Here is a 241666-nt window from a genome sequence, read left to right on the forward strand (position 1 = left end):
GCATTCATACAACTTGAACTTTTTCATATTTTGTCTCTTTACAGCTATAGACTTTAGTATATTTTATTGGCATTTACCATCAGAAAGTAGTGCAGAATTGGAGCATATTTGTATTTAGCTCCTGCCTTGGCACTTATTATCTACCGGATTTAGGTCTAGACTTTGACTGGGTCATTTTAACATGATCTAAAAACCACTCCTTTGTAGCTCTGTGTGTATGTTTAGGTTCATGGCATTCTAAAAGTTGGAATCTCTGCCTCATTCTCAATTATATTTGGAGCGTCAAACAAGTTTTCTTCCAGGATTGTCCTGCATTTAGCTCCATCCATCTGCCTTTTAAGTATGACCGGCTTTTGTATCCATCATGTTGTCATCCCACAACATGATGCTGCCACCACCATGTTTAACTGTAGGGATGGTGTGTGCAGAGTGCAGCACAAAATAATTTTTCTGCAATTAACATTTTGCACGTGTAAATAGGTTATGTCATTGTTTTTCTATAATCAAACAAAAGCTCCATCACTAAAATAGTTCTAAATTTGCCCTGAAAACCATTGCGTCTGCTGAGACTATGGAAGTTTAAGCTTTTCTTTTAAAAAAGAAAACAGAATAACTGATTTTCAGCGGCAATGAAAAAAGGTTCAGGGTGTCTAAGAGGTTAAAGTTTTGTTGTCACCAGTGTAAAGCTTACTTAACACCAGCAGCAATTTTGTGTGTCAGTGTGTGTGTGTGTGCTTACAGTGAAGAGAAGATTTTTACACTGTGGTGTTGTGACACCATTTATCTCCAGCACTTCATAATGAATTACAGAATTTATATATAAAAAAGAAAGAATAACAGGATGTTAGTTCTCCATCAAAATATCATATCATCTTATATATGTTATTGATTTAGATTAAAGAACTAAGCAATTTATCTGCATGGACTGATGACATCCAGAGGTGGGTAATAACTAGTTACATTTACTTGAGTAATTTTATTGAAAAAAAAAGTACTTTTAGGAGTAGTTTTACTACACCGTACTTTTTAATTTTACTTGAGTAATATTATAATAAATTGTCACTACTCTTACTTGAATGAAATTTCTGGATACTTTACTCTACTCTTAGTATAATTTCAAGCATTTGCAAGGGTTTCTTCAAATTTGCTGTAATACAGACCACTACAAGACATACTTCCTGCCCACAGCCATCAATATCTACAACAACTCTTTGAAGGACATTGAATAATATGAGCTACAACAGAAATTAATGTCCCTGCTTTAGGATAAATAAAGTATTTTTCAACTGAATTCAATTTGAAGTGAATGTGTCAGTAGTACCCAACTAGAGCCAGTATATGGTAAGCGGATATGAAGGTGGGAAAAGTTTTTTGTCTTGTCATTAGGCTTAAGAAGTTTTAACTGAAAACAGTGAACCTGCTTGAACCTGCGTGAGAAGACGCTGAAACCGGAGCCAGCATCTCGTGACTCTCGGGTACGCGCTTAGGCGCGTGCTCAAACGTCACTACTAGTGGGTTGACCGACCAATGAGAGCGTTTAGTGCATACGGATCGACCAATAGCAAAGATGAAGGGAGGTGACGTCAACGTGGCTAGCATACCACCGCTGTATGCCTGTGAACTTGTCGCAGCAGGCGAAAGAAGAAACCGTCAAAGAAAGAAGATGGCGAGAGGCGGCCGCAGTTTACGGAGAGTAGCAGAGTACCTGAAGCAGTTACCGAGCACAGCGAGCCGGGAAATCCAGGCCAGGAATAATGTCAGGTAAAGAAGTAGCCTGTTTGCTTTCGACTAAACCTGGAAGGTTTTGGGGAGAAACACCCCAGGCTCCCAGCACACGCAGGCAGCAACTGGAGCCGTAGCGAACTTACTCCGGTCACGTTGGGCGACAAAAAGCTTGGTTTATTGATACCTGAATGTACAAGAATCTAAGTAACTGCACTATTTTTAAAGTTAATCTTTAAATGGCTGTATCTGATATGAAGAACCTCGTTTTTTTTCTTCCAAAGACTGAAATGTCAGGGGCGTTGCTAGGGGAAAAGCCGATTTGGGCTGGGGTCTACAAATATTCTAATCAGTTACTAGTACTTTGGCTATGAGCTTCGTTTAGTCCCACAGATCCCGTATGTGTCATAATGTGATAACTTGCTGCTTCTCGCACAAAATTTGCCCACTTTCACTTTGTTGCTGTTCAACACTAAAACCAAAATAAGTCAAGAAAAACACGGATACTGTAATTGCTGTTTCAACCTTGATCGGCAGGAATGCATTAATGCTCATCTATTAATGACGCCAACATACTGATAAAGTTACCTGCCCTCAGATGCGATTTCAATCTCGACTTGGTCTGGAATGTAGTGTCAACGATCACCTGGATCACAAAATATTCCTGTCTTTAACAGACGCTAATTCAAGCAGTATATTCTCTATCGCAAAGTTATTACAGATTTCCTTATAAGTGTCTGTGATGATATAGGTATGAATTTTAGCTTTCCTTTTTTAGTAAAAACCACAATTACGCTGTGTAAAAATATCAGCTTTCAAGTTAATATCTTGTAACCCTGGAAAACAAATATCAGTTTGCTGACATTTTCATTTATAGTATTTTCTGAATGAGAACAGTGTGTGATTCAGTATCCTAAACTAGAGCTTTCCCTTCATTAGTTCCAAGATGTTTGGAAGTATCTCCTTATGTCCCATATAAGCTATGTAAAGCATAAATATTAAAGCGGATACATTTTAACGGTGTAGGTAGTATGAATACATGCTTCCTGTGCTGTGGCTGCTTTTCCTAGGATAGACAATGTGTTGACATCACAGTTTGCAGCGTCTACATCTCCCAGGTACAACTAGAGAGTAAACAGCCTTTGTTTTGTAGTTTGGGCCCAGTTTCTGCTGCCTGTTGAGTTGATTGCTCGTCATGGTCAGCCATTTCTTTTGTGGCACACCTGTGTGAGGTCAGAACAAAGGGTCAGCTGTCTCATGTTCCAGGTACTGGTGAACTGGCTCCTGTTGAAGGTCTGCATTAGGAACAGGTGGTCCAGACGACACATCGTGATTAACAGCCACTTTTATCTACTGGTGACATCATGTTATGTCACCCCATAAAGTTATAATTGGATATCTATTTATTTTTTTAAGCTATTATGTAAGAGGTATGTGCAGGGGTGCAGCTCTGTAGAACCTAATGCCACAGATTATCTTCTTAATACGTAAAGCCTTGAGGATATGAGGTTGCTGTGGTTTTGGATTACAGAGTGATTTTAGTTTTGGAGTATTTGTATGTTTTGCATTCCTGTGACTTTTTCAGTGTTTCTAAGTCTCATTTTCCCCTCTGTGTTCATTCTGTTCCCGTTTCTTTGTGTTTTAATAGTCTTTGTATCGGTGTTGCACAATATATGGGCATTGACATCGGTGTCTGCCGATGTTGGTCATGTTTTTACCACATCAGTATCCATCTGATAAATAAATCTGGGCCAGTATTAACAAATACTGACGGCAGAGGGGCTCGGTCGTGTGGTATTTGTTTGGTCGTGGAACTGGAAGATATTTTAAATATCCAAAATAAAACTGTTTTAAATAAATAAAAAGAAAATGCAAACCATACAAAACCTAGACCATAAATATATTATATGACAGATTATTCGTTTCTATAAATGAAATAAATTGGCTTAAAAAAATATTAATGATCAGAAAGGAAATTATCAAGCTTATTGTGATTCATTGCTTATTGTGACAGGCTTGAGACTAGCAAGGCTAACTGCTGATAAAAGAAGCTAAAGTCATTTTGAAATGCCTCCTCTGATCATTTTGTTTTTGTCTACAACAGTAAAGCTTTGCTTTACAATTAATAGTCCTTTAACAAGCACAGCATCACATTGACTGCTCTTAATTTCACATTTCAATTCTATTATATTTTCTTCTTTTATTCTACTCTTGAAATTAGGCTTAAATCAATATTGACATATTAAAGTTTTCCTGATGTCGTTTTGCACCATTCTGATAAGATTGTAGACATCATTGAATAATTCATAAATGTTTCTAAGTGTCATAGAGAGTCCTGCACAAACCCTCAGGCCTCCAGGGGGCAGGGAAACATCTGGTGCCAGGGACATTGTGGAGCAGCTATTGGGTCGACTGCCAGGCACGTCGAGCCAACGAAAGCAGCCAGCCCCGTCCCTCAGCAGCGGCCAATCACAGGCGGCAGCCCCGCAGGCCGCCACTGTCGCTGTACCAGGACCCCATTTAAGGTGCAGGCTCGGGGCTGCAGTGTAGGTTACAAGCCAGCGTGTTCCCCCCTGAGGATTAACAGAGTCCTCATTCATGCCGTCAGGACGGATCTGGGTCAGACTTGTTCACTTGATCCCAGGAGAGCTGGAGCAGAAACTCCAGTTGTGATAACTGATCAGTCATTTATTAATTAATTGGTTTCAAATTTCAACTCTCTTCGTTGTTTTTTTTTTTTTTTTTTTTTTTTTTTTTGCAGTTTAAATTGATTTAATCAAATATCAAAATCAAAAACACAACGTTTCAGAACAGCTTCTAATGTTTTACATTCTTGTGTGTTTTTACTGTGTGTATATATTTAAGTATTTTTTTCTTTTACGATTTAGTTGGATGTACTCAAGAGTTTTTAATTTTGCATTAATTCCTGTAGAGTTTTTAGAACAGTGCAATACAAATAAAACATATTACTATTATTATAAATACATTATTTTTAGCTTTACATTTGTGTTTCTGTATGGCAAACATATCAGGAGAGAAAATTTCTAAACGTTTGAGTGAGAGAGCAGTGACTGAAAAACTGGGCTTCACTGATTTAAAACAATAAAATGATTTGGAATTGACATTTTAATCCCCATCCATCTTTAGAGCCTGATATTAGTGATTAGTTCTATTTTAATGGTCGTCATAACTACTTGTAAGCCTCAGCCAATACGCAAACTGTCTCAACTGCCTGAGACTGCACTGAATCTATAACAAGTTCTTTAACGTGTCTGCAGAAGATTATCCAATGATTAAAATGGCTGGTAATCAATCTTTCTTTATTCAAATAATCGGTTATTGGTCAAACTCCAATTCTTCTCAAACATATAAAAACTTAATCCCAAAGTTACCCCATCTAACACGACTTTAAACTGATTTTGACCGCCGATTACTTTAACTTAACCTGGCTTATATTCCAACTGCAGCCTAACTATCAGCCCAGTTCTGGACTTTCTGTCCTCAGGAAAAGCTCAGGTGACCAGAACTGACTGGAAGAGTGTGGCTCCATGGTCATGCAGGTCACATAAAGCTCATTGTAAAGCGTGACCTTGGCCTTGTTGCATTACAGAGGGTTTCTACATCCGCCTGCATGTTAAATCCAACACTTATTGCATTACCTTGCAGTTGCTGTGTAATAATATGTATATTTACTGTCATTAAGAACACAGATCAGACACTGTCACATTAAACAGTAAATCAATTAATCGCATGATAAAGTAAAACTCAATAATTTTCATTTGCTTGATTTATCGTTTTTCCTTTTTCTCTCTCTTTCTACCAAAACTGGTCTTCAGTCTGCTGCTTTGGTCTCACCTATTCCTTTTTTTGAAAGACAAATTTTATCAACAGAGACTTCAGAATTAATTTTGTTGTTTCTGTTGTTTTGTTTTATTTTGGATATTTAAAATGTCTTCCAGTTTCACTGTCTAAATGTTCATCAAAATTTAAAGTTTATTGATCTTTGAGAATGTATTCTTCCATTGTTCTTCCATTATTACTGTTATATTGTCTCAAAACAACAATGTTATTGTTTATCGCAATAAGTTTTTTTTTTTTTTTGTTATTTTGACAGGTCAGAAGTAAACGTTGCTGAGTGAGAGAGCTCAGAACAGTCGCTTGAAATTTTAGTGTTAGAAATGTAGTCAGTGTTGCTTGTCTATTTTAGATAAAAGCAGATTAAGTTTTATAATGTTTGCGTTTGATAACTGGTATTTTTTTTTTTTTTTTTTTACTTTTGATTATCATAGGATAAGATTTTCATTTCCTTTTTAGAAACTGAAAATAAATATCCATTCGTCCAAAAGTGTTTGAACCAAAACACACTCTGATAAGGGCGTCCTGCCTCGTTTTTTCCACATGACTCTGTATAGTTGTCCGTCATTGGTTTCTTGTGTATGGAAACACAAACCTTAGAGGACGGCGGCGGTCAGTGGGGGAAACTTCTTCCTGCGATGCATTCACTTCCTGTCCTGTCGGACGTTTATTTCTGGAGGCTTCCTAGAAAACAGCCTGTGGAGCCAGAGTTCCTGCTGATTTATAGCGACAGCCCACCATGCAAATGTCTGGACTTCACAGGGCTGTGTAATAATACTCCATTTGCATTCAGAGTATGTTTGTTGCCATTTGTTCCTCCGCATTAGAAAAATATCTAATTTTATTTTTGATGCATTGAAAAAGAGAGAGATAAACTCCTGCGTATTGAGCAGTAGAACAAGATAATCATTTGCCGTTCTGGTCACCACATTGAATTCAGAGTGTTGTGTTGCTTTGTAAACTTCAGCAACTGGAAATAAATACAACAGCCTGTGTGATATGTAAACTGTGAGCTTTTAAAATGCATATTCTGAATTGCAGGTAAAGCAGAAATAGGAATTGTTCTTAAAAATGCAAGGACTTGGAACCACAGAACCTCAAATAAGAACTGGCTAGTTCCTAATTTGTGGCTTTTTCGTTTTCTAGTCTGTAATTATGTTGCACAAAGTATTCATTAAAGAGGCACCTGAGGGGTTCTCCCCAACATTAAGTTAGAGATTTTTCAGAAAAACCTGAAGAGATTCATCTTATATCGTTCATGAACCTTCTTCGTGCTGTTTGTCTGGCTTGCTTCACTTTTCTCCCTTTACGCTCTACTTCTTCTTCTTCTTCTTCACTTTGTTTGTATGGACGGAGTGAAGATGCACTGATCGGGCCTTTCCTGACCTATCTCTACTTCTCGTTTTGATTTTATGTCTTATATTGATTTTATGTCCCTTGAAAGGGCAGAATTGTGTAAAATCAACTTTTTCTTTTTACATAATTTTGTAATATTCTCTCATCAAAAACATACCTGGAGCTCCTTTAGACTAGCAGCAGCAGTCATTAGCAAACACCTGGTGGAACTGTGCATCTATCTAGCTCATCATAACTACTTATGGTGGAGTGCTGGTAAAAAAAAAAAAAAAAAAACATTGTTAAAGTCTTAATAGAGGAGCCTTGTTATGTTGATGGGCTGAAGGCTGCATGTTGGAAACAGCAGGAGCCTCTTAAAGAGACAGAGGCCCCATTTCAAGGAGTTAGATTACAAAGTAAAATTTCTTTGTCATATTTGATATACACAGCATTTTTATAACAACTGAAGCTAAAACCTAATTTATACATAGTTGCTTGATTGTGCTATAAAATGACACTGCCTCGAAAATACACAAATCTGCCCCTTTAACATGTAAAATAAAAAAAAAATACACTATGTTCTTTCATAAAAGAAAATATCTGTCTATAACCTAAGTGCATCAAAAAAACATGCTGTATCCTCAAAATGGTGGGAGATTTTATTTCTGATGCAATTAATCAATATGGGGGAAAACCTGATTTCTTAAATTATTATTATTTTGGCCTGCTGATCACTAATCATTGCCAGTCATAGAAAAACGGGAAAATTCCAGTGTCTGGCACACCAGACACTGACTAACCATTCAGTATCTGATTGGTTTGTCTTAGTTTCAACCTCCTTCCTGGGTGAATCCCGTCTCCGCACTCGGTGGCCAAAGGCCTCTTCCTGAATTCAGATTTCCTTCGATTTGGACCAGGTGCAGCAGCTTCCCAGCACATCTCTGCGATTTAAACCTCAGCTCTAAATCCTCTAGTATCAGTGGCAGAGCTGGAAAAATGTTGGCTTGATTCAGATGCCAGACTGTGTCCGAGAAACGGCCTCATCTGATCACTTTGTCCCCAGAAGTGATCCCTATTGAAGCCTGCTGGTATTTGTCGACATCATCATATCAAAGTCCGCAGACTCTGACGTAAAGTTGACCTTTTTCATTCACTCTGCTCTCTGACTGTTTATCCCTCAGCTAGACTGACGTTAGGTCATAAAACATCTGCTGTCTCCCATGGCAGAGAGCAACGTTTCCATTACAAATGTGTCGCAAATATTTCTCTATTTTCGGCTGATGTTGAAAAAACACCATTTTGCAATTGGGGTGTTTACATTAAATAAAAAATGAAATGAAAATTAAACGTGCATTCAAGACATTCAGATTCATGGCAGCTCATAACTCAGTCATGGCGCAGCAGCTGTCAGAGGAGACGTGTTATTCAGATGTTGGCGTGGCTACATGTGCAGAGTTTTCCATTGTAAGCTGAAAAAAAAAAACACAAACAAACCATCATCCTCCTGCAACGTCTTGTCGTCACGTGACTCGTGAAGCGAAGAAGAAAGTGTTTCCATTGCAGTTCTGTGAAATATGTGAACATTTTGAAAGAACACCTCAACTTGGTGCAAAAAACTTTTTATAGAAAAACTTTTTTTTTCCCCCCCGAAATTGGCGTGGATCCATTAAGCTAATTTATTTTGTATTTTCAAGTTGTGCATTTTTATGCCTAGTGGACATGCGGTGGTGCTCCTCTATAAGCTCTGGTCTGGAGTCGAGTGTTTGCAGCCCTGTTCCTGCTGACTAGCTGATTTATCTGGGGTCGTGTCGAGGACAAATCGAACAAGGTTTCCAAACTGAAAGTGTCTCTTAGCCTACAAAGCCTCACTTTCTGTCCCCCTCTCTGTTTGCCGACCAGATACCTGTCGTCATGTGGCATCCTGATGACGCGCGTGCCTCCTCTGCTGGGCGGAGCCATGTCCGGTCGGCCCATCGTCCTGCCGGCACGCAGCTTCTTCAACCTCACCGACTCCCTCTCCAAGAGGAAGGAGTACTCAGAGAGACGCATCATCGGGTACGTTGGCGCCGCTTTGTCTGTGTGTCTCTTTTATTGAGTGGTGGCTTCTTACTCTGTTGTAAGATCTTATTTTCTGCTGTCAGATCAGCTGCAGACAGGCCTGATTTAATACTTGCGGTACTTTACCGAATTTGCAATGTCTAAAGTATCGGAGTAATATGGAAGGAGGTGGGGAGCTCAATATGTTTACAGATTATCTGTTTCAGACAGTTTCATCAAATATGTCAGTTTTAATTTTTTTTGTACTAAAAGTTACATGCAGCTTTAATAGCACCAAACTTTACCATGAAATTAGAAGTCATCATTAGCAGTTGCATCACTGCTAATGTTCCTTTCCTGCAGAACTGGCTCAGGTTCTGGTACCCAGGCGTACCATCTGCTGCTTCTCTCTCATTTCCAGCTGTGCACTGCCTGTCAGCAGGCTGAAGGAAGGCAACCAATCTCTTCTCTTTCTTCCAAAAACCAAGTTCAGCTGTTAAAATGTTGTTCATGGGAAATGCTTCAATTATGATGTAGGAACTTGTACAAAATCTTCCAGGGTTTTTTTTTTTATATATTTTTTCTTCTAAATCAATTGTAAAATGATACTTATTCTGCCCCTCCCCCCCCGACATATTTCTACTCCAAGAACCACGTCATGCTAGTATTTGAAACCTCCGACTAGCTGCTGCTCTGAAGGTCGGGCCAGGATGATTCCAGGGAAGAGGATGGAAACGGAGAACATAAGCAATGTCCATTACTAGGTTTGCACGCTGGTTGTTTTTTTTTTTTTTTTGTGAGGAACAATTAATTCATTAGAGAAGGTGCAGCTCGGCTTTAAACAAAGAAAACAACTTTCTTTAAACAACTCACTGAAACGCAGATTGTGGGGAAAAACCTGAAAAACAACATCTGCTCAAAGTAAGAAGAAACTTCAGTGCCTCGAGGACGTCCACAGGCTCTTTATGGCTCTTAATGAGCGCGATGGATTCAGATCTCAGCGGGAGCCTCAGCGTTGTGTTCTGGCCCCGCTTAAAGGGCCAGCAGTGTGTTGTTTTTTAGGTGAGTCGTACATCCTTTTTTGGTAAAAGCAGCGTTTTACGGAATGCATTGTTCTCCGGATGTTGCTTCCTCAGAGTAACACCGACAGACACGCTGCCCCTCATATGGAGCAGATTAAGTTTGGTTTCACACTGTCACAGAAAGCGGAGAACACAATCCCGTCTTTGTGTCTCAATCTGCAATGAAATGAAGCCCTTCTCTGCGAGATCAGTGCGAGGCCCAGGAAGGAAAGAGATGGAAAGCTCCGGCTTACTGACTACGGAGCTGAAATATGAGTTAATTATTGTTTGAGTAATCGATTACTCCTTTAATTCTCACCAATAATCGATTAATCGGATAGAAGATTTGGCACTTTCTGCAGATTTTTTTATTTAACTATTTAAGTCTATTTTGTATAATATTAAAAATGCAAAGAAGCAAATAATTCTATTTCTTTTTTAAATGGCAAAGTATTTTTTTTTATTGCCAAAAATGCAACAACAAAGCATTTTTCTAGTAAATGCTTGATCATTTGTAGCAATGCACCTGCAGCATCTGTCAGTACTTCTGACATCAACATGAAAAGCTCAGCCCTTCCTGACACATTCTAGGGCTGAAACAGTTATTAGTCAGTTATTGAAAACAATTCGTCAATTAATATAGTAATCGTTTAATAATTAAATTGTAGTCTAACAGGCCATTTTCTGAAAGAACAACACAGTCAGAGCAGCAATTAATCCAAAACTGTCCAAAAAATACACAAATTTACCTTTAAGAAGAAAAACCTTCTTCAGCTAAAGAGAAGGATTGTTTGATACAAATAATCAAGCGTATGCTGATGTAATGCTCTTATTGCACTTTAGGCATAAAAGTTTATTTTCTTGCTATAAAAAGGCTCGAGTGGTTAAATAAAGAGTCTGCAGAATTTGAATTGTTACAGTGTAGGGCTGATCGGATGATTATTTTTTGAATTGACCACCAAAAGGAACTAAAGCGATTTTTTTTTTAAAAGACTTTGAACCAGGTGAAGCTAAAACGGTCACTTGGAGAGTTCTGGGTAGAACAGATTTACAGACAAAGAAGTTGTCTCTTTTTTTGTTTTGTTTTGCATCTTAAATGCAAAACGTATTTAGTCTTTCTACAGTTTTGTCTTAGTTAATGCTCTGACTGTGTTGTTCTTTCAGCAAATGGCCTTTTTTAGAGTCTGTTAGTCATTTGACGAATGTTTCAATAATCACGATTAATCCGATTAATTGTTTCAGCCCTGTCCAGAGCTGTTTTGCCCTGTCATTGCCGTCCTTCGCAGGTCGACCTTTCACACTTTAAGTACCCGGAATGCCTCTCTGTCCACATGTATGAGTGACGCACTCAGTGTTCCACACAGAGGTCATAATCACTAAATCTGCAGGTATAAATAGACACCAGAAGGTGCCAGCTCTTCCCCCCACCAGCTGGAGCTGGACATTGTCTCTGCGTGTCCCTCACTCTGCACGTCCTAACTCTATTCCAGATCTTAATTTAATCATTTCTTCTTCTTTTTTTTTTTTTTATCCCTGACTGTCATCCACCCTCCTCTCTCGCCTCAGTCATGGGTTCTGCGTCATCCCGTCCCGTTGGGTGTTGCGTCACATGAACCGGCCACTGACCTTCACTCCCCTCCCTGTTCTGCAGGTATTCCATGCAGGAAATCTATGACGTCGTGGCGCAGGTGGAAAACTACCGCCACTTCGTTCCCTGGTGTAAGAAGTCGGACGTTGTGTTCAGGCGCTCCGGGTTCTGCAAGGCCAAGCTGACGGTGGGCTTCCCCCCTGTGGTGGAGAACTACACCTCCCTCATCACGACGGTGCGACCCCACCTGGTCAAGGTAACGCACAAGCATACATAGCCCAAATTACACCCTTTCATTCACCTGGATGTACTTTAGAGAGAGGTTTCTTGTTCTAAATTAGCACAGAAATGTAAAGTCATAGGAAAATGACACGGGTTGCCAGTATGTTTAAAAAAAAGAATAAAAAATCTGAAAAGTGTGGCGTGCATTTATATTTTCACTACATCTGGTTTCACCTCTGAAGGCCTCAGAGGTTTATTAGAGAATATAGGCCAACAAACAGCATGGAGACTTCAAGGGGTATGAAAACTTTCTCAGTGGACTGGTTTTGAGTCGGGGTTTACAATATACCGCAAGTATCGTTATCGCAATATCATTGTCCGTGATATTTATATCGCAAAGGACTGGAGAGCAATGGTTGTTGGCTAATGTAGCTTATGACTTCTAAAGTTGTATTTTTTTCATTCTAATGTAATATTTATATGTAATAAAGTCTCATGTTGTTAGCAACAGTTTTCACGTGATAGAAATTACATGCTAACGGTCACATAGAGCAGGAAGCACAGACTGCAGAGAAGAAAGCAAGCAAATATTGCAATATTTCTAATGCTCTGTTTTTGAGCATGTACATGAATGAGCGCAAGTGATATGAGATATTTTATTATGGCTTAAATCAGTTTTTTTTTCCCCACAATGTGAGGGGAAATAATGGAAGAAATGTGCATTTTTAAAGGAAAAAAGCAGAAAAATGTGATAAAATCCATTAAGATGGGAACATTTGAGGCAGGTGTTTGTCAGAAACCTCAGCCTAGTCATAAGTTCAACTTTTCAGAGGGCTTTCAGCACCGACACCAATAATAGAACAGAATAGAAGTAACCTTTGTTTTCCCTCAGTGGGGAAATTCAGGAAAAAAATATAAAAAACAGAAGTAACAATGACAGACTCTACAGTAAGGACACATCTACAGCATAATTAAAAGTTACTGTATGGTTATTCAACATATACTCTAAAGAAATCTGAGTTGGATCGTGTAAAACATCTACAAAATGTTGCTCAGCAGCAGCTGTTTAAACAGTTCGATAAGGGATGTAGTTGGTGTTATCCTCTGATCATTTTGGGGGGGATAGAGGCAGAAAAATCAGATCAGTAATGGAGAAGTTTGCCATGATGGGTGAGCTTTAAACAGAATTTTTGACAGATTTCTGCTTTATTGTCTTTAAAAGTTTCCAGAAGCGGCTCTGTTTCCCCCCCTGCCCTGTGGAACCTCACACATCAGCTTCTGTAGAAAACCAACCCGTTCCTCTCGTGCTCAGACTTGATCTGCCTCTGTCAGGATGACTCTGCGATTTGAATGTTTTGGGGAAACTTGCAACTTCATCCTGCTGTAGCATTTTTAAAAACCTCACAAGTCAGAAGTAGTTTTTTTTTTTAAGCTTGAGCAATGTTTTCATTTAAAACGGTGCACATTCCCCAGCTTTAGGCTAAGGCCCTTATTTAGCAACAAAGTCTCTGAAAGAATTTGAAATGGAAAGAATGAAGTTCTTCTCATCCCCCAGAGCAGATCAGGTGGAAATTCACAACCTGAGCCACCTGTCTGACATTAGGAGAGGGTTGAAAAGGTTTTTAGTCCTCAGAAGTGGCTGAAACCTTCAGTTTTTGATGAGCAGCTCATGTTCGTTTCATGACCCGCTCTGTGATCAACCACTTCAGATCTGTTCCACCCTCACCAGGGGGAAAGATCAGGAGGGAAAAGGACTAGTCAAAGCAGAGCTGACGATTAGCTGTGCCTGAAGTCTCATAACTGGATGTTCTTTTATTGTTTTTTTTTTTGTTTTTTTTGCTGAATAAACAGTTTCTACCCACCAATTGATAACAAAGCTGAGGGTTAATATTCCTTCCATTCAAAAACTCACTGTATGGAGCTTCATGTAATCATAGTGACATTTTCATTTCATTTCTCAGTTTTATTTAAACCTCACATTGGTTCATTTTCATAAGCCGCCTGCTATTGATGGGATCAGATTCCAGCTACAGAGCAGAAGGTCCAAATGGACCAGAAAGAACTCAGGAGCCATGTTGCTTCTCCAACTTAAAATAATGCAAAATATTTTTTATTGTTTGTTTTTAGATGCTCAGGAATAAATTAAATGTGCAATATTTTAGTGACACAAAGTACAAGCCTTGTTTTTTTCCTTTTTTCCCAGTTTGTTTGGTCTAGAAAATCTTTGTCTAATGATGGCAACTAAAAGGATAACTTTCCTTTTTTGTAAGCGAAAAGTTGCTGGATGTTTGCAGCTCTGCTTTATGAAATTAGAATTAATATAATTAATATTGTTCCATAAACACATGTACTTTGATGCACTTTGGTTTGTGTTCAGATGATGGTCAAAATGCACAAATGGAGCATTTCTTAGGAAATAAAACCAGTTGAAATTGGAATCATTAGTCCAGGACTGAAAGTGAATCGGTTTGGACTCAGGACTTTCAGTTGCATCTGGAGAACATCTGGGGACGACTCTGGTGTTTTCCTTTTCTATATTTTAACATAACTCTGACATTAGCTGGACAAATAGCCCAGCCCGACGCTTTTTAAGCTGATTGGCTTTGGAGGGCAAAATGAATCCAAGACACTAAAAGCTGTGAGGCTCCAAAGGACAGGATGTTCCTCTGGGCCTGACTGAGCTGCACGTTTCAGGTCGTTCTGTGATTTGTGAGCCCAGGAGTGTTGAGGTCAGAACTAAGAGTGTGGAACCAGCTGCTCCAAACAGCCACACGTCCCTCCCTGGATGCATGGCTGCAGGAAGTATTAGGTTAAAGGTCAGAGTTTGGGAGCAAAGACACCAGAAGGCTTCAGATTATAAATAAATGAGTGAAGTATCACCCCGTCAGTGGAGGTTTGAAGCCACCTAAATGAGTTTGTGTGTGTCCGTTTGTGTGTGTCCTTAGGCGTCCTGTTCAGACGGGAAGCTGTTCAACCACCTGGAGACGGTGTGGCGTTTCAGCCCGGGCCTCCCTGGTTACCCTCGGACCTGCACCGTGGATTTTGCTGTGAGTAAAGTAAACCATGGCTTTAATTACTACTATAGATGACAAAGTAAAAAAAAAAACTGATGGGATTGCAGCAAAAAATTGTAATTGAGCATAAAGAGTTGCTGTGTGAATGTAGCCATAGAGGCAATAGCTGCTTTTCCATTACAAATGTGCAACACTATGTAAATATTACGCTAAAGTCGAAAAAAAAAAAAAAACAACCCAAAAAGACAATTTCAGACTGTTTCCGTTAAATAAGAAGCGCAATTAAAATCACAGGTGAATAAGTTTAACGCGATAAGTTATTAAAAAACATGAGGTGCCATCATCCTCCAACTACTTGTGACTCATGAACCAGATAACACCATAACAGATTTAATAAGCACAGTAGTTACTGCAATAAACAATAATATTACTGTTTTGAGACCATTTTTAAGTAACATAATGGTAATTTCATAACAATCCAAGAGCACATTCTCAAAGATCAATAAACTTTAAATTCTAATGAACATTTAACAGTGGAACTGGAAGACATTTTAAAATATCCAAAATAAATAAACAAAACAACAGAAACCACAAGTAAAATGAATCATGAAGTCTCTGTAGATGAACTGTTCCTCAAAAAAAGAGACCAAAGAACCAGAATGAACTTTTGTCATCTAGATTTTGATAGAAAGGGACAAAATGGGAAAACGATAAATCATGCAGTCTAAAATGATTGAGCTCGTTTTTATTTACTATGCAATTAATTGATTTATTGTTTATTGGGACAGGCACACTCATGATACAGAAGGAAGTGTTTCTAGTTTTACAAAATAAACCAATTTCAATACAGCCAAAAATCACCCCACTTCATCCTAGCATTGACATTTCTGTTTAATCAAAAACAAGTATTTTCTGAAATTGGCATGTTTCCATTAAATAGGTTTATTTTCGAAATGTGAAATTGTGAAAGTTTCTGGCCAATGGAAACGCAGCAAGCGTGTTGTGACGATGCAGTTTGCCTGAGATGACATGTTGTGAGAAATGCTTGCTAACACGAAGCCCCCCACCCCCTGTCCAGATCTCCTTCGAGTTCCGCTCCCTCCTCCACTCCCAGCTCGCCAACGTCTTCTTCGACGAGGTGGTGAAGCAGATGGTGTCGGCGTTCGAGCGCCGCGCCTCCACGATACACGGCGCCGAGACGCCCATCCCCCGCGAGCTGATGTTCCACGAGGTCCACCACACGTAGCACCCGCCGCCGACCTCCCACCTCCCACCCCCCCCGTGACTCCGCCCGCCAGCTTCACACGACGCCAAAGAGCCAGAGGACTGCCGCCCCGCGCAGTGCCTTTCCCACAGCAGCGAAGAACCCGTCAGGAAGCGGCTGCCAGCCGTAACCATAGAGACGGAGCAGCACGCTCGTTTTTTAAAAAGAATATCTGCACCTCCGTTCAAACCGTAATGCTGTCACGTCTGACATCAGGAAATCCAGCTGGAACGGCTAGCATTTTAGCATTAGCATTTCTTAAAACTTTCTACTGATCGTCAGCAGTTTGTCGAACACTTTTCTACATGAAGTGGCCTTTTTTCTAGCTGAGCCTTTTCTGGTTCCGGCGTGTCGGACCAGAGGATTTGTTGCTTGTCTTTGTCAAATCTGATTGTAAAATTCTCCGTTAGAGGAGTTCTGACTAAATCGGCTCGTTGAGAGAAGTTGCACTGAGCGACGCTAGCCGGGCGTTGGGATTGGTCTGATCGATTGGTTTTTAGGGAAGTTTTTCTATAGTTCACTATGAAGCATTTTCTAACCTCTATTTACATGGAAACTCAAAGGCAAAGAGGAGCATTAGAACATTCTTTTCAACAAAAGCTAAATCTAAGAGATGTAAAGCAAAAGTGATGAATATAAAAGCTAATATAGTAAGCTAACATATTGTATGTAGAAGGAGAGCTCCCTACGGGAGACATGACAGTTGGTACTGATGCTTGTAAAACAGGGGTGTCCAATGTGAGGCCCGGGGGCCATTTGTCGCCCTTGAAATGCTTCGGTTTGGCCGAACGGTGAAAACTCGTGACTTCTTGACAATTGATGATGGAACAAAAAAATCATAGATTGAATGGAAAACATGGAAAAATGTGGAAGTTATCTGTTTTACTTTGAATAAAGCAACAGTCCAAAGCACTTTTAATGTTTTGGATCTTTTAATGATGTACAAATAATAATAAAAAAAAGTGTTAGCTAGTAAAAACCAAAAATAAAAATGACAGAGCAGTTTTTCCATTTCTAATTGAATGTTTAAATTTGCTAGTTTTGGCACCCTGAGGGCAAATGTTTGGACACCCCTGATGTAAAAAGGTCAATAATTTATAGAGGCGAGCTAAAGGGGAGCGTGCATCAGCAGGCGAGGCGTTCAGGTGCGTCAGGAATCGGGACGCTCCTCTGTGGCCGCTTCAACTTTAAAGGGCACAAAAACAAAATGTGATCCCAAAAGGTCACGCAGTCAGAACATGACCCATGTACTGTACCGTCAGGTTGCTACGGAAACGGTTATTTCACTTTTACGATCCCGCCTGTCTTGTAGCGTTGCGTTCGCTGTCCTCTCCAACAGAGGACGCCGAAAGTGATTCCGGTAGTTTCGGAATCAGCGCGTTTGTCTTCCACGCCTGCTGCAAGGGAAAAAATAAATAAATTTTAAAAAATGGCAGATCGGATTTTGAAGGCTCAAGCAGACGAGGAAGGATGACATTTATCCCAAACTTCCTGGAACAAGCATGATCCCAGTTTGTATTTCTGTTGTGGATGTTAGGGAGCGACGGATCAGGCTTTTCCGACTCTCAACCATTCCCTGTTTCCTTTGCTTCCTCTGTTTTTGACAGATTCCAGTTGCAAATATCCATCAAAATCTTTTTTTTTTTTTTGTCATTTTTATTTTATTGATTTTTGGTTTTTGTGTCACAAATAAACTTGAGGAAACAAATGCAGCTTCAATCGGGGGAAAAAAATCTAAAATAAAGGTGAAATTACGTAGTTAGGCAAGACTAGGTCTGAAATTTTGGACACAATTCAAACATTTTCGGACCAGTAGTTTTCAAAAACTGTCCTCTAGACTGCTCAGATTATAGGTTATTCTTTCCATTATTTATCTGAAAACATTTTTGACTTTTTTTTGCTGTCATCAATGTATGATGGCATATTAAGAGCATTGTCAGTATAGGAAAAAACAAACAGAAAAGAGAATTTCCGCCAAAAAACGCAGGATTTTTTTAGATTAATCTCACAAATTTTCTAGAAAAGAACTTGGAAATTTCAGAGTTTGAAAAGTCGAAGATTTTTAACTTTTGGAACTCAGAAAATGTCCGAGACTAATCTAAAAAAATTCCAGGGTTCATTAGTAAATTTATTTCTCCTTTTTTCCCCTCTTCTATCTACAATGGCCCTAATATGTCTCCATACTAACAATGGCAGATATTTATCTTTTTTTCAGTAGCTCAACTCCCAAAATCAGGTTTTATTTTTACACATATTCACCTCAGTGGGAGCTCATCGGTGCATTTTCAGTATTTGATCATTAATCTCAGTGGATCATGTAGAGAACGGGCCGTTCTCAGATGGGGTGGGGGGGGGATGGATGCGCGTCCCGGCAGCCGGTTCAGACCGGTCAGGATGTTTCCAGCTCACCTCATGTTGGCTGCTGTTTGCTCAGCTTCCATGAACCAGTCAGATGTTCAAGGCTGCAGCGCCTTTCGTCCGGCTCTGCTCGGTAAAACGGAGACGCGCTGTCATTAACCTCTGCTCCTGCACGCTTACGGCTCCCGTTGATGTCTGGAACTGGAACTGATCAGATGACAAACCATGCATGTTATTAATATTATCCAATCAGGAAACGCCTGGTGTATGTTTTCAGAACGATTCACATCAGTTTTATTGGACAGTTTGTGTAAAGTTGATTCAAAAGGGATGAAACTGAGGAAGGGAAGCCTGATCAGCAGATATGAGAGACTGAAGCTGCTCTCAAATTAAAGCTGCAGTATGTAACGTATTTTTTTTTGTTATTTAAAAAAAGCTTTTAAATATTTAACATTAGTATGAGACAACATGGTGACAGTTTCATGTAACTTCTAATACTATTTTATAAGTTACATATTCCAGCTTTAATGACTAAAGGGAAGCATAAAGGAACAGAACGATTAATGTTGATTAGATTTGGAAGTTTGATTTCGTGGTCGGCCCGAACGTCCCAGCAGGAAGTCGTTTCCATGACGGTCTCAACTGTCCTGCCCACCCTGTGCCTCCAGGCCTGCTGGCTGCGTATTTATCTCCAGGTGTAAAGGAACATCGCCGCCATTATCTCCTATTTATTTGTTTAGTTTTACCGATAAATGTTCGTCTTTTTTATTTGTAGCTGATGGTTAACATTTACACAATGCAAACATTTCAATCCCAAAGGGTAGGTTTTTTTTTTTTTTACACAACAATGTTATCATCTCCTCTTTGTCAGTTTTTTTTATTTTTCATTTTTATGATTGCCTTCATTGTTTTATTGTGGCTGGTTGTAAATGTTAACTCAGGCAGCTTCAAGTGTCAGTTTGTAAATATTAGTTTGAACATCCGAGGAAGCTGTACTCTGCTTTTTAGGAGAGGATGGAGACTGGTGTGTGTGTGTCTGTGTGTGTGTGTTTTGTTTTGTTTTTTCTGGAAAGGTCTGTGTTTTCAAAGTCTTCAGACGATGTACCAACTGCATGATGTATAAAGTATTTTTTTCTAAAAAAAAAAAAGAAAAACGACTTCCTGTGGTTTCTTTCTCGAAGAGTGATAAAGTTTAATGTACACATTTTCCTGACCTTTGACCTGTTTGAACAGCCAGGTGTTTTTGTTACAGAAAAACACCTGGCTGTTTTTCTGTAACAAAAAACAGCCAGGTGTTTTTTGGCTGTTTTGATAAAGTGAACTTTATCTTTCACTTCAGATAAAGTGAAAATGGCTTCACTTTATCTGAAGCCATTTTCAGATAAAGTGTGTTCACAGAAAAGCAAGCTGATAGAAAAACCCCCCCTGAAGTCATCGCATGAAGGTTAAAAGTACGACTTTAACTTTTATTCTGAAACCAACTGGAGGTATTTTTTTAAAACCGAAATGATATCAACTCTTCTTTAGCAGGTTCTGGACTACCAGAGGACAAAAATGGTTCCTTCTTACTGAGACGAGTAAATGCATTATCGCAATAGTATTATCTGGAGACAAAAACATGAATTAATATCTTAACCTTTGCAGTTGACACCAGTGATCTGAGCTTTATGGTAGAGACAGTACCGTCTGCTGCAGTATTTAAAGTTTCAGTTTTGTCTGACTTAAATTTTCTAAATTCCTACTCTGTTAACAGTGCTATGTCTTTTAACCACATAAGTGAAATTTTATAGCATATAAAAATGTTAGAGAGACATGGTAAAAAAAAATTTCTTTGCAGTTTTCGTTGAAATTTCTGTATTAAAAATAATTTTTGAATGGTATGATAAAACTTACCTCTTATTTTACATTTGTTTACTGGAATAAGTTGGCATCTGAATGATTTGAATTAACCTATAAAGGAAGCACTAAAATCAAACGTAATATGGACACTGATTTATTAAATAGAACAAAAACAATCACGTCTACTCGACAGAAATGACCCGGTGATCACGTTCTGGAACACTGGCGCCACCTACTGGCTGCTTCATGCACGTCACTACAGGACTAGATACAGTTTCACATTCAGACTTTGTCACAGAACATGTCAGGGTCATGTTTACACTAACGAGGGTCAGTAAACATTCAGACTCAGCAGGCCTGTTAGGCACTCAGAGTGAAGACGTAACGAAACGCTCGTAGTCTGTAAGAAAACTGCTTTAATTCGGATCAATGATGACAGACATGTATATTACAAAAACGCATGAAGAATTAACAGAAAAAAAAACAACTACAAAATAAAAATCCAGACATGGACACTGAAGGCCTGCTCTCTCTGGTCCACAAAGGAATGGTTCTGTTTGTTTCAGCCTGCAGGACTACAGCTACTCAAGTGCAACCGGGGAGGGTGGGAGAAGAGAGAGGGGGAAGGGGGGCGTTTTCATCAAATAGAAGAATCAGAACATTCTGGAGAAAAAAAAAGTGATCATTTTCTCCATATGCAACAATGCACACAGATTCAGAACTCTGCGTTTCTCTGCAGACACGTGAGGCTGAAACAAACCAAGCCGTCCCTAGTGGTGAACCCAGTGTTAGTGCTTCCCTCAGAGCAGGTTACATGATGCGTTCAGGTGCCAGTGTGGAATATGAAGGAGGGCTCCGGCAGCTCTCAGTCCACTGAGCCGTCAAACCAAGTGAAGCTCCGGAGGAATCGTGGTCAATCCAGCTCAAATCTGATGATTCAGTCTGTACAGGGTCGGCAGGCCCGGCTCAGAACCCCATGCCGCCTCCCATTCCTCCCATTCCCCCCATGCCGCCCATGCCTGCTGGCATCTCCTTCTCCTCCTTGGGGATCTCCGTGACGACGGCCTCGGCGGTGGAAAGTAGAGATGCAACTCCGGCGGCGTCCATAAGCGCCGTTCGCACCACCTGCAGGAGGAAGAGAAGGACAGGTTACAGTTTATTTGTTGTCTGATTAAAGCTTGCAACTAGTTACAAGCTTTAACCGGGGTAGAATTCCCACAGCAAAAACACAAATTGCCAGTAAAATACATCTACAACAAAATGTCTTTACTCCATTTTTCTAAGTCTGGTATTTTTTTGTAACCTAACAATCTTACAAAAACAGATAAAAATGAGCTTCTTTACATTGATCACGAGACAAACCAATGATTTTAGATTTATTATCTATGAGAAAAACAGGAGGAGCTGCATCTTGAAGGCGGGGCTATGTCCCACCAACCATTTTGCACAGCTGAATGGTTGCCATGGAGATTAAAGGATTTCTCCAACATGCATTAAAGAATCCCAGCAACACTCCAGGTATGTTTCTGATGAGGGATTAACAATGTAATGGGATGGAAAGATCAAAAAAGTCGATTTTACATGATACTGTCCCTTTAATGACTCAAAGACTAAGCGGGTGCGCTGAGCTTCATCTTCAGTCTGTCCTGTACCTTTGTGGGGTCGATGATGCCCTTCTCCACCATGTTGACGTACTCTCCCTGCATGGCGTCGTAGCCCATGTCTGACGCCCCCTGCAGGATCTTCTCCACCACCAGGGAGCCCTCCACACCAGCGTTCTTAGCGATGGTCATGGCAGGAATACGGAGCGCCCGCCTGATGATGTCCACGCCTGAGACAGAACGGCAGAGAGCATCAGGCAGAGCTTGCGTGTCGACTAGAGGAGATGGAGCTGAGAGGATGGGCTCTACTCACCGATCTTCTGGTCGCTGTTGGCGGTTTTCAGGGTGTCCAGCGCCGGGATGCATCGCAGCAGAGCGCAGCCTCCGCCGAGAACAATGCCCTCCTCCACGGCGGCTCGGGTGGCGTTCAGAGCATCAGTCACGCGGTCCTTCTTCTCGTTCACTTCGATGTCGCTGGTTCCCCCCACCTGGCAATCAGTGGAGAAGTCAGATGTTTGTTCCCGAAATCCCCTAACAAGTGACTCAGCGCGAGCGTTTACCTTGAGAACGGCCACCCCGTCAGACAGCTTGGCCAGCCTTTCATTGAGCTTCTCCTTCTCGTAGTCGCTGGTGGTGTTCTCCAGCTGCTCGGCGATCTCTGCCGCACGCTTCTCGATGTCGGCGGGGCTGCCTCCGCCCTTCAGCAGCAGGGTGTCATCTTTGGTGATCTGCACCTCCCCCACTCTGCCGAAGTCGTGAGCCTGGATGTCCTCCAGAGCCAGACCCAGAGCTTCATCACCAAACACCTGCAGACACACATCCAGTCAGGGATCGACTAGAGACGCACCGATGCAGAGTTAATATCTAAATCGGTCCCGATATGGGAAAAAAATTCTAGATCTGTGGGTGACAATGTGCCCACTCAATAAGGGCAGATCTAGTCAGTCTAACTCTGTGCTTTATTATTGACCTATTTGGGATTCCTAATTGCTCTTTCTGAATCATTTGAAAGGAGGTTTGCTGCAGTTTATTTTTCATATTTGACCAAGACAGTCAGCCTGTCGTTTTATCAGTTTCAGTTTCTTTATTATTTATTTTACATCGGCTCTTCTACTCCTAACTGCACCGGCTGAACAAATTCAAGTTGGGTTGTTTTTACATGTTTGATCAAACTTGTGAAGCTGCTGGTATATTTAAGTTGCTGTTCTGGTAATTGTAATTCAGTACATTTATGTCTGTATAAAAAAACGTTTTAAGTCAATTCAGCTAATTTTCTGTATGTAATCAGTATCGGCTGATGCTTAACCTCAGATATCAGCATTTGGAAGTAGAGGTGGTTGATATGGACATAGAATACTATTGTGATAATAATAAAAATGACAAACTATTTATTACTACTTTTTTAGGTTACTGTATGGCTGACTGTATGACAACACTCATATTGCCACAACCAAATTCTGTTAAAACATTCCCATTTGAAACGGGAATCTTCAGGATGGCCAATATGGAAAGTAGTGTGATTTAAGCTTTTTTGTTTTTCAAATTAACCTATTTATTGATGCTCTTCTGGAACAGCAGCAAAAATAGTAAAAACAACATTTTTTGTTTTTTTTATTTAACATCATTAATGTAATTCTGACTGGAAGGCAAATTTCCAACAGGAAAGCGAGAGCTGAGATGAAACGAACCGTGCCGCCGGTGGCGATGGCCATGTCCTTCAGCTGGTTCTTCCTGTTGTCTCCGAAACCTGGAGCTTTGACAGCGACCACCTGAAGACCGACCTTCAGCCTGCAAGATCAATCAACGTTTATTTAGGCGTTGTCCAAAAACTGTTTTTGTTTCTGTGTCGAGGGGACAAACTTGACGGGACGTGCCTGTTGAGAACCAGGGTGCTCAGGGCTTCGCCGTCCACGTCCTCGGCTACGATCACCAGAGGTTTGCGGTGCTGGTTGGCGATTTCCAGAGCCGGTACGATGCTCTGGACGCTGGAGATCTTCTTCTCACTGAGCAGCAGGTAGGCGTCCTGGAACTCACACTTCTGGCCTGGAAGCAAAACAAGATGGATGGCGATCGATCAAAATGTGACCGAATCCTCACCTTAGGTGGGGGTTGGTCAGACGAGTGACGTTACCTTTAGCGGTGTTGATGAAGTAAGGAGAGATGTAACCACGGTCAAACTTCATTCCCTCAATGATCTCCAGCTCGTCCTGCAAAGTCTTCCCATCCTGTTACAAACAAACAAAAAAAAAAAAAACTTAATTTTTTTTTAAAAGCACCCCAATTGTAATAACCGTTTAATGTACAATATATAAGATGATAAGTAACTGAGCCATTAGGAGTAATAAATATTCATTACGCTGAAACAATCCAAAAATTGTGCTGAGGTAAATTATGTTCCTGCTCAAATTAAATGCTTTAATATAATATACAAATAAAAATACAAAATAAAATCTCAAATGTTTTCTGGCATTTGGACAAACAAATATATATATTTTTTTAATTCTCTAGACAATAAAAGTTTGGTCTGATTTAACTTCAGATGGTGGCAAAAAAAAGTTGATCTTTTTATTAGCTCCTTGAAAATATCTAGTTTCAACTGGAAATAATGTTTCCAAATCCAAGACATTAGAATGTCATGAAATTTCTCATTGCTCTCATGAAGCAGAAACCTGTTGCTGTCTAAGTTCATATGATTGACATGAAGGCGAGTGTTTTCATCTTCATGCACCATTTCCCCTTTGAGACTCTTATTTTGAAGTCAAACAGGAACAACAGGCACAGACCTTTACTGTGATGACTCCCTTGCGGCCAACTCTCTTCATGGCATTGGAAATGATGTTACCGATTTCCACGTCTCCATTGGCTGAGATGGTAGCGACCTGACACGACATCAAGCATGTAAATTTCACTGTCCTGACACTTGGGGGCAGCACTAAGCAAACCTGGCGTTTTTCCGTACCTGTGCGATCTCCTCTGGGGTGGTAACAGGCTTTGAGAGCTTCTTCAGCTCGTTGATGACCGTCTCCACGGCCATCATGACCCCACGCCGGATCTCCACGGGGTTGGCGCCCTTGCTGATGTTGTCGAAGCCCTCCTTGGCGATGGCCCGTGCCAGCACCGTGGCCGTGGTGGTGCCGTCGCCGGCCTCCTCGTTGGTGTTGTTGGCCACATCTTGCACCAGCTTGGCCCCGATGTTCTTGTACTTGTCCTTCAGGTCGATGCTTTTGGCCACCGTCACGCCATCCTTGGTGACCTTTGGACTGCCCCAACTCTGCTCGATGATGACGGTGCGACCCTGAAGATCACAAAGACGACACTTGAGCTCTCCAGCAGCGTCGGCCATTAGGCGAGTCATTCAGCAGGGGAAGTTAGAGAAGCATGCTAACCTTTGGCCCCATGGTGACGGCCACGGCGTCAGCCAGCAGGTCCACCCCCTGCAGCATGAGGGCGCGAGCGTCCGCCCCAAACTTCACATCCTTGGCGTATGCTCGTGTGAGGTGAGGAGCCAGCGCACGGCACACAGGCCTCACCTGCTTCATGACGGTAGGTAGACGAAACATTTCTGAGGAAAAAAAATTAAAATTATAAAACGGTCAATTATTATATCTTAATTTGAACAATATGTTTTCTAATGTGGTTGAAGTCTTATTTGTCTGAAAGAAGTCAAAGTGTTATGATAAACGATGAGCCTGAGCCTTGTGGGGATGAACACCGCCCCCTAGTGACAATAAGTGGAAGGACATCAAACTGGGAAATACATAATCAGGTTACAAAAGCACAAAGGGGTGAGCTAAAATATCTCAACCTTCAAGTTGATGATTCAACAACCTAGTTGCACAAGATGCACATTGATAATGAATGAAAAGTATGAAATTTATCACAGCCTCACACTTAAGACATTGCAACTGTTTAATTAAATATATAAAAAACATGAACACATTTCAGGTTTGATAAAGTCTCTATCAAACTAATTATTTAGACATCTGGCTACCCACATGCTTCACTGCATTTCTTCTTTTAAATGAGTTGTTAAAACTTAAGTTGCAACTGAAGTGTCCAGCATTTAAAGAGTCACAGAACCTGATTATTTCAGCGTCTTGCCCCCGTGACACCAACCATGAGGCAGTAATCCACCCAGCTTATCAGCAGTAAGTTCATTAAGTCTAGACCATTCAAAATTGGCTTTACAAGGCCACTACCAGGAAACCAAGCAAAATTACAAAATTACTTCTTCCAAGTAGGATTTGGGCAACTTTCAAGACTTTCCAGAATAAATTCCAAGAGCCAAACAATCAAACGGGTTTGAGAGTTCAGCTATCTTTTTAGTGAGAGAACATCAACATTTCAACCAAGAACACCTTTGGCAGAAGGCTAGAGGTTTAGACTGACCTTCTGACCTGACCACAAGATAACCAATTGTTGTTTTAGGCATCTGCTAAAGACAACTGGCAGCCACAAGTAGAGTCGTGTTACTCTAAACAGGCTTATTGTATCGTTTTCACTCTTACTTGTCAGAAAAGGGCCAGCATCAGATTTTTACAGTGTGGTAACCATTAGCAAAAAGTATCAACCCCAAAAAACATACAATGTACAACATGGTCCAAGTGCTTATATTTAAAACTAGAAAAAAATACATATTGCTGCTAAACATGTTGGTTATTACAATAAAAGAAATGTCACTTATTTAATTTTGCCATTTTGACACACCGTCACTTCCCACACCAATACAGCTCATGGATTTTGCAACAGGAAATAATTTCCAACATTTGAATTTGATTTGTATTGTAAGTGAGGGAAAAGCATAAGAAACTGTTCAGCCAGCTGACCTGCTGTGTGCAGTAGGTGACAAAACTAAGAATTATACCTCATACAATCTCAGAAAAGTCCAGAACAAATTTTAACTTTCCTTGGTGTCTTGTTTCGAGAAAGCCACAGAAAAAATATACAAAGCCTAAGTATACCGTCATATCCTGCATGTCGATACTACATAGTAGTTCCATAGTGGCAGGAGTACTTTAGGATTTTATGTATTCTTCCATAACTCTGAATAATTAAGTTTTATCTGTAGTGAAATGAAATAAACGGATGAACGAGTAATACAAATACATCACTGAGCAAACAATCCTAGGTAAATAACCCAAGGAAATTATAAAATCAAACATTTTCCTGTACCTTTTAGTTTCATCTTCTTCCTTCACACTGCTAGAAAATTAGACTAAATTTACTTTTTATTCTGGAACTTTTGCATAAATGTTGCTATAGTTGAAAGATCCAGCCTTGTGCATTTCAAACGCCTGATCTTGTTTCACGGTACGCCTTTTACTGAAACTTAAAAATCCAGCCAGCAAAAGACCCCACGTGGGATCCTGAGGTCGTACGTCACAAGGTCAAATTGTAATAATTGTGAAGGCAGCACGTGCACTGCCAGTGCCTGCACACTCACTCTCTTGTGGAAGAATTGGGTATAAACATGCTGTATCCGAGATGACATCAAAGTGACACCAAAGCAAACTGACCGTCTCGTTTCGTCAGGCACGAGACAACAGTTAACACACTGAAACTGAACGGCGCTCGCGCGGACAGTTGGGAAGCTCGGTAAAAACCCGTAGTGCCATTTTAACGTGCACCGTCCTTGTTCTTAAGAGGAGGAGGAATTAGCGAAATATGAGCTGTTCGGGTTGAAACAGCGTCATCTACACGAGCCTAATTGAAGTCTGCTCTTAAATTATGCACACTCGAGCCGCCTGTGTTAACACACGTGAAGTTTTAGCGCTTACCTGCGAGGTAAAAGCTTGTAAATGCAGCGAGGACACCACACGGAGCGGTAGGACTGGATGAGAGGACAGTCGTGGGGAGCTGTGAAGACAGTACTGCACATGGTCTACTGCATCCGGGTTATGTACCGGTCTGCCCCGTACTCAGTATACTTCAGAATATCTTACTTAACCATTATATTTGCTTGCTTTTACTACGTTTACCTCCAGTCTACCTAATAAAGAGATTAATTCCAGAACATATTCGGATTTTTAAATAATTATTTGATGATTTGTGATATTTTAGTCCAATAAATTCACACAAATGCTCGTTCCCGGGCAGGAGGTTCCAGAAATTTCCTGCGTGCCATTGGAGGAGCAAACACAGGTCAAAGTTGAAATTGTGCAATCTTGCGCGAGCTTCAAATGAGATTTTTTTAAAATAAATTAAGTTAAAATAATTTAAAATCGTTAATGCGCATTTTGAGTTAAGAAAATATAGAATTTCACAACAAAACAGTTTTTTTAAATCATTCCCGGCTGTGCTAGAACTTTCTGTGAGCCACGTCAAGTTAAGTGAGGTAGTGCGCATGCGCCTTCTGGAGATTTCTTCACGTGGAGGGAGGACAGGAGAATCTCATTTCCACGCTCGTTGACTGCAGTGCAGCTCCAGACAGGCTCTCTCACAAAAAATGGTAAGAAACAGCGTTTAATAGTTGGAGACAGCTACAGCTGGGTGTTCAGGGTTTAGATAGAGAGGCAGGGGACCGGTTATACTCTGTAAGGTTTTTATTTTCTCTGCATCGAGGCGTCAGCTAGCGTTGTGTAAGCTAATTTTCATTCACAAGGTCACGCTGCTGAGGAGAACAGTGTGTATGGGGGGGCTCAGCCGCACATTTACCTTATGTGTCCATGCATAGGTTTATGAAAGAAATAACAGCAAGAAAAAAAACAGGATTATTGAAGATGTGCAGCTGCTGTAAGACCTAATAATTTTTAGTAATTGAAATGGCTTTTTATCGACGCAAACTCTATTCAGCGTAATACATTTGTATGTGAAGTTGTAGGGATCGAACCCGCGACCTTCGGGTTGGTGAAACTTCACTGCAGCAGACAAAAACTCACCGGAACTGATCCCTGAAGCTGTGTAGTAGGAGACCAGCACAACTGTGGCTCTTACTATCATTTTTCATCACTTTAAAGTGATGTAGTGAGTCTAGTCTCATTTCAGCGGAAGAAAGAGTACGAAAAAAATCGTATTTAAAAGAAGTAATACTGTCCTAGTGGCTGACTTATTGTCTAGTTTTGTTAATAAATAAATAAATAAATAAATAAATAAATAAATAAATAAATAAATAAAGTAAATGGTTGATGTCTGGCATGGACTGGTTGTGATGATATGGGAATATTTTGTAAAAATGGCATGATGCGATATGATATAAAAGATTTAAAACCAAAATAGTCCCACTGCTCTTATTATAAACTAAAAACCTTCAAAAATATACTGAACAGCCAGAGAAAATTCCAGTCACTCCAGCACTCTTCCTGGCATACCAGGAACAAGTTGAAGCCATAGGAATGGTCTCTGTAGAATTCCTACATTATTTTACTGCAAAGTTCTAAATTTCAAACTTATTGAGTAAGTAACCATCAGGTAGCTGACAGATACTTTTGGATAAATAAATGCTCAGTCCTGATTTTAGTAAAACTAAAAGTACATTGTGATGCAGTCCTGGCTAAATTAGTTAACACGCCCTTCATGTCTTAAGTGGAAGTTATTGTCATCAAGTTCCTTTTTGTAGCTAATATTTTCTGATGACTTTCCAGCTCTAACAGCTATTTCTGAAATGGTGTGGAAAGTTCATTCTTTTCCTATATTTTTAGATGGGATGTCACTGAGTTGATGCAGCTGATTTAAAAAAAAAAAAAAAAAAAAATGAAGGCAGTCCACCCAGCCGGAGAGGCTTGAGGCGTTTGCAGCTTTCAAAACTGTGTTGGGTTTTCGAGCCGTCCTTGTCCTGCCAGGTTTCAGGGTCGACAGATCAGAGAGAGCGCAGGTGCCCCTCCTCCCTCCCAGTAAGCACGCTGGGACCAGAAGCCTTGACACAAGGTCACTGGTACATCTGCTGTTATCATAAGCTCAGCAGACACTATTGGAATCCTCCCTTCTTAAGGCATTTCCTAAAATCTCACCAAATGTAAGAAAGCTGACTTGACCTAAACTTGACCATCTCTAGTGTTAAGTGTAACGGATAGCAGTTGTTTTAATAGAAACTAAGTCACAATCTTAATTATTGCTGGCATATTAGGGACGTTTTAGAGAACAAAAAAAAGTAGAGTACGTCTTTATTCTCAAAATTTTCTAGAAAAAACGAGGATATGTCCGAGTTGGAGATTTACTAGAAAAACCTGACATTTTCTAGAAAACTTTTGACTTTTTGAAATTTTCCCGAGTTTCAAAAGTTGAAAATGTTTGACTTTTGACCTGTTTTTCCCAATTTTATTATTATTATTTTTTATTTCTGAGATTAATCTAAAAATTTCTGAAGTTTTTGGTGAAAATTTACTCATACTATTTTTTAAGGTTTTGTTGGCTCTAGTGGCCTTTATTTTAAAGTAGTTTGACAGGAAAGAGGGTTATGAGAGAGGGGGAAGACATGCGGCGAATGTCACCAGGCCGGGAATCGAACCTGTGACCACCGGCATGAGGACTAAAGCCTCACTACATGGGTTGTGCTTTGCCCCTGTGCCACCACAGCACCCCCTCTATGCCTTTTTTAACCCAGAGTTTTTATTGCACAATGGAATGTGTGCTCTAAGATTTTTTATCTTTTAGTTGATCTTGATTTGATAAATTGTTCCAAGAAAATATTTTAATAACTCTGTTCATTTGTTGAGTTGAAAGAATATTTTTCTAAACATCAGGTCATGACTTTGTCTTAGGTGCATATTAATTTGGAGGAATTTGGGGAATCTGTAAATTCTGTTTCAAAAAATGATTTCGTGAGTTGAAATTATATTTTTATAATTTTTATATAAATTAAACCTTGTTGGTTTTTATGAAACTTTGAATAAATAATGTTCTAGATTTACTGTTAAAAACTAATTCCCGTCCATATGATCCATGGTTGACCTGGAGCTCACTGTTTCTTCCAGGCCTTCAGGAAGTTCCTCCCCCTGTTTGACCGGGTTCTGGTGGAGCGTCTCACAGCGGAGACGGTAACCAAGGGAGGCATCATGCTGCCGGAGAAGTCGCAGGGCAAAGTACTGCAGGCCACGGTGGTGGCAGTCGGCCCAGGCTCTGTTAACCAGGTAATCTATTGTTTCTGTTCATTTCCCCCATAGTTTGAGTTCTACTCCATGTTTCACACAGCTTGCTATCTGATGCAGTACCTGTTGTACCTTAATCATGTAACTTTTTTGTTGTTCTTAGGTAGATTGAAATCATCACGCTGCATTCTGCAGGCTGCCTCGGTCCACAGATTCAGATTTTTACACCTTCCTGAGAGTAGTGAGTAGTTAGGCCCACAAAGTGAGGTAGAAAAGATGGATGGGAGCAGTGGACCCCCGTTAGCCACATGCTATTATCCAAAATATTTACGATTCCTTCTAGAAACGATTAGAACGACCTATTTTAATGGCTCTCACATTAAATATATCTTGATATGCATTAAATGTACAGTGCAAACAATCTTCGCTCTGCATCAGAAGCCAATATCTCCAGTCTTCTTATAGCCAATTAGAGCCAAGTAAACGAAATAGCACTCCTGGATTGGCTTCTTTACAAAAGCCAGCCAGTAGTGTGTGAAGCAGCATCTCTGCTAAGTATTTAAACTTCCCAAGCTGAGTTTTCCTTAGAATATCTTAGATATGCTCTACGGAGAAAAAATGTACTAAAAGGGGGATTTTGCACTATTTTGGATTTCCGTTCCACAGAAAAATCTGTGAATACTGAGCTCTGAATAGGCGGTGGTCCACTGTATGCCAGTTCAGTTTCGTCCTATGTTGCCATCTGCAGGCCCTTTAGAAATGCAGTTAGCTTCATGCAGAGACTCTAGGGTTAAAGGTTTCACCCAAAGACACAGACAGTGCAATCTGCAAGAGTTGTATTTTATCGGGCTCAACATGAAGTTTTGGACTTTTTCAGCCATGTTTCATACTTCTGAGTCTCCTTATTTTCTCTGCTTCCAATAGTAAATCATCACACAACAGCAAATGATAATCTTGGCTGTCTGTACTTTTATCCTAATAACATAAATACATGGCAGACCTTATGTCTACATATTTGTTTGACATAAAAAGTTACGAACGCAAGGCGTTCGTAACTTTTTACAGAGCATTTGAATTGATTTCAGAGGTACAATGCAATTCGGCCATTTTGTTTTGATAGATTTTCGGAGATGGATCTGGGATGATGTCCAACAACAACCACCATGATAAAATAAACTGGTTAGAAGAGGAGTTGGGTTGGGATTTTTGGTAACATTCTATCTTTTTCTTTTTTTTTTTTTCTGTCTTCAGAAGGGCCATGTGCAGCCTGTTAGCGTGAAGGTTGGAGAGAAGGTGCTGCTACCGGAATACGGAGGAACTAAAGTAGTTCTAGAGGAAAAGGTGAAGCACCGCTTCAGTCACAGCAGACGCTTTTGTGCTCTTCTGGGTTTAACTTCCTGTCATATATTTTGCTCCCATAGGACTATTTCCTGTTCCGCGACGGAGACATTCTCGGCAAATACGTCGACTAAGTTCTGTTGTTAGTTTGTGTGAAGTCCATCATCGCTGCAGAGAAGAATTAATTTCATTCATGTCTGTTTTTCTTTTTTTTTTATGTCCCGTAAATTGTAAATAATTCTAATTGCATTTTGTTACAATAATAAAGTCACTCAACTGTTATTTTATTGTATTATTTTTATGAGGGTGTGATGGGTTTTTCCCCCCACACATTTTAAGGTTTTCAAGTTTAACACATTCAAACGTAGAGGTAAGCTCAAATTGTTTCTGTCTGAAAGTTTCTGGAGGCGTAAGTAATATTCCTGGAATAAACTTGGCTTTATTTAAACTGGAAATATTACGGCAGATAACATCCATAACTCCCCACCTTTCTTTGACAATATATGGATTTTTCTTCCTCCTGTTGCCGCCCTTTCACTGAATAAGATGAAACCTATTTAAACCCTTGAACCTTTTCACATCTCATAAAACAAAACTTAAGTGTTAAATGTATTTTCTTATGATTTTATGTTTTGGACCAACAAAAAATAGGACATGATGGTGAAGTGAAAAGAATTGATACTGTGCCTACAAAAAGTATTCACCCTCTTCAGTGTTTTACTTGTTTATAGCTTCTACAAATCATTCATGATCAAAAGTTGGTATTTTTGATGGAGATTTTACAAAAATACCTTTAATGTCTTTGAAGATGGATTTCTACAAAGCTACATTTAATAATTAACATCTAATCCTTCATTCAGAGCATGCATGAAGCAACAGTGGAGAGGAAAACCTTTAACAGGAAGAAACCAGCAGAAACTCATTAGTGGCCATCAGCAATGATTAGGTGGAGCTTAACTATGGTTTAGCTTTTCTGCAACATTATCACTGGTTTCCTCAGCAACATGGAAGACTGACATATCAGCACACATGTGATGACCAACAATCCTAATACACATCTGGAAGATTTATTACAAGAACTAAAAAGCAGGGAAACTAAAATTTTTTTTTATATGTGAAGACTTGAAATGATGTACTGTTCACTGTCTTTTAGAGATCAGATGAACGATTATAATCAGCTCTTGGGACAATTATGTTTTGAGGGTTTTAAAAATTCTGATCTAGTTAATTCAAAAACAAACAAAAAAAAAAACTCAGTATTTTCATTATTGAGTGACTTAAAGAATGCAGGTAGCGGATTGTGTTATTTCTAAACCCAAACTGCAAAGGATGCAAGTGGTGATCATTTTCTGAATAATTTAATAGATGCTCTGCAATAATTTATTACAAGAAGACTGGAAATAGTCTGTAGATTCTTTATTTAGGACAATTTTCATGGAGGCATTTTTCCATTTGTTCGTGTTGCACGTTTTCCACAGATAATTTAAGACATACTGTATTCTATTATTATCCTTAACACTTAATAAATCCATTCACTTTTGCGCTCAGTTTTTAAATCCGGAGCTCCGTCACGCCCACTCTTGAGTGAAACGCTTCCGCTTTCCTCGCGACAACGTCGCCGCTGACGAACATCCGGGTATTCTGTCGAGATGGTCATGGCGGAGGGAGCTGCAGTTCTCAGGAGGAATCGGCCTGGAACCAAGGCTAAGGTTGGTTTCAGCTCCGGTGGAACCACATAGACCCCACACGACGAGCTGAGTTATCTCCGGAAAGCCACGCAGTTTCTTCCCGCCTCTTTCCATCGACAGCTCGGTCCAAAACATCGACTCAGAGGGGCTTGTCATCGGAATGTACAGCTAGCTGTAGTTAGCTTTTTACACCGTCTAATTGCTGGGGTGAAGGGCTCTCTAAAAGAGTTCCTATTTTGCTTCTTTTGTCTGGGATTTGAATTTAGAGTCACCGCTTTATGTAAATAATGATGTATTTGCGGCAAAGTATGTTTATAGCCAGTCTCCTAAAAACACAACCGTGACTTTCATTTTACCTTTACAGGAAGTAGTCACGACCTTGTTTACGTTGTCAGGTAAACTAGCAAAGCAGCTTCAAGGAAGAGTGAAAACTCACCCGGCAACCTTTGTTCAAAACGTATGCTGTCGGCAAATGTTAACTCTTTGACATTCATCAATTTGACATTTGGCTCTAGTGGCTAGCTTAGGCGAACTAGCGCTGTGATTTATTAACTTGTGCCACAATGCTAGCTGTTAGCCCTGAGATTTGTCCTCCTTTCTCTTACAGGATTTCTACAACTGGCCGGATGAATCATTTGAGGAGATGGACAGTACGCTAGCTGTTCAACAGGTGTGTAGCTGTTGATGTGTTATCTTGAATATAAACTTTTACTGAGTAATGTAATTATATGGAGTTCAGAACAGTGTGTACTACATGAAACCTCTCAATGATTCATGAATAAAAATCATACAAGCATAGATTCATGGCAACACAAATGAACTAAAATACAAATAAACTTCAGAAATATTTCACCAAGTATTCAGATTTTGTGCTGAATGTACATGATTTGTTCTTGTCTTAGTTAAAAACAGACCCATTCGATTTTTGAGCTTGTTTAAATCTAGAACGGTTGGATTCTTGTTATATTTCTTAAGGGCGGTGCAAGTGTTGAGACTACAGCTTGTCTAAGTAGCAGAGCTAAACAAAAGCAACAAGGACTGACTTCTTTGATCCACGTCCCCTTTTTTGTTACTATATTTGTTGTCTTTTTTATTTTCAGTACATCCAGCAAAACATAAGGTCCGACTGCTCCAACATTGACAAAATCCTGGAGCCTCCTGAGGGTCAGGATGAAGGCGTCTGGAAGTATGAGCACCTCAGGTAAACAAAGCGTCTGCTTTAGCCTCATGCTTAGTCGCTGTTTTGTTAAGACTGGTTTCTAAGTCTGTCCTTTTCGTGAGTTATTGTGTGATTAAAGTCACACAATAACTCACATGATGACGATTATACAATGATGATTATACAAGTTTTGATTTAAAAGAAAAAAATTCAAAAGTGTTACTGACTCTATTTGTTTCTTAATAACAGTACAGATAATGAATTGGCTGTGCAGCTACTGAGGGGGAAAAATATAGGTTTTGTTGAAAAAGTTTCTTCTTGCTTATATCAAAACAACTCTGTTGTATTGTCTTAAGGCCTTCCCACCTTTTCCCCTCTTTACCTTCTGTGTCATAAAGGTTTAAATGACACATTTATGACATTTATGATTCTGTGTCATAAATGCATGGTAGTTAAATTATTTGCTATCAGTTATTGTAGAAAAAACACAAACTTTCCAGTATAGTGAATGTTCTGTTTTTATACGGCGAGGGTAAAACTGAATTAGAAATTTCCAAAAATTTACAGTTGTTTTTTTTTTGTTTGTTCTGATTTGATCCTTTTTGCAGGCAGTTCTGTCTGGAACTTAATGGACTTGCTGTAAAACTGCAGGTGAGTTTTTTTTTTTTCTTCCCACATTTAGTTTCTGTACATGTAAAGTCTGACCTTAAAAGCTTAGATTTATTTTTAAATACCTGTCGCTTTGCTTTTTCCGCACAGTTTTTAAATATTTAGTTTCTGGCTCAATGTGTTTAACAGTTTGTTAGACTTGTTGTTTTTATTTTCTCGCTGCTTCATTTCATCAGGAAGAACTGTGAACCTTTTAATCAGTCCTAATGAGTGAACACTAACAAGCTGAAGACTCGACACGAGTTCAAAGACGATCTGCTGTTATTTTATGCCAGAAAGACCAAATAAATGTTTTCCACTGTGAACCATCTGTCCTCACATGTGTCGCTGGTGTTCTTGCCTGCAGAGTGAGTGCCACCCTGACACCTGCACCCAGATGACAGCCACAGAGCAGTGGATCTTCTTATGTGCCGCCCACAAGACGCCCAAAGAGGTGAGTCGTAGTGAATCATTCGTTTGACTGCATGGAGAAGTTGCTCCCATTGACGGTGTGTGTTCTGCTTGTGTGTTGCCGCCATCGCAGTGCCCTGCCATTGACTACACCAGGCACACGCTGGACGGAGCTGCCTGTCTTCTCAATAGCAACAAATATTTTCCCAGCAGGTCAGTCTGTTTACATTTTTGATATATATAAAGGTGTTGTGTGTATTAAGGCCAGTGACATTACAGAAAATTCAACATTTATTTTGAGCATTTATTCTGGTTGTCCTTTGCTTCATGCTCAACCCAGAAAAACTCGACCGTAATCTCATCTGAACAAAAAAACAAAACAAAAAAAAAAACTGTAGACACAAGTAGTGTTTGTGGTTAAGTTTTCAGTGTCAGATTTAAACTACTGAATAAAAGATGTTTTTATTTTAAGGCTTTTTACCATACCTACATTCCAGTAGGTACAGTAGGTCTATGTAAAATTGAGTGCCCCCACTCAGCTCCTTCAGACTAGCCAGCAGCAATTAGCAAACACCTGGTGAAGCTGAGCACCTGCTGAACTCATTAAAGGAGCTACTTCTCAGTGAAACGCTGGTAAAAACGTTGTTAAAGGGTTAATAGAGGAGCCATGTTGTGACGACTTCCTGAAGGAGGAGTTTCAGAAAGAGCAGGAGCTTCTTAGACAGAGGCCCAACTTAAAGGCGTTAAATTACAAAGTCAAATTTCTCTTAAGTCGTATTTGATATATGCAGCATTTATATAACAACTGAAGGTATCATAGTTACTTAGTTGTGCTACAAAATGGCACAATGTTGCTGGAAAACACACAATGCTGCCCCTTTAAGCTTGTTTTCACACTTTTTCTACTCCAGATCTAGGAGATTTCAGAAGGAACTTTCCTGTTAGGGGTGCACCAATAAGTCGACCCAGACTTACAGCTGCACCCCAATACTGACTTTTCAGACAAAAAAATTGGTACTGGCCAAAATCGATATTGGCAGGTCAGGATTTTTACAAACGCTGACGGGCTAGAAAACTGCAATCGGAGCACCACTACTTCCTGTAAAGTGGAGAAATGTTTTCTAGCATTTTCACCAGTCAGGAGCCTTTCCTCAGGTCATTATAAACATTTAGTTTTTCAGCCTCTGTCCTAAAGGGAAAATATTCATAGGAAATATTTTAGTGTAAAAATAATCTAATAAAAAATATTTCTCTTTGGAAAAAGTGTAAAAGTACATTTTTTGACCATTGGAAGTGTGAGAAACGAGTTACTATAAAATGTGGTTCTGTGAAGCACATGGAGGTCCTCTGCTGGGTCGAGAGTTTTCCTCAAGTTCCTCTTCCTTCTCATCATGTCGACTTTGTGCTGCAGGGTGAGCATCAAGGAGTCATCAGTGGCCAAGCTGGGCTCCGTCTGTCGCCGCATCTATAGGATATTTTCTCATGCCTACTTCCATCATCGTCAGATATTCGACAAGTATGAGGTGAGTGTTAATGACTGACCTGCTCTTGGTGACTTATTTATACAATTGTTTTTATACTCAGTCTGCAAGTCCTCCAAGTACTCCCGCCTGGTTTCATTTGTCAATATGTTGCATCTCATAAAGGTGGAACAGCTGATCTTAGTTCAGGTCATGTAACATGACCAATAAGATCATCGTATTGTCAGTGAGTGTATTGTTTTTTTTTTTTTTTCTCAGTGGTTCCAGTACAGACAGGACTGGCTGATTGTGATCAGATCTAATACAAACTCAGACTAATAATCCCCGTCTGAAAGGATTGCCACTGATTAGGATTAGCAGTTTAAAGTCTCTGCTTTCATCCCAACACATTTTGGTCCCTGTCCAATCAAATCATGGGCTGTGTGTTAGAAAGGACACACCACTGTTACCATGGAGAGAAAATAAGATCTCAGTCAGAAACTAATGAAGAAGCCGACATCCTGAGCATGTTTACACTAAGACAACGGAGACTTCTCAGAAGAAGCTTTTAAAAAAAAGTTATATTCACACCAAAAAATAGTTAATCATGACTAATTGCAATTAATCATGATTAACTGATTATTGAAATATCGTCAACTAATTTACTAATCGATTAATTATTAAGTGGAGTATATAGACTCCAAAAAAAGGTAATTTGCTGAAAGGACAACTTATTTAGAGCAGTAATCAAGACAAACTGTACAAAAATATTGACATTTTGCACTTAAAATAATTAAAAAAACCTTTGTCTATAAACATGTTCTACCTAAAACTCCCCAAGTGGAAGTTTTAGCTTCATCTGGTTCAAATTCTGTATGAAAATATACACTAAATTTTCCATCAACCACTTTTTGATAATAGTTTATTAATGGAAAAATTAATCTATTTACAAATGAGCAGCCTAAAGGCATGCTGTGTTGTTGCATTTTAGGCAACACGATGCTTATTTTCTTATTTAAAAAGGGAACTGAATTATTTATTTGCATATTTTAATGTATTTCAAATATTGTTTTGAAGAAAAGGCTAAAGTGGTTAAATGAAAATCTGAAGAATTTGCCATGTTCTAATCCGATTAATCGTCCAAACAATCGATGGAATAATTACTAAAATAGTCGTTAGTTTCCGCCCTGTAATCAATTGACCATAATGTTGGTCACCCAACTGACCTAAAGCAAGAGAAATCTAGTCTGATTTTCTGAAATTGCTTCGTTCTTTAAACCAAAGCAATTGTGTGTGTGTGTGTGTGTGTGTGTGTGTGTGTCCGCATGCAGAACGAGACGTTCCTGTGTCACCGGTTCACACGCTTCGTGATGAAGTACAACCTGATGTCCAAGGACAACCTGATAGTGCCCATCCTGGAGGAGGAAGTCCAGAACACCTCGTCGGCCGGCGAGAGCGAGGCCTAACGCCGCCGCCGCCGCGCACAGCTCTATATCTATACAGTACAGAGGAGGCGCACTCATTCTGCATAAATATATCTGAATATATGTATAGACACACTACAGTGTATGGAGACACTGTCCACGTTCCCCCATCCTCCTCACTCTTCTGTCTGTATCTGAGGAAGTAAAGCTAGCAGGAGCGGGGCTCATCAGCCTGCAGGGTAACATCAACAAGGTCACTTTCTCCTCACCGTTCCCACCCACTTTGTCCATAGCAACCCCTCTTCTTCCCCCCCATCACTATATCAGGTTCTCCTTTGACCTTTGACACAAGATTTTTATGGGTTTTTACAAAACATTGAACCATATTTTCGTTTTATTTATCCCCCAGCAGCACAGTACTAGTCCTAAAGTTGTAGCTCCTGATTTTAGCCGCCTGATGCCTCCCACTGACCAGTGGCTCGCTGTGGACATGGTGGGTTTCCCTCAGTTATGACCCGCCCCCTTTTCCTCTGTATATACCCCCCACATCATGCTTCTCTTCGCCTGTGTTGCTGACCTTCCTGCTTTGGGTCGGGGTTGTCCTAATGAAACGGAAATAAATAAAAATGTAGGTGTGATGCTTGTGTGGTAGTAACCAAACCTTCACCTTTAGCTCTGTCCTGTGATCTAGCAGTGAGATGTTCCTTCTCGTCGGACTCTGATCCTGCTTTATGACGCGCACCATGCGGCTAGTATTTGTTAGCGGGAGCAGCAGAACCTGTTCTAGCCAGGTTCGAAGTGAGCGCCGGGCTGAAGGAGGGAGAGTATTGGCTACATGATGTGTCAGAGCACAACCCACTTCCTGCCTTCTTTAACTCTCTTCCTCATTAAGTTATTGTGTGGGAGGAGTCTCTTCAGTCCAACCCACTTGTTTGTTTTTTAAATAGACTAAAACTTTTGTTACTGTTGACATTTTCATGATGTCTGTTAATAAAAAAAAAAGACTTATTATTCATATAATTGTGTGGAGGCTGTTTACTGATGCACCACTCGATTCAGCAAACATCACAAGGATGTTCCTGGACTGACCAAAAGGTTTCTAAATGTCCCTTTAAAATGCTATTTTTGTGTCTCACTTTGCTGTAAACCTGGAGAGAAACGACTTTAGTGAGGAGACTTATCTACATTATGAAGTTAGATCTCAGTTTGGCTAAAAAGGAAAAGCAACATTTACTTGAGGGTGAAATTAGATTTTCCTTATACTATGATAGATCTATAGTGTGTTTTTCAGCCACATTGTGCCTTTTTATGGCACAATAAAGTACCTACATTACTTTCTGTTATAAAAATGATGTATACATCAAATATGACTTGAAAGAAATTTCACTTTGTACCTTGAAATTGGGTCTTTGTCTCTTTAAAAACTCCTCTGAAACTCCGCCTTCAGGAAGTCATCACAACATGACTTCTCGATTAACCCTTTAACATTTTTACCAGTGTTGCTCTGAGAAGTAGCTCCTACAACAGAGGATGGGCAACTCCAGGCCTTGAGGGCCGGTCTCCTGCAACTTTTAGATGTATCTCTACTTCAACACACCTGAGTCAGTTAATGAGGTCATTAGCAGGACTCTGGAGAACCTGACTGCACTTAGGTGATTCAACTATTGGATTCAAGTGTGTTGGACCAGGGAGACATCTAAGAGTTGCAGGACACTGGCCCTCGAGGACCAGGTTTGCCCACCCCTGTCCTATTATCTCAGGAAAAGTGCAGCTCCACCAGGTGTCTGCTAATTGCTGCTGGCTAGTCTGAAGGAGCTGAGAGGGGGAGTGGTAGGGAGCAGTGCTCTGCAATTTTAAAATGGTTGATTCAACAAATATGTTGCTCTACCACAACATCCCAACTCTCCTTTCTTATTCTTACTTAGCTATAAAACTACAGAGCAGCAGCTTTAGTAAGTAACTTTTATCTACCATCAGAAGTAGAACATGAAGTTGGCAAAAAAAAAATCTAGATTCAGTTTACAAATTTCCCTTGAGGATAAAGTCTGTTTGATAGTCTTTCGATACTTTTTAACCTTTTTTTTTTTCGATGAAAAAAATATTTGTGCTAAAATGAGAAAATGTGAAATGACCTTTTAACGAATCGTCCAGATCAAATGTTCAGCTGCTGCAGGTGTGACTGCATGCAGAGAGCTGCATAAACATTTGACTCTGATAGAACAGGAACAAATACATTTTTGTCCAAGAAAAGCCTCAGGGACAGACAGAAACTAAGTGAAAGAGTGGACTGCTGCAGTTCTCCTATCTGACTGACTGGAAGATTAGGGAACAGCTGGAAGCTACCATGACTTGTGTCTTGGTGACAGAAGAATCCTGATAAAATCATAGTGTGAAGAAGCTCGCCTGTAAAAGTTCCTGCCGCCAACAGCAGGCGGAGAAGAGGCCAACACAGTTAGAGAGAGGTGTGGGAGTTTGTCTCATGCGTTTTAATATATTATCTAATAAAAACCTTTGAAACTTGAGAAAAGCCTTTGTTCGTCAGTAAATAACAGAAACACGAAGAAAATGTAAAAAGAAAACATTTAGTGTGCATGTTTTCCCAGATGGAGACCAACATCACGCATGTAGTTGGCCTTCTCAATACTGCCACCTGCTGACCACAGTTGTCACTGCAAATCAGATTTGATAGATGGGATTATGGTTAATCTTTGATTATAAGAAGAGTACAGAAGCCGAGAGCGGCCATTTTCTGCATATACTTTTCCCAATGTTTTTCTCAAAATAACGAGTTGTCCTTCAAATCCATTCATTGGTGACATGCTTTTGAAGAATGAAATCAGGTTTAACACACTCCAGTCATCTTGTGATATGATCCAGATTAACTTATCATGAGAAAACCATGGGGGAGAAGTACATGTGGAAAACAGACATCTTGAGAAAACCATTGGGGGGGAAAAAAAAGCATATGCTGAAAACGTCCTCTCTCAACTTCCGTAAGAAGAGTGCACATGTACATTACACAATAAAAGCATCAACAGTGACAGAAATTAATGTAGAAGTTCTTAAAAAAAAAAAGGAAAAGCTGGGACACTACTGACATCTTGAGTCTGGAAGGTGACGCTATTGGTTCTTCCCATCAGTCCATTTTACTCGTTATCTCTTAAAAAAAAAAAAAAACAGCTTAAAGCGAATCGCAAAAGTATTCACACCTCCTGAAACTTTTTGTTTTTGTCATGTTACGACTACAAACCTTGCAGTAATGTACTAATACAAGGTCAAGTACTGGTGTGTTTTATTGGGATATTTTTTCTCTGCAAAAGATCAACACAAAGTATAACATTGTGAAATTAAAGGAAAATAATTGACTCCTTTTAAAGTTTTACACATAAAAACCGTTTAGTTCATTGATCATCCACTTGACAAATGTGTTGATCTACAACATCCCAACTCTGTCCTTTCAGAAGAAAATGTACAAAGTTCCAACGGTATGAATACTTGTACAAAGTCTAACTTAGGCTTCTCATATGAAGTGTGAGCAGAGCACGAATACCTCAGCATTTCTGCAACATGAATGATTGTTTCCAACCTTCTGCAGCTCCATTTCTCTCTAATCTTCAAGTGGATCACAAAAGCAATAGATGCGTTAACAGCACTGACATCTGTAAAATCCCTGCTTAAACCATAACAGTCACTTTAATGACAGAATACCTTGGATTAAAAATAATAATAAAAAATTGTTCCACTGCAGCAGTACCGTGTAAAAGTCGTCTGAACAGTTATCTGTGTTTCAGGCACCAGACTGAAGGATCTCTGTAAAAAATACTGAGCAGTAAAGATGGAGATGAAATCCGATGATGAAGAAGTTCAGGTCTGAACAGTGGAGCAGCTTTCCCTTCTTTCGCCGTCACATCAAAAAGTGATGCAGCTCCTTGTTCCTTCTTAATATGGCTTTAATTAAAAAAAAAAAATCAGCCCAAAAAGTGCTGAGTCAGCTTCCTTCCTGCTCACATGCAGGTGACCTCGGCCTTCCCCTCCTCCTGCTCAAAGCCCCCTTCCTCCAGGTGGGACAGGGAGCCAGAGTAACCGCCTCCGAACACCGGGAAGCCCCCAATGCCTCCGCCCGTGGCGGAGGAGAGGTCCTCTGTGGGGGTGGAGCTGCTGACCGCGCGGCTAACTGAGCGACTCGACACGTCGCTGTGCGCCGAGACCGTCTGTGGAGGCGAGAGGAAGAGGAGCATCAAGAAACAACCGGAAACTGATCCACCTCGAAACTGATTCTGATCGAGAAATGACGAGTTTCACGGTGATGAGATCCACTCAAACATTAGCAGCGTTTCCATTACAAACGTGCGCAAAACTTTGCTGATATTCCACTAATGTAAAGGAAACACAATTTTGCAATTGCCAAATTCCACTAAATACAAAACACGACTAAAATGCCATGCTATAAGTCGTTAAAACACATCCCGACCCATCAACCCGCTTGCCACTTCCTGTCGTCGTCTTGTCATTTCTGCCAGTTCTAACATCAAGTTATTGATCACATGACTCGTGTAATATGAAAAAAGTGCAGTTTTGTGAAATGCACTGATTTCCATATGCCCAGAAAAAAAAATCACCTCATCTTAGCGCAAGAAATTTTTTAATCCAAAAACATGAGTCAAATTGCCATGTTCCCATTGAGCAAATTTTTGTAATTCCAATTTACACAATTTTGTGGTCGATGGAAATGCAGCTAGTGTGGTAAATGCAGTAGACCTCGTTGTAATGATGATGGGTTTCTATGACAACCATTCTGTAAATCTTATTGATTATAAGCATCACTTTCACCTCCATGACGGTGCTGTGAAAAAAATATTTAACCCCTTAGTAAATTTCTCCTGCATTTACACTTACTTAAATGTTTTGTTCAATGTTTTTAAAATGTTAACATTAACATACATTTTAAAATAAATGCTACGTCGCTTATGGTTATATTTGCATTAGCTCATATTGAGTCTTTGATGCGGGTCAACCTTTGCCCCATGTCTTCCTCCTCTTTCAGAAGCTACTTTTCTGTAGATTCACTGTTAAATAAAGACAAGTGGAGCCAAAAATATATTTAAAAAATATTTTAGAAAATTAAATATCAATGACTGGCCAAAAAAATTGCAATCAGTGCATCCCGAGAATTAACTAAGCCAATTCACAGGCCTGTGATGGCAACAAATTTTCAAAAAAGGACAAAGCACCAGACTGAGGACTTTCGTCATCCAGTGTTTGGCAGAAAGAGAGAAAGGAAAAAAAACGCTAAATCTTTCAAATGGAAATCATTGCGCTCGTTTCGTTACGTCTGAGAACGTTAAGGACCCTCATTTCGTCCCACCTTGTTCTTTGGATATCCGGGTGTGGAGCTCCTGACCGGCCTCTGCAGGAACACCACCTGCTTTGTGGCCAGGTTCCCGTCGCTGCTCGCCGCGCGGCAGCAGGAACAGCGTGACGGGAAAACAAAACACATTAGCAAACAGCAGTACCTCACATAAACGCCATGCATCAACCCACTCTGTATCCACCTGTCGTGTCGAATGATGGGGGTGGGCAGCACGCAGGTGAGCAGCCAACCAAACTCTGCCAGGGTGTGGAGCAGCGGCCCGTAGTCCGTTTTCACGTCAGGGCCCTGAACACACCGCAGACCCAAAACTTACAGATGAATCTGTAGCTGAAATCACGGAGCTCATTTCATTTTTATGTGTCACAAGTTACTCTCTGTGCTACGGTCTGATACATGAAGGTAAAGCAGAAATAATTAAGATTTTAACAGGGAAAAATCTGAAAAGTGTGGTGTGCATCAATAACCAGTCCCTCTGAGTGAATTCTTCGTAGAGTCACATTTTGCTGCATTTACCGATTAGACGTCTTTTTGAGGTACGTCTCCGCCAGCTTTGCACAAACTTTGACTAGGCCACTCTGAAGCATAAATGTACATTGTTCCAACCAATTCCATTTAACACAACTGGAGTTTATTAACTGCAATAAATCATATGTTAAAATTGTTTTTTTTAATATAAAGTGTAATCTTATACAAGTTCAAATAACTTAGTGAAAATGGCGATAGAAGATAATCTTGTCTCACAAAGGGGAAATTCAGGAAAACATTGTTTCTGATGCTCATCGTTATGATTGGATAATTGGCAGAATTGTTTACAGGAAGTGAAAATGGACATACAAGTTCATTTTCTGTTGCAAGATGATATTTATTTTATCCAGAAGCAACCATTGGATAGATTTTGAAACACCAAAATATCCACCTTTCAAAATCATTAGCTTGGGGCCGGAGGATTCTGTTAGGTGTAGGGCTGAAACGATTCCTCGAATGATTCGAGTACCTCGATTACTAAAATTCCTCGAGGAAAATTTACCTGCCTCGAAGCTTCGTTAATTTATGTTTTATTAGTTAGCGCATCGTGTTCCGGCCGGGACTTCATTTGCGTTGCGCGGAGCTCTCACTTCCGCCTCTGAGTTGTTGACAAAAGCTAAGTCTCAGCGGCATAAAGTCCAATCTTCAAGATTGGCCCGTGGGGATTTTATTGATTGATGATAATGCCCGACTTTTTTTTATCGTTTTTGGGGAACCAATAAGCATCCTTAAAATGACTGGGGGAATGCCTGGAGTACGGCAGCATTTCTCCTCCGGGGCTGCTGGTTGAAAGCGAACGGCGGGAAGAGCGCTGAGGTGAGCGGATAGACTGAACAGGGCGGGCGGCTGAGTAGCTGATGCTTACCGTGTAAATGTAGCTTTACCGACGAACCGCACAATACATTTCATATCCCGGTCTGAAGAAACGGGTGGCGGAGCGCATCGTACATGGCTGGTAGATGAGTTTCTGAGTGTGACCAGTGAAGGTGTCGTAAATATCCCGTATTGCTTCCCCCCGTGTTCGTCCCCCGGTCTAACGGTTCGTCAGTCCGCTGGTCTATTTCCTCCCCTCCACCCCATGTTCGTTCATTCGCCCTCTCCTCCCACTCCAGGCGGCATTTCCCGTATTTTCAAACCCAAAGCGTGACAGGTTAGGTGGCAAGGTGAGTTTAATTAATCTATTAAACTCACTGAAGATGAATACATAAACTAAAAGCTGGATTGTAGACATTTTTTATAAGCATATTTGTGAGCCTGCCTCTTTGTTATTACATTCAATATAATTTCAGATTTTTCTATAACTTTTCTTCTGGTTAACTTAGAAAGTGAGCTATTATTGTTACAGGTTACTTTTCTAAACTACAAAAAAGCAACTGTTAGGGATGCTCAAATATGAAAAATTGGACTGATATTGATATCTGATAGTAACACCGGTATTATGCCAGATTTACCAATATTTCATTTTATAATTTTTTTTATCCGATTACTCGATTAATCGTAAGAATAATCGATAGATTACTCGATTACTAAAATATTTGTTTACAACAGCCCTAGTTAGGTGACTTTTGAAGGCAGTTTCTTGTTCTGGATTTTATTTAGGGGTATCATATTGACTGGGATGAACATAAACACACACCACATTACTCTTGTTTAACAATAAAAAAAACTTGTTCCAGATGGTTCTGGAGTGAACCAGGAAAACACACCCTGTGAACCCCTTAAAGGTCACATTTCAGGGTGGAGCCGTGACCTTTGGAGTGACCCACCTCGGTGACGGTCCACTGTTCCACCACGATGGTGTCGTTAGGGGGAGGTGAGGTGCTTCGCTCCTCGTACACAAACAGTCCCTCCAGAGATCTGGGAACCGGCTCGCCTGCAAAACACACACACACACACACACACACACACACACACACACACACACACACACACACACACACACACACACACACACACACACATTTGCGTGGCTATCTTTGTGGGGACTTTTCCATTGACTTCCATTCATTTCGACAGCCTAAACCTTACCCTAGCCATTTTTCTAACCATCATATACCTAACTCTATCCAAAACTCAATTCATACCTTAGCCCTAAACTCTGACCCCTTACCCAAAAAACAGGGTCTCCCCTTGTGGGGACCAGGCTCCGGTCTCCACAAGGAGCAATTGGTCTCCACTACGTAGTATATGTCAGGAAAATCGTCCCCACAAGGCATTACAAACAAACGCAGACACACACACACACATACACATCTCAGCTTTGGGTTTTTGATGATTTGTTTCACTGATTCCCCCCCAGGGGGAGCTCTGACTGCAGTGAACACAAGATGTGTTGTTAGCAGTGGATGAACCTCAAATAAGTGTAGCTGAGTGTGATGAGTTAAAATGACCCACTTATTAGAAATAGGTTGACAGCTCCCATGTGTGTGTTTGAAATGAGGGGATCTAATAAAGGTTTGTTCCATTCATCTACTGCAAATATCTATGTATTTTTTTACTTTTATAAAAGTTACATGCTACAGCTTTAAAATAAAGTTGTTAAAATGTTCCATGTGCTTATAATAAGTATATAGAGCCTGTGTAGGTGTGTGTGCGTGTGTGTGTGAGCCAACAGAGGCTCAGGAAGTCCCATCAACCCATTTCTTTCCCATTCCTTCCAGACTCCTACACACAAAAATCAGCCACTTCCTGTTTTGTCTCCTCTCTCTCCCCTACTGGATCTAAAATTGGAGCGTCCTCCAGACCTCAACGACCTCACTTCCTGTTGCTTGTGCTGAACAGCTGACATTTGCATCATACACCAGATGCAACACTCACCCCTGTGAGGCCAGTAAATAAATAAATAACATCCTGACCTCTTGGGTCCAAACAAGGACGTGTCCAGGGGCAGCAGAGGGGCAGCCTCTCCCACCAGAACAGTAGCAGAGACCCCCAAAGCTTTGCAGCAGCCATCAAAGCTTCCAGCAGGCTACAGGGGCTGGGAAAAGTTCCCAGCAAACATCCAGATGATTAAAACATTCGCCTTTCTAGGAAGCACCCCTCTGGAATGACTCCAGAGTATGTCAGGAATCCGATGCATGCATGGAAGCAGCCACAGCATCCATTTTATGCTTTCATTTAATGAAAAAGCCTCCTGAGAACAGTATAGAACTGGACCCACCAAGCTCTCGTCAGTTCTCTTCTTTAACTTGATCCTTACTTGGGTTCAAATCATGACAACACGCTGCTGATTCAACAGTGTGGCCTGTTCTGGCGTCTGGACAAATTTGAATCAGTTAAAATCTAGGATACGGAAAAAGTCTGGACTGGATTATCACAGATTAAATACAGACCCTGTTCTAAACCCACAACAAAAATAATCTAGAGGTCCACAAAACAGTAAAATGTAGATTTTTGAATGAGTGTGTTTTGTTTTGTTTTTCTCAGGTGCACTAGGTGTTTTAGATGTGGGCTACATGGGCAGTTGCCCAGGGCAGCACCAAGGGGAGGGGTGCCCAAGAATAAGAAAATAAAATACATCTTATACGTTGGTTGTGCCCTGAACAAGTTTGCTACATGTTTTCCTTGCTTTCTGTTAGAAAAACCCCCCAGATAATTGCTTGCATTTTAATTGGTTGGGGGGCGGTAGAAGGAGGGGCTTGCCCAGGCCACCATTCCTGTTAGAACCACCACTGTTAGGGCGTTTACCTGAAACATTTCTCTGAAACAGTTTTGCTAAAGGGGCTAACCCCACCATCCCTCCATGCTTACAGCTTCAGACCAACCTTTGGGTGTGTCCCAGTACACGAAGGAGTCGACCAGTGACCAGCCTTTACGGTAGTAAGCAGCGGTCAGCTCCAGCCAGTCGGCCTCCAGCGCAGTGACCACTTGGCCCTTTCTGGAGACCCGCATAGAAAGCGCCCCCTGGTGGTACTGACAGCCCAACGAGTCCAGAGGAGCGCAGCCTGGGGGCCAGGAATGGAAGAAGACCAGCAGCTTCAAGTCTTGAGGAGCAGACAGGAAACGTGGGTTTATGAGCAGGAACAGGTGCTTTAAGCTTTACATGCAGTACAACAGAGCTCTTTCGAAATCTAAGAATCCTTCTTTAGTGACTTGTTTGAAATGATGCTTTATTTACATTGCCCTTGGATATTAAATTTTTGCTCCAACACCCTGCTGAACAACAGAGAGTAAATCCAGCTAGTGGTGGCCATTTTTATATCATTTATCGTGATAAATTTTGGCATTATAGCAATTCTGATTTATCGCCACAAATTCCAGTTAATGACTTTAAAACCCTTCCAAACTGTCCATATTTTCGGCATCGTTAGTTTTACTATTTGCTCCGTTTATTCAAAAGTATCAGTAAATAATTAATGAGCAAATATGATTAAATGTGCAATTTAGCGACGCAAATCACACTTCTTTATGCGAATGGCGTCCTAAAGAAGACCAGTACCAATGGGAATAATTTTCTAGTGGAGTATTTGTGTTTGTGCGGCTATAAGAAACTAGTAGTTCTTATTGTCACGTTTATCACGAAAGTACCACAGTAAAATACTATAGGTAAGGTCAAACCTGGACTGTAGGTGTGCTCCTCCTGCTCTCTGTCTCCAGGCGGTGTTTGGGGCGGCGTACGAGGCGGGGAGCGGCAGCCTCTACTGGGGCTGAGCCCGTTGGTGACGCCGCTCACCTGCTGCAGGACGGAGCCAACGAACTGAACGCCTCCTCGTGCGCTGCTGTTCACCTGCAGGACGCACGCCACACGCGAGCTAAGTTAGACCCAAAGCGTCCGTGGCTTTTTTTTTTTTTTTATTTGTTTAACAGAGGCTGAATATTCAGAGGTGTGGTTCAAGGAGCTGTCTGACCCTGTCAATCAGCGCCCGCACCGTGTCGCTAGTTAGCGAGTCCCCGGGTAAAGGCCACTCCTCCACCCTCAGCACCGGCGCGCTGTGGCACGTGGACGCAATCTGGTTGCTGAAAGCACCAAAAAAAAAAAGAAGAAGAAGAAGAAGAAGAAGGAAAAAAACACCAGTGTCCGATGTCAAATTCAGAATTTGGTAAATAAAAACCTGTGCAGAGAGAATCTGCTGAGCTCAAGCTCATCTACGGGGTCAGACACATTCAGTGGGGACAGTGGGTAAATAACTGTTTTATTAGCACTATTTTCTCCACTGTTTGTTCGATATCAAGATATTTGAAAATATTATTAAATCCAGTTACTGAGGAGTGAATGCAACAAGTCAGTTTCTCGATGAAATCTACGTGGCTTCATTATAGAAAACTTAACTAATTTTGAATACTAAAGTGACGTTAGGTGCACGGTCTGATGAATACCACAGTATTTTATGGCCACTGTAGATGGGAGGAGGGGGGGGGAAGGAAGAGTCAATTTCTGCCAAGAAAAAAGTCAGAAACTTTGAGATTAATCTCAAAGAACAATGACATTTCTGAGTTTTAAAAGTCTAAAATTTGCTAGAAAACACAAAAATCTTCAGATTCAAGAGATAAAAATTTCCAACTTTTGGAAATTCTCAGTTAGAAAAGTCAAACCGTTTTGACTTTTGGAATTCAGAAATGTTCTTCAAGAAAATTCAGAAATGTACTCCTCTTTACTTTTATCTTTTATCTACAATGGCCCTAACGTATGGCGTCGTAAATAAAGGATTAGACTGGAATGGATGTAATTGACTTGGAATCTATCTGTGTGATTGCCCTGAATTGAGAAAATTTTTGTTATGAATTCAGGGCATATAAATAAACTGAATTTAATTAAATGAGTCTGAATTGGTAGAATGGATGGAGCTACACATAGGGCAAACCTGTAAGAAAACCTGTTAGAGGCTGCAGACGACTAGTGAGTTGGGTGGAGGATAATGATCACAAACACACAGGCAGAGCTCAGATGGAACGGCATAGATCAAAGCATGTTCATGTGCTAAAATGGCCTACTTAAAGACCTGGATGGACATCCATCTAGAGCTACAATGGAATGGTTTAGATTAGTTTATTCTTTTTTAACAATTACCACCTCAAAGCTTCCCAAGTATCACCATAATAACGTGACTAACACCATTTTAAGACAGCAATAAAACAGAACCTCCCAGCTATTTGTTCTATTTGAACCAAGAAGTCAAAACTTCTTGGGGAAAAAAAAACAAAACAGGAGGGCCGTCTGAAGTCTGACTTCTATATTCCAGCCGCAAAGTTGAATATATCCCAGCAATCCACAGCTCTAAATCCAACATGGCTGCCACATCTCTTTAGCTCAGTAGCTTTACATCACAGTTTAGCTTACAGTGTTTGATAAGCCTTGAATTCATTGTACAAATTGTTTGACCTACTGATTGTAGCTCGTGTGATACTGGTGGCACTTGTAACACAGCGTCAGAACCATGTATTCATATGTTAGACCGGCCCAGTCAAAGCAGAAGAAAGGACAGAGAATTCAGCTGTAACGTGTCCAAAACAGCTGCAGACATACACCAAGCAAAATGTAGTTCTATTAAATATTGTTTCTGGGTTTTAAAACTTTTTTTTTTTTGTTTTAAATCAGTTTCATTTCATTTCACAAGGATGTCCTGCTCTGTGTTGGTTAATCACGCACTACACATTGTCTTTCTTATAGTAAATCCATGATAGTTATGGCATCACAGCCAAACAATCAGAGTTCAGGCACTCTGCCTCCTCATTGGCTGCTCAAACACCCCTGTTGTTGAGTGAATTTCTAGCCAATAGAATCCATAGAAAATGCAACTCAAACCAAAACATTTCCTCCTCCTCCAGTCTGACCTCCATCTGAGACTTCCTATTAAATATGCACCTGACCTCATCTATCTTTCATCGTCTCACTCCATGGCACGGCAGTGACTGTTGGGGGTGTCATCACCAGGGTGACCCGGTTTGGGTCGGGGGGCCGTGGAGGGGGTGGCGTACCTGGGTCTGGGACGGGCCAGGACGGCGCGGTAGAGCAGGCTGAAGGGCAGCGACCGGCTCCGGCCCAGGGACAGGATGATGGGGTGGAGGGCGGCCAGGGCGTAGCCTTGGGTGTAGAAGGACTGCAGCGCCTGAGGAAGCTCACATAGGGAGGACACATACTGGATGGTAGGACGGCTGCCTGTAGGGACACACAGATAGGCCAGGTCAGGGGTCGCCACACAGGTTCTTTGGACCTCCAACAATGGCTCTCAATGCCTTGACTAAATATGCTGAAGAACTAAATAATGTTATTATTAAATACAGATATAATAGTAAATGCAGGTCTTTACCAGTAATTCCTATTTTATCATGGAATAATTGCACTGAATAGTAAACTATTTTCTATGATGACATAATGTCTAGGCTTCAGTCAGGCTGTGAGAGAGCAAGGCTTAATGCAGATAACAGGAAGGCTGAAGTCAGCAACAAACTGTTAGCTGTTTTAACAATGCTAATAATGCTAATCACAAATATAACACGCCAAAGCCAGCTGAAAATGTCTTTGTTGAAACACTGTAAAAGCATGTTTTAAAGTGAATGCTCTCTCATACACTGAAAAAAGAAAGCAGGTGATGACACTTAAAATAAATTGAGGTAATTTGTTACAAGCAATCAAGTTAAGTTTCTCCCAAGAAAACATACTAAGTTTATAAAGTTGTCACGTTAAATAAACTTACATAAATTAAGCTTGACAAACTTAATTTATGTAACAAATTAACTCAAGTCTTTTTTTTTTAAGTTGACGCTCTGTTTTTCAGTGTGCAGCAGGATGTTGCCTCTGCTCCTAATTAATAGGAAAGCTGCAAAAAATATTTACGGAGATGTTTATATAGATGCTAAAGAGAAATTTAGATAGGTTTAAATCAGTTTAAAGTTTTTTATGAAAAAAAAAAACAGCACACAATCCAGCTCTCTGCTTATGACACTAAAAAAAGAGATATGACGCTCCAACTTTTAAAAAAAAATTAGCTTGTCTTCCATTTAAACAAAATAAGTTTGTCAAACTTACTTTATTTACATTTGTTGAACATGACAACTTAAACTTAATATGTTTAGTATTTACTTGGATAAATGTCTCTGAATTTTGTTAATTTGTTAACCAATTAACAATTTTTTTTATGTTGGATCACCTTTGCATTTCTCCTTTTATGCATATAAAGAGCTGAATGTTGTTTTTTTTTTCCTTTGGTAATCAGAGCAGTAATTACTGTCGTACACTGCTTCCACTAGGACTTCTCTTTGAGTCGCTCTCTAGTTTTTATTTCAGGCTCAAAACAAGCCTGGAGTCAAAGTAATGATTGAAGCCCAGCAGTTAAACTACACAGGGATTATTTTTAACATTTTAGTTGATTGCCTGTTTTACCAGGTTGAAAATGAAAGCTGCAGAACATGGGCTTAAGTTAGCATAAGGTCTGTAAACAGTGTGTGTGTGTGTGTGTGTGTGTGTGTGGGGTAGTGGGAGCATTCCACACAACAACACCCCCACCGCTCTCTAACCAACAAACAACCAGAGGTTTGGGAGTCCGGCGCACAGCTGACATCACTGTGGTCTCACTGGTTCCCATTAGACCCAACCAGTTAAAAATGGAGCTGGGGCAAACACGGCTGCGCTTTACTGGAATTCCTGTGGGCTTTACCGCCGCTTCAAAGGCAGATGAACCGGCGATGGATTCAAGTTGCAAGTCAGACGCTGGAACATGGAGGGACCGAGAGGAACCAAGGACCGTCACATGGAGAAGATCCAAGGTTCCTGCAAATTTTAAAGTGTTGTAAATTTCATCAGTGTTTTTGAACACAACAGAAAACTGAATACAAACATTATTTGGGTTTTGGTATCAATTTCCTCCCACAGATCACGAAAGAACCCGGTGCTAAAAAGTGATTTGTGATTCAGCAGAATATTTCACAGGTAGTTAATTGATAATCGATTTTATCGCCCGGCAGCCCCACCCTGATGACTGTGATTATCAACCAGCAGAGCTTGGGGTTGACGCCAGAGGAGGGGGCAATCTTCGCCACAGTCAAACCCTCCCAGGAGAGCCGTGGTGGCTCACCAAAACACATCCACACCAGGCTTTTATTCCGACATTTCGCTTTCCTCCTCCACCTCCTCTGCCCCCCACTGCCTGCCTGACCCGTCCACTCGCACACTGAGCCCTCTGTTCAGAGCTGCGTGGGAGAAAAGTTGAGTGGAGGAGGAGGAGGAAAGGAAGAGGAGGGGAGGGGGTTACAGAAGAAGGAGGCAGTTTAAGGGGAGCAGAAAAACAGAGAGGGGGTGACAGAGCTGAGGGAGGTTCAGAGCCAAGGACCACAGTTTATGAGCGCTTCTGTGAAGGCCAGCAAAAGAGGGCGTTGCCTGGCAACGAGGAGCAAGACAGCAACAGTATATATGCCGTTTCATAACGTCGGGAATATGTGAAGCCATTATGGCTGCTATCAAGGCAGCTGTTGTTTTTTATTTCAATGACTAGGAAGTTAGCTGATGGTTTTGAGCCACGGTAAAATTATTGCTGGATGCATATTTTTCGTCCTACTGGGCCAGGCTGTTTGTTACAGGGCTATTTTTTCTAGTCACACAATTAGCTTGCTTAGCTTAGCATAGCCTAACTGTATACAACTCTGTTTTTAGCACGCTCATGCTAACTGTTCAACTTATTTATCAACTAAAAGTCAAAATGACTGAACCATTTTAGAATGCCAACTGCAAACAACTGTTTAATTTCCCGCGTTTCTCCTTTATGAAGAGTTTTGTTTTGTACAGTAGTTCTTACTAGTTATTATTAAACACCATATACATCAACTTGCCAATGAGAGTAGAGCTGGAAATGAGCCAGTTGGCTATAACATCATGCATTTACATGTAAATGTTAATTAATATGTAACGTGCATTCACACCAGCCCTGTTTAGTCCAACTCTAGTTAGTTTGCCTGGAAGGTTCGGTTTGTTTGGGTCCAATCAAACCCTGATCCTCCTACAAACTTTGTACTCTGTTCATTTGAGGTAAACTCTGGCGCGCTGCGAAAATGTGAACATATGTGAATCCCAAGCAAACCAGAGATTGCTCTAAAAGCAGGAAACAAACTATAACGCAAGGCATTCTGGGTAAATACAACCAAAACAAATGAACATGTCTAGCGCTGCAGGGAGAAATGACTGAACGTCCTGAAGACTTTCTATTTCCAGTCACAGCTGCCATGGTTGATGATCCATTAAAACAAGCTAATCCAGGTCTAACTAAAGTATTTGCGGTACTTCTGTCTATTGTTGTAGATCACTGCATCAACTTCCTGTTGTATGTCATTCATGACTCCTCCGGAGTCACGCAGACAAAGAAGACAGTTCTGAGTTACCTTTCCCTGTCCTTCAAAGCTGCTCTAAATTTATTATGTGCAAAACTGACTTTAATCTGAAATAATCCAGGACTGGATCCTGAGATCAGACAGGGATTAGAGGCAGACAGAGTGGCCTGAGGCCCAGCAGGTCTGACCACCTTTCAGAAGATTACCAAACACCTCGGCGTCAGGTTAAACCATTCCACCCCGTAAATCCCTCCGTACTGCCCCCTCCCATACAGTCGACCTTGCCCGCTATCATCTACACCCTTCATGTCGCCCGTTAACTCTTGGTTCCAATCAAAGTGCCTGTGCGACGGGGCCGTGTGCACAGGAACGCGAAGGCCGAGGCTTTAAGGACCACCTCTGACCGGGGGTAAGGCGGACGCATTTTGCTAAAATGGATCGTACTGATGCACGCTCTGTTAACCAGAGAGCTCCTACAGCTCCATGAAGAGCAAACTGGAAGTGACAGTTTGAGGGAACTGATTAGAGAAAGGCCTTCATGCATCACAGAAGAGTGCAGACCACAGAATGGATACAAATAACCCCCCAACGAACATGAAGCGATGCCTAACAGCACTGGGTTTACAGCCTAAATGATCCCTTAGCACCACAGGGTGAATCACAGAGGTGGAGTTAAGGCCTGAGTCCCTTCAAAGGGGGAGAATAACGTGTTTTCCAGCCACATAGTACCATTTTATAACACGATGTTACCTTCAGTTGTTATACAAATGCTGTATATGTGATATATAACTTAAAAGAAATTTGACTTCATAATTTAACGTCTTGAAATTGGGCTTGTGTCTCTTCAAGGAAGTCCAGCTCTTTTGGAAACTCCACCTTCATCACTGTAGCTCCTGTAATGAGCTCAGCTGATGCTCAGTTCCACCAGGTGTTTGCTAATTGCTGCTGGCTAGTCTGAAGGAGCTGAGTGGGGAAGTTGTGGGGCAGGGGGCTGCTCTATGTTTCAAATTTTAAACAATCATTGGCTCAATTTCTATTGACCATATTACTGTGCAATTTTACATTTTGAAAATAAATTTACTTAATGAAAAATTTTGAAAAAAACAAAAAAAACCTACTTTTTTTATCTAACGTTTTGGTGCTACAAGATTTCACCTGTTTTGGCTATATTGAAATTGGTTTATCTTGCAAAATTAGAAACTTTTTTTTTTGCATCACACAGGTCACATGATCACCAACCGGATGTTGCCACCGTGAAGAAGAAGACAGGAAGTGATTGGAGGACGATGGCGCGGAAAGTTTTTTAACAACTTATCGCGTGAACAAATTTATTCACGTGTCATTTTAATTCCGTTTCTCATTTAATGCGAATGCTGCAATTGCCAAACTGGGCAGAAACTGTCCCACACAGAACTAATGTTGGCTCCTTAATGGTAAACAAGACAACAGGTAATCCCTCAGATTGATCACTCTTAAATCCTCAGGGCTCCACGTCCTGGTGGTGTGGACAAAAGCAGGATGACCTAAGTGGCTACTGAGCTGAGGCCACACTCAACAGTCTGCAATCAAGAGATCAATAGCTTTGAATATCCTGCTGGAGTCCAGATGCTTCCTCCCCTTCACAGAGACACAATATGGATACCATTTATTCTATATACTATAACTCAGAAGGCAGAGTCAGTGCAGTCATGAGGTACTTTAGCGAGATGCATTGGAGTCGGACCCCACATCAAGTCTCCTGTTAGTCAAAGTGAAACCAGGCCAAGCTGCCTGGGAGCTCTGGGGGGGTTGTGGGGACGGGGTGTGTGTTCTCACTGTGTGTGTCCCAGAAATGCTTGGTAGTTTCAAGGAGAAGCACAGACGTCCTTTAGCCGTTGAAGTGATTGATTTGACCGACTCTGAGTCCAGCCCAGAACCTTCATGTGGGACTGGAATGCTTTTAGGTCGGTTCGTCTCCAGGAATGGAAGGGCGGTGAGCTGAGCTCGTCGAGTCGAACACCACCTGATCATACACGTGCATGTGTGGTCTTTCACGACACATTATGTGGACTACGATTGGTTTTGCTTTAAGAAGACATCAGGGTGTTCGTAAACAAAGAGAATCTGACCTCTGTGTTCCAGAATAAGCGGCTTGATCAAGATTTAGTTATCACAACCTGACAGATAGAAACACCCAAAGGAGCCAAATCATAGTCTGTTAAACTAAAACCATTTTTAAAAAAGCAATAGTCACTTTTCTATCCTTCCTTTTCCTTTACTTCATAGCAAAATGCAATGTAAAGCTGCATTCTCACGGTTTGCTGTCTTGCTATGTATATAAAAAAACACACAGTTATTACAGTTATTAGGGCCAATTAATAATTAGCTATTATTTGGTTAGCATGAAATCTTGTCAAGTCCTTGAGATGTGTGTTGTTGTTTCTTTGGCTTCAGATGAGAGAATCCTGTCAGAACTTAATGTGAAGTGAGAGTGTCTTCATTCTGGAGACATGGTGTGAAGCTGGTTGGCAGACATCAGCTTCATATGGGTGGTACTGCACTAAAATCATTTACTTGGCAAGAAATAGCTCGGCAGATTGAAAAAAAACGATGCCAGTTGTAAGCAGACGACTACAAACTGGGTGAACTGGTATTTGCACTGTTTTATTTTCGTATATTACTGTCTGTTGTCTTTACTGCACAAATAACTGCACATTTTGTACCTTTTTTTTTTTTTAAACCATCCTACTCATTTGGACGTTCCTTGGATCAGACTGCTATTTTCGCTAAGCTTTCAGTATTTTAAGTTATAATTTTGTCCTTACTGTATGGTATATTGTTCTTAATTTTGCTTTTTAGACATTTTTAATACTTTTACCCTTGTGTGAACGTACGCGCCATAATATCCTGTCAGTTACATCTAAATTACAGTTACACTGTGAGACAATAAAGGCTATTCTATTCCCTAGAAGAGTGCAGGTTATCTCGGTATTCTGTCAAGTATGGAGCTTCACACTCAATGAAAGCATTTTTGTCCAATTAAACGAAGTGTAAATGAGTGCTAAGCCGCCGTTTTCACACTGTTTGCATGTTGTAAAACTGCTGGTGTGATGCTGTCATTTTCACCTTTCTTCTTTCGATTGAACCCTTCCTGCAACAAAGTCACCAACGTGGACAATTAACACCTAAAGGTCTTCGCTCGTGTGGAGAATCAGGACGAAACCCCGTCTGCTGTTAGGATTCTATACAGGTGAAAATCTATTTATTTAATACTTGGCACATGTATTTTTGGATCCAGACACACAGATGAGTCACATGAAGACGCTCTGTGAGTGAAAAGCTTTATTTATGCGCGTGTCTGAGGGCAGAGAGTGTGACTGTGACTGAGAAAACTGTTACTATAAATGTTCATGAGTATAATTCAAACTAACCCGTTTTTTTTGTAATCAAGCGTTGTGGTGGTAGTGAGACAGTTTTAGTCTTTTCCTTCTTCATAATCTAGACAATTTGCTGGAATCTTCAGACCCGCACGAGAATATCCATTAGGAGAATCTGCGTCTGCCAGTTTGTGTCCTGAAGCTCAAGGAAACTGATTGTTTGTCAGGGACGATGTTACAAAGCATCCCATTAAGTCCACCTCTGAATGGCTGAGAAAAGAACAAGCTGAAGGTCTTGGAACGACAGTCAAACTCACGACTCCTTGAGTCCGTTTGGCTTAAAATCCCTTTATTGTGGCTTAATTAACACGATTCCTCCACAATAAAGTAAAAGATTCATTGCACCCAAAGTTGGTGCAACTAGTAGTTTGGTTTTAGGGCAATTACTTTTTCACATAGAGCCAAATCATCATTTGAAAATGGCTTTTTGCATCAAGTTGACATTAGTTTAACAATCTGGACCGCTTAATTGTAGCAGACCACTGTGTGTGTAGTGTGTGGGAATGCATAAAACAGAGTGTGAATACAAGCTAACATGCCATTAGCTTGTATTGCTAATAGTTGTTAGCACCCCCAACCATTAGCAAATCGCTAATGTGTTTAATCTAGGGGTGGGAATTATCGAATCAATTATTGTGTATTATTTATCGTGATAAATACCTTGTCATGAAAAGAATTTCGATTTATTGTCATCGACAGTTTCCATTGATGAATGGGAACTGTCTGTTTTGTCAGGATTGTTATTTTTCCTATTTCCTCAATAGGATATCAATGAATATCAATACATTTGAAAATATGATGAAATACAGTGTGTGCTGCAAATCACACTGCTTTATGTCCCTGGTGTTCTACAGAAGTGTGTTACAAATGTGAATTTTCCAAGAGCCGTATTTGTTTGTGTGGTTTTCATTGCTGTGTCATGCAGTCAGAGCCACACAGTTATCTAGAAAAGTTGTAATAAATTGTTCTTATCATCCCGTTTATTGTCACCACAAAATGCTGTGATAAAACTTTAGGTCCTGTAAAGCTTAAGGCTCTAAAGTCAACAACACAACAAAAGCAATTCTTGCTGCATGTTCGTTCAAGAGGACAGAATGCTGCAAGTCAGTAGCTGTGTTTCCGTTGTTCATAAAATTGCACAATTTGACATTTCACAAATAAATTTACTTAACTGAAACATGTCATTTTAAAAAAAAAAACAAAAAAAAAAACAAAAAAAAAACTTGTTTTTGATTAAAAGTTTTGGCGCTAGGATGAGATTATTTTCTTTTGGTCGTTTCAAAATTGGCTGATTTCACAAAACTGCAAAGGAAAGAGTTTTTTTTGCATCATACGAGTCACATGATCAACAACCAGAAGGCGACAGGAAGTAGTTGAAGGATGATGTTTTTTTGAATGACTTACCACGTGACCAAAATCATTCACACGTGATTTTCATTGCGCTTCTTTTTTAATGGAAACACCGCAATTGCAAAATTGTGTTCTTTTTCCACATTATGATACAGCACTGACAAAGTTTCGCACAAATTTCTAACGAAAACGCCGCTACTCACTCAATGCAAGCTGCTGGCTTTCCTTCGAAACTTTTTAAACTACTCTGAATAACTTGAGCTTAATGTGCCGTTTTACTGGAATTGGAATGCATGTGTCACTTGATTGAAATTATTTAATTTTTTTTAAAGTGCCGTGAGACAACATTTGTTGTGAATTGGCACAATAAAAACAAGCTGAACTGAACTGAGTCAATCCGCAACAAACTACCGAAAAATTTCAGAGAAAACTGGCTGCTCAACGGGAGACACGCAACATGACATCAACGGGGCGCCGACCGCAGCTCCTGCACGCCCACGTTCCCACATTCCTGCCCATATCCATGCCCACATAGCGAGGAGCACGCTGCCAATGGAGACACACCCAACTCGGCTGGAACCGAACCAGACATTAACCGGCTGGAGTCGGACTTGACGATGGAGAAGGGGCTTTAGAGTAGGAAACGCATGTAGTGTTGCATGGAGATCAGCTGTTATAGTTGATGTCACGCTACAGAAAGGAAGCCTGTATGAAGTGTAAGAACTTCATCACTGCAGCCACCGAATCAACCTTTCCACACCACGGCACCATCTAAAGTGGAGCGGACCTCTGCTCAGCCTCCCTCATCTCTGACTTTAGAAGCCGCTCTCCGTTCTGTGATTCACCGCCCCCCCCCCCGGCCTGCTGTTTACACACCCGGCTCCTCATTCACAGCTAAATCACCGTTTCCTTCCAAATAGGTCACGGCGAAAGCAGCCAGTTGGAGCACCAGATGAAGGGATTATCCTCAGTGCCGTTCAAATTAGACTCCATTTCCCAGCAGGTGTTTTATTTTATTTTTTTTAACGCGTCAGGGAGGGAGTTTGATTTAGCTGCAGGGGAAGGCGTGTGAATGAGTGAGTGTCCTTGTGCGTTTGGAGGGAGAGAGCCACGAGAGGAGGAGAGGGAAAAAAATCATTGGTGACCTATTTTCTTTTTTTTTTTTTTTTTTGACAGGCTGAATGAACGTCTCTGTTGTATCTCAGGCCCGGTTGGTTATTTCACACAGTAATTTAGGTGCTAGATTCACTTTGTCTTGTTGAGATATTATTTTTACTGCACTTAATATCTACAATAAAAAATAACAGACCCTATAATTAAATTGTTGCCTACTTTTAAACCAAGTAAACAGAGAGAAAATGGTTTTCCTTGAGACTAAATTTAAGAGACAGTCCTTGGAATAAGAAAAAAAATTAGGAGTTCCCTGCTTGGAGATCTCAAAGAAATCATACAGTCAGGATCTAGTGGCCAGTTCAAAACTTTTACTTCACTAATGTCAAAACTAAAAATATGATGTTTCCAATAGATCCATCCACTTTCTAACACCCTTGTCCCTTAGTGGGGTCAGGAGGTGCTGGTGCCCATCTCCAGCTATCGTTCCAGGTGAGAGGCGGGGTCACCCTGGACAGGTCGCCAGTCTGTTGCAGGGCAACACAGAGACACACAACCATGCACACACACACACACACACCTAGGGGCAATTTGGAGAGGTCAATTAACCTGATAGTCATGTTTTTGGACTGTGGAAGGAAACCGGAGTACCCGGAGAAAACCCACATATGCACAGGGAGAACATGCAAACTCCATGCAGAAAGACCGGGGCCGGGCATCGAACCCAGAACCTTCTTGCTGCAAGGCAGCAGCTCTAACAACTGCAGCACTGTGCAGCCCTTTCCAATAGATGAGATATGCAATTAAAATCACATGTGAATAAGTTTGTTCACACAATAAGTCATTAAAAAAAAAAAAGAAAAACTTCATGTCTTCTTTGTGGTTTGTGCCAGTGGCAAGATCCACATCACATGACTCAAATGATGCCAAAAGTGTTTTCATTACAGTTTTGCGAAACAAATCAATTTGATGCGGTCAAAGAAATAAATAAAAATAAATAAAAAAAACCAAGCAAACAAACAAAAACTAAACAAACCAACAAAGAAACAAACGAAAAACAAGCAAAAATACCTCATTCTAGTGTCAAAGCTTTTATCGCGAGTTTTTATCTTAAGTTGCCATGTTTCCATTAAACAAATTTATTTTCCATATGTAAAATTTCACAATGATATGGAGATCTTTATATATATATATATATATATATATATATATATATATATATATATATATATATATATATATATATATATATATATATATATATATATAAAAGACCTTGCTCATATTTAGCAATCCTTTCAGTAAAAGACAGTTATTTATGAATAATGATGACTGTATAAGTACTAAGTCATGTTATGGTGGTTTGTATCTTGTTGCTCAGTAGAGAGACCGTATATTTTTATTCATAAAAAGTTTGAATGTATCCAAAATCGTACAGTAAAATACTGAACTCTCTTCATTCATAAACGTGTGGGTTATTTCCCTGGATTTTGACTCTCAGGCATCTTTTAGATATTTGAATGAAAAAAAACAAAACACACGTGCTTGTCATTTGTGTGACCGGTGTGTCATTAACCTCTTTGGCGGGTTTTAGCCCAGCATTACCCGTTCAGATGAAGCTAGAGTATGACGTAGGCTCCGAAATTAAAATTCTCTCAGAAATGATGCAGAAAATTAACTTGCACGATGCGATAATTCTGAGTTTTCTATTGCCAAGCAGGTGAGATGAGCTGCGTTTGCATTTAATCAATGTAATGCTTTTAGCGGATAAGAATTTAATAAATCTCAGATCACTGTCCCCAAACCGGAACAATAAAAAAGCGTACACACACACACACACTGAACTAAACTTTTTCTGACCTTAGCCCAAGAAAAGTAGTGAAAACTAAGAAAAAAATTAACACATTCCCAAGGAAGTCGACATTTAACAAGGTTCCATCTGCACACAACCACTTTTTGCATACCGACTTTTCAACAGTTTACTTCATATTTGATGATACCAGACGCCACACAATAAATTAATTCCGCCTATTATTATTTTTTATATTAATCACCATTGTCAATATTTTGCTATGAACCTGTATTATGAAATTTCTGACAAAAATATGAGAGAAACACTTTAGAGAGGTTACATTCACAGAGTTCACGAGGTCTACCTTCCAAACTGAAGTCCAGCAGAACATAATCATACACGGTGTCTGTCTTGGTCTCCACCTGGGGTCTCTTCAGGGTGGAGTAGATTTTCCCGGGACTGCTGTCCTCCGGGTCTTCCAGTTTCCTCAAGCCGCAGCCCATGTTCCCTGAGGCGGGGAGAGACGCTCTCTCGGCGGGGTTTGGAGCAACTCAGGAGCCGCCGCCGGTGGACTGTGGAGACTTCAGCTTCTAACTGGACCGCTCCATCCCTCCTCCGTCGGCGCTAATAATCCCTTATTGATGAATGCAAAGCACGAATGATGGCAACAGGAAGGAAAGAGCGGAAACATCCAGCGCAGCGGGTCTAACTTTGAAGGAGTCCCGCAGCAGAGGATGCTGCTGCTGGGGTTGCGTGGACGGGGGAGAGCGGCGCGCTTCTCCTGGAGAAAAGTTTCCACCCCGTAAACAAGTTCACGAGCGGAAAAAACATCACTTCCGCTCAAAACTTCAGAATAAAGCAATAAGGAAGCAAATGAAAGGGGGGACGACTCGAAGGTATTTGGGTGAGTAATGAAGCAGCATTGTGCTAAAATTAATCGAAAATTAATTCGGAAAGTATTTATACGGTTCTCGCCATTCTCTCTCTCTCTCTCTCTCTCTCTCTCTCTCTCTCTCTCTCTCTCTCTCTCTCTCTCTCTCACACACACACACACACTACACACACATTTTGTTGCTACAGTTTTGTTTCTGGATGGATTTAATAAATTTTGCCTTAATATATTAGATGAAAAAAAGTTTTTTTCTTTTTTGCAAAAAAATAAAGTGCATAAATATTCACCCCATTATTCCATTGTTGAAGCACTTTGGCTCATTTTCACACACCTGTTTTCACCATTTCCTCCCATTCTTCTCTGCAGATCCACCTGAGCTCATTCAGGCGGTGTCAGTGAAACAGCAGTTTTAGGTCTTATAATCAGGGAGGTTCATCTGGATTTATGTCCAGGGTTTGGCCTGGACGTCCAATCAAGGACAGTCTCAGTCTGCTCCTGAAGCCTCTCCTGTGTTATCTTGGCTGCTTGCTTAGAGTCATTTTTATTCTGGAGGATGAGTTCCAACAATGAGGTCTCAGGTCCAGATCATATATTGCAGTTGTCATGTCACCATCCCCACAGGAGGATGCTGCCCCCACCAAGCTTCATGGTGGGCTCAGTTGAAAGTGATGAGCAGTGACTGTGTTCCTACACAAACACGATGTTTTGAGTCCAACGCTGATCTTCAGGGTGATTCTCCTGTCCCGTAAGACCGTCAGTTCCAAAAACTACACACATAAAAAACTTACTTTTTTACCCTGGCATACAGGATGAAAAGCTTGCAGGGTCCATTATGCCCCGTTCCTTAAGACTGCAGGAGGGCTAAGAGAGAGAGAAAAATAATGAGCATCTGGCTGACTGTCTGCTATTTAAGCCTAAAGAGTCTTCAGTGGAAACTTGAGAGTGAAAAAGGTCAGAGGTCAGCAGAACCTCAGTGGGGAGGTTCCCCCTTCACCTCCTAGAGCTCAGGCTGTTCTGGGTGTTGTTACTCAGCAGCAGTCTGGGTTTGAGTTACAGCTCTGAGCCCTGCAGCTCAGTGTCAGACATGCACTGATTGGTTAAATGACTTCCTGCTTCATTGTGCCACTTACAGAAGAAGAGCAGATGGCTACAGAGTCTGTGACACGAGGAACCGAGGAATCTTTTCATTCGTTGATTTATGATGCCGTTAACCTTTTCTGGTTTTTGCTGCCGATGTTCTGTAATCTCTGTGTGCTGCTGCCAGTTTTGACCGGGATTCTCTTGCAAAAGACATTTTTAATCTCAGTGGGGATTTTCCTTGTGAAATCAAGGTTAAAAACATAAATAATAATTTAGAAAGATCTACTGCTGCGTTTTTAAACCGTGTACACAAAAGATTTTAACAATAAATATTTCTCACAGACTGCTATAGATTTAATGGAATGGCAGTTTTCTTCTGTAGTAACTGGGTCTTACTTCAGCGCCATCTTGTGATGCAACCAGGGTAAGTCAAACGTAAGTGACAGAGGTTGAGTATGTGAAGCGGAGGGAGTTCTGATCGATTTATCTGTGGCTTTGGAGGAAGAAGCCGGGTGGAGTGATGAAGAAGAAGGACCTGCTTCTACTGGAGGACTGCAGCTGTTTATTGAGCCATGTAGTTCAGGAAGCAACAACGACTCCAACGTTTTTGGGCCGACAGACGAGGGTGGAGATCTGTAGCCTTCAAACCACTGAATGGTTTGAAGCACATGCACATATTTAATAATTGTTCATCTTTAATTCTGGTTTAATTCAAACAAACCAGTTACTTTAACTGGTTCCAGGTAACAACACATGAATGTTCTGATTTTGGCTTTCACTCACCAGCCGGTCTATTCCTCCTATCTCCAAGTCTTAAATTAAATTTTCTTCTTCTCTTAATTGTATAATATTACCATATTATCATTTGTTTTTTTTTTTTACAGTAAAGATGGATTATCAGTTAATGTCATCCAGCATCGGAACCTCACTTGTTACTACCTGCAGAAAGAAAGCAAGAATATATTACTGTATTCAAACGATTTACAGTGTTATGGAAATGTCATTTATCAAAGAATGAGAAGCTGTTTCAATAATTAGAGAAAGATTAATCTTTGTCTTTAAGTTTCTTTATTTGAAGGCAAAAGCGTTCAAAGACCCGACTCACTGAACGCAGTCAGGAGAAGAGCCCTGAACGACACACATCACATGGTTATAGAGTCACAGCAAGGAAAAGACCCACCCAAAGTCTGACCTTATCTCTATTAGCAGATGGACCACAGAGACAATCCTGACCCCCAGCTCATGAACCGTCCCTCACTTCTTGGAGGGGACGATTTTACGGCAGGACAGAGAACCGATAAGGATTTCAGGAGAAACTTCTGATTCTTCTTTGTCACTCGTGGGTTCAGGTCAAACCAGGGTACAAACTACATTCCACATTCAGTCCTTTAAGACGATTTCCAGATCAAGCATTTTACCCAAGATGTCTTCAGGTCTCTTCTGCCATCACAGCTGTGGAAACATCTAAACATTATCTGGAAACTTCTTTAATGGAAAAACACATGTTGCAGAAACACAAAAACACAGCAGATATAATCAGTGAATAAATGGTAAAAAGTTTCATCAGTTCCATCAAAGATGAAATAAGGCTAAAAATGAAATTTTCTATTACAACAGTTAGACTAATTACAGTCCTGATGTTTGTTGGTGAGCCTCAGGTCACAGTGTCTTCAGTGGGAAAGATTCACAGAGTTCATGAAACTATTTGCAGCATGAAATGGATAAAAAAACAACTCTAATTAGTCTAAATGTGTGTAGGTTTTGCTTTCACAACTCTGTTCACCATTTCAACATATCTTTTTAATTTTTTTTATGAGAATCTCTAACAAAACCAAACAACATTTAACTCCTGGAACCTGCTCGCCGTGTTTCATGAAATGATTGTGGAACTGAGCGGCGGTTCGGACTGTGGAGTTTCTTCTGGGAGAATAAGAGGAAGGAGAAGCAGGAAGGAAACAGGATGAGACAGGACAAGTTGAAAAATTAAAATGTATCCAATGAATTCACCTGGTTCAGAAGGAAAAAGCAATTCTTGTATGTAACAAAAACATTTTTCTACATAGAATAACTTACTTAAATAATTCTAAAAAAAAGGAATTTCAATTATAAAATAGAAAAAATAGATATGATACATTTTAAAAAACTCTGTAAACATCCCTTATTTACATCTCAACGTCTCTGCGCAGCAGCGTGAGCTTACATGTTTCCTTCAATCCTCGTTTTAATCCATCAGTCAAAACAATTAACAGATGACTTTGGTAAAAAAAAAAAAAAGCATCAATAAGAAAACTAAAAGGAATCTGAATATGTATGCATCGGGGGAACAAAGAAGAACAACAAAAATAACTCCCCATGGCTTAAACTGGACTTTGCTTCCAGCAGGAAACCTCCGTCTGTCATGAGCTCCACCCGGCTGGAGCGCACTGGGAAGGAAATCCAGGGCCCCCCTTCTGCCAAACAGCCTGCAGGAGAGGAAGGAAGAGAGCAGTTTAAGAAGCAGAACATTAAACATCCCTGTCACCCCGGCCTTCCTCCAGAGACACATTTAGGACGTCCTGAGGGGCAGAAGAGCCTCCGTGTGATTGTTGCACATCACATGTGAGGTTGGTGTTTTGACAGACTGATGAAGAACATTGTTGAGAATTGCTTTGAAGTTCATTTGAATTTTAAAGTTCCTCAGCTGTCAAAGTTACTTAATAACCATTTTCTTCCCCCAAAGATACACAAGTGAATGAATCACAAGCAAATTATCCATCCTAATATTGGCAGCTTTATTCTTATGTCCTTTTTATGTTTTCATTTCAGCCACTTGCAGGAGAGTCAGCTACTGTCTTTCTTTCACTCTTCGGTGAGAGAGCGCTGACCGACAGACCCGCCTGCCCACCAGGTGACGTCTGCACCTGGGGGGTTACCAATAGACACTACACTGCTGACAACTCAGTGACTTTGTCAGTACTTTTGACAACTTTTCAGACAAAATAAAAAGTACAGACCAAATTCAGAATCAGCAAGTCAAACGTTTTTACACATCGGTGTTTGACCAGAAAACTGCAGTTGGTGCACCGCTACCGCAAACAAGAATCACATAATCACAGGTTTAAGCTACATTTGTTTGCACGTCACAGAATAAACTAAAATAACACAATATCACATTTTTGTGACAACAAATAAAGTCACGAGGAGGAAAAAATTCTTTAAGCCATTCGCAAGAAAGCCAACTTTTACTCAACCACAAAAAAGGTAGAAAACAAAACAGTCCTGAATCCAATCCAGAAAACACATGGTGCACCCTGGAACAAAGGGCTGACGCTAGGAAATGACTTCAGAGTCATTTAGAGATGACTGCGCATTTGATTTTATTCAAACATACAGTCTGATTATGAAGCTTAAGACTACTTAGTGTCTGGTTTGGTCTAATTTAACTTAAAAAAAAACAAAAAAACAACTAACCAAATGGTTTGTGCGAGTGAACTAATTTAAAATCATAGCTGTCAGACGGGCTGGATGGTACTAATTTATGGTGCAATGGTGACATCTAGTGTTGAAAATGCTCCACTGTGTTTGTAGCGCTAAGCCAGTCTTCTTACCTACGTTTTAACGTACATTTCTGTATTTCAATAATTTTATAAACTTTTTTCTACAGCAGATCAAACAGTCAAGTAAAACAACAACAACAAAAAACCGGAATGTGACAATATTTTACTTTTAAATGAGTTTTTCTCATTGCAATTTGACGGACAAATTGCTTACAGTCCAGTACACATTGGCCAGCCTTGCCTTGCCCAGGGGCACATCAACATGTGATGAGGGTACACTGGAATAGAACCCACAACCTCCTGACTGTAAGACAGCTAGCCTACTGCGACTGCTCTTCACTTTCACTTTACCTTCATGATTGATCTATTACATTGCCTGAGGCTTAATTTAACATAACAGTCAGTAGTGTTCACTCTGACCTTATTAGAGGTCAGAGTGAAACTTCCTCAACAAAGGATGAGGAGGATTGTGGGTAACAAGAACAAAAACACAGCCGAGTTTGTGTTTGTGTTGACTGACACACCAGCGAACACAGAGGAGTTTAAACACCTGTGTGGCAGACTGATCCAGGACACAGGCAGAGACTGAAATCACAGTGGGAGAACTTCACAGCACCTGCTCCACTTTCACTCAAACACTCTTACCAGCATCCTAAGTAGTTACACACCTGGTGAGAGTTCATTCACAGTTCAGTCTCTGTCCATTCCTTTTGCTGGATGTTAGCATGTTCAGATGGCTGTATGTTAGCATGTTCAGATGGCTGTATGTTAGCATGTTCAGATGGCTGTATGTTAGCATGTTCAGATGGCTGTATGTTAGCATGTACAGATGGCTGTATGTTAGCATGTTCAGATGGCTGTATGTTAGCATGTTCAGATGGCTGTATGTTAGCATGTTCAGATGGCTGGATGTTAGCATGTTCAGATGGCTGTATGTTAGCATGTACAGATGGCTGTATGTTGGCATGTTCAGATGGCTGTATGTTAGCATGTACAGATGGCTGTATGTTAGCATGTACAGATGGCTGTATGTTAGCATGTTCAGATGGCTGTATGTTAGCATGGACAGATGGCTGTATGTTAGCATGTACAGATGGCTGTATGTTAGCATGTACAGATGGCTGTATGTTAGCATGTTTAGATGACTGTATGTTAGCATGTTCAGATGGCTGTATGTTAGCATGTTCAGATGGCTGTATGTTAGCATGTGCAGATGGCTGTATGTTAGTATGTTCAGATGGCTGTATGTTAGCATGTACAGATGGCTGTATGTTAGCATGTACAGATGGCTGTATGTTAGCATGTTTAGATGACTGTATGTTAGCATGTTCAGATGGCTGTATGTTAGCATGTTCAGATGGCTGTATGTTAGCATGTACAGATGGCTGCATGTTAGCATGTACAGATGGCTGTATGTTAGCATGTTTAGATGGCTGTATGTTAGCTTGTTCAGATGGCTGTATGTTAGCATGTTCAGATGGCTGTATGTTAGCATGTTCAGATGGCTGTAACTTTAGAAATTCCTAAGGACGTAGAGAAGGACTCACTGGAACAGAAATACAGTTACGCACATGCTATATTCTTTAACATTTAAGGTTTTGTTGCTTATGTTTTTATGTTCTCTGTCCATGTTCTGTTCTGGGAAGGAAGATTAGTTCCTCATTCAGGTGACTTCAGGTTTAGTGCTGAGTTTTCAGTAACACAAACCTGCTTACGTCTCCATAGTACAAACCCAGCTTTGTTTTACTTGACCTTGCTTTCTGCTTTTCCCACTTTTATTCACAGTGCCTGTTTCTTGTTTTTTTAATGCACCAATCAGCATTTGGTGGCTTATTTCTGATCTCCAGTTTTTTTTTATTTTTTATTTTAGTTTCTGAGCTCTAACATAAGCTTTGAGAATAACATTGAAAATACTATTTCCCCCCCAACTTTCCATTAGTGTGAGGTGTGTTGATTTTAGAGAACATAGACCACTTTTCTTAACTTGAGTTTTTGCACAGGATATTAACATTTCCATATCCAACACGGTGCATGGCAGAACCTGAAATCATAAAATAATGAAACAGAGGTGGACTCCATCTGGGCGTTCCATTCTCTGCTGAAAAGTCTTGCCCTCCCTCTATTCTCATATGTCTTTGTTTGGCGATATGCCTGTAAAACGTATCATAATATAAGCATTTCATATCAGTTAATGTCAATAATTATTAATTCTCTTGTTTTAAATATCTGAAATACTGCCAAACTGGTGACGTGACCTCTTGTATTTTCTCAACAATTTCCTCTCAAGCTGTTGCACTGAAAACCTGAAACTGCTGCTACTCAGTTTGACCTAAACATAACTAAGTTTGAGTCTTCCTCCCTCAGTAACAACTCCAACACTGAAGAGTACTGTTGTCAGTAAAGACCTGGTTGTGCCTATATGTTTTATTCACAGAAAAAGATTTGACAAGTTTTCTGGCTGGCTGGTTGCCGGTCGCGGTCAAACTGACAGCAATCATGGATGCAACACCAGATACGGTTTAGTGTATCTAAGGTTTTATTCACAAGACTTTGCAAAGGAGATGTCTGGTGGATTCTCAGGACCGGGTTCCAGAAAGACAGTAGGAGAGGAGTAAGCGATCAGTTTGAGGATGATGAGAAATATTACAATAGTCACTGATCCAGAGAAGGTTGGAGTCCCGGGATGAAGAGGTAAGAACCCAGAGAGGAACACAGAGGAAGTGTTTTCACCCAGGTGTGTGATCTCCAGATAGATTCTTAGATCACTGGAGACCTGAATCTGGTTTCTGGATCTGGTGGCAACAAGATTAGAGTCAGCACCACTGAACCCGGTGAGGTGGAGGCCGGAGAACCGCTGATACAAGCAAAACGATCCGGCATCTGTCGTAGGAAGTCGAGAACAATAATAAGGGTAAGAAAAACAATGATTTGCTAAATTAAATCATGAACACACTGTGTGATTGGTATGGTTCTGCTCATCCTGTCCGTCTTCTTTTCTTCGATGTGAATTCCTTATTTTAGGTCAAATTTTTTTATGTAAATGTGACGTTGATTTTCCCAGCTCTTGCTCAAATCAAGTAAAATCTAAAAAAACAAATTCTTTCTTCATTTTTCTTTGCGTTGAGTCTGGAAGTGAACATAAATTTGTCTGGGTTGTTTTGGTTTTTGGCATTTTGATCACTTATTTATTTGTGTTTCTTCCACTCTTGCTGTGGACTAGACCAGTCTCCTTTAAATATTGTTTATTTACATTCGGTTAGATTTCATTTTGGTCGGTCAGTTTATTTTTTTCACCCCCGCTCCTCTCTTGCCGTCTCTCTGCTCCCTCAGTCTGCCTGCCCGGTCTCTTGCCCGGTCTCTCCTCACAGCTGCACCCTGCCAGTCATCTGCTCTCTGTCCAACAATCAACGCTCAAACCTCGTTTCCTTTCAGTCGCTGCCAGATTCTGCTGTTGTCTTCCGTGTTATTTTGTCCGTACTTCATGCCTCGTATTCCTCTGAGGATTTTTGTAAGTCTCTTTGTTTTCGCTGAACTTTTAAGTTTGTCTCTGCACAACCCCTTCAACATCTGTATCATTTTTATTTGATTTATTCATTTGCATCCCTTCATTGTGATTTTTTTAATCTCCAATTTCTTTATTATCCTGATTCTCCTTTTGTTTTCTACTTGGTTAATGTTCAGTTGATCTAATTAGTATTAATTATCAGCAGATGTGATGTCACTTCTTTTTCCAATATGTATCCGACACTGTCAACTGGAGCAGATATATCACAACTAGAACAAACAAAAAGGAAGTGTTTTCTTTATCCCACAGTTTTAATCTATTTTACATGTAGTTACACTAATAGTTTTATTATTTGTAACCTGATCAATGCAATAAATTTCCACCTGTTTTCATAAATATTGACACAAGCAGTTCAGATCCACTTCCTATTAAAATTCATTCAACTGAAGTCTGTTGTTCGCTTTTCTGCTTCTGCAGCTGAAGGAAACTTTCTTTTCCTCATGTCCGACAGCACCGGTCACACGTCTGACCCGCACCACCCCGGTGTTAGAAAACGCACCAAAAAACACCTTTGAATGATCAGTTGTTGTACAAAGAAGACGGTGAAGTAGCCAAACATCCTCTGAATGTTTCTGTTGGATTTGATGTTTGGCTGCCCTGACGCCCTCCACCCCCACGCATGGACTTGACACTGTCTTGGGAACCAAAACCGCAAATGTAGAGATGGACATTTTCTACTATGACGTCCGTGCCAAACGTGAACCGTAAGTGTGAGGCGTCTTCATTTGCTTTCAGAGCGGTTTGTCAAATCGGGCTCCCTCACAGAGCTCTGTGTGCCTGCAGGGAGTTTCTGGGGAGGGAAGCTTTTAGCACCTTGTGTCCTCTGACACTCGACGCTGATTAGCAGAAGCTCTCTAAATCTAATTGTAACGAACAGAGTGGCAAATCAAAAGAATTAGTTTCAACTCACTCCTTTAGCCGCAGACAATGTTTGTGTTCGTTTCAATACATTTTATGTGACATTTTTCCTGACTCCATGTGTCAAACTCAAGGCCCTGGGGCCAAATCTGGCTCGCCTTTGCTTTTTATGTGGCCCTCTAGACTCCAAATGACGTAAAAAAACAAACAAACACTCAACTTGAAGTCAAGTTGTAGTCCGTGATCGATATGGCGATGAATATTTAACGTAATATCACTGCAAATATTGTGAAAATTCCTTACAAATATTTCTAAATTAGCACCACAAAATCTGTGATTTTGATAACAAAAAGACCACAGAAGCAATCACAAAATGAGTTTGACACCGCTGTCTTGAAGGTTATTTGTGACAAATCAATGCCACTTAAGTGTTGTGGAATAGTCCAAGTAAAATAATTCACATATGCAACTTTCACCCCCCAAAAAACCCCTCAGGAACTCACTAAAATCACCTATCAGAATTAAATATCTATACTTAAATATTTGTGCCCATGGCACTCTCCTTATTTCAAGAAACATCTGCTGGTGGTGTCAGAGGTGCTGCGCTGCAGAGAGAGTCGACATGATTATTAATCATGTTGACTTTTGTCCCAACACTTTCTGAACTGGTGTAAACTGAACACCAAACAAAGGGATTATTGTTGATTGGCCACCCAGGTGGTGGATTACTGCAGCCCGTGTACCAGCTCAAAGTTTTATCCCAGCTGTCTGCATGTGTGATGGTGGAGTAAATAAAGGGATAACAAATCCGTCTGACTTAAACAAAACACCGAAGCAGAACCCGGCGCTGTAGATGTGTCTGGAGCGGTTTGTCTTTCGCAGACCTTGTTTCCATTGTCCATAAAATTGCGCAAATTGGAATGACAAAAAATAAATCAGCTTAATGGAAACGTGCCAGTTTTGAAAAAAAAAAAAAACCCTCAAATTTTTTGATAAAACGTTTTTGCGCTTGAATGAGGTGGTTTTGCATAGGTGTCAAACTTTGTATATTTCGCAAAATTGCAATGAAAACACTTTTTCCTCCCATGATCAACACCTGGATGTTACTGCTGGAGGAAATGACAAAGAAGACAACAGGAAGTCAAAGGAAGCTGATGGCGAGGCATGATTTTTTTTAAATGACTCATATCATGAACAAACTTGTTTGTGTGTGATTTTAATTGCGTTTCTTATTTAAAGGAAACACCGCAATTGCAAAATTGTGTTTTATCTGACATTAGCGGAATATTGACAAAGTTTTATGCACATTTGTAGTGGAAATGCAACTAATGCCTCAATGAGACGAGCAGACGACCGCGTGCAGCACAAACCCATCTGATGACCGATGCTTTTTACACTTCTGCCAGTTTGAAGAGACAATGAAACACCGTCACACTCTGCTGATTTTCAGCTGAGCAGCAACACACCAAGACTTTCTAAACTTCTGAAGTACACTTTTATTCGCAGATTTCTGCTGTTTTTGCTTTGTTACGTTTAAATGTTTCAGAACACGAAGCTACTTTTAAAATGGGACAGAAGTGAGCAGAATAAATAGAAAAAAACAGTTTTGAAAAATGATTTCATTTATTGTTAACGGAAAAAAGCTTTTCAACCCAACACGGCCTTCTGGGAAAATCTAAAACGACATCAAAACTGAACTACATCTTCACAAAGTATAGAAGAAGTATGGCCTTCTTACTTAGTGTTACATGTTTTGTTTCAGTGCTTTGCTCTGCATTTGGTTTGGATGTGTTTTGGTTCGTTGTTGATATTGTGGTTTTACCATTGAATAAGAAAGGCAACTAAAACCACAATAAGTCAATACAAGTTATTAAAAACATGGCGCGCCGTCATCCTCCAACTACTTCCTGTCCTCTTCTTCTTTGTGGTTTGCTCCAGTGGCAACATCTGGTTGTTGACAACGTGACTTGGGTGAAGCGAAAAAAGCGTTTCCATTACAGTTCTGCAAGACAAACAAATTTCGATACAGTTGAAATACCACCTCACCCTAGCACCAGTGCTTTAGCAAAAAAAAAAAACTCTTTTTTTTTTCTAAACTGACGTGTTAAATCCACCTTTCAAAATGTCAGATTGTGTAATTGTCAGTGGAGCGCAGCAGCTGCTGCTCAGTACAATCACTGGCTAATATTCTTTCTTCAATAACAAAAACTTCATGAAGACATGCAGCCCAAAGCATCCCACTTTCAGGGAATCTGTCCTGGATATCTGTTTATCTGTTAGCAGTGATTTGATACTGGAAGCTTTTTTTTATTTTTAAACGGATGAAGGTCCTTGTAAAAACGCTGCTGCATCAGTGGAGTCATGCTCAGTCAGTGGGTGGTCCTCACTGTGTCTCTGCAGGAACGTCTCTGGCTCTCATGAGACTGTAAAGATCACTAAAGAACGGTCTGCAGCTCAGGTCCGGTGCCACGTCTGTCCCGAATCGTAACAGCTTGGCTTCCAAGCTATTACCAGCTGTCTTTTCTCTGATCTACTGCTGCCATTAGTTGAATAATGTGTGTTTTAGAAGAAGTCCATCAATAAGTTGCAGGACAGCAGCTCTCCACGACTACCTGGGTTTGATGCATCTAACCTGGACTTCTTTGTCAAAATGGACAACATCGTTTTGACCTAAAATCTTTGTCTCCCTGAAAGCTGAAGGTGCGCGACTGAACCAGAGTTCAGACAACAAAAAAACTCTGTGACCCTAAACGCAATCTGGATTTGAGGAATTTATTGACAGATTCCTGATTAGGAAAACTGAAAACTAAAAACTAAATCCAACAAAGTGAATATTTATGGAAACAAGTAATTGCACCCTATTTTTTTTTCCCCTACCACAAATTCTGTTTAGTAAATTGTGCAGAATAAATATCACCTTTATGGATTTTTTTGTGAACCTTATCACTGTGACAGAGAGTAGCATCAGTTTGACCTTTGACCTTTGCTTTCGGGGGAAACATCTTGTGACCCCTGCTCTCCGCCGTCTATCCTCCACCACTGAATTTTCCATTTATTCATAAGTTCAACAGATGATTGGTGTACAAAATGTTGCACTGCACAGGAATGTCTTATGTTGTACTAGAAAGCATTTTTTTTTTTCTGATCAAATCCTTTTGTACTCACACGCTGCAAATAAACGCCGTAGCCTTCTGGTTTCCATTTTCATAATGATTATGAAAGGGCTCAGATTGCTTTTATGTTGTCTACATGTAAAGGCCGAATGTAGAAACGTCAGACCTTCGGTTCGCAGCATATCACAGAGAAATAAATCGGGACACGTCTGATGAGGAAATCAACACGATCCATTTTTTCCCCTCAATACTGACAGGACTTAATGATCCTCGGGCGTCTTAACAAGGCCGCTGCTCTCTGTACTTCGTACCTCCACATGTAATCTGTCTTTGCTGAATGTTAAGCCGTGTTTTCATGTAATGGTGGCTGCTCTCAGACATGATCATCTTCTGTTAATCCCAGCAAAACGTCAAATTTGGTTTGATCAAAATACATTAGAATTGTAAATGGTAAGTGGGCTGAACTTTTATTACGCTTTTCCAATCATTTTCACCACTTATAGTCTCTCCCATCTCACATCTCTTCTCTTGCGTTTAGAGAGCAGGACAAGATGCTCTATTTTTAATGGTTTTTCCACAGGTGAAAAGATTAAAGGGATAGTTCTACATTTTGGACGTGACTTTCAGTTAAAGGGGCAGCATTTGTGTAAAAGTAACTTTTTTGAGCTTTACATCATGTTATAATGTTATTCCCTCACCAAAAACATGCATGGAGTGTTGCCTTGATTCTTTCATGCATGTTTGAGAAATCTGTTAATCTCCCACGGCAACCGTTCAGCTGTGCAAAACGCCTAGGTGGACCTAGCTCCGCCTTCAAGACGCAGCTCCTCCTCAGAGCAGCCGTCCCTCCCCCACAACTCATCCACTCAGCTCCTTCAGACTAGCCAGCAGCAATTAGCAAACACCTGGTGGACCTGCGCATCTGCTGAGCTCATATTTAAAGAGACAGAGGTCCAGTTTCAAGGCATTAAATCACAAATTCATATTTCTTTTTCTTAAATTTTTGTTGTCAAAAATGCCAAATTTTGTTGATCACCACTGATTTGTAAAAGCAATAAAGCAGGTAATTCATCATAGGGGGTGAATACTTTTTATAGGCGCTGTACTGTCGCCAAAAGGCAAGGAGTGTTATTCTTAAAGTGTGGTTTCACGTCAGATGAGCAGCTCCTGGGAAGCTGCTGAGAGTTTGTTCTTGTGTTTCTCCTCTTCTGCTAAATAAATGTAAATCAAATTAACTCTTGGCAGGAGCTAATGCAGAGGTTGAACTTCATTAGCATCAGAATGAGGAAGTAAAAGCCATTAGGTGCCCAGCGTCTTTCTTAATATTGGATACCTAATAAATGAAAGACAATGGAAGGTGAAAAAGGCGTGAAATTAAGCGTTGTATTTTTTTTTCTTCATGCACAATCTGAACCCTCTGCTTCTGTTTTATGTTTTATATGACGGGTTTATTTAAGAGTCTCCCAACTTGATTGTCCCGACTCCCTGGTGTTGCTCTGAGGCTTTTAAGATTAAGGATGAACTAAGATTGAGCCCCATGCTCACACTTTATTAAAATCATCAGATAAGGTGATGTGTGACTGAGTTAGCAAGAAAGAAAGAAAGAGAGAGAGAAATAACTCATGGACTTGTGTTCACAAAAAGAGTGATGCCTCCCAGGCCATGTTCTGTAGTCACTGTGAAATGATCCAGTCCAGGTTTCACTCTGTGCTCATGATGTCAGGTAATCCTCTGTCTGATTTTCACAAACAAAAAAATGTTTTATTCATGTCACATTTGGGTTTTTGAGTTTGTTGTTGACCAGCTAAGTAATTCATATTTGCACATGGTCATGGTCATATGTTTGTCCACATTGTCACAAACTGTGAAATAGCCTTTTAGCAGGCAGGAAACAGATGCCAGCTTCATCCTCATTAGCGGCTAACGGTTAGCCAGTTGTGGTTCGATCAAATATTTTATATCTTGTCTGCCACTATTTTGTGGCGTTTTGTTTTTGCCCAAATTCCACAAAATGCTGCCACGTGATTTCAGTGGTGAAGGCTTGATTAATCGATCGAAAAAATGAATCAGATTAATCACATGCTAGCGTTGTGATTAATCACGATTAATCGTTAGCAGCTATTAGCTCACCAATTGTAGTTTATTCAGATATTTCATATCTTGTCTGCCACCATTTTGTTTATACCTAAATTCCACAAAATGCTGCAAGACAAATTATTTCAAAGTTGTGAAGACTCGATCAATCGACTGGAAAAAAAAAATCGTATTAATCGCACTCTGGTCCTTTGATTAATCATGATTAGTCATAACTAACTTTCTAAGCCTGAAATGTAAATATTAAGACAAAGCATTTTCAGATGCTTTGTCTTAAACCAAGCATCTGAAAATTCTCAGTTCTCCAGTTTTTCATATCCAGGAAAGCTTAAAAAAGTCCCAGTGTTTCAAATACAGTTTGTCCATGAGGAGTAACCCAGAAAACCAGGACCGGGGCAGAAGTCTCACTGAAACTTACAGAAATCGACTCAACAGGTTGAGCAACAAAATGTCCAGTGACAGGAATCATCATGGCTGTCCAGGGCTGCCATTAGCTTGTTTCTTTATAATTATGCGGAAAAGAGAATTCAAAAGGAATGTGTGATTTTCAATGGTTAATTTTCAAGAAAAGTTGATTTTTTACTACTTTTGTCAGTTTCACGTTAATTCAGTGACTACTGGGAACGTTTTTGTCATGATCAGCGAGCGAACAACTACATATTTTGGTGACCGAAGCAAACCTGATGTTGTACAGTAAGTGGAACAGTAAACCACTCCACCTTCTTCACATGTAACATAGCAGGTTCAGTATTCACCCCACAAACTTCCTGCTGCATATTTTCCTTTTGCACATAGTTTCCTTTCTTAAAAAAAAAAAAAAAAAAAAAAAAAAGCAGTCCTATGACTGTTTTCGATGTAATGTATGGCCTCATTGTCTAACCTGAGGATGCTTTGGAATGAATTTGATCCGTCGACCTAATTTCTGTCACCACAGCGCAGCAATATTCCCAGCCCCTGCTGGATTTTTATTTTTTTATTTTTCCAGCGATACGAACTAAAGCACAAACATGAGGAATTCCTTCGCTGTGAAAATGTGGCCTGGTTCAACACAAACTATCAGGTCTGTGTGACTGGAGGGCCCCATGTGCTAATAGGCCTCACCAGCCGGCTACATTCCACAGCTGTGTGGCTCAAGGTCCAGAGGCGCACGCACACACACGCACGCACGCACTCACGCAAAACCAATACACACACTTTCATTTCTACTCAGCTGGTAACTCTGTCAAATAATAACTGGGGGGATTCAGAGGGTCTGAATCTCGACTACCATCAAAGTATTTCATATGAGAAGGCTGACCACAGTTCAGCTCGGATTCACCCCACTTTCATCTCAGATTTACTCAATAAAACTTTAATATTTTAAGTGGACGTAAAAATGGTTTTTCCCTCCACCTAGATTTGATCCTCAACTCCAGGATAAGATGTCTGATGGCTCTCCGTCGCTGTCAGCAGTCAGTCAGTCAGAAGGATGGACGCCTGTCAGAATGGATGGATTTATTCCGTCAACACAGAAATGTGTGTTTTCAGGATTATGGCTCAATCGCAGCTGTGGGGCAAAACCGCATAATAATCCTTAACAAATATTCACACTTCCCTGCAGATGAATTATAGAGACTTTCATAAAAATCCATGTATATTTTGTGTGTTTTCCAGCCACATAGTGCCATTTTATAGCACAATCAAGTCATTATGTTATCTTCAGTTGTTGTAAGAATGCTGTAAATATATCAAATATGACTTAAAAGAAAATTGACTTGGTAATTTGGTAAAGGCCTTGAAATTGGGCCTCTGTCTCTTTAAAAACTCCTGCTCTTACTGAAACTCTGTGTGTGACTCCCCCTCTCCGCTCCTTCAGACTAGCCAGCAGCAATTAGCAAATATCAGGTGGAACATCTGCTGAGCTCATTATAGGAGCTACTTCTCAATGCAACGCTGGTAAAAACGTTGTTAAAGGGTTAATAGAGGAGCTATGTTGTGATGACTTCCTGAAGGCGGAGTTTCAGAAAGAGCAGGAGTTTTTAAAGAGACAGAGACCCAATTTCAAGGCATTAAATATCAAAGTAAGTTTTCTTTTGAGTCATGTTTCATATACAAAGCTTTTTTGTAGTAACTGAATATAGACATAGTTACTTGATTGTGCTATAAAATGGGACTATATCCATGGAAAACACATAATACTGCCCCTTTAATTTTGTCTAATTGTTTTGCTCTTTTGGATTACTGAGGGGGAAAAATTAATTATTTCCAGTAAAATATGTCTAATAGGGTAAATTATGCCCAGGAGCAGCACACTTCTGAACACCCGTTGTAGTGACTGCATGTGTTTCTTGCAGGGTTATTTTACATTTTCTTTTAATTCAGCAGACGGTAGTTCCACACATCTCCCAGCAGACAGAGAAAAACCCCTCTAAAAGAAGCCTGCAGGTCGTGAAGGTCAGCATCAGTCCACCCCGCTGGGCGTCTCCATGAGCAAAACACTAAAAAACCCTGCCAGTTCTCAGGTGCTGCTTCCTCCCTCGCCTTGACCTTTGACCTCCCCACCAGGGGAAAGAAAAGGTGATTCTGCTGCCACTTCGATGAATAATGTATCGGGCCTTTATTGCAGCTCTGCAGTGACTGTTACCAGCCGCCTGCCGCCCTGAACCCACACCCACCGGACAGGACTGAGAGGTCAGGGTCTCACTTCTCAGACAGAAGACTAAACAACAGTAATGGATCTGAGATTCACAGATTGGACCGTCCCTGAACACTGTGGAGCCTCACTATTCTCAGAAACAGCCTCAGAAAGAGCAGCGAGGAGGAGTCTGGTTTTTCATTTATTTATTTTTTTTATTTCAGTCAGGTTTTATTCTGTCATTACTACAACAGGCGGTTTGTTAGGAAATAAATTTTATCCTGTTATGTCAGTTAGGATAGGAATAAAAAGTATCAACACCTCTAGAGAAACCAGGTGTTTCTGGAAGAACTGAACCCGACGTTTTGGATAAAGTGGCACGTCTAACGGGAAATCACACAAAGGCATACAGAGTCATCTTCTTCAATGAAGATATAGGTGTAAAACGTGACAGATCAATAAATAAATACAAAGTAAACATAAATAAACACAACCTACTACCTAAAATTTTCACTGACCTGGCCTGGCCGCCTCTATGCACATTTTCTGGGGTCGCCACTGTTTCCATGTTCATTCGACTCAAATGAACATGGGAACAGTTCATGTTTCCATGTTCCATGCATCGCTTTGACACGGTGGCAGCATCATGCTCTGGGATCAAGTCTTTTCAGGAGTTTTTGGTCAAGATGGCTGAGACTGTGACGTGTTAATCAGCTTTGACCTAAAAACATCAGGAAGATGAAGATGAAGATGGCTTCAGTGAGTCCAAGCATACACCAAATCAGGCCTGTGAGCAGGAAGTTAGATTTGGACAACATAGAGAAGGTTTTTTTAATGTAGATCTAGTGTGATAGACTCATACCAAAAAAAAAGAAAAGAAAAAGAAGGAACCTGTTATTAAGTCAAAGCATGCTTTCAACCAAGCTTATAGGTTTAATGATGTGCATAGTTATACAGCCAGGTTATTGTTAAAGTTTTACTTTACAGTAGGAGGAATATCTTTATTTTTTAGTTGCGTTACACATAAAAAAAATCATATTTGAGTTCAAAAAGTGGAAAGAAATGTCCCGAAAATCTATAAAATTGATAGATTATTCTCAGAAAATTTCTAGATAAAACATGAAAACAATCTGAAAATGTCTGAGATTTTTCTAGAAAATTTTGATTTTTGGAGGAAAAGTACTAATATTTTCAGTACATTTAGACGTTGATTGTTTCCTTTTCAATTGATGAAACCTAAAAAACAAACACCAGACAAAAAAAAAAAAAAAACTACAATAACCGAAGTCAGTCTGAGCATCATCATCATCATCATCACAGCTGTTTGTTGACACCTCGCCTCATACTGAAAGCTCCCTCGGTCTCAGGGAACACCCGACCTCCGCCTATCGCAGGGTCGCGCTTCCCTCGGTAATCTCCCCGCGCCTGCGCGCATTGGCTGCCTCGCGCGTCAGTCTCGCTGAGTGGGCGGAGCCGCGCGGACAGGGTGGAAGGAGGAGTGGCGCCCGAGAGGCGGCGCGACCGCCTGTCAGTTGTGTTCTCGTCCTCGTCAAAAGTCGGCTGTTTGTAGCTGTGACTGAAAATCACACGGACCCTGCGGCTGCGGACAGACCCGCGGCGACGCACGAGCGAGTCGGTCCATCCGCCGCGCCACGCCGAGAGCCCGGTCCCTCGTGCACTCTTGACACCAAAGGACGTGTTCGGGGCACGGAGCGGCTCGGTTTCGGGTAGCCCTGGTAACCTGGTGGACAACGTTGGATCGGGAGATTTCCTCCGCTGCAGCAGCTGCTGGTTTCCAGGAGGCTTTACGCACGTCTGGATGCCTTGACTGCTTCCAGGGAGCCGGGAGCCAGGAGCGGGGCTGGAGACGGTGAGGACTTGTTGCGCGTCTCCCGGGGAGCGCACCGGTCGGTCCCCCTTCCTGAACCTGCCTGTGATGCTCGGGGTTGTAGAAGCGCCGCGGAGCGCGCTAACACAACCAGCCTAAAGTCAGCGTGGAGTTCTCCTCTGGAACTATGAAATCCTGCTCATAAATAGTCAAATTGAGTTGAGCAGTGTGCGTCAGGCTGACAGAGCCGCTCCTCTTTTAAATGGCATCCCCGAACAAGGGCACCAAACTTTCTCCGAGCCCGTAAAATTGCTTCACTTTCTGCCCCCGAGCCCGCTTGTTCTGAACTGAGCCTCTCTCCCCCCTCTCCCCCCAGTCACCCAGCCCTCTGACCGCCGACATGTCGGAGCGTGACGGATGTGGAGACGGGCTGTACGGCGACGGGGCGCCGGACTTCATCCCACCGAGAGTGTCCCGCGGCCGGCGGAGCGGTGTCATCCTGCCCGGAGGTGGAGGAGGAGGAGGAGGAGGCGGCGGCGGCCCGGACTCGGACACCATCCTGCTGGAGTCCGTGAAGGCAGCACCGCGCCGCAGCAGCATCATTAAGGTACTCGGCACGTTTAGTCATTTATTGTTTTGTGATATGATTTTGAAAGCCTGTTCAGTTGTAAAGTGAAATATTTCAACAAGTGACCATAGGGAAGATGGTAAGGTGATACCCCCCCCCCCCCTCATGGCACTTTTCTGACTCGTGACGCGCCTTCTTGCGGGAGATGCGCATCTCATTGCACATTTCCGATAAAATGACCTTTGTTTCAGGCGAGTCAGAGGTGATTTCATCTTCCATCATCGCCTTGACTCTCTCTTCTGTTTGGAATGTCAAAGCAGTCAGACCAGATTCTTAGAGATTTGCTGAGCATGGAGAGAAGCAGACATGGCAACATGCATCAAATCTCCTCCTAGCGGTTTACTTTAACTCTACTTACGATCCTCGTTTAAGGTTTGCACTCATCCGGGAAGTCTGTCAGTTCCTCAAGTTCCGATCGGAGCCCAATATTAAATGGTAGCTGGCTTTTGGTTTCCATGGAGATAACCCCTGAGCTGCTCTCTGATTTTCTGACATCACGGTCGCCCCCGGGCTCACCTGTGCTCAGGTTGCAGGCCACTGGGCCGTGCGCAGGAGCGGATCATGTTTGGGAGTTCTTCACCGTTCATGTCTAACATTTCCGCTCCATAGGAGTCTGTCTCCCTCCGCCTCAGGTGATGCGGCTCATGTGTCACCGAGGCGCTGGAATGCAACATGTACGCATGTAATCGATATGTCCCGCTTCTCATCTGAGCTGAATCAGAACCGCCGGGTTGCTCCTCATAGGTCTGAGTGGAAGGTCAATATGTGACGTATTTGTGTCTCTGTTTTACATGACCTCTGCCGTCCAGGCGGAAGAAAACTGGAACAGGCTTTCTGAATGTTTTACCAAAAACAAAAAAAAAAACAAAAAAACAAAACCGAGTCAACACTTTGGAACTACGTTTCACCAAAATTACACCTGCAAGTGTTTAGAGGAATGTCTGTTATGCATTGATCCACTTTTTTCCACTTCTGATACCTGTATCTGTTTGTTTAGTATCGGCTGAAACCAATAGATACAGGAAAAACAGCTGAACTGACTAAGTATGTTTCTGTTTTTTTTTTTTTTTTTTTTTAAATCAGACATAAATAAACTGAATTACAAATGTATTTGATAACTCTGCACCAGTACAGTGCACTGAAAAACACCAACAGCTTCACAAGCCTGGTCAATCATGGAAAACCAGCTTTAATTTGTTCAGTCAGTGCAATTAGAACAGCCACAGTAAAATAGATAATAAAGAAACTGAAGCTGATAAAACAATAAGTTGACTATGTTGATCAAACATTTAAGAAATAAATAAACTCCAACAAATCTTCTTTGGTTCAAAAATGCAATTAGGAATTCCAAATATAACGTAAAATAAATAATAAAGTATGATGTTGTGCAGAGCACAAAGGATAGAAACCAGGCTGAACAGATCTGCCTTTATACCCAGTCTAGATTTTTTTTTTTTTAATATCGGGATCAATACAGATATTAGTATCGGATCGGTGAGTCTCTAATCTCTACCAACTTAGAATATTTAGAGGCTGTTTTGGTTTAAGTCGGATTGAAGGGACATTGTCTTTAAGCATCAGTTGTCAAGTCTTGCAACAGATTGTCATTTGGATTTGATTCAGTACTTTGACTAGGCCATTCTAACAAGTACTTCTTTTGATCTCAACCATCCCATTACAGCTCTGACAGTTTAGGAAGGCTTTTTTATGGTGAGACGGTGGGGAAATATGTGTGGTATGTATAATATCTTACCACCCGTAACATCAAAATTACCTTTTATCTTTTTTATTTAACCAGGATAAGTTCAGACTAAACAGCTCTTTATACGGGACGTTCATATTGGTGTATTTTTTTTTAATGTCATATTTAAGGGCACCTCACCATACTAATTCAGATTTTACATGTTAAAGAAAAAAAAAAGGAAATGACATGCATTATTTGGTTTCCTCTGTTGGTCTGTCTGGTTAGATCTTGATAAAATACACATTTGTAATGTGACTAAAAGTTCCAAAGCTTTTTGCAAGACAGTAATCAGTTTACACATTGTTTTTTCTCCATCATTGTTCTGACTGCTCACATGAGCTGCTATCGTCTAATGTGTGACATGACTGCATGATGGACATGTGGATAATAGATTCTAATTATATATTTTCCAGTAAGCCCGGGTTTTCATTCTCATTAAAATTCGCCAGATGAAGTTTTTGTTGTGTCAAACCTGCGATCAGGCTGACGTGGTGGCGAAGGTTTGCGACCTTCCGGCCTGTTTCCCTCCTCACGCCGTCAGGTCAGCCTCCATATTTCACTTTGTGATAGGTAGACTGACAGAGAAAGCATGCGTTTTTTCGTTTCTTTTTTTTTTTTGTTGAACGGGCTCGCTTCAACGCGGTGTTCTCGGGGGGGCGGCAGTCGGCCCCATCTGCAGGAGCCGGCCGAACACAGAGCTCTTTGACCGGTCAGGAGGAAGTAGATGGGAGGACGGCCTGAGGAGGAGGTGATGGTGGTCAGGATGATCTGCAGCACAGCAGAAGCTCAGAGACTCAATGGAACCATGTTGGTGTGTCATTAATAATCAAGGAGTGACGAGTTAGTTCAAGTCACAGCTAAAGATGCGCCGATATTAATATCTGTATCGGCCCTGATGTTGAAATAATTCTACATGGGGTTTCGGTGGCAATGCACCCGATCAATGAGGGCAGATCTACTCAGTCTAGTTCTGTGCTTTGTGCTCTGAGTGACATCGTGCTTTATTATTTATTTTACATTATGTTTACAATTTCTAATTGGACTTTTTGAACAATTTGAAAGAAGGTGTGTTGCATTTAAAAAAAAAAAAGTTTGACCAAGATAGTCAACTTACTGCACCGACTGAACAAATTAAAGTTGTTTCTTTGTTTGATAAAGAATGTGGAGGTACTTGTGTATTTAAAAATCTGAAGTTGTCTCTGGCTCAAGGTTGAAAATCGGAGATTGTTCAGATATTGCTGAGTACTTATTTTTACTGAGCTTCACATTAATGGCTTACTCTAATATAATCTGTCATAAAAAATTTGACATTCACATCGGCTTATGAACCTTGGCACCGTGTTTGGAGTCGAGGTTCTAAAAATGTCTCATTTATCAGAAACCATCACATTTCCTGGTGACTTCTTCAGCTCAGGTAATGTATTAAATTAAAGAGGCACTTTATATTTTAACTAACTTCAAGTCTCAGATCTTGCAACATTTGGCTGAATCACATCTTAGGGTTACACCTTAGCACTCAGTTTTAATGACACTCCTTCGACATGCTGATACATGACCTATACTAATTAATTGCACGTAAAGTCATTTACTCAATATTCCTTTAATCTATAAATACTCAAGACCTCCTCTAAAAAACCTCACAACTGCCTGTTTAAATATTTTAAACTCTAAATACACCTGGTGATGCATTAATACAAACAGTTAGCATAGGCTAACATGCTACAGTTGTCCCTATTTCTGCTTTTGGTCTTACAGTCAATCAAATGCAAAAGAAAATAAATGACTTTCTTGGATTGGCTGCTTTGCAAACACCAGCCAATAGCATCTGAGTTAGCGTTGCACCTTGGCATTTGAGCTTCTTTTCAATCATTTTGAGGTGCGCTCTGAAAATTCTCCTCCTGCAAAATAATTTGGAGTTACAAACTACATGAACAAACACCCTCCAGAATCTTTATCAAATGAAAGAGAAAACGTGAAAAAGTCAAGGCACTCGGCATCGAAAGCATGGATGACCTGGAAAAATATTGTTAGGACATCAACTAAGAGTTAGCCCATGACTTGCATATTGGAGACAGACCTCTCAACCACAAAATCTAGTAGCCGTATGCAAACACCCCAGACCTCAAACTGAATTTATGGCAAATCACATCGTCATGGTGACTTTCATCGATATTATCACATGTTTCTGTAATATCATGCAGCCACGTGGCGCGTCGGCTAAACCGTTATCAGATCTGTATCAGATGGCAGCAGATGTGTTTTATTTTATTTTATCTTTTTAAAAAATCTTTTTTCAAAGATTTTCTGTCTCATTTTAAACTGTCACAACAAAGTGACCGTTTCTCACACACACACACACACACACACACACACACACACACACACACACACACACACACATATATATATATATATATATATATATATATATATATATATATATATATATATATAAACAAATTACAAGTTACCTACTGCTGCTTTAAACAAAGGAAAGTGGCTCTTTTTATCCTTCTTTTATTCCCCATTTTGCTTGTTCTTCAAGAATTGAAAGTGATTCTAGACAGCCACTTTATTAGGTACACTTTGCTCTCACTTAATGCTTAATGGGTTGGACTCCTTTAACGTTCAGAGCTGCTTTATTTGTCTAAGTGCTAAATTTGAGATGACGGCATCACACATTTGCTGCATGATGCAAATCTCTTGTTCCAACTCGTCTCTAAATGCTCTGCTGGATGGAGATCTGGTGACAGCGGACATCACCGGCCTACAGTCAACTCATTGTGCTGCACGCTAATTAGGGTCGGTACAAGAAATTGGGCTCTTTGTTAGCATTGTCTTTTTTTTTTTTTTTTTTTTAAACTGGATGCTGAAAATTCTGACTTCATGTTTGTGTTGCTGAATGCATTGTTGATATTCAACACCAGGCTTACGTCACAAAAACAACCTTATACATTTTAATTTGTTGCTCACTGAAGTAAAAGTTCTGAATGACACATTCTTATAAAGCCAAGCAGCAGTAAGCTCAGGACGCAAAAATGACCGGTTAATATTTAGTGCTCAGGTTTTAGATAAAAAGACGATTACTTCTGTAACAAATCTGAACTTATCAAATAAAAAAAAAAAACTAAACAAAAGACTGTTTACAGCTTTTGTATTGACCTTAACTACAAATTAGGGCATCTCTGTATTAGAAGGTTTTACTTTTCATTTCTGGAACGGTCTGCCCACCAGGGGTCCAATTAGTTACTGGTACCCTGAGCCAGATCTGCTTTGCAAGCTTGAAGTAACTGTAAACATTTAATGTTTGATATCAAAGCATCATAAATGTACAAAAAAAAAAGAAAGATTCTAACCACAAAGCGACACAAATGAACCACGGAGAGATTTGGAAGAACCAGACCAGAGATGCAGAAACGGCTTATGAATCTCTGGCCAGATGGCGGCGATGTGAGGTGGGGCTCCAGGGGGCCGTTTGTTAATTGCCATTGGCAGTGGTGTGATTGGTCTGTTGCTGATGCCTCAGAGGCTGGGTGTGGGGAGGCTGCTGGTTTTTGAAGCAGGATTTATGATGCTTGAGTTTATCTGATGATTAACCTATTTTTACCCTTCCAGCCTGACTCCTGTTGGCCTGAACAGTTCATTCACTTCCTGACTGGGAGTCTAAAAGTACATCACATGTCAGGCTTATTTGTAAAAGGACAACGTTTTGAATGTCTGCATGTTTTTCTCTGGAATTGACATGCAGATGTGATTTCTTAAATATATTATAAGCAAACTTATAATACACAATAGCAACCCTGAGATGACTTGAAAACCTAACAGACCGGCACCCAACTCAGAGATTTAAAAGCACTCAGTGGCAATCCCATGTTTCTTGTAATGGCAGCTTGTGGAACAATAAGCTATTTAAAGGAGTGTATTCAAGGCATCTAGTGGCATTTTACAGCACAATCAAGTAACTATGTTACCTTCAGTTATAAAAATACATATCAAATATGACTTAAAAGAAATTTAACTTCATAATTTAATGCCTTGAAATTCAGCCTTTCTGAAACTCCGCCTTCAGGAAGTCATCATAGCAGCGCTCCTCTATTAACCCTTTAACAAAGTTTTTACTGTTTTTCTATTGCCAACCAACACGTTCAACGTTTTCCTGTTAAAACGGTCAAGAAAACGATCCTTTCTTCTGCCTTTCTAGCAACAGGGCATCTGTGGTGCTGGATAACACATCATCATCCATGTATTCAGCTCCTTCCCACCTAACAAGGCTGTCACTAAAGGCCGTTTCATGTTGGAACAATGCATTTTAAAATGACTTTTGCGCTTTGAAAAAGAGCGAAGATGTCCATTCCAATTCTTTTGTGTCACATTTTCAATATTAAATTTGACTTCTAAAATGTGATCAAATGTGATATTTAAATTTTAAAACGGAAAAGTTAGCACAGTCAGAGTTCAGAGTAGTTTCTTGTCGAACCAGAACCAGAGTTTCTTTTATTTAGAACATTATATATTAATTCTTCAAGTAAGAAACTACAAAGGTCTCTCCACTTTAGCCACTGAAAGCGATTAAGTATTTTTTTTCTTCTTCTTGGACCGAATCATTTTCTCTTTTCTGGATCACGACGCTAAAAGGCAGAGTTCACCCGTTTATTGCCAACCTCTTTAGACCCGATTAAACACAGACAGACCTGCACAGGTTCTGAGCTGAACGGGTTAAAACAAAGTCAGGGTGAGGCCGCCTGCGGCACGGCTCACGTTACCACAATCCCACATGCAGGCGATTAAATCACTTCTTCTGTAGCCTCAGAGCTGATGCATGGATGCAGTGATGGTATCTGGAGAGCTGCAGGCGACCTGGACTCGGCGAGTTCTTTTACAACTTTTTAATGCAGCCTAATGTACTATCAGTAACTAGGGACGCACCGATCCACTTTTTTCACTTCCGATATCTGAAGGTTATTATCAGCCAATACCGATCCAAAGCAGAAAAGCAAAAAAAATTAATTACTTAATTAAAAATGTATTTATCCCTAGTCTTAGTGGAAGGTCAATATGTGATGTATTTGGGTTGCTTTTACCTTTCATCCAGGTTGAAGAAAACTGATACATGCTTTCTGAATGACGCACCAAGACAAATGTGTGGCTTGCACTTTCATAAACTGACTCAATTCTTTGTGGAACTACTTTTCTCTGAAATTAGACCTGCAAGTGTTTAGAGGAATGTCCCTACTATGCACTGATCCAATTTTTTTGCATTACCAAAACCAATACCAATATCTGAGATTTAGTATCGACCGATACTTATCCGATCCACAAAAACAGAGATGAATCGATTTAAAATGTTTTTTTTTTCCAAACACAGACATAAGTATACTGAATTACAAATGTATTTGATAACTGTGCACCACTACAGACCACTGAAATATACCACTAGCTTTAATTTGTTCAGTCAGTCAGTGCCGTTAGGAGTAGAACGACCAATGTAGAATAAATAAACCGAGAAAACGATAAGTTGGCTATGTTGGTCAAACATGTAAGAACTGCAACAAACTTTCTTTCAAATGGTTCAGAAAGTTTAATTATAATTTCTAAATATAATGTAAGATAAATAACAGAGACGTCACTCAAAATGCAAAGCATAGAATTAGACTGAATAGATCTGCCCTTATGGACTCGGTGCATTATCACCAATGGATCTGAAAAAATGTTTCAATATCATGACGGTTTCAGATATCGGTATTGGATAGATTTAATTTTAAATGGCTTCACTTTTGTTTCAAACACATGAATTTCTCAGGATCTACCCGTCCTTGAGAGCTGTGAGCTTTGAAAAACACGTCAGGGGCGTCGCGGCGTTGAAACGAGCTTTCTCCTCAGTCATGCCAGGGAAGCAATTGTTCATTTTTCTTCTCATGATTCAACGGGGAAAAGATTTGTGTCCAATACGCCCTGAAAAGGCTCCAGCAGTCAGCGACCTCTTGACCCGTGATGCCAGAAATAACTTCCCGTCTCCGTCTAGTTTAGCAAGTAGGAAATAATTGTACATCCAGAGCCTCGGAGAAAAACCCTCCGTCTGTGCTGCAGAGTGCACCAGGCCAAAACGGAGTGGAAAAACCTGGTGTCCATTCATGTTACATTAAATGTAGACTACACGCTTGAAAACTAAGTGATGATCTGAGCTCTGATTCCCAGAATACGCAGAGACTTCTTCGTCACATTCAGAATTGCTTTCACTCCTTAATGTTTTATCGGTGGGACTTGACCGTCCACCAGACGCTGCTTTATCACATTTAAAGAGTCACTTACAGGATATTAATCTCTGTCGAGTCGACTTAATTAGGCTGTTATACTCATCTCCCCCCAGCATCCCATTCGCATTTAGTTTACAGCATTTCAGTAAGGCGAATAAACACACTGTGGTAGACCAGGGAGAGCCGTGTGGGATTACTAGTGAATGAAAACACACACACACACACACATGCACACACACACTTGCGCTCAGGCTTTCCAGGGGAAGGCTCAGGGGAAGGTTTAGTCAGACGTCTTTCTGACAAGCTGATGTGTCGGCTGAGCTCTGACGGATGCCGTCTCTGTCTAGAGCCACCGACCGACTGTCAGGGTTCAGCTTCTCTCTGGGCTTCCTCAGCGTCATCCAGGTTTACGGACTCCTTCCTGGGCGCGATAGAGGCTGGCTGATAGAGGCCTCTCTTATCAATGCGATTGTGTTGGGGAAGAGTTTTCCTATTCTGTACTCTGCCCGTTTTTGGGATTCACTGAGAAGTCAGACTGCAACCAGAGTCTTCTGGTTTTTAGCTCAGCAGGCTCCAAATGATGAATCTTGAGATATAGAGAGATTTGTTTAGTAATTTTCCTTAGATAATTTAAAGGGCAGTATTATGTAGAAGCTTAGGGAGGAGGAGCTTCGCCCCCCGAAGGCGGCGCTTGGTCCACCACAGCGTTTTGCACAGGTGAATGGTTGCCATGGAGATTAAAGGATTTCCTAAACATGCGTTAAAGAATCACAGCAACACTCCAGGTATGTTTTTGATGAGGGAATAACATCATAACATGATGAAAGACTTAAGCTTTCCTTTACATTCACTCACATTCACTCTGAATAAAAAGGTGTTCAGTTTTACAGTGTGGAGCCTCATGTTGGCTTGTTTCTCAGTATGCCAGCTGAATTTGTATTGGAAAACTACAAGGAAATTTGAGCCAGGATTGAGGAAAATAAATAAATAAAATAAATATATATATATATATATATTTATATATATAAATGCATATAGTGTCTTCAAACTAGTCCACCCTCTCCTGTGAACATGATGCTGTGCACCAGCTAACTTCCTCTTTAACTTTGTCACTAGTTCTAGTGCAGGGCGTGTTCACACTTGTCTTCTGGTTTCCTGATTTGGACTCAAGTAGATATTAAGCCTGACAACATAGAGTTAAAGTCCTAGTCCATACTTTAATCTTAAGATCTTACTTATTGCTAAAGTCTGTTTCAGAGGCGTTTAGTAAGAGTAACTTACTCTTCAACATATTTTGGTTTGTCATGTCACAACCGTATACTTCATTGCGTTCTACTTCAACATATCTTAGTAAATTAAAAAGTAGCCGTCTTACAAATGATTTAAGAGCAGAACCTCAGTCCCTGGCTTCGTGCTCTGCTGGGTCTTCTTGGATAGAAACTTTTTAAATGAATTTGAATAATGAACTGAGCTTAATGCGCTGCTTGATAACTGGAATCAGTTGGAATGTATGTAGGATTGAATCGAAATTAATTTTTGTAAAGGACCTTGAGACACTATTTGTTGTGAAATGGCACTAAACAAATACACTGAAATGAATTTTAAAAGGTATTTTGTGAAAAGTACTGAGTAACTGATCAGAACAACTAACTTAATATTTTAAAAGGATGTGATGTAGAAATATGAAATTATGCACAATTTCAGGTGGACTAAAGAGGAGGTTGTCTGTATTTTTCCTGGGACATTGTGCCATTTTACAGCACAATAAAATAACTATGTTACCTTCAGTTATAAAGTTATGGATATATCAACATGACTTAAAAGAAATTTGACTTGATAGTTTAATGGCATGAAATTGGGCCTCTGTCTCTTTAAGAAAAACTCCTGCTCTAAACGAAGCTCCGCCTTCAGGAAGTCATCGCAGCATGGCTCCTCTGTTAAGCCTTTAACATTTTTACCAGCGCTGGGCTGAGAAGTAGCTCCTGCAGGTGTTTGGCTAATTGCTGCTGGCTAGTCTGAAGGAGCCCAGTGGGGCAGTTATGAGGGATGGAAGTTTTTGATGAGGGGATAACATTATAACACAATAAAACTGCATTAAGCCAGAACATGTTAGCTAACCCATGTTGACAGCCACAACTTCTACCTAATGCCATCAGTGGCAACCAGCTGGAATTTCTTAGTTTAAGAATTTGATTCATGTGTAGCTGGGCTGTGCTTTTTGCTGGCTCTGATATTAGCTATGATGGAGAAGAACCGCGGTGGGAGAGTTGTTTACATGTTAGAGCAGCTGACGAAGCTTTCCTAAGCCTTAACTAGTGCCTGAAGTCAGAGCCTGATCCCTGTAGAGTTCCTCATGTCACTGGGCTGGATGTCAGGACTGCATTGTCATCACGATCCTAGAAAACAACAATGTTTTGATTAATATATTTTTTTAGGATCGCAGCATTGCATGTTTTTTGTTTTTTTCCCGCCTAGATACTGATGTTGGAGTATCCACAATGTCCTGACTGTCTGAAGAGCTGATTAGATGTTTGAATCAAAGTGGTTGAAAAACAGACAAATCATTTACAGACCATGGCATGCTATCAGCTACAAGATTCCTTTAAAAGTAATTATGAGCTGGGAAACTGAGGTAAAAAAAAAAAATACAAAGTGCGCAACGTGCCGCTGATCCGGTTCTGGAAGTCATAGAAAAGTCCTGGACTTTCATATGAAGGCCAGAGGCGGAAGCTTGTTTATGTCTGAAATGAGTTTATTTTTGTCGTCCTCAGACAGAGTAGCGTGTGGATTCCTCGTCCTGCTTTCCCCGTGTCTTCTTCCCCGTCTCGACTCCGACTTTCCAACCTCACTTTTAGTTTTCTCCCCTCTGCTCCCTCCTGTATTGTCCTCTCTTTGTTCCCTCTCTCCGTCCGCGCCGGGCCGGGCCGCTCGGCGGCTCGTTTGCTCCTGGGGAAGCGGGTCAAGTTGGAGGACAATGTGTCTCCTGTGATGTCGTGTCTTTGTTTCTGAGGGCCCTCTGTCCAGCGGTGACACTCTGCTCCTGGTGCCGCGTCTCCCCTGGAACAGACCTCGGTACGGCTGCCGGTCATGAGTTTGTGTGATCAGCAGACACAGAGGCGCATGTGTTGTCATCGCCAACGTTTCGTTGTCGGGAAGATCTCGTCTCCGTCCTTTGCTGAAAACGGAGAAGCGATGAAAGCGACACCTTCCTCGACGTTTTACACTAAATAATAAGTGACAATTGAGTATTTTTGGGCCTTTGTTTGTAACATTTGGTGTCTGATCTATCTAAGAACTTGGTGTGAAAATGCAAACGAGGTACTAAAAGAGCTCATTTGTGAAATCGCATATTAGCAGCCTTTCTGGGTGATAAGTGATCTGTCTGTTATATTTTATAGGTTGCATGTGCGCTACAGGCATGTAGGAAGTAAGTCTGGGATTATTGGCTTCTCCAAAACGATTCGCTTTGGTTCAAGTTGCCACAGCAGCTATTTAAACATTGACCAGGCTTCTTCAATGCTTTCCTCTTGACTCTCTGTCTGCATGGCTCGTTTCTACTCCGGTATAAAGATTTTCCTCTTGTAATCGTGCCTTTCACGATATTTTTGAGTCTCTGTGAGTGAAATAAAATCCTTGCTCATCCATGTCTTATTCTTCAACACCTTTATGTTTTCGTTTTTCATTATTGAAATGTACGGAAGGCGATTAGAGCCACTGAAAAACAAGAACTCTGACTTTAATCTCAGATCAAAAGTCAGATTTCTGTTTTATTTTATTTATTTATCTTTTATTTCAGTTTTATTTCAGTGGCCCCTAGAATGAATTTGACCTGTATGCTAATAACAAACAGGTTTAAGTTGTGTATTGTTTGAGTTGGGAAATGTTTTTCTGTTTCATATGAAGGCAGAGAAACGATGCCGGATCATTTTTTATTTTGTCTTAATTTTAACAACCAATGCATCTCAGTTTTGTTTACAGATTAAATTTGGTTGAAACTCAGTGGAAATCTTAGTCTTTTTTTGTGTTCTCCACCGAATCCTCATCAGATCCTGACCAGTGTCCAGATCTGATGAATATTTAATTAGTAACTACACCTAGTAGTGGTTATCAATCAGTTTGTGTTATAAAAAGCATTAAAATGTAAAGGCTGTTTTAATTTTTTGACCAAAACCACAAAAATGCCAAGTGAAAAAACCTTTTTTTTTTTTTTTTGTGATGGAGTTGGAGAATAAAAGCTGCAGCGTTGAAAGGATGTTTTAATGTTTCCAGCTCTGTAAGGCCTGCATGTCTTGGAGGATGCTGATGAGAGCAGAGTGAGTCACTGCAGTTCATGTCTGTTATTGGAGTTACTGTGAACAATGTGGGGATTTAAAGTGACCTTTACTCAGCGCAGCCAAGGTCTGCAGCGCACACAGAGGCTTTTACGTTTGAATGACTGATTTAAATACAAACTAGCTGAAAGTCCGGTTGACTGTTGGCAAGGACAACGGAGAGCTGCTCGATTCTCCGAGCCTTTTTAACCAACCCCGCTTGAATCCATGCGCGCAAACACATCCGTCAGCCGTCCCGCCTGACGCCGGCTGTCCGTCCTCTTCCAAACTTTTCTGCTGAAGAGAAAAAAATAAAAAACAGACAGACAGGAAGCAGATGAAATGCCAGGAAGAGAGAAGAACCATCTCCAGGGCGCGAGGAGATGCAGACAGATAAAACGACCGTTTGTTGAAAGCAAATTGCCAAATGCTGAACGTGAAATGTAAAATGCTAAAAACAATGTGTGGAGTTTGCAGTGTGTGTCGGCTCGGCGGTGCGTGGCGTTTTTCTCCGGGTGTAGTCATCGGGGAAAACTCCAGAGACTGCATGTCAGCTCGCTTTGCTGTGTTGGGTTTCAGCCTGGAGGGCATCACAGACACTTAGGAACAACACACTACCAACACAACGCAGGCAGCAGGGCAGCGCAGGCCGACCGACCGCGTCTGGTTGGATTCAACCCCGCTCTGTAAAGACGCCAAAACCAAAAAAGTGTGACGCCTCGACCGACGTCTCAGGCTGCAGGAAGCGAGGAGCAGCTGCTTAGCGCGGGAGACCGGACAGTGGTCAGATTGTACCAATCAGTTTAGCTACCAGCAGCTGCGTTTCTGTGACAAATGTGTGCAAAACTTTGTCAATGTTCCGCTATTGCTGAAAAGACACAATTTTGCCATTGCAGTGTTTCCATTAAATAAGAACAGCAGTTAAAGTAACGCGTGAATAAGTTTGTTCACGATAAATCATTAAAACATCTTCTAAATACGTCCTGTAGTCGCCTTTTCGGTTTGCATCGGTGGCAATGTCCGATTGTTGATCATGTGATGCAAAATTAAAAACGGTATTTCCATTGCAGTTTTGTGAAATAAAACAACAAAAAAAATCTCCACCTCATCCTAGCACCAAAAAGAGTTTTTTCTTTTTCCGAAATTGGCACGTTTCCATTTGGTGAATTTATTTTTGAAATGTCAAATTCCACAGTTATATTATACAGTCAGTGGAAGTGCAGCTGCTGCAAACTAACCTGATGAGTTTCTGGAAACTAGAGCTGTGGTGTCCAAACCTCCGGCCTTCGTCAACATGATACAAAAATTAGTCCTTTATTTTTTATACCTGCTCAGAAATAAACTAAACACAACATCTGAATAGTACAAACTAAGAAGTGAGGTTTTTGTTCTTTGAAAAGGTGTCTGTAAATCATTATAGATGACGTAAGGTAGATCCTTTTCCATTTTCTTGATCTAGAATTTTTTTTTTTTTGTCTTTCTTAGCAACCAGAACTGGATTTGGGTTACTCTCTCTGAAATACTCACTGGATTTTAGCCCCTTTAAACACAAGACACCAGGGACCAGAATGCAAATTTGGTGTGTTGCAGAAATGAAAGTGGCGCACGATGCCATCTATCAACACGCCAGGAGTTACCCAGGAAGAATTAAGTTTGTAGCAACAAAAGATAAATGTGTTGAAAGAACTGGTTTATGTTGGTTGGTAGGGAAATCAGCTCACTGTGTTTAAGTTGTGAACAGAGCAGGAATCATTCATGTCATCTTTGTGATTTGACTTTCAAACGGCTTCCTGCGAGTCCTGATGAGAGCTGATGAGCTCGTCTGTCTGATTCTATACACTTCAACTTCCCACCGTCTCAACAATAAAACCATAACAGTTCCCTCAGTAACAATTAAATAGATTCAGCTATAGCTAGCTACGTAGCTGTTTGTAGTCTCAGCTGTGATAGTCATATTCATAATCTGACCTGCTCAGGTCATCACAGTACCTGCTACTATTGGGAAACTTTTACAAGTTCAACCCGCACTATTTTTTTAAAATTTCTTTTTAAATAAGCAAATATATTCTGGTTCTGCTGGAGGTTTCTTCCTGTTAAAGGAGAGTTTTTCCTCTCCACTGTCTCTGCAGGCACGAGGGATTGCTGCAAAGTCACCAACACAATTCAAGTGACTTTTCACTGTTGCTACACGACTTGGTGCAATTATGCTAGGTTCCTAAGATGAATTTTTGTTTTTCTGTTTTGAATATTAAACTGGGCTGGACTGATAACCACATCCATTCTGGTTGATTGACCTGGAATCTGTCTGTATGGTCGATTGGGTTGAATTCTTATTTTAAAGTTTGTTGTGGATCGATACTGTATTAATAAACTGAAGTGAATTGAATTCAGGATTGTTTCTGTGAAATGCTCGGAGGAAATAGTTTCAGTTTCTTTTGCTGTCTTTACATGTCTACGGTTATATTAAATGTAAACTAACAACTCTGCTACTAAAAGGACATGCAAGTAACAAGTTAAATGCGCTCATATCACAACAGGAAAAAGTTAGCTTACTTTGCATTAGCTGTAAGCTAACCACAGTCACAGATGCCTCATTTGTTCTGTGACTTCCTCATCACATCGGCTCCTGTATGTTGTGCAACAAGATCCCGTCTTTTGAAAAGTGTTGAGAGATCCACAGTTTCCTCTCTGGCCTGAACAAACGTCCGATTCCCTCTGGCTGCCGTTTTTTTTTGTCAGGGATCCTGCATCTTTTGGAGAATGAGAAGCTTAGCGCAGTAATTACAATCAGACGTTTCCACTGGACTGCTTCTGGTTTCCGGCTCAAGCAGACATGTTCAAGTCCCGTCCCATCGAGGCTCCAGCCCCTCATCTCTGGTTAGGACAGAATGCAGTGGATACTACCTGCCTCCACATGCAGTCTCCCACCTGGACCCGTCTGCTTTGCAACCTGATGTTGAAGAGGACGAAAACAGTGGATGGATCATAACCAAGTTAGCTTTTAACTGATTCAATTTTAAAAGGGCAACAGCCATAATAATTATTTTATGGTAGTCGATGAAATTTTTTCTTTTTTTTTAATCACTACTTTTAAAAAAATGCTCTTCTGCACAAAAACATGTGCATTCCACGTCTCAAGTAGGCCTGTTGCAATAACCGATAAATCAATTAATCGTATGATAAAACAATTAATTAATTTCCATTTGCATGATTGATTTTTTCTCTTTTCTCTCTTTCTACCAAAAACTAGATGACAAAAGTCTTCAGTTTGTTGTTTTGCTCTCAACCAGCCCTTTTTCTGAAAGACAATTTTTTTTTACACAGACTTTATAATTCATTTTATTTCTTTTTTCTGTTGTTTTGTTTGTTTTCGATATTTTAAAACGTCTTCCAGTTCCACTGTTAAATGCTCTCTAGAATTTAAAGTTCAGTGATCTTTCAGAATGTGTTCTTTCATTATTATGCTATTACCATCATACTTCTTGAAAATTGTCTCAAAACAACAATATTATCATTTATCGCGATAACTTCTGGGACAATTTATCGTCCAGCAAAGTCTGTAGGAAACTGGATTAGGATATTGATTCTTAAATAGGAGTTCTCTTACTTCATGGCAACTGCTTATTGCTCTGATGTTTAACTAATGAAGCTATTTTTAAATAAAACCTCTCCAGTAGCAAAAAAAAAAGTTGATTTGTTTAGTCAAAAACACCAGTTGGAAAAAAAATGGTAGCAGTGCCATTATTTTCTCAAAGCGTGCCCGTAAAGTCTGACACATCGGCCTAAATGAAGAATGTCTGTCAGTAAAAGGTCATTTTTATTGACCGTTTTCTCGGTCCAGCAGAGCAGGAGCGGCTCTAATGATGCCGTCATTATGCACGGTCACAAGCATGTATTTTTTCAGCGAGAGCTGAGCTGATTACAGACCCTCTCACTCCCACTGCCTCGCTTGGAGGGAAGGAGTGTTAGCTGAGTCCATTCTCACAGTTCGATCAGGAGGCCACTCCTACTCTCGTCGTCGTGTTTCCAGCATTATCAACACCGTGTTTTCACTCCAGCTGGCATGTTGCGTTACAAAGACAGTGGGTGTGCCCCGACTTACCAGAAAGTTAAGTCTTGTTGAGAGTTGGCAGGACACGCATATAAACTGTTGTCCTAGTCTGTTCGAACAAGCTGATTCCAGGTGTGTGTGTGTGTGTAGGATGTATTTCATCTCTCTTACAAAGAAGGAATTTTCTGGGACTGCGGGACCAGCGGAGATTCCTGGCACCACACACACACACACTCACTTGCTGCTATGGCAACCCATACGCAGGACAAAACTCACCCTAATCCCAAATCACCTCCTCCTTCTCATTCCGCTTTCCCAAACTCTCTCGCTCTCTCTGTGTGTGTGAACATTTATTACTCATATTGTGGAGACATAAATCTGAAGCACATACTACTTTTTCGGTTTCAGGTTTGAAACTTTAAAACTGCTAAAAAAAACAACAACCTCTGAATAAAAGTTGGCTTACCAGTCAGCTGAGGTAATGGAAGTAGAGCTGTATAGAAATAAATGTTAAAAACAGATTTAGTCGAGGGAGGGGACAAATGCTGATTGCTTAATATTTCTACATGTGCTGGGTTGAGGAGTCTTTCAACGACTTATTGCAACTTACCCTGTGGACAAATGTATTCATGAGTGATTTTAATTATGTTTCTTCTCAGTGGAAATGCAGCGATTGGTAAATGGTGTTTTCTTGACTTTAGCAGAACATGGACAAAGTTTTCCACACATTTATAATGTTGCCTTTGATTTGGGGTAACAGTCACACTTTGTCCCTATTATGCTTATCTCTAAATAATCTGCCGAATATGGTAATAAATAGAGTCATTATCATTCATTTGCATGTAAAATGTTTTAGGTGTCAGACTCTGCTGGATGCTGGACGATTGTCTATAAGGCAGCAGCTTCACCTATATGTAGACGGGGAACTTATGTGGTCTTAATCCTGCGTGAAGGGGCCCCTGAGCGAGGCGGGTAGTCGGTGGTCGCTAATTGGATTACCTGAGTAATCATCTTTGTGGCTGTGTTCTTTAGGGGTAAACTAACTTTACATCCGTTCAGCTGCTGGTCTTCTGTTTGCTCTCGTTTCCTTTGGATGGACAACAGCCTTCAGTCGTTTGTTGTGCCTCTCAACAAGTCTCTGACACGGACCCTGAGGAACTCCAGGCGATTCTTCTTCAGACTGGACAGCCTTCTGTCTTCACTTCAAGCCGCAGAATTTCAATGAGATTCAAGCCTGGGTTTTGTGCAGGCAAGTCGCTGATAATGACTGTGGTTCTTCTGAGGGTCGTTCTTCACCAGCAGGTTGTTGCCGTGATTTCTCTCAGAGTCATCAGATGTTCATCTTTCTCTGTTCTTCCTTCCGTCTTGACATGTATTCTGGTTCCAGCCACTCCTACGTTCCACCGTGAGGACGACGTTGTTTGGGTTTCAGGCTTTTCGCCTCGTTCTCCAAACGTAAGAAATGCCTCTATGACTGAGGAGCGTCAGTTTCTTCTCATCCAACCAAACGACAAGCTCCCAGTATTCAGAATGTCTCTCTAGGCTGTCCGGAGGATTATTCAGTCTGGCTTTTGATTTTAGCTTGAATCTCTCTCAAATGACAGATCAGATCTTTCCTGATGCTCTTATCCATGTGTAAGGTGTCAGAATATGGACTTAAAATTTTATTGCGATATTCTGTGGTATTATTATGATGTAGGTAAAACTGTTTATTACTTCTTCTTTAGGTGACTGTACGGTTGTGACTTGGTGGTGCATCAATAACAAACATAAATGCTGGTCTTGAAAACATTCCCCTTTGTAACGCTGTTCTTTAGGACAAAAATGTGATTAGTTTCACTAACCTGCACACAGTAACTCATATCTTTAACAACGGTTACCAGTGGTTTGGTTCTGCAGCTCCCTGATTTGCTGATTTGATCAGGCAGAGGCACAAGTGTCCTTTTTTACACACAATCAAAAAAAAGTAATTTGAAGAAAACAATCATTCCCCCCCCTGTTGTCTCCAGTCTTTAGAACAGACTGTCTGTTCATTCTGGATCCTGAACGATTATCTTCCTCAGACAGAGTCCACTCCGGTCTGTTGGACGTCTCAGTCTGTTTCCTGTGAGAGGCTGATGCATCTCACCCCTGAGGATATTTAAAGTTTGCTTTTGATTTATTGCATAATGTTGCATGGTTGGTTTCAGGCTACTGAATTCTAATACGAATGTGCAGATAGAGTTATAGATGGCGACGCTCCCGACGTTCGTCCATGCAGTCGCGTATTTAGAAGAGACACAGTAACGCCGCTGACATTTTCATGTTCAGTCTTTGACCTTGAGAATATTTCGAGACTCAAAGGACGCAGCCGAAAGGGCAATCTGTTTAAACCGTGTTAGTGTGTTCAGACAATAATTACCAGAACGAATAGTTAAAAAAACACAAGGCCTACCTTGTGTTTTTATGTCTGCGGACAAAGAGATGTGTCTTAAATTGTTAATGCAAACAAAACTCAAAAGCCGTAAATATTTTACCAGGTATTTGGAAGAAACTCCCTAACATCACTTCCCCCCCTCCTCATATTTACCGCCATCATTTTTTTCCCCTTCAGCAACAAGCCTCGCTGCAAAACGACACATGAGATCATGCAGAGGAACGGAAATAAGAGTGATAATGAAATGAAGGGTGGCAGGTTTAGAGTGAGCACCGAACGAGTGACGAGGACAGTCAGGTGCATTCCCACTCATAAATCGTTCTTCATCATCATGTGGGAGTAGCGAGACGAGATGCTGCCTGGAGGAATGACTGCTTGCTGCTTTAATGCATGCCAAGATAAAGTAACGTTCTGTTGACGCTGAAAACCTGTTAAAACCACGAGTAAGAACACTTTTAATTAGCCTTTTTTATTACACAAACTGATTTGATTCACTGGGTTTGTTTTTTCGTCTCTCCTGCTCATGCGTCGTGTTTATGACGCCGTCGAGTCCTGATAGGTTTTGACAAGCGGGTAATGTTGATGTTTTTCCTAGAGAACTGAGCCTGTGGGACTTTTTGGAAAATCTTTTATTTGGGGATGCAGCATCTATTGCAGCTTTCTGGCCAATCGCCGAGCTTTTCAAAAGTCTGACCTGCCGATTTCAGTTTTGGCCGATACTGATTTTTTTGTTTGTTTGTTTTGCCTGAAATGTTGCTAAATATAAGAAGAAAGTTTCTGATTTGGTGACAGTGGGGTCACTATTGTTAACTGGCTACTTCTCCATTCAAAGAAATAACTTTTCTCTAATTAGTTCTTTTCACTACTTGAATTTGTATTTTTTTTTTATTAATTACCTAGTTTGAAAATCTTTTTGTGAAATGAGTGAGTTGATGTTGAAAATAATGAATTTTTGCACCAGCTAAATAATTGATTTCTTCTTGTCCTCGCAGTAAAAATCATTTGTAATTTCTCAGATCATTTATCACATTTAGATATTCACGTTCAGTTTTGCTGTCGTGTTTTAATCTCACGCACGCAGAGCCTCGTGTTATCGTCCGTTTTCATCTGCTTTGTTTAGTTCCTTCAGCTGTTTAACGGGCTGATAAGCAAGATGTGAGCCATTACTGTGATTCTCTGTTTTTGGTGGCAGCGACATCCCAGGACCAAGAATTTACCGTTTCTGTTCAAGTGTGTGTTGCGTGATTCATAACTTCTGTATAAAACCTCAGCAGAACTCCTTATGAAATAAATAGAACCTCCACATGTTCCTCAGCTGTGTACATAACCAGATAAGAGCCGGTGCAGAAGCTGGGACCGGCCCTGGACCACACACTGCACGACCCAGAATGCCTCTGTGGTGGAGGGTCATGTGATCACATTCAGAGCTTCAGGGCAAAGCTAATGCAGAGTTTTTCATCCACTGGGCTGATGAAGTATTAGCACATCTCCTGTCTCATGAACCAGACTGCAGGAAGTAGCTCATTCCTCTGAGTATTTCTCTGCTTCCATCCAAACAGAAGATTTTTAAGAAAAAGACTAACCAAAAAACAAACAAACATAAAAATGGAGAAATGTGCCTTTCTGCAGAATGTTCCTCCTTTATTGGTGTTAAAGTTAAATGGTAAAAAAATTACTTTTCTTCTTAATGTGTTTAGAGTGTGTTGACTATAAATAGCAACTTGTTTTGAATATTTGAGATTTTATGAATCTGAACAGTTTATGACCAGCTGTTTAGTTTTTAGTAGTTATCGCATGCTGCCACAAGGTGGCGGCAATGCACTGAGTTGCCTGCTTATTTTTAAACCATTATGAAGGTGACTGCGCAAGTTACTCAACAAGTCGTTGCTAGGCAACCAGTGAGCGAGTGATTTAGCTGCCTTGCTTAGCTAGCAATGAGAGGTTGAGCAACGAAATCCTTTCCTCTGCCTACATTTCCCAAAATCCTGTGTGGTTCTGTATCAGAGTTCAGCGAATATTCTACATATTGAGTATTTTGTCAGATATACTTTCTGTTGGTATTGATCACGTGATTATCGTGATATATACATATATATATATATATATATATATATATATATATATATATATATATATATATATATATATATATATATATATATATATATATATATAACCAAAAAACAACTATATATATATATATATATATATATATATATATATATATATATATAAAACCAAAAAACAACTATATATATATATATATATATATATATATATATATATATATATATATATATATATATATATATATATATATATATATATATATATATATATATATATATATATATATATTGTTATTGATTTATTGTCCAGCCGTAGGTTAGCAATCGAACCTCATCAGACAGTCCGGCCAACAAAGACCAGTAGGTGAGTGTTGAGTGTTGTCAAAAACATCAAAACAATAAATTAAAAGAAAAAAAAAAACGCATTAATTGAGACGCTGAGCTGATGGTTGAGGTTGGATCGGCTACCAGCTAAGGTAAACTTTGAAGTGAGAGATGAATAAAATAGCCGTGGGAATTTATTGTCATTTCTCGTGAAAATTTCTGATAAGCATTTTGAGTTATGCTTGCCATCATGAAGTTCAGTTATTGACGGTAAACAGAAAGGACAACAAAACTGACGGTACGATGAGAAATGTTATTTTTGCTGATTCCTCCAGTCTTGGGACAAAGGCTGGAGGAATCTGTGTTTTTCTGAGGTTCAATAAGTGTCAGTAAATTTGAAAATATGACTAAATGCAGTGACTGTGTGCAGCTTAGTGGATATAAACCACAGTTTTTTTCCTTTAAAGTTTTAAAGTAAGCAGAAGCCTAAAGAAGCTCATTTTGAATGGGAATGTTTTTCAAGAACAATATTTGTTTGTGCTGTATGCATCATGCAGTCACAGCCATACCGCCCAAACTTAAGAAGATCCTTCTTCCTTCTGACCACTTCCTGCTCTTCCTCCTCTTCTTCCTCTCCAGTAAACAGCCTGCAGCCTGGAACTCATAGCTTTCCTACATTACCCATCAGCCAATGCTGGATCCAGGGTGGGTGATTTCTAAGCCCCGCCCCATCGCCATGGGAACTCATGTGGATGAGTAAACATGATGCTGAAACGTATAAATGGCTGTCGGATGTTGAGCTGGGGGCCGCAGGGGGATCATGCTACATCCAACATCAAACATCATTCATTACATAACTCAGGACTCTGAGGCTTTTTATTTATTTATTTATTTTAAGTTTCTGCTCCAACAAACCATTAATTCCCCGTCAACATCATCAGATCAACAAACAAAGCGTCCTGGGTCGTGTGTGTGTGAACAGCATCACTTCAGAGCAGCACACACACCCAGTGTGAGTTCCTCCTGAGGTCATGGAGCTCCAGACGTGCCGGCTGGACTCCACTCAGCTCTCATGCTCCACGCTGTCCTTCTCATTCACACGGATCGGCTCCGCTCTGCTGGACCCCGTCTACCAGCGTCATATCTTTCTGTTCTGCATTCGTTTCCTGTACGTCACCCGTGACCTACGACCTTCAATTTGCCCACCCTATGTTTCCTTGGATACCGAGATGGGCTGCGGGAGGGAGGGGGAGGGGGGGTAATACCCTCCTCTCTGACTCTGGCTGTATTCATTAGCAGATGCATGGAAATTCATGTGGATGTTTTGACTTATAACAGGGTCAGCAGGCGGTTTCCATTTTGCTGTTTTCTCAGAAAACAGTGGAAATAATTAAAATCGGGAAAGAAAAACTTGAGGATCGTCGGATTTTAAGGTTTGTGGAGATGAGGGGGAAGGTTTTATTACGATAGCAACCGAGCAATACCGGAGATACAAACATAGTCTGCAGCATGAAGAGGTTTTCTTCAGTCTCTGCTGTTGAGCTTTAATTCAAAAACACGAAGGGAGAAAAATGCCTCGTGTACTTCACTGCAGAGCAGGAATCCAGTCGGGAATCTGTGTTTTTCTGAGGTTTAGCATATCAGGCCATGTAAGTACGTGATCTTCATTGGGTCTGACATCAGTTCTGGATGATATCAGATGTATTCTGCCTCATGCGCTGCAAAAACATAAAATCTTACCAAGTATTTTTGGTCTAATTTCTACGGTAATTATCTTAGTAGACTTGAAATAAGACAAAACTAACTCACAAGTAACTTTTCATCAAGAATTAGATTTCTTTTAAGTCAATAATTCCTTAATATTGATGAAAAAGTTCTAATTGGTGGATTATTTCACTTATAACTAGACTTTTTTTCCCCATGTGTCAAACTCGAGGCCCGTGGGCCAAATCAGGCCCGCCAAAGCTTTTTATATGGCCCTCTAGTTTCCTTTCTAAACACCAAGTGTGCTTACATACCATGCTATCAGTCAAATTAATGTCGTTTTTATCAGTTTACTACCAAATTCGATTAATCAGTCCCTCCAGTTTCTTGAGAATTATTGTCGAAATTCACACAAAATCAATAAATCCCGGCACTTATTTGCACTGAATTGGGAGTTTATTGCAGATTTCTCTCAAAAAATGTCAAAAACCTTCTTACTTGTACTAAATGGAGAAGATGTTCAGTAATATTATTTAATTTTAAGAATTTATTGATATTTTAACAGTTTGTTCTGGTTTTATCAATGCATTCCAGCACAACCAGCCCATGAACCAGTTCATGATCTTGATTTGGCCCAAAACGAAAACGACTTTGACACCCCCTGTGAAATAATCTACCAGTAGAACTAGTGCTTTCTCATCCATATTAAGGAAATACTTAAAATAAGCTCCCATATCCTGCTGAAAAGCTACTTGTATGTCGGTTTTTGTCCGATTTCAACTGTAGTGAAATATTTGCACTGGAAACTAAACCAAAAACACTTGTTAATATTTAGAGTGTTTGCTGTGCATCAGTCGTTTCTCACATTTTGCACCGGAGAAAGACGGATCCATCTCTACTGGAAATTCCCAGGAATGGGCGTCCAAGTTCACCTCCAGGTCAGACTGTACAGTGGTCAGGGAGAGCTACAGCTGGAACTGTCTAGAACATCGAGCTAAAAACTTTAGATGGTTTGACTAACATCTATTGCAGCATATTTGGTGAAAAAAAAGAGAGAAAAGCAAACAAAACATACCGGCTCTAAGCAATGGCTGCTGGCCAGCAGAGTGGTGCAGCGTAGATGATCTGGGTTTGTGTTGCAGTCAGACGGCCGTAACTTCATAAATATATTTATGAGTTCTAACAAAAACTACCAGAAAAAAAAAAAAAAAAAAAAAAAAAAAAAAAAAAATATATATATATATATATATATATATATATAGATATATATATATATATATATATATATATATATATATATATATATATATATATATATATATATATATATATATATATATATATCTATATATATAATTTTACCAGTCTTCTTCTTCAATGTGTGAAAACACTTTGGTTGCTTGGGAAAATTGACATTTGTTGTCTCACACATCTTGGATATATTTTTAATATGTTCAGTTCTGTGATTCTGTCTGTATTTTCAGCATCACCATCGTTGCTGAACCTTAAGCTCAGGAATCTAATTGTTCTGGCATGGCGCCAGTAGCTGAAGCCCGTTGCATTTTGTTAAATGCAACGTTTCTCAGCTACAAATCTGTGAGCAACAAAAGGATGCTGCTGTGGTGTGGACCAACGCCAAACTTGAATTTAATGGAAATACTGTGGCTCTTTCTATGTTTTGTCTCCAGGAACTAAAGCGAGATTTTAACGAAAAATTGAGCAACGTTCTTCAGCGAGAGACGCTGAAAACGCCTCCAGTCTGAATTTGCAGTTTCATCTAGTTGCTGGAAAATTGTCTTTTACAGACTTTTCAGTAGATCATGTCTAAAACACTGAAAATAAAATGCAGCTTGGCTGGCTATAAAGATACCTAACACGCTATTGGCTGGTGTTTGCGAAGCAGCCAATCCTGAAGCGCCGTTCATCTTCCTCTGCTCTGATTGGCCGTCCGCCCAGAGGTAAGGGGGACCACAGATGTTAGCGCTATGACGGCTTCCTTTGAACAAACACCAAATATTACAGCATATTTCATGTTTGTTCTGATAAAATAAACAGTCCTAAAACGTTTTTAGATGAGGACTCGAGTACTTTCTGATTTTATCCATTTATGAACCTCTGTGGTCCCTAACGTCCACAAATACTGGGGATCCACAGTGACAGCTGATGAAGTCCTGATGTCCTTATTGTCTCACCCGTTTCACTCCCCCAGTAATTCTCTGATAAGCATTTAAAAATGTTCGTACTGAACACACAAACGACACGAAGGTGGTTTTGACTGAAATAAGTTTTATGTTTTACCCCTGACTCCTCTGGGTCTGGCTCTGCTGTCCTTAGCTGATGCTTTGTTGGGGGGAGATGGTGCAGAAATCCTAGGACTTTTTTTTAAAAAAAGATCCAGCTTCAAGAATCTATTCAGATTTGAAAAAGAGCTAATTAAAATAATTACTGCTCTTCTAGCATGATGCTCCCCTCCTGCTGCTGCAGGAGCGGGAGCATCATTAGGAGTCTATTTTCTTCTGCCGTCTTCATGAACATCTTCATTTTTTCCCCCCTCGCTTTTTCCTGTTTTTGTCGTAGATGCAGACATTGCATGAGGTCATTTCTCCTACCTGTGTTTTACAAAGTCATATTTTCCTCAAGGTGTTGATAAATTCATAATGTGACATGCACTTATTAGAGCACTAGAGTATGGAGGGGATAGAAGAGTGAATCTGCATCCTGCTATCCAAGTGCCTGACTCATTTTAGTAACTAATTCAGAACAATCTTTAATTTTCTTACTGCAAAACAAGATACAAATAAAAACAATTCTCCATTTCTCCTGAAAAAATACATACATTTGAATGAAAATGTCTTTTCCTGCTTTGTATAATATTTGTACCATGAATTCTTATGACTACTTTTTGTCTTTTTTAATTATGTTTGAGTTGCATTTGAGTTTGTGAATCATATTGGGATGTTTCTGGGGAAAGCTGATTCAGTTCCCTTACATAACTTGCCCCGAGTCCCAAGTAGGGTAAAAAATACGTTAACATGTTACAACATTACGTGTTAATCAACATGAATACATCACGTAAATATCTGTCGTCTCCCAGCAAACCGATGGAAGGGACTAAATGTTATAAAAATTTTTTTTGTCTAGTTTCTAATACAAATATTTAAGCACACTTAAAATAAGACAAAAATTAACTGAAAATGTGACCAGCGCATTACAAAAATTAAGTTTTATTTTATTTCTTCATTTTTTTCTTAGATAAAAGTTTGGAATCCATTACGATGGATTTATTCTCTTGTACCGGTATTAATATTTATCCGTCCACAGTAGCAATTGGAACTGGTTCCTTATTATTGCACTCAGAAAATAACATGCAAACCGTTTCATTACTGCTAAGATGGAGATTTAAAACGGGCATCATTAACGTTTACAGTTTCTTGTTCAGTAAATACAACACATCGTCTGCAGCCAGATGACGGAAATAATACCTGGTACAACTTGTTCCTTTTTGTAGTGGGAAAAAAAAATAAAAAATTAGCAGCTTGTTTTAATTATATTTCTTTAATAAAAAAAACCAAAGCTATTTAAAACGACTAAAAACCAAATGTGACTTCAGGCTGCAGGATCTTTAAATCAAGAAATGGCGCCATGATGACTTAAAGGGCCAGTACGCCTCAATTGGATCCACAGAACACGGCTGAGTTTCTGTGATTCTGCTACAAGTGGTGGGTAGCAACTAATGGAACCAACAGACTGAATCACACCTGTGTGCGTGCGTGTGTGTATGTTGAAGGCTGCTACACCTCATCCGCCTGCAGCCTCCACAGGAAGAACCTCTGGGTCACATGTGCCAAACAAAAGGCCCGTGGGCCTAATCTGGTCCAACCCTGATTACAAAAGACCACAGAACAATCACACAGTCCTGGCTGGACTGATCAGTGAGGAAAGATGTTCAGTATAATTTAATTTTACAAAACACTTATTGAATGCTGAAACAAACAGCTTTTTATTAATATTTTAACAGTTTAATGGGTTTTATCAATAGATTCTGGCCTCTTTAAGAAGATTCAGATTTTTGATAGGGCCCAAAATAAAAACGAGTTTGACGCCCCTGCATCTCCGTTGTTGGTGAGCAGAGAAAGGAAGAGGTTGTGATTCAGATGGACTTTAAAAAAAATAATAAAAATCTCCTCTCCATGGCGATACACTGTCTGACTGGAAAGATCATGTTGAGATGAAATCGACCCGTAGTTCTCTGGGTGAGTTGGATCGAGCCAACCCGAACGGGAAGGAGGCTGAGATGAAAGCCTAGCGGTTAGTTCTCCTTAAGAAAGGGAAACAAGTTTCATTTCATTTCCTCTCACCTTTTTATTTGAACCAGGAGCCGTCAACAAAATAAAATCACCTTCACGTAAAGACCCGGCCAAGACAGGAAGCTATTCTTACTGCATGTCTGAGAACATGTTGATGGAAGACGGCTGCAGCAGGCGGCCAGCATATCTGTCATTCTTTATAAATCAGCCTCTGCGTCACGCTTTGCGCTGTTCAGCATGGCTGCTCGTTCAGATACACCTGAAGAGCCAGCACTCCTCCGATGCTCTGACTGCGCCGTCGACGCAAAGACTGACAGACGCAAGGCGCAGCCGTCAGGAACGAGCAACACACTCAGATTTCACGTTCAGATATTTGCCGTCTACAATCAGGAAGGCTTTCTGCTCCTGTTGGTGTGACTCTGGTCCAAAGATGGCAGCAGCCTGAAAGATCACGACCCTATTCGTCTTCCCTCCTTTGCTGCTCCACCTTCAGGGTGAGAAGACGTTTCACAGCCAACTGTTGACGAGATCATGGAGAGACTCTGCTTTCACTCGTACTGCCACTCAGCCCGTTTCTTTCTTGGGAAATTAAAAATGGTGCTGAACTTCAAGGTTGCGGGCCGTACATTGAGCCTCGTTATTAGACATCAACACATAACTCAGGTTTACCTTGTATTTTATAGTCTGACTTGTTGAAAATGTGAACGTACTGAACTGTGACTCCACTCCCCACACGAGTTTTTGATTAAAAAGTTTCTTTTACACCTCTAGCATTATTAGCGGCTAACGGTTAGCTGCTTTACACCTTTGATGTGGTTAGCAACTAGCAGTTAGCTGCTACACACCATCATTGTTGTAGCCGCTAACAGTTAGCTGCTTTACGCCATTAATTTTGTTAGCGTCTAACAGTTAGCCTGTCCACGAATTTCCACTGTGTTACAGTCAGTTTGGAATGGTTTAGCATGTTTAAGCTTTAAGCTAATGGCTAATGGACTGCTGTTATCTCTGGCTTTATGTAGTTTCTAAAAAAATCAGCTTAACACAGCAACAACTACTTCCTTTCAGACTTCAAAGTAAGAGTCTTCAACACAGATAACATTCTTTATTATAGCTTAAACTAAAACAAGTAGTTGAATAGAGCTTTGTTATACAGACTTCATTTCGTTGCATTTGAGATTTCATAGCAATTTTTCTTGTCACTGATGAAATTTTTCCTCAAAAGAAATCAAATTATTGCAGGTTATTGTTTTTCAAACCTGCAGGTGTAGCTGAATCATTTCCACATTTGAATATTTAATATGTGTCTTCATATCACTTTATATTTATTTTCTTCAAACACTTTGAGAGTGTAATTAAAAAAAAAGCTCTTAGGAAAATTAATTGCTAGGTGTTTGAGTCAACAGCCAGAAGCTTGGAGTTTGGAGCTTAATGGACTTTTTTATCCTCCTTGTATCGCAATGCCGTTACAGCCGACATGGTTGTGCAAAGGAGACACTAATTAAAATAAATGCAAACATTGACGACGCACACAAACTTAAGGTCACCATTTCTAGATTAAACACAGCTTTTCTGTCACTAATTAGTGATAATTATCCAGCTCCTGTGTTGGAGTTTACCTCCCTTCTCAAGGACCGGTCCACTCACGCTGCGTCTCGTTGCAGGGTCCACCCGTCCCGGTGGTGAAAAAAGATTGATGTTGGTCTGAGTTCTGATAACGCGTCGCAGTTGACCCTCATATTTTAATACTGATCAAACTGCGGCCATGAAGGGCTGCCGTCCAGATTGTTCCTAAATGTCCCGATTGGGGAAACTAATGATGTACATCATTGTGGTTGCTTCGTGTTTTTAGAATCACAGTAGATCTACTAATCTAATATGCATAGCAGTCATTCAAAGATTGCTTCTCTTGTCTCTTTTTGGCGTTTTCACAGTTTCAAGTAAAGTTTCAGAGCAGTTTTAATGCACACACAGGAATTGGGCTGCTGTGCTGGGATTTCACACAATGGCAGGAGATTACAATAAAAATGGTATCCTTGTTACGTTTTGTTTCTCCCTCATCACCAAGGTTAGGGTCCATCATCGGCTATGAATCATGGCTCAAACATACGGAGCTGGAGCCTTTACAACTGGAACGCTTTCTTTGTTCGGTCTTTATTATTCAAAGAAATCCCTCTGAGTGGACGGATGTTTCTCAGAATCCACGTCCGTCTGTCCAACGTCACTCCTTCAGCTCACAACTCGGCATGAAACTGGGATCTTTATGCTTCTTTCTTGTTTACTGTTATTCAAGAAATCCTAAAAGACGTGACGCGATTTTCACCATCAAGGAACACTTACTGCTTACTTCATCTTCTTTTTAAATAATTGTTGATGCATTAAAATGGAAACGGCGCATCTGGACACTTGGTTTCAATCTGTAAGTAATTATTGATCTGTAGCGACTAAATAATTTGATGAACAACAAGAAAAGTCCAGAAGTTCTCAAACTGTGTTTGTCGGCTCATGAGAAATCCTTAATTATGACAAAAAATATTTGGGAATGTTGCAAAAAAAAGTCAAAATTTTGAAAAGAAAAAAAAAAGAGTTATAACTGCAGCTAGTTTAACATTTGGATGCTCAAATGCAGAATAACAGTGAACATTACTGAAACTCTGTTACACTTTTTTTTATGGAGTTCAGTAATGATTTAACTGCAACTATATGAAAGTGTGTCCAACCTTTACATTGTGATTTTTTAAAAACTTTATGTCTAATTTGAAAGAAACAACCTCCAACATGACAGTGGTACTGACGGTGAGCATGCTAACACCCCTGCATATCGGCACCACAGACAAAACCGAGAATCAGAGGAGTCGAGGATTTTCAATAAAAAAAGCTCAGAGTTTGTCGTGTTTACCGTATCTGTCTGGTTTTGTCCCAACTGTCCCATCGACCTTCAACTGGTGCTAAGTAGGTGAAGGACAGAGGAGGGGAGGTTGGGGGCATCGGCTGTAGTCTGACGCTATGAATAAACCAGGAAAGGGGGTGGAGCCTAAGAAGACAGGTGCTCCACCTGGTGGCCCGATCGGAGTTACCAGCAAAGTGGTCAGTCGGTTTATTTTTGCTATGGGAAAACAGTAGCACGGCTATGAGGTCTCATAATTCATAAATACACGGCACTAGTTCCTTTCCTAAAGAACAAAAACAACAACAAACCCCCCCTGAGCATTGAATCATTTATTAATCCACCTGCTTCCAGTCTTTCTGCTTGGAAGTGTCTCAGGCCAGTGGATTTCTCTCTCTCTCTCTCTCTGTCCCTTTATTAGCCTCTGTACTGTAAACACTTCACTCACACTTATTTCTAGAGCCGGCTGATTTATTTAGCACCATTGTGTCCGTGCTGTCCTCTCCGTCTCTGTCCCTGCCTGATGCTGCTCCTGGCTTCACATTCCAGCTCCATCCACACGGACCAACACACACTCTGTCTCCTCCTGTCTCCATCCCTTTGTGTCCCTCCGTCCCTGCTGCAGCTTCACACCCTCCTCTCATCAGCAGCTTCTGTCCTCTATTCATTCCTCAGCTCACCGTTGGTCTCGCACCTGGACAGGATTACTTTTCCTTCTAACTAATGATGTCTTTTGGATTTTATAGGTACTTTTAGTAAGCCTAAATTTGTTTTTGGGCTATAGCTACATATAAAGCGGACCGGTTTATATGCACAAACCGATCCAGCTAATTTTAAAACGCTTCAGTTTTTATTTGAAAACTTGTTAAAGTGAGACGAGGTTGTTTAATCTGCTGCAGTGTGCAAGACGAAAGTTATTTTCTATTAACCATTTGCCAGAATGAACATAAAAAAAAACAAAAAAACTGGATGAAGCCACTGCAGCTGACTGAAGCAGCCGAGTCGGTTTTAGATGCTCAGAACTTCAAATCAAGGTTACCAGCAGTTTGATTGAATTCAGTTTGTTCAAACAGCACATGATGGTACTGCACAAAAACAAACCATTTCAGTCCAGTCACACAGACAGATCTCAACTGATCCCTTTTATCAAGTCAGCACATTACGTTCAGCTCATTATTCTAACACGTTTAAAAATGTTCAACCTAAGGAAACCCAGCAGATTGCATCGAGTCGTTGACTCGAAGGTTTCACTCCTCCTGGACCAGCGGGTTGTCACTTTGCATTGACTTTAAAGTGTAAAATCAAATGCGTTTTTTTTTTTTTTTTGACATTAGCAGAATGTAGACAAAGTTTTGTGCAGCTTTGTGACGTAAACGCAGCTCCACGAAATGAACAGAGACATTCTCCCATCAGAAGCAGCAGCTCCCTTCAGAAACCCTCAGCTGTCCTCTTAATGCTACCGGCTGTTAAAGCTATCAGTTTCACAACGGACATGATTAATTGGACAGAACTGAACATACACGCGTTCTGAGAAGTCTCGTTCTGTCAGAAGCCCTGGAAGCAGCAGAGATCTGGCCCTGAACCGAGCCGACAACCTGACGTGTTCCCGGCCTCCACGCGTTCCGCCTCGCCTGGATCTGTTCTCGTCTCTGTTCCTGTGATTCCTCCCTTCATGCTCTAATAATGTGGAGGAGAGACAGTCTGTTAGAAAGGATGCCTCGAAGCCACTTTTTTTTTTTTTTTTTTCCCCCACTCTTTGATCTGTTTGTGCGGGATCTCGGCCAATTTTCGGACACTCCCGTGTGCAGAGGCGAACAACTTTTTTTTAATCGGTTTTGAGTAATCGGCGCCGAGCGAGGCCGAGTCTTATCTAAGAGCTGTTCTAGCAGCCACCGGTGATGCATGAAACGGGCCTGAATGGAATTAGTCTCACTGCTCACCTGAGAGCTGTGCGAGGCAGATAGAGTGCGTGTGCGCGGTTTTGTTCCCGCAGAGTGTAATTGAAATTCGGAACAGCGTGACCCACGACATCGCCATTAGCTTTGCAGCAGCGAGCTCTAACCTCGTTTCTTCCCCCCCCCTATGACTGCAGCGCGCCGGCTGTAAATGAGCTGCAAACAGATTTCTCCTCTCACCTGGGCTTTTTTTTTTTTATTTGTACAATGTTTTTAATATTTGTTATCATTTATCATTAGCAAAACATTAATATAATTTAATGAATCACTGTCACTAAGGAGAGAAATTGACAAAATTTGCAGCATGGGTGTATTTCCTATTTGAGTTTGGATGTCGTTGGCCAAAAAAAAAAAAAAAAAAAAAAAGTTCCGTGTCTAACACAATATTTGCTACTTTGGGTTTCTGTTAGATTGTGAAATGATTGAATCACACTCAGTACCGCTTGTGTTTCCCAAACCTTCTCAGTTATGGTCTGAAAACTGCATGGAAAGCCAGCAGGTGCAGCTGGAGGCTGAATCTCTTTGTAGCCGATTGACTGTATCACCTTAACAGCTTTTTTTTTTTATTTTTTTATCATCATTAGTAGATGAGAATGTAGGTCAGGGAGTAACCCAGTGAGCTGGCTGACCTGCTTTTAGCATCTTCTTTCCCTCCTGTCAGATTGAACATGACTTACAGAAGCCCCACTAAGTAATTAACACCAAGACATCCACACCTAGTGGCTTTAAAATAACACTGGGTTCCAGAAAACATATTTTTTGGACGTTTTCTGTGTTGTTCCAACTGAATTATGACTATTTTCCTCCTCAGTCAGACCATTTTTCTCAGTCAGGTCAGGTTTTTATTCTAATTTGAAATCTGATCTTCTGACTAAACTGATGACATTCTTGTGACATTATCAGTTCATTTCCATTAGTATTTCTCATCCAAAAAAGACTTTAGGAGAATTTCTGTAAATTGAATAATAAACACGGATACAGCAGTACTAAGGGTGTGAATAAGTGGAGGTGGTTCAACCCTGAACGAACCCTGGTTCAACCCGGTCGGGTTGTGGTGATGCTGTGATGGACTGGAAGGATCTCTGCTGCAGACTGGAGACTCCAGCCATGTTGAATTGAGAACGGCGCTGCAGTTTGGCAACTTGTGCAGCAACCTCCATCTACTCTAAGCTTCAGGGGACGCAGAGCAATGCCCGGCGGCCATGTTTTTCAGCACTTCCGTTTCATTGGATTATGCCAGCTGCTGCTGCAAACAGACTGACCTGATCTCCTTCAGGAAGCAACGTTTGCTCCGTTCCTTCCTGCAAACAGTCCCATTCATGCTCTCTTCTTGTTATGCAAGTCGTCAGCCTGTGTCCGATCCTCTTCACGCCTTCCTCCCTTCCCACGGTGGCTCATTTCTGCTCCTCAGGTTATTTGTCAGACCTCTCGCCACAGCGTGCCCCCTAGAGGTCGCCTTACCCCCCTGCGGGCTGAATTAACTTCACTGAGATGCTTCTTGTGACCATCTAGCGGTGCCTGACATCGGTGTGAGGACAGTGTGTTCCTCTCCTTGAACGGTGCAGGAGATGGATCCTGCATGTGCAGCTTGTTTCCAGTTACCACTCAGGATCTCTGCTGTGACTCCAGCCGCAGCACTCCAGTTCTAATTCCAGGTTTCACTTCTCAGTGTTCCTCTGGTCCTTTGTGGATTTTCTGGTATGTTTTTTTTCAGTCATTGTCGTGTTATAGGGCCCATTTGTGCTTTTATATACAGTATATATATATATTTTCCCATGACTGTAGTGAAGGTGAGGAGACGCTGCCCTGCTGTTCCCCTGAGGTGCAGACCTCCCTCTGGGTCTCAACCAGTCGGTCCCAGAAGCTGCTGCACGTCCGTCAATAATTCAGGCGATTACGGAGCCATCTGCATGTCCTTTCTGGAGCCGCCGAGTGACACGAGTTAAAAGCCCTGAAAATGCCATCATGTGGTTATTGTGTTTAAAGCACAATTATGAGCCAGTGGAGTATGTCATGTATTGGCTTTCATCCAGGATCACACTGCGATGAGTCGTCGTCTTGTGATTAGATGGTTTGATTCCAGCTCAATCCCTGCCACACGTCCATGTGTCCCTGGACGAGGCTCTTAACCCCTCGCTGCTCGTCCCTCTGCTGTAAAACCCGTACAGGTGTCAGTAGGACCACAGAGACACCAGCCCAGTTCAGCTCCTTCAGTATTTCTCCTGCTCTGCTGAGGACTTGGCGTTTTATGTAAACGCTTAAAGAGGCAGCATTATGTAAAATCAACCTTTTCGATCTTTACATCATGTTATAATGTTATTCCCTCATCAAACACATACCTGAAGTGTTGCATTGATTCTTTCACGCACGTTTGAGAAATTGTTTCATCTCCTTGGCAACCATTTAACTGTTCAAAACGCCTGGATGGACCTAGCTCCGCCTTCGACGACAAAGTTCCTCCTTGGCTAGCAAACGCCTGGTGGAACTGAGCAACAGCTGAGCTCGTTGTAGGAGCTACTTCTCAGAGCAACGCTGGTAAAACGTTGTTAAAGCGCTAATAGAGGAGCCGTGTTGTGACGACTTCCTGACGGCAGAGGATCTTAAAGAGACAGAGGCCCAATTGCAAGGCGTTGAATATATAAAGTCAAATTTCTTTTTAGGCACAGGTGATATGTACAGCATTTTTGTTACAATTGAATATAACGTAGTTACTTGACTGTTCTATAAAATGATAGCATGAGGCTGAAGAGCAAAGTACTGCCCTCTTAAAATCAAATACTGTACGCAAACAGTAGATTTCGTCTGTCCTTCTGAGGTGAACGCCATTGCTCAAACGCTTGCTCTGTGTCCCTGAAGGCGTCGGGGGTCCGCTCTCACCCTGCAGAGCTGTTTAGTGACAAGCCGCCAAAGGTAAAGATTCTTTCGACTCCATTGATTTTTGTTGTCTGAGGAGTCAAGAGTCTGCCATATTTGCTGAATGCGTTGTGTGTCATCACAGTGGCACTTATTTCCATGGTTACAGTGATGCAGGATGGCCTTTGAAAGCCTGCCTCCTGTAGGCATCCTTGTGCGCTCTCATTACCGCCCTGTGTGTGTCCTCTCCAGCTGAGAGGGGGGAGGGGAGGCGACAGTGCGGTGCAGGGCGTCGCAGGAAAGATTCACGTTCAAGAGGAGAAAGTCGGTGTAAAGTGGAGCGAAAAGAAAGAGAAACGAGCGTCGGATGTGGAAAGACTGCTGGAGGGCGTCTCTGGAGAAACCCCCTGCATGACAGACGGGAGCTCAGAGATGAAGACTCCATTACTGCTGCTTTAAAGTCAAAACGAGAGCAGGCGCAGAAATCTCTAAGAACCATCCTGTTGCTTTTTTTATGTCCATTTTATTAACTACAATTTCTTTAGAAGAACGACAAGCTGCAGTCGTCTCCTTATGTTTATTTTAGTTCTGCCACTTCATGTGGCATTTAGTGTTTTCTGTCAGAGGCACAGAGGAGCAGCTTAGGAAGTAAGTCGGCTTTAATGCAATAAAACCTCCACAGGTTCGAAACAACAGAGCAAAAGCTACACAGAGAAGTGGATACAGATGATGGATAGAAGGAAAGATGAATTATTTCATAATTAGGAGTTTAAGAATTTATGACAGATGAGCCATGTTGATACCACATATTAAGTAAATTTACATGTATATTCACAATGTGTCTCCGATAGACATGCACACAGCAGCAGCGAGGCGGAAAAAACAAAGTGATGCAAACAGACGATCTTTCTAAGTTCAAAATAAACATGATAAGGAGATAATAAAACTCAGCACATGAAAACATGCCAACTTTTAAATATCCATATTTTGGGGCATCCTAACTTATTTTTACGCTATATTTACTCGAGAAGTTAAAAAACTGAGAAATTAAAATCAGCTAAAACGATCACGCTTGCTAGCTTTACAAGACCGAGTTTTGCTATTGCAGTTTTTCCGCTTTATATTTAAATCATTTATGAAACTGATAATGTTCAAATAATTCAAATTATTGGGGTACTATTGTATTATTATTATTATTGCATAATAATAAAAAGTAACAGTAGCAGCACCCAGTGTTCAATACATTTCTGCTGCAGAAGTTCTGACATATGAACAACAATCTGGACTCTATGGAAGAATATTAGTGTTCATGTCGTTCCTTTGCACTCGCCCGTTTGTCAAAAATGGCATTATTTGAAACAGAGTGCAAAACTGTTTTCAGTCAAACAAACATGATTCAACAGCTTTAAACAAACTAAAGATCTTTCTAATGCACTTTTTAAAAAAATAACACTAAAAGGCAGTAGTCTCACTACTCTGTACAAACAAACTTATTTACCAAATACTTCACTTCTTAGTTTTCTTCTTCACTCTAATTTTTTCTTCATCCTCCTGGTCTGCCCATCCACATTTTGCTTTCTCGCAGACCTTTCACGGCAGTTTTTGGTTGCTCAACAAATAACCAAGAAACTCTTTGGAAGAAATGATCAGGCACAAACAGAACACCCTTCAGTGACTCGACAGAAAGCTGGCTCCTCTCCTTGGTCCGCCGGCTTATCGGTACAAAAACCCTCTCTCAACATTTGCATTTGGTCTACTCAAAACATTTGGTCCCGTTCTGGTGCAGCCTGACCTTCTTCCCAGTTGTAAAACTGAACTCAGTCATTTTCGTAGATGAACCCGTTCCCGGGCCTGTCACCGCTGGACGATAAATTGTCCCAGAAATGATTGCTATAAACAATAATATTGATACCATCTTCAGCTGATGTAATGATAATGGCATAGCAATGCCAAGTTTGCCCTCTCAAAGACTAGTGCATTTTAAATAAATGTTACATTTGTACAGAACACTCCACTCTGGATCTGGAAGACATTTTAAATATCCAAAATAAAACACGAAGACCAAAAACAGAACAGAAAAAGGAGATAAAACCACAATCAACTGAAACCATAAAAAAATGGATTATGATGTCTGATAATAAAATTGCCCACAAAAATATTAATAATCAGAATCAAAATTGAGCTCATTTCAATTTATCATGTCATGAACTGACTGATGAAATACTTGTTGCGACAGGCTAACTCACACCTAACACCATCTGAGCTCCGTGATCTACGGCATCTTTGACGTGGACAGAAACACAGCTTACTGCTGGTTTGAAAAGTTACTCTTTCATTTTGACATCTTGTGAAACATCATATTCTCATCACAGAAAGTCTGTTTAAGGTCATGCCTATCAGTCCTGTGGGAAAAAAAAAAAGATTAAAAGCAGACATTTTTATTAGTCTATAAATCCTCCACACTGGATTCCCTGGACAGGACGTAACAAGTGGACATGTTAAAGAGGACGTTTGATCACCGAAGTACATATACGTTCATATGCATCATCAGGGCATAAAGATATGATATGATAGCCAACACCTGCACACTGCCAGATGCTCAGAGAGGCTTCATTTCCATTTGTTTCATGTGGCAGTGGGCTACAAACATTTGCAAATCCGTCCTGTTATTAGTGCCGTAACACGGGCGTAAAAGCCTCAGCATAGTGGACTAAAAGCTGCATATTGTGTGGCTCATGTTAAGCTTCCAGAGGATTACTAATAAATCCTCAGTGAATTCACATGTTTGTCTTCTTTGTAGATATGCTGTGGTAGATTTTCTTCTCCTTTCTCAAATTAAGCATTTAAAAAAAAAATCAGCTGCACAAGTTTTGACTGTGCGTCAGATATGTTTATTAATTTTAGATTAATTTGTCATGATGTGCACTTAAGGAAAATTATTTGTGAAAGGCTGCACATAATTATATGTTTAGTCAGCAAAAAAAATAAAACCACGTTTGTCTTCTTTCTTCAGCTTCACCTTGTGTTCAAAACTCTGTAAAGACAGATTAGTTAGATTCATTTTGAATTTAATTTAAAAAAAATTGTATTTATGAAATATTTTTGGTTTGGAATTGGTGAATTATGAACTTTCAGTACATTTGTTTCTCATATAACTTCTTGGCATCTTTTGCTACTTTGTGCTGGTTTTCTGTGAAAACAGAGTATGAGTTAAAGCCAGTAGAAAACAGGTTTCTGATTGTTTTGTTGCTGCTTACGTAATTTGACCACTAGCTGTGCTTGGCAGCCATGATGCTTTCGGACCTGTGACAAAATGATACGTTGTGACTGCAAGACGCTACTTGAAAAAAATCTGCGCAAAGTTCTGATCTGTCAACAATAGCAAACCCTGTATTCTCATTCAATGCTATGCAAACGCTTTGTCTGCGATGAGGAAGACTCATTCATCCCGGAACACTGAATGCTGAAAGTGGCTCCATCCGAAAATAGGCAGTCTGACCTATTTTCTGAGAAGTTAGTTTATTGCTTATTGCCATGGCTCCATAATTTCTATACTGATTAATATTTACAGAGTCATCATAATACATTTTAAGTATGTTTTTGGCTTAAAGTGGTTTTTATTCCTATCTTAATAGTTGTTTTGGTTATATTATTTTGGATATTTAAAATATTTTTCAGTTCCAGTTTTAAGTTTTCTTTACAAAATTCAAGTTTATTGGTGTCTGAGAGGGAAAAACTTGTATTTATCAAGCCATTATCAGTATGTTACTTGAAAATGATCACAAAACAGCAATAATATAGTTTATCACAATAATTGCTGGGACAATTTATCGTCCAGCAAAATTTGTTATTGTGACAGGCCTTCATATCTGGTCCTGATATAGCAGCATATTGTAAACTATACACCGTTTGTGTCATTAAAAGCACTCTGTAAAACTGTAGGGCATCATAAACAATACACATAACTTCATTTATAAAATGTGATTTGTAGATGCATCAATATATGGCAATATGAGAACAGGAGAAGCTTTGGTATTAGTAGTAAAATCTTTGAATATCAGAGGAAAGGCACGTTTGCTGTTCATACACAAGGTCATTCAGAGTGTGCTTGGATTGGATATTTGCAGACTTGCAAGTTCAGTACTAAAGGTTCTTTGTATTTATCCGTCAATCCATTTTTTATAGAAATTTTTTTCACGGCTTTGAGAGGCAACGAAAACAGTCGGTTTATAACATAAATCTGCTATAACATTTACAGCTTTTCTGTTGTGCAGAAGTGAAATGATATGTGAACCTGGTAGGATTGGTGTTGTGCCCGTTGTTTGCTCCACCTGCTGCGCTGCCGACGGCCTGGGCTTTGTGGAGAAGCTGCATATCCCCCCACCTGAGCTGCCACTCTAACTCACCGCTCTTATCACCTGTGAACACCAAGCCCATATTTCTTCACACTCATTTGTTTGATCTGTCAGACTTAAAGAAAAAAATAATAAAAAAGCTGTACAGAGGAAGCTCCCGCTCATGGTCAGCTGCGTTTCTGAGTCTTTGAATGGAGCCGGTGGGGAAACATTCCCATTCAGCAGAAACGGAAAAAAAAAATAAAAATCAAGTTGTCCATCCGGTCTGGGTAGAGAAAGCTGAAACCTTTCATCTGTTGTTCAGGCTCCATGCTGATTGATAATCTGAAGGAGGCACTGTGAGTCAAAGTGGAGATGTAAACACTTCTAACGTCTAGATGTCAATCTGCATGCTGTCAGATTAGATCCACCTGGGGAGACGGGGGGGCTGAAGTCTGCACTTTAAATCAGGTTATTTATATTTCACTTTAAATCAGGTTATTTGTATTTATCAGAGTATGGAGTGTTTGCCAGCACTGTAGAAAGAAACATCATGTCAATCTGATACGTCTTCCTGTTAGAGTGCAGAGGAAGTGGAGCACGCTGGCTGCAGCTTTATCTGTGTGCAGCAGCTCAGTGTCTGAGCAGGAACCACAGTGGAAGTCACTTTTAGTATTTTTCACACCGATTTCTGTTCAGCAAAGCCCCATCGAGTCATCCCCCCGTTAGATTCAGGTTGAATGTAATAATTTCCTCTTTAAAAAGAAAAAGCTGGTGATGAGTTTTATATCACATCGTGGTCAAAAACATACCTGGAGCGTTGCTGTGATATGTTTTCACTCCTCAAGTGGCGCAGTCTTGGCTTCATCCGGTTTAAATTCACTGAAGAAATACTCTGTTTAAAAAAAAAAAAAACTTATTTAAGAAACGAATGTAGTTATTTATTTGCATATTTTAAAAAGGTTTAAGGGATTAAATGAAAAAATTGTAGAATGATCCAATTTCTTGATCTAATGAGTAAATTATCAGAATAATTGGTTACTAAAATAACCAAAGCTCCTCCTCTTCAGAGTCTCCAAGCTGAGCTTCCGCTCCTCCAGACTAGCGGCAGCAGCCATTAGCAGACACCTGGTGGAACTGGAATCTGCTGAGCTCATCATACAAACTGCTTTTCAGTTCAACGCTTCTAATAACGGCTCTGTAAAGAGAGACAGAGGCCCAATTTCAAGGCATAAAAATTCGGTAGTCAAATTTCTCTTAAGTCACTTTTTTAATACGTACACAGTTTTTATAACAACTCAAGGTAACATAGCAACTCGACTGTGCTAGAAAATAGCACTATGTGCCTGGAAAATACATAAAGCCGTCCCTTTAGCATGTTTCTTCTGACAGGAAGTAATATTTGTATTTCGGAGTCTTGACTCTTCCTGGTGATGGTAACAAAAAGACACCGAGCTCATCACTAAACATGAATTGTCAAAACAAAAACAAAACAAAAAAAACCTGCTCAGTAATTATTATAAGGGTCTGATTGCTGTATCGCCAACAAAGACTTTTCAGGTAATCCTCCTTTCATTTTGTTTTATCATCTTTTGAGATATTTTCACTCAAAAACTGGCATCTTGGTCGAATGCAAATAACTCTAAGTTGAAACCAGTACGAATGAATCTCCATCTGAATTTACGTTGTGCGTAGCAAACGAGCGGCGGGTCTTTGTGACAGATAACGGTGATGTTGGAGGATATGTAGGTCATCCTTCCTCAGAGGTAGCGTCTCTCTTCCCGACGGCTGTGGAGTCAGGCGCCTGCATGCCTCAGACTGTTTGGCGATGCTCATGCTGGAATTTCAGGATTCTTATCAGCTTGATTGTGAAAGCACGAAAAGAAACATGGATTTGTTTGCCTTTTTTTTTTATCATGCAATTAGCTTGAAACTAATTAAAACCTTCAAATAGAAAATCTTAAATTTAACACATTTTCGTTCAGTCCCCCAAGACAATTTATAATAGTTACCAAAACCTTCCTGTGCGTAAACCAGTGTTTCTCAACCCTGGTCCTCAGCGCCCCCCTGCTCTGCATGTTTTAGATGTGCCTCTATTCCAGAACAGCTGATGCAAATGACTGCATGACCATCAAGTACTGCAGAGGCCTGTTAATCACCCAGAGATACAATTCAGGTGTGTGGCAGAAGGGAAACACCTAAAACATGCAGGACAGGGGGGCGGTGAGGACCAGGGTTGAGAAACACTGGCGTAAACAGAAACAAAAAGTAGACTGCAGTGGATTACAGCCAGAACTTAAACATAATTCTGCTTATTTTTTTTGCAGTTCAGTTTTTTTTTTTTTGTTGACCTGACGCTATCTACATATTTCTAACTCGACTGAAAATAGAAAAACAAATTCTGTCTTTCTGTCTGGATGTTGCCTTTTCACTGGTTTTCAGCCAAATGGTTCAGAATATGCTGGGGCTTTTTACAATTATTGCGTAACCTCATGTAAACCACCACTAAAGAAGCACAAGAATTTTTTTTTCCAAGTAAAATATTCACTCATATCATAGTTTTATTCTTTCATTCGTTGTCAGATTTATTTCTAACCTGATTGTAGATGTTTCAGCTTCTTTTCTCATTTCTTTGTAACTGCTTATGAAGGTGGATCATTGCAACGCTGTGTTCTCATTGACCGTGTAAATGGAAAACTTGAGATTTTGAAAATAAATTTGCACAATGGAAACACATCAATTTTGTAAAAAAATATTTTTTAATTGTAGGATGAGGTGTTTTTCTTCTTTTGGTCGTGTCATAATTGGTTTATTTTGCAAAACTGCAGTGGAAACAGTTATTTTGCATCATACGAGTCACGTGGCCAACAGCAGGATGTTACTGCTGGAGGAGATGAAGAAGAAGACGACAGGAAGTAGTAGTAGGAGGATGATGTGGTATGCTTTGTAACAACTTATCACATGAACAAAATTATTCTTGTGTGATTTTAATTGCGCTTTTCTTTTCATAGAAACACCACAATTGTGAAAAAGCCCCTCCACCCCCAACAGTAGTGGAATATAGGCAAAGTTCTGCGCACACTTTTAATGGAAACGCAGCTAATGACTGAACCTGAAACAATATTCTGAAGCAAAAAACATCCTCAGGTAAAAATTAGTTCCACTTTCTGGTTGTGGTTTTCATGTCAGAAAAAACCTTTCTGGGACAAAATGTTAACCGAGTAGTTCTGGGTTTTACCAAATTTCTAAAGCGCCGTGGATCTGCCTCTTTAGGATTTAAAGCATGACAGTACAATATGTGCTCTGCTGGATTTCATTAAAGGGACGCGGTGCTAATCACACTGATACGAGTTAATCATCTTTTCATTTAATCTCCCCGGATAGCAGCTGCACTGATCTGCACACACCAAACTATTTTAAACCGCTGAAATCGCACACAAAAAAGGAGACAAACTCAACTGGATGGATGGATGGATTTACAGACCATACATAGAGAGAGAGAGTTCTGTGTGGTAAAACAGAAACGAGAGACGGCCAGGAAGGGACCCAGAGTAAGAAACAGATTAAGATAAATGTCATTCTATTATTGCCGGGATAGATTGTAGGACAACGGCGCAGCGAACGGCCAGACAGAGGCAGAGGAATTGAGCGACTGAGTAAGAGGAGGTATGCTTGAGGTTAGTAGAGCGCCAAGTCCAGAAGTGTGTCATCAAACACACACACACACACACACACACACGCACACAAACGCAGTGCCACTGCTCTGTCCCTGAGGGACAGCCTGGTCAGTGTGTTGTGTTTCTTCAGCAGGTACTCTGAACCGACTGACACGTTTAAACACACCTGATGTTAGATAGAAGTATATTTTACAGTCAGGTCTTTTTTTTAAAATAATTTTGTGATATGTAAACCCTAGATGTGAGTCAGGGCTCCTCCTGTAGGGCACTCTCAGGTGTCGATGTCTGCCGGACATTTTTATGACGCCGTTCTCGGTGTCGCACAGTGAACCGCTCAGCGGGAAACTCTTTGTAAAATTTAAGTTTATTAGTCTTTGCGTTATTATGTCACTATCAGTATCTCACTCAAAATTGGTCTCAAGACAGTTTTTGTCTTGAGATGATTACGGGGATGGTTTCTTGTGAAATGTGTTGTGGTGGCTGTCTGACTAGCATGCAGTGGAGAAGAAACGGGACCAGGCGCCAAACCAGCTCATCAAACCTGCCTGCATTCATTCATGGGAAAGGAATTTAAAGGAGCTTGTCATGAGAAATGTAGGCAATCGAAACACTTGACTGTAAAGTCTCAATAATCCTGAACCATGGAGTCTGCAACGACTCAGAATACACACAGTACAACCGAGTATGTGGAAGACTAGTGGCGGAGAGTGTGAGTTCTGCTTATTGTCTCTAAAGTTAGACCCTGACAGTAGATGGTTTCGATTGACCATATAATTGAGCAATTTGACGTTTTTGAAAATAAAATTGCCTGATGGAAACACTAAAAAAAAAACTCTTGCTTTGGCCACATCAACGTTGGTTTGTCTCCCAAAACTGCAACGGGAACACTTTTTACTTTTTTTCGCATCACGAGTCACATGATCGACAGCTGGATGTTGCCACTGGCGCAAACTATGAAGAGGAAGATGACAGGAAGTAGTTGGAGGATGACGGTGCGGCATGTTTTTTAACGACTTGCACTCACCCATGAACAAACTTATTCACAATTTTAATTGCGTTTCTTATGTAAGGGAAACTAAGCAATTGCGAAATTGTGTTTTTTCAACATTAGCGGAGTGTAGACAAGGTTTTGCACACACTTGTAAAGGAAACCCAGCTAGTAATTCTTCAAACTAAATTATATCTGTGTAATTCTGGTTGTAGGGGACCACTGGCAACGATAACCTTGGATCTGAAATATAGTGTTAAAGAAATACAACTTTCTAACTTGTGCTTCTGGAGAGAATGCACTGGGGTAAATTGTGCCATTGATTAGTAAAAAAAGTATATTTTGTTCACAGAGACTCTATGGTTACATAAAAGCTAGAAACATTTAATACAAAAAAGCCTTGTTTGAGTTTTTTTTTTTTTTTAACAACATTAAAGGCCAATTCTGGCATCACATGAGCAGCTCAAAGGTCAGTTTTCCTAAACCAGGCTTATGGTCACCTGAAAACAACTGGAGTTATTTCACTCTAATGGGGAAACAGCAGCTCCACGGAGGCAGGGTGCATTAACGTTTCCCTCAGCTAGAAAAGATGGTTTCTGTTGTTATTTTTAACTAATGAGTAAAACCAGATTGGTTTAAGCTGTGCACATGTACCTAAATTACTTCCAAAGATTATAAAAAAAAAACAGATGCAAACGTGGAAATGTGAACATCGGCTAAGAAATTATTAAGTTAAACATTTTAATAAGGCGCCCCACTTTTATGCCTGACTGTGGATTCATCCAGGTAAATAAATGTGCATGAAGCAACTGGAAGCAGGTGCTGCAGCTGAGGGACGCGCTCGCCGTGAAACGCTGGATGTTTGTCAGTTTACCTCAGCGAGACGAAATCTGGCAACAACAATGAAATTGGGGAAAGGGGGGGCAAAAAGACTTAATCTGTCTTGACATCTGTTGCTGCACACCCCTCTGAGGACATTCAGTGTAGCATGCAGCAGTTAGAGGGGTGTGAGCTGAGATGGAAATGAGTGAAGAAAAGAGGAAGTGTGATGAATGTGTGTTGATGTTCGACAAAGTATGGCTGGGATTAAAATAGTCTAGCAGAGAGAAAAGCTTCTCAGGAAGAGGAGAGGAGGCCAGCTGAAGTGCCCAGCTGTGCCTGCCTCACCATGCTGCTAGCATGTGCTAACTGCAGGACAAACTGTGTGTGTGTTTGTGTGTGTGTGTGTGTGTGTTTGTGTGCATACTGGCATACAGAAGCTTTCGGGAGAAAAATAGAAAACAGCCAGAGGTTGTTGGAGGATGCCGGGAGTTGGCCAGCTGCATTCTGTAGTGAGCTAACTCACACTGCGCACTGCAAAAACACACAATCTCACAAAGTGCTTTTGGGCTAGTTCCTAGTGAAAATATCTGAAGACAAAACCAACTCATAAGTAACGTCTCAGTAGGATATTGAATTAGGAAGTAAAGTTTTCTTTAAGTCATGTAGCATTTTTAGAACAACTGAAGTTACTTGATTGTGCAATACAACGGCACTATGTCCCTGGGAAAACACATAATACTGACACCTTAATGTTAGTTGAAAAATTAATATTTCCACTGGCAGATTATTTAACTTATAACATGACATTTATTCCATGTTATAAATGAAATAATCTGCCAACAGAACTAGCACTTTTCCCATCAACATTCAAGAATTACTGGCTTAAAACAAACTCCTACATCTTTCTGAAAACGTACTTATAAGTTAGTTTTGTCTCTTTTTAACCATATTAAGATATTGGCACTAAAAACTAGACCGAAAACACTTGGTAAGATTTAATATTTTTGCAGTGCGAGACTCTACTCTTTGTTTGCTTTCCATTTAAAAAAAAAAAAAAGAACAACAGGAAAAAAAAAACTACAAACATTATATAACCTTATCTCCTTATGTAACACACTGAGGTCACCTCATGGAAGCATGTCCACACACACACACACACACACACACGCGCAGACATACGCACACACACGGCTGTTAAGACAAATGCAGGGCTGCAAAGTCATGTGAAGCTGAGCTGCGCTAAGACGAATCAAAAACAAGCAGCTGCTCTGCTACGTGCAGCGCTCCAAACACCGACTGCACCAGCACTCAGTGCTGCCGTTTCCACAGAGAGCAACAGGCCTGCGTGTGTACACACACACACACACACACACACACGCACAGATGTGGAGACCCCACCAGTCCACCGGATGTCTCTGTGTTTATGTTGCCTTGTGGAGCAACATGGGAACATGGCTGAGTGAGACTGATTCCCACACACATCCAGTGGATATGAAGAGCCTGCACTGTCGAGTTCTAGTGATTGGGAAAATATCAGACCAAGACGAGTCCGCCTATGACCTTCCCGTTTCAACTAAAGTTGCTATATGGAGGAAATAAGAGAAAATAAAAATCATATGTTTGTGAAAGTGTTCACAAAAACCTCAAGAAAGGAAGAAAACATGTGTAAACTAAAAAAACTGGGAGCTGGTGCCGTGTGACTCATATGGAACAGTCATTTTCTTTAAAAGAAGAGTCAAAAGGACTGTTTGTTGCAAAAAAAACAAAAAGAAAAAAACAATAATGCACATCACCAAAAGAACAGCATACCAACATGGCAGGGGCAGTATCATGCTCTGGGCCTTCTGTTGTAGATGGCTTTCCACTTGCCAGTGACCAGCTGATGTAAAGCCGTCAGATTTCTGCTGAGAAGGTGAAGATGATGATGATGAGGAACAACTCAGATAAAATCTGAGGCCTAAACTCAGTCGGGTCAGACTGAGGTCAGATAGAGGTCAGACTGAGGTCAGATAGAGGTCAGACTGAGGTCAGATTGAGGTCAGACTGAGGTCAGACTGACCTTAGTCTGACCTCAGTCTGACTTGGGTCAGACTGAGGTCAGACCCAGTCTGACCTCAGTCTGACTTGGGTCTGACCTCATTCTGACCTCAGTCTGACCCGAGTTCCTTCACTACAAACACTAAATCTCACCAGATATTTTTGGTCTAATTTCTATCGCAGATATTTAAGACAATTTTACAAGTAACCTTTCGTCCAGATGTAGGCGCTGAGCTGGTTTTATGACAGTAATTCCTTAATACTGATAAAGTACTAGTTCCACTGGCAGATTAATTATTCAGTACCAATTCAGTAATTATTTTTCCTCAAATAATCACTTCGGTAATTATTTGAACTTTTCAATTGAACATGCAGGTTGCAGGTCTCATAGATCTCACATCACATAAATCTGTTTTTGCTGGTGCGTCATATCCACTTCACATCCACGGTCCACGCATACACACACAGACACTAGATTTCTAGCAGTTAATTAATGACACTGAGGCTCTTGCCGTTGCCTGGGCTCCGTCTTGGTGATGACACATGGTTTGCAGACAGTCTCTCCCTTCTGAGGAGAAGCTCACAGCGGGTCGGTCACAGCATGTTCCTCCTCTGGGAGCGCCTCGGCCCGGGTGAGGACACCTCCCACTGAAAACCTGCAGTGGGGAGGGGGGGGGGACACTGTGTTCAGCCCCGTCTGGGCTGGTGACACCCCTGATATTTGCTCCCACCGACTGACTGCGAAGCTTATCTGTGTCGTTCCGGTGTAAACAGGCTGCGCTGTGAATGTAAAACCTATTGTTTTGGGATTCTGCAGCTGTAAAAGGGAGCAGGAAGAGGAGTAAAAGTCCTGGTAAACTCACTCCTGGTTGTGTAGGAGGTGCTGAGCTGGAGACTTCCAGTCCATGTGCTGCCGATGACAGCCAGAGGACAGACGCCAAAGAAGGGAATCGCTCACATGCAGGGACGCTAGCTATCCTCACGGTGCATGAGAGGAAAAGCTTTTCTAGCCTCTAGCTTTCTCTTCACTCACTGCAGACAAAACTGATGGAGATGTCACAGTTCTAAATTTCATTTTTACAAAGTTTCTCCTTTTCTTTTCCTTAAAAATAGTGTGGGGGGGGGGATAAAAATCCCTTGCACATACGATGCTTTGGGAAACGGTTCATATGAACGGGTATGCCCATTTAACTGCTTTACATCTTGTAAAACCACTTTCCTCTGCAACACACGCTAGTTATTCTGGAGTCACGATTAGCCTGTTTAGCCTAGCATAGCTTCATTGTATTTAACCCTTTGCCACTACGTCACTTAATCATTCGAAGCGCCATGATGAATGTCAGAAGTGAGGACTGGGAGTAATGAACAGAGTTGGAAATAGTTAGCTTAGAAACCGACCCATTTCTCCTCCCGCCTGATGTGTTGATCAAATTACCGACTTTGCCTGAATTCACACCATTTATTTATCACTATGTCATAAATGGCGTTTCCCTTTACACCGGAGCAGCCTTAAAAACGTACAAAAGTCGAGATGCTAATCAGTTTTTTCCACAGATGCTAGGCTACATGACGGTGTTTCCATGGTGAGTACTGGTCAGACCTGCCTCCTCCATAATGCGATGTTTGATATCTTTCTAATCACACTTACTTATAAAATATATGAACGTTAATGTTCTGACCTTGTAAAAAGGGTTCACTGATGGTTGCACCGACTGCTGCCGTATCTTTGCTCATTAAAAGCTACACAATAAAATGACAAGTTTGGTGTCCGTGTTCATCCTTGTCATTGTCTGCAGCTGGCCGCACAGCAACCTGTGGCCATTTTTACTGCAAAGTCAACTTACTGTCAACATTAGGCTGCCAGATGTGCGTTGTTAGACGAGCTTTAGGTTGTTTCGACGTCCGTCGTCGTGGTGCAGGCCGAATTTCGAAGTGACCCGGGTCAACATGGCTTTGTTTTTAGCGGCTTTATGCTAGCTCTGTTAGCCCCTGGGTTTATCTGGAGCTGGCTTTAAAGGTTGAAACTTGATTGACTGAAATGTGTCTAGAATGCGATACTTCATGACTCATCAGAACTGGTTCTGGAATGAGCAAATCAGGACTTTCCACACCTGAACTCTCTGAACACGTATGGATTCATTTCTGTGTTAAAAATCAAGTCACCGCTTGTTAATGATGTGATTTCACTCTTGAGAAAGGAGGAGGCTTTTCATCTCCACGGTGACCGCGTGAAAACCTTTCACTACAACTGCACGCCGTCTCTAACCCACACCAACCTTTATGAAAGCCATGTGTTGACTAAAACGATTCCCAGTATCCGGCTCTGTTTCTTGGCTCGGTCGTCTCAACGTGGCAGTCAATGGATGAGTTTTGTTTGAAACGGTGTCGTAGGTCAGCTTTCTTCCTCCGCTGGTGAACTCCGGTCCAGGCTCTAATTCTCCTGCGGTTTAATATGTTCTCTTAAGCTCTCCAAATATGAGCACATTCTGCCTCAGCTTTAGAGTTCATGTACCCATAAAATCTGCCGTTGCTCGGTTCAAGATGCAAACTCTCGAATCGTTTCAGTTCAGGTTTTTTTTGTTTTTTAATTATTATTTTTGGTGGAACCTGTTGGTCTTCAGCAGCTTTTAATAAAGGGAAATAATGAGGGGGGAAAAAAATCATCTGAACCATTTGAGCTCAGCTCTAAGCTGCTCCAGTAAATTGATCTTTTGGAACGTTGAAATGAAATTTTGTAGCCTCACGTGTTTTTTCTGCCCTTCCAAACCTTCTGACACCGAGGAGCAGAAGAAAAACTGCACCTTTGTTCTCCTGTGTCGGCGTGTTGGTGGTGTAAGAAGAAGAAGAAACTGTTTTCATCGTTTCTTCTTTCCTTGTTTATCAGAACAGCTGCTCCCTGCTCTCCGTTTCTCCTCGCCATCTCAAGGCCATTTCCTCCTTTATCCTCACGTTTTACAGCAACAGGATTGCTCCTCCCGTCTCTCTCAGAAACAAACACCTTGTTCTTCCCGAAATTAAGGCTTTGAAGGAGATACTGAGATGTTTGTTTTGGTGTGTTTATCCATGAGAAATGTTTATTCCACTGTTGGCCTTTATAGAAGTTTGTTCCGCCCATTTGCTTCATTTTGATTTGCTCTCTGTTGCTTTACTTTAGCGTAACAATAAAGTCCAATATGTGTTTACAGCCTTCTTGTTGGTTTTTCTGTTTATTTCATTTTTGTGTGTGTGTTCAGGACTGACTGGTTTTAGTGAAGCTGCCTCTGAGACGTGAGGACAGCTGGGTTTGTGTTTGGCCTTGTGTGTGTTTTTTTTTTTTTATTTTATTTTATTTTTGCCCTCATGAACATAAATCCTTGAAGATTATCTATTAATGTTTTGATGAGCTGCTCATGCCATGCCAGTAAAAATATGCGGTGAGTTTTTTTTTTTCGTTTTTTTTAGAAATTCACTTTCAGTTATGCATTTTAATCCATACTTTGTTTAAAAACAGATATCTTGTATTGAAAATAAAGATATCTGACAGTAAGAGACAGTTTAAGATGTACAATAAATAATCAATTACAACGCAGTTGGTATTAGTGTTTCTGTTACTTTGAAGCAAACAAGAAACGTTTTGGTTAGAGAAAACTAACGTATGCAACCATTAAATATTCAGTTCTTTTATTCTCGTACATTGATGTATCTATTTGAAATATTTAGTTGATTTAACAATAACCTTCCTTTACTCATGAAGAAAGCCTGTTTTCTGAAGGGCTGCAACATTATGCATCATGGTTATTATTTGAAAATTCAATAAATCAATAATTAGTCTGCAGAAGGTCTAAATTCCATTTTTCAAATTGAATTTCTGTTTCTTGAAATAATCTTTCATGGTGATTTGGGGTCACAACCCTCCACCGCCGTCAGTGTAAACCAAGGAACATAAATTAACCCTGAGGTTTAAAACTACATGGTGATATTAGTCACTAACAGTTGGTCATAGTTGCAAAAACAAAAATAAAGTTATGATAATTATGTTATTATTAGAATGCTGTGGTTATGTAATTTTATGGACGTAGTAATAACTATCAGGTATTGGTTTGTGATTGATTTGTCATGTTCTACAATAGACAACATTCACCTATTTGAAGATTTTTTCGTGGAACTTCAAATTATTGGTGAAAAATGTGGCTTTTAGCTTATTTAGTTGTAGGGAATTAATAAACATTTCAAATGTAAATTCAGCTCAGGAAACTGAAGGCACAATGTTTGACATGTCATGTCATTGGTTGGCATTTGCTAAGCAGCCGACAAAGGAATGCCATTTATTTTCCTTGCTGCTGATTGGCTCTATCCCTAAGAGCGGCTGTGAGGGAGACTATTGACGTTAGCTTGTGCGGTAGTGCTAAGAGAGTTTCCATGAGAAACTCTCTTAGCCCGGCGGTAGGGGTGGCAGGGCGGTGCACCAACGGCCCGCCGCGTTTTTGTGTTGAAAGCTACAAAACTTTTGAGGTTCACAAGCAGGCATCGTAGTTTGGAAATTAAAACATGTGAGGTCAACAGTCAGGTCGGCGCAATTGGTGCTCACTTCCTCCCAGCCAGTTCAATGTGTCAAATATAAACGGATGACCTTTAGCCTGGTGGGGCGGGGGGAACAAGTGAAGCCTGGTGGTCTGCCAGGCTTATTATACACCGGGATCAGTATTTCTAAAATGGCAGAAATTGCTGGGACATCATATTGTCACCACACACACAGTACGCTTCCTGAAACAACGTCGGATCCTGACAGTCATACGGCGGTCAGTGACAGCACCGCGATCTGAAAGCCAGTCGTTTCTACTGCCTGTGGTTCACAGCAACGGCTTAGTGCCGTGCCGAGCAATTACAGAGCAACGCTCGGGAAAACTTCTCGCTGCGCCTCGGTCGGTCCTGAATCAGGTTGAACTCTGACCCCGGAGCGCTGTGTTTTCTACTCATCCAGCCAATAAACAGAAGATATCTGTCAAGCTGCCCCCCAAATGGGCTGAAAGTTGCTCATCAGTGTGGAAGTAAGAGTTTCCTCTCAAAGCAGGCGCTGCTCTCCGGCTCATGTCGTCTCATTACAACTTCACCTTCCTTGATATTTCTCTTCTTCCCCTTTCTCATTACCAGGACTTGTGCTGTTGTTGGTTGTAGCACCAGACCTATGAATCATCATAGCTCACAGCTCTGCAGCGCTACAGCTGTCACATGTAAGCCTGTTATCCACTCATTATTTTCAGAACCCTGCCTTCTTTGTGTGGTGTTGCACAAAAAACGCCTTTGAGGAGTGTTGACTGCTGAACCCCATGGCGAGCTCAGAAAATGCAGCTTTTGGTCCTGAAGGGTTTTAACGCAGTGGGTCGCTGATCCAGCTACAGCCAGTTTCAGACACAACACACGGAGGCTGGTTAACCCACAGGACGGGGCTGAATGTCGCTCTGTCTGGAGGACGAGAGCAGCACTTATTTAGAAAGCCGCTCTGCAAAGGCTCCCTCCATACTATGTGCCCTGGAATGTTGCTGCCTTTTGTTAGCCGTCAAGTCTGTCTTACAGGAAAAGGTTCACCGCTTTCAACAAGTATGGACGGTATGGCGGGAAAACTTATCACCATCTAACCATGTCATATAAGCATATATAGATAATTGGCGATATTAATAATTATCGATTCGTTTTTATTTTAAATATCTGAAATACTGTCAGACTGGTGCCGGGACCTCTCCGGTTTCACTCCACAACGTTTGTTTTCTGATGGTTTTGATGGAAGTTTCTGGATTGGAGTTCAGCGAACATTGAAAATATTCAATACTGAACAATCTATCCGATGTATTTTCTATTGATATTGGTCACTCGCGTGTTTATGACGATATATGTTGTTATTCATTTATTGTGCAGCCACACTTTCAACATGTAAATTCATACAGCGTCAGCTATTTTATGAGCACTAGACATGAGGACGTGCTCCAGGGGTGACGTCCTACATCTCTGTCTGCCACTCTTATTTTGACCTAAGAAAGGAAGTAGATCTACTTTAGCGATAATGAACAGGATGCTTTCTGCATTCACACCTCACCAAACAAACCAGGCTTTCTCGATAAACAGACACGAGTTCAATTAAACAGGACTGGTGTGAATCAGACATATTACTAAAACACTTTCTCTGTTAACATGTATTAACTCCTGGCTGCGTCGCCTCGTCTCTTGAGCTCGCGGTGCCATTATTCCTCCTGTCATTGTCATTGATTTTAACTTCCCATGCCGTTGTTTTGTTGGTGTTTTTGCATTTTTGTTTGATTGTACTGATTTCAAATGAGATGCATTTGAATGTGTGTTCTCCCTGTGTGGGTTAATAGAAATAGAATAGATGTTTTTGGGGCGTCTGAACACGAGGTGCTGAATCCATGCCTAGTGCTGGCATTTCTGGGTTAAGTGCATGAATTGCCACCAAGGGAACGTCTCATTTCCCTCTGCCAGCTTATCAGTTTTCAGTGGCACCTTATCAAAGGCCAGATCAGGAGCTGCCCTTTGCCAAGGATACAGCTTCCACTGGCTTCTCAGTAGCTTGGATTTTGTCCAGCGATTGAAGGAGAGTTTCACACACCGATTGCTTTCGTAGCCTTTAACTTGTACAACTGTTCGACCAGTTAAAGCCTATAAAAATAATGCGAGCGCCGGCTCTTGTTGACTCGTTGGAAGCTTGTCGTTCCTTTGTTGAGAAGTGAGGAGAACTTTGCTTTGACTGGAAGTCGGTCCGCTTTGCCACTTCACATTTAAGTGACAAAGTGTTGATAAAGCATCACACACAATTTTTCTTTCGCTTGCTTCACTTTGACAATTTCCCGTATTTAGCATTTAACATGCTAAATACGTTCTGAACAGACACAGCAGCTGTACTTTTGTAGTACTTATGATTTTAGTTGTGTGTGATTTTTAATCCCATTTTATTTCTTAGTTTTAAAATATCTTCCAGTTCCAGTGTTAAGTGTTCTTTGCAAAATGTAAGCATGTTAGTCTTTGAGAGCCATTAACACCATATTACTTGAAAATGGTCTCAAAACAACAGTGTTAATGTTTTCCAATTGACTTTGACTTGATCATCTCATATTAGCACAAGTTGCTGCCAACATTTCCAAATCCAGGATGATCCAAATCAGAGTAACTTTCCTGCCTTCCTGTTATCAGCTGAATGTCTTGCTCTACCTTGCTGCCTGAATGAACTGCAGAAATGTCTCAACTTATTAATGAAAATACAACTTTCTTTTAATTAGCCTCTGGCGTCTCCATGCTTTGTCTTCATGTATATTAAAAAATAATATTGTTAGTTAGCTGTTGCCAGCAGGTCTAATGCAGCGCCGACCCGTTAGGCTCGGTGCTGCATGTTCACTGATCAGGACAAGATCAGATTACTGGTTTGGCTGCTGATTTCCAGGCTCAATGTTGACACAACAGAAGGGTTTAAAAAGTTTAATTCTCATGGTATTTTTTTTTGTTCTCTTGCTAGAGCTGCACAATTCCTGGGATCCCTACTGCTGCTCATCCAGCTGACTGCTTGGACTCAAATATTTGATAGCATTTAATAATTAGCTGCAGGACGGACTGATAAAACTACCCACGAATGTTCAGTGAATGTAAAAAACACAAAGGTTGTTTTTTATTCACCAATAAATATGTTGACAACTTGCTTGGTGTGTACGGCTGAACTAAAACACTCGACACACAAAAATACGTCCTGTGTTTTATGCATAACCAGCTACACCAACTTTATAGCAAGCAACGGCCCTTATAGCCGCCAAGACACACCAATAAATGACAGGAGACAGGGTGGTCCGAGGACGTGCGTCTTCTTCAGGTTTTCTTTCTTTTGGAGCACAAATTAGAGGGGCTCAATTACACGTGTTTTGTTGCGGAAATCCTCTCAGGCTCTGGCGCTCGCACAGGAAATGGGTGTGATGCCGAACAGCTGAGACACACATTTGTGGTCTCAAACACAAACGAGTTCTGCTCTCCTCTTTCTGTTTGTTCAGGACAAAAAAAAAAAAAAAGAGAATCGAGACCAATTATTTTCATTATCCCATCTGGTGCCCTTCACCTGCCGTTGCTAGGCAGCGGCTGACATCATATTTTAAACAGGAGCGTAACAGCAACATTGGGCTTTTAATGGAGCCTGTTTGCAGGCCGGGCGCTGCCCTGACAGCGTGTGTTTTGGACAGCGTTGCGTAACGGCTGTCTCAGCCAGCGCTCAGCGTGTCTGTCAGGGTATTGTTTGAGTGTCTGCTGCTCGGCCTTGTGGAGACATTTCTGCTGAGTTTTCTCAAACACACAAACATGCGCACACACACACACACACACACACACACACACACACACACACACACACAGACCCACGCAGACATGCACAAAGACACACACACAGACACAAGTTTTATGGACTCACATGACTTTCTGTGAGGACAACAGGTCATGAAGTTTTTTACTAATTGTCAGAATTTTCTTCATCTTGACAATTAAGATAAAGAAAATAATTATTTCTTCATCCTAAGAAATTTGTACAAACAGGAAATTTCCTGTTCGTACAAATGAACATTTGTTCATTTGTATGGAACAAGTGTTGTTCCATACATTTGTTGTATTGAACAACAGAGAAACCTTGGAGTTTTTCTTTGTTTCTTTGGTAAAGGGGCACTATTATGTATTTTCCAGACACATGGAGCCATTTCATAGGACTATCAATTGTTACATTTAATTGTTATGAAAATCAAATGTGACTGAAGACATTTGACTTTGTAATTTGACGCCTTGAAGTTGGGCGTCTGTCTCTTTAAGAAGCTCCTGCTCTTTCTGCTGAGCTCCTATAATGAGCTCAGCTGATGCTCCACCAGGTGTTTGCTAATGGCTGCTGGCTAGTCTGAAGGAGCTGAGAGGGGAGTTGTGAGGCTCTGTGATGTAGGAGCACATAAGCTTGAAAACTGCATCTTGAAGGTGGTGGTTGCCGTGGAGATTAAAGGATCTCTCAATAATGCGTGAAAGAATCAAATTAACACTCCAGGTATGTTTTTGATGAGGGAGTAACATTATAACATGATGTAAAGCTGAAAAAAAAAAGTCGATTTTACACAATACCTCCCCTTTAATAACTGTTTTCTATTTCCCTACTGTGTGTGATGTGAGACTGAGAAATGATGGAAAGGTTAATCAGACCTCCCTGAGAGCCTTGACCTTACGTGTTGCTCTTAAAGGTGAGGGTATTCTCTTGGGCTAACACAGATGCAAAACAACTTTCTGTACACTCTGCTTTATCTGCGGCAGTAATTTCTGCTCTGTTCATTTTTTTGTAAATTGGTCACATTCCTTACAAAGTCAGAGTAGCCATATATGAAAACAGTAACACTAAACTGAGCTTGAATAAAATCTAATGTAATGCCATTATACTCCTCTGGAATCCAGGTCTAATTCCCCCACAAAACACTTAAATACAGACCCGTTTAATCCAGCTGTAATCTAATTCGGTCTGCTGTGTCAATCCAGGATGAAGATAAGGAAGCGGTGGAAAAAGTCTCATCGTTGATTTAAAACTCTTCAACTGAATCAAATTGTTCCAGAACTCAGAAACTGTTAGTGTCTCATGTACGGCAGCATGTTAGGGACAATTTAAAAAGGAAAAAATGGAGAACATTTACGCCAAAAAATTCAGAAACTTTAATATTCATCTCAAAATCTTTTGAGAAAAATAGGAATTTGTGAGCTTCAATAGTCGAAAAGGTTTTACTTTTGAAAGTCACAAATGTCCATGTTTTTTTCTAGAAAATTTCTGAGTTTAATATCAAAATTTCTTTTTTTTTCCAGCAAATTTTCCAACATTTGAAGCTCAGAATTGTCCTTGTTTTTTTTTTTTTTCTTTGTCTTTTTTGGCAGACATGTACTGCTGTTTTAATATTCCGTCATACTCGCCAGTTTATTTTCTCATTCTGTTTTAAAAAGTGATGCCTGTTTTACACAATTTTTGTTTTAGTAAAACTTATTTGTTTTTTGTAAAAACCGGGCAGATCTTCCTAGATTTCAAGTCATCAACATCCCTCCGTTGTGCCAGACCTTTTCCCCCCTTTTAATTGGTGTAATCTGAAAAATACAAACGGTTTTAGTTTTAAAGGATGAGGTATTTCTCCTAGCAGTGATTCCCATGACCAGACACGATGGGTTTTCCCTTAAACAGACTCATAAAGCCTCATTTACACAGCGTCAGCTGCGAGCGGTGGTGTTTGCTCTGCGAAACAATTCTAGGAGAAAATTTACACAAGTGCAAACCGAAGTCTGCAGACATTTAGAAACCATCAGTGTTAAAAACAGAGTCTGGATTCTCAAAATATGTAGCAGAGAATTATTGAACGGCTTCTTATTATTGAACACTTTCAGTTTTACGATATGCATTATATGGATACTGGATCATAAGCAGCTGGACCGTTAAAACCAAATTAATGGGATATTAGTCAGTGGGGAAAATTAACATTCTCTTCCATTGGCCATTAATTTTTACCTGCTACACAGAAATGATACAAACCTATTTCTTTCAACCACTTGTACTCTTCTGTGAGATTTTATATGATTTGTATTGCAAAGAAATGCATAATCAAGGTAAATTTCTTTATTGAAAATATTTATCGTCATTTGAAAGAACTGCACTGTGTCATACATGTGTACTTTACAGCCAAACTGAATATATTCTATTTTTCTTGTTTTTATTTGAATGAATTTTACAAAGTAAATTACAAAGCACTTATAAAGTTCCAGCGATAATAAAGCAGTATATGAATAAAGCGGACACATTTTCAAAAGAATAGAACGTAACAAATAACCTGAAATAATCAGTTTACTAATCAGTGAGTCATGAATAACTATTTAGCTTAAAGTTCACACATTTGATCTATATGTAGAATTTTGATGCGATTATGACAGTGCTTTTTATATTTCTTTCATGTATTTATTTATTACTGCTGTGTTAGCCTAACAGCTAAAACAGAAGTAATAAATAGTTCTTATGGTGACGTTTATCGTCATCACAACAGTACCACAAAATAATAATAAAAACAAACTTTAAATCCATGTCGCCACCACTTTGGCTTCATAAATTCCAAGCCTGATATTAATATGTAATATTCCTAACCAAGTATTTTGCTTCGGACTGTTTCCGCAGCAGTGATCCGCTCTTCCTGCAGGAATGATCCCTGCTGCTGGGATCGCTCCATGAAACCAGGTCAGCGCTTTCATCTTTTTATGAATTCCTAGAACCATAATCACTTGGACAGATTTCTGACTCTGAGACTCCGAGGCTTATCATTTGCGCTGCAAACCACCGGGGGGCAGTAAACGGATCTTTCTCGATGCCGCTCTCTTGGCGAACGTTTCAGTCCGACGAGGGTTGAACTTGTGTGGACTGATTCCTGAAGCGTTTCTTTGAAAGTCGGTCCCGGGACGTCCCTGTAAATCACCACGAACGCCTTTCGGCTCAAAACTGTTTCGGTTAAAACTACAAAGTAAAAGTGTTTCCCCTGACGGCCACCGTACACGACACGTGGTGTTTAAGAATAAACCTCCGGAGAAGACAAGTCTCCATTAAGTAGCTTTTATTTTCAATTATTCAAAATGAGCCTTCCACTGCTTCTGTTCTCCTCCTCATCCCGCCGCCTGAAAGATTCATTAAGCCATTTTCTGATGGGGGGGGTGGAGGGGACTCTTCTCTTCTCCTGCCATGTTTTCTTTTCTCTCTCGTCTTCACTTCTACTTTTCATTTCTTCTCCCTCCTCCGACGTCTCCTGTGTTCATTCTCTCCTTTAGCCATCCCGGATTTCCTCCATTCTCGTCCCGTTTCTTCCCCCTTCCCATTTCCTCTTCCTACTGTCATTTCTCCCTCCGCCTGATCTCATCCTAATCCCCCCCCCAATTCTCCCTCCACCCCTTCCATCCCCTGTTTCTCGCAGTTTTGTATTCGTGTTTACCCGTGCTTGTGTGCGTGGCCGTCTGCAGATATCAGCCGCTTGCCAGGCCCACCAGAGAAGCTGGGAAGCTTTAAGCTGTTGCATAACAAATGTCCTCTTGACTTGAAAGTGTGTCATTGCTTTGGATAAGGGCCCCTTGTGGCTGCAGCCTACAGACACTTACAGGGCTCCCCTGATAGCATTAAAGCCTGGACAGAAGGATGGAGGGAGAGGACGGAGATAAAGGGCAAGCAGTGGAGAAAGATGGCAGTGATGGAAAAGGGCAAGGACGGAGGGGGGAGATAAAACAAGGAGGGGCGATCAGCCGTGCAGCAGGGCCCTTACTGGTGGGATTCGTGGGGAATAAAGGGGAAGTGAAGGAACGGAGATGAGTCTAATCAAATAAGGCAGACGGATGGGAAGAAACGGCAGAGAGCGAGCCAGGCGGATTTCGAGGTGAAACCGAGGAGTGGTCTAGACACGAAGGAGACGCTGTCCTCTTGTCTGTTTGCCTGGGTGGGTTTGGTCTGTCCCCTGATGCCACAATAGTTTAATTTATGTGCTCTGCCTGGCAGAAGCCAGTGAGTATAAGAGCTGCAGAGAACGTTCACATCAGAATGGTAACGGGAAGGGTTTCACTGGAGCTGCACCTCCGTTGCAAACGTTCGCGAAACTTTGTTGACATTCGGGAAAAACTCAAATTTGCCAATGCAGTCATTAAAATCACTCGTGAATAAGTTCGTTCATGAGACCAGTAAACAAGCGTGCAGCAACGTCTTCCACCGAACTCTTCCTGTTGTCTTCTTTTTCTTCTTTGGGGTTTGTCTCAGTGGCAACATCCAGTTGTTGATCATGTGACTCGTACGATGCCAAAAAAAACCCAGTGTTTCCTCGCAAAAACACTGTTTTTGCAAGATAAACAAAAATCCAACTAACAAATTATGCCGATACAGATGTAGGCCTGTCACAATAAACAATAAATTGATTAATCGCATGAGTCGGGGGTCTTTCTGCATGGAGCTTGTGTTTTCTCCCAGTGCGTGCGTGGGCTCCGATGGGAACTGCAGCTTCCTCCCACTGTTCACAAACATGACTGTGAGGCTAATTAGTTAGTCTAAATTACCCGTAGGAATGTGAGTGTGTGTGTGTGTGTGTGTGTTGCTCTTTAATGAAGTTGTGACCTGAAAGCGTTAAGCACCCGTACCCCTGAACTTAGACGGATGAGCTGGATGGAAAACCTGAAGGAAAATGAAGACTTGCCCAAGAACTATCACTTTAAAGGGATAGTTCAGGTTTTTTTCTCTACCTTATCTTAACTGCAGTCTCTGTTAGCATCTTTACTTTGATGAGAGAGATTATTTTAGAGCAGTGCCAAGAGATTTGTATCATTTCAGAACAAGCCCAACTTTCAAATATTAAAGTGAAATTTGCAGCTCTTTTTTCATTAACCTTCAAACTGCTGTGAAGTTTGCACTGGACGGCTGTTTTCATATGTCTGTGGTTGCTTGCAGTGGATGCTGCGGCAGCTTGTAGTCCATTTGAAACACACACCTGTCAAGCGCGTAATACATTTATAGAAATGTTCTGCTCTATTCCATTCAAATTTAATTCTAAAATGTTTAATTGATCCCATATGGAAAATAAATGTTGTAACTGGAGATGCACCAATCCAATATCAATACCTTTGTTGGTCCAGATGTAGAATTTTTTTTTAGATAATTTGTCCACAACAATGTGCCTGACTCCTACGGACTGATCTGTTCAGTCTAATTCTATGCTCAGTGCTCTGAGTGACATCCTGCATTATTATTTTACTTTATATTTAGAATCACTAATTGCTCTTTCTGGACCATTTGACAGAAGGTTTATTGCAGTTTATTTTTACGCTTGACCAAGATAGTCAATCTGTTGTTTTTGTCCATTTCGGTTTCTTCATTATTTTTTCATTGGCTGTTCTACTCCTAACTGCACTGACTGAACGAATTAAAATAGTTTTTTTCATGTTTAACCAAGCCTGTGAAGCTACTGGTGTGTTTCAGTGTGCTGTACTGGTGCAGAGTTATCAAATACATTTGTAAGTCGGTTTATTTTTTCATGTCTGTGTTTAAAAAATAGAAGCGTTTGGAATAATTTCAGGGCTGCTTTTCTGCATCAGCCGATGCTGAAACTCAGATGTCGGTATCTGAATAGAAAGTGAAAAAAGTGGATCTGTGTAACTCATTTCACGAAAGAGTTATTGTAGACGGTGATGGTAAAGAACAGTATACTTTCTTGTTTCTTGTTAGCTTTACTTCCTGGTTAGTTAGTTTTTTTTTTGCAGCAGCAGAAGGAACCGACACCAGGGAGACCAAACTTTCTTCTGATCACCACTAGAGGCAGTCGGCACCAGCTCTGGTACCGCTGCCACAGTTTGAAAACCTTGGCTCTAACACACACCTGATACTGATTTAACCGTTGAGTTGTAGAGTTTCCGTCCCAACCTGTAGTTATTCCTCATTGCTACGTCAGAGTGAAGCTGACGTTAAGATGGTCGCCAGACCGAACCTCTGAAAAGACCTGAAAATAAAACCAATCTGAGTTATCGCTTTTTGAGAAGATTCTCTTTTGTGGGTGTGTGTCATTTTTTGTTTTCTCTTTTGTGGGTGTGTGTGTCATTTTTTGTTCACTTCAGACCAGAGAGTAAAACCTGGAGTTCTCAGAGTTCTCCCTTCCCAGAAATCCCCTCATTAATGACAGACAAGTGTGGGGTGAAATAAAAAGCTGTCGTTGCAGCCTCAGTAAGGGGTAATTGCTTTCCATTACTTGAGATCATAAATGCATAATGCAGCGCTGCCCTGAGAGCTCGCTTTTTGCTCTTGCATAACCTGAAGTCTGAAACCCGGAGACAGACGGAGTTACACAGCGACACACACACACACACACACGCACACACACACACACACACACACACACACACACACAGAAGCTGAAACCTAACGACCAGCTTCACACAGCATCAGTTACACACACCCTGACCAGGCCTGTCGACATAACAAACTTCACTGGGCGATAAACCGTCCCAGAAATGAATGCGATAAACTTCAGTATTGTCATTTTAACACCATTTTCAACCACTGCAATAATAAAGCTGTATTAATGCGAGTATGCTCTCCCAAATCAAAAACTTTGATTTCTGAAGAACATTTAACACCGGATCTGGAAGGCATTTTAAATATACAAAATAAACAAAACAACTGGAACAACAATAACTAAAATGGATTATGAAGTCTCTGCAACCAAAATTGCTGCTAGAAAATGATTAACAATTCAGCTTTGACGGGGAAAACAGGCAAAGACTCGGCGCTGACAGTCAAAACTTTGCAGCATTTTTCAAAATGTCGGCTGTATGAGGATATTAAAGGGAAACATATCGATAACATAACAGATATTAAAGGGGGAACGATTGTTGGCAACATGGAAACGATGAATCTCATTTTAATTTGTCATGCGATTAATAGATTTATTGTGGGAGGTTTATTTATATATATATATATATATATATATATATATATATATATATATATATATATATATATATATATATATATATATATATATATATATAAACCCACCTTTTGTCGAACGACTCACTTATGTGCGCTCTCTTGGGAATGCATGTCATATCTGTGAATACTCCCACACAGACATGGGTATCAATTAATCATTCTGCTTTCACACTGCTCCCTCGGTGTTAATCTGATTTATTTCCCTTATCTCCTTTTCTGTCTTCCTCACTCTGACTTTGTTTTCGTCTTCAGCACGCTGTCTTTTATCTGACAGCAGGCGTATTTGTGCAGCGTCGATGCTGGGAAAGTTAAAGCCGAGCGCATAAGAAGCAGGTCCTGAGGACTAAAAGGCTGCAGAGAGGTTCTGCCTGTTTGAAGGCTTTCGTTCATGAATTCTGCTACATATCACGTTTTAGCACCTGCTAGGCAACAGGTTTCCACGTTTACAGCAACGCCGACTGAGTTGAGCTGAGTAAATGGTTTTACTGATATTACATAATATGCATGTGCATCTCAATAAATAGAAAAAAAATGATAAGTTTTTTTTTGTTTTAGTTATTCAATTCTGAAATAAAACTCAAAGAGACACAAACTACTTGATATTTGCCAGGTGTTTATTTCTGGCCGTCAAAGTCATTTTGGTTTTGGGCCAAATCAAGATCATGAATGCTCTTAAAGGGCCGGTAGTGCAAAACTTTGGTTTGGCGTTGCGCTTTAATATCTCATATTCATCAAAGCTAACTGAATGAACAATTTGAAGCTAACACATAGTAATAAATAAATGATTCATTACAAGCATCACTGACAGTTAAAGTAACAGTCGTGTTTTTGGACTGTGAGGGGAGAGAATCCAAACATGCATGGTGGAGAACACGCCATGCCAGGATTTGAACCTTGGTGCAAGGCAGCAGTGAAACCAACAGAGCCGCCGTGCAGCCACCTGAAACAACAACTACAAACACACGAGGAGCCATGTATCCATGGAAGAACCTCCGAAAGACAATGGAAAACAAAAAGTCAACAATGTGTAATTAGAGCTTCTGCCACCATATTCGTTTTCCTTCTTGATCGTTGCGTGACACACGTTGTGCCTGGCCTGCGCGGTGGATTAGTGGCTGCGGCGCTGTGGATGTGGGCGGCAGTGCAGTAATCTATTGAGGTAATCTACCGCCAGTGTGCTGAGGGATCATTAGCCAGATCATGGGATCAGATTGGGCTGGATTTATGGAACCACCAGGTGTCGGCCTGCTGCAGGTTAGGGCAGCGTAGGGTGGACGGCGGCGGTCAGCTGGGCTGCAGGCGGTGATGAATGGCAGAGCGCGTGCAGCGTCGGAGTGCCGTTAATGGATTTTCACATGAATGTCCCAGTTGTCGCAAGTCTGTTGCAGCTGAAGGTCACTTGGACAGGAAACGGCCTCCAGCTTTCTTAGCAGGGTGTTGATGTTGCAGGATGGAGCGTTCATTATCCACCGCTCTGCAGCTTTTACTGTCCTACTTTGATTGGAAATGTTTTTCACAGTTTTAGCTGTAATTGGGTCCAGTCCTGATTTATTTCACACTGATGTTTTTGGGTGATTTCCTTTAGATTCCTTTAGTGATTTTCTGCACTTTAGACCTACAGAGTTCACCCAGTTGATGTTTGACAACTGGAATATTATTGGTGTAAACTATGATACATTTATTGTCACATAGTAGTGCAACTTATTTAAGTCTCTATTTTTTCTACATTGTAAAAACAAAAAAATCTCACCAAGTATTTTTAGTTTGGTTTCTAGTGCAAATAGAAACCAAACTAAACACTGGAAATACGACAAAATTAATTTACAATTTGCGTTTCAGCAAGATATAGGAGCTTGTTTTGAATCAATAACTCTTTTGTATTTATGCATAAGTTCTAGTTCCACTGGCAGATTATTTCACTTATGGGGAAAATGTCTTGTTATAAGTGAAATAATCTGCCAGTGGCACTAGGACCTTTTCATCAATATTAAAGAATTATTCACTTAAATCAGGCTCATATATCTTGATGAAAAATTACTTGTAAGTTAGTTTTCTCTTATTTCAAATGTATTGTAATATTTGCACTAGAAACTAGACTAAAAATACTTGCTTAGGTTTTGTGTTTTTGCAGTGTGTTTAAAGTTGCAGAATGAAACGACTTTTGGCGGTAAAATCCTTCTGCAGACACACACTGTGGTGGAAAAATGCTGCGAAGGAGTCAGAGGGAAGCAAAACTTCATTTATGCTGCAGCGATGCACAGCATTAACCAGCATATTATCAGTCAGCAACAATAAACACTCTGACATGAAACATTGGTACAGGACATTCAGATAAGGTTGATTTTTTTTCTTTTTTGCTTGGCTGTGGCTCTTCAGTGGAAAAACAATGTTCCAGATTTTCTACAGGAGGGTGAAGTGAACTGATTCCCTTTAAACGGTTCCATAAATGTTTGTATTTATTTTAGAAAGTACTCGTCCCTGTTTAACTTCTGTGATGGAAAATTTCTTGCTAACAATAATAGAAGCAACATGATTAATCATAAGTAGCTAAAAAATGAATGTTGGCAAAAAAATAAAAAAATAAAAAATACATGCATTCTGTAAAGCTGCTGCTTTGACTTCATGTTTCATGCAGCGCAGCAGCTAGAATGTGTGATTGTGGCTGTTCGTCTTGGTCAACGTTGGTAGCTGCTCTTTGCCCTTTTGTTGGACAGACAGACATTAAAAAAGCCACCCAAGCAAATGTTGCTCAGATAAAACTAAAGTTGATGACAGAATCAAAGTTTTGGAAGGGATAACTTGAGGTTCACTCAGAGTTTTGGCCATCCATCTTCCGTCTGGGTTGAGGACAATCTGCACAGCGTCGCTCTTCCTCCCTCTGACAGCTGAAGTGTCTTCCTGACCCTCTTCTGTTCAGTGTAAAGAGCCTCGGCAGCCTTCCCCTGCTCACATCTGGCGCTCTCCTTCAGCAACCTGCGCGCCGTCGCGGTCAGCCAGCTCAGCCTGCAGACATGTGCAGATGACTGCACCGTACTTTCATCCTGGAATGAACTGAGAAAACTTTTTCTCTTCAGAGACTAGGCATCAGACTGGTTTCCATCAGTTAGCTCTGTGAATAAACTACAGTGTTTAGAGCCGTTGGCTGGTGGTTATAAAGGCAATTTTCCACATGGTGATCATACACAGAAACCGTTGCTAACAGACAACAAAACATGGAGGCAGAGGAAGAGACACATCCATCAGCCAGAGGAATATTGAGTTAAGCTCTAATGAAATGCCACATTTTTTTTTTTACTAATTTCATGACAGCTTTTAATTTTTTAACACCTATTATATGACTATGTCAATTTATGTAATATATATATATATATAAATATATATATTTCCAAGAAAGAGTCTCAGGTATGAAAAACTGGACAGCACCAGGACCCTGATCCAGAAGGATCCCTCAAAGGGTTCAGTCCCATCCAACTATCGGCCGATAACCTGTCTCTCTACAACATGGAAGCTCATGTCAGGCATCATAGAGGCTAAGATAAGCGGGCACATGGATAAATACATGAGCACGGCACAGAAGGGCATCGGCATAAATAGCAGAGGAGCCAAACACCAACTCCTTGTAGACCACACAGTCGCCCGAGACTGCAAAACCCGACACACCAACCTGTGCACCGCTTGGATTGATTACAAGAAAGCCTATGACTCAATGCCACATACCTGGATCATTGAATGCTTAGAGATGTGCAACATCAATAGGACTCCAAGAGCCTTCATTGCAAACTCGATGGGGCTGTGGAAAACCACCCTTGAAGCCAACTGCAAAACGCTTGCACAAGTGTCCATCAAATGTGGCATATACCAAGGAGATGCTCTCTCCCCACTGCTGTTCTGCATAGGCCTGAACCCCCTCAGCGAAATCATCGACAAGACTGGCTACGGATACCGACTCAAGAATGGGGCCACAATCAGTCACCTCCTCTACATGGATGACATCAAGCTGTACGCCAAGAGCGAGCGAGACATCGACTCACTGATCCACACCACCAGGATCTACAGCACTGACATTGGGATGTCATTCGGACTAGAGAAGTGTGGTCGGATGGTTACAAAGAGAGGGAAGGTCGTCCGCACAGAAGGGGTCTCACTCCCAGAGGGAACAATAGCAGACATAGAGCACAGTTACAAGTACCTGGGAATACCACAAGCAAATGGCAACCTCGATGAGGTCACAAGGAAAGGAGCTACAGCCAAATACCTCCAACGAATAAGGCAAGTCCTGAGAAGCCAGCTCAATGGCAAGAACAAGATCCGTGCAATAAACAGCTATGCCTTACCAGTAATCAGATACCCTGCCGGAATAATTAGCTGGTCAATGGAAGAGATGAAGGCCACGGATGTTAAGACTCGGAAGCTACTAACCATGCATGGAGGGTTCCACCCCAAATCCAGCACCCTGAGACTGTACACGAGGCCTGAGGCCTATTCTGTGAAATATAAAGTTACAAGATTGTTGTGACTTACAACAATCCTCTTCTGTCTATCAAGTCTGTGTCACTGTGCCTAATTTTGTGTAGTTTGAATAGGGATTAATTATGTCAAATTCACAAAAACAAAAAATAAAAATTACTGTTTCAGGTAGGACTTGAATGTCTATATATGGTGTTCATTGTGTTAAAAATCATTAAAAAAACATAAAAAAAATCTACATGCTCCAGTGCCAGGCCTTAGTACATAGCAGGAAATATACACACTCTGTTTTTATTATTATATTTTAATGATCTGGAGATGACAGGTGATTGCTTCATACACTCTCTGATGGTGCCCCCATGTGGTCAAATAATAATCAGCTGAGGTAATTTGCCGGCTGCTCACTCTGCCATGCTGTAGGTGGTTCTTCAAGCATTTGACATGCTGATGTGAGAGAACCTGTTTATAAGCACAGAGGGAGCATCAGCATAGTAAGTGATGCTTTAATGCAGTGGTATTAAACTGAGGTCATGAAGACCCTGTGTCGATATTTCAGATGAAACTACCCAATGATAATCTGTTAAAGTGTAGATTACTTCTTAAGATTAAAATATGTAACACCCTCTTCACACTGATGTAATTTGGCACTGTACAAATAAAAACTAATTTGATTTGACTGTTAAAATAATATTTCATAAGCACACACCTATGCTAACTATGGCAGTCCTGGAGTTTGACATGTGTTTTATTGGGTCGTGGCATTTGAGATGCATTAATATCAGAACAGTAGAAATGATGTAAACAGTGACCAGTCACTTTATTATTCATACAATACTAGCACTGAGGAAGCGCTTGGTCGCTAGGAGCACTTTGTTTCTTTGTAGCACAGATTCAACAAGGTGCTGAAAAATCCTCAGAGATTTTGGTTCATGTTGACTTGATATTCTGCTGATTTGTCAGCTGAGAGTTCAATCTGTGAAATTCCTGTTCTACGATATTCCAACTGAAAAGACTCATCAGCAATACTCAGGCAGGCTGTGGTGTGTCAGTGATGCTCAGCTGCCCAAAGTGGGTCAGTCATTCTGTTTCCCTCGGTTGTAGCAAGTGGCTATTTAAGCTAACGCCGTGTTTCTGTTATCTCAAGCCCGACTGCCTGTTCTCCTCCAGACTGTGAATGTGACTGAAGGAAGAGAATGTCAGAGCAGAAGCTATTTCCTTCACTGCTGTAGATACCTGTACCTTAATCCTGGTCAGTTGACAGTTTGTGTGCTGCTGCAGCGAACTTAACCTTTGAACCGGAGTCTGTTTATCTCCCGGGTTTCCTGCGTCCAGCCATCATCACCATTTTGAAGAGTTTGCCGGGTGAAGAGCCTCTCCAGTTGCTCATGTCTCCCCATGACAATAACCTATTGTTTTAAATCCATTTGTTCTCCCTGCTTCCTGGGTCACCACTCCTTCATCTCTCATTCGCTCGCTCATTTCGTCAGACGCTTTGAGGACCGACTGCTGCTCTCTTTGGTTTGCTGGTTTGCCCACTTGAAGCCACCCTTCACATTAAATCCCTTCTCCTGTCTCGTCCTGTCTGGCCCCTCTCTCCTCTTCCCTGCAGCTGTTGGTCTCATTTTCTTTACTATCTCTCCATCTGCGCCACGGTTTTTCTTCCTCTGGCAGTATTCACAAGCAGAGAGAAAAATTTTAGTTTCAGAGACAAGAGTGGGGGGCAGAGAGGGAGAAAGCCTGATGCAGGCTGTGGATTATAGCTGAATGAAGCCCGATTTTAAACTCCAAACCAAAGTTCACATTAAAGGCTGGACATGGCTGTAGTTTCCTGGGTGGCGTCCTGCGTCCAGCGGCGAGACGTCAGGGCGTCCGTAGAAACATGCTTAAATATAATAGCCTGACAACGGATTAGCAGCGACAGCCACAACAACGTCAGTGTTCCCGAATGTCCGAGCCGGACTCTACCTAAATACCCGCTGACCTGCTTTCTCTAAGCTCGTCTGTCCGGCTTTACCACTGAGCAACTTAATATAAAAGACATTTAGTGGGACAGTTGCGTCAGTCAAGAAAACCAAGCAAACTCTGACCCCGCCGGCCCGCCGTATGCCCCGCTGTCTGGGTAATTGAATCGGAAATCAATCTGCTGTTTGTGCCTTGGAAGCTGAGGGGCAGCGATTGTCGTCAAGTGTTTCTGTCCTTTTCTGCGTTCTCTGCTTCTTTTCTTGGAAGTAATCACTGTCGGGGGTTTTTTTTCGCTCCTCTGGGCTCTGTGAACACTTCATCCTGCACATGGTTCTGCTCCTCTGAACAATGTTAGCAGAGTCTGTAAAAAATGAGCGTCGTTGTTGAAAGTTTCCTTCTGGTGGAAAAAAAAAAGTTGGAAAAAAAAAAAATTTCTAAAAGTGCGTACGTATATCAAAATGTATTTTATGGGTATTTTTTTTATGTGTTTGACCAATAGGAAGCAGCACACAAGGAAATAAGAGTGGGTGAAATGGACTTGAAGTGTTATCACAATATTTTGTGATAATGACAAAAGTGACAATGAGAACTATTTATGATGTCATTTTTAGGTGGCCTTAAGACGCCAGTCACATAAAGAAGTGTGGTTTATTGTTACTAAGCTGGATCTGATCATATTTTCAAATTCCTTGGTGTTTATTGATACTCTCTTTGAACCCATAATAAATAAAATATAATAAAAAGTCCTGACATTACAGACAGTTTCAGTGAATAATGTTATAAATTCCATTTATTGGAATTCATGACAGCGATAAATAAAAAATTCTTAACTTGCTAAGAAATTTATCACAACTCACAGTTTTCTAATTTAAACAAAAAGTCAAATAGTGAGCTGCTTCTCCATCAGCCCCTCCTTTACAGCCTCACTTCACCTGCTTTTCTCATTTAGTGACCAAAATATTTTCGCAGTGTGAGCTGAGACATTAATTTTCTCTCTGTTTGTACGCGTCCTCTCTGGCAGTGCGCCTCTCAGAATTGTTGTCTCACTGAGGAGAAGCCCAACAAATCTACTTTCACGAGTTCAGCTTTAAGACTCCACTTGTCAAGAGTTTTCAAAGTCTTGCCAGACTTTCTCAAAGGGATTTGGGCACAAGTAGGAAAGCTTGTCGCAATACGAAATAAATCAGTAAATCAATAAATAATCACGCAATGAATTAAAACGAGCTCCATAAACTCTGTTTGAATGATTTATTCGTTTTTCTCTTTTCTCTCTCTCTACCAACAACTAGATGAGAAAAGTCTTTATTCTGGTTCTTTGGTCTCTTTTATTTGAAGGACAGTTTTGTTTACAGAGACTTCATGATTCATTTTATTTGTTGTTTCTGTTGTTTTGGTTATTTATTTTGGATATTTAAGATGTCTTCCAGTTCCAGCGTTAAATGTTCATTAGAATTTAAAGTTTATTGATTTTTGAGAAAATGTTTTTCTACATTATTATCCTATTGCCATTATATTACCAAAAATGGTCTGAAAATGACAATATTATTGTTTATCACAATAACCTACGGGACAATTTATGGTCCAGCCAGTTGTGTCACTGTGTCAGGCCTGTTGGCTGATAGCTTATGAGGACTGGAGTTGGACACTAGTAGCTGGTGTCATGAGGTGGGAGAACTTCCTGGTTTGACTTTCGTAAGTGAAATAGAGATGACTGAACTGAGCTACATAAAATGTCTTTACTCAAAAGGAGGCGGAAGTTCACCTTTTTTAAAATAAAATATTCCCGAGTTGCATGTCAGCCTCTCCTGTCGTATCCTGTGTCCCTGTATTTAGATTTGGTCTTTGACTAGGCCACTCCAGCACCTGGACATGCTTTGATCTGATTTTCTCATCAGTTTTCTATTGCTTTAAACACATTACTGCAGCACCTACAGTATGAAAATAAACTTTAACTGTAACTCGATGTGAGCCGGTCCAGGAACACGCTCCTGCCGGCTCGCAGGATGTTTGACAGTTTCCGCGCTGCTTTGTGATTTAATTACCAGAGTGTTTATGTGGGTTGCTGTTGTGTAGGAGGTAAAGTTGTCAAATTGAAGCGCCTGGCACAGCCAATGTTCTTTTATTCATTTTCCCTGCTCAATAGATCAGCCGTGAGCTGCAGGAGGTTCTCACATCAGCCTTCTGCAAACCAGCAGGCCGCCACAGACGCCGCGTGCTCCTTTCACATAAAAAAATGATTCTGACTGCTGATTAAATGCTTGTTGCTCTGGCACATGTTTTTGCGGTACAGCTTACAGAGCCACCTTGACAACTGTTTGCCAACAAAAGCTCTTAGTGCCTCCAAAAACAGAGAAATAAAGACAAACTCAAACTGCATCCATAGTCTAAGTCCGCTTGTCATTGGGCTACAGGTGGGAGACTCCCTGGTCAGGTCACCATGGCAACACAGAGACACACACACACTCTCACACATGCACATGCATACCTAAGGGACCTTTAGACTAACCAAGTGATGGAGTTAACTTATGTTAGTGTTTGAAAAACTTTGCTAATAGGATTCCCACATGTGGAGTTCTCGTTGGGCCTTCCTGTTCTTCTGATGGAAAGAACTCACCCAAAACCCAGCTGCAGAGAGGAAGACGGCCGCACGTCATTGGCTGCTTTTCAGTTACAAACGTGCAAAACTTTGTTGATATTTCGCTAATGTAAAAAAAACAAACAAAAAAAAAGCATGCTAATGTAAAAAAAACAAATAAAAAAAACATAATTTTGCAATTGTGGTGTTGAACTGGTTGCTGATCATGTGACTTGTGATGTGAAAGAAGTGTTTCCATTGCAGTTTTGTGAAAAAACAAAAAGAAAAAACAACAATTTCTCTATGGCCAAAAACCCATCTCATCCTAGCGCCAAAACTTTTTATTGAAAAATACATCACTTGGTTTTTTTTTATGAAATTGCCATGTTTCCATTAAGCAAATTTATTTTCGAAATGTGAATTTACGTATTTGTATAGTCTGTATAGTCAGTGGAAACGTAGCTGGTCCCATCCACCTCCAGCAGCAGCAGCAGCAGCAGCAGCAGCAGCGACAACCTGTTTGCAAGCGAACCCTGTGCAGACCTAACAGTCTTTAACTTCTCCTCAACATTTTCTCGGTCTCAGAATCAGGCTGTCTTTTTGTATCTGTGCAGCCAGAGACGGGAAGCGGCTCCCTCTGCAGGGGTTACTGTCAGTGCCGGGGACTGTTCACTGTCACAACGAGCTGACAGATTCACGCTGCGCCTGATTTCTCCTGAACTTTACCTGCTGTGAAACAAAACACCGAGCGACTTTCGATTCCAAGACAGAATAACCTCGTGTTTGTCACACTTAAGATTGGTAACCTCACACACGCTTGTCAGACTAGAGCTCTGCGTCCGTCCACTGCGTCCTGCTGATGGGACTTGAGGTTTTGAAGGTAACTGGTCTAGCAGAGGAAGCTGACGTTTTTCTGTTCCAAGCAGGTTTTAGCCCAACTCGTTATTCACCACAACACAAGTGATTCCCTCCTCACTGCTGACGGCAGTCTCTCTGGCTTCGTCCTGGACACACACTTAGGGCGCGTTCACACCAGCCCTGTTTAGTCCACTTTAACTGAACTCTAGTTTCAGTTAATTGTAGATTGAATATACCATATCAACTTGTATCTCAGAAATGGTTTTGCTTCAGCAAATTATGAAATTTTTTTCTGAAACACTGATAAAAACCTTATGGTTACATTTCACAACAATGATTCAATTTTCGGCAATAAATCTTATAAAGAATACCATAATTACATAACCGGTGAATTCTTGTTCACCAACCAAATGAAAACTAATTGTTGGTGCTTTGTCTGTCCTGCGGTCTGACTGCGATGCTCAGGAGGAACACGGCAGATGAGGGGATAGTCCCATCAGACCTTCAGTTCCTGAAACCACACACACACACACACACACACACACACACACACACACACACACACACACACACACACACACACACAAAACTCAGTGCGATCCTGCTGGACCGCGCACAAGATAAAAAGCTTGTTGGGTCCGAATGACTCCATCTTTGAGAACACTGGAGGGTTAAAGAGGAGCAGTTTAAACTTTCCTGCTTATACAACACTTTTCTATTAGAACGCCGGTTACTCTCCTTATTAAAAAAAAATAAAAATAAATGTTTAGGTTTTACTTTAAATTGAAACACCAAAGTTAAATCAGTAGCTCTGCAGTGTTCAATGCAAACTCCATCATGTTACAGAACGTCTCCACCACATGGAGTGAGACATATTTATTATGTTCTTCTACTGATGCTTTGGACCTTTATTTTAAAAATTATTTTTCTGACCTTCACAGAGCTTCAGAATGTCCAGAATATGGGAATACGACCAGGATGTTTCCGAAATGAGTTTTAATAAGAACAAGAAACAAATGTGTGACATATTACATAATAACGTCACACAGTGTGTATTTTAATATAAGGTGCTGTTAAAAATCAGCCTGTGCTTCTAGCACCTCTACATCTGCTGTGACGATGGGGGTTACCGCCGCCTACATCTAACCCGTGTGTTGCTCTAACACCGACTGATGTGTTAATATACAGCTGGCTGCTGTGGTAACTGTAGCATCAGTAGGCTGCTTTATGTAACCTGCTCTCAGGTGATACTTGCTGGACAACAGTTAGAGATTCTCAGGTATTCTGCAGACAGTGGAAGAGCTTCTCTTCTGTCATCATGACTGGGATCTGCACCGCCTCTGGTGTTTCTTCGGCACAAACACATTCATGTCTTTAGAGACGGTGTGTTTATTTTTTATTTTCTACCTGGAGTAAGGCCTGGTTCTGGTTCTTGGAGTCAAGATAAACCACGGTCATGACATTTTCCTCCACCTTGTCGGTCGCCGTATTTCAGATTAAAGTACTTCAGTCCCAGGAGAAACAGCATTCGGCTTCTATGCTCCTCTGATCTGGAACAAACGTCCAGAAAACTTCAAAACAGCCGAAACACAGAGTTCCTTCAGAAGGAAACCCACCTGTTCGGAGCTGCCTCTGATTGGTGGAACGTTGATCAACAGATGTTTGCTAGATGATTTTGATGAAGGCATTTGACAAAATATCATGTTTATTGCTTGTTGTCATAAGTGGTCACTTTGACGTGTCTTGTTGCTTTAATGTGCTGTATGCATAAAATTGACTTAACTTAATTTGTGGCCAGAGAAGGTGAGCAGTATTTTCTGGATATTGGAGGGTTGCACAGCGGCCCCTCTCCCACATGTTGCTGCACACAGCTGGTTAGCTGACAGAATCATGCTAGCTTCTCTTCTTTTGAATGATAAATTAAGCTAATATGTAAGGAGGTGCATTTCTTTAGTTATGTTTAGGTCCATATTTCACAATCAACCATAACGATTTGCATGTTTATCTGTATTAATACTGCTGTGTGTCAGCGGCAGCAGGAGTAATAGTTGGTTTTCTGTTTTAAATGAAATCAGATCATATTCATTTAAGCTTGTTCATATAAACTTTAATTTTTTCTGAAAATCAGACAGAAATCTGCTGCCACGGTGTTTACTTCCCCTTTTGATCCTTTCTTTTGATTTGTTGCTCTGGATTTAAGAAGAAAAGAAAATCTGACTCTAAGTGTTGCTTGGTGTCCTTGTGTCTCCCCAGGACCCGTCGGTGCAGAAGGTGGGCGGAGGCAGGAAGAAGACGGTGTCCTTCAGCAGCATGCCCTCTGAGAAGAAGGTAGCTTAAAGTCGACCCCTGCGATCAGCGCTTATCACGAACATGAATGTCACATTCATGTTTGGCTCTTATTATTTGAACCTTTCTTTTTCTAAGGCAGAATTATTCTACAACGAAAGCCTCAGTCGTTTTGGAAAACAAGATTTGGGTAAAAATTTGGATTAATTATAGATTTTTTTTGTCGTACGTTCATAAAAACTCTCCAACATGTGCACACATCCACACTGACGTGTGCATCAATAAAGTAGAGTTAAGTTGGATCTTTGTGACACATTTTTTCCAGTTTCTGTTTCAGTTCTGGCTGCATATTTGAGCACTCTTCTTTTCAGAACTGATTAAGTTTATAGGTTGATTGTTAGCATGTTAGCTTTAGCAGTGCTGATTTGTGTTTATGGAACAAGTCCAAATTCTTGACTTCTTGAAGTTAAACTGTCTTTACTGTGGATGGAGTCGCTGGCGTTCCCAGCCTCGGTGGTCCCGGAGGTTTTCCTGAACATCCTGACCGCTTTTCTTTCCACAAACAGTGACTTGAACCCTCCAGGCTGCCATACAGGCCTGCTGTCAGATAGGTCTGTGTTATTCTGCTAAGGCGTTGCAAATGCAAATGAATTATTTAAAAATCATAGAGTGTGATTTTCTGGATTTTTAAAATAAATTCTGTCTCTCACAGTTGAGGTGTACATTACAGACCTCTACAGTCTTTGTACACGAGGGAACTTAAAAAATGGACAGTGTATCAAATATTAATTTTTCCCACCGCGTGTGTGCCAAAACTTATTTTTGAAATTTACGTCCACAGTGTGTTTGCTACGAAAAGTCGGGCCACAATTGAAATGATTCCAATTTATTTGTGGCCGCGACTCACAGTGCTGTCCATCTGGGCATTTACAGAAATGAGACGTCAGGGAAATTAAATAACAGAAATTATTAAAGACTTAAATATGGGCTGTATGGGTGGAAATAAATTCAATGCAGCAAGAAGTAAAATTAAATGTAAAAAACGTAAAAAGATGAAAGATAACAGCCTCCTGATGTGACAAAACAATCCCTTATAAGCTTATTTTAATGGATTCCCTGCATCAGCTCATATTCCAGGGAACAGAAGAAGTCTCTGACTAAAGTCACTGTTTATTTCACATGCAGACGGCGTGTGGTGTTGTTCATTATGTGGAGCAACCTTTGAAACGGTCTGCAGAGATGTCCCAAACTCATGTCGTCGGCTTGTGGAAGTTTTTGGAGTCAGAAAATAACACTTTGCCACTCAATATTCAGAAGAAATGCAACAATGTGGAGTAAATATTTGAAAGGCTGCAGCTTCAAGAAACAACAACAACAAAAAAATTAATCTTACTTACAGTCCACTCTCAGTCCAACGGTTGTAATGTTGTTAAAGGCTGAATGGAGGAACGTTGTCATGACAAGCTGAAGACAAAGTGTCGGAAAGAGCAGGAGCTTCTTAAAGAGACAGCGTCATGTTTGATATTTACAATGTTTTTATAGCAACTGAAGAAAACATGATTGTGCTGTAAAATGGCTCTATGTTCCTGGAAAATACTACCGCCCCTTTAAAAAACAGTGCTTGACAACTGAGGAGGAAATGGTGTTTTTGGATTCAGAAGAAAAGATCAGCTGTGAGCGATGCTCAATGTGTCCCTTTGACCGCCTTATCGACTGGGGATGGACAAACATTAGAAGCAGCTAGCCTGTGTTGTTCCACTGCTAATCTGGTGTTTAGTTGAAGCTGCAGGGCTGCGTTTTCACCGTATGAGTCCAAAGGTGGACTCAGTGACAACTCCTGACAAAAGCGGTTCTTTCTTCCGACCCAGCTCAGAGTTGGGCCTGAGAAGGAAGCGGTTTATCGGACTTGGTGCAGAGACTAAGCTAGCATTAGCGCCAGTTTAACACTAGAACCAGTTTCATGAACGAGAGGCTCCTGAGTCATTGAAACATTGGACAAAGAAACTGTTTCTGCGTTATGTTTTGTCCAGGTTGAGGTTGAAGGGATTGTCGTCCCTCTGTGACCTTGGGGTTCATTAACTCCCTGTACAGACCGCTGGAGACTCACCAGAGCCCAGTGGGTTTTGGGTACATCTATAGGATCCTTAGCTGTTCTGTAGGGTGCTGTCCTACGACAATGAGGAGAAACTTTAGAAAGATTACCTCCAGACCAATGTCTTTCATGCTACTAAACATTTTCTGAGGCTTTCCACTAGGAAGTACAGACAGACTCATGTTGAACACAATACTGAAAGAATCTAAGGTCAACCAGGTCCTCTTAGTACTGACTGCTTTCCTTTATTACAGCGGGGGAATAAATGTTTGATCTCCTACTCAGTTTTGTAAGTTAAAGTTTTAAGGGAAGTCTGATTAAAAGTGGAATATTATCCACAGACACTGAAAATGTACAAACTGATTTAGGAGCGAGTATCCGATCGCCAGCTATTTGGCTGTTTCTCTGAGTGGTTCACAAATTACAATTATCTGTCAATCAGTTAATTATGGATACTCCTGATCTCAGCTCCTAGCGCCTGCATATCTGCACAAGGTTGGAATGGGCCACAAAAAAAAGGCGATAACAGTTGGTGTCATTATTTGGCTAATGGTGAAAATCTAAAAATGACCTTCAATCACTCTCTGTCTGGAGCTCTACACACCTCACGAGGAGAGGTTGATCACAAGAGAGATGAGAGGTCAGTGCAAAACCTATGAGTGGCAGCCGAAGCAGTCTTCAACGACGGCATTAATAACAGGACCCAGTAACAGACTGAGCGGCCTGTGAGGTTTCTGGGGCTGTCTTAGGTTTGGTTAGTCAACATCTAAAGGATTCTGGGAAGGTTTGGGAGAGAGATCTGTGATCAAATGAGCCCAAAATCAAGCCTATGAGATCAACATGTTCAGATCTTGAAAAATATGATCTTCAAGTCATTGTGCACGACTTGAAGAAGAGCTACAAACATGATGATTTGGGGATGCCTGATCATTTTGCTGGGCCATGTACTGTAAGATCTTTCCAAAATATCCCTTTAAGTGTTCAAACCTTTGGGTTCAAGTGAAGCCCATCACACATGTTAGTTTAGAACATTCACAAGATGAAGGTCATTCTTTCTGGCAGAAGAGCAAGCTACCCGCAGGTTTTCCTAGAAGTGATTTTTAAAATGCTGAACGTGTTTCTTTTGAGCTCAGAGAATCCACATTGGAAGGAGTTTTGGAAACAATTTGGTGTTTCTCTTCCACAAACGTGTTTCCACTTTGACCCTTAGTCCAAGATTTGCCTGATCTCTTGTTGCAGGTGAGCAGTGCAGCGGACTGCTTGGCTTTCATGCAAGGTGGGTGTGAGCTGAAGAAGATCCGACCCAATTCAAGGGTCTACTGTCGCTTCTACACCTTGGACACGGACCTGAGCTGCCTGCGCTGGGAGCCGTCCAAAAAGGACTCGGAGCGGGCCAGACTGGACGTGTCCAGCATCAAGGAGGTCCGCACTGGGAAAAGCACAGAGACGTTTCTTCATAACGGTCCTCTGTCTGAACACCTGGCCGAGGAAGCCGCATTCTCCATCATTCATGGTGACGAGTACCAGGTAACAGGCCCACCTTTATTCTGGACAAGGGAATTCTGAAAAGTCATCACCAGTTTTTTTTTCTTTTTTAAATACATCCCACTTTTTTTCCCCACCATTCTGCAGTCTCTAGATCTGGTGGCATTGTCAGCTGACGTGGCCAACATCTGGGTGACTGGCTTGCGTTACCTTCTCGCCCACCCTTCGATCATCGGCGGTGCTGGAGGAGGGTGTGGGGTAGTGGGAGGAGGGCAGGGCGATGGAGGTGTGGCGGTAGAAGGCAGCCTGGGAAGCAAGATAAGGAGCGAGTGGCTGGCAGCAGAGTTCGCGCTGGTTGACGAGGATGGCTACGGGATCGTATCAGAGGATGTGGCTGTCACCACAGTCTGCAAGCTGTGCCCTGGCATCAAGGAGGCAAAGGTAAGACGGGACGTAGAATCATATCTAAATTCGATCTTTGTGCCTCCAAGGTCATTTTCCATTGGCAAAGTGATGGCACAGTTCATAAAAACAGCTTTACCCATTGGGTCTGAAGTTTGAACATAGGAAAGCACAAGTTATTTCTCTGTTCTATTCTTTTGCCACAAATTAATGTGAATTTATCCAGATCTGAATCAGATCATCAAAGAGTGAAGCCAAAAAAGTTCAATTGCTTTATTTTTCTTCAATTATAGATCTTCTAATGCTTCCAATTCTGTTTTCTACAACTAATTTTACATATGAAGAAGTCATAATATTGGCCTTTTTTTGCTGAAGCTGATAAGTGACGAGCTGTAAATTCACATCGAATCCAAGCAGATCAGAGTTCTGGCGTACAGTGGGTTGAAAAGTGTTTTTGTTTTGTTTTTTTCGGTGGTGGTTTTGCTGAACAACAGAGCATTTTGTCCATCGTAACCAGAGTTTCTGAAGGACACTGTCCTGACTTATTTTCACATCACAAGCAACCAAGAGAATCTGTGTGGGCTTAGGACAGAGGTTCCCAAACTGTGGGGCGCGCCGTGTCATTGCAGGGGGGGCGCGGGAAGCCCTCTGGATGAAAAAAACAACACAAAACATGAACACTGTATGTGCTGGGTTTTTACCATAGAATGGCCAACTCTCTGTTATTCCTATGAAAATGTTTGGAAACCACTGGCTTAGGCGATAACCAGCAGGAACATACCTTTGCCAAGATCAGATCTGAAGAGAACTGCTGCAAGCCGGGCAGAGATTAGATGATAGAGAGAGTAGAGAGGACATGTTGAAGGAGGTTCATAATTCACTGTGGCTCACTTCAACATCCTTATTGAAAATCTTAATTCAAAAATGCTCTGTTGATTCCAAAGGGAAACTAAATATTGTTGCAACTCATATTGATTCAAAATTTATCAGTCTTGTAGATGGAACTACGTCTACAAGAGGAGATCGTAGCGGTCTGTGTTGCAGCGAATCTGAAGAAGCTTCTGACTGAAGACCCTGTTTTTCTAAGGCAGTAGCTACTTTTCCATTGACCAAAAAAACTGCGCAAATTGGAATTCTGAAAATAAATTTGCTTACTGGAAACATGCCAATTTTGCAAAAACAAATTTTTTGATAAGACGTTTTGGGTTGCTTTACAGCTGTATCAAAATTAGCGTACGCTGCAAAACTGCAATGGAAATTTTTTTACGCATCAGTCGAGTCACATGATGAAGAACCAGCTCTTACTGCTGAAAGAGAAGACGGAGAAGACGACAGGAAGTGGTGGAAGGATGAAGGCGTGGCTTGTTTTTTATTGATTTATCTCATGAACAAACTTAATCACATGTGATTTTACTTTAATTGTGCTTCTTTTTTAACGGAAACACCACATTTGTGACAGTTTTTTTTTCAACATTAGTGGAACCGCAACAAAATTTTGCATACATTTGTAACAAAAACGCAGCTGGCATCATGAAGAGGATGCTCAGGATTGTCCATAGTTTTGTTGATTTTATGTAAAATCCTTCTTTGCATCATCATCTCCAGAGGTTCCACAGTCATCCCTAGAACAGAACCAGAACAGAACCAGCCGTCAGCTTGTTGAGCCTTTAGGTCTCTGCCCCTGATGGCTCTGGTGCTGCTGCCCCAACAGATGAAACAATAAACTGATAGAAGATCTGCTGCATCGAAAGTTGGCTGAAGCCACATTTATTCCTTATTCTGAATTAGCTTACTAAGTGTTGGGTCAGTGGTTACCTAAATGAGTTTTCTGTGACTCGAACTGACTGGATGGTACCTGATCATGCTCTCTGTGCTTTCCTCAGGTCCGCCTCCGATTTAAGGAGATCCAGCGGAGCAAGGAGAAGCTCACCTCCCACGTGACGCGGGAGGAGTTCCAGGAGGCCTTCTGTGAGCTCTGCACCCGACCCGACGTTTACTTCCTGCTGGTTCAGCTGTCCCAGGACCGCGAGTGCCTGGACCCTCAGGACCTCCGCCTCTTCCTGGAGACGGAGCAGGGCTTGTCCCTGGCTATGACCGAGGGCTGCTGGGAGCTGCTGAAGCGCTACGAGCCGTCGGCGCAGGGCCGAGAGCGCGGCCTGCTGGGCCTGGACGGGTTCGCCCGCTACCTGCAGTCGCCCGAGTGTCAGCTGCTGGACCCCGAACACCTGGGGGTCTGCCAGGACATGAACCTGCCCCTGGCCCACTACTACATCAGGTTTGACGGCTCACTTTGCTAGAAGAGCAGAAAAAGAAAAATATCTAGATTCTATAGAGAGCTGCATTTGCTAGTGCAGGCTAGGAATGTCACAATAACAAATTTTGTTTCCCCAAAACTTATTGCGATAAACAATAATATTGTTTTCAGGTAATATGACGTTAGCGACATAATAATGCATGAGCACATTCTCAAAGATCAATAAGCTTTAAATTCTAGTGAATATTTAACACCGAAACTGGAAGACATTTTAAATATCCAAAATAAATAAACAAAACAGAAACTATAAATAAAATGAGTTATGACATTTCTGCAAACAAAATTGTCCTTCAGAAAGTAGAGCTAGTTGAGACCAAAACACCAGACTGAAAACTTTTAAAATCCAGTTTTCAGTAGAAAGAGAGAAAATAGGGAAAAAAAAAAAAACCCTCCTCCAGCCTCCTCTTGGCTGCTGCGCTGACTGATCCTTTCTCTGCTCAGCCTGTTTGTGTTTGTGACAAAATGTAAAAAAGCTTAAGGGGTTTGCATATTTTCACAAGGTCCTGTACATGATACAAAACTATGGAAGGAAAACAAAATGCTCTCCAGCTGTGTCTGTGCAACACGGCTTACTAATTATAAATAAGTCCACGGTTTCCGTGTAATCGCAGGTGTTACTGCAGTTCAAACACCAATCAATCCTAACACCACAGCTGGATTAGTGGCTGGTTATGTACGCATGTTTAGGTTTTCTGTTTCTGGCATGCATAGGGGATTGTTTTCACTTTTTAGAGCACTCTCACGGTTATCCTGCATGAGCACCAACAAATCCCGTTACACTGGTACGGGGGTTAGCTGACTGATGAAATGTTTTTTTTTTGGTTTTGTTTTTTGTAGATAAACATATTTCCCATAAGCACATTTTGTTCTGCACTGTTGCAAAGTCTCCACACATGACTCTGCACTGGGTTCATTCAGTGGCTGCTTTCTGCGTATCTGCCAGATGGTTCTGCTTACTCACGGCTGTGTGAGAGCCAGCACTAAATCCAACATTTGAAACCAATACGCACATTAAGTTGCAGTTATTGTGCCAGTTTTACGTTACACGCTATGTTAGGTCATCTGAAGCCGCGTCTTACTCGGTGAAGCACTCTTGCGAAAGCCAGAGCTTTACAGCGTACAGTCAGGTAAAGAAATGGGAAATATTTTCCCTCTTCCTCCAAAAAGGGCTCATGAAACTACTCCTCAGATCGACTTGTTGTTTTTATAGGACATCGTGCAGGAAGAACACTTAGAGGAGCAGGTGCTCTGTGACCGGATTAATCTTCAGAATACCTAAAACACGTGCAGTCGCGCTCTCATGGTGGCTTATTCCACCACCACAGTGCCACAAATAACGACAGGAATCAGTGTGGGGGTGGATAATAAGCTGATGTTCCTCTGAGGAACAAAAGGATTCAAGCCAGACCGACCGGGTTCAGAGAGTTCAAGGTTTGAGGAGCCAGAGGACTTGGAACTTGACCTGTTGAGGTCAGGGAGTAGTGGAGTGACTTCTGCTAAATAAAACTCAAGACGCACTGCAGCCTCGTCTGGCCGTTACCTTCCTGTGCAGTTCCTATAGAATAAAATCTCACTTTCTGGATTTCACTTTGATTCCCTCTGGTAGATTTTTTTTACAGGCCAATCAGCAAACAGAAGGAGAATTTCTGAATGATGACGTCGATATTCTGAGCTGTTTCAGAATTGTAGTTTCATCAGTGCCAACAGAGGAAGTGAAGAAAGCCGTTCAGTCCGTGTTGGTCACACTTCCAGATGATTAAATTAACGTTAGCGGCCGCCTGGTTCACATCTGCACTTTTCTCTGCACAGTGGAGGATGGTAGTTTATTTCCGGTAAGCTTCATAGGGTCATACTGGTGCATTACATACATGTCAGGCAAACGTTAGTGATTGGGTAAAATTGGAAACTTCAACACAGTCCAAGCGATTGTTTCTCAATAGCTGAGAGTTCAGACCCGTCTGGATGAAGCAAAAAGCTAATTGGATGATTTCTTTCCCCTTTACATCATAACAAAACACAGTAGTAACCAGCAGAAAGAACTATGATCTGTACTGAAAACTCACAGTGTCTTTCAAAACTATATATTCTCAACACATGGTTTCATAAAAATCTTCAGAAGTCAATGATTGAAATATCTGTACACACGGATTCATTCCTCTTTATCCTCAAACCTATAAATACAATTCACTGACACTAATTCTCCATATAATGACTGACCCGTCCCTGTGTGTTTTCTGACTCGTTGTTGCACGTTTTGTGTGTGTGTGTGTGTTTTCTGAGCCGTCCCTGTGTGTGTCCCCCGCAGTACTTCGTACCGCTCCTACCTGCTGGACGACCAGGTCCACGGCAGAGCCGACCTCGGCGGCCTCATCAAGGCCCTGCAGTCCGGCTGCCGGTGCCTGGAGCTGGGTGTGACCGACGGCCCCGAGGGCGAGCCTCTGCTCGGGGTCGACTATGGGCCTGACATCTCTCGCCACCATCACCACCACCACCACCACTCACCCGTTACCATCCGCTCTGCACTGGAGGTGGTCAATAAATACGCCTTCCTGACTTCCCAGTACCCTTTGCTGCTGTACCTGTGTCACCGGTGCTCCCCGGGTCAGCAGCGCACCATGGCCCACCACCTGAAGAAGGTGTTCGGGTCCCGACTTTACACCCCCGATGCCCAGCATGTGAGTCTGGGGGGGCGTGCCACCACTCTGCCCTCCCCCGAGCAGCTGAAGGGGAGGATCCTCCTGGTGGGGAAGAAGCTCCCTCCAGAGGAGGAGGGATCTGACGGGGAGGTGTCTGAGGAGGACGAGGAGATTGGAGGGGGCGGACCCCTGGCAGGAAGAAGGATGACCATCCCTGGGGAGGAGGAACTGGGCGTGGTCTTGGTGGTCCCGCCTCCTTCCCAGCCCAGGAAGCTCAGCCTCCACAGGGAGCTGTCGGACTTGGTGGCTATTGCCCGGACCAGCAGCCGCAGCTTCTACGCCCAGAGGGGAAGCTACAAGCAGACTCAGCAGCAGTCGCCCCCCAGCAGCCCTTCGTCCCCCGGCTCGCCCGTCCCCCCGGAGCTGCCTTACTGGACGATGTGCTCCCTGGGCGAGGGAGAGGCCGGGCGGCTAACCAGTGAGAGCCCGGAGGACCTGGTGGTGTTCACCAAGCGTACCCTGACCAGGGTCCGGCCCAGCTCAGTTCGCCTGGACTCCAGCAACCCCAACCCGCAGGGATACTGGAAGGGAGGGGTCCAGCTCGTGGCCTTGAACCAGCAGACTCCGGGCGCCATGCTGGACCTTCATCGGGGCCGCTTCACTCAGAACGGGGGGAGCGGCTACGTCCTCCGGCCCGCCGTGATGAGGGACGAGGTGTCGTACTTCAGCGCCCACACACACGGCTGCGTCCCAGGAGTCCCGCCTCAGACGCTGCGCATTAAGGTCCAGAAGCTGCTCTGTTGTTTTAAATTTAACACTAAACAATTAACAACAAAAACTTCAGTATCATATACTTAAATGGGCAGTGTTATGTAAATTATAAAACATCAAAAACATGCCTGCAGTGTTGTGGAGTTTCAGAAAGAGCAGGAGCTTCTTAAAGAGACAGAGGCCCAATTTTAAGAGTTTGAGTTAAATTTATTTGATCTTTTGATCTTTGTAACAATTTTGCGTAACATAGGCACTTGGCTGTGCTGTAAAATGGCACTATGTCACCAAATCCTGTGTTGCATCACTATCACTGTCACATGACCAAAACTAATACCACACAACCAACAATGATGAATATTTGCTGTTAATATCAGCACATTTCTACTTATCTGACTGATACCAATAGGTTAAACAATGACTGAAATAACATCGGCTGATGCTGATGTAGGTGACACAGTGAGCCTGCCCTTTGACCCTGCTAAGCCCCTAGGATATAAAGGCTGTCTTCAGAGATTTTTTTTTTGATGAACTTAACATGAGATGCTCTGTGTTTTGTTGAGCAGGTGATCAGTGCCCACAACCTGCCCAAGCCTCAGGGGTCAGGGGCCAAGGGTGAGGTCATTGACCCGTACGTTGTGCTGGAGCTGCACGGCGTCCCGGCCGACTGTGCCGAGCAGCGGACGCGCACCGCCGCTCAGAACCAGGACGAGCCCATGTTTGACGAGACCTTTGAGTTCCAGGTAAGCCGAAGACATTAATAAATAAATATCTGACGTCATTATTATGACATTTAGCTAATATAAATAATTCTGGTGATTCCAACTGTCCTGAATCGAGAGTTTGGTCTGATTTAACTTCACACAGGAAAAAAAAAATCTGTTGTATCTAAACTTCCTGTTTAAACTGTAAATGATGAAGTTTTGCAAGATTTCACTAAACTGAGGTTGGAGCATTTCCAAAACTTATCACACGCCTGTGCTGGAGCTTCATAAACTCAATGGGGGCCAGATATTGGTCATTGGTGCTGATTTGCTCATAAAGCTCTTAAAGCAAATGCAGAAAAAAAACCCAGCTCGAATTTTAAATCTTCTTATATAAATGCATGGCAGCTCTTTATGATAATCCTGCTTAGACTGCTTAATGTTACTTAGACATTCCACCAAAGGCTCTTTGTTGGTGTTTGAGAAACGTTTATCAGCTCCGTGCGACTAAAAGAAGGATTCTGAAGTGTGCTCTGATTGACGTTATTATCAGAAATCTTCAGCTGTTTAAACTCGGCGGTACAGACACTGTGTGTCTAACAGGACTCGCCTCTTTAAGATGAAAGATGAACTGAAGTGCGAACACAGAGGTCTGTGTGGATTTGGAGAGGTTCCTGTCTGCTCTGCACCTGCAGCAGAACAGAACCCTGAGTGGTTAATGGAACGGGGTGGGCGGGCGGCGGGGTTAGGACCATCAAGATCCAAATGAAGTGCTCCTGTGAAAACACTGCTGTATAACGGATGACGTTTGATGACTTGCTGATTGAGCCTTTTTGCCCCTCACTGACAGAGTCCTGCGTGATTGTAGCGGAGCCATAATGACGAGCAGTCGCGAATCATATGCGCTTGGCGTTCCCACTGCGTGTGTGTGTGTGTGTGTGTTGCTTCCTGCAGACATAATGTACCTCCACAAAGACTGAAAAAGATTGGAATAATACCTGTAATCAGTAGGCAGTAATTGCAGCGACTGTTTGGCAGTAGACGGGCTTTAAATAAGATTTGAATGGACGGTTTGTCTGTCTGAGACGGCAGCGTGTGTGTGTGTGTGTGTGTGTGTGTGTGTGTGTGTGTGTGTGTGTGTGTGTGTGTGTGTGTGTGTGTGTGTGTGTGTGTGTGCCTGTGCATTAGTGAATCACACATATAAAGCTCCGTCTGAGTGTGCTGCTCAGTATAAGTCCACTCGGTTTTGTTCAGATACTTTATTTTCATGACCTATATAGGGGTTTTTATTTTGTCCTTTTCATCGCCTCCCAGACTCTTGGTAGCCTTATTTTTCCTCTGTGGTGTTCAGCGTAGTCGGCATGTTAAGGTCTGTTCGCCATTCTGTGACTGGCTCTCACCTCATACGAACAAAAACAAGTTTTATTAAGAGAAAATATCTTGTTTTTACCTCATGTTATTGTGTACCTGCCTTTCATTTCAGTGTGACAGAGAGATCCGCTGCCTCAGGTAAATGACGCCGCAGCGTCGCCTCTCTGCACATCTGATACCGTAGCAACTGGGTCACCAACTAAACCAGGCTTCTGACCGGCAGACAGTGGAGAGTAATTCCCTCATTATTCTGGATGTGGCTCTTAATGGTGCAGTGTTATGTGAAATTGACTTTTTATAATATTATTCTGTGATCAAGAACATACATGGAGTGTCGCTTTAAATCTTTTGTGTGTTCCTTTAATTTCCATGGCAACCATTCAGCTGTGCAAAACGCCTGCGTGGACCTAGCCCCGCCTTCAAGGACGTATCTCCTTCTCAGAGCTGCAGTTTCTAAGCTTCCGCTTCACAGAGCATCTCCCCCACTCAGCTCCTTCAGACTAGCCAGCAGTAATTAGCAAACACCTGGTGGAACTGCATATCTACTGAGATCATTATAGGAGCTACTTCTCAGTGCAACGCTGGTAAAAACGTTGTTAAAGGGTTAATAGAGGAGCCATGTTGTGATGACTTCCTGAAGGTGGAGTTTCAGAAAGAGCAGGAGTTTTTAAAGAGACAGAGGCCCAGCTTCTATACGTTAAAATACAAAGTCAAATTTCTTTTAAGTCATATTTGAAATATATAGCATTTTTATAACAACTAAGGGCAACATAGTTACTTGATTGTGCTATAAAATGATACTATGTGACTGGAAAACAGGAAGAGCTCAGTTTTTCACAGATTACCTGTCTCATACCAGACTGTCATTACATAGTGACAGTTTCAACAAACATATAAAAAATATTTTTCATGAAGGTGAGACACTGCAGCTTTTAGGCTTCTGCATTTTCATTATAAACAACACAAAACTCATTAAAATTTTTCTTTAGCATCATTTTGTTTGTACAAACTGTACTTTGTGACTCGGTTGTGTCTGTCTGTGGCTGCAGGAACCTCAGTCTGTCAGGTAATCAGTAACATCGTTGAAAAGTTCTTGGCAACAACAAAAAAACCAGGTGTGTAAGTCAGTGACTCATTAGACGTAGAATCTATAACCCAGGGCTTAGTGGGACTACAGGGAGGTGTGTCAGACACTACACACACACACACACACACACACACACACACACACACACACACACACACACACACACGCACACACACACACACACACACACAGCCCCATCATACACCCAGAATTACAGAGCATACACAGCATCTCCCAGTCAGACACACAGCACAGGTGAGGAGATACTGTTTGTGTGCGTGCGTGTGTGTGTGTGTGTGTGTGTGGGTATGTGCATGTATGTGTGAGTGTGTGTCTTAATCATTTGACCCCGAGGCTCTGCCACAGGGGCCAAACTCAGACACAAGCTGAGGATGAACTCAGATCCAGGGCTTTGAAAGGAAACCGCTGCCTCAGCTGTCGGCACTCATGGAGGTGGTGTGTGTGTGTGTGTGTGTGTGTGTGCGTGTGTGTCTTAGAGGTATGTATGTGTTGTGTTGCACTTTCTGCTTTTAGAGAATGTGAAAGTTGGGAACCTAAGAAAACTTGACTCCTCATTGTGTTATCGTCTTGGTTACGGTATATTACCGCCCCCTACAGGTGGAGGATAGAAGTACAGTTGCCCATTGAGCCACCGCCTCAGTTTGTTGAAATTAGTGGACAATGTCGACATGTATATTTTGAATATTTTGATTTATGTATTTACTCATTTATGTTTTTATGAAATTTTATATTTTTGTCTTGATTGAAAAAGATGACTGGATTCTATGAACTTAATATGATTTATTAAAGGGAGCAGGGGTCTTTAAAGGGGCGTGAGGGCTACAGCACCACTGGCTACCCCCAATGAACACCACTGTTTATTACATATTTGTTAAAACTGTCAGCATATCATGACAATTATCTAATCCATTATTCAATTTCCTTCTGGGGTCAATAAAGTAGTTTTGAATTTGAATTGGCTCTGTAAAATGAGACATAATCTGTGTAAAAAAAAATCAAGCTCCTCCACCTCCTTGAGAAACTATTTGCCATCTGCAAAAATACACCAGTCAGTTAAAAACAACCAATCAGAGCCAGGAGGAGGGGCTTAGTGCTGTCAATCAACCTCATGAAGACAATGTTAAATGTTTTAATGGCGTAGAGACAATTTACTGGTCTAGGAAAACTGTTTATCCATTTATTGGTTACCATGCTGACTAGTCTTTTTTTGCTGATTATCTGTATTATATTATACTGTCAAAAGAGGGACAGAAGGAGGGTGCAGTTTGCTTTTACTATGACTGTACTTGTTTGTTACACTCCCTGTACTGCAGATTATATGTTTGTAGGAAAACCAGCATAATAAGTCATTTCAAAACATCATGATGAGAGACAGCGAGATAAACTAAATCAGACCTTTGTAGTCGGGCAGCTAGGCTGAGGTGTTCTTCATAAAACGTTATAGAAAAGAGGAAAACATCCTGCGTCCGTAGAGCCAGGAGCTCCACGTCTTTTCTTCTCACTCGGTCCCTAATTTGGAAGTCGGCATTGCTTCATCTAAACTGATGTAGCATGAGAAGGACGCGGCAAGCAGAGTGAAACAAACTGGCTGCTTTCACGGTTTTAGAAACGTCTGCTGACAAGCGAAATCATATTAGATTTATTTCAGTTCTCCACAGTCAGTTTTAAAAACCGAAAGCTGCGTAAAACCTCATATTTACCCAAAGTGTGAATGACATCTGAAGCAAGATGAGATCTGAAAACAAACGTCTGGAGGGGTCCGCACAGAGGGAGAGTTGCTTTCTCCAAACCTGTGAAGCCTGCAGACGGCGTCGGGAAGGACCCGTGGAAACAGTGAACTTTCTCAGAGGTCGCCACAGTGTGCCAAATACTTATTGTTAATTCTGCTTGAATATTTATGCTTATCATTAAAGCCGCATTATGTAACATTTATAAAAAAAAAAAATGTTTGTGTAAGTATTTGTTTAAACTGTCACCATGCCGTGCCAGTGTAACGTGAGACAGATCATTTGTGTTTAGTGAGGATGACCTCGTCTGACTTAACTCGGCAATTATACATTTGCAGATTCATTTTAATTTGTGAGAGGTCGGGGTAATGTAGGCATCTTAATAAATTCAGAACAGAAGGCGCTGCTGCAGAATGCTGCGGCGGATTGTAATCACCGACTAATCAACCACTCATTTCATATTTTGTCGACCAAATTAGCATTACCTGCAGCTGTGGAATGTAATAAACGTTGCACACCTGCTTTATGTTTCAAATTAAAGTTGATAATAATTTAAGTTGCAAAACTCTGAGGACCTTATGTGTTCAGTAGAAAACACAACACATGGTGCATATCCATGCATTTCACATCCATTATATATGAACACACCTGCAACAAGTCACTCTGTGTCCTGGTTTTAGAGAAGCTTCTGACCCACATGCATGATTTTTCTCAGGAGACCAAGGAAAAGTTTTAAAAGGTTTATGTTAGTGAATAAAGTGGAGGTCTTGGTATCTAGTAGTGGTAGAGAGGAACAGATGAGATCTGAGGAAATATGAATCTGAAGGCTTTACAGAGTGAGATTAGTGTTACTGACGTTAGGATGTCCGCTGAGAGGGGCTCCGGGAGGGCAGGAGCAGGTTGAGTGAATAAAACATGGAGGCTGGAGCAGGTTGAGCAGTGAGAGTGTAGGAGGGTGGACAGGTTGTACGGAGGATGAAGATGGAGAGGGAGATCGTGTGATTATTGATGGTTTGATCTGGCAGAGGGAGATCCAGGAAACCAAATATTTGTTCATGTGCTCGTTCATTGTGCCTTATATTTATTGTTTAAGAGACGAACTGCACTGCATTTGGTTGGGAGAAAACGTAATTTACATTTTTGCTGTGCTAGAACTCTCTGCTCTGTTCTACAAATTCATTAAGCTAACAAAAGCTAACATACAGCCCTGAAACCTCAAACTGTTGATTTATTTTTTTTATCTGATTGGTGACACATGACTGATTAGCTGGCTTCTGTAACACATTGGTTCGGTCAATTTGGTTGGTCTAGGAACCAGAAGCAACTTTTATAAAATATATATTACACTATGTTGTAGCAGTGTGCTATGAGTCAGATAATCTATGAATAAACTGAGCTTCCCTGTCTTCCCCCTGTGCTTCCCAAAAACAGATTATTTTCACAGATTATCTGTCTCATATTACATTATATTGTCTGTCAGGACATGATAATGTAATAATATAAATATTTTTCATGAAAGTTTCATACTGCAGATTTAGTTAGAGTTTCTCTTTAGCTTGTCCAAATGCGATGTAAGCTAATTTCTTAATATTTCAAAAACAATTTTTTAGATGTTTTCTTTAGTTTTAGATTTATTTTTCTGGTGCTTCATGATAATTCCCAATAACTATATATTTATCTCTAGTAATGTTCTTTTTCTGAGCAGAGTGACTGTTCAAACCACACTGCAAAAAATCTGTCTATTTTATTTAATTTTTTAAAATTATTCCAACAAATAATTTTTTTATTGCTAAAATAAAGTGTGGCCTTATAACACTTTCATTAGAATGAAATATGTGTATCAGACTGAAGGAAATTATAAGTACAGTAACCCTCTGATCTCCTACGGTTACTGTCATCAAAGCTTTTATAATCATCATCATCTGTCAGGCATATCTCTGTCCTCTTCAGAAGCTTGAAGTATAAGAGCTGTAATTTATTATATGTATAAAATACTTACCTGCGATATTTAAAGTACAGTGTGAAATATGCAAATGTCAGAGGTCACAACAATACCCACTACTGAACAAATACTAATCTGTATCACGTGGGTACTTCCTGTTTGAGCCCCACCCCTCCTCACGTCTGGTCAAACGTTTCTGCGAACACTGTTCATCTAAAATCCTTCCAGTTCTGTTTCACCTTGGATCGGAACAAGAAATGATCCTGCAGGAACTCTCAGGCAGAATGAAGAGAGAGGAGCCGGATTAAAAAAACCCGTCTCTGTAATCATCTCTCATAATTACGTCGATGAATGGGACTATTCAGACGTTTTGAATTCATCTGCGGCTCGTTAAGAAGCAGCACAGGTGAAAACAAAACGCAACCCTGGTGGAGCTGGTCTCTGCTTCAACCTTTGGTGACCCCAAAACAACCCGACAGTGGTTTGAAATTGTAAAGCAACACAACTTAAAATATGGTTAGACAGAAAAGAATGTTTCAGTTTTCTCAAAGCTATAAATAACATCCAAATTGAAAAGTCACGCTCAGATGTCAAGTATACAGCCCGTTTGAGTGTAATGCATTCTCAGGATCATTGCAGTGCAAATACTAACAACTCAGAAGATTTCTAGAGAATATTAGAATCATAAAGGCCAAGGAACACAGAGACATGTTTTTATAAATAAGATGTATTTCCTGAAAAAAACAACTTTTGAAATAAAACTTCTTGAACGTGATCTGAGACAACATGGGTCTGTTGTTAAATGTGTGAAGCTGTGCTCATGCACCCTAGATGATGTTCCATCACGTGGACACAGTTTGCACATCAGATGCACAGACGTCCTGCTTTTCCTTGAAGCATCAGAAGATCAAATCTGTTACTGCAGATCGACAACTCGGCCTGAAGAAATGGGTCGAACTGCAGCTGAACCTCAGAGTGCATCAGCTCCGCTGCTCCAGTGCGTCTGCTTACCTAATGCTCACAGGTCACTCACTGGAATGTTACTCAAGAAAGTATATGTCTGACATTCTATAATTAAGGACAGCAAGCAATATATCAAATATGTAAGTAAATACTAATTCAAAATATACAAATTTCAGTGTTGTAGTTTATGAACTTCACGCATCTTAAAACCCAAATAAAACAAAATGTGTTTTTCATCAGTATGTTTGCAAACACAAAACCCCTGCAGTGAAGTTATACAGTTAACTTTAATGAGTTAAAGTTGATGTTTCTCCACACAGACTGGCAAGGTTTGACAAGAGCTGCATTTCCATTCCAAATGTGAGCTAAACTGTATAATCTGCTAATGTAAAAAAACACAATTTCCAATAAATAGGAAACACAATTAAAATCATAGGTGAATAAGTTTGTTCACGTAATAAGTAATTATTAATACATTCCATGGCTTCTCTGACTACTTCCTGTCGTCTTTTTTGTGGTTTTCGCCGATGGTTGTTCTTCATCATGTGACTCTTGTGATACAAAAAAAAGTGTTTCCATTGCAGTTTTGTGAAATAAACCAATCTTAGCAACAAAACCTTTTAGAATTTTTGCCGTTTTTATTAAACTAATTCATTTTCAAAATGTCAAATTGCACATTTTCCATTGACTGCGTGTCAATGGAAAGTCAGCTAATGTGTCTGCCAATAGCTGAAGAAGAACTTCCTGGTTCCTGGTTCTTCTTCTTCTTCTTCTTTGTAGTTCCTGGGTTCCAGGCTACAACACGTCACAACAGTCAGTTCACATGTGAGCGTCGGATCGTACAGAGAACATGAATTATTGAACTGTAGTCGTACAGTTTGAGCTGGAACTCTAAGTGTGCCGCTCCAGATTTTTGTGAAGTTCCCCCAGCCAACAAAGCAACCCGTTCACTTCATTGTTTGGGCAACATTTTACAAACAATCTGTGTCGAGTCGAATCAGATTATAATTAAATGGACTTGGACTGTATCAGACTTGTGATGTTGTGAACAGGACAAAGCTGCTATAGAAAACAGATGGATGAATTGTACTGGTATATTTCTCTCTAATCACCTTAAATTAAACGCCATCTCCCTGTTTATTGACTCTGAAAAGTCAGTCACCAGCCTTATGCTTTTGTAAAGATTGTTGTAATGTGCAGCTTTGAACTTTGTTTAGATCTCGGTAAGCCATAATGGTTCAGTGCTGCGTTCTCTGCCAGCAGCTTGTTTACAACAGCTTTTATGAGTTGGCTTCGGTTGAATTCACAAGTTTAGAGCCATGTGAGTCAAAGTGGAAGACTGGAGCTGCTGGGGCTCGTGAACTCTGCTCTGGATATTACACGCACGATTAGACAAACGCATACACATGGGTTCCTTAGTAGGAAATCATTGGTTAATATAGTTTTTTCCCCCTCTAAATATGTTAAATAAAATCACTTTGTTTCTTTTTTCTATTTTTCCAAACGTGTTTTCAACTGTTGGTTCAGTCAGGAAGAAAGAGAAGAAACATAAAGAGTCTGACCTTTTGTCTCTGAGCTCCAGCTGATACGTTGACCAGATTTGCATGTTGGAACACTTTAAGCTACACTCATTATAAACGGGTCACTTTTGATTACAGTTATATTTAATACACCCACCTGCTGCTCCATGCGGCTCTCCCTCAGTGCGCATTAGGCTGCTCCGTTAACTCCTGGCAGCTGCTCCCTGACTGACTTATGAACTGACATGTTGTTGACAGCAGATGCTTAGAATGCAGCTAGAGCTACGCTTCCAGATGTTGTCAAACTGTTCTTATAAGAGCCAAAAGCCAGGTTAGGAGATTTGATATCCAGTTTGACGCTGATGTTGAAAATCAGTTGGACGGTTGAAAAAGGGCCTGACATCATGCCGAACATTAGTCCCGTAGCCTTTCCCAGAGTTTGCAGTTTTGCTTTGTTAAATCAGTCTATATTTTTATACAATTCAAGCTACCTTGAATTGTATCACCTTGTTCCTCATCTTTCATCTTCTTGGAAGAATCCGTTTCGTCAAGTCACTGCGGCTGGTTGATGTTACTTGTAAAATGTCATGGCAGAGCAAAGAATCACCAAGTTTAAAGTCAACCAGTTGGTACAACCCCGACTACACCCAAACATTCACCCCCACCCGTCCCCTCAAAAACATGCCATTTGAAATCAGATATGTACATACACTGTATCCAAAAGATGCAGAACCAATTTTTCTTCCTGTCTTGTTTAAAATCAGAGTAACCTTCTTTTGGGTCAGTTAGATGAACAAAACTCAGTTCTTTTTCCTAAATGCAAGAAGAATGAGAGAAACGTTTTCAGTTAATTCAGACCACACAACATGTTTTAAGGTCTTTGTCCTTCAGGCCATTTGCAAATTGCCTGTCCTTCTATGTCCCTTTCGGATTAATACCGTCTTTCTCGCTGAGTGGATTCTAAACCCATGTTGGTGGAGGGATTCATTTCACTGTGGATCATGATGCTTACTAGCTTCAACTAGCTTCTTCATGAGGTCATTAGCTTTTATGCTCTGGTTGATCCCAACATTTTGCACCAAAACACGCCCCTCTCTCTCTGGGACACAGTAACCGTCTACTTCCTGAATTGTATGACGGCTACACCTTTAAGATCCCTCAATCTGCCACATTCTCACAGCAATGCGCAGATCGTTTCCTCATATTCCTGAAATTGAGAAAACATTTTCATTAACTGAAAGAATACAAATTTATGGGAGAGCTATATTGTATGTTGATCAAATTAAAACAAACTGACATTAGAGGTACAATATTCTGAGTTTATGGATCTATTTATTAGCCTTTTGAACGGATGATTGGATTGATTATTTTCTCCACATTTACCTCAGCTGATGGTAAATTACGGTTCTCCATGCTCCTTCTGGTGGCACTTAGTCCACAAAAATGACTTTGTGTGTGTGTGTGTGTGTGCGTGTGCGTGCGTGCGTGTGTGTGTGTGTGTGTGTGTGTGTTGGTGTAATGCCTCGCTCCATGTCCTGTTTCAGGTCAACATGCCTGAGCTGGCCTTGCTGCGCTTTGTGGTGCTGGATGACGACTACATCGGAGACGATTTCATCGGCCAATACAGCGTGGCCTTCGAGTGCCTTCAGCCGGGCTACCGTAATGTGCCCCTGCTGGGCCTGGCGGGAGACCCCTTACCACACACCAGCCTTTTTGTTCACGTGGCCATCACCAACCGGCGAGGCGGAGGGAAGGCCCAGCGCCGCGGCCTGTTGGTGCGCAGGGTGGGCCGGCGAGGGAGGGAGTACGTCTCTCTGCGGCACACCGGCATCAAAGCTCTGGACGAGGTCTTCAAACAAGCCGGCGGACCCCTCAAGGAGGCCACGGACCTGCGGGAGGACGCTCAGGTGAGACGGGGAGTGGGCGGGGTTTCCATTACACTGCTGTCAGAGAGCAGGATCACTCTCTCTTTTAGCCTCAGGTGTGACTGATGTCTTCCTCCTTAAGGCTTGGATTCACACCAACCCTGTTCAGTCCGTTTTAGTCCAACTCCAGTCCGTTTGTCTAGAAAGTCCGGTTTCTTTGTGAAGCTGCGAATATGTAATCGAACTCTGGTCTGCGTAAAAACAAAGGTCTGGGTCCGGTTAAAGTGAACTCCGGCCCGGTTCAAATGCAAATGTGACCGCTGAAGTGAACAAGAGAAAAGCAGGAAGTGTGTGAAGTAATAAAGAAAGAGATGCATTGTGGGAATTCTATATTATTAAGACAACTTTATTTGTACTGTCTGCAAACACAAACACACTTCCACTCAGCCCTGTACCCAACAACCCAGCTAGACTTTATATGCCGGTGAACTCTCCGTGTGTTAAAAGGATCTGTGAGTGTGTGACTGAGGTGCAGGAGCTGCAGTCAGCCTCTACCTGAGACGTGTTTGTGGGCCGAATCACAGAGGAGGAGGAGGCGGAGGAGGCGTGACAAAAAAGCAATAGTCGGTGAGAAGAGTGGAGGAGGACAATAAAGCTTCTATAAATACCAGGAGAAGTGAAGGCTGGTCGTGCAGCACCCACCAGTTCTATCGCTGAATACTAACATGAACTGGTGGGCAATGTGAAAAGAATAACTACATGGGTTCTTATTGTGCTTGTTTGGTTTTCATGTGCAATAACCGGTCTGGTTTGGCTATAAATACCTAGCAATACTTGTAATTATGAACAAAACTATTAACTTGGATCAAAGTTACCAAGTTGGAGCACCACCTGATTATTAGGAAAATAATAACAGTCAAATATTTCAGTCTCATTTATTGTCCTTAAATGCCTCCCTGATAAGGAGGCCTTGGTATTAAAATAACAATGGATCAAGGCATAAATCCAGAGCTGAAGATGTTACACATGTGTGGAATAAAGACAAACGACTTCTCTCCAATATACAGGAGTTTAAAAAGAGAAGGAATTCAACCTTCAAGTTTATTATTTTAATCACCAATCTCACTAATCTAGTAACACTCAACTAAACGACTTAGTAAAAGATGAAAGAATGATGAGTAAATGACTAAAAGTAAAACAGTAGGAATAGACAAATACCAAAATGTATTCTTCATTCTCATACAGCTGAGAATAAGAGGAATATCATAATATCACATTCCTAGATTCGCACTCACAAAGGCACACACATTTACACACAGATTGGTAGGCAATGTGCCTTGCCCAGAGCACATCAGGACCCTGGAATCGAACCTACGACCTTCCGATCACAAGACGATTCCTGTTGAAGAATTATGAGTAAAGCAGGATCAAAGCTTATCCATATGTGGATAATAAAGTTCACTTGACTTGACTACATGCGGAGTACAGATGTCCTCCTTTCACTGGGGAAATAGTAGAGGAGGTTTCATAGGAAGGTCCCCAAAGTCTAGAAGAGACAAAAGCTCCTTCATCGGCTCGTCATTGTGAGCATAATATTACATATTCATGCAGTGAATGTCCTATTCCTGCTTAAACTGATAGTTTGTGGGAATGATAGTTCTTATCCCAGCCTCCTTGCTCCTTGTAGTTTAGACCTTCACATAGCTGGAGGCCCAACAGTAAACCCTGTACATGTGCTGGAAAACCATGAATACTGCATGTCCTCTCCAGCATCTGCATCACAGACTGCTTCATAGAACCAAGGCCATAAAGAAATATTTTCCTGCTTATCAGTCCAGGACAGAGCCTGACCTTAATGCTTTCCAGCTCAGGTAGCCAACAACTGTTTGACTCCAAAATATTGCAAATCTAGAAGGTCAGGTTAATTCTGAAAACAAGCCAGAATCTCTGAGATCCTGGTGAAGATCCCAGAGCTGAGACTGATCCAGATCCTCATACTGGCCAACATGGCTTTTGGCTCACACAGTCTGTACTGGCTCACTTTTGCAGAGCTACTTTAAAGAGACGGCACAGAATGCAGGGCGCTTGTTTATCTGGCCATGTGAACTGCCATGAATTATTTCTACTTTTCATAAAGTTTATGCTTCCCTTATGTAATAGTAACGCAAACGTTAGGTGGTTATGTTAAAAAAAACCCAGCTCTCCACTAATCATTGGCACTGCATACAAGTGAATTCAGACAAAGGCATGAAAACATTATACTTCTCCTCCTTAGAGCTGCAGTTTCCAAGAGCAGCTCTCCTCTACAACTCCCCCCCACTCAGCCCCTTCAGACTAGCCAGCAGCAATTAGCAAACACCTGGTGGAGCATCTGCCGAGCTCATTATACAAGCTACTTTTTAGTGAAATGCTGGTAAAAATGTTGTTAAAGGGTTAATAGAGGAGCCATGTTGTGATGACTTCCTGAAGGTGGAGTTTCAGAAAGAGGAATTTTAAAGGGACAGAGGCAAAATTTCAACACTTTAAATTACAAAATCAAATTTCTTTCAAGTCATATCATATTTATACAGCATTTTAGTAACAATGGAAGGTACCATAGTTTTTTGATTGTGCAATAAGATGACATCATGTGCCTGGAAGACACATCACACTGCCCCTTTAACATTTTGTCTGTCAGTAGCAGGACTAACAAATATGAAATAAACAAAATTAGCAACGGCTAAAGGGTAAAAAATGGTTCTTATGTGAAAAGAAAAACAAATACAAGTAATCTTCAACTGCAAAGGCTTCCTACTTACACATGTCCGCACACCAGGTCCTGAGCAGAAACACTGTTCACTCTTTAGCTAGCAGCTTTTATTAGCGCTCTTCTGCTTTATTGTCCTTTCCTTTTGCTCTGTCTCACTTAAAGCTTAAAGCTGCTAAGGCTGTGTGCTCCTCTGCCAGGGTCACTTAACATCCATCACACTTGTCTTGCTGTTGCGCGCACACACACACACACGCACACACACGCACACACACCCTTCAGTGAAGGTGGGCTGTGATAATTAGCCGCCGTGTTGGAGCTTTTTCTGTTGACAAAACCGTTCAGTCAGAGTGGCAGCGTTTTTCTGTTTGAGGCCTGAAGTCACTTGGCTCATTAGGAGCTGACCCAGAATGTTACAGAGAACTCGCTTCCCACTTCTGCTTTACCTACTTCAAATTAAAAATGTGCACACTACAAAAACACAACATGTTCCCAAGAATTTTTGCTCTAGTTTTTAATGCAAATATATGAGTACACTTGAAATAAGTCAAAACCAAAATATAAGTAGCATTTCAGCAAGATGTAGCATCTTAGCATCTTATTTTAAGTCAATAAATCCTCAATATTGATGAAAAAGGATTAGTTCCCTGGCAGATTTTTTTCACCTGTAACATGGGAAAAATGTCTTGTTACAAGAAGGCCTGTCACAGTCAGCAATAAATCAATTAATTACATGATAAATTCAAACTAGCACAATAATCTCCATTTGTATGATTTATAATTTTTTCCTTTTTCTCTGTCTTTCTACCAAAAACCTTATGAAAAAAGTCTTCAGTTTGGTGCTTTGGCATAAAATAGTCATTTTTTGAAGGACAATTTTGCTTAGAGAGACTTAATTTTATTTGTTGCTTACTTTTTTTTAAATTTTGGATATTTAAAATGTCTTTCTGTTCCAGTATTAAATGTTCATTAGAATTTAAAGTTTGTTGATCTTTGAGAATGTGCTCTTGCATTATTATGCCATTACCATTATGTTCCCTGAAAATTGTTTCTTTATCATTTATTTCAATAACTTCTGTGCTTATTATGTTGCTTTTGTCTTATTTCAAGACATTTGCTCTAAAAATTAGATCAAAAAAACTTTTAAAGTTTTTTTTACAGGCTAAAATGTGATGATTTTCTGTCCCAGCTTGATGTCAAATTGTTCTGATAAATCCACATGTCAAGTGATACTGATTTGATTTGCAAGTGAAGCAGCAGATGTTTGTTGTATGAAGTGTGTGTGTGTGTGCGTGTGTGTGTGTGTGTCAAGCTGTTTTCTTGTTGTCACTCAGCGTAGTTCTGTTGGAGGAGAAGCACACCTGATCCAGCTGTGTCCCACTCTTCTTCCCCCAGTGCTCCACCGCCGGTTTCAAGGACCAGTGTGGGCTCCCCACTGTGGCCAAACTGAAGCAGTGCATCCAGAGCCTGGCTACGAGGCTCCAGAGCCCCGAGGGGGCCATGGGAGCCGCCATGGTGCTGAGGGAGGGCTACCCCTGTCTGGAGCCTCAGGTCAGCCTGTCTGAGGCGACTCGGAAGCTTCTCTCTGCCTACGACACGGTCAGTACGTCAGAACGCATCCAGAACAACCCAGATCCTGCGTTTAATTCTGTCAGCTGCCAGGGAGAATTTGAAGACGGTGCTTCTGATCAGTCTGAGGACACAAAGCTCTCGTCAGGGCTGTCAGGGTTTTGAGTGGAATGAACTAAAATGGCCTCTGTAGACGTATGTGGAGCCCTGTCATTCAACTGCAATAAAACCAGTGACACAGACATTTACATGAGAAAAAGGGAAACAGATTTTTGGCAGTTGTTGACTGAATTATTGGCGACTTTGAGGTCACACAGCAAAGCCGCCACAATCGACCATTTAAATATCCTTGACTGTTCACTGTTTTACAGCCAGAGTCGTGTTCTGTGTTGTGTCGTACCGTGACTTTTAGGAGCCTGGTGAAGAAAAACATTGTACCGTTCTTGATGGGTAATAATAGTAAAAAAGAGACAATTCCAACTTGTGTTTGTTTTAAACTGTTATGATTCCAGTTTCTCAGTAAGGATGAAGGTTCTTACGTAGAAATGCCGTCACTAATGCAGGTCGAAAGCCGCTTTGCAAAGATTTTTTTTATCTCCTCTGATGGACAGAACTTTTCACACAGATTATCCATCAGATTATTAATATACATGGCTAAATCCAGCTTTTTACAGGTTGAGTCACCTTGAGGAATCTGTCCGTTACCCAGAAAGACCTCAAACCTAAACCTTAAAGGGGCAGTATCATCTAAAATCGACTCTTTTGAGCTTTTTTTTTAGCATGTTATAAGGTTATTCTCTCATCAAAACATACCTGGAGAGTTACTTTGATTCTTTCATTCATGTTTGAGAAATCCTTTAATCTCCGTGGCAACCATTCAGGTGTGCAAAATGCCTTGGTGGCCCTGGCTCCGCCTTCGAGACGAAACGGGAAAACATCAAAAACAACAACATTATAAACACATCATACAGTCAACAGTTGTGAAAACCAATAACAGACATTACATCTTGTTAAGTGGCATCACTAAAATCATCAAATAATTTTAGTGATGTTTACCATTCAGAAGGTAAACATGTGTTACATCAGCACTTTGTTCGTGGGAGACAGAGCTGGGCTGTTTCCAGCTGGCATGTAAACCAAGCCTAAAACCTCATAACATCTCACGGCAAAAAATTAAAACTGGCCCTTCATGGGGCTTTTAATTCTTCTTAAAACTGTTGATCTCTGTAGGAGTAAAAGAGACTTTCAAATCACATCACATCGGCCTTTCCCCACTTTTGTCAGAATAGTTTTCGAGGTTTGCCTAAAATGGACCTACAGAGAAATGGAAACAAGTAATCAGTTCCACAGGCTGCAATTTATTCCATTTAAGCCACTAAAGCTCCTAATTTGACTTTACTCTGGGGTCCGCCATCCACCTAATGATGTGCTTGTTTTCTCAAGCTCCAGCAGTCTGACTACCAGTCACTTTAGCTAATGACAGCCCTGGATTTGTTTCGAATGAAACTTTGCTGGAACCAAAAGCTGAGAGAAACACATTTTTATCATGCCTTTTAGAAAAAAACTTCAGCCTTTCACGCGCACACACACACACACACGCACACACACACACAAACACACACACGTGCTACAATTCTTTAGATTTCTTGATTTTATCTTAATTTTTGTTACTGGTCGATTTAATGGGGTCAGGGTGGGAAACATTTTCTTCAGGCATTAAATGTGCAGAATGACACTGCAGTGTCATGCATGTAACAATCACCCACATACTTCCTCTCACACACTCACGCACACACACACACACACAGTGGGACTGCCAGCTGCACCTCTTCCTACTTCCTCCATCTCCTGCTGCAGCTGAGTCTCTCCCACCTGTTGTCAGTTATTCACACCTACACACACCTCAGAACACACAGAGCTTCCCTTCCTGGGCGGCCTGCTGTAGCTGCTCAGTTAGCTGTGTGTGTGTGTGTGCGTGTGGGGGTGTGTGTGTGTGTGTGTGTGTGTGGACGTGATAGATGTGAAGCCAGCAGGTCAGTGTCAGGAAGCAACAGCTGGTGTCACCTGCACGCTTAGAAAACAACTCTTCACCCGTCCTGAATGTACTGGATTACTGTCTCCTTTGTGTGTGTGTGTGTGTGTGTGTGTGTGTGTGTGTGTGTGTGTGTGTGTGTGTGTATGCCAGAACTTAGTCTTTTTATTTCCATCCACAAAACTCAGTTAAGAGGCAAGACAAGTTTATTTTCATAGCACCATTTATGGCACTCCTAATCAACAATGGGACTCGGAATGAAAGAGAAAGTAACGCATGAGCATAAAGGATAAAAATGTAAAAAAATAATAACTTGTTTGTCAGGGAAACAGAATAGACTTCACATTCTTGCAGATCGATGAAGCGGGACCTCTGAATCGACACCAAACTGAATGTTCTGTGAGCTCAGCCTCGCTCTCTGCTCTCCTGTTCAGATGATCTCCGCCCAGAAGCAGCTGATTGAGAACGCAGACGGTGTTCAGGAGAGGATCGACCAGGTGCACAGGGAAGGTAAAGTCTGAAGACATGAAGCTCTGCATGTTAGCAGCACCCACAGAAACGAGCGGGTCATGAATGTATTAGCGACCATATGAAGCTACGCGGGTGCACTTACTTATTCGGTAGCATCCCCGCGTGCGCTTGTAAACCCACTCATTGCCACTGATCACTGCTCACCTCTGTTTTCCAATGCAAACGTCAGAAACATGAGCCGTCTCCTATGACAACGCACCCATCAAGACGTGCTGCTGTTATACGTGTGTGTTATTTTTGTCATCATCTCCCGTTCGTGTTTGTCAGGAATGGACCTCCATGAGGACCTGTCCCGGCTCTGTGAGAAGGAGGGGCTGAAGGGACGGAAGCTGAACAAGGCGGTGGAGAGCTTCACCTGGAACATCACCGTGCTCAAGGTACCAGCACACAAACTGGGAGGAGTGGAGGGCTTGGTGCACCGGCTTAGTACACGATCAACACACAACGCGTTCCTGTGTGCGTCATCACTCATACGCTGTGAAACCCGATTAGTTCACCTTAACTTGTTGCCTCAACATTTCTTCTTTAATGTTAATGTTTTCATTAAAGTAGCTGACTGAGTGACGTTGACCTGTGCAGTTTCAGTCGGTTTAATAAATCTACGCATGTTGCAATTACTGTGAAAAAATTGACTATATTATGTGTTTAGTTAGAACATTTATTGTTGAGGTTGGTGTGATGTGATTGATTTATTTGTCTGATTTTAGCTTTTTTAAAATGTTTAATGTTTTGGCCCCGAGTTGCTCTTGAGTTGATGGATTTTGTCCCATTTTACAAAAACATTTGGACGCCCTGCACTACGCTGTGATGGTCTGTCATAAAAAAAAAATCCCCAATTTAAAGTTTGTGGTTTTTGTAGCAAAAAAAAACAAAAATACGTTTGTTTTTCGGCAGATGAATTCTGTTCCTAAGCTCTACATGTAGCTCCTCTTTGCTGCCAGCTGAAACACCAAATGACAAATGTACTCAAATATGGAGAGGCTGAAAATTCAGAAGCCGGTGGAAATCAAAATAACCGAGGGAAGAAGTGACAGTTGCTCCTTATTTTGCTTCCCGTGGCAGCGTTGAGCTGCATGTGGTTATTTCTGTCAGATAAGCGTGAAATGAAATTTGTGAAGTTCCCCTTTAGATGACGTGGATGCTGAAAATACTGCTGTTGGAGGCACACTGATATATCCTGGTTTTGAGTGCCTGCAGTAAACCTCCTCTAATCTCAGCGCTCCTTCTGCCACGTGCATTTTTAGGAACTGAGAAATCCACCCAAATATTCAGCTCAGATCCAGATATCCAGGTCACAGTCAGGGAGGCCGAGGAGAGAGAGAGAGAGAGAGAGAGAGAGAGAGAGAGAGAGAGAGAGAGAGAGAGAGAGAGAGAGAGAGAGAGAGAGAGAGAGAGAGAGAGAGAGAGAGAGAGAGAGGGGAAACCGGATGAAGAAACAACTGGTGTGCTGCCCCCAAGTGGTGGCAGAAAGAGTGAGGCAGCACGGGATCAATAAAGTCACATCTGATTGTAGTTGCTGAAGACATAATCATTAAACATGTGGAGGACGATGGCCTGGTCAGACGAGACCTAAGCTGAACTTTTCAGCCTACATTAAACCACAGTTTGACAGAGAACTTGACGAGTTCTCCTGAATGCACCATCCTGACTGTGAGGCCTGGATCGTTTATCGTAACTTTTGTCAATGAAGGTGAAACATTTCTAGTCTTTATAAGATATTTGATGTGTTGATGTCACGATAAATTCCAGTAATGTGGGGGGGGGACTGACTAAAATGTTTCTACTTTCTCATCTACTGTTTTTTATCCAAGAGAGTGTCGCTAAATGTCAGTGAATTTGAGATTTATTTATAGAGATTAAATACAGTCTATACAAAGTTAGTGACATAAATCACAATGCAGAATGTGGCTTCCTGAAGAAGCTTTTTCGAGAGCAAAATTTATTGTTGTGGCGCAACGAATTCTGTGCCATGCAGTTACCTAAAAAAGAAATAATGCATGTTTTTTTTTATCATAATTTTGATGTTATTTCACTAATACTATAAAATATAATAAAAACCTTAGTCCATATCACCCCGCTTCATGGGTCATCATCCTGTCTGGATGCTTCTCTGGACACACAGAGGTACAATGTGATGGTTCAGATCATAGTCATGACAGAATGTCCCAGTCAAAGTCCAGACCTAAGTCTTATTCAGAATTTGTGACAAGACTTAAAAATCGATATGTTAAACACTCTTAAAAAGTAATACTGCATATGACTTAATTGAATTAGTTTAACATTTTTAACGCCTAAAAATATTGAGTTTATTTTCATGCCCTTAAAGAGGTTATAACAAAAACATTTTCAATTAGTGATACTGTAAGTGATATTTTCAACTACATCTGAATGAGCCACCTGAGTCAAATTACTACATTAATTAAGTAAATTTAAGTAAAATATTAAGTGAACCAGACTGAAAAGCAGAGAGGAAAGTATTAAAGGAAATAGATAAGTTGGGACACACGCAGGCTGCAACTGCAAAATTACCTTCTAAACATGTTTTAGCTTTTAGTACTTAAATTTACTATATTTGACATTATTCAGTTAAAAAAAACACAATATGACCAATATATCACAGAACATGAAAAATGTTACATAATTGTTCATATAGAAAATTACATTTCTTTCTAGATTATCTATATCTGTCGTCCAGAAATGAAATGAAACAGCCCAGCTAACGTCAGTGATGCATGAATGACAGTTTTTTACACCTAAATATTTCTCAGTTTTGTATTTTCCTTTTTCTCTCATTCTAGCAGCAGACTTTTAGGGTGTTTTTCATTCTCTCTATTCTTCCTTTCCTTTCCCTCCATCTTTCTCTCTTCTTTTTCATCTCAGTGTTCATTACATTCGAAAAAAAAAAAAAATCAATTTCCAACAAAGTTTTACATCAGATCTTTTCTTAAAATAATGGCCTAAGTCATTTTTGTTAAAAGTGTTTTCTCTGTCCAAATCATCTTTGGGTAAAAATAAATAAAAACAAAAAAAAAAGAACTTTTTGGCAAAAAGTAAACCTGTGTGCGTGTTGACAGAATACACACACACAATCACATAAACAAATAAAAAATTGTGTTTTCAGTCTTCTGTCCAGTCTTTTATGTCAGACTGGACAGTCCTTCCAGTCTGACTTAAAATCACATCATCTTCCACTTCCTTCCATTAAATATACTGAACTTTGTATTTGCAATGTAACAAAATGTGAAACAGTCAAAGACTTGTGAGTCATTTTTCTCAAACCAGAGTTGAGTCACGTCTCTTGTGTTTCAGGGTCAGAGCGACCTGCTGCGTGGAGCTAAGATGGACTCCCTGGACGCCCTGCGGCAGCTGGCTCTGGCCTGCGAAGCCTGCGGACTCACCTCCTCCTCCTCCTCCTCTTCCAACAGCTTCTCCACCGCCGAGCTGCACTACTCCTCCCACCCAGCGTCGGGTCGCCGGAGCAGCACTCATGGCAACGGACGCGTCTAACACCCGCATCTAAACACTCCGACGAAAAGAAACTCGTGAAGGACCCGGGGTGGGGCGGGGTTTATGCTTTGTGGCGGAGTATCCCTTTAAGCCATGTGGTAGACTGAAGCCTTACTGTGGTGGTGACGGGCCGGCCAGCAGGGGGCACTCACAGAGGTGGAGCGGTGATCAGGTCAGGGTGTTGCAGATGAATGTAGAGCGGCTCCAGATCTACCTGTGTGTCCTCATTGTGCTGTCAGTGTGAGAACTGAAGACTTTCACTGCCCAACTCATTCGCTCCCCGGTTTCTGCTTTTGTCGGTAGCTGGACCGGCAGTTGATGCTTAACACCGAGAACAAAACCCAGTTACCGACATCAACATTAACCTTTAGCCACATAACTAACCCTCTCTGTCCTGTTAGGATTCCACTGAAATGAAGGCGAAGCTTTCAGGTTGACAGTGCCTTGCAAAAGTATCCATGTTCCTGCTTTGCCACATTCCAGCCACTCGGACGCGTTCTGTCGGGATTACACCAGACAGAGCAACACAGGGTGAAGTGGAAGCGCAAACATTCAAGGTTTCAGATCCAAAGTGTGTGTTGGTGTTCAGTTCAATGTTGAACCTTTGGCTACATCTTAAAGTCTTCAGCGGTGTGTCTCTACCAGCTTCAGGCATCTAGACTGAAATTATTCTCTATTTATTTTTGCAAGATGCATGAAGCTCAGTCAGATCGGATGTCTCACTAAAAGAAAACATCCAATCCACAAAGCCATGTTTTATCATGTGGGCGGTGTGTTTAGAGTCATTTACAGTGTGGGGTATCAGAGTACTGATCATAAAGGCATACATTTGCAAGGTACTATATATATGTATATTCTCCTAAGCATTATGTAACATATCAAGAATCACTAACAAGGTTTGGAGAATAACTGAAATTTACCAACAGGCTGTGAAGGCATCATCTGGGCTGCTGGTGGATCAGTCCACCTCTTCATGGAATCATTTCGTGGTTAGCCAGAACTGCAGACCTCCATGTGTGCTGCAGTGTGTGTGTGTGTGTGTGTGGATGGTGTGTTACCTCCTTCCGTGTTTCTGGACCCGTGAGCCGACGTGACTCAAACAGAGCCAACACGTGGAGATGCCTGCGTCTTTTTAATGCGGTAACGTTTCTACTCTTATATTGTTGTGCTTTAACCAAACTCGACTCAGAACCAAACTGAACCTCACTCTAACTCGCCTCTGTGGACCAAATGATCGTCACATGCCAAAACTAGAGAGTCGCAAAGAAAACAGTGAGAGGACGATGTGTCCAAAGTGCGGAGCGGGAATAAATTATGTGCCGTTCCCCGACATCAGTTCAGTAACGGTACAAACCTGACCTTCCAGCGCACGGAGGTGGTGCAGATGGGCGCCTTTTTGAAGTTTCTTAAAGACAGAAAATGTTAAGTGTACACAAAAATTGTTTTATTAGGCTTTTTTCTGCCTTTACAAACATACAAACATCCAACGACGTTCTTTTATAAAAGTTACATACTTCATGTATAAAACTGTGGTATATAACTTTTAGAAAGGAATGTTTTTTTTTACTTATTTGTTGAAGCTACCTCTATGATCTGAGACAGACGATGTGTGAAAAAAATCATTCTCTGCCTTCTCCCAGTACTAACAACAGAAAAACACCACTGAGCCAGAAACAACCAATCAGAGCCAGGAGGAGGGTCTCAGCGCTGCCAATCACTCTAGTGCTCAGGCCCTCCCCCTTGCTCTTTGCTAAGCTATATCTGCTTCATCACAACAGAGCCTGCCACCAATGCTAAGGCTGCTTATCATGACCTCTAGTGATGGCGGATAAAGAGTTTTTCTGTAACAGTACGTTGTTTTTCCACCATTACCACACTGAGCAGCGTACAGGAGGGTGATTGACAGCACTAAGCCCCTCCTCCCGGCTCTGATTGGTTGTTTCTGACCAGAGGTGGTGCATTTTTACAGACCACAAAAGTAGCACTGGGAGGACACAGATTTTTTCACAGATTATTTGTCTCATAACATGACATGGTGACAGTTTTAATGAATATGCAAAAAATAAAAATAAAAAAAACATTTTGCAAAGGTTAAATACTGTAGCTTTAGGGGAAATGTAATCATGTAAAACATGATTACATTACTATCGTGCAAGTTCAAATGGTGGAACTGAAAATATTTTCTGGGAAGACATTGGGTTCGTTTCAAACGGTCGCTCATGAAGTCGGTGACATTTCAAAGCAGACGATTGTTTTTAACCCCTGGGCTAAAACGAACACCCAGGATGACCGGCGCTCTCTCCATGGCCTCGTCACCACATGAGCTCAGCAGAGACTGAGCTCATGTGCTGACTCACAGCCAGCACATGACTCTGACCTGATAACGTGTGTGTCTGTGTGTGTGGAGGAAGCTTTTTAACCCTCCCGCGGACCTAAGAGACGGGATCCATTTGACATCGCGAGCTCTTTACCTTGTGCGCGGTCCAGCGGGGCGGCACTGACTCCGCGTGCGCTTTTACACATCGCCTCCTGTAATTCGCGCCAAGACGGCGAGGAGGGTTAAAGCAGAAAGCACACAACGGAGGCAGAGCAGAGGTGACAGCAGGGAGAAGGCGATGGAACTCACTCCGGATTAACTTCTGCTGGGTTGTGTTGGTCTGCAGGTGGACCTGCAGGGCTTCATAATTGGCTTTGAGCGGTAGACACAGTGACAGCACCTGCTGGTTCTGGTCTATTAATACCATCCTGACTCACTGGAGGCCTGGGGTCGTGCGCTCGTGCAGCTGCGCTCGCGTCCGCCGTGATTTCCGGCTGGCAGCCGCTGCCGCGTTTATTTGCTCTCCGACCCAGCGAAGCGGACAAGTGTTTGGGAGACCTCCACTGAACCCGGCGAGGCGAGGCGGCTTTCCAGGAGGACGGGAGGCTTCTGGAGCTCACGCAGAGCTGTTCGTCTGCAGTGTTAACCTTCCATGTTGTGCTGGAGGCGCCCTCTGGTGGAAAACGATGGTGGTTCACCTTCGCCTCGGGGGGGGCGGCGAGGGAAGATGTGTGACTGCCGGGGGGACAGTAATTGGAAAATTCCCAGTTGAGGTAGAGCTCATTTTCAGTCATTTTTCAGTTTAGAGACAGGAGAAGCAAAATGAAGTGTGACAAGTAAGAGAGAGAGAGAGAGCTCAGTGTTTCAGTAGAGACAGGTACCGAGCAGCAGAGCCCGTGAAATGAATGGCATCCAAAAACATTGAGATCAATGATTTCTGGTCTGTTTTTCATTAAGTTTCAACCTACTCATACTAATTTTACCTCATGTGAAAGAATAGTTATTTTTATTTTTTACCTGAAGCAGATTATACAGCTGCATTTTGCTATTAGCATTACAAACCGCTCATCGTCTGTATTCTCTTGAGAACATGGACCGTTCCAAACCAAGCCTGTTATCTGCTGAAGGAAGCTCAGTGTCAGTTCACCAATATGGACGCCCAAAGAAGTCATGCTGAAGTTCATGCTGTGGACTTGGTAGCTACCAGTCAGACCTGCGTTGTGTAGCTGGCGGTCGGAGAGACGGTGAGGGAAAGAGCAATGGAACAACAAAACTGAGAAGAAATGCAAAGGCTTGGTGTGTTTTTGGGAAGAGGTTGAAATAAGTGGAAAAAAACCTTTTAAATTAGTTTTATCAGTCTGAGGTCCCAGCAGTCCCAGCTTGCTTATGCTCACTTTACCAGCATTTTATGTTCTGATCCGACTCTTTCACCCCCTGGCTCCACGGCACATCAGAACTCGTATCAAACAGAAAAAAAACATAAAGCAAAATTATTAGAATAACCAAATGATTTCTATATGTCTTTGTCGTATTGCAAATTTCGTGGGTTTTGGAGCAACTGAAGGATATACATTGGTCAGCCAACGACAGCTGTTCAGTGGAGGGACGTCATGTTCTCACCGACGCACTGAAGCGCCTCGGTGACGGGTAGCTGTGCAGCCAACAGGGTGAACCTAATGTGAACCTAATGTGAAATATCTCCGGTCTCCATCATCGAATTAACCGCTTTTGGTAAAAACCGGTACATTTCTGCAACTCTTATCCGTAGCAGCCAGAATTATTGCACTCCACCAGGAGTGGACGCTTGGATCTGCCATAGTGCAACACAATATCCGTTGCTGGCGTAGCTACCAACAGACATGTTCCAGGGTGTGATGTCGCCTGGCGTTTCCCTTTTAATCGTGCCAAGACTGTGGTGCCACAGTGGCAGAGAGCTCCTAATCCGAACGACCAGTCGATGTTGTGCTCTGTTGTATCAGTTCAGAATGACCAGCCATAGTTCAGGGTGAATACACTTTAAAATCAGCTAATTCTGGTTGGTGAATCTGTAGTTTTCTGTAGTTTTCAAACTTTGGTTAGCTTAACTTTTCGTGTGGCTGCTGTATGAAAGGCAGACCGAAGACATCTGTAGCTACTTTGACCATAAATTCACTCAAAGTCTTTGTTTTCTCACACAGACAGTGGGCTACCAGTCACATGTTCTCTTTGCAGTATTTTTGATGGGAAAAAAATAAACCCTGGTCTGCAGCTGAGTGCAGTGCTTTTCTGCCTCAGTGAGTGAATATATTTCTGTTTCACCTGTAACTGACTGACGCACCCCGATCCCTGAGGCGCCTCGCTGCCGATCCGTATGAAAGCAGCAGAAACTGTGAGGTCAGTCAGGTTTTTTTTCCCACCCTGGTGAGCTTCCTATCAGCGAGATTGTTGTGTTTGCATTAATGATGTGCAGCGTTCACATCCCTCTCTGCTGGTAAAATAGGAGATATCTGTGTTCTCTAAAGCTCTACTTATACACCAATCAGCACAAAAGACGGAAGCAATTAAAGAAATACATTTACAAAATTAAGGAATAGAAACATTTAATAAATTAATAAACGAATGATGCGTAAACAATAAGCATCATGGTCTTTGTTTTTTATGAAGTTTATTCCAGAATTAAGGATCAGATTAGATAATCCTTAGCATTTCAAATCTTTCTCTATTAACTCCAGAATTGTTGACTTATGCATTTCTGTATGAAACTAGATTTTCTAACTCTTTAATTTCATTAATTTCATGAAGCCAAATACTGAGTCAAAAATATGAAGCTGCATGTCATCAGCACAGACAGAGATGCTGTAATATTGCATAATCTAACCATAGAAATTGAATACAAAAATAACCCAAGAACCCAGAGGAACCCCACATCTGGTTCAACTCCAACATTTTAATTATAAATCCAACGTTTGTGATCGGGCACGTGAACGGCAGTGCCGAGATTAAGTAACGTATTACTATGCAGTGAAGAACCTGTAGATTTGTCATTTAGGGTAGTGAGGGAGTCCAGTCTCGGGGCTGTTTTAAGCCGAAGACATTTACAGACAAAAATGCATTTATTAATTAAAACAAAACTACTTGGCCTCTGCCAAAAATGTTAGATTAGATGTGAACCTGTCTCTCTTTATTGGGCTTCTTTAAGTGAGGTTTGATCACTGCATGTCAGACCTCACAAAAATTAGACTAATATTGATGATGTTGATCATGTTGATGGCTATTGACCTTGTTATTGTGCTGGAAAATGCAAATCTGTTCTCTCACAACACACACACACACACACACACACACACACACACACACACACACACACACACACACACACACACACACAGACAGATGGGAAGCACATCAGGCTGAGTGTTGTGAGGATGAGATCGGGGTGCCGCAGCCTCTCTGTTAGCCGCGTGTCTTCTGGACTCGCTCTGATTGTGTTCTTCAATGTGCTGTACGACGACACATCTCTGTGCAGACTCGTGCTCTAATAGACTCACTGGACCGTGGTGTGTAGCTGCCATCGTGCTGTGGACCAACGTGGGTGAACTTTTGGAAATGTGTAACGGTTTTTAGTCTGTGTGTCGCCGTGGCCTCTGCAGGTGTTTGTGTCGACCCGTGTCTACTCTGCTGACCTTTAATCCAGTGTTGTTCCCTCCGCTGTTCTCACAGTTTTTTTTTTGTATAATTAAAGAAGAAAAAAGAAAAAGAAGCAAAGCTATTTATTGAAGTGTGTTTAAATGATAAATATAATGGATTAACTAGATCTTGTTTTTATTTTAAAGCTACTGTGTTTTCTATCTGATGAAAATAATCAAATATAACAAAAGTATTTATTCCAGACTGATAAGAATAAAGTTCTTTTTTTTCCTGAAGTCATCTTGTTTCCTTTCACCTCTCCGTAACGCTTCCATTCGTTCTCATTGTAGAAAGACGTTATTTAAAGCTAAAATATTTTGCCTTAAAAGCATACAATGCATATCATCATCAACTATAAATAATCAAACTAAAGTGGTTTTTAACTGATAATTTATGAAGATAAACTGGGGTTATTAAGTTTGTTTGAAAGGAGAAAGAAAATGAAATAAAAAAGACTGGTCTTAGTGCTGTCAATCACCCTCGCATGCGGCTGCTCATTGCCACCTCCAACTGCTCCTGCTACACTACAGCTTCTTTCTGATAGCAGAACTTGTATAGATGCTAAAGCTAGTTAGCCACCAGTGACAGAAGGGAAGCAGTTTTCCTGTATCGGCAAGTAGTTTCTCCACATTGACCAGCACAGACACAGGGATGATTAACAACGCTAAGACCCTCCCCCTGCGTCTGATTGTTTTGTTTTTTTGGTTGTTGTTTTTTTGCTTGGTGCATTTCTTCACACAGCAATAACAGCACAGGGAGCTGGAACAGATAATCTGTTCACAGATTATCTGTCTCATATTAAACTGTAAAAAAAAAAAAAAAATTATTATATAAAGGTTACATAATGTAACTTTAACAGCAGTGTAGACTGTTGAGAGCCACTTTTACTTAAGAGTATTAAATCTAAACAGATAGATGGAGAGTAAAGGAAGTAAAGACAACAGAGGAAAATAAACTATGAACTATAACTGTTTATTTTACAGACACTGTAGTTTATATATTCATATGTTAGGATTGTATTAATGTCCTCAGACGTTTCAGAGCAGTGGTACGTGTGGTTTGTGTTGGTTCTGCTGTGTTTTATGATTGATTTATACACTAGGCAGTCCAGACTGATATCTTCTCCACTAGAATAACTCTGCCTGATGTAACCGTGTCTCACCAGGAGGGGGAGCCAAGGACTGAGTTTTTAAATAGTATCGACCATTCAACGACATGTATATTTTGGGAATGTTAGAGGATATATAGATACACTCAAGGTACAACATGCAAACTGTGTCCTTCAGGCGTAACTTAAACCAAAAGTGAAAAACTTAAAATAATGATTTAATTTGACCAACATGTTTCTTCTTACTGGAAGTAATAGAAATATTTTTAATTGCCCCAGCAGGATTGATCTTATTGAAATCTGATACAGAATGCTTGTTTTTGCACAGAGACCTTCTGACCTCAAAGACTTGGAGTTCTGGTAATAGCAGTGGTAACATGCAACGAGCTTGCCAGCACTTGATCGCTGTAAAGTCAAGGAAGGCTTTCACACCGATTATTGAGAAGGATGTAAATTATTTTCAGTGATTAACTGTTTAAATTGCGATCGAATGTAAACAAGAACAGAGTTTTTCTCAAAAAATGACGCCTCCTGCATGTAGTTTTATATTTCCAGAAGTGTCTGTGCCATTTTCTACCAGAAACAAACGACGACAAAATTCAAATCTAAATCTGAATTTAAATGATGTTTTATGTAATATAATACAATACAAACAGCTTTCAGGGGAAATTCAGGAAGTGGAATAGCTGTGTATATATTATTATTTCTGTCATCAAAACGTCTCCATAAAAATGTCAGTTACATATTTTATGAATGTACGTAGATGAAGACATTTTGCTACATGTAATAAATTACATGAGCGATGACTACTGAAAGGAAAGCAAAGAAAAACATGAGTAGTAATTATGTCTTTCTAATGTTTTCCTCTGTTACTAATTTTAAGTAAAAACAACAGAATCCCATGATGCTCTGTGAAGCACACGTCACCAAACAATGGTTTAAATCCACCAATATTTATAAAACCATGGCGTGTCGAGGACATTCCATCAGTTTCTGATGACAGACGTATTTTTGCCAATAGAAAGGTCACTCTGCTAGAAAAAAATAAAATAAAATAACTTTCAAAAAACTGAATCTCAAATAATAATAATAAAAAAAAAATCATGTTACTGGATGTCTTGAAAGCTTTTCTGTGATGTGATTTATCTGAGCCTTGTAATCCAAACAGTACAAAGTGATATGAAGTGCCACTTAATGAGAAACACCAATGGGAGGTTGTGTGACTCTGGATGTGCAGCTGTGATTGGTTCATTTAGCCTAAAGCACAAAGCGGCATCAAATCAGATGAACAGATCATCTGTCTCATACCATGTTGTCATGACATGGTGACAGTTTTAACAAATATGTAAAGAACTTTTTTATATTAAAGTTACATCCTGCATCTTTAAGTACAGTACTCAGTAACTTTGCTTGGCTACTGCCCACTTCTTGGCCGTTGGCTTCAAGTTGGGGTCCCTGGTCCTGTTTGGTCCTGTTGGAGGAGCAATGAGGGACCAATCAGATGCATCTCCTTGTCTCTAAAATCAAATGAGGACATAAACATGTGGATGTGAGCAGATGTATGGTAAATCCTGGGCATGGTGACCTATCAGTCAGTGTTTGTGATGGCTGAAGGCCGGTTCTCTCTCTCTCCCTGCCTCCTCCTCCTCCTTCTCCCCCTCAGGAAGTGTCAGCCAGCAGATGGGAGGTGATGGAAGTGTGTGGTAGTGTAGGCGGCGACATGACGAGCTGTCAGGCCTTAATGCATGCCAACATCTGGAGGTTGTTGGCCACGTCACTTCAGGGTCCTCTAGCCCCGGGCCACGAGGCGCCCTGAGGGACGCACACCAGGGGCCGAACACGGGCCCCCGAGACGGGGAGCCGCAGCAATCGTGGCTGCCTGCACGGCATCGCCTTCAGCGTCAGGCGGAAGACGAGGAGAAGAAGACGGTGGTGGGAATAATACCTAACTTAGCAGCAACCCAAAAGTGTCAGAGAAGAAACTTGTCTAAGTGGGTCATGATTGTGTGTGTGTGTGTGTGTGTGTGTGTGTGTGCGTGCTGTAAGTCTATCAGAACAATACATTTAAAGTCTGCGTAACCCCCCTTTACGTCTTTGTGTAATTATCACAGTAAACAGCTGCAAATAGTCCATCATAAGACATCCTGTGTGAGCGGGAGGCGAAGGCGGGCGGGCGGCGCAGCGGGGTGACACAGACCGTTAAAACCCTCAACGCCATTGAGGCACTTTGCTATTAGCGCTTCACGCTCGCCTCTAGCATCCAAGAAGCAAGTGCCTCTTCTGTTTTAATGACAGCCCTCACCCAGAGGTAATTTCACAGTGATTAAGGCAACGGGGGAAAAAAATCCCATCTTAAAAGTCTCTAAATTGCATCTTATTTATCCACCTTTTAACTAACTACAAAAGGCAGACAGACAATGGCACTGCATGGTTCTACCTCTCCTGGCGAACAATTATACCTCAGACATTATCTGCTTCATTGTTGGTTATTAAATATGGCGCCCTGGAGATGACGCAGAGTCAGACCTTTGATGGAAAAGTTAAGATGAAGGAAATTAGCTTGCGTGAACTTTTAGAAAATACATTTATTTTTCTTTTTGCTTCACAATAAGCGGCATCATGCCAACAAGCGCTCTGACCAAACCTGCTGCCTTCGCTGCAACCAGAGAACAACAGATTCCATTTCGTCAATCAGAAGTGGCTGAGGTTGGACAGATTGCCATGAAATGTATTGCACATGCTTTTCATGGTTGATTGTATGTGATCTTCTTAATTTCCCAGACTAGTGATTTTACTTGAGGGTAATCTGGATGTGATGGAAGACCCTTCCATCTTTATTCATATAGCACCTTTTAAGATACAAATGACAAAGTGCTTCAACAAACAAAATAAGAAATGCACAAGACAAATTTAAACACAAAGCAGATAAGAAAATGGATGTGACTGGATCTCCGAAGTTCCTGGAATCACCTGATGTCTTGGTTCTGTTGACGGTCTGACCCACATGAACGATGTTGTCTGGAGAAACAGCTGATTTGAAAAGGCTCAGTGTAGGAAGACGGACCTTTTAATCCATACGTCTTTAACAAACGGGTTCTTGAATCTGGGAGGAGATAAAAGAGGAAAAGGTATGTCAACAGTTTGGGAGTATTTTGGATATTTAAAACAAACAAATAAAAAAAGAATAATCAGCGATACTGACTGATACTCATTGCTTGTTTTTAAGATTTTTTTTTTTTTTTTGCTCTAGTGGCCTCTATATGACAGTGGTCAGACAGGAAGACGGTCAGAGGGAAAACATGTGGCAAAGGTCGGCCGGGACTTGAACCTGCGACGGCCGCTTCCAGAACCAGGGCCTCCATATGTGGGTCACACGGTTTACCCCTCCACACGTTTATAGCTTTAATTTGCTCATCCTGATAATAGAACCACATCCAGAGATGTGGATGCAATGTGGCCGCGTCAACTCAGAAAGCCACAACAAATACAAAAAAATAAATCAATTCTTACCAGAATATTAACACGGTTCATCTGTCCTTGTGCCCCTTGGGATGCACACAGAACAAAACAGCAGAAATCCCTGGACTGTGTTTCTTCAAAATGAGCATTAATAACATTTTTAGTCTTCTGATTATGAGGACACAACCAGGCACACAGTCAGCTCTACTGTCTGATCCACAAAGAGTTCTAGCAGACCCTCGTTTGGTGCCAGCTGGTCAAGAACAAACGACCAGGTTAATGTGACAGGATTCAGGTTTGGGTGGACAGTTGAGTGGACTGGTGTGAAATGGGCATGACCTTTGGATAAAGGGTCCAGTCAGTTGTCATCCTGCACACGGTCATTCTTTATAATGGACTTTCTTTCAAATCCACTCCATGGTCTTTGCTGTTTTATGGCGACTCATGGTACCTCCTTGTCCTCAGGCTCCCTCTGCACATTGCGAGGAACGTTCCAGTCTTCACATGAATGGTGCCTTCTCGGCCAAAAGGCTTGGTATGTGCTGACAGCTTGGATCTTGTTTTTGGGAGCGAGTTAGCTCTTCAGGAACTGCCTCACTCTCTGGAAAGTCACATTTCCTTGTCTCCGTTGAGTTGTTGCTGTTCAACTGAGCCTTTCCTGCATAAACTTTCCCAGTGTACAGCCAGAGGTTTGGACAATATTTTCCATATGTCTTCAGTGTATGTTCTGTTTGTGATTTGTAAGAAGACGTAATGTACGTTTAGGCATTTAGATCTTAGGTCAATTCAGAGCAGGATCGACTGGAATGTCATTTATGACTGAGAGCTGCTGTTTCTTGGTGACATTACAGGTGAAAGCAAGTCTAGGACAGAGTTGCTTTCTGTCCTCTCCATCTCAGTTTTCCTTCCTTCCTTATTTTTGTTATCTACGATAATCTACGTTTAAGGCCACTACTGATCAGTCTTTCTCCTGCATGTTTCACTGTTTAAAAAAATAAAAAAATAAAAAGTCTCGAGTTGTCAAAATCACTCTAGGTTTCAACAACTTTACTGAGAAGGAGCTGATAAAACAGCCAGTAGTTTCTGCTTCGCAGGTCCATTCATTCCTGCACTGATCTCAGTGAAACAGAGACACAATCGGCTCGTTCCTTCAACGAGTTTGCCATGAAATCAATGAGGTCAAGACGACTCATCTCCGTCAAATCACGTTCTATTGTGCAAGTCGCAGAGAAAGGCGTGGATAATTACGGCTGTGAGCTGAGAAGTCCTGCCTCCCTACCTGAGCAATCAACTCTCCATCTTTAAAGTCATTGTATCATAATCACAGCCATTCACGACTCGGCAAAGTTTGAAATGTACGTCGCCGTCTCATCCTCCTGAATTATCCCCGCCTGCCCACCTCTGTTCATTTCATCTTTAACTCGATTGTGCACTTATAGACGCGTCAGCCCGTTTTACACAGAAACACTTTGTTCTGACGCTGCTCTGCAAAAACACAAAAGTACTTGTGGTCTAGTTTGCTTTGCAAATACACTATCACACTTGAAATAAAACGAAAACTAACTTAAAATTTACGCAACATACAGGAGCTTGTATTGATTCCTTAATATTGATGAAAGAGGATTAGTTCCATCGCCAGATTATTTCAATATGGCAAGACATTTTTCTCATGTTGTAAGTTAAATAATCTGCTAATAGATATAGTACTCTTTCAGAATTATTTAATAAAAACAAGCTTCTATATCTTGCTGAAAAGTTACCTATAAGATAATTTTATCTTATTTCAAGTGTGCTAAGATATTTGCACTAGAAACCAGACCCAAAATACTCAGAAGGATTTTTTTTTTTGCCGTGTGAAAGGTTTAGCCCATGGGAGCAAAACATCTGCAGTGTGTGAACCAAACACTGAGATTTTACCTTCATCTCTTCACACCTGGTTGAAAACCTACATTTTAATCGCATTGGTCTTCCTGTAGCTCGCTGCAGAGACACACGCGCGCGCGCACACGCTCCTCCAAGCTAACGTTGCTAATGTTAATAGCTTTGTGCCTCTTTAATTGGTTCCTAAACGCTGCAGGCAGGGTTCCCACTGCGTGTTTAATGAACAGGTAGCACTTCATGATTACAGCAATCTCAACCCACCACCCTGCTGCTGCAGACTGCTTTCACGCGAGCCGCCAAGCGCGCGCGCGCGCGCACACACACACACACACACACACACACACACACACACACACACACACACACACACACACACACACACACACACACCGTCCACGGCCTCCGTACGCAAATGGACAAAAGCAATTTGAGACGCTCCCGAGCGCCGCGGGACGCTGGCTAAATTAGAGACGGAGGACGAGCGGGAGCAGGAGAAGACAACAAAAGGAAAATGAGAGATGAGCGCCAAAGAAAGATGATTACTGGGTTTTGTGAGGAGAAGAAGAGATGGAATCATTTCATGGCGCGTGGCTGGAGGAGCGGTGGGCGTCAGGACGCTCTGCCTGAAGGGAGGCCGATCGGAACCAGGAGCTGCGCTTCTGTTACAAATGCGAGCGCAAAACTTTGTCGATGTTCCCCAAATGTGAAGAAAAAAAAAAACCACACACACACACAATTTCACAATTGTTTCCATTAAAACTGCAGTAGCTAAATAACTTTTCTAAAAAAAAAGAAAAGGTTTTTGTCTTATCTATTTGTAGAAACTGTCACCGTGTCACAGTTTCAACAAACTGAGACAAATAATTTGTCAAAAAAAATTTAACTCCCCTTCTCCCAGTGCTATCTAGAAACAGCCAATCAGAGCCAGGAGGCGGGTCTTAGCGGTGTCATTTTCCCTGGGCTGCTGCTGCTGCTCACTTCCCCCTCCATGCTCTGTGCTACGCTGCAGCTAGCAGATCTGGTTATGGTTGTGAATGCGTATGCTAGCTCATGCTAGTTAGCATGACCACCGTTAAATGGTAATTAACATTTTACCATTAGTAAATGTTCCTAATGAAGTTAATTGGCAGCGTTTAGAGCCTCTTCCTGATTCTGATTGGTTGTTGTTGGTCTAGTGCAGGGGTGGGCAAACCTGGTCCTGGAGGGCCTGCAACACTTAGATGTCTCCCTGGTCCAACACACTTGAATCCAATAGCTTAATCTACTCCTAAGTGCAGTCAAGTTCTCTAGAGTCCTGCTAACGACCTCATTATTTGACTCAGGTGTGTTGAAGTAGAGATACATCTAAAAGTTGCAGGAGTCCGGCCCTGGAGTTGCCCACTCCTGGTCTAGTGTGATGAAATTCTTCAGACTGCAATAGTAAGGTAGGGTAGAAGTGGAGGAGACTGATCTTTTCATTGATCTCAATGTTGACCATGTGACCCATGTGATGCGAAAAAAGTGCAGTTTTGCAAAATGCAGTAATTTAAATATAGCCGGAAAACCACCTCATCCTATTGCAAAAATTTTTCATCTAAAAATGTATTTATTTATCTATTTATTATTTAAATTAAGATGTTTCCATTAAGCACATTTTATTTTTTTTGTAATTCAAATTTGCAGATTTATATAGTCAATGGAAATGCAGTTACTGATAAGACAAGTGGTATCTTGTTTGTTTTTCCCCTGAACAGCTCTCCTTGCTTCTTTTTCCGTATTTTAGTTTTTTAACAGACTGAGGAAATATCAGTACTCTAACACACAAGTAACACACATTTTTTCTACTACACTAGAATAAAATACTAAAGTTCCACCGTTACATTATAGTAACGTTTTTGTTCATAAAAATACATCACTCAAAATGATGACATGCACATTTTGGTAGTTACTATGGAAACGTAGCAGTTTGTTAGTAAAACGGTTTTACTCTCCTGTGTAAATCAGAATATGTCAGAACTGGAATTTGGATTTATCATAGTTGGTTAAAGCAGTGATTTGGTGATAAACCTACTGAGCATGCTCAGAGAAACGGTGTGAAGGTGACCTATGGGGATGATAACTAGTAACGGCCATTTTAACGGGCTGACGACATTTGAAGCAGGTGGAACTGATCTGAATTCGGTCTTTATAACTCTCCTGTTGGTCTGTGGCTGTCACGCAGTGCGCTCTCTGAAGCTCCACTCCTCAGTCCGTTGACAAAGATGTAAGTTGACGGTTTTTCGGGGATTTTTCCCCCCTCCCCGCTGGACCCACTCACACAGAGCCAACAGCAACCTTGGTGGGTCTCATGGAAGGCCTGTATATGCGTTCGGCTGGGTGGCAAACCTCATGCTGTATATATATTTGTTCAAACTGGTGCGTGTTGTGCAGTAATCCTCCGCCGCTCGGCTCAGCCTCCCACACGTGTATATAAACAGGCCGGGCGAGGCCGTGGGGGAGATGTGATGGGTGAGGCTGGAGAGAGAGAGGGAGGCCATGCTCTGCCAGATGCCCTTTGTAAATAAGCGCAGTCCTCCGAGGGGCGCCGTTGGGCGTCCTGACTGGCCCGTCCCAGAGGACCCAATCAGGGTGTCGCCCTGGCGTAATGGGCAGTGGGAGGACGGGGTCTGGCCTCTGTGTGCCTGGTGTGGACCTGCAGTCACTGTGGCTCTAATTCATTAAAGCAGCTCTCTAATATAAACAGCCATTCATTTCACTGCCTGACACTGGGCCGCCGTCTGGACAATGTGAGGAGCCCCAATAGAACTGCCATACACTGCAGTGTGCGTGTGTGTGTGTGTGTGTGTGTGTGTGTGTGTGTGTGTGTGTGTGTGTGTGTGTGTGTGTGTGTGTGTGTGTGTGTGTCGGGGTGTGTGTGTGTGTGTCTGAGGTCTCAGAGAGCCTGCTGGTTCTGACCCAGTACAGTGAGGCAAACCAGAGGTGCCTGGTGATCTGAACGCGGGTCACAGAGCAAAACGCTAAGCTGCTTGTTTGAAAATTCCACCTTAGTGCAATTTTAAAGGGGCAGTATTATGGAAATTCAACTTTTTAAACCCTAACATCATGTTATAATGTTACTACCTCATCAAAAACGTACCTGGAGTGTTGTCTTAATTCCATCATGCATGTTTGAGAAATCCTTCAATCTCCCGTGGCAACCATTCAAGTGTGCAAAAACCCTGGGTGCACCTAGCTGCACCTTCAAGACGAAGCTCCTCCTCTGAACTGCAGTTTCCAAACTTCCTCCTCACAGAGCAGCCCTCTCCCAGTCAACTCCTTCAGACTAGCCAGCAGCAATTAGCAAAAGAAGCATCTGCTGAGCTCATTATAGAAGCTACTTCTCAGTGAAACACTGGTAAAATATTGTTAAAGGGTGAATAGAGGAGCCATTTTGTGATGACTTGCTGAGGGCGGAGTTTCAGAAAGAGCAGGAGTTTTTAAAGAGACAGAGACTCAATTTCTTTTCTTTTTTTCCTGTTTTTTCTTCCTTCTTGGATATGTATTTATTTAATTTTCCTTTGAGATAAAGTATTTTTGAATTAAGCTGATATAAGCCAGTATTAGCCCTGCTGCAGGGATAGTTAAGATTGCAGAGATGGTGGAAAAGAAGTTCCTTGCTTCAAAAGTTCGAATGTTCTTTTTTAGCCTAATGTCAAGGTGTTAAATTACTAAGCTAAATTACTTTTGATATATTTAATGTATATGGCATTGTTATAACAACTGACGGTAACATAGTTACTTGATTGTGCTACAAAATGGCACAATGTGGCTGGAAAACACATGATCCTAGTGCTCCTGAAGTACATCTCTCTGTGTTTTTGTCCACATCTGGACCTTGGCTGTACGAAACCTGTGGTCCAGCCAACACCACCAGCACCAGTCCAGTCAACACACATGATTGAAGGTAGTCCTCTGCTTTGTTTATGCTCTTTGCAGAAAGCTTAATGCACAGTAACTGTCGTGTAAGATCTCTTGGGGAGGCATGTCTGAGCAGAAAATGATGTTTACCATCTCTATTGACTTTTCAAGAAGTTTTGACAAGAAACCTGGCATTAGAAATTCCCAACTTTACTGTTGCTGAAAATGAAATGCATCTCTCTGTCCTCAAGTGGATAAACAAATTGATACATTCTGCAGAGTTTTTCATTTGATTTCTTAAATCTTTTTATATAGAAATGTACTACAACGTATAAATTAACAAATAATTTAACTGTCTCTGAAATATATATGAAAATAAACTTCTTATTGCATCTAAAATGCATTAAATTATTTCATTCAGCTTTTGATCATTTCTAGCAACAGATGCACCTGCACTGACTATTGTTAGGATTAACCGATTAATAATTGAATCGCAAAAGATACTTAATAGGAGTTTTTTTTTCTTCAGAATTTGAACCAGTTTTGATATGAACTTATTTATATTTGCTGTTTTCTTTTTTTATCTTAATTGCAAAATGTTTATAGTTTTGTACAGTTTTTATTAATTACTGCTCTGAATATGTTCTTCTTTCTGCAGATCACCTTTTTCGGCATCTGTATGCTCCACTTAATGTATTGATTATTAAATATGTCAAAGCTTATTTCAGTAATCAATTCAGTTGATTCATCACAACAATAAAGAGGACGCTGACGTCTGTTTTATTGTCTTTCAACTGAACCGTTATTATTATTTTAGTACTAAACTATAATAAATTTAAATTAACAAGGTATTACTGCCATTTAATATAAAGTTCCTGCTAATAAAAAAAAAATGAACCTGTCTGATTTTGATGTTGATCGTATAAGCAGCAAAGTTCTGCAAACCTGTGTTAAAGAAAACAGAAAGAGGTAGTTTTACAGTACACTTCAGTTTTAGCTGAAAGGAAGAACTTAGGAAGACTTAAATACATCAACGCACATAAGTTCCTAAAACCCCCACCTCCCGCTGCCTTCACCCCCCTCCACACACACACACACACACACACACACACACACACCTATACGGGTTTATATGTATTAGCAGGACAATTTTTTCAAACCAGTTTTTTGCAACATTAAACGGACACCCCTTTCCACTTATGCTAGAAAGACGTAGTAAGTTGTCAAAAATCTTGTTTGAGCTACACAACATAGATCTCACTTAAAAATTTAGATACACACATCAGAACTCAAAATATGAGAACCTGATGCAATGCTGTATTAAAAGGACAAAAGATAATGAGGTGCTTGGCTCCGCCCATGACACCAACAGTAATTATCAGGGCCAATTTTATTTATCAGGACCACAGCATACACATACAAAAAACATACAATTTATGTGCATTAAGAAGTCCAAACATGGAAATATGGACTATAACTGGTCCATATTTCTGTGCAGTGCATCTGTCATCCCATGAGATGTCTGAATCATCTAGGGAATCAGGAACATACTCCTCTTCTGATGATGTCACCTCACTTGAACTTTGTTCTGGACAGACCTGTTGATTAAAAACATATTTTGTATACATTGAAAGCATTTCAGCAAGAATATTTCGGTAACACTTTATTTGAAGGGGGGTGAATAAGACTGTCATGACACTGTCATAAACATGACAACACATGTCATGAACATGAATAAGCCTTCATGAATATTTATGACTGTTGTCATAAAGCGTCATTCGGTAAATTATGACACTTTTAATACAAAGTTGACATTATTCAAAATGTCTTTGTTATGACAACTTGACATTAACTAAGAAATCATTACTGTTTAAACTTACCTTTAATAACATGAAGATACCTAATTTTTAAAGTGTAATCAGTAATTCTTTGATAACAAATTTATATCAGTATATGAATACTGAATGATTGTTTCTAAAAAAAAAATTAAAATAAACAATGTCTACCTAATGTATGAACCTGTCAAGTTGAGTATTACACAGGATCCATGTGTCTGTGTGCATCTAAATTTAACTTTCATTCTTTTCTACCTCTAATTTCAAAACTCAGTCTTCCACATTTCTACATCTTACATGATAAGTATTATACAAGACCTGTGTGTTTGAAGAGTACTTCATATTATTTTAGTGACTTTATATAAGAATCTAAGTTGGTTGTTGGAGAGCAAAATTACCTCAGGAGGGTTGGTTGAACAGGATCCGCATACATCCATGTCACCAACCTGACACAGTTCATCTTTGGAAATTTGAAATGTAAAGAACACTCAATAAATGTGAGTTTGTTGAAAATGTAGAAAACAGTCCTCCCTATTTCTGCACCTTACATTTTGAGTATTACACAGGACCTGTGTGTATGTGCGTTTCTAAGTGTAATTTTCTATCTTTTCTACTAGTAATGTCAAAACTCAGTTTTCCAAATTTCTGCAACTTACATGATGAGCATTACAAAAGACCTGTGTGTATGTGCCCTCCTAAATGTGACTTTCATTCTTCTTTACTTGTAATTTCAATACTCAGTCCTCCCTATTCCTGCACCTTACATTTTGAGTATTACACAGGACTTGTGTGTATGTGCGCTTCTAAAAGTAATTTTCATTCTTTTCTACCTGTAATTTCAAAACTCAGTTTTTGAAATTTCTGCAACATACCTGATGAGCATTACACAAGACCTTTTTGTATGCATGCTTCTCAATGTACCTTTCATTCTTCTGTACTAGTAATTTCAAAACTCAGTCCTCCTTATTCCTGCACCTTACATTTTGAGTATTACACAGGACTTGTGTGTATGTGCGCTTCTAAAAGTAATTTTCATTCTTTTCTACCTGTAATTTCAAAACTCAGTTTTTGAAATTTCTGCAACATACCTGATGAGCATTACACAAGACCTTTTTGTATGCATGCTTCTCAATGTACCTTTCATTCTTCTGTACTAGTAATTTCAAAACTCAGTCCTCCTTATTCCTGCACCTTACATTTTGAGTATTACACAGGACCTGTGTGTATGTGCGCTTCTAAATGTAGCTTTCATTCTTTTATATGTGTAATTTCAAACCTCAGTTCCCCCCTTTTATGCAGCTTACATATCAAGTGTTACACAAGACTTGTGTGTTTGAACAGTACTTAATATCATATCAAAAACTCTATTTTAGAAAATAAGTTGGTCGTTGGAGACCAAAATTACCTCATGAGGGTTGGTTGAACAGGATCCGCATGAATTCACGTCACCAACCTGACACGGTTCATCTTTGGAAATCTGAAATGTAAAGAACACTTACTGAATATGAGTTTGTTCCCAATTTAGAAAACAGTCCTCCCTATTCCTGCCCATTACATTTTGAGTATTACACAGGACCTGTGTGTATGCGTGCTTCTTTATGCAACTTTCATTCTTCTGTACTTGTAATTTCAAAACGTAGTCCTCCTTATTCCTTCCCCTTACATTTTGAGTATTACACAGGACCTGTGTGTATGAGCGCTTCTTTATGCAACTTTCATTCTTCTGTACTTGTAATTTCAAAACGTAGTCCTCCTTATTCCTTCCCCTTACATTTTGAGTATTACACAGGACCTGTGTGTATGAGCGCTTCTAAATGTAACTTTCATTCTTTTGTACATGTAATTTCAAAACTCAGTCCTCCCTTTTTATGTGGCTTACATATCAAGTATTACACAAGACCTGTGTGTTTGAACCGTACTTAACAGTCATCCCCAACCACAGGACCGCGGAGTAGTACGAGTCTGTGGACCAATTGGTACTGGGTCGCACAAGAAAAATATTTACATGTTACGTATTGTCTGAGTCTGGAGGATCCATTATTTTGAAAACCCTTTAACTGGATTCTCTCGGTTACGTCTTGTGCGGCAACATTGAGCCCACAATGAGTAAGAAAGCGATGTCTTTGGAAAGTTTCTTTGGAAAAGCGGAGAAAGACCACAGACAGGAGAGTGGATTTATCCTGAACCTGTAGGTGACTCCCATGTTCCAAGCCCACTCTGCATAATATGCACTGGCTTACTAATGAGGCAATGAAGCTTCAAACTGCTTTGCCATTACACACCAAGCACCCTCTGCATTGGGTGTCATCGTTTCCCAGGTGGGATCATCTCATTGCAGAGAAACAAGCTCAGGACTCCCATTAATTTATAGTTGTGAGTTAAAATTTTCATGAAAATAAATGTTCGTTTTTGTGGCATATTCAAATCTTATTTTGAAGGGATGTGTGAACGTTGCCAGAGCGACCAGAGTCTGAGAGCATTATGGCAGTTATCGAGACGAGAGAAATAGAGCTTGTAAGTCTTAAGTCTGGTTCACACGGCATGATTTTAGGATTCAGACGATTTTCCAAACTTCTGTGACCACAGAGCTGATAAAAGTACAACAGGTTCGTGTGTCCAGCCACATAACAGGAGCAAATCTTGCCATGTGAGCAGGCTTTAGTACAAAATAATGTCACGTTAATTTAATGGATAGCTGAAAAGTTACCGGGTTTATCAACTGTGGTAGCAATTTTGCTCCAACTCCACTCCTCATCATTTCTATGGATATTCTTTGTACGAAATGCTGAATAAACATTCATGCCATTTCCACATATCTTCGATGTCCACCGGACTCATTTGTGCATGTCTGCTCAGCTCTTTGGGATTCCCCTCCATGAGCTACGTCACCGCGCTTTCTGATTGGCTACCTGTCAAGTTCAACAGGTTGAGTTCTAGCTCCCAATCAAGTAAAAACCCTACAAGTTGCTAGAATATGCCTGATTTTAGATCAGAGCAGTCCCAATGTTCCAACGACTGGATGCGATCATGCCACAGATGGCAGGATGAACAGTTACAATTATCGTGAGCAACGTTCTAAGATTGCTGTAAGGGGAAATTAAGGGTAAAAAAAGAACCCGAGCCTCAGAAAAATTGCCAAGTCTTGACCGGTCCGCGGTGATAAAAAGGTTGGGGACCACTGGTACTCAATATAATTTCAAAGACTTTATCTTAGAAAATAAGTTGGTCGTTGGAGACCAAAATTACCTCTGGAGGGTTGGTTGAAATCTGAAATGTAAAGAACACTCACTAAATGTGAGTTTGTTCCCAATGTAGAAAGCAGTCCTCCCTATTCCTGCAGCTTACATATTGAGTATTACACAGGACCTGTGTGTATGCGTGCTTCTCAATGTAACTTTCATTCTTCTGTACTTGTAATTTCAAAACTAAGTCCTCCCTATTCCTGCACATTACATTTTGAGTATTACACAGGACCTGTGTGTATGCATGCTTTTCAATGTAACTTTCATTCTGCTGTACTTGTAATTTCAAAACTCAGTCCTCCCTATTCCTGCACCTTACATTTTGAGTATTACACAGGACCTGTGTGTATGCATGCTTTTCAATGTAACTTTCATTCTGCTGTACTTGTAATTTCAAAACTCAGTCCTCCCTATTCCTGCACCTTACATTTTGAGTATTACACAGGACCTGTGTGTATGCGTGCTTCTCAATGTAACTTTCATTCTTCTGTACTTGTAATTTCAAAACTCAGTCCTCCTTATTCCTGCACCTTACATTTTGAGTATTACACAGAACCTGTGTGTATGCGTGCTTCTCAATGTAACTTTCATTCTTCTGTACTTGTAATTTCAAAACTCAGTCCTCCTTATTCCTGCACCTTACATTTTGAGTATTACACAGGACCTGTGTGTATGTGCGCTTCTCAATGTAACTTTCAGTCTTCTATACTTGTAATTTCAAAAGCCAGTCCTCCACTTTTATGCAGCCAACATATGTAGGATTATACAACACATGTGTGTTTGAACAGTACTTCATATCATTTCAATTACTTTATTTTAGAGAAAAAGTTGGTCGTTGGAGACCAAAATGTGCACTTCTAAATGTAATTTTCATTCTTCTATACTTGTAATTTGAAAACTCAGTCCTCCCTTTTTATGCAACCAACAAATCTAGTACTACACAACACCTATGTGTTTGTACTCTACGTAATGTCATTTCAATTACTTTAATTTAGAGAATAAGTTGGTCATTGGAGACCAAAATTACCTCAGGAGGGTTGGTTGAACAGAATCCACATGCATCCATGTCACCAGCCTGACACAGTTCATCTTTGGAAATCTGAAATGTAAAGAACACTCACTAAATGTTTGTTCCCAATATAGAAAACAGTCCTCCCTATTCCTGCACCTTACATTTTGAGTATTACACAGAACCTGTGTGTATGCGTGCTTCTCAATGTAACTTTCATTCTTCTGTACTTGTAATTTCAAAACTCAGTCCTCCTTATTCCTGCACCTTACATTTTGAGTATTACACAGGACCTGTGTGTATGTGCGCTTCTAAATGTAATTTTCATTCTTCTATACTTGTAATTTCAAAACGCAGTCCTCCCTTTTTATGCAGCTAACATATCTAATATTACACAACACATGTGTGTTTGAACAATACTTAATATCATTTCAATTACTTTATTTTAGAGAGTAAGTTGGTCATTGGAGACCAAAATTACCTCTGGAGGGTTGGTTGAACAGGATCCGCATGCGTCCACATCACCAACCTGACAGTTCATCTTTGGAAATCTGAAATGAAGGGATGTACACTGAATGAGTCCATACTTCTCAATAGAAAAATGAAGTCCACCTACTGTATGTGCTTGTCCACTTCTTGTTTTCAACTATAATGAAACCCTGTACTACAACTTGACATATCCTTCAAATATGTCTTCAGTGCTACTTGAATGATTTTTGATAGTATTTTCACACTTATAAGCACCTTTCTTCTCCATGGCCAGTCAAAATCACCATAATTATAAGTGATTTCTTCCCCTGGACCAATATATTTGAGTGCAAATAAACAGATGAGGTCTTCCATCCACTCTTTTAACTTTCATTTTGCTGTTTGGGTTCATCTGATCATTTACCAGCCTCCCCAATCATCCATCCTCTCTGGCAACATCAACACTAAAATATTAAGTATGAAAATAAGAATAATTATACCATGCAAGGGAAAGGATTTTGCATATTTGGTGTTTGCATGTCAGAAGGATATTCCTCTACCAACTAAAACTACTTTTACTGATGAAGCTGAAAATGTTTACATCACTGTATTTAGATGTAAAATAAAAACACAACAACCTTGAAACAGTCGCATACCAAAGCTTTTGTCCATTGAAGTTGAAATCAAACATAAGAACCTCGAGTGTATCATGGTAAACTTTCAGTCGGTTTTCTTGTTCCTTTCTACTTATGACTTCTCTGTACTCAATAAGGAAATCTGCTTTTTGAACACACCCCAACCTGTAGGTACACATAACAAGTAGGATAAACTTTAAACAATGCAGATATATCAAATAGTAGCAATTGAAATTAACATTTTTCTAAATCAGTTAATTGATCTAATTGGATGTCTTTCTGTGGTTACTTAAACATTTTTTGTCAACTGAATGCAACTCATTATTTTGTACTTGTAATTTCAAAACTCAGTCCTCCATATATTTGTTGAGGACAGTTACAAGTACCTGGGAATACCACAAGCATACATACGCTTCTATTGTATTTTGAGCAGTTGCTTGTCTCCTTCGGAATAAGAAAGATGTTCTGATTATAATGATCATCGATCATGATCTATGCTAATAATGTGCAGTATAAAAATAGTTTAAAAGTGAAAAAGTAAAACAAAAGAAAAAAAATGATCATTTAATAAACTCTGGAATCCTGTGCATAATATAGTCACAACTCACCTTTAAATGAATTGAGGTATTTTACATCAAATCCTTCATCTTCACCTAAGGAGCAATAACTGGAATCATGTTTGCTCTCTGAGACCTTGTTGTTGACATCTCCTGCAAAGATCAGAGAATACAACATGATACTGTACACCAGGGGTGTCAAACTCCAGGCCTCGAGGGCCAGGGTACTGCAACTTTTAGATGTTTGTCTGGTTTAAAACACCTTAAGTATATGACTGAATTAGCTTCTCAGTGCAATCAAGTTGATGACCACCCCATTTTATCCAGCCATGTGGCATCAGAAACACATCTAAAAGTTGCTGGACACCAGCCCTTAAGACCTTGAGTTTGACACCCCTGCTGTACACAATATGATTTGATGTTATTGTATGTGAAAATGTACTGAAGTACACAGTACTACATAATTGACTTTCTATTGACAGATTCTCAAAATCTTCAAATATTAAAACATTATCTTAATACTAATGATTATTACCTAGGATCATTTGTGCCTGTGAAATAATATCACTCACTGATATACAGAAAATGACCAAATACAGTTTTATCTAATTCTGGAGTGAGCCACCTTCCCTTTAAACTCTGGTACACTGACTAACATGGTTGGTAATTACTAGCTAAAATGCTGCAAATCAAATGCTTTGGTGTATCCAAGCATCAAGTAACCTACAACATTCAGCAAAATTTCAAAACTATATGTACTTAAATGTCTTAAGAGATTCTGTATGAGTCTTACCTCTTTCTCCACGCAAAACAAATGAAACAAGTTCAATTAATACTAATGGCTTGCACCTGGACTTGACGGATTGTACCACGTTGACAGAGGAGGAGGGGTACAACAAAATGATTATTCCATTTTGTTTCTGAAGCACACAAGGTCTGATTTTTTTCAGGAACAAGAAAATTTTGAGTAATATTTTGTAACTTTCATTCAATATTTCAAAGTTAAATAGTTTATCATACATTTTTCTTTAATTAAGAGGCAACAGTTAGATGGTATCTCCCACCAGCAATGTTGTCACTTCCTTTAATCATTTCTGTTCAATCAATTAATCATGTTTATTTGTATAGCACATTTCAGCAGCAGGGCAGTTCAAAACACTTTATATCATAAAAACAAAAACTGTTGTCTAATGGCAGACACAACACCTGCAGAAAAAGATTGGCTGATGTACCTGCCAATAGACAATTTAGACTACCTAGACAATCTGCATGTATGCAGAGTAGAGACATTGAGATAACGACAAAATATCAATCTTTAAATTTTTGTCTTAACAGTAACATAAATAATCATGATATTTTTGGCACTTTAAATATTTTTTAAATAAACGATTTTTATTTTTATATTTCTAATTCTGTATTACTCCATGACTGGTTATCCCTTCTTTCAAATTCAAAAATACTTCATTGATCCTTGGTCTTCACAGTATATTAGCAGTTCCCAAAGGTGTGCTTCTCTGTATCAAGAGGTCTGATCTATCTCCAGGTATTTGTTTGAGCCAGTCTTCCAGTTTAGGGGTCATTACCCCAAGGGTTTCAGTGACCACAAGCACTACTGTTGCTTTCACCTTCCACATTTTTTGTAATCTCCTAAGACCCAAACTCTCACATGGAGTGCATTATTAATTCATCTATGGGCTGATTGGGACCTAATGATTCCAAAAACAAAGAATTATTGTTTTACATGATATGTGGACAACATTTTTCTCAGAAAAATACTTATTCATTTTAAATCACCATGTTTAGCACCATGGTAAATATATGCAGTTGCTAACTTTTGTAAACTTACACAACAAAAGAAACACTGAACATCTTGAGTCTAACCTGTAATGTGTTATAATCTTCCACCACCACCAAGTCATAAAATAATGGCCTAACATGTGGACACCAGACCCCATCTAGAGCAAAATTTAGTATTGTGGACTAGACAGCCCAAAATAAGTCAACCACTCAAGTTCTAGGAGGATGATGGGGTTTTTTAGCCTTTGGTATTTCTCTAGTTTTTTTCTGTACCTTCTGTTCATTCAGGATAGCTACATCATAACAACTGCTTTGCTCTGCTGCTCAATGATCACCATGTTCAGTTGGTTTGCTTTTCCCATTTTGTCTTCCTGTATATGGAAGGCCCACAGGATCTTAGCTTGTTCGTTTTCTACCACTTTGTGTGGCATTTCCCATTTTAACGAGGTGTGTTCAAGGTTATATTCCCTTCAGATGTTTCTTCACACTATACTGGGTACTTGGTTGTGGCGGTTGTGGTTCTGTCATTGGACTTGCCTTACTATTTGTACAGTGGCTTTCTAAAGTATCCATAGCCCTTGAACTTGAATTTCCAGTTTTGTCACAACTGGAAATATATTTTCACAGAATTTTATGGGAAAGACAAACACAAAGTGGTATATACTTGTGAAGTAGAAACAAAACTAAACATGATTCATAACAGTTTTTACAAATAAAAGCTAAAAAGTGCGGTGTGCAAAAGTGTTCAGCCCCCTTTCCCTGAATGCAGCCAATTGCCTTCAGAAGTTGCCTGATGACTGCAAATGGTAAAAAAATTCAACTCCTCTATGACTGCCTCAAAAGTTGGCTAAGAGAATATTGGGGAACAAACAGCATCATGAAGTCCACGGAACACACCAGACAGGTCAGGGATAAAGTTGTGGAGAAGCTTAAAGCAGGCTTAGGCCATCTCACAGAGTACTGTTCCACGAATCATCTGGAAATGGAAAGAGCAAATCACACAGCTGTGAACCTACCAAGAAAAGGCCATCCACCTAAACTTACAGGCTGAACAAGAAGAGCACTGATCAGAGATACAGCCAAGAGGTTCATGGTGGCTCTGGATGAAATGCAGAGATATTTCTGAAATGCAGTATAGTATAACTATTAGTCATGCTCTGCAAAAATGTGGTTTTATGGAAGAGTGGCAATAGAAAAGCCATTGTATAAAGAAAACTATAAGAAGTCCCATTTGCAGTTTGCCAGAAGCCATATTGGGATACAGCAAAAACGATAAGACAAGACCAAAATTTAACTTTCTGGGAAAAATGCAGAGCACTATTTGTAGTGGAGAACAAACACTGCACATAACTCTGAACACACCTTCCCCACTGACAAAAATGGTGGTGGCAGCATCATGCTCTGAGGGTGCTTCTTTTCTTCAGGGACAGGGAAGATTGTTAGAGTTGATTGTAAGATGGATTGAGCCAAATACAGGGAAATCTTGGAAGAAAACCTGAACACTCCTGAACCTGGAGTCTGCAAAAGACTTGAGGCTGGGGCAGAGGTTCACCTTCCAGCAGGACAATTACCCTAAACATAAAGCCAGATCTACAATGGAATGGTATAAATAAAAACATATTTCTGTGTTAGAATGGCAAAGTCAAAGTCTAGACATAAACTCAGTGGAGAATCTTTGGCAAGATCTGAAAACTGCTGTCAAGTCAATTTTATTTGTATAGCACATTTCAGCTGCAAGGCAGTTCAAAGTGCTTTACATCAAAGGACTAAAAAGTGATAAAATTAACATACATTTACCGTAAAAAAAGAAAAACATAGAAATTAAATTCAAAGTAAAATCAAAATTAAAATCATATACATTAATTATATTGATACATGTACCAATGATTAAGATTTAGAAACAACTGTAAATTGTTGTTTTTTTGGGGGTGTAGGTGGGGGGGTGTTGCCTTGATTTAAAGGAATTCAGCTGTTTTGCAGTTTTCTGTAAGTTTATTCAAGATTTATGGTGCACTGAAGCTAAGTTCTGCTTCAAAATGCTTGGTTCTGGTTCTGAGGATGCAGAGCAGACCAGAATCAACAAACTGTTAGCAGTAGTTTGGTGAAAAAAATGGCTCTCTTATGGTTTATATTTATTTTAATCCACACACTTATTCCACACACGTATTATTCATAATATTTTAAATAAAAAATATTTGATCAAAAATATATATTAATTTCTGTATATTTTTAGGTGCCACATACACCTTTTGTCCAATGTAAGGTTGGACAAAAGGTTGGGTTTAGGCATCCAACTAACCTTTATAAAATATTCAGTCTTATAGCACAGAGTAATCATATTTCCAACTCATCCCCAGTGTAAGAGTTGGCAATTTACACACAATTCATGTGTGTAAACAGCGACGTGAATTAGAAAGACACTGTAGTAATTAGCGGGACCTTCCGGCAGACAACCAATCAGAACAAGAGCTTGTGTGAATATTCATAAGGTCCTGCTATTACACAGAGTTGCCACCGGGGGCACTGTGGCGATACACAAATTATACACAAAATCTGGTTTATGTGTATTAAACGGACATCTCGTTTTTTTTGCATTTTTGGGGTTATTGGACCAATAGAAACCTTTCTACGCTTTTAGATTTTTGTCAAAATTAGCAGGACACCGCCCCTGTCCCGTTAATTCAAAATGTCCTGCTAGTGTTGCGTGTATTCTGACGAAATGTCCTGCTAAACCACATATACCAACGCACACACACACACCCCTACACACACACACACACACACACACACACACACACACACACACACACACACACACACGCACAGACTTGTAAATCATCACTCCTCTGTCTCCAGCGAAGCCAAATTTTCCAGATTAGACCCCCTGTAGCTCACACTTAACTCCATTTCTCCTCATGTTCCTTTGTGATGAAGCCTTCTGCTTTGATGATCCTATAGTGAAATAAAAGCTGTGGGAGAACCCAGAGAAGAGCTGAAGACAGTTTGAATGCAAAAGACTTTAGTCATAATGGTAAGTAATCATGGCGCATTAAATTACACTTTAAAAAGGACGTAAATGGCTCCGAACGACTCTGTGAAAAATGATCACAGTCTCAACTGACCAAAAGGAAGAATTTGTTTTCTCTACATATGCTTTGAAAATGTGTGTGATATTTATTCATCGCAAAATGTGTTTCATTTGGGCATCGGTGAGAAAGCTGCTGACCAGTTTCAATGAGTCTGCTAAGTGAGAGACAAAGAGCGCTTCAGGAATCAGATCTCATAGTAAAGAAACTTGGTGTTATTTTAGACCAGGATGTCTTTTAAATCTCAGGTTTCAGAATAGAGACTCACAGATCTGATATTAATATCTGTATCGGTTTCCCTATTGAAAAAATTCTACTTTGGGTATTGATGATGATGTGAACGATCCGTAAGGACAGATCTATCCTATGTGCCTCACTCTGGGATTTATTTTAAATTATATATGGAAATCCTAATTGCACTTTCTGAATCATTTGACAGAAGGTTTGTTACAGTTTATTTTTAAATATTTGACCAAGGTAGTCAACCTATTGCCAGTTTCAGTTTCTTTATCATTTATTCTACGTTGGCTGTTCTACTCCTAACTGCACTGACTGAACAAATCAAAGTTGTTTTTCCATGTTTCACAGAGCCTGTGAAGCTGCTGGTGTATTTAATTTTGCTGTACTGGTGCAGAGTTATCAGATATATTTGTAATTTATTTATGTCCATTTAAAAAAAAAGAAGAAACAACTTGAATCAACCTTGAGCTGTTTTTCTGTTTCAGATCACTGTGGGCCAATGCTAACCCTCAGATGCTTGTATTGGCATCAGAAGAGAAAAAAAAAAAGTGTATCGGTGCGTCCCTTCGTGAGACTGCACCAAACCACAGATAGTCGCTCACAGTGAGCTCGGATCAATTTAAAATGTAAAATTGACCAGGAATGTGAGAGGGCAGATGGCTCAGCATGCTTTGACACTGACTGTAGACTCAACCATCAGCCACAGTCAGAAAGGCCGAGGCCGCCCACTCACACTGATACTAACTGTGGAACCTGGGTTTTATGGGGCTACAAACACACAAATAAATATATACACACACCCATCCATTCGAGAATTCACCCACAGATGCAAACACACACACGCACACGCACACGCACACACACACACACACACACACACACACACACACACACACCTAGGTATCTGTGACCACTAATTGTGCCTGGCCAGCGCCGTCCCCAGCAGCCAGGGTCATGAGGGCGCTGGGTAGCCATTGTGGTGCCCTGTTAAACATAGCTCACCCTTAGACCTGTTATTACCCCTCCAAACTATCATCTTTTTCTCCTCAAAACCGGGCCGGCTCAGTCAGTTTAATGAAGCCGGCATTCCAGTGGAGGGAAACCGACATCGGCTCCCACAGTCCCGTGAAGCAGCAACACTTAATGGTGGTAGGCAGCAACCTCCAGAGAGCAGAGTGGCTTTCCGTACGCCGCTGTACGACGCACTGGACATTTTTTAGCATTTAGTGTGGCACTGTGGTCTGCTTCCATTCTCATTGTGAGTAGTTTTATAATGTTTAGCAACGTTCTTCATGCACTTTAATAGCAGTAACATAAATGGGTTTAGCCGAATATGTTTGTGACATCAGCAAAACTGCATCGAAGGGATTTTACACCCTTTTTAAACATGTTATTTGTAGATTAAGTTGCATTTTTCAAAAATGTCTGACATTTATTTCAGTAAAAGATGATTATTAACCCCTTCTGGGGATTTTCAGGTTCTGTGTGAAGCACTGCTAGAATTGAACCAAAGCAAAAGCAGAACTGAGATAAGTTCAGTTAAAAGCAGATGATTAGATGAAGTTGATTCATCTAATCATCTGGAAAGCAAATCTGACGCCTGTGTTTTCCAGGCGTCAAGCAACTATGTTACTTTCAGTTGTTATAAAAATGTTGCATATATAGCAAATATAACAAAAGAAATTTGACTTCGTAATTTAACGTCTTGAAATTGGGCCTCTGTCTCTTTAAGAAGCTCCTGCTCTTTCTGAAACTCCGCCTTCAGGAAGTCATCACAACATGGCTCCTCAGCAGATGTACAGTTCCACCAGATGTTTGCCAATTGCTGCTGGCTAGTCTGAAGGAGCTGAGTGGGGGAGTCACGGGGAAATGAGTGGTTGCCATGGTGATTAAAGGATTCCTCAAACATCCATGAAAGAATCAAAACAAAACTCCAGGTATGTATTTGATGAGGGAATAACATTATAAAATGATGTAAGAAAAACACATAGAATCTTACATCAAACTGCGACTTTCAGCTGAGTTGAGTTGTCGGTTGAATTGAGTTGTTCTGTTTCTGTTGAGTTCACTGCATTTCTCTGGTCCATAGAGAATCAATGGACAACAAAACCGAATCCAGCCGATTATGTCCTGATTAAAACGTCATTCCGCCCCGCTCCTCCTGCAGCCTTCAGCAGATTCAGAAAACATTTACTTGTGCAGAAATATATATATATATAAAAAAAATTTTATTGTTGTTGCTTCCACTTATGGCATCTGCTTCCCATTTGTCCAGTTGGAATCAATTTCCTGTTTCACTTTTGGAATAATATCAGTTGTTTAAAGAAGGCAGAGCCGCCAGCTGAGTGACAGCGTGGCCATTAGCTTTTGCTTCCCCACTCAAGGACTCCCCTTCATCTGTTGACTTGAATTAGCCTCCCGCTGCCTTTATTAGCAACAGCGGTGGAATCAGAGAAGGCTGTCTGTGCGGATCATTGAGGAAGGAAGAAGGGCGGTGGGGGGGCAACCGCTAAGTGCTTCACGTCTGATCTCTGATGGGGGTCACGGGGTCGCCGCTCAGCCTCACCCTGATGACTTGTGACACTGCCTGAGCAACCAAAACCACACACACACACACACACACACACACACGCACACACACAAATACAAAGGATTTCATTTCATGAACACGCAAAGCCTCTTCCATGAGGAGATTCTGCGCTGATACTATCCTGCACAACTCTGTGGTCTCGCTCTACAAACGATAGCGAGGCTCAAAGTGAAAGGCTATTTTAGGCAGCTGTTAGAAACAATTAATGGGTCAACATGAGACTCAGGCTCGGTGTTTACAGGAAGTTTCCTCTCTAATCACGTCACCAAATTAGCAGTAATTTGAGGCTCTGGGTGAGACCGTTCTCATTTTACTTACTAGTTATGCCTGATCGCACCGGGCCGGGGCGCTGTAATTAAGAATGAAATGTAATCATGTACTTTATGATACATGTTCTTAGCGGCACTCCAACCCAGAGAGATTAATGCATGATGGGAAAAAGAAGATGAAAAAAAGGGCAGCAATTTCCTTTTTAAGAATACAACATTTCTCTGTATTTTTATTTGTTTATTGTACATCACAGTATAAGATACATGTAGCAACATTTTATTACATTAGTGGAAAAAAAAACTTGCATTAGTTAATAAATGAATATTAATGACCATGGTCTCCATAAGCGATTATGGTGAACTGAATGAATTAACTCTAACATTAAGACAACAACCATCAAGTCATAATAGTGACGATAATGATAATCAATCGACAAATTATTTGTAAGAGGCTACTGAATGTAAGCATACAATGACTCAATTAATAGAGTCCAAATGTTCCTTTTAGTGGAGTTTGATTATATGCAGGAATTACATCGAACGAGAAAGGAAGAATAATACAGAAAGTCACTTCACACCATTATTTTTTTTATGTTTAAGTAGTTATGAGACGAAACCTGAAGCCTGCTTTTAGGACGTAGGAAATGTAAATGAGGAAAAAATACACCATAATTAATTTCTCTGATAGGGTAAAAATCTCCTAAATGATATGCACTGCGATTGCTGATCTAGTAATCTACCATCGATTATTTTGGTCTTGGAAGTTAAAAAGCCACAGAATGATGTAGTAAAAAAATGAATAAGTTTAAATGAGTTTTTTTAATGCATTTTTGTTTAGTGCTACTTTTCTGACTAAGATTATTTATAGTAGTTAGAGTCTGGTATTTTTTTTTAAATTTATTTACTGATCGTGTTTCGATTCTTTATGTCTGAGTTAGCACAGGGAGACGTGTTTCTTCTGCTCGTCCATTACAACACTGGAATCGACAGAAGTAACACCATGTCCAGGTGTATATCCTTCATTATTCCTCTTTGCGGAGACGCAACACTTTACATTTCAATTACAAACAAACATATGCTGAGTCAGCATCCATCTACGTCTTGCTCTGAGCAGCTGCACATGTAACACTGATAGCATAGAACACTATATGTATGTCATATTTTCACAACAGCTTCAGAATTTAAGCATCTGCATCTCAAACATCACTTCAGTGACCTGATTGTAATAATAATGTTATTTGATCTCATGCCAAATCACGCAGAACTCTGTCTGCGCCTACGAAGATTTCATTCATCGGCAGGGAGATCTACTCTCTGAATATTTCAGCTAACAATTGTTTGACCAGTTGAGTTCAGTTCAAGTCAACTCAGTTCAACTCTATTTATTCTACTTAAAGGCAGAGAGAAGCTGCACAAACCTAAACAATCACCTGAAACAAACAACAATTAACTTGCAAAACCAAAAAATAAGCACAAAAAATAAGGAGACAAGAATCACCAAGGGAGTGTTAGAGGCTGATGGAACATAAAAGGCCCTCCTCTATGGAGGTATATTCAGTGCAAAAGTATTTATGTTTTGTGAAATAGAAGTCAAAGAAAAAAACTCTATAGTTTTGTAATTGTAGATTTTCTTTCCCAAATAAAAGACAACAGCTGCACCTCTTCAAACTTTTTAGTACAAGCATTTTTAGTACATAAATCAAAGAACACTGTGTTCTTTGATTTACACTTTTAAAAAATGTTATTTACAATGACACCCTGAGGCACCAAACCTGCCTCCATACTCCTCTTGTCCTGTGAAGCCGGCGGTCTCAGTGACCCGGTGGAGAGGAAGTCAGGAGTCTTTAGTAAAACTCAATCAGCCTTGTTGTCATCAAAAGCTACACATAATGTTATTCATTTCATGTTTGCATTTATGTAACAGATCATTTTGATACCACTGCATTCTGTAGAAAAATAGGCAGCAGTAGATTAATAACTCAGATGTGTTTTCACTTTTCTTGTAAAGTCTCACTCCGTCCTGTGACCCATGGAGGGGATGAACGCTCCAGTCTGCTCTCCTTCCCTCCCTAACTCTCCCCAGACTGTCTCCTGTGTGTTTATCTTCTCATCAGGGCCCTTTATTGGTAAATACAGGGGTCCTGTTGAGCCGGCCCCTTCGCTCGCCCTCTCTCTCCCTCTCTCTCTCTGCGCTGTATCATCCCTTGCACTCTGACATCTTTGTTATCCGTCTGTCCATCATCTGTGCATGTGTAGTGTGATATGCGTGTCTGGGAGTGTAACCATAGCGCCCGGTGTTTAGGCTATTAGAGCTCTATTTACAATCTGGAGTTTCTTATTGATTATGTCTGCCTTCTCTCATTGTTTACACGAGGAAAATAAATAACACATGTCACCAAATCTGACTCAATATCTTCTTTTACCTTCATCTCACACACACACACACACATGCACACACACACACACACACACACACACACACTCCCACGCGCACACACACACACACACACACACACACACACACACACACACACACACACACACACACACACACACACACACACACACTCCCTGTTTTCCTTTTAACCAGATAATGTTTTGCCACCTCTTTCTGCTGCTTTGAAGGTTTTCATCCATGTTTTTTATTGTCCAGGGAACCGTTGAGTTTAAAATGGCGATGCACCGATATGATCATTTGGGCCGATATCGAAGGCTGATATGTTATGATATGTTGCTGTTATCATAACAGCAACATATCACGGGAAAAATGATCAGAAATAGATGGCAACAAGACAAAATAAATATTGGTTGTTCATATCAGCCCAGTGTTACATGTTGTAGTCTACTCCATTATTTATTTATTAAACTGGGACCTGAGTTTGATTTTTGTACCACAAGCAACCAATTACAAAACAGTATGACAATAAAAGTCCTGGAATCCTTTTACCGACTGATACGATATGTTAAAAAAAAAAGACTAATATCAGTCGATTACCGATATTTACCAATATTATATATATATTTCACTACATTTTGGGGAAAAGATGACTACAAACAGAGGCAACAAGAAGAAGTGAAATATCAGTTGTTTATATTGGTCCAGTTTTATTTATCGGACCGATGGTACCGATACGCTAAAAATGACTAATGTAGGCCGATACCCATATTAGTGCTGATATATCGTACATCCCCAGTTTGAAATGTAGATTTATGTGCACCACCAGACACTGTGTTATGCCAGTTGTCATGGTGACACACCGCTAGTCCCTGTATGTAAATGAACATGATGCATGCAACCAGCCTCTCACAGAGACAGCCCAGCAGCTGAGGGACTGAGAGGCTGAGACAGGCGACTCTTATGCCACCATGTAAGTGTTTCATATCAGCTGATATTGATAACTGTTCATTAGCTTTTTTTTTTGTTTGTTTTGTTTTAAATATCTGGCAAATGTTTGAAGTTTTATCCACAGTTTCTACTTCACACCATTTTTTATTTTTATTTTTAAGTAGTTAGGCACGGTGGCAAAACATGAAAGCACAGTGCAAGCTACTCAACAGGTTGTTGCTAGGCAACCAAAGAGTCACTTAACTGGCAGTGAGAGGCTGAGCAGCTCAAGCCTTTCCTCTGCCTACATCCCCCAGAATGCCTTGCGATTGGATTCTGGATCCCAGTTCAGTGAATATTCAATATGCTGAATATTGAATATTCTATCAAATATAAGATTATCTATTGATACTGATTGTAAAACAGATTACTGATTTACTGCCCAGCCTCTGGTTATTATTAAGTTCTAATTAACAATCGGTAGTTTACTAATATTAAGGTGATGAAATGTTAATAAGCATCAAAAACATGACAATCACAAAAGATACAGTGAAAAATAACTCAAATAAAATTAGCATTTTCAATTAATTAAGATGTTTTTTCTTTACATATATAATATGTCCATAGTTAACTTATTCTTAGTAAATTGTTGACAAAAATGTAAAAAAGTGCAAAAACCAATATTATTTTAAGATTTGTGCTTATCTGGTAAAGTTATTTTGTGTAAGGGAACCAACCAGCATGTAAACGGTTCCTAAAGTTGGGATCAAGGATCCAATGTGGGTCACAAATGACTCAGGACGGGGTCTCAAAGTCCTCCCCTGCAAATAAAATAAAAATAAATAAAGAAATGCCTTTAGTAATCATATATACGAAGTGCCATGTCTCCAAAAGAATTATTTTGGGTGTTGAAAGCTAAAACGGTTTGGAGCCTTTGCAGCGATGCTTTATTACAAACATTTAGTCCCATGCATTATTCTGAAATAGGTCGTCACATCGCCTAGGTCACTTAAACTCTTTTTTTACTTCGTCTTTGTAAAGGCTTTGCTTCAGCTGATTCAGTGTTTGGAGCTCCGTCTACTTCGCCGTTCGAGACGTTTTGTCACGTCAACTTCTCCGTGAAATCCGTCCGACTGGGACTGTTTTTAAAGCCGCAGCAGCTGGGCTGAAATCTGTGCACGCGTTAAACAGGGAGTTAAAGTGAGCGGCTCTGTGGGAGTGTGAAAAGCAGATTTCCACAGCATAAATCATTCAGCTCAGCGAAGCTCCAACACACCTGAAAACATCCGGGCCGCTGCAGCGAAGAGCCCAGAGACAAAACTCGACCACGTTTTAAACTTCATGGCGTTTATGTGGCAAAACAACGAGCAGCTGAAACCAGTAAATCTCGCTCCTCCCCTTTATGTGGAGGTTTCTACTGAGACAAATGTGAAACGTCACAAACATGAAGCAGGAATATACACTGGGAAGAAACTCAGTTTACAAAAATGTTTGACTTGTAAGTTAATAATGTCCTTCATGGTCCTATATGAACCGTATATGTTGTGATCATTTTCCTGATTGCTTAAAAAATAAAAAAAATAAAATAAAAATTTAAAGCAGGAATAATCCATTCCTTCTACATTAAGGACTTCCCTGCTTTATAACAGCTTTTATATCAGTCAGTGATTAATATCATCATAACTATCGCTCATATATTATGTGCAGCGTCTTTAAATGATGCTGCAGCTTCTTTTGTTTTGTGTTTTTGGACATGAACTGTTCTATTTGACATTTGTAAAGTTTTGCAGCTTTTCCTTTATTACAACAAACAGAACGGAGGACGTCCAGCCCAACGCTCAAAACCACAAATTATGACAACAAGCATCAGAACTAGAGTTCTTACAGTCCAGCTGCTGATTGTATGTCAAAACAAAAACATCGCAAAGAAAATGTAACGTTGGGGCTCATTTTTAGTTGTTATATAAAGTGCATGAAAACTTGATGTGGATGAAGCCAAAGGTGGTATTATTATTATTATTATTATTATTATTATTATTATTATGAAACATGATCCTAACACTCCACCAAATGTTCTCTGTCACTTTCTACGACTGACAATTTTTACGTTGACATGAAAATGTGTCAAAATGCAGCAACGTTGTATTTTAATGCGGTAGTCCTCGTTACATTTGCCCCAAATGCTGAAAATTATTAGTTAAATTATACCTGGCATATTTGCAGAAATGTTTATTCCTGTCCACAGTATTTTTGTAGTTTATATATTTTTTTAAAAATCAATCAAACTGAGGAACCTAAACAACAGAAGTTGTGTTGAGCACCGTGTTCTGTTGGTAAATATATTTTTGTTCAGTTGTTGACTTTATGGTGTCTTCTTTATAACTTTGTAATGTTGTGGTTTTATTGTGTAAAGCACCTTGAGCCACCTCACTGCTGATATGTGATATAGAAATAAACTCGATTGATTGATGCATAAAGAAGGGGAGGAATGCATTTTCACCAAAAAAAAAAAAGCTGAGAATTTTTGAGTTATCTCAGGAATTTTCTAGAAAAATGTTTGAAATTCCTGAGCTTGAAAAGTCAAAAAAATTTCCTACCAAAGACACAAAATGTTCAAGATTAATCTCAGAACTTTTCTGGAAATAATTGTAGAGATTTCTGAACAAATGTTCTACCAAATGTTCAACTTTACGAACTCAGGCATTTTCAAAGTTTTTTCCTAAAAACTCTTTTTTAAATTAATCTCAGAATTTCTGAGTTTATATATCTATATATGTATATTTTTATTTTTAGCAGAAATGTACCCCTTTTTTCATATCTACAATGACCTAAGTACGCCGTGGTGAGGGTTCAGTCTGGACAGGTAGGTTCCTCCAGATGTTTGGTCTGCCACCACTTTCTACCATAACTAAATGTAACTCTATAGGACTGTGGCTGAGTGTTTGCTGCAGAGTTGAACGTTGCTGATTGCGTTGCATGTTATAAAAATCTAAACAACTACACAGCCTTTCATGGGTCCCGTGTTTATATTTGAGCTGGAGAGTGCATATCTGCGCTCTGGCCTTCCCGGAGCAGGGACCAGCGAGTGTGTGTGTGTGTCTGCGTGTGTATGTGTGTGTGTGTGTGTATGTTGGGGTTATCCTCTCCAGATCACCTCTCCACAACAATCACAGGGAGGATGAGATGAAAGGGAGCGAAGCATGGAGACGCGGCGTGTTTACAGCAGCGAGGCCTGAATAAGAGGCTGCGGCGGTCGGTGGCTGTAACTCGAGCTGCGTGTCTGGATCAGCGCGGAGGGCAGCGGGGCTCTCTGAGACGGGGACTTGTTATTCCACAGTCGCACCACAGATCGTGACCAGCAATCAAATAAACTGTCTACAGTTTTTTGGGGGGTCCTTTAAGAAACGGCTCAGCAGGTTTTGACCTAATGCAGCAGCTGCACGTAGCGTCAGATGCTCTTAAAGGGGAAGTGTTATGTAAAACTAACCTTTCTGAGCTTTACGTCATGTTAGAGTGTTACTCCCTCATTAAAAACATACTTGAAGTGTTAGTTTGATTCTTTCATGGCTGTTTAAGAAATCCTACAATCTCTATGGCAACTATTCAGCTGCGCAGAACGCCTGGGTGGACTTAACCCCGCCTTCATTCACAACACAGCTGCAGTTTCCAACTCCCGGAGCAGACCTCCACCATGACTCTTCCACTCAGCTCCTTCAGACTAGTCAGCAGGAATTAGCAAGCACCTGATCATCTGCTGAGCTCGTTATAGGAGCTACTTCTCCATACAACGCTGGTAAAAACATTATTAAAGGTTTAATAGAGGAGCTTTGTTGTGACGACTTCCTGAAGTTTCAGGAAGTTTCTTAAAGAGACAGAGGCTCTTTAAGCCTTAAGGCGTGGAATTACAAAGTCAAATTTATTATAAGTCATGTCTGATATATGTGGCATTTTTATAATAACTGAATAGTTACTTGATTGCGCTACAAAAATGGCACTATGGAAAACACATAAGCATGTTGCACAAAGCAGCTACGTGATTGGCTCATTGCTGTTCTAGGCTTCTGCTGATGGATCCGAACGGTTTATGTCAGAAGTCAGCAGAACAGAAAACATGCATGTCAAGTTATATTTATATTTATATTTTACTGGAACAACTTATTTTTCAGTGATATGAGCAACATGTGAGCAGCATTCCTGAAGTGAGAGGGCATATTTTTGAAATTATTAATGTCATGTGTTCCGCTGTCAGACGTGAGTTAATTTAAGCACATAAAGCCTAGCATGCTTTAAGGCAGAGGTGTCCAAAGTGTGGCCCGGGGCCATTTGTGGCCCTTGAACTGAGATTGTGCGACCTCCACCTCCCAACTGCAATTTAACAATGATACAAATCTGACCTGTTTAGCTCAGGCGCTTGACGCAGATGGACAATTATTTGTAATCAGCGTAAAATTATTACCAACAAAATTTTTATACAATGGAAAATGTTAAGTATGACATTTGTTAGTTAACAAGTGTTAGTCTTTTAGTCAAGCTATTATAATAAGTAGAATAAAGTCCACCCAGAGACCATTGCTGACATTAGCTTTTACTTACAGCTTTTATAATTTTAGCTAAATGGAGCAAAGTGAGTCCAAAATATTTGAAATCTAGATGCTTCTCTTTTAATATAAGAAACACAAAAAATATCTTTTATGTTTTGGATGTACAATGAATAATACCCCTTTCTTACAAAAAACAACAACAAAAAAAACAACAAAAAACAAAAACAAATGAAAAAGTTGAACAACTTTAAAATCAACGACTTTGGCCTATGTGACAAAAAGTTTGGACCCCAGTGTTTTAAAGGTTAGTTTGGAATATTCTGAAGTGTGATTGTGTGAAGAGTTCACTAGTAATAGTTACCTTACCTGTTGTAGAAAGATGAAACGTCAGTGGAGAAGCTCACAAGGTTGGAACATTGAAATCATTCAGCCTGAGATGGAGATGACCTGCTGTTCCCTCTGCGGCCAACAGGGAGCAGTAGAGGCCTGGTAAAGTCCGCAGAGATCCTCGTTAACTATGTCGCCTCACCTCTGGCTTTTCAGGCCCTGACCCTCACCCTGCAGGCCTCAGTCTGTCTGCGTGTGTGTGTGAATGTGTGTGTGTGTGTGTGTGTGTGTGTGTGTGTGTGTGTGTGTGTGTGTGTGTGTGTGTGTGTGAATGTGTGACATAGGAGAAATAGAGGTGCTGTGGAACATCTCTCAGTGAGTCTGCGTTTACATTCCCAGCCTGTGTGTGTGTGTGTGTGTCTAAGACTGCCTGTTGTTTTTGAGAGGCTGTGTGTGTGATCAGAGCTCAGTCGTCAGTCTGCTGGGTGTCGGATCGCTGATCTGCAGAGCGAACATGACTGGATGTTATGGAGCCTCAACATGCATGTCAGTGTTTGACACACACATTTTTACTCTTTTGGCAGTTTAACTTTAGATCGCCTCACTCTTGTGGACTTTTGCTTTGACAAAAGAGAAGTAAGAACAGAATTTGAAGAATGAACTGCAAAACACCATGCAAAACGGACATATTTAAATTTATGTATTCAAAAATATTCTTTATGTTTTGCCTTTTATGTTGAATTTGAATTCAAAACAATTTTTTTTAATTCAATTTTTATTTTAGATTAATCTTAGGAAGATTTTCCAGGCTTCTGTTTTGGTTTCAAAAACCGCAAGAAGTTAGAATTGTAACACGAGTTACAATTGTTTTTATTAAATGAATATCCTTATATGTGGTTAATTTGACAACATCATTAATTAACAAAAAACATTTAAAATGTGTCGAATTGTCTTTCAAGCTAGTTGCGTAATTTTTGTAGAAGATGAACTAATTTGTCATTTTGACTCCAGATTCAGCCGATGAAAGCAGAACGTCACCTCAGTCAAACTTTAACAGACTCTTCCTGGTGGACAGAGAATATTTCTGCATATTTAAGGAAACGGGACAGATAATGGAGGTGCCTTAGAGCCTAAACTAAACCAGGTACAGGTGATGTAAAAAAAATAAAATCAAACTAATCAAACTGTTAAAGCATGGAGTAAAATATGACGCAACACTTAGATTAATACATATCCACAAAACACCTCCAAGTTGAATCGGTTCACAGTAAAGTGAAGCAAATCCCATCTGATTGAAGCTAAGTCACTGCCCATGTCTGCAGGCCTGGTCTGAGTGGCGCTTCCACGTTGGAACACATCAGTATTAACTCACACATGACAGAAAATACTAAACATGTTCACAAGGCACTTTATCCAGTTTATTTTCACTCATACAGAGCCAGCTCAGAGCCATAAATCCACGCTGGTGGCAGCCTTGGGTTTCAGGAAATCTTTTCATCTGACCAAAACGGTTCTTCTGACCTTAAGTAGCATTTACGTTTCGCAGAGACTCAGTTAGTTTCTTAGAGTGACTCAGATGGAGAGCATAGAGGAACCTGCAGTAAGGAGGCCTTTCAACCTGAAACACTTGGAGACGGTCAGGAATTACAAGCAGGGTCTGATGGCTGTGATGGCAACAAAGATTTCTCTGTTCATAATTGAGGAGTATCAATAATGCTCAGCTTGTATTTTTAAGTAAAATTAAATGTAAACAAAAACAAACTTTTCTAAAATTCTTTTTTTTTTTTTTAACATTGTTTTGTCATCTTTTGAGAGATGCCTCATTTTTCTTTTGGAGACAAACAACTTCACATATATTAATTTACATTTTGTCAGGGGTTTCAATAACCTCAGACTTGTATGAATGAATGAATGAATGAATGAATGAATGAATTGCATTGCTGGTTGGTATCCCATTAGAACTGCAGACCCTCATCAGACCTTGTTCTTCTCATGGAAACTCTGGTTCTACAATCAGTTCTAAGCTCCATCTACATTGTGAAAATTAAATGAATAATAACTTAATAGTCCAGACGTTCACAGGCTCTATCATTCTTTAGTTGTTGTTGTTTTAAAATAGCTTAACAAGCTAATTCATATCAGTTTATTGCTGTCCTCTTCACACAAAGTCTTCGTTAATATGGCAACATTTCCATTAACGCTCTTTTCATCCATTCCAGGTGTCAAACAGCCAATTTTTAACAAAGAGTTTGTCCACAAAAGCTGCTTATTTTTGTAAATCACCCCTTCATCTTCATTAAAATCCTGTTTAGAAACACTCCTGCTGTTCTTAACCTCTCTTACATAATTTAAAGAGAAAATCTGTGCTGTTGTAACTCACGTTTAACTCCTTCCTCTGTGAGGGTCATAAAACAAAACGGCAGAATACCTCGCAGTGCTCATCTCTGCTGTATCTGCTGTTCGGTCATTTTCTCCTTTAATATATAACAATCATAACATGGGGAAAATGTCTTGTTATAAATAATCTGCCAGTGGAGCTGGTACCTCTTCATCAGTATAAAGGAATAATTGGCTCTAAACAAGCTTCTATTTCTTGCTGAAAAGTTACTTGTAAGTTAGTTTTGAATTTTTTTAAAGAGAACTGAGATAGTTAAACCAAAATCTAGACCAAAAACATTTGCTAAGATTTTGTGCTTTTGCAGCGTTTCACCCCTGTCATCACACTTTTGTGATAACTTATCACTGTGGAGAAACTTTGATCATCTCTCTGTTGCAGAATTGTTTTAATTTAGCCACACTGGAGGGTTTTGGGGCATTACTGGCCTGTGTAAGGCCTCACCGCATTATCTCAATTAGATTTAAATCCAGAGTGGAACATTCCAAAGCCAAATGTTTTTAGCATCCAGAGGTGGAGCTGCTGATGGGATCCTCTGGTCCTGCTGCACAAACCAAGCCTGAGAGAGTTTAAGGTTACAGACTGATGGTCAGACCTTCTCCTTCAAACATTTCCTGCTCGGGAGCAGAACTCATGGTTTCTGTACAAACCCACTGTTGGTTTGACTCACTCATAGTTACAGACGTGCCTGAGCACAATATATAAAATTCACTGAGCCTTCTGGTTATTGGGAGAGCGTTATTAATAACACGTCTCTAGAAAGAGCCTGATCTGCTCTGCATACAAAAACACAATGAGGTGTAATCAGTCAGCCAGACAGCTGTGTGGCGTTCAAGTTCATCGTGTAAAAATGTTGATTGTTAAGTTACTGTCACTCGTGAAAATGTTCATTTGAGAGCATTCATTATTTATTCCCAGTTCCAAATGTGAAATCCAGTCGTGTTGTTCATCCTCGTGTGTGTGCGTGTGTGTATGCGCGCGCGTATGTGTGTGTGTGTGTGTGTGTGTGTGCGTGTGTGTGTGTGTGTGCGTGTGTGTGCCGCTGTGAATCTTCAGCTGCATTTCCACTGACCATATAACTGAGCAATTTGACATTTTGAAAATAAATTTGCTTTATGGAAATTTGCCAATTTTGGAAAAAACTTGTTTTTCGCTAAAAATGTTTTGGCACTAGAATGAAGTGATTTTATTTTTATTCTTTTGCAAAACTGCAATACAGTTTTTTTTAATTCCTCAAAATTTGGCTCTTGGAAAAACAAATAATGGCTTAATAAAAACACTCCATTTTGTAAAAGGTTTTTGATAGAAAGTTTGTATTTATTAATTTTTTTATTGAAAGTGGTTTATTTAGCAAAACTGCAATAGAAACACTTCTTCACATCGTAAGTCACATGATCAGCAACATTATTGTACCACTAGCGCAAACCACGAAGAAGAAGACAACAGGAAGCAGTAGGGGGATGACGGCATGGCATTGCTTTTTTAATGACATTCCATGAACAACCTTATTCACGCGAGATTTTAAATGCATTTTTTTAATCTAATGCAAACACCACAATTGCAAAATTGTTTTTTTTTTTCCAATATTAGCAGAATATTGAAAATATTTCTGGACTACTCAGAGGTTTTACCTGGATTTTCCTCAGAAACATTCTCCTGTCTCCTACCTGTCCTGGCAGCCGTCAGTCCTGCTGGCCGTTCCAGCCGCCGGTTCCCACGCTTTGCTCTTCCAGTCAGCGCTCACGCTGATCTGCAGCAGAGGCTAGGCCCGTCCTAGGACTGCGGTCAAGTACAGGAAGGGAGGGAGCGTGAATCAGAGCTGACCCACAGAGGCGCCTTCTGTCCGAGCCAAGTGAGGGCCTTTTCTGGTCCACTGCAGCGTGTGGAGGGTAAACAGACTGGACAATAACATAGAAGCAGAAGGAGAACAGGAGCAGGCAGGCGACCGCAGGCCTGTTTGGCATCTGCTCACGCCCGGACAGAAACAAGCTGCAAGAATCCACACAAACACACAAAGACAACACTAATGCCGATTTTTAAATTTTTTTTGTCTATTTCACCCTGTCATGCGCTTGAAGAGGTGAAATGCATCTACTAACAGAAAACAGAAAAGTCGCTTAGCATGATTCAGAAGAATCTGAAATATTACATTAAAATATTTGATTTTAGTCTTTATCACTCAGACTTTATCACAAACAAAACAGTTTGACAAATATCAGCTGTTAGTGGACATGATTTCATTGTTACGACGTACACCAGGAAAGGCTGGAGGAGTCGCCAAATAAACCCGTGACTTCCTTCTTCGAGTGGGCGGAGCTAAAGTGATGTCATCAATCTACCGTTGAACAGACTTTCCTGATGACGCACAATGTTTGATGCAGATCGGATGGTGTACCAGGGAGATGTAGCTGTAGTGGGCGCTGTGGAGTCAAACTGTAATGAACTCTTTAGAGTTCAACAAAGATCTTTCACATCCAGGTTTGTCCAAATCGGATCATGACTTAGAACCCACGGGATTGTACTGTGATTCGCCACTCTGCCACGCCCACATATTCCAGCCAACAGTCGGCTTTGTTTCTGTTGACATACAATTGAGTAATTTGACATTACAAAAAATAAAACTGTTTCCTGGAAACAAAGCAATTTCTAAAAACTCTAAATTTTCAATTAAGGGTTTTGGTGCTGGGATGAGATGGTTTATCAAAAATGGTTTGGTTGGCAAAACTGCAACGGAAACACCTTTTTCACATCAAATGAGTCACATGATCAACAACTGGTGCAATCCATGAAGAAGAAGAGGACAGGAAGTAGTTGGAGGATCATATTGTTAACTTATTGGGCCATCAAACTTGATTTTAATTGTGCTTCTTATTGCGCTGTGTGTCTCTTTGTGTGTGTGTGTGTGTGTGTGTATATGTGTGTGTGTGTGTGTGTGTGTGTGTATGTGTTTGTATCAACTGAAGGTAACACTTGATTGTGCTTTAAAAACGAACCTTTTGACTGGAAAAACACAATGCTGTCTCTTTTAAACATTTGGTGATTCGTGTACTGTATCACCAGCGAGATGTATCACTACGCCCTTATTTTCAATGTTTATCTCAAAACCATTAAGGCTTTTATTGTATTTTCCTTGAGATTGAGGGTTTCTGGTACAAGACCCTCTTTATCAAAACAGTATATATCAATATTCATCATCTGTCCATCACCTCTTCTCTCTCTTGAGGTTGACAATAGGAGTACCCTGAGAGACGCACAGGGAGACGAGTCCAGCTTCGAGCTGGAGAAGAAACAACACGATCGGTTATTTTACGTCAGATCTTTCTGAAAACTGGGAACCGTATTTGGCCAAGAACATTGGAACAGTTTCATCTCAACTCTCAAGCTTTCAGTATTTAGAAGGTTTTCCATTAAACATTCCTGTTAATGATTACGCAACATAAAGGTGGCAGAGAAACCGAAGAAGCAGCTGTATAAATTAGTGAATAACTTACTTTATGAAGCGGACGTCAATCCCTCATTATCTTGAACTTTTCTCAGAATCCGCTCATCTCAGATCCATCTAGCTCTCATTCCTTATGAATAAGTGTTTATTATAATTTAAAAATGATAGACTAATGCTAATGATGGACACTCATAATCATCTATCGGTTTGTTTCATTTTGCATGAGTATAAATTAAATAATGCTGATTAATGCATTCACTTTGAATCAGAGGTTTGATCATTGATGCTTGTCATTAATTCATGCAGATCTGGAAGCTGGTTTTACGAGGGTTATTTAAATACTGCATGTTTTCTTTGGTGAAAAATACATGAACACATTGATAGAAGCATTAGAGGCTTCTCCATTCCTTTTGATATCGTCTGCCTAGCTGCTGGAGTTATTGATATGATTTTTGTCTGGTACATATAAACTAGCAGAGAGACACCTGTAAATATGCACCACAGGCAGACATGTCCAACAACTCAGAGCGTCTTATCAGAATCCCGATATATGGAAGAAGAAAAAGGGATAATTATGATTGAGGAGAACTCATCACAGGTTGTGGTCAGTAAAGGCCTGAAATAAACGATTCAAACTCCACTAACTTTTTCACACAAGCTTCACTGCATTTTATCTGTTAGTGGAACACAAATCAAAGCGGTGGACAATTGTGAAGTAAGTGGAAGGAAAAGATTCAGCAAAACTCTGAAAAGTGTGGAGTGTACGTGCATCCTATCTCGACACTTTGTACAGCCACCATTTGCTGCATTTAAACTTTTGAAGTGTATCCCTATCATAATTGCAAATAATAATAATAATAATAAAAAATGAAATGGTTGCCAATCATCCCAAATGATTTGTGAGCGAAGTGTGAGATTTGAACCGACTCATCCAAACATCTTTGTTTTTAAAACTCTACCAACGAGGCTCCTCGTCTCATCAGGTCAAACGATAGCGTGAGAATCTCTAACGACCAGATCCTCCATAAAGAGAAGACCCCCATAAAAATCTCCATAAAATACCTCCTCCTCTCTGTCATTACCCACCTCCTGAAAACAATAACGCTGTAAAACACTTATATTTTTACTGGAGTTATAAAAAAGTACCTGCTGAACATGTATTTCATTTTAATGGTGATGCTTGCTTTATGGAGGGCGGTCATATGAGCCATCAATAGGATAAGGCGAGAGTTCACAGAGGATGGATGTGCAAACACACACACACACCTACACACACGCACACACACACACACACACACAGTGCAGATCCTTGAGGACTGATGGGTACACACAGAAACAGAGCTTGCATTTGGAACAGGACCCGATAGATTCACGTTGCCTTGTTGCCTACTTAACCTGCTGCAATTAGCAGACAGGAAAAGGTCTGGTCACTGAAAATGTAATCACAAAATTAGCAGCGTGATACATCAACCCAACATACGTCTATTAAGTCCAGGTTATGGATTCGGCATTCGTTCATATCAGTGCTGACGATGGCAGATAATTGGGCGCGCTAATCCAGTAATGCTTACAAATGGCCACATTACGTTTGAGCAACGCTGATTAAAGACCGACGTCAAACATTACGGCCACGCACACACACACACACACACAACTCTCCGTTCCCGCTCACACACAGAGCAGCTGACAATTTTCTGTATTTGTGTTACCCCCATCAGAGGTCAAAGTGTGGCTTCGTGCCGCATTGACAAGTGACACTGCTCGTAAACAGCGCTGTCATTAACTACACCGTCGTTTGCCAATACATCACACTCCACTGTCATAAAAACACGGAAAACACATTGCTGCGCTGGTTATTACGCGCCTTAAACCTTGACCAGCCAATAAAAAATGACTGAAATTACGACGATGGTATCAGAAGGGTAATTCTTTATGAGATTTTTATTATTTTTCTTTTTAAGAGTCTCAACTAATAAAATTGAAGTCTATCTGGTGCTGACCACAGATTGCTCAAAACAAGTCAAGTCAGGTGGGAATGTTACAGTCACTCTTCTGACTTTGCTGACTCATTTTGTTTTGTGAAAAATAAGATCTAAAAGCATTCATTGTGAAAATGCGTCCAGTTCCTGCAGCACTGCATCAGCGACACTCGGCTTTTAATAAGTATGCCACCCAGCAACTGCAGCCCACCAATCTAATAAAAGATGGCAGATCAATTTATGACTGAATATGAAATGTCTTATGCACATGACCTTATGGCTGCCTATTTAACCTAATAAAACTAATATGAGCCCCATATATCACTTATTACTGATAGAGGATCAATACTGGATTCAATTAGCTAATGATGCTGAAAGGTACTTCCTGGATCTGTTCAGATTACAGAGCTTTGTTCGCTGGCTCACCTTCGATACGACTGCTCTGAATATTTACAGTCCTGTTCATTCGGGCTTGTCATTTAAAGTTGGGGGCAGACTAATACTTTCAGGTCTCAGTTTATTGCCCAGGTTATAAATGTCGCTTACACTGTAAAACCTATCACCTGCTAACTCAAAAGATCAGTTTTTACGTAGGCTAATTTGTTAAGCTGTACTATTTGGGGTGGCAGACATTATTTTGGGGTAAAAGTTGATCATGTTGCCTTTCGTTTCCATTCAACTCACCTAGTTTTGCCCAAAGGAAAGACTGACATATAAAAAGACCTGAACTACATCAATTCTCCACTCCACAGGTAAAAGTGACATTTAGATGGGCAGAATTATGTGTTTTCAAGGGACATAGTACCAATTTATTATACAATGTAGCAACTATGTTAACTTCAAGATGCTATATATATGTCAAATATGACTTGAAGGCAATCTTACTTTGTAATTTAATGCCTTGAAATTAGGCCTCTGTCACTTTAAAAACTCCAATTCTTTTTGAAACTACGCCTCCACAGCATGGCCCCTCTGTTAACCCTTTAACGTTTTTACCAGCGTTGTATTGAGAAGTAGCTCCTATAATGAGCTCAGATCCACCAGATATTTGCTAATTGCTGCTGGCTAGTCTGAAGGAGCTGAGCGGGGAGTCATAGGGTTAGAAAGTTTGGTAACTGCAGCTCAGAGGAGGAACTGCAGTTACTTGTAAAGTTTAAAAATGTAAATTTTTACATAACACTGGCCTTTTAAAGTTATGGTTAAAACATCTATAGTTTGCCCTGTTGTTGCCTGGAGCCACTGAATGTGCCCAGTTTTCTTTTTTTTTTTTTAAATGCTAACATCTGCACACCAGTGTCTGCATGTGCATCTGATTCACAATCCCATACAAAGGAAGATCTGCTGAGCAAATTGCTCAACAGATGCAAAACGTGAAGCTTTTCTCATGGAATTAGCTATGAGGAAACATTTTGTTATCTAAGCTGTTGTTCTTGGGAACAAGAGCTATGATTAGACTGTGAAGTGAAGGCATTTATGACATGATACAAAATTAACCTATATTCCATCTGGTGTGTTTGATGGGTGAGTTGCACCGCCTTATCATTAGATTTATCTGCTTTGTAAATCAGCTGCTGAGATCAAGATAAAGAAGGGCAGCGTATGAGATGGACAAACAATTTGTCGTAAAACGTTTTCAAAAGTGAGACCGGTTCGCTGCTGAGTGCACTGAAAAAACAAAACGTTTGATCAAACTTTAAAAAAATGTAGTTAGTTTGTTTCAATTCTTCCATTTCATTTGGTGACTAAATACAGAGGGATGAACTGATATGGCAAAACCTGAACTGATGGTCTGATCCCCTTCAGAGGGAGGAGAAAAAATGTTTTTGTGAATGTTCTTAAAGGGGATCTGTTGTTCAAAATGTACTTTTTGCATGTTTTTATACTTCTTTTTGGGTTTTTATTGCTTCTAAAAACAGCCCAAGTGCTTTCCTTGGTAATAGGTGGATTTTTTTTAGTGTCTGGAAAATAAGTTGTTTCAGAAACTTCCAGATTGTAGAGTCGACGGCCACTGCGCCGTCACCTAGCAACCCAAGCAAAGTTCCAACATGTGTGGTCAGCTGGTTTTACTGTTGTGGTTGCTGCATAATGTCTCCTGGAAAAGACAAGCATTTTTTTGTTGTCTTCCTAAAATAATGGCCTAAGTGATTTTTTTTTTGCCAAAAACTATTTTTTTTGTCACTATTTGGTAAAAAAGAGGTGGTGATTTTTGCCAAAAAAAAGTTTTTTTTTTTGTTTTTTTTTTTTGGTTAAAAAAATGACTTGGGCTATTATTTTAGAAAGATATGAAAACGAATTGCTGTATTGTTATTGGTTGTGCAGGAGGCTCCACTTCTGCATTTCAAAGAGGCCCTTAGACAGCTCCTTCTGAAAGGAACACAAAGTAAGCAGAACCGACTGAAATGTCATTACCTACGAACAATTTGTTGCAAAAACAAAAACAACAAAAAACAGTAAAGAACATGTTTTGCGTGGACCGCAGATCCATCCTAAACTGTTCAGACAAGCAGAACATCATTGTTAAAGTTGGATATTTGAAATGTGTCGCTCGGTTTTTCTAATGCTTCATACCTTAATGGGTGAATAACAGTGAGTCCCTGTTTATGTGCTGAAGCAGCTTGTGTTTCTTGGAGGTTTCTGACTCCGGTCTCTCAGACGTGAGCAGCAGTTGGTGGAGGGCTTTTATTCGATTGTGGCCAAAAAGTCTGGATATCATCAGGCCTGCTCTGCGCTCTGTAAACAGAGTGGGCATTGAATACATTAGCCCCCACATCGATTTGAATCTTTCTCTCCAAACACCGCCTCTCCAGCTTTTGTTCTGCTCCTCCGACTGAACTTCCGCCTTTGCTCTTTAATCTTCTCCTCTTGTTCTCTCGCTGTCAGTCACCCTCAGTCCTTTTCAGCTCTTAGGGACACTTAAAGATAACGACTGCTCGCCGTGTCAATTTAAATGAAGTTGATGACAAAAAGATGCCTGTGAAGTTGGGATGTAACCGAAGGAACACAGAATTCCTGCTCGTTTGAAGGAGTTCGGCCTGATTGCTTGGTGGCCAAACTGCAGCAGTCTGTGAGGGAGATGAGCTGAATGCATATCACCTGAGAATAAAAGCAATCTGTCTCCACAGGTATGAACAGTCTCAGATTCACCTCAACTATAATGTAAAAAAAAAGAGAGAAAAGAACAGAGGAGAAAGAAGGCAAATGTTTCCTGCTTTAAAAAAAATGTTATATTAAAAAAAAGTGGGAACACAAGAAAGAGCAATAGGCTTCAGGCATATCTAGAAATGATTTACTTTTTGTCTTTTCTCATTTCCTTTTGCTTTGAGTGACATTTTTATGTCATCAGCTAAAACTGGGAGTGTTTGTCATTACCACTGGAAACCAGTGGCGTCACAAAGCCTAATTTACGGAGGCTCCAAAAATATTCTCAGGCCCCAATAAGTAATTTGGTGGTTCTTTGTTGCTATTATTTCTGTTTTTCATTGCTGGGTGGTGAGCTTAAATAAATAATCACATAATTGTGTCAGTTTCCCTTTACTTCATATTGTTTAGGTACTGTATTTTCCGGACTATAGAGTGCACCTTACTATAAGCCGCACCTACAAATCTTTAAAAAAAAAACAACAACAAAAAACTGGAAACGTACAAGCTGCACCGGGCTATAAGCCGCTGACATCTCTGCCGCTCTCGGTTTTCCATAAGGACCCAGCAGAGGGCTGTGTCCCTAATAAATCTGCTGAATTAATTAAGGACGCAACCCTCCGTTTCCAAAGCCGAACCAGGGTTTCATTCACGTCGAGTTTATGAGCAAGCGGCTCTATTTCCCTCCTGTACTGCCAGATCGATGGCCCTCAACTTAAAAACTGCATCATATGAGTTTGAAGAGATTTCTCCGTCCTGTCTGCTGCTAGCATCTGCTTGTTCTAAATGAAAATTAGCACTTTCTTCTGTTAATTTCCAATTTTGACTTCGAATGATTCACTTCCTGCTAAAGAGCCCCCTGGTGGTTGAAGAAAAATCCACAGAAAAGCTACAGGTGCTGGTCATAAAATTAGAATATTGTGATAAAGTTCATTATTTTCCATAATGTCATGATAAAAATTAAATTGTCATATATTTTAGATTCATTGCACACCAACTGAAATATTTCAGGTCTTTTATTGTTTTAATTTTGATGATTTTGGCAAACAGCTCTTGAAAACCCAAAATCCCTGTCTCAAAAAATTAGAATATTATGAAAAGGTTCTCTGAACGAGCAATAAAAATAATCATCTGAATCAACAAAATAACTCTAAACACCTGAAAAAGATTCCTGAGGCCTTTAAAAGCTCCCAGCCTGGTTCATTACTCAAAACCGCAATCATGGGTCAGACTGCTGACCTGACTGCTGTCCAGAAGGCCATCACTGACATCCTCAAGCAAGAGGGTGAGAAACGGAAAGAAATTTCTGAACGAATCGGCTGTTTGCAGAGTGTTATATCAAGGCACCTCAGTGGGAAGTCAGTAGGAAGGAAAAAGTGTGGCAGAAAACGCTACACAACGAGAAGAGGTGACCGGACCCTGAGGAAGATTGTGGAGAAGGGCCGATTCCAGACCTTGGGGGAAGCAGTGGACTGAGTCTGGAGTAGAAACATCCAGAGCCACTGTGCACAGGCGTGTGCAGGAAATGGGCTACAGGTGCCGCATTCCCCAGGTCAAAGGTCAAGCCACTTTTGAACCAGAAACAGCGGCAGAAGCACCGGACCTGGGCTACAGAGAAGCAGCACTTTGGACCACTGTTGTTCAGTGGTCCAAAGTACTTTTTTCGGATGAAAGCAAACTTTGCATGTCATTCGGAAATCAAAGTGCCAGACTCTGGAGGAAGACTGGGGAGAAGGAA

The 241666-nt window shown here is 40.8% G+C and overlaps 6 protein-coding genes and 1 long non-coding RNA gene across 9 annotated transcripts; 4 read left to right on the forward strand and 3 right to left on the reverse strand.

Annotated features, from left to right (window-relative positions):
- Positions 1–1552: 1552 nt before the first annotated feature.
- On the forward strand, positions 1553–19610 carry coq10b (coenzyme Q10B). Its single transcript, XM_015011193.2, has 5 exons — positions 1553–1761; positions 8812–8967; positions 11662–11854; positions 14766–14867; positions 15913–19610. The coding sequence occupies exons 1-5, from the start codon at positions 1568–1570 to the stop codon at positions 16078–16080; spliced, it is 813 nt and encodes a 270-aa protein (XP_014866679.1). The 5' UTR covers positions 1553–1567; the 3' UTR covers positions 16081–19610.
- An 823-nt stretch (positions 19611–20433) lies between these two features.
- Positions 20434–27781, reverse strand: hspd1 (heat shock 60 protein 1). Its single transcript, XM_015011192.2, has 11 exons — positions 27674–27781; positions 25283–25458; positions 24856–25191; positions 24680–24775; positions 24028–24121; positions 23771–23939; positions 23585–23684; positions 22457–22702; positions 22210–22384; positions 21948–22126; positions 20434–21420 (listed from the first exon to the last, which is right to left on the reverse strand). Exons 2-11 carry the CDS (start codon positions 25454–25456, stop codon positions 21262–21264), a joined length of 1728 nt encoding a protein of 575 aa, XP_014866678.1. The 5' UTR covers positions 25457–25458; positions 27674–27781; the 3' UTR covers positions 20434–21261.
- Positions 27782–28206: 425 nt separating this feature from the next.
- Positions 28207–32539, forward strand: hspe1 (heat shock 10 protein 1). Its single transcript, XM_015011196.2, has 4 exons — positions 28207–28344; positions 30806–30961; positions 32171–32260; positions 32341–32539. The coding sequence occupies exons 1-4, from the start codon at positions 28342–28344 to the stop codon at positions 32389–32391; spliced, it is 300 nt and encodes a 99-aa protein (XP_014866682.1). The 5' UTR covers positions 28207–28341; the 3' UTR covers positions 32392–32539.
- A 1318-nt stretch (positions 32540–33857) lies between these two features.
- Positions 33858–40067, forward strand: mob4 (MOB family member 4, phocein). The gene is made up of 8 exons (XM_015011195.2): positions 33858–33966; positions 34553–34615; positions 35046–35146; positions 35713–35755; positions 36120–36206; positions 36297–36376; positions 37575–37686; positions 38955–40067. Exons 1-8 carry the CDS (start codon positions 33907–33909, stop codon positions 39087–39089), a joined length of 681 nt encoding a protein of 226 aa, XP_014866681.1. The 5' UTR covers positions 33858–33906; the 3' UTR covers positions 39090–40067.
- A 1445-nt stretch (positions 40068–41512) lies between these two features.
- rftn2 (raftlin family member 2) lies at positions 41513–63706 on the reverse strand. The gene is made up of 9 exons (XM_088012223.1): positions 63233–63706; positions 51859–52039; positions 49791–49899; positions 49501–49669; positions 48708–48926; positions 46710–46816; positions 44600–44703; positions 44413–44494; positions 41513–43258 (listed from the first exon to the last, which is right to left on the reverse strand). The coding sequence occupies exons 1-9, from the start codon at positions 63369–63371 to the stop codon at positions 43052–43054; spliced, it is 1317 nt and encodes a 438-aa protein (XP_087868349.1). The 5' UTR covers positions 63372–63706; the 3' UTR covers positions 41513–43051.
- Positions 63707–80568: 16862 nt separating this feature from the next.
- plcl1 (phospholipase C like 1) lies at positions 80569–194965 on the forward strand. The gene is made up of 13 exons (XM_014989747.2): positions 80569–82490; positions 82825–83055; positions 157432–157506; positions 160796–161083; positions 161189–161482; positions 163327–163718; positions 166063–167176; positions 167728–167904; positions 178041–178403; positions 182503–182706; positions 185143–185218; positions 185507–185616; positions 188549–194965. The coding sequence occupies exons 2-13, from the start codon at positions 82849–82851 to the stop codon at positions 188744–188746; spliced, it is 3498 nt and encodes a 1165-aa protein (XP_014845233.2). The 5' UTR covers positions 80569–82490; positions 82825–82848; the 3' UTR covers positions 188747–194965.
- An 11432-nt stretch (positions 194966–206397) lies between these two features.
- Positions 206398–213690, reverse strand: LOC148160529 (uncharacterized). Of its 3 annotated transcripts, XR_015765191.1 has the most exons (6): positions 212851–213690; positions 211621–211690; positions 211158–211229; positions 208294–208365; positions 207287–207348; positions 206398–206651 (listed from the first exon to the last, which is right to left on the reverse strand). It is a non-coding gene; the product is annotated as an uncharacterized LOC148160529 (long non-coding RNA). The 3 variants fall into 3 exon arrangements; XR_015765190.1 differs by having other exon boundaries at positions 207287–208365; XR_015765189.1 differs by having other exon boundaries at positions 206398–208365.
- Positions 213691–241666: the final 27976 nt, after the last annotated feature.

This window comes from Poecilia mexicana, unplaced genomic scaffold (assembly GCF_051168715.1).
Source record: "Poecilia mexicana isolate PSO_F unplaced genomic scaffold, ASM5116871v1 scaffold_2, whole genome shotgun sequence".
Taxonomy (NCBI): domain Eukaryota; kingdom Metazoa; phylum Chordata; class Actinopteri; order Cyprinodontiformes; family Poeciliidae; genus Poecilia; species Poecilia mexicana.

Excerpts from the sequence above, each read along its gene's own strand:
- rftn2 (XM_088012223.1), bottom strand. The coding sequence starts at position 63,371 with ATGGGCTGCGGCTTGAGGAAACTGGAAGACCCGGAGGACAGCAGTCCC. Across the intron at positions 49,670-49,790 it reads TGCGGGCGCTGATTGACAGG|GTGAACAGCAGCGCACGAGG; the intron begins GTCAGACAGCTC and ends TGCGTCCTGCAG. Across the intron at positions 48,927-49,500 it reads GGAGCACACCTACAGTCCAG|ACTTGAAGCTGCTGGTCTTC; the intron begins GTTTGACCTTAC and ends CTGCTCCTCAAG.
- hspe1 (XM_015011196.2), top strand. Across the intron at positions 30,962-32,170 it reads GCCCAGGCTCTGTTAACCAG|AAGGGCCATGTGCAGCCTGT; the intron begins GTAATCTATTGT and ends TTCTGTCTTCAG. Across the intron at positions 32,261-32,340 it reads AAGTAGTTCTAGAGGAAAAG|GACTATTTCCTGTTCCGCGA; the intron begins GTGAAGCACCGC and ends TTGCTCCCATAG.
- hspd1 (XM_015011192.2), bottom strand. The coding sequence starts at position 25,456 with ATGTTTCGTCTACCTACCGTCATGAAGCAGGTGAGGCCTGTGTGCCGT. Across the intron at positions 25,192-25,282 it reads CCGTCACCATGGGGCCAAAG|GGTCGCACCGTCATCATCGA; the intron begins GTTAGCATGCTT and ends TGTGATCTTCAG. Across the intron at positions 22,385-22,456 it reads ACGGGGTGGCCGTTCTCAAG|GTGGGGGGAACCAGCGACAT; the intron begins GTAAACGCTCGC and ends ACTGATTGCCAG.
- coq10b (XM_015011193.2), top strand. The coding sequence starts at position 1,568 with ATGAAGGGAGGTGACGTCAACGTGGCTAGCATACCACCGCTGTATGCC. Across the intron at positions 1,762-8,811 it reads CAGGCCAGGAATAATGTCAG|ATACCTGTCGTCATGTGGCA; the intron begins GTAAAGAAGTAG and ends TTTGCCGACCAG. Across the intron at positions 14,868-15,912 it reads CCTGCACCGTGGATTTTGCT|ATCTCCTTCGAGTTCCGCTC; the intron begins GTGAGTAAAGTA and ends CCCCCTGTCCAG.
- plcl1 (XM_014989747.2), top strand. The coding sequence starts at position 82,849 with ATGTCGGAGCGTGACGGATGTGGAGACGGGCTGTACGGCGACGGGGCG. Across the intron at positions 161,084-161,188 it reads TTCATGGTGACGAGTACCAG|TCTCTAGATCTGGTGGCATT; the intron begins GTAACAGGCCCA and ends ACCATTCTGCAG. Across the intron at positions 185,219-185,506 it reads CGACCAGGTGCACAGGGAAG|GAATGGACCTCCATGAGGAC; the intron begins GTAAAGTCTGAA and ends CGTGTTTGTCAG.
- mob4 (XM_015011195.2), top strand. The coding sequence starts at position 33,907 with ATGGTCATGGCGGAGGGAGCTGCAGTTCTCAGGAGGAATCGGCCTGGA. Across the intron at positions 35,756-36,119 it reads GACTTGCTGTAAAACTGCAG|AGTGAGTGCCACCCTGACAC; the intron begins GTGAGTTTTTTT and ends TCTTGCCTGCAG. Across the intron at positions 36,207-36,296 it reads CCCACAAGACGCCCAAAGAG|TGCCCTGCCATTGACTACAC; the intron begins GTGAGTCGTAGT and ends CCGCCATCGCAG.